This window comes from Thunnus thynnus, chromosome 6 (genome assembly GCF_963924715.1).
Source record: "Thunnus thynnus chromosome 6, fThuThy2.1, whole genome shotgun sequence".
NCBI lineage: Eukaryota > Metazoa > Chordata > Actinopteri > Scombriformes > Scombridae > Thunnus > Thunnus thynnus.
In genome coordinates this window covers 8,650,228-8,897,176 of record NC_089522.1, presented here as the reverse complement: position 1 = coordinate 8,897,176, position 246,949 = coordinate 8,650,228, and the positions used below count along the sequence as shown (strand labels likewise).

The 246,949-nt window shown below is 39.2% G+C and overlaps 15 protein-coding genes and 1 long non-coding RNA gene across 30 annotated transcripts; 10 read left to right on the top strand and 6 right to left on the bottom strand.

Annotated features, from left to right (window-relative positions):
* The first annotated feature begins 9,005 nt into the window (after nucleotides 1-9,005).
* Nucleotides 9,006-14,872, top strand: szrd1 (SUZ RNA binding domain containing 1). The gene is made up of 4 exons (XM_067591550.1): nucleotides 9,006-9,137; nucleotides 10,443-10,492; nucleotides 11,150-11,419; nucleotides 12,308-14,872. Exons 1-4 carry the CDS (start codon nucleotides 9,090-9,092, stop codon nucleotides 12,417-12,419), a joined length of 480 nt encoding a protein of 159 aa, XP_067447651.1. The 5' UTR covers nucleotides 9,006-9,089; the 3' UTR covers nucleotides 12,420-14,872.
* A 291-nt stretch (nucleotides 14,873-15,163) lies between these two features.
* Nucleotides 15,164-32,782, bottom strand: atp13a2 (ATPase cation transporting 13A2). 3 transcript variants are annotated; one of them, XM_067591546.1, is made up of 29 exons: nucleotides 32,630-32,782; nucleotides 26,880-26,956; nucleotides 26,326-26,493; nucleotides 25,828-25,886; nucleotides 25,353-25,419; nucleotides 25,178-25,257; nucleotides 24,386-24,463; nucleotides 24,214-24,283; nucleotides 23,924-24,058; nucleotides 23,727-23,793; nucleotides 21,923-22,054; nucleotides 21,616-21,777; nucleotides 21,349-21,459; nucleotides 21,077-21,123; nucleotides 20,779-20,967; nucleotides 20,477-20,683; nucleotides 20,200-20,298; nucleotides 19,717-19,873; nucleotides 19,301-19,412; nucleotides 19,007-19,131; nucleotides 18,634-18,803; nucleotides 18,291-18,383; nucleotides 18,080-18,159; nucleotides 17,077-17,229; nucleotides 16,887-16,983; nucleotides 16,564-16,787; nucleotides 16,278-16,429; nucleotides 15,973-16,145; nucleotides 15,164-15,470 (listed from the first exon to the last, which is right to left on the bottom strand). In XM_067591546.1, the coding sequence occupies exons 1-29, from the start codon at nucleotides 32,640-32,642 to the stop codon at nucleotides 15,303-15,305; spliced, it is 3,465 nt and encodes a 1,154-aa protein (XP_067447647.1). In that variant the 5' UTR covers nucleotides 32,643-32,782; the 3' UTR covers nucleotides 15,164-15,302. The 3 variants fall into 3 exon arrangements, with proteins under 3 accessions (XP_067447647.1, XP_067447648.1, XP_067447650.1); XM_067591547.1 differs by lacking the exon at nucleotides 32,630-32,782 and adding an exon at nucleotides 27,695-28,170; XM_067591549.1 differs by lacking the exons at nucleotides 25,828-25,886; nucleotides 26,880-26,956; nucleotides 32,630-32,782 and having other exon boundaries at nucleotides 26,326-26,405.
* A 7,189-nt stretch (nucleotides 32,783-39,971) lies between these two features.
* Nucleotides 39,972-56,021, top strand: LOC137184142 (cell surface glycoprotein CD200 receptor 4-like). 3 transcript variants are annotated; one of them, XM_067591543.1, is made up of 8 exons: nucleotides 39,972-40,178; nucleotides 41,358-41,660; nucleotides 42,052-42,321; nucleotides 53,343-53,645; nucleotides 54,125-54,391; nucleotides 54,571-54,675; nucleotides 54,774-54,813; nucleotides 54,913-56,021. In XM_067591543.1, exons 1-7 carry the CDS (start codon nucleotides 40,109-40,111, stop codon nucleotides 54,788-54,790), a joined length of 1,335 nt encoding a protein of 444 aa, XP_067447644.1. In that variant the 5' UTR covers nucleotides 39,972-40,108; the 3' UTR covers nucleotides 54,791-54,813; nucleotides 54,913-56,021. The 3 variants fall into 3 exon arrangements, with proteins under 3 accessions (XP_067447644.1, XP_067447645.1, XP_067447646.1); XM_067591544.1 differs by having other exon boundaries at nucleotides 54,774-54,817; XM_067591545.1 differs by lacking the exon at nucleotides 39,972-40,178 and adding an exon at nucleotides 40,524-40,575.
* LOC137184143 (uncharacterized) lies at nucleotides 42,612-45,565 on the top strand. The gene is made up of 2 exons (XR_010928620.1): nucleotides 42,612-42,742; nucleotides 42,842-45,565. It is a non-coding gene; the product is annotated as an uncharacterized lncRNA (long non-coding RNA).
* A 4,375-nt stretch (nucleotides 56,022-60,396) lies between the features above and the next one.
* On the top strand, nucleotides 60,397-62,696 carry LOC137185323 (cell surface glycoprotein CD200 receptor 5-like). 2 transcript variants are annotated; one of them, XM_067593661.1, is made up of 5 exons: nucleotides 60,397-60,444; nucleotides 61,228-61,530; nucleotides 62,010-62,276; nucleotides 62,455-62,559; nucleotides 62,658-62,696. In XM_067593661.1, the coding sequence occupies exons 1-5, from the start codon at nucleotides 60,408-60,410 to the stop codon at nucleotides 62,672-62,674; spliced, it is 729 nt and encodes a 242-aa protein (XP_067449762.1). In that variant the 5' UTR covers nucleotides 60,397-60,407; the 3' UTR covers nucleotides 62,675-62,696. The 2 variants fall into 2 exon arrangements, with proteins under 2 accessions (XP_067449762.1, XP_067449761.1); XM_067593660.1 differs by lacking the exon at nucleotides 60,397-60,444 and having other exon boundaries at nucleotides 60,846-61,530.
* Nucleotides 62,697-71,016: 8,320 nt separating this feature from the next.
* Nucleotides 71,017-74,521, top strand: LOC137185322 (cell surface glycoprotein CD200 receptor 1-B-like). 2 transcript variants are annotated; one of them, XM_067593657.1, is made up of 7 exons: nucleotides 71,017-71,276; nucleotides 71,615-71,671; nucleotides 72,454-72,756; nucleotides 73,236-73,505; nucleotides 73,686-73,790; nucleotides 73,889-73,928; nucleotides 74,028-74,521. In XM_067593657.1, the coding sequence occupies exons 1-6, from the start codon at nucleotides 71,207-71,209 to the stop codon at nucleotides 73,903-73,905; spliced, it is 822 nt and encodes a 273-aa protein (XP_067449758.1). In that variant the 5' UTR covers nucleotides 71,017-71,206; the 3' UTR covers nucleotides 73,906-73,928; nucleotides 74,028-74,521. The 2 variants fall into 2 exon arrangements, with proteins under 2 accessions (XP_067449758.1, XP_067449760.1); XM_067593659.1 differs by having other exon boundaries at nucleotides 73,889-73,932.
* Nucleotides 74,522-75,964: 1,443 nt separating this feature from the next.
* Nucleotides 75,965-79,866, bottom strand: LOC137184141 (succinate dehydrogenase [ubiquinone] iron-sulfur subunit, mitochondrial-like). The gene is made up of 8 exons (XM_067591542.1): nucleotides 79,710-79,866; nucleotides 78,436-78,569; nucleotides 78,262-78,347; nucleotides 77,962-78,098; nucleotides 77,664-77,780; nucleotides 77,315-77,416; nucleotides 76,535-76,657; nucleotides 75,965-76,444 (listed from the first exon to the last, which is right to left on the bottom strand). The coding sequence occupies exons 1-8, from the start codon at nucleotides 79,773-79,775 to the stop codon at nucleotides 76,364-76,366; spliced, it is 846 nt and encodes a 281-aa protein (XP_067447643.1). The 5' UTR covers nucleotides 79,776-79,866; the 3' UTR covers nucleotides 75,965-76,363.
* A 2,462-nt stretch (nucleotides 79,867-82,328) lies between these two features.
* On the top strand, nucleotides 82,329-92,989 carry LOC137184139 (uncharacterized). Its single transcript, XM_067591539.1, has 16 exons — nucleotides 82,329-82,636; nucleotides 83,662-83,738; nucleotides 83,872-83,973; nucleotides 84,109-84,168; nucleotides 84,263-84,332; nucleotides 85,754-85,919; nucleotides 86,094-86,163; nucleotides 86,307-86,462; nucleotides 87,144-87,200; nucleotides 87,292-87,417; nucleotides 88,038-88,162; nucleotides 88,354-88,405; nucleotides 88,492-88,562; nucleotides 88,670-88,837; nucleotides 89,160-89,268; nucleotides 89,372-92,989. The coding sequence occupies exons 1-16, from the start codon at nucleotides 82,441-82,443 to the stop codon at nucleotides 91,358-91,360; spliced, it is 3,594 nt and encodes a 1,197-aa protein (XP_067447640.1). The 5' UTR covers nucleotides 82,329-82,440; the 3' UTR covers nucleotides 91,361-92,989.
* A 1,015-nt stretch (nucleotides 92,990-94,004) lies between these two features.
* On the bottom strand, nucleotides 94,005-108,767 carry tmem240a (transmembrane protein 240a). Its single transcript, XM_067591541.1, has 4 exons — nucleotides 107,762-108,767; nucleotides 107,273-107,379; nucleotides 103,230-103,438; nucleotides 94,005-94,405 (listed from the first exon to the last, which is right to left on the bottom strand). The coding sequence occupies exons 1-4, from the start codon at nucleotides 107,816-107,818 to the stop codon at nucleotides 94,251-94,253; spliced, it is 528 nt and encodes a 175-aa protein (XP_067447642.1). The 5' UTR covers nucleotides 107,819-108,767; the 3' UTR covers nucleotides 94,005-94,250.
* A 3,071-nt stretch (nucleotides 108,768-111,838) lies between these two features.
* otud3 (OTU deubiquitinase 3) lies at nucleotides 111,839-117,178 on the top strand. Of its 2 annotated transcripts, none has more exons than XM_067591536.1 (8): nucleotides 111,839-111,986; nucleotides 113,335-113,565; nucleotides 114,171-114,319; nucleotides 114,959-115,071; nucleotides 115,181-115,303; nucleotides 115,506-115,638; nucleotides 116,017-116,204; nucleotides 116,464-117,178. In XM_067591536.1, exons 2-8 carry the CDS (start codon nucleotides 113,360-113,362, stop codon nucleotides 116,626-116,628), a joined length of 1,077 nt encoding a protein of 358 aa, XP_067447637.1. In that variant the 5' UTR covers nucleotides 111,839-111,986; nucleotides 113,335-113,359; the 3' UTR covers nucleotides 116,629-117,178. The 2 variants fall into 2 exon arrangements, with proteins under 2 accessions (XP_067447637.1, XP_067447638.1); XM_067591537.1 differs by having other exon boundaries at nucleotides 111,850-111,986; nucleotides 113,262-113,565.
* Nucleotides 117,179-118,588: 1,410 nt separating this feature from the next.
* On the bottom strand, nucleotides 118,589-123,280 carry bcas2 (BCAS2 pre-mRNA processing factor). The gene is made up of 7 exons (XM_067591538.1): nucleotides 123,070-123,280; nucleotides 121,024-121,116; nucleotides 120,866-120,936; nucleotides 119,535-119,696; nucleotides 119,395-119,445; nucleotides 119,223-119,303; nucleotides 118,589-119,122 (listed from the first exon to the last, which is right to left on the bottom strand). Exons 1-7 carry the CDS (start codon nucleotides 123,160-123,162, stop codon nucleotides 118,996-118,998), a joined length of 678 nt encoding a protein of 225 aa, XP_067447639.1. The 5' UTR covers nucleotides 123,163-123,280; the 3' UTR covers nucleotides 118,589-118,995.
* A 3,597-nt stretch (nucleotides 123,281-126,877) lies between these two features.
* On the top strand, nucleotides 126,878-152,321 carry trim33 (tripartite motif containing 33). Of its 4 annotated transcripts, XM_067591532.1 has the most exons (21): nucleotides 126,878-127,513; nucleotides 132,849-132,967; nucleotides 134,793-134,946; nucleotides 135,346-135,478; nucleotides 136,029-136,145; nucleotides 136,252-136,366; nucleotides 137,034-137,180; nucleotides 137,806-137,923; nucleotides 138,283-138,566; nucleotides 139,413-139,607; nucleotides 140,891-140,947; nucleotides 141,191-141,391; nucleotides 141,727-141,859; nucleotides 142,409-142,472; nucleotides 143,270-143,423; nucleotides 144,189-144,622; nucleotides 145,048-145,159; nucleotides 145,241-145,315; nucleotides 146,800-146,952; nucleotides 148,987-149,037; nucleotides 150,328-152,321. In XM_067591532.1, the coding sequence occupies exons 1-21, from the start codon at nucleotides 126,916-126,918 to the stop codon at nucleotides 150,547-150,549; spliced, it is 3,636 nt and encodes a 1,211-aa protein (XP_067447633.1). In that variant the 5' UTR covers nucleotides 126,878-126,915; the 3' UTR covers nucleotides 150,550-152,321. The 4 variants fall into 4 exon arrangements, with proteins under 4 accessions (XP_067447633.1, XP_067447635.1, XP_067447634.1 ...); XM_067591534.1 differs by lacking the exon at nucleotides 140,891-140,947; XM_067591533.1 differs by lacking the exon at nucleotides 148,987-149,037.
* A 2,348-nt stretch (nucleotides 152,322-154,669) lies between these two features.
* On the top strand, nucleotides 154,670-160,391 carry slc66a1 (solute carrier family 66 member 1). The gene is made up of 8 exons (XM_067591530.1): nucleotides 154,670-154,814; nucleotides 155,432-155,623; nucleotides 155,714-155,843; nucleotides 156,272-156,359; nucleotides 156,883-157,037; nucleotides 157,148-157,240; nucleotides 158,126-158,311; nucleotides 159,366-160,391. The coding sequence occupies exons 2-8, from the start codon at nucleotides 155,433-155,435 to the stop codon at nucleotides 159,450-159,452; spliced, it is 930 nt and encodes a 309-aa protein (XP_067447631.1). The 5' UTR covers nucleotides 154,670-154,814; nucleotide 155,432; the 3' UTR covers nucleotides 159,453-160,391.
* A 1,034-nt stretch (nucleotides 160,392-161,425) lies between these two features.
* nr1h5 (nuclear receptor subfamily 1, group H, member 5) lies at nucleotides 161,426-175,831 on the top strand. 3 transcript variants are annotated; one of them, XM_067591528.1, is made up of 11 exons: nucleotides 161,426-161,577; nucleotides 165,758-165,897; nucleotides 171,132-171,530; nucleotides 171,650-171,790; nucleotides 171,909-172,033; nucleotides 172,378-172,476; nucleotides 172,571-172,667; nucleotides 174,015-174,131; nucleotides 174,281-174,370; nucleotides 174,464-174,577; nucleotides 175,002-175,831. In XM_067591528.1, exons 2-11 carry the CDS (start codon nucleotides 165,801-165,803, stop codon nucleotides 175,202-175,204), a joined length of 1,482 nt encoding a protein of 493 aa, XP_067447629.1. In that variant the 5' UTR covers nucleotides 161,426-161,577; nucleotides 165,758-165,800; the 3' UTR covers nucleotides 175,205-175,831. The 3 variants fall into 3 exon arrangements, with proteins under 3 accessions (XP_067447629.1, XP_067447630.1, XP_067447628.1); XM_067591529.1 differs by having other exon boundaries at nucleotides 161,458-161,577; nucleotides 165,762-165,897; XM_067591527.1 differs by lacking the exon at nucleotides 161,426-161,577 and having other exon boundaries at nucleotides 165,374-165,897.
* On the bottom strand, nucleotides 175,824-188,405 carry brpf3b (bromodomain and PHD finger containing, 3b). 3 transcript variants are annotated; one of them, XM_067591526.1, is made up of 13 exons: nucleotides 188,017-188,405; nucleotides 184,952-186,513; nucleotides 184,579-184,735; nucleotides 184,263-184,394; nucleotides 182,792-182,920; nucleotides 181,627-181,939; nucleotides 180,076-180,360; nucleotides 178,786-179,388; nucleotides 178,196-178,277; nucleotides 178,022-178,107; nucleotides 177,770-177,864; nucleotides 177,466-177,620; nucleotides 175,824-177,212 (listed from the first exon to the last, which is right to left on the bottom strand). In XM_067591526.1, exons 2-13 carry the CDS (start codon nucleotides 186,487-186,489, stop codon nucleotides 177,029-177,031), a joined length of 3,759 nt encoding a protein of 1,252 aa, XP_067447627.1. In that variant the 5' UTR covers nucleotides 186,490-186,513; nucleotides 188,017-188,405; the 3' UTR covers nucleotides 175,824-177,028. The 3 variants fall into 3 exon arrangements, with proteins under 3 accessions (XP_067447627.1, XP_067447625.1, XP_067447626.1); XM_067591524.1 differs by having other exon boundaries at nucleotides 178,022-178,110; nucleotides 188,017-188,404; XM_067591525.1 differs by having other exon boundaries at nucleotides 178,022-178,110; nucleotides 178,786-179,385; nucleotides 188,017-188,404.
* Nucleotides 188,406-190,029: 1,624 nt separating this feature from the next.
* Nucleotides 190,030-201,676, bottom strand: mapk13 (mitogen-activated protein kinase 13). Its single transcript, XM_067591523.1, has 12 exons — nucleotides 201,175-201,676; nucleotides 198,784-198,913; nucleotides 198,532-198,590; nucleotides 196,659-196,764; nucleotides 196,145-196,174; nucleotides 195,217-195,264; nucleotides 194,793-194,907; nucleotides 194,054-194,125; nucleotides 193,437-193,516; nucleotides 191,624-191,702; nucleotides 190,906-191,079; nucleotides 190,030-190,424 (listed from the first exon to the last, which is right to left on the bottom strand). Exons 1-12 carry the CDS (start codon nucleotides 201,285-201,287, stop codon nucleotides 190,339-190,341), a joined length of 1,092 nt encoding a protein of 363 aa, XP_067447624.1. The 5' UTR covers nucleotides 201,288-201,676; the 3' UTR covers nucleotides 190,030-190,338.
* Nucleotides 201,677-246,949: the final 45,273 nt, after the last annotated feature.

Sequence of the window (246,949 nt, the reverse complement as noted above, 5' to 3'; positions counted from 1 at the left end):
AAGAAGAAGAAGTCTTCTCTGGGGGAAATGAGTGAAGGAAGAAGAAATTCAAATATAATTTTCAATTCAATTCAATCCAATTAATTTTAATCAGTTATATTGTCATTGTCGGCTTCACCAAAACAGTGTAAGAGGTGGGGGGCACATAAGGACATACATGGCATAAAAATAGATACAGCATATACACATAGTAAGGCACAATGTAGTACAAATATATAGTAATATAGTAAAAAAAAAAAAAAAAGTAAAAACACACGAAGAAAAATGTCAACATATGTGCAAACTTGCATTATACATGAGGTAATATATATCTGAAAGTATTTGCAGTAGAGCTGCTGTACAAATGGTGTTGTAAACATATGGCAGTAGTGCAAACGCAGTGCAATTTGGGTGCAATGATATCTGTACATATACTGTATCAGTGCAGTTATTTGTGAATATACATCAAACACATGGGCAGCTGAGGATAAAGCCATTCACTGGGATGTTAAATTAGTTAAACTGGGCAGTCAGCTCAGTCAGCAAGTCGTTTTTTTTATATTTCACTCATTTTAGGACCAAAAAGTGAGGATCAAGTGCAGCTGTTTGGTTTGTATATATTTGATTACATTTACATTCATACATTTGATTTGCTGTGACTTCTATATTTTGTCATTATCATCATCAATAAATAAATAAATAAATAAATAATAAAATAAGGTTAACATTTTTAAAAATAGCTTCTGAGTATTATTAAGATATTGTTCAACTTCAACGGTGCTCTATGTCAGCATGATCAAAACAACAGAGGGTTAGATGGAAAGGTCCTTTAATGTCCAGATCCAAAGCTTTGCAATACAAAGACCCAGTATTTCCCCCAAGGCAGTGAATTACACAAATTGCAGCATTCATTATTTATATGTATCAAGAGACATTTCAGAGCTCATATTTGCTGTGACTTACATGTTGTGAGTCAACTCTTGACAGCCTAAATCCAAGATTTGCTAAGACTTTTGGCATTGATCATTTCTTATAACTTATCTTACATGGATGCTCAGTTCCGTTTCCATGGTGATGCAGGATAAGGATGCTGCTGTATTCCACAGAATATTTGTCTTAAGAATATTTGTTATCTGTTTTAATATGTAATTTTAAAGTGTAGCCTATATAATATTTTATATAGCAAATACATCCCAAGAAGCCAGACCAGTAGGTGCTCAGTGTTGTTAGCCTTATACCTGTCCATGAGGAGGCAGCAGCACACAAACAGAGTCGTCACCTCCACCAGGCCCTGCAGAGTGACCACATGGCAACAAAAACCAGATAAGCATTGACTACAGCCTTCTTCTAGACATCCTAGGGCCCATGGGTGCTTTGCAAGTCCTCTGTTGAGCCAGCTTTAACATCTTCCCTGGACATTAGTGATACAGATAATATAATGACAGATAATACCTACATTGTCCTACAATACCTACAAAATCATGTGAAACCAGAATATAGGTAAATTTCTTTGTTCTCCACATGCAAATGTAATTTGTCTAAACATACAGAAACCTCAAGGTTTTCTTACTTAAAATGCATGAGATGTGTCACTTTAAAGTCACTAAGTCATCACCACATTTGCTTTGAGACATTAGTATATTTATGACAAAATGAGTAAGTAGCTGAGATTGTTGGATTTCTTTACATCTACGAACAGAAGAGGGCGCTGCTATTCCAGCACAAACAGATCAACGTGCATATCCTCTGCACTAAAGCCAAAACAAATGATTTGAAACAACATAGTGATATTCTATTCAACCAAATCACATCGATCAATCAATCAATCAAATCGCATCTAGGAATCATAATTTCATAAAAATCTACAACATGCAAGCATTTTTGCTTTGCAGTTCACTATCTGTGCAGGATGTGTTGCAACCGGAGATTAACCGAAGTAAAGGTTTAATTGTCCTTTATCACTGAGAAAGTGTCATATAAGCAAGTAAAAGAGAAATAGATTTACGACTTATGACCTCATTGAACACATGAACTATGGCCAAGGTCTCATAGCAAGCAGGAGGCATGGCTCTGTCAGTCTCTGTTGTGGCTTTAAAAGTGCTGGAGAGGAGAGTTTTCTAAGGACTTTTGCAGACTCTTACAGGTGAGCACAGCTTGAGTTTATTTGAATGTGGGGATATGATTTTGCTAAGGGTTACAATCATCAGATCACATGACTTTTTAATACAATTATTTCAAACATGTGGATTGATTTTGCTCTGGAGCTGATTAAACAATGTAAATACTTGATTGGCTTGATTTTAAATGTCATATTTGTGAAAAGAAAAAAAATCACACTTTAATTCAATTGCACTGTGATGCATTACAAGCATATTATTACAGTCATAGTAATCAAACTGACATTTTCCGACAGCTCTTCATCCACTGTGTCAGAGCGCAGAGTTTATGTGAGCAGGCTGAGCAGTGAAGCAGTAACTGAACTGTGACTTCAGGCAGCTGAGGAGAGGAACGACGTATATGGACTCCAACAGTGCCGGTGGCAGTGTGGAATATAATCGCTGGAACGAGAGCAACATCAACATGAACGTAGAGGGTTCACAGTCCACAATGATGAGGTGAGACTGACATAAAGATGCAGAGATCAAATGTAAAGTTTTTATATTAGGAGACATATATCGATAGGTAGATGGGAGATGAATCCACATATAGACATGAACGGATTAAACTGATATATACAGTAGGTTTCATTCATGTGTTTCATTAAAAAATCAAATACGGTTAGTGAGTCATCTACCTCTACTAAGGTGGTTATGATGCAGCTTTATCAATCTATCCATCACATGTCCTCCAGATCAGCTTGATCACTAATGAAACACATCTTTGCTATTTTCATATTGAGGTTCATATAGTTAACAGTTGTGTATTAGTGTTGTGTTTCACCCTGGATTTCCACCCAGACAAGAACACAGTTCAGTGTAAAAGGAATTATTGTAATCTTCAAAAAAAAGTCAAATTAGCTTTCAAACCTGACATCAATTGAATTCTAATAAGTTTTGTAAAACCTTTATAGTCAAACTAAGCTGACTATGTGGGGAAACCAGGGCATAAAATAAAAGTACATCCCACCTAAAGCTGTTTAATCTGACTCTGCCTCTCTCTCTCTCTCTCTGTTGCATTCAGGGTGTACGACAGGATGTGCACAGGCAGAACGGGAATTGCAGTGAAAGCTGGAGGAGCTTTGGCTGCACTGGTGTTCATCTACATCATGGGATACGCCACAGGATACTACGTCCATAGGTGCTGATGATGGAGCCCAGCCAGGAGAAGAATGAGATCCGACATTCTGGATAAACCACAAATTCAAAAAAGTTGTAAATAGAAATGACCAAAAAAGAGCACACTGACAATGATGTATTTGTATGTTGAAGCGGAATAAAATCAAATGTGATTCAGAAGCCATGTCAGAAGGTTTTATTGTGTGTGTTTGATTAACCTCATATCAACATTTTTGATATATGGGAAATCAGGGATACGTAAAAGTTTATAAGTTCTGATTTTATTCTGATGTCCTAATAAAATGCAGTATTGCAACCATGAATCAAAGTGTTTGGCAAGTGAATTATAGTACATTTAATGTACATCTGCTATTTGAATTCCATTGAGGTGATATAGTGACAGCATACTAGTACTTCAAGTAAATCAATCTCCACAGCAGATTATCTTAAGGGTCAAAACCTCTTTGTTGGAGAGACTAGCATCATGTTTAACCCTGGCTCATGCTGCTGTCATTATCTCTAGGATCGCTACTGTCATTAATCTTTTGTCTTCTTGGAGGATTTACTGGTGTTGGAATCGGTGTTGCATGAAGCTGAGCATCATAATTCCTTTTAATCAGTCTGGTGAGAGTCTCTGAATCCCAGTGCATGAAATGCATGAAACACTGGAAAAATCCTCTGCACAGGAATACATCTTATATTTACAGCTTTTCTCAAAGAACTGGGAAGTCAGAACTAAACACACAGCTCCGCTGACAGAAACCAGACTTTATTCATATGAATTCTGGGTCTCTGTGGAGTGCAGTGCAGAAACACCACATCAGTGGAAAAAATAATAAATACTTCATGAAGATAAACAGTCATAAAAATCTTCCAGCACTCCAATCTAATCAATCAATCAGTCAAACTTTATTTGTAGAGCACGTTTCATATTCAGGTTAGTGTGTTCAAAGTTCTTCACAGATGACAAGTCGGTAATAAGAGAACAAATGTAGACCGTAAAAACAACAAAAAAGACAAAAAAGAAAAAAAAAACAATTTGAGACCAATGCACGTGAAAAAACAAAAACGATGAAAATGTAATAAACAGTAAACAGTAATAGTAGTTCAATAGATTGAAATAAAAGTAGATTAAAAACTAGATAAAATAGATTAAAAAGGCAAAACAAAAATAAAAATGATGACAATGAAAGACAATAAAATAGATTTAAAAGCTATAATAATAATAATAATAATAATAAGAAGAAAATAGAGTTAAATAAAAGCTAAACTAAACAACTAGATTAAATAGATTAAAAAGACAAAACAAAGACAAATAAAATTGATAAGAGGGATAAAAAAATATATAATCATAAATAATTATAAAATATAATATAACATAATATAAAATATAAATATAATATAAAATAACAAAATAAAATAGAATAAAATTTTACAACATAAATACAATAAAATAAGAGAATAAAATAAAGTAAATAATGTCTATAAACCATTCTTAATCAGAAGGCAGGCTGAAGAGGCAGCTTTTAAATTTACGTTTAAAGAGTTCAACACTTCCAGCTGCTCTCAGATCCTCAGATCATAAAAGCTGTAAGCTGCCTTACCAAAGGTTTTACTTATTCCTGCACTTTGGAACAACTAACAGACTCGTGCCAAAGGACCCGAGGGGCCATACTAGTTCATATGCTGTGAGCATGTGAGACATATATGCAGGTGAAAGACTATGAAGTGCTTTAAAAACAAGTAAAAGAATTTTAAAATCAATACAGACACTGACAGGTGATAAAAAGCAGATTTGGAGATGCAGTCTGAGTTCAATGCCAGTTAAAATTAACAGTCAGTTTGTAATTAATACAAAAAATAAGATGTCATCTTTGGCATGCTCCCAGAAAGAGTTTGTAAAAAAAGTCCAGGTTCATTTAATTATGATGACATGAGCAACACAAAAATTGCAAAGTCCATCAGTCAAAGTCTTCATATATAAGTGTGAATATACCTGTGATTTATATGGTCACAATAATTAAAGATCGGGCCTTTAACAACTTGATATCCTTCCAAAAGTAAAACTTCTGCAGGATTATTTGCTGCATGTTGACTAAACTCAGCCTCAGTGACCCAAAATGTAATGTGGATCTGTGAGGGTTTTTAAAGTGTTTCCTTATCTGCCACTGAAACAATGGATATATGGGACTAGCTCCTCTCTGGGTTTCAGTTTCAAGTCACACTCAAGACATCTACAATTAATCCATCTGAACCCACTTCCCAGTCATTATTTCAGCATAAACTGTTTTTTTTTAAAATTTTTGGTAAGAAATTTCAACAAAACCTGCCAAACCTTTGATCGTAGATAATTATCAGTTTAAGCTTTTCTGACAAATCACATGACATGCCATTGACAGAAGATATCTCTCATTTTTAAATGTGTACACCACCAAATATATTGACAGTGTACACAACAATTTATCCAAAACACTTAGCAGCTGTAAGTACAGACACATTTCCCTGAAATATGGAGTGGAATACCCCCATCATCTGCTTTAACAACACTTTGGCCATCTGTCTCTCTATGAGGTGTAATAAGCTTATCATTTAAATATTTACATAACATCCTAAAACAATAACATCTTAGGTGATAACTAGCATGCATGTTCAGAAAGCTGACATGCATGCTAGTTGGGTCATTGAGTACAATCCTTCAGCTCCAATGTATCCGGACCAAATCACTATGACAGCACATAATTTGAAGTTGTCTCTTATCTGAGAACATAATTAAGATAACCAGGAAGCAAATATAATTCCGGTGGCAATAAAACATCACTTCTGTGTAGTAGAAGTCCCACCAGTCTAGTTAGTCAATGGACAAAGTCCTGTAGAAACAAAAACACACTATGTTGGACAATCAACCAGTCATATTTTCATTTTGAATATATTCTCACAATAACATGCTTTCTACGAAATTTACATAATGTTTTAATTTCGCCTGTGCCAAAAACATGTGTCTGTGCTTGGCTAAAGATCACACACACACACACACACATGCACACGCACACACACACACACACACACACACACACACACACACACACACACACACACACACACACACACACACACACACTGGCATTAAGCCAATTAAACCCTGGTAGCACTTTACCTGAAACACATTGTGATGCATTAACCACAGATTAAACAGCCATTAACAGAACTGTTGATTTCATAAAGTCACAGTCATTTCATTATTATAATAAAACAATGTAAAAGCTGCGTTTAGCCAAATACATTTTGAACAAATGTTTCTGCATATTATTCTTCTATGTTCTGATTAAATCAACCTGCAATCACAAATGTGGTCTTACTAATCTTGTGATGCCTTAAGAGGTCTTGTTATGTGCACTAAATGTGATTAACAAAACATCTTGCTTACCACAATGTACAATATACTGAAAACTACAGTATCCAGCTGCAAACTGACTGAAACAACAGCTGCGGTCTGACAAACCCACACTGCCCTCATGTGTCCAAACAGAAACAGCTTTAACACAACAGCACTAAGAACTGAGGAAACGCTCAATAAAACAAGGTTTTCTTTGTGCAAACAATCCTACTTGAACTCCTCTTTTACCCAACCAGGAATATCAATTTAATGTTCTTGGAAATAATGACATTTTGTAACAGGGGGTGCAGATCAATAAATAGTTCATTCCTCTGATCACCACTAGCACCATAAAGACTGACACTGGTTGTCTATAAGAGGATCTGAGCCAGAATTAACCCTAGGGATAGGTTAACAGTTTTACAATAGTGTCTGACAACAGTCAGGTGTCCATATGAACACTGAAAGAGGTTTTCCTCACTGTAATCATTCCTCCTGTTCATACTGGCTGTTAAAAGATCCCCCTCAAATGTGCTTTCATTGTAAGTGATGGAGGCCAAAATCCACAGTGTGTCCACAGTCATTTTGTGCAAAAATGCATTTAAAAGTTTATCTGAAGCTTATATGAGGCTTCAGCAGTCTGAGTTAGTCTTATCATCAACTACATTATTGCTTTAAGCAAGGAGCTGCAAGCAAAGACACAAGACAACCTAGAGGCCTTGCGAAACATGGCCTTGTTCAGTGTGAAGGAAACACTAAAGCACAATAAAGGCATCACTGAAATGATTAAAGTAGCTGAGCTACTGGGGTACCAGCCCCAAACAATTGACAAAATTGTTTCCCAGTGGAGAAAAATCCATCTGATGAAGTGAATAACATACAGACTATTCTGGATCAAATGCATTTGAGGAACTGTGCAAAGCTGCACTCGCTGCCCTCTCCTTGGCACACTCAAATGCGAAGGTTGAACAGCTGTTCAGCCAAATGAGTGTTGTCCAGTCAAGGTTAAGAAATAGAACATCAATGCACAATCTCATCTCCATAATCCTGGTACGGTATGGACTAAGGCTGGCTGATGATACCTGTTACCAGCATAAACTACCAAGTGAAGTTCTGCGGCAGTTTGGCACCACAGCAGCATATAGCTTTAAGGCCACTCCATCCTCTTCTGCTGGTTCCAGCTCAATGGTAACACAGCTGGACACTGAAGATGAAGAGGATTTCCCATGTATGATTCATCATATTTACATATGCAAGGAGTGGACTTTCTTGAACTGGTGGAGATGGAGACACACAGCTGATGGTGGCAGTGCGCACTGCAGTGTGAGCAAGAACAGTGCCAATATCTGGAGGATTGAGCAGCTGGTCACTGCCAGCAAAGCAGCACAACAACCAGGAGAGAGCTACTGAGAGGTGCCTAGCGCACACATCATATTTATGTGAAATTGCTAGCTGCAATTGTCCAGTGAGATAGCATATATAACCTTGTTATTAACTTGTACCTATAATTGTTGATCAGTTAGGTTGCATGTTAACTAACCACCAACACAATGCTCAAAACTATAATAATTCAGAATGTGTAGTTTTACCAGTTAATAAGAAAATAATTAAAATGTAACTGTTCAATAATCTGTAATGTGTAATTGTTCAATAATTCAATGTGTTGTGTTTAAAAAATAAAAATATCTGATCATAAAAATGTGTTGTGTTTATTTACTTTAAAAATAAAAATATATGGTGATAAACAAACAACTCTAAACTAACAAATTTAAAATGATAGCTTTTGCAGAGATGGCCAGTCAATTTGAGGAACGTCAATGTGTAATCTACGTAATGACGCAGTTGTACATCGTTACGTAATGACGTCACGTGCAACGACATTAAACCGTAATTTAGCAACTTTTAGCACCAAATCGACCTGCTTGAAACAACTTCCCCTGAAAATTAGTTGGCTCTCACCTATATGATAAGACAGGGTGAACTTATGATGTCTTGTCGAAAAAGTTGACAGATTGCCTTATTTTTATTCTTAGTTTGCCATGAAAAACAAGTTTTCCCAACAGTTGTTTCAGTTTCATCTAGCAGTATGAAGGGTGATTTCCATCGTCATTAAAACCTTCAAAAAAACGAAATATATACCCGAGGAGACAGCATCAAAGACAAGAGAGAAATCCTTTGGAGAAACAAGAGTTATTCCAACACATTCCATCGTGTTGGAATAAAATCAGTACAATTACAGAGCTGACCACGTTGGTTGAATAACAAACTGATTTAGCAATAAACTATTATTACTAAACCACTGTTGAAAAAATATAGATGAATTTGTATACAAAATATTAGCATTTGTTGGTCGGGGGTATGATGCTGTGGGGGAATCCGTCAGTGAGCTGTGGACAGCAGAGAGGCGGAGAGGAGAGGCGGGTCTGACGGAGCTCCACAGCGTGTCTGAAGCAAAATGAAACATGGATGAGGAGGTCGCCGAAAGTTGGGAGGAAGCTGCTGATAGCGGGGTAAATAACGAAAGGCCCAATATACCTTCAATTAACGGCAAACATCATTTTGGCAGCTAGTTTATATTTACATGGTTCCTTTGAGAAGTTCTCATAACGTTGTTCCATGTTTTTAAACGAGTCCCACGGGCCAACAATGTGGCTGAAGCTAACGCGTTAGCTTTAAGAAAGTTAGCCAGCTAGCGAGCGAGACAGGCTTCAGTTAGACTTATCCAACTAACAACCCGAGTGACGACAGCTATCTATGACTTATTTCGCTTGAAATAACGTTAATATATCTTATTATTAGCGAACAGTCGATATCTAACGAATGTACAAGACGCGAGCTAAACCCTCGGATTTAAAGTTGCAGTTGAGATGCTAAGGTTGACGTTAGCTAATGCTAAGATAGCTGTTTATTGTGCTGCTAACACGGAACATTTCAATTAAATGTTTCACACATCTCTCACAAGGCGATTAAAGCCTCTTTCACGATCCACACTCGTATCGTATTCAAATCCTCATACATTTTATAACGCTATTAGTTTTTAGTTAAGGAAATATTCAACTTAAGTATTGATTCACACTCTTCCTCTCAAAAACGACGACTAAGTTACCGTGAATCAGTTCCAAAGGTTGAAATGTTGCTGTCATAAAGTGATTATGTATAACGGATGTATAACTAATCAGATTAACTGTTTATCGGCTTCATAAAACTGTATGAATTACATTGTTTTAACACTGAACCCTTCGCAGGGCAGCTGGCGTTAAGTGTTAGCTGATTGCTAGCTTTCTGGAGTAACTTTGTGGTTTCCTGTAGTTCACTAGGCCACATATTCCGCCAAGTTGTAAACTTAGTGGCCTGTTAGTGAGCCAGTTATGTAGTTGTAACATTTAGCCAACATTAGTTGTCGTCACGGCAAACTATTGCTACCTAATGACGTCAATAACGTGGCTCTGGGAAAAAGTTGACCGGAAGCAGCCAGTCAGGTTATGTTACAGACACTGCTAACATTTTTATACCATATCTTCCACTGGTTATTAAGCAATGAACACAGTTCCCTAAAGTGTACCTGAACTGACCTCATTAACAGTTTTGCTAACATTTGATGCGAACATTAGCCGGCTGAGCGCTCTCTCTGTTATGACTTGGCAGCTGCTCTACACATGTAACTTATAAATAGCTTGTAACTGAATCCTGCTTTCCATCCACTCTCTGACTTGCTTACTATCTGCCGCACTTTTCTTCCTACCCTCCCAAATAAGTATGAGCATGTTGTTTGTTTACACAAATACATGTTTTTGGTGTGTCCCTCCCCCCAACAGGAAATGGAAAAGCGGTTAGAAGAGAAGCTACGGATCAGCCAGAAAGAAAAGTAAGAACTTTAAAGTTAGAAGAAACACAACCCCAAATGTGGGACTGTAAAATGATTGCTTTAATTTCCATTAAAAACTGTAATGTTGTGCTTATCTGCTAAAGTACACAACTGAAAAAACCTGTAACAAGTTAATAAGATATCCACTCTTCAGTTCACAATATAGCTGATCTACTGAGATACACTTAATTTTAGTCAAGAATCAACAACTGTTTCAGCAACTGTTCAATTTATCAAAAGTGAGCTGAGTTGAAGAGCAGATCTTAAAGATCTCCTCCAGACATGTTTTAAGACGTATATAAAATACTCTACTTTGAATAATAATTTGTGACTGTTATGGTTTTTCCACAAAAAAAGTTAAATCGTCTTGTTAAAATCCTTAAAATTACATCTACTCCTTTTCCCTCATTAAAAAAAAAAAAAAATAAGTGGAGGGGGCTTAAACAGTCCAGGGACGGTTGTAAGATGTGTTGTACCAAATATGTAACTTTGTTGATAAACAGTAATTGAGTTGGAATTTCTTTCATAAGTCTGTAGGCCATGGGTGTCTTATCTAAGCTATTATTGATTCTGTCTCCTGCCTTTAATACAGTGACCTCTTCCTGTCTGTCATATGGCTTATTTTATGTGGACTGTGTGTTGTTGCACTGTTTCCAGGGAGTCCAGTAATAATTCTTCACGGTCTCCATTGAAGACCACCATGGTAATCCAGGACGACTCTCTACCAGCAGCACCGCCGCCTCAGATTCGCATCTTGAAGCGTCCTGCAAACAACGGGTCGTTGGGATCAGCCTTGAATCAGAACAGGCCTACACCACAGGTCAAGTCTCTGGCCCAGCGGGAGGCAGAGTACGCAGAGGCCAGGAAGAGAATACTGGGCAGCGCCTGCCCAGAGGAGACGCCTCAGGACAAGCCCAACACTGACAGGTAATATTGACAGTTTAGAGGTTTAACTCAGTTACATTTAGTATGTGTCCTAACTTTATGCATGGAATCACTGTTTAATGAATAGACTTTATTTTGTGGTCTCTTCATCTACTTGGACTCCAATATCTTTGGTTGTTGAGTATTTAAATGTTTATCTCTGAGGCACAGTGCCGTCTTATTTCTTAATTTGATTCCAACTTAACAATTTGATTTGACTTTTGAGGAAGTGTTGATTTTCACTCTACGCCAACCTCTACACTTCTCTTAGACTAGTCCTGAATTATAAGGAAAAATAGCTGTTAATACAAATCATAGGAGAAGCACAAGCGAACAATCAGAACGACAACTATGGAAAAGTTGCATAAATCTGTGTAACTGCTGGGTTGTGAGGTGTGTTGTTGACCTCTCTGCTGTTGTCACTTTCTGTTTCTTTTTGATAACTACAGCTGCTTGACAGTAGGTGGAGCTTAACAATATTTACAGAAGCTCTCTGGTGCAACTTGACAGAACTTGACTGTTTCTTGTTACCATTTCAAGTTAATGAACTGAATTAGAGGAGGTTGTTTTCAGTTGGCTTGGCGTTGAATTGTGCCAAAATGAAAGTAAAAGCAACCAAAATAAACACCAAAAATGGAAAAAACTTAAAAAAAAAATCTTTTGTTTAAAAATAATTTTCGAGCCAACTTTCCTGTGACACAGCAACATAACAGACAGAGAACTAAAATCATGTGTGGAGACCTGTTTGATGTGAGACTGCATGGCTCCTGTAATCAGGACAGTTCCGAACTTGCCAACTGGAAACGAGCTGCGAGCCGTTTGTGTCCAGCAGCTGGCACACGGAGAAGGCTGCTGTCTCTAATTTATCCCTGTTTCCCCTCTTTCTGCCAGGCCAGGGCGCATTAACTCTACATTGCCTTCAGAGGACACCAGATCAAACAATCATACTGTCCGGCAGCCAGCCGGCCCAGACGGCACCCAAGGGTTCCGACAGCACAGATAAGTTGGCCCCTGGGCCACCCAGCCATTGAGGGGAGGGAGAGATCAAGGGCCACCTGAGAGCAAAGACAGCACTGTATTTTTTTAAAGCTTCCTTCCTTCAGTTCCATTATATCGAATGGTCTGCTGCCCGACTCTTCTCACTCGGAGACCGCGTGGAAGCGCCAGGGAGCCTGGAACTCCAGGAGGAAGTAAAAAACGGATGGAAATGTGCTCTCTTCTCTCCCCACTCCAGTCTGTTTGACACTGTGATTATGAACATATTCTGGACTCACTGTGATGATCCCTTTAAGAGACCCCCCCACCCCACTCCCACCCCCCCACAACCCCCACCTCCATCTCTCTCCTCCGTCAGTCCCCAGCAGTTCCGTCGTCTCAGGACGCCTGCAGGGTCAAAGCAAAGACTTAAAACAAAAAGATAGCTGAAGAGAAGAGGAGAAGTGACGGGCCATAGCAAAACGAGATGAGCTGGTACATGTGCAGCAGCTTGTCCCCCAGCAATAATACCAGATATCACTTGTCACACCATATACATGTTTTTAATCTTCCAGATGTTGGCTCACTAAATTTTTATCTTTAGTTTATCTTGCTTTTTTTGTTATCGATACTAGGGATGCACTGATATCTTATTTCAGATGGAGTTAAAAGTGTGAGGAAATTCTTCATATGACTTGCCAATACCAAGCAACAGCTACAAGTACTAAACGTTATTTTAAGATTTCTTTATTGTCATTTCTCAGCACGCACTGAGATATTTGAAACAAAACATGTACTCTGAATTTGACCCATCCTATACATTAGGAGCAGTGGGCAGCCGCAGTGCATCCTGGGGACTAACTACCAGTGGTCACTGACAGGAGTATCAACCCAAACACGGCCAGGTTTGAACCCAGGCCCTTCTTGCTCTGAGACAACAAGCGCTGACCACTGAGCCGCCATGATGCATTATACATAAATCACCAAGAGCCTGTTCAGTAAAACAGTATATACGTTTTTTAAATAAACAATATCTGCAGTTTTTTATGAAATAGGAAACATAGTTTTTCCACCTTTTTTTTTTGTTTCATAGTAAAATGGTCCCGAGCCGTTAAGTGTTTGTTTAAACAGAGATGCTGTGGGCTGCAGCTTGCGGTGTTTGATCTCTTACAGTAAAGTCACCACTGATGCTGAGTACTTATTTGGTAGCTGCCCTGTAACATTATCAGTGCACCCCTAATATGTACATTGCCATTTGTTTTTAAAAACTGAGGGAAAGGGTGTCGTGTGTCAAGTTGTATATCTGACAAGTTCTGTTTACGGTTTTCTTTTCTTTTTTTTTTTTTTTAATTAAGCTTTCCAGCTGTCTTCCTTGGACTGTCATTTCATCGTTTCTATTTAAAAGTAAAAGCAAAAAAAAAAAAAAAAAAAAAAGCAAATGAAGATTGTGGATTGAAGTCCATTTTAAGTAGCTTTTCTGCCTTTTTGTAAGAGACGGCAGTGATGTCGAGCAGTATTTTAATCGAAACAAACCAAAAGCCCATTTTAAAATCACCCTGTATATATATCAATTAATTCAGATGTCGTTATTTTAAGTCGGTGTCGGCAGCAACTAAAGGGAGGGTCAGATGGAGAATGAATTTACTGCTGTACTTCACAAGCCTCTCCGTCATATCTCCACCTCGTCAGCGGTGTGCTCCTCTCTTCATGTCCTTCACTGACTTACAGTTATGCAGGAACTCAGGTGCAAGTGAACCAGACTGAATGAATGAAATGAACGAAGATTGTATTTTTCCAGCAGGTTGGATTGCTAGAACAGCAAATGTCCGTATTAAAGCTCGAGTTGAGAATGAGGTGAAATGTAACTGAAGCGATGTCCACGTCCTAAGATGAACGACTGAATGCCAGTCTGTTGGTTAGTTGTTTTTATTTTGTTTTGGTTTTTTTTCTGTCTGTTCACTAGTCTTGACTGTTGGCATCGTGGTCACAGTAAGAAACGGTAACATCACTCCCTGTGTGATTGTTCACTATCTGGCATTTTTAACTGATGGTCCACTGCTGAAACGGAGAATATAAACAGTTATACGTGACCCAGAGAGGAAATGACTACCTGGCTGTCCAGGACCGCTGTGCCCAGTAGATGTTCTTAGTTTTTCACCTTTTTATCTGTTCAAACGGAGAGGAGATCTCAATAAAGCCATATTCAGTGGTGCACATCCATCAACAGAAAAGTTCTTGTAATGGTTGAATTCAGCTTGTGCCTCCTGTATCACACCTTTTACTTCCTGGTTGTTGATTTTGTTACTGTAGTAAGTGAAAAACTGAGTATACCTGAGGGAAAATTCAGAATACTGGAAGAGATTTTAGTTCAGGAAATCTAGCAGCAGTGCAGGAGACAAAGACGGGTTTAGCTGAGCTCTGAGTGAGAACACAAACTGCCTGTAAATACAGATTTAATAAAATGATTTGCAAAAAATGTCATTTTGTGTTGTGATGCATGTTCATTTCATTACTTTGAACTGGCAGGCAGCAGCTTTTGTCTCATAGTATAAGTACATACAAGGGGGGTGGGAGACCTCGACTAATATATACCGTCTCTATGGCCAGATATCACTTTCTTTTTTTTGTAATTTGGGTGAACTAATCCTTTAATAGGCTGAAACATGAAAACCCACCAGCATAGTCTGTTTAACACCCACAGGATCACAATATTAAATCATGCTGTAACTTCATAGTGAATATTAACGTCCTCCGAAACACACACACGACAGCTGACATAAAAACAATTTATTCACAAAGGTAAACATAAGTTTGCATTGTTGGTCCAGTTGTAGATGCAGCTCTGACATCCACAGCTTTGTCTGGCTTGGGTGACTGATAGTGTCCGACAGAGGGGGGGGGCAGGCAGATGCTAGCTGAAGCCGATGACTGTGTGCTCTGCGGGGGACAGGGTCTGATTCAGGGGCGGCCATGTTGGACAGTCAGACAGGATGACGTTCAGACGTTTATACTGTTTTTTGGACGAACGCTTTTGACGCATCAAGCGAAGACAGTTCAGGATTCCCATATCTATCAGCACCTGGAGAAAAACAAGACGGCAAGTGTACAGTTAATGCGTGCTTTTAGGAACATACCAAACATTTGGAGTATTTATCTGTGAATTACTTTTTCACATACTGACACCCTCAAACCGAAACAGTTAAATAGAATTCAGCCATCGTTAATTTGATTATTTACACCTGTGCTTTTCAAACTGTGGCATGTCAGTGAAAAATACCTATGAAATCATCCATGTGCTCGTGGTAATAAAGTAAGCATTAGCATCTGTCTCAGTGCTTTAATGTTGAATATTATCTGTTACTTATTCTATTAGTTAAAGAGCAGAGTCTGAACCTCTATGGTTCCTGTAGAGGAGAGGAACCGTACAATTTAAAAAGAAGAATGGTTCCTCAAATGAAATGTTCAAAAAATCTGGCTATGCTTCAGTAAATTTTAAAGAAATTGGAATGTTTTATGATTTTTTGTTTTACAGCATAGAACAAACTTTTATAGCCACTTCTCATATTGATATTCACACTCACCTCCACCACAAAACATATGAGGAAGTTGAGAGCAGCCAGAGCGACGAGCAGCAATTTGTAATCCATGTCAGAGATTTCATAAAGTTGAAGATATTTGGCAATGATGGGCGTAGGATACAGCACCAGCCAAGTCATCAGGGCAAAGAGGATGAGCAGCAGACAGAGGAAGATCACTGGAAAGATAAGAAGACAAAAATCACTTCTGAGTTCAGGCTCCAAAAAAAAAGAAAAAAAGAAAGACTTATCGGCATGGATGCATTAATACAACCCCAAATCATCATCCTGGGACATTTCTGATGACTAACCATTATGGTAGAGAGGCTTCTTGTGAGGGTAACCCTTGGTGACCACCACAGCCATCATGATATACTGGAAACCAGACAAGGCAAACACACTGGTGTCCTCCATGTTGGGCAGATTGGCTGCTCCAGACAGTGTCGAATTGAGTGGAACATACCTAAAAACAATATAAGTGATGAAGAAGTTTTACAGTGTATTAAAAGTGCATCAAGTTTAATGATTATAGAAACAAATATAAAATGTTTCCATAGGATATTCAGATGGGAAAAAGCTCTGTGTCTTCATACTGACCAGTCCTGCGAGGTAGTGATGAAGAGTGCTGCCAGCTGGCCCAGGATGTTCGTACAGGTGTGGATGAAGAGGCTCCCCAGGACGGGCAGGGCCAGCAGACTGGCCGGGGGTCTGCAGTGGTGCAGCTCCGTACTGGGGCCTCCTCTCCCCATCACGATGGCCAGCAGAGTCACCAGAACAATGTCACAGAACAGGAACTGCAGGTCACCCAGGTCTGTCTTCACCTGAACACACGCAGAGAAAAGTCACATATTTCACTGAAAGAGTCTTTTAAAGCAATACAGGTGAGGGAGGAAACCGCAGTCAGCTCCACAGATACTCACTGTGTAGAGGATGAGGACGGCGCTGAACTGAATGAGACTGTACAGGGCCATGTATCTGAAGAGACTGAAGGAGGTGACCAGAGAACATCGGCCCTCTCTGCACAAATGAGAAGGAAAAATATGATTATTATGTTATTATTACAGATTCTGTAACAACTTCAACACTTGTAACGCTTCCTTCTTCCCTCACCTGATGAGCAGAGGTACACAGCTGATGTTTCCCGTCTTGGAAGTGAAAGGCGAAGCGACTGAGGCCTCGGCTTCAGACAGAGAAACCCCGACGTCGGCAGCTCTCAGGGCCCCGCAGTCATTGGCCCCGTCCCCGCACATGCCCACCCGGTAGCTGCAGTAACACAAGAAGGGGATTAGTGTTTGACTAGTAATGGGCTTCTTATTTAAAGTCAGTTAGAAGCCAGTCAGTGTTGTCCAGCAGTGACGTGTGATGACATACAGATGGATGTAATGTGTTTAATTATATCTATTTTTTCTGAAGCAACATAATGCATTATTCTGGCACTGAGTTTCAGTATCTTGCGCTCCTTTATAGGCTTTTTTGAGTCAATGTGGACAGGATCTAAACAATTCCATTAATGGTCACTAGATGCTGTTTTCAAAATAACTTTATACCAGACGTGTTCACTTTCCACATTTTTTTTGTGTATTTGAGTAGTCACATGGATTTGTCTGGGAATATTTTTAGCCAGTTTTGACTAATGACTGGACAATCTTTTGAAAGTACCACACATTTCCATCCCTAAAGTATTCTGACTGCATGTTAATATGGGTGTGATTTACCCTGATACTCAATTATCAGTTAGTTTTACTTTTGCACAATTTAAAAAATACCCCAAAATGACAAAGTTAAATAATATACAGTAAGAGGCAGAAAACCCAGTGGGCTTTTTTGAAGTCTACACCTGAGTAATGTTAAAATTTCACAATGTTATAGAGAACACAAATTAACATACAGAAAATAATGACTACATAAAAGTGATGACAAATTAACAGTATATATATCTATATGATAATAATAACAACAAAACAAAATATAAGCAGAAATATGAGTGCGTGTGTGTGTGTGTACAAATCTGTGGATTTTTCTTTCAGATTCAGCTCCTCTCTGTATTACTTTCCCACTTAGTTTTGTTTCCTGTGTGTGTTCTCCATTCTTCCACTTTTATGTCTTTACTCACTTCAGTTTCTGCAGCTCTTTCACCAGCTGGGTTTTCTGGTCAGGTGCCATTCGTGCAAATACTGTGGCTCGCATCAAAACCTGAAATGACCACACGTCAAGAAAAAAGAACCCCGATGGCAAAAATAAAAATCAGCATGTTATTCTAATGCCCCTCTGTCTTTGGTGCATTATCTTAGTCAGGTGCTGGGAAACTCCACAATGTGCATTACCTTTGGCAGATACTCAGGGAAGTGGTCACAGAGGGCAGCAAAGGACTTTCCATTAATAGCCAAGTGATAACCAAAACCACCCTGGTACAGGCCCTGAGGGGAGAAGGACAACATCGATACGAGCCACCAAAATTCATCAAAACGTAGACCATGACTGTCCTCATTGTGTTTGTCTTATGTGCACTACTGTCATAACTGCTTCATCATTAAATATGACACAACCAAGGATAAATATTTAGGATCAGTTATTAATAAAACTATGATTCTTCTCTTCACAGATGTCTGTAAGTACAAACACACAGAGGAACAGTGTGCTGCGATGTTGTGTCTGAGCAGGACTGACCTGGGTGATGACCTCTATGGAGTTTTGTGTCCCTCCGTCTCCCAGGCTGAATCTCAGGCTGGGCATGGACTGAGCAGTGTGGGGGGTGGCATTGACAAATATCACCTTCTCATCAGACCCCACCATGCCACAGCTTTTTGCAACATTGACTGCAGTTAAAATGTTGTCCCCTATGTGCAGGAGGAGAAAACGAGATTTGACATGGTGGAGCACATCGTCTTCAACATGAATAATCTTCAAAGACTGATATTTGAAATAGAGGAAATGAAAGAAAATATGCAGGTTGATGCCTGCAATTTAATACAATTACAATAAAAACGAAGTGCACGGTGTTGTTACACTGATGTTTATACAGATGCATAATATCTCTCACCAGTGACCATGACGCTGCGAAGCTGTGCCTGTCTCAGGATGTTGATAACCTTTGCACTCTGTGGCTTCACCAGGTTCTTCATCATCAGGAAGCCCAGGAACTGCATGTCTTTCTCTACCGCTTCTCTGTGGACGGACAAGCAGCTGCATTAACACTCGGAGCTAAATGTTGTTTAGTTTGGTAGCAACTTACTCCAGAACTGTTGACTAAAGACATTATGCAGAGGTTATTATTGTAGCATCCACCAAAGCTTTGGTGCCACCAAGAAGCCAGAAATACAGACTGGATTCTTACCGTTCGATGGTCTTTAGGTCAGTCTTCTCATCTAATGGTTTACAGCCAAGTGCAAGAACCCTGAGTCCTTCACTAGAGAAGTTACGCAGTTTGCTTGAGAACTGTGCCGGCACTGTAAACATAAAGCATCCCATTTAGTATTAATATGTAAAAGATGCATTTTCATTTCAAATCACTACAGATGCTGTGCTGCATGTATAGATTTAGACTTTAAAGGAATAGTTTACTTAAACAGAACCATAAAAATTAAATATCACAAAAACATCAAGTGACATAACTATGACTGGAATATTCACAGAAGACAAAAAACAAATGTTTACCTTATTTGCTTGAAAACCAAATACAGTTTATAGAAAACGAACTCAGACAGATGAACTGTTGGAGGGCAGATTTCCTTTAAATTGTAAGTTTCTTACCGGTATCTTCTCGGCAGAGGCTAGCCACCATCTCTGGTGATCCTTTGATGAAAGCGAGAGCCGAGCGTCCCCCGCGGCCCACCGTCACCACACTCATCCTCTGCAGGGCTGAGGAGAAGGGAAACCTCTGGACAATGGCCACTGACTCACTTGTGGACTGATAAGAAAATGAAAGAGAAGAGTTATACAGAACTGGAAAATCCAGACAGATATGAACTTTTTATGGCTCACAATTATTCTAGAAGACATAGTTGGGACACAGCAAACAAAGCAGACGCGTTGCACTGCTGAGAGAAGACTGATAAACTGCTGTCATTTTTTCTATGTCTGGGCATGAAACTGTTTTAAATCATGATGTTATACCACTTATCAAAATATAACACTAAGGTTAATTAATGCAAAAGATCAACAGTGTTCCAGTGGTTAAGGAGTTGTTCACTTTAATAACACTTATTGATCAGTCTTTATGAAAGTGATACTCACAGTTCTTCCAGCTGTAGGAGGTCTCATTACAGCCAAAACTTTGTGGCCTCCGAACTCTGCATCCAGCATCCTTCCATCTCCCTCTGGCTCCCAGAGTGTCTGGAAAATAAGATATAATGTAAAGATGATATATTTGAAAAAGTAGAGAAAAAAAGGCATTGATTTAGTATCAGTACCGAATCTCAGGTATCAGCACTGGTATTGAACTTGTCAGACAATACGCAGTCCTAGTTAAGTACGTCTTGAAATATATAAAATGAGCTTCATGGTATCATACCCAACCAGTGGACTCTAACATCTTGAGCTCCAGAGGGTCTCCGAGGGGCTCACCCTGCAGCAGCGTCACAGTGTGACAGCAGGCTAGGCCTGAGAGCATGGGCCCCGGCAGCAGGTGTCTGGGGTCTGGAACCAGCACTGAGAAACCAGTGGGTCCCCCCTCCACCACTCCCGAAACATCCAGACCCTCCTCTGTCAGAGTTCCTGTCTGGAAAAACAAAAGTACTCCGATGAAAGAAAACTTCAACATGTAAAGTGACCACGACGCTTAATGTGGGTTCAAGGTAACCGTTTCTATCTCACCTTGTCAAAGCAGAAGAGTGAAATCTTGCCACAGATGTTGATGCGTGGCGGACTGATGCAGAAGACGCCCTGGCTCTTCAGCCTGCGCTGGGCGTAGATCGTGCCAGTGGTGATGGCAGCAGGCAGGGCAGGAGGCACCGCGATGGTCACAACATCCAGGCTCCTCATCACCAACTCCATCCAGGTCACCTTGACACACACCAGATAACTCAGTGTTATCGCTATTTTTATTGTTGGCATGGCAAATAAAGACAGGCCAGAAAAGTTTTGTTGTCTTACATTTGTAGCTTGCACTTACATTGCTTCTGAGGAGGACCACAAAGCTGTAAATGGTTCCAATTAAAGCTGAAGCAAGAAGGACAATATTGGAAAAAGTTTATTGATGTTCAATTATTGTTGAATTAATGGTCAAAAAAGCTTGAAATGCATAATCTGAGTAACTCACTTTTTGTTTTTACTGCATTATAGATAACACTCTATCACCAAAATATAATGTATTTATCCTACACAATAGGTAGTACAGCCTGCCTCAGGTATAACATAGGGACAGCTCGCTGTTAAAGCTCTTACCAACAAAAGCCAGGATGAACAGGAACTTGACAGAATCTTGGTAGAAGCGAAAGTTTGTTGGCTGAGGATACAAAATGGAGCTGACCAGGTTACCTTTGGCTGTAAAAAACCCTGAGGATGAGATGTAAGAGCTGATTTGACTTGGAGAGCAAACATAAGCTCTTAACTTGCACAATGAACACCAAATAATATCCGGGTGTACTGTAAAGTACATTATGGCTTCTCACTAAAATGGTACTGACTCAGATCACCAGTTTCTCTACTCACCAGTGCTTGTTACCACAGCGACAGCACCGCCGCCTCCTGGCCTCCCCCCTTTGGCCTGGATGAGCTGCGTACCACAGAAGAGGGTGTGTCTACGCTCGGTCTCTGAGCTGTACCTCCCCTCACCAGCCGGCAATGGGGTTTTCAGCACTGGGACACTTTCACCTGCACAAGGAAATGAAGAAAACAGGCTCTGTAGTAACTCGTTTCTCATCCTTGTTGAGGGTTAGGGTCAGTTCATCAACATAAGACATTACAAATTCTTCCAGTCACTCAGTGCCTGGTGGCGTTGTGGCGGTTTGTTGATCACCTGTGAGCATACTCTCGTTGACCAGACATTCCCCAGCCAGCACAGCAGCATCACAAGGTAGCAGCATACCCTCCTGAGGGATGATTATACAGTCACCAGGGACGAGCTCCACCGAGCTCACACACTCCTCCTCTGAGAAAACACGCAACAAGGAAAGAATGTCCTTGTAGAGACTTCAGGGATTAAGGGAGTTAAAAAAGACTTGTAAACATTCATCGTCAGACACCAGTGGGGATATTTACTAAGCAAATACTGTCAAGGGTCCAAACTTTTGTGTCACCACATTTTTTTTTAATTTAGCAGAATATTTACTGAGACTATAAATGTAAATGAGCCCAGCAGCAGTTGTTTCCCATCTCTCTCTCTTCTCTCTTCCTGTCTCTATTGTCCTCCGTCTAATAAAGATACATGTTGCCCAAAAATACCTCAATTCTCCACATTCATTGTTAATATATATTTTAAATCTCTAATGTTTTTTTCATGGCTGCTGAGTGTTGTTGTTCATCAGTCGAGTGGAATGTAAACTGCTTTGTACATAATAGTTCAGTTTTGCCTTAAGGCAGGAACTGCCACACAGCTTAAAGGTGGCCGGTACAGTTCTTCTGTAGACGAACCAAGTTTCTGTTTACATTCAGCATTGCCACCAAAATGCATTGTGTGCATCCTTGAGGCTTAGTAAACATGTTGAATGCATTTCCCTCCTCAGAGAACATTAGTAAAGCTAATTTTGAGAGTCTGGAAAACTGCATGTTTAATTGCTAACAGTCTTCTTCGCCGCCTTTGTTGGCACATTGTGGCAAACCCCACAGGGAACCTTTAATGACAAGGCCTGCATTTGCTATATTTCACACAGTTTCATTCCCTCTCCTCAGACTCCCTGGACACAGGTACTGTAGGGAGAACTATTACTATCTGTGTACATGCTCACGAGAGCAGCTATGCCAGGTCAATAGAAAACATCCAGTCCAAGAGTCATTGGAGAACATCTCCAAAATTATTAGAAATATCAAATAGATCCTTTGTTCTCCAAAGTTTATAACAACTGTAATTGCCTCTTTTAGTTGTATCTTAAAGAACCTCAAAAACTAACCTGAGGTTATTTTTTTCATCCATAGCTTATCCCATTTGTCAAGTCCATTTTTATTTATGTTGCCCAACATCACAAATAACAAACTTGCCTTACGGTCTTTACAGTCTGTACATCATCCTCTATCCTTAGACCACTGATTCAAATAAGGAATCGAGGGTGAATGGGAAACATGTGGAACTGGCAACTCTAATGTCTCTACAGTGGACATGAGGCGTGATATAGTCACAGAAATAACAACCACCTTGAGAAAGAGGGAACTGAAACATTGGTGGTTGAAGAGAAGCATCTATTAATGGAAAATACATGCCAACTATTATTGTCTTCCATCTCAAATGAAGCCATAAGTTAACAAATGGAAACAATTTTTTACTGTTTCCGACTCCTCTTTTTTTACAGCATGACTACCATGAGACCATGGCTACTAGTCAGATCCACGAGTGTTCTTCACCCCTCAACTCATCAGGAAACGGAGGTATTTCAAAGTGTTTTGTTAATGTCAAGACTCGCTGCTCTTACGTCACTTTCTGCTTTGCTTTGTTAATATTTATGCTAATTTTTCCACTGTCAGGTGAAGCACAATACTGCAGGACTCCTGTTAATAAGGAGTAAATAAAATAGCCTGAAATATCAATTGAATTAACAAATCCACATACTTGTATATCATTTTCATAACAGTAAGAATATTGGAAGACGAATACGTCTGCAGAAACTTACCTCCCATGTTTCTGCGTACTGTGACATTTGTGACCAACCGTGCCATGTTACGTAGAGTGACGCTTTGCTGCAGAATAAAGTCAAATACGGTTTATATACTATTAGCCACTCACACTGGTTCTTACATTTACATTCATATTCAGAGGGAAAGCTGTAAACTAAACATAATCAGATTAAGTATCCCCCTACAGACTCACCTTGCGGATTTCATAAAGTGAGATACCGATGGAGAGAAAGGAGATAATAAATATACACGAGGAGTAATAATAGTATTTATCAATCATCCACAGGACGATGCTGAACACTTGGAACACATAGAACGGGTTGAGGACCTACAGAGGCAGATAAAGAGAGAGACAAAAGAAAGAAGTGGGTTAAATTTGATACTTCACCTGGATTTCGAGTAAAATATTGCTTCAAACATTCCAAACCATCATTACAAAAATAAATCTGAGGCGGTATAAAAAACTATGATTTTCCATCTCACCTCCTCAAACAGCAATCTTATGTAAGGCTTCACAGGCACATCAATAAGGTTGGGCCCATACACGCGTCTCCTGAAAGATTTCATGTCATGAATTTCTCAGCAGTGTCCTCTCAGATTACACAATCTTATAAGTTTTTTCATCCATGTATGCATAATTTTTTTTTTTTTTTACCTCAAGCTCTGCTCCAGGTGACTCAGGCCCTTTTGGAAGCCATACAGGTCCATGCAGGTCCAGTCCTCATTGAGGACACTGCAGACAAAGACCAAAGATTTTAACATTATGTTAAAACAAAAGTTAAAGAAAAGAGTGGACTTTCTATCAACTCCTCATTTTTCAATGTCATAATCAGATCCTTCTTTAGCGGTAGGAACAACTACATCAACAAAACATATTTCAAATGTTTATGTTTTTGGTATTTTCTTAATTACAACTGCATTTATATAGCGCCTTTATAGTCTTAACGACCACTCAAAGCACTTTACACTACATGCTGACATTCACCTTTCACACACACATTCATACACTGATTGCAGAGGCTGCCATGCAAGGTGCCAACCTGCTAATCAGCAACAATACAGTGTTTCCTATTCAAAGTGCCCCACAATCTTTTTATACTCACCCATTCACACAAACTCACACACAGGACACTTCAACATGCGGACTGGAGGAGCCAGGGATCCAACAACTGACCTTCTGATAAGTGGACAACCCGCTCTACCTCCTGAGCCACAGCTACTGTGTTCACAATTTTCAACAGTCAGGAGCCCATATGAACATTGAAGTAGGTTTTTCTTGCTGTAGTCATTCCTCCTGTTCATAAACTGTGAATCTATCCTTTAAGCCACTGAGTATCTATACACAGTAGTACTGTCTGAAAGCTCTTTCAATCCAAAAACACAGACTGAGCCTAACTTCTCAGTACTTGTTAAATCCTATTGGTTGCTGGTTTTCATGTTTCAATACCTAACACGACAGAAGGCTCCCTTCCTGTCCAGCCAGACGTAGCGCAGCCCTTCAAACAGGTAGTAGCGCAGGAGCGTTTTCTGTAACACAATAATTGCCACTTTCAGTCTGGGAAAGAAGATCACTCAGGACATTATTCTGCAGAAAAAAACTCAAACCATCCACCCTTCCTTACCTCCTCCTTGTACAGCTGAACTGTATCCCTCCATTCAGTATCCTCCAGGGTTCCCAACACCTCCGAACTGAAAGGGAAAAAACAATCAATCAGACTTTATTTGTATAACACTTTTCATACAAACAAAATGTAACACAAAGTGCTTCAGACAATAAAACAATAACCCACTCCCATCCACACGCAAAGCAATAAATGATTCTATAATTAATAAAGCACTCAATAATAACAGGAACTGAGGAAACGTTATCATAAATTTCATCAATTTATAATGAGGAAACATCAGAGGCAGGATTAGAAATACATAAAAACTCCAAATAACAAAATAAGGTAATAATAAAAAAGTGAGATATGAAAAAAAGGGGTAAAGGGAAAAAACAAGTAAGTAGATCCTTCACACAGTTTTCTCAGATATGTGCATAGTGTTGAAAGGCTAAAGGTGATGATGTCAAAAGACGTCAAGAGACATGTAGCTGACCTTCCCTCCTCCATCTCCTCTGTGAGGACCTCCACCACATGCTGCTGGCCAAAACTGTCCTGAAGCAAAAAGCAATATTAAATGCAACTGTGACTGCTGGAAACTAGGCACTTACCAACTAAGATAGGAAGCATATAATGCAGTAAATCAGCGTATAACACACAATACTGTCATAGACATGGTCCCTGTTTCCATCTGACACTAACATTCCTCCTATGTGATCAGGATGTCATGCGTTATGTGTAAACAGGAATATTTTAATCCACAGTTCCACCCAGTAAGTACACGTGAATAAAACAGCTGGTAGGCTCTTCTTTCAAGCTGTCTTTGGAGCAAGGTCACCCCTACGCCTCTATTAAATAACAAAATGAACTCCAGGAAAGAACTGCGCTTGAAATTAAGACAATGCAGGCAATGCAAAGAGAAATCCGGTGTCAGTAACAATGCCAGGTGTCAAGTGGATTTTAATTTTGAGTAGGAATTAATTTATAATCTTACTCTTATTAGAAGAATATCTGCCAAAGCCAGAGGGCAGGAGGAGCAGCGGGCGAGGACAGCAAGCCGTGGGCGCCAGTGAAACACAATCGGGAGGAGACCCAAGGACAGCACAGCAAACAGACGACACAGCCACACACGCCAACGCACCCACTTATACCCCTGAACATCCTGGTGGGGTAAAGGAGTTAGACAGATTCAGAGGTTCATTTTAATATTCAAACAGAGGTTCATTTCCATAAAGACTGGCTTATCAGCACCCATATTACATGATAAGAAGCCAGACTGTGGCTGCAGCTTGTTTTACTTTCAGCTGTGTCACCTGAATGAAATGAAGCAGACAATATACAAAACCACTGTGAGTATATATATTGGCATATCCTGCCTGGTTCCTGTACATCTGTAAATATAACAAGGTTATAGAGGCCAATGCACATGTGAAAGTACTGGTGCATCCACAGGTGTAGATGTAGCCTTCTTGTCTGTGTCTAACTCTTTGTTGCTTTGTCATTCTTATGGTCATGGTTGGTTTAGCAGAAACATTGAGAGCATCTTACCATGTGTGAGTCAGGACTGAGCAGGGGGTCTCGCGGACTGGGTGAGGGGAGTCCGCTCTGCGGCTCAACCGCACTGCCTACAGAACAGGTTACACACAATTAACATAACAATTCCTCTGCTACAACATTTACATGAACTCTGTAGCACAATACACACCCTCAAAGTCAATATTAACAAAACAAGCACTCTTAATGCAACAGTCTCGTCCCTACTGCAATACCAATAAGGCATGGGTTAAATCACATCATTTGTATTAACTCAATGGTGAAAGACAGCAAACTCAAACTCATCCCACTGAGTTTATCAGACACCCATTTAACTTCACAGCACTATCGTTATAGTCTGCTCTCTAGTCAGCATAGTTAAAACTGTGTTTATGGATGTTCTATTCAATTTATGTAAGTTCAATTCAGTTTAAATAATCCCTCTGCAAAAAGCTCCACACTAATTCTATTGACAAAAGAGGACACAACACAGCCAAACTTAAATAACATTTAACAATAGTGGGTTATTTATCAGTAACCATAAACTACAACAGGGTCACTAAACACGCCTGACACTTTGAGCTCCTACAGAAACATTAACTTTTAAGGGTAAAACCTTCCATAAACTCACAGTAAAGCAGCCCATATATGAATATTATACAATAACCGAGGAGATAAAAACCCAGAGTTGTTTTTTTAACCAGGTGCTCGCTTCCGCTTCCAAAGATCGGTAAAATATCGTAACAAAAACATCCCTCACAATTAAACACAGAAGAAGAAGAAGAAGCAGATGATGAAGAAGAAGAAGAAAAAGAAGAAGAAGAGCTTACCGTCCACTCAAGGTAGTAAGTTTAAAATAACTTATTTCCCGCAATGATAATGTATAGCGTCAGTGGTTTAGCTGATCTCACAGCAGTCTGCGGTGAATCCCAGCCTGCTGCTGTGAGGCTTCACCTGCGCGCTGCCTCCAGCCTCTGATTTAACACCTGACAGCAACTTGTTCAACCGGCTTTCGATGGAAATGGGACACCTTTCCAGCCTACCAATACCGACGACTAAACCCCAAATTTCTCTCTTGTCGACAAAGAAATGCGGAAAGAAAAGACATTTAAGTAAAAGGCATTACACGCTGTTGCCATGACTGCTGACGCGGGCTGCAGAGCAGATAAAACAAAGATTACAGGTGTTACACCGTATTTGGTGACCCATCAGATTTTGTGACCTGTAGTGGTGGAAGAAGTACTAAGATCCTTCACCCTAGTAAAAGTACCAACACCACAGTGTAAAAAAAATACTCCATTACAAGTAAAAATCCTGCATTTAAAGGACCAGTGTGTGGGATTTAGTGGCATCTAGCGGTGAGGTTGCATATTGCAACCAACTGAATTCTCAAAACACAACTATTCTTATTTTCCGGTGATTATACACTAATTAAAACATACTTATAAACAGGGTCGGACTGGGAACAAATTCGGCTCTGCCAATTTCTGTCTGGACTGGCCCCATTTACCCTACACGCACACATATGGGTTTCATTAAGCAATATCAGGCTATTTATAACATATAGGCTAAGGAATATATGTCAAGTTGGCACCCTAACAACAGGTGTTCTTACAGGGTTTCATAAAATGTTATAAATAAATAACCAAGAAATAGCCTAGAGGAAAAGTCAGCACCCCAAGAGAAGCACTTAGGATTTTATTCGTTTGACATATCGATATGGGCAACCAAACTATCAGCACACTTATGCTGCAATTGGTAACTTCACAAATAAAACATATATGACATAATCATATGTCATGAATGTAGTAAAAGAATAGCCATAAACTGTTTTATTTACAAATCTTCAGACATTTTTCCAAATACATCTTTTTTCATCTCTGTGGTTTCATCATCTCTGTGATATTCTCCCTCTTCTGCCTCGTTATCTCTCTGATCATCTTGGACTCCACCTTTTCACTTCCCTGTTACTCTCTTTCTATAACCAGTGCTTTTGATGTATTTCTCTGTTCATTAGTTGGTTCCTCTTTGGTAGAAAAAAAGAAACTGGTGATGTCACCCTTTCTCTTCATTTTTACAAGTGTCTCCTACAAGACTCAGAGTGATTTAACTACTATGTTTTTCCTTTAATAGTCATCATTATTAATAATTGTGTACAACTTAACACTGAGTGTTGTAGAAAGTTTGAGTGAAAGTTTGTTTTTTTCACTTGCTGTCTGATTCAACCTCCTGCAGCCCCTAAATGTTTCCCAACAGATTTCTGAAATAAGATTCAAAGTCATCAGTAATAATGTATAAACTCTCAGGTAAGCTTTGAATTTACTGTCACTGCCTTTTGGACTCATGTGGCTTTTTGTTTGGGGTTGGAGCGAGTGATTTTAGTGCTTTTTAAACTGGGTGCACATGTTACACTTGCATGACTGATCTGAAATTTGGATGTTTGTCTGCAGAATGAGCCATTTCAGAGATTTCAGACTGGTGAATATTTGGGTTTAGTAAGGTTTAATCCATCCCTCACACAATCAAACACGAGTTACTAAAACAGAGCTGCTGCCCGCTGCAGGGACGGCTACCGGCAGCGTACATGGCTCTGGTGGAACCTTGGAGTCTACAGGGAGCGTCATCTCTTGCTGCATTCACATGCACTCAGACATTGGAGTATTTTTCTTGTAAATTTCTGACCAGTCACAGCTTTTCATATATTTTCGAATTAGATTGTCCAAAACTGGGGTGGCAAGGCACTTTTTATCCGCCCCTGCCTGCCTTACAGGGTAGGTAGTCTATTGACAATTGGGACTGTGTAACCCCCAATCAGATGGGCTGTTCCTACGTCATGCCAGAATTGCCAGATTGTCTGCTTATGAATATTATATTCCATTTCTGCTAAATTCTACACACTGCACCTTTAAAATCCTACTTAAAGTACTAAAGTAAAAGTACTAATTTTGCAGATAATTAGGCTGCTTTAGTGCTTTAAGTAAATTTAACTAATATAACTTCTATACTTTTACTTAAGTAGGATTAGGGGTTGGATTTTAAATGCAGCATTTTTACTTGTAATGAAGAATTTTTACATTGTGGTTTTGATACTTTTACTTAAGTAAAGGATGTGAGTACTTCTTCCAACACAGCAGGTCACAGAATCTGATGGGTCACCAAATACAGTGTAACACTGGCAGTGATGGTATATTAATATGATCAATTACTGGTTTATGCATGAATATGACAACACTAATAATCTTAAAGGAAAGGCAGACACTGTCAATTCTGTCATGTGGTCAGATAAATAAAGGAAAACTTTGCTGAATCAACAAATATTGGATAGTTTGAGTCCCCCTATAGGCACCAACATTAAAGCCACAGCTAGGGCCAAACAATTTAGAAAAAACATCTAATTGCGATTACTTTGACTGATAATGCAATTGTGATTTGAAAAATTGCAGTGGGCCATATTGCGATTTCAATAAAACGTTGATAAACTGTTCAGCCCTAGTCACAGCTGCAACAATTAGTCCGTTAATCGATTCGCTGAAAGACAGAAAATTAACCGGCAACGTTTTTGATAAGCGACTAATCATTTTAGTCATTTGTTTAAAAAGTAGAAATGCCAAATATCTGCTGGCTGCAGATTCTCAAATTTAAGATCTGGAAGGTTTTCTGTGTCACGCATGACAGTAAACTGAATATCTTTGGATTTTTGACTGTTGATCATCTGAAGTCACCACCATGTGCTCTAAGAAATTATAACAGGCGTTTTGCACTATTTTCTGACATTTTATAGACAAAACGATTAATCAAGAAAATAATTGGCTGAAAATCAAACAATTACTGAACAAAACAATCCTCTTTGTGTTTGTGTCCAGTGTTAAACATACTTGTTCTTGTGCTGTCTGGACATGAATCTACATACACAGCACAATCTACACACTGCTCCAGAAACCAAAGAACTGACTCATCTGTTTTGTTATAATGCACGTGACTGTCGTATAATCATGTGAAAAGCTTATCAAAGCTGGTGTAACAGAGTGTTTTCTCCAAGTCACATGCTTGCCTTGTTCTAACTAGGACAATCTCGAGTATCAAAAAAAAAAGAAGTGTCAGGTTTGCATGAATCAACTTTAACCCACTGGCTGTAGAGTTTAAAGTCATTCTTCATGGTTTTCTGTGTGTCAGACTATTTGAGAGTTACCTATTAAAACAACATGTTTTTTACAATAAAGCCATAAGAGCCAGTATTTCCTAAATGTCTTAAGTACTGTAGAATTCCAGCTGGTTTCAAGTAAGTAGTAGCAGCAAGTACCAGCCACTTGCGTATTTTACCAGCATTTGGCTGGTGGCTGGTGCTAATTTTGTGCCCTGCATTCACATGCTTTACCTAAATAGATCATCTCAACACTCACAGCAATTCCAGGCATCTGAATGTCACCATTATGCTCCTTTTAAATTATCCTTGTCCCAGACATCGATCAATAACTCTGGTCAAAGAGCCCGCATTTGGTTGAGAGAACGAATTCCAACAGGATATTATATTATCGTTATTATATTATTATATTAGCAATTGTGCACTGTCCAATAAGCTGATAATGGCCCTCAGGAAGTCCAGGATTTCAGTTTTATCATCAACCCTCCAACATCACACAAGGAAGACTTTCTGCAAACTTTCTGCTTTCATTCTCAAAAAAGGGAAACGAGAATGCACAACTTACTAGAACTTACTGGACAGATGTAAGAGCACTGACAGTCATCTGACCTGAACATGCAAAAAAAACCAAAAAAAAAACACCCTCAACCTCAAACATCACAACACCAGCTTCGTAGCTATGCCAAAGCCATCTTTCTGTACACTCTCAGTCATTCGACTCAGTCTTTGCAACCTTGTTACACCTGTGATAGTATAGAGTATTTCCATTTGATGCTGCTTTATACTTCCACTCCACTAAATTTCAGAGCGAAACATTGTACTATCTACTCCACTACATTTATTTGACACTTTAGTTACTTTTCAGATAAAGATTTGACACAATGGAAAATATAACACCTTTTTAAAATACGACACACTGTTACAGATGAAACCAGTGGTTTCCAACCTTTTTGGCTTTTGACATCTCACAAAAAGCAGTGTGTAGTATTTTTTTATTCATTGTCTTTTATCTATAGTTCTATTTCTTGATTGCATTGAACTTATTCTAATTTGTAATTGCACTGTGTATTTTGTTTTTATGTCTGTGAAGCACTCTGTAAACATGTTTTTGAAAAGTGCTGTATACATAAAGTTTATTATTATTATAACTAACGTTACTCATTAAACTCCACCAGTTTTTTATGGACAGACTGACTTAAACTAAACTGAAGATATGATAATCTAATAGGAAAATAAATTCTTATTAATGACTTTGATAAAAATGTATGTCTTAATTGGCTGCTTTAACATAATCATTAAACTAACTAACTAACTAACCTTTACATTCAACTCTGTATTGCTGGCTACTAGATTAACTGTTGACTTGACAGCATATATTTGTCACTTGTTGCCACCATAAAAGCTGCTGTCCGTCAACATTAACCTCTAGTCAGCAGTATAGAGTGTATATAAAGTAATAAATAATAATAATAAATAATAATAAAATCTTTATACAGTGTATGGTCAGCACAGAGACAGCCTTCAACACGGCTAACAGTGTTAGCTCACGGTTAGCAAACACATCTGTGTAGCTTCATGTAAACTCTGCAGGTTTATGTACTTATTAACATCCAGACACACTTACCGCGCCTGTCCATCCTGCTCACGGTGACAGCCTTCACCTTCACCTGCTTTCACATCATATTAACCTGAATGACGAACTGTCTGTTAGCCAGACATAACAGAAAACATTCAGCTGCTTGTAAACGGATCTACGGGAGTCACGATGTCCAAAATAGTTTCAGTCATGCTCACGCGCAGAGGGACCGTCTCTGATGTGGAAACCTTAATGTTGACAAGTAATCTTCTTTATTTTGGTTCCTCCAGGTAGCGAATCTTTTTCTTTCTGTTTTGTTTTGATAAAGAGTTAAACTCCCTTTTTAGTGGCACCATTTTATTGTTTTACTGTATTTTCTTTAAAGGCTACAAAGTCCAACAAAAGTTGCAACTAATGGCTGTAATAATGGCTAATTAACCATTTACTTGCTATTGCGTAGTTTGAAACTCAAAATATGCAATACATTTCACTCACTATTGTATATGTGAACAGGCTGTATATACTGCAAATAACCACCTACTGTATTTATATAAAGTAACGTCTTTTTTTAACCATTTAATATATATCTTAGCACTCCTTGCTTTCTTCAGTTCTTTGCACTATTTGTATCCTGTTTACAGTTTACAGAAACGGTTTCTGTAAACGTATGTTCCTACGTATGTTTCTGAAGACTGTTGTGTTGTTATTCTACGTAAGTACATTGAGAGCCACTAAACCGGAGTCAACTTCCTTGTATGTGTAAACATACTTGGCCAATAAAGATGATTCTGATTCTGATTATAGCTTTGTTGTAAGCCAGCTTTTGGGTTGCCAGGTTGTGAAAAATCCCTTTTGCTGGTAGGCTATTTATCCACCTCGAGCACTGTACTTATTTACATGCTCTGTAATAATAACCTGGTTACTCCTGAACCCCTGTCTTGCCGTAGTACCCAAGTTTCTCTTACAGCATAGGTTCATAGTTTTTCAAGTCTGTTCTAAAACAGCAGTCAGATGTCCAAATGAACACTGAAAGGTTTTCCTCACTGTAATAATTCCTCCTGTTCATACTGGCTACTAAAAGATCTCCTTCAAATGCACTGTCAATGTTAGTGATGGGGACCAAAATCCACAGTGTAACGTTGAAAGATATCTACTTTATTTGACTAATTTGGACAGCTGAAGCTTCATATTAGTTTCAAATAAACTTTTAAATACATTTTTGCACAAAAATAGGGCTGTGAATTTTGGCCCATCACTTACTTTGTAATTGCATTATGAAGGGATCTTCTAATGGTCAGTATGAACAGGATGAATGATTGTGGCAAGAAAAAAGTGTTTCAATGTTCAATCACGCTCCTGACTGTTGTTTTAAGACACACTTGAAAAACTGTGAATCTATCCTTTAACCTCTAACCCATTGAGGACCCCAGATTTCTCATTTAAATCATATTTAAGAAACTGCAGAAAGCTTAGAAGAATATGAAGCACTGTGATATGCTTCCCACCAAGGTTTCTATAAACCATTATTCAGTGCTCAGTAAATCTCATTAACAGATTGAAATAAACACTACTGTTGAAAAAAAAATACAAATTAGTGTAACAAAATTGTAGCTAAGGTCCATATAGCTGCTGAGGTTTCAGGGTGCTGGTACTGTTCATACTGTCATGGTTTACTGGGACACTGAATAGAACGGAGCCATTGTTAGAGTTATTAGACAAAGACATTTTGTTAGATTATTGAGCAAGATAAGTTAGTATCATAAAAATGTCATAGCATCAATATATATCATTATAATGAGCTCTCTTAATGGACTTTGTTAAAGAATGATCTATTTTTGTGTGGAGTCTTTTTGGCAATTAAAAATGTCTCATTAGATCTTTTAATACAGCTTATTGAATTGTAAGGCAACCAACAAAAGGGTTCTTTGTTCTTTTCCTAATCTTTTAAATTTCATAATGAGCACAACACATCATACAGTCTGATTACAATTTTGTCAGATTTTCACAGTGAGTAAATCCAACAGAGCCGAGTATTTTCACTATGCAGACAAATAGAAGAAATGTGGTCCAACATGTTACATCACTCAAATTATCTTACTTTCTCACTCTTATCAGCACCTTTCCTGTCCTCTTCTCCTTCATACAATCACACATACACACACTCACTCATGAAGATCATTAAAGGTGCCCACATCCTAAAGATGTGCAATGAAAAGTTCCTGTTTGGCTCTTCTCTTCCTCTAAACTCAGTTTGAGGTGTTATTAATGGATCTTGAGCCAGCTGGATTTTTGAATTGTGTATGTACTTCACAAACCAACCTGTTCCAAGGGTATCAAGCTGCAGACAGAGGCAGACATCTTGGTATGATATATTAAAGTTTGATAACCAACATTGAATAAAACCTCAGAAAAGCCAACAAATTCTTTTAAAGATCCTTAAAAGACTTGATACCTTACTGCTGTAAAGTCCTCCCGCCTTCTCGCCTTTTCTGCCACATGTGCAACGGAAATGTTCACACAAAAATGACACAAAGACGACCAACTTCCACTGTTAAGGTCATGTGACTTACTGACAACTGTGGAGGCAGAGGTCCAAGATGTCTGCCTTCATGTCCACCATTTTGTCTGCATCCAGGTCCCTCTTACCTGTTGTCATTCCCAGGACGTCACATAGTGCCACTTTGTCATGTCCCTCAGCATCTGATACTGATGCACGAGGCCGAGACACATCGCCGTTCACACTTGTGTCTATCATGTGTCTCCAAGGTGTCCAGCTGACCACTTGTTACGTTACTGCCTACGTCGCTTTCGTTAGAACGTCCAAGGGCCCACAGTTATTACGTCAGTCTATCGCCAGAAAAGCACCAGATTTGTTTTGCACATTTGTTTGGCTAGCTAAGTAAACAAAAATGTTTCAAGAACTAATTTACATGTACAGACTGCCAACTGTTCAGATTGGCAGGAAAAAGTCATTAAGTGTTGGCGCACTGTCACCAAAACAACCACCATGTCCTGCATTGATGAGGCATTTTCCTGTTATGTCCTACACTCTTACAAAAGAGTGATTGGATCTCAATGCATCTTGTACTTAGCGCTTGTATTTATTTTGTATTTAGCACTGTCCACTTGTGATCCGATCGCCCTAGACGCATTTTAAAACCAAGTGTAAACAGCGTCACATACTCTGGCGAGGACGCATCTGAACACACCTGTATGGAAAGTGAATTGGATCACAATGTGTAGTTTGGTGTTCACATTATTACGTCAGATTTGTACGTCTTAAGACAACAGAAAATACCCTAACACATCCATTTTGAATGTCTTAAGGCCTTTAAAATTGGGTGCCACCACTTGATCAGTTTCTGAGGGGAAACCCTACAATCATTGCAAGAGAGAAAACAATTCCTGACTCAACCTACCTTGTGTGAATTGAGGTTAAGAAATAATATTGATTTATGGTGACATTATTAACATCTGCATTTTTGCAGCTTGCATAGAGTATTATACTTGACATATTCCTTTAATGTGGTGTGTTTGCCCACTAGATGGCAGTATTAAAGCACAAATGGCAACCTGTTGAATTTTTGAGTCGGCTGGGGGAAAAGAAAGAATTTCATGTTTTCCAACCCATTGATTTCAATAAAAACTGGTAAAGATCTTTTCTGTTTAATGGTGACACTTTTAGTGCAGCCAAGGGGTATTTTTTAATATAATGGTGTGAATTTACATTTTACATTGCAACTATTATGTTAAAAAATAATAATAATTTAACTTTTGTCCTTTTCCTTTGAACAGATTAGGAATCACAGTTTTCCTGTTTAAAGAAATTCTTCTATAATTGAGACTTGATGAAAACACACATATGGTCTGTTGTTCACCTTCTGGATAGGAATGAGAACCTGTGGAGGATGTAGAGTACATGCAAATAAAGTTTGAGCATAATATTTTTCAATTCAAAATCAATTTTTAATGAATATAGAGGAGACCATTTATCATTAATTCACAACCTACATCTTTAAACACCAAATGTCTATCTGTCTGCTAGGTGCAGGTATTAAGAATCTACTCTCTATGGTATGGTTGGTGTCTGCATTCATGCCTGTTCCTCAGTAAAGGTGCACAACTTTCTCCCTTTAATTAATAAAACTGAATAGTCTGGCAATAGTTTTGGCTTGTCTTGTCAGCTGGAAGAACAAATGTTGGTATATGTTAATTAAATCCCTGACTAGAGTCACTTCTATTTATATGCGCAAAGTTTAAGTTCTTTGTGAAATGCCCATGTAGTTGACCAATGTTGATAAACTAACCCAAAAGGACTGGAGCAGTATGGCAAGTTGTTTTAACGTTTAATGAGAGACTGGATATATACTGCAGATATCTGTAATTCATTCTTTCTAGTCAAGTAAAAAAAGATTTCAGATACCCACAATGACCTTTTTTCTAAGACAAATTATGTCACTTTTGCCATTCATGTGTATTGGGCTTTTAATTTCAGATATCCACAATTACAATTTTGATATCCAGAATGAACATTCTTGGGCGGTGCTTGGTTTTTGCTCTGGTGTTTTCAACATGGTGACCCGCTTTACAAACAATCTCACTTTACAGCTAAACAGTACACTAAAATATGTTTCTGAAAACATTTGAGGCGAGAAATAGGCAATTCAGTAACACATTCTTGATTTAAATTTGATCAGAACTGCCTAGTTTGACAGTCACGCGCACGCACATTTGGCTGGCCCCCCTCCAGAAGAGTTCAGAGACTGTACAATCAATGCTGAGGCTGATGAACACCATTCTTCCAAAAGATATTCCCTCATTTGGTGTTTTGATGATGGTGGTAGAGAGCGCTGGCTAACACGTCAGTCCAAAATCTCCCATAGGTGTTCAGCTGGATTGAGATGTGGTGACTGTGAAGGCGATAGCATATGATTCACATCATTTTCACGAGGAGTCCATTCAGTGACTCCTCGTGCCCTGTGAATGGGGACATTGTCATCCTGGAAGAGACCACTCCCATCAGGATAGAAATGTTTCATCATAGGATAAAGGTGATCAATCAGAACAACTTTGTATTGATTTGCAGTGACCCTTCCCTCTAAGGGGACAAATGGACCCTAACCATGCCAGCAAAATGCCCCCCAAAGCATAACAGAGCCACCAGATCCCCTCACAGTAGGGGTCAAGCATTCAGACCTGTACCAGTTTTTCCGTTAATTTGTCACCCATCTGTATATATATATATATATATATATATGTCACTGAGCACTTTATTAGGAGAATGTGTAATTTAATGCAATCCAATACAAAAGCTCTAATATAAATTCTACTTTTAAACTTAGTGGACCTGTACTGGAGTGCATATATATTGAAAAGTGTTCCTAATATTTTGTCCACCCCATTAACATACATGAGGGGGCCATATTTTTAGGAACACTCCGGTACACCACAACCATCTGCTACGACCTCAATAATAAATATAAAGTAGAATTATCAACTTTCTGACAATGTCAACAAAACCTGAAAATGTGTAAGCTTTGTAAATGTAAAATTATGGCAGAGCTGTTGTATTGGATGCATTATTTTGCACAGGTAATCATAATAAAGTGCTTGGCTATAGCTTATATATAGCTATATGTATATAGCCACAGTATTCATTTTACAGTAAGAAAACATCTGAAATATGTAGATATTCATGAGTATATATGAGATAAATGAGTTTGGAGTTTGATGAGGTGGCAGAATACTGTATTTTTATATTTGAGAGGAAATTCTACTTATACGATTAACATTTATTTAATTTATTCCCACAAATATTAATGTTTTACCTGACAAAAGCTTCAAATGATTGCTCCGCAGATAAAAACATTGACAATATTCTTTGTCTATCATTTACTTTCACATGAGATACTCTATACCCCTCAGAACATATTTTTGGGAACTCAAACAAGTTGACTTTGACATCAACAGGAAGTCAGTTTTATCAAATGGAAACTGTGCACACACACATTCACACATGTGTCATAGTGAGTATTTTCTTTCTCTCCCCTAAAGTTGGTGTTATTAACATTTTTAAACCTTTTTTTGGATATGAGGAACACAACTGACTAAAGCAGCATTATGTCACAGCTGGAAGTTTTTGCAATGTTGTGGAAAAGCTTTAACATCAAGATGTCTCATTCCATGATGTACTCATAAACCATAAACTCCAGACAGAGCTTGCAGATCATAACCACACACAAAGTAGCTTATCAAGTGCCTGAGAACCTGCTAGCCCCAGCCCCTGCGGCCCAAAAAGCATTTTCCCCATAGACCACCATTGTAAAAGAGATGTCAGGACACCTCGAATTTAAAAATCTGTGACGTCATCACAATGTAAAATCTATGGGCCGAGCGGGAACCTGCGGGCGGGGCCAGTGGGGGAAACACTACTGCGCATATTCAATGGACTGCACAACGCGGAAAAACCTGGAAGCTAGAAACTTTTTTTGGTGTATGCACCAGCCAAGCAATTCCTATAGGACTGAATGGGCACCATTTTTAGTCTTGTATCCAGCTCTTATAATACATCCATGGAGAGGACGATGAGGTAGCACTTCCTCTTCAAGGTTAGATTTATTCAAGCAAACGTTAGCTCAATGTTAGCACTGAAATGATATTGCTATCATACTTAGTCAAAGTCCCAGTTACCTAGTTTGCTAGCTAACAAAGCACTGATAATGCACTATTGATTCAGCGCTAATGTAGCATAATGTAACACTCCAACTTTCTGGTGATATGCTGCCCCCAATTGATATGGAGTGTTTGACGATTCTTACATATTGCATCTTTATGTTCAAGTGTCCCAGTAGTCATGACAGCGTGACAGTGAGCCAGCATGCACAATATACCAGGACCCTGAAACTGAAGCAGCTAAATGGAATTCATTTGCGATTAATTTTATTATTTATACCTGTGCTTTTTCTACTGTCAAAATATCTTATGGGGAAAATGTCTATTGCACAGTCTTTGCCTCACAGTAGCCAGTACTGTAGCTATTTTAATAGCATTAAAATAAGGTATTAAGACAGTTATGTGGAGGGGTTGATGGCCTAGTGCTGGACTGAGTAGTTTAAGTTTGCTGTTTTATAACTGTTCCAAGATGTATATGTTGCGTTTTGTTAGTGTTTGTAATGTGTCTGCTCAGAACATGGTGGTTTATGTTGATAATTGTCATTTTTAACCATTAGTGAGGTGACTTCTACTTTTCTTGAAAACCAACTGTATTTTCCTTTTGTGGTTTTCAGTTTCAATTCCCTGGTTTGCATGTCAGGAAACAGTTGACACTGTTGAGAACTGCTTCCTGCCTCTTATCCTAAGAAGAGGGTGATCATGTGACTTACATCTTGTGTTTTGTGTGGGAGAAAAAAGGCCGATGTTTGGGTGAAAATCTGTTAGTGATCTGACTGAAGATTTAATAGTAGACCTGAGTTGGTGTTGGTCTAACTGTGGTAGCAAATTGACAAAGGAACCTGAGGACAACTGGAGATGAGGGAGATGATGTGGATTTTTGCTGTGATTATCTTCTCGGTGTGTGAAACATGGAGTCTGGACACAGGTTTGAACATTGTACTCTTTTTTTCACATGTTTTAATTAAATATTGTTTTAGCCTTGAGAGGATACATCTCTAATATAAAAAAAACATGGCTTTTAAATACAAAACAACACAGACATAACTGCAGTTTCAGCATGAATGTGTCATTTGTGGTACTTTATTTATTTATTGATATTCTCATATTTATTTCTGTGTTTATATTAGATCATTCTGGTGTTTTTTTAAATTATAATCATCAATCAAATAATCCCATAATTTAAACTTTCTGTAAAGCACTTCAGTCAACATTTGTTGTTTTTAAATGTGCTGCATAAATAAATTGATTTGTTTTGACTTTCTCGGGATCTTCTCAAAGCTTTTTGATGCGCAATACTTCTTCATCTGCTCCTAAAGTTTATGGTAAAATCATTTAATCTATTTTCTCTCCATTTAATTTGTAGTATGAGTAAAATGTTGGAGGTTGAACACAACAATATGCATTTTTATCTCCCCTTCTCCTTTCCATTAATTCTTATTTCAAACATTTGATCTATTTTCATTTTAAATCAAGAATAATAATGTAAAAATATTTTTGAAACAAGTTATGACTGAAGAGGAAAGATTCAGTCCTTATTCTTTGTTTATTTTGTACGATTAGTATAAAATATGACGAGGCTGCCAAATGTCCAATGTTTGTCCAATTTGAAAAAAATATTACAGACCTCTTATCATTCAGTGTCTCTTAAAATACACAGTTGCGCGTTGTTAGCTGTGCCTCATTATTCTTAAAATAACTCCATTTTGAAAGATTACAGGTGGTGAGTTTGACTTGATTTTGAATTACATTTAATCACTTTGGGATGATATGAAGGTTTCTTCATGGGACAAAGCTTCATAACATATTTCCAGTTTTATTGTCAGTACTAGTATGATTTATTTGTAAACTGTCATAGCCCAGTTTAAATCCTGTTTCATAAAGTTTGTTTTATTTTCTTTTATTTCATCAAACTTTATGTTTTTTTCTTTGCGTGTCAGTGTCTCATGCAGGATTGGATCCTTTTGCTTCTGATTTTTCATGTTTTTTTGTGTGTATTAGGACCTGTGTAATTAGTATTTTGTTTTATGACAGAATGAACCCAAATAATTAAATCATTGCAGCATTATGTGTAAAAATAAAGCAACTATCTTTGCCTTTTTTTCAGTTGTCAGAAATGCATCTTTCAATCTGGGGAGTGATGTTAACCTGACATGCAGCAATGAACCGTGGAGTGAGGTGATTTATGTACTCTGGAAAATAGAGTTGAAATACAAAGAGTGCCGTATCGCCTACAACAATGATGGCCAACATACAGACTCCTGCAACGATGGCAAGTCTCTCCAAAATACACCCACAGCTGTATACCTGCACATCCCAAACTTCTCAAATGATGATGTTGGGGTCTACCTGTGTGAGACGGTTTATACAAGAGGAGCTGCCACTCATATGATCAACGTGGATATCACAGGTAGGACTTCATTTTTCTCCTCACTGGGACAGCTGACTGGCAAGAATCATCTAGCCAAGAGGTGTAACTTGTTAAAGGGTCATTTCACTTAAATCCCACTCATAAGAGTTAATAATACAGAAAATTCTGCACACTTCAACTCATGTAGCTTGTATTAGTTTTATGTGCATAGAGTTTGAAATATCTGCTGCTTAGTCTTCTGTTGCAAACATAACGGGGGACAGTACCGTTTCTTAAAACACTTAAAACACTCAAAACTGATATGTGAATAATCCAACATCAATATGCGTTTCATGACACAACATCCTGGTTACATTTTAATCCTTTTAATACAGGAAATGAAAACCGCTCAGCAAGTTTCATGTTTCCTATTTTGTCTTCACTGGTTCAGCTCCTCCCAGTATATCAGCCTGGTTAGAGTGGAAGGACAACAAGATGGTGGCTGTGTGCAAAGCTGAAAGAGGAAAACCTGCTGCCAGCATCAGCTGGAGCCATCTAGAAAATTCATCATCTTTGAAAACCTGGTCTGGCTCAGATGGATTCTTTACAGTAGAAAGCCACCTGGAACTCCCTGAGAACATGGATCCAAAAACCCTGAGCTGCACAGTCAGACACCCGTACTGGGAAGAGGAGAAAACTTTGGTACCAAAGCTCACAGCAGGTCAGGACAAGAGAAAATGTTTAAGCTTTGTTTTTTAGCGCAGAAGAAATATGTTTGCTTATGTTTCTGACTAGGTGTTTTTTTATATATAGTGTTATTAATAACTTCATAAATAGATGTCATGTGTAGTGTTGATGTCCAGTGGATTACTGACAAACCTTTACTGTTTTTTCTTTAGCTACATGTCTTCATTTTACTATGATGTGCATCCGTATAATTGTGATAATCGTTGCAGTTTTGGCTGGAATCTTATTCTTTGCAAAAAAGAAACTAACATGCTGTGGTAAGAATTTTCATTTGATAAATGATTAATTAGATGAACTACTTGTGAGCTTTTCTGTCAAGTAATTTAGCTGGTTTGTGTATTTTTCCCTTCTCCAGGTGTTGCAGGCAGGTAGACACATAATCCAAATCTCTGCTGGTAGGTAATCTTTCTGTTACATACTCAACATTTTTGAGTTCTGTGTGTTTAACTGCACTTTGTTGAGTTTTGTTCATGACACCTCTCTGCTTCCCCCAGACAGTTGATGTGGAGCCACACGTCAGCTATGTTCAACGTGTCAACTCTCTATAACTTATAAAAATCCTGCACTTGCATCGCACACAGACACACACACAGACACACACACACACTTAAATGCACATGGCACTCTGTGAGAAACTGAAGGCTATGAAATTGAGAAATGGTGAAATATTAACCAGAGAGAAGAATGAGATGAAAGATTTCAAACAAGAGACGGAGCCTCACAGTTGAATTCTGTCCTGATAAACTTGACTGACATTCAGCAAAAAGGCGACAGACACTCAGTTTAACATCCACCTTTTGTCACATAATTGATGATTATCAGCACAGGATAATAATCTAAATAAATAGTGAGTTTCTGAATGTATTCTCACAATGACTGTAAACCAATCTCTGAACAAACTGATTAGTTGTTTAGGAAATCAAACTGGAAAAAGAGACTCTTCTGCCATCTTATGGTGTAGATCATAACATAGTCCTTCATCAGATAAATAAATAATGTTAATAATAAATACATAAATCTACGTAAGTGTTTCCAGTATTTACTACTGTATTTAATAGCCGTTAATAATGGATATTATTGGAGTTGTGTGAGGGGGAAACTGATACTTAGAAGCTTAGTGAGCAACACTTTATAATAATACAACTCATATACTAAACTAATGCTCATGATGATTTAATGAATGGATTAATGCAGGATGAATTCCTGTTGATCATAGTTACCAAGTGATCAAGTCACTATGACTTTATTTGATCAGTTAACATTAAATAGTTAATTAATAAATATTGATATTGATATGCTACCAAATCAGCTGAATTCCACTTATAGTAAAGGGTGTTTTATATCTGTGCATTTGATCAGCCTCTATGAAGCTGCATTTTTATTTCATCAAACTGGTAGTCAGATACAAACATCTACATGTTGCTGCACGAACCAATGAATGCTCTTTATGTCACATTTACAAGCCAGCAGCACTAGATGGATGTAATGTACATGATCAGGTTGTATAATGCTTCAATCTTATACTCACAGTACTTGTGGGTATAAAAACAGTTAAGATATGAAGTAACCGTGAATTAATATTCATTAATTGACTTTTAAGTGTTAACTACTATAACATAAAGTCATAGTGATTTGATCATGTGTTCATTGTGAGCAACAGGAATTCATGATACATCCTGTATTAATTCATGCATGAAATCATCATGAATCATTTCCTAAGTATACTATTTATATCCTTATCATAAAGTGTTACAGCCTAGTGCACAGCCAGTGTCTAGACTTCCATTTGAATGCTATTATTAAATCACAGGCTGCAGCGCTATAACTTATCTTACCCTCACACTGATTATATAGTTGTACATATAGAGCAGAAGAGGAAACTGTTTTGTTTCAGCCTCACAAATGTATTTCTGTCCACAGATCTTAACACACCTGCACATATAGATTCTTAGATTTCAATTGCAGCAAAGAACCGTAAAAGTTTGACCTTAAATTGAAGAGATTATTACCATGACTTCTTTCAAATATTTTTAGAAATGCAACAACAGAATAACTACAAACTACATTCTCCATCATGAACTGGATAATGTGGCAGAAGCACAAACAGTTGAGCCTGTAAACAACGTTAATTAAGACAAGTCTAGGCAGCTAAAATTTTTCATTCTCTAAGTTCAGCTTTTCTGACTTTGGTGACTGAAAGTGACACACTGAATACATCAAGATTTTGAGTCATTCAGGTCGTGGTGTAACAAGCTGTAGTTTGTCAGAAACTACTCATCTTGCTGTTTTCAAACTTAAATATCTATTTAATAGTATAATTGGTTGGTGTGGGATAGTTCTTAGGAGCAAAAACACTGACTACACCTATTTTGTTGACTTGTGTCTGCAAATAAAAAGTTAGGCACAGTTGTGTTCAGGAGAGAAACGGCTCTGGGTTTCATGTTTCCATAACCAGTTGCTGTTGTCTGTGGACGTTTTTGTGTTTCATTTTACAAGATTTTCCTAATTGAGGATCAAGCTTTGATTGGCAGTTCAACTACAAACTTCTTGCACACCTTCACAAAATATTAGACACTTTCTGTTGTTTGTGATATTATAAACCAGTCCTGCGTCTCACATTAAAGCTCAAATGAACTTTTCCTCGTTTCTGTTTACCTCATAAATACATAATCGTCTGCAAGTTCATCAACGATACAGGTTGTGGTTGAAGTGCTGCTGGTATATTAACTGTGGCATAGTTACAGTTGTCATCAGTGGTAGCTCCGGTTCTTCTCGATTCTTTGGTGCTGCTGTGGTCAATAGAGGTGTATGTTACGTCCTCGTTAGGTTGTTATAACAGTGTAATGGTAATTCCTCTGTCCTAAACATATGTTACACTTCAATTATTCTACTTTTTCATACAGTGCTTCTGCAACTAGAACGTGTGATATGGTGTGGTATGGCATGTGGTTAGTGGCTATGACTTTCTGCAGGTGAAACAGCTGCACAGTTTCATATAGCTTCAACAGAGGCCTCACTCTTATGTTCACCCAGTATGCAATTCTATCATAAAAGCTCTCCAACACACTCATGATACTGATAGCAATGAATATTAATGCTCATCAATAATAAACTTCACATTGATGTGATGTGAGGTTATTATTTGTGCTGCTTTTATCATCTGCAGAATCCCCTGAAAGAGAAAATGTCAATACGTACTAAATAAATACTAAATGCTGTGCTGTGTGTGGTTTTTATATACTTAATAGTAATATAAATGTACTGTTACCTTTCCTTTTCTTCTTTATTCTGACTATAAAACAAATGGAAAAATGAGATCACAATGAGGACACAGTCATTCAGATCAACATAACATTTAAATGTTTTCCCAGACAAAGAAAACATTATACCCATCAACATGTTAGCATCAGCTCACTGAGCCACTAGCATGACTGTAGACTACAACAGGTCAGATGTATGTATAAGGTGAAAAGGGCCACTTTCACATTACAAATAGTATAATTATGTATAAGTATGTGTTATTATCGACTGACATACACAGTAGTGAAAAGTAACTAAATACATTTATTCAAGTGCTGTACTTAAGTACAATTTTGAGGTACTTAGTATTTTTAAATTATGCTACTTTATACTTCCACTCCACTACATTTCAGAGGGAAATATTGTACTTTCTACTCCACTATATTTCTTTGACAGCTTTAGTTACTTTTCAGATGAAGATTTGACACAATGGATAATATAACAAGCTTTTAAAATACAGGTTTCAGGGTGCTGGTATTGTTCATACTGTCATGGTTTACTGGGACACTGAATAGAACGGAGCCATTGTTAGTGTTATTATACAAAGACATTTTTTTAGATTATTGAACAAGATAAGTTATTATCATAAAAATGTCATAGCATGAATATATTTCATTATAATGAGTTCTCCTAATTGATCTTGTTTAAGAATGATCTATTTTTGTGTGGAGCCAGCTTATTGAATTGTAAGGCAACCAACAAAAGGGTTCTTTGTTCTTTCCTAATCTGAAAACATACTTTTAAATTTCACAATGAGCTCAACACATCTTTAATGAACACATATTTAAATATTTACAGTCTGAATACAATTGTGTCAGCTTTTCCAAGAGAGTAAATACAACAGAGCCGAGTATTTTCACTATGCAGACAAATAGAAGAAATGTGGTCCAACATGTTGCATCACTCAAATTATCTTACTTTCTCACTCTTATCAGCACCTTTCCTGTCCTCTTCTCCTTCATACAATCACACATACACACACTCACTCATGAAGATCATTGAAGGTGCCCACATCCTAAAGATGTGCAATGAAAAGTTCCTGTTTGGCTCTTCTCTTCCTCTAAACTCAGTTTGAGGTGTTATTAATGGATCTTGAGCCAGCTGGATTTTTGAATTGTGTATGTACTTCACAAACCAACCTGTTCCAAGGGTATCAAGCTGCAGACAGAGGCAGACATCTTGGTATGATATATTAAAGTTTGATAGCCAACATTGAATAAAACCTCAGAAAAGCCAACAAATTCTTTTAAAGATCCTTAAAAGACTTGATACCTTACTGCTGTAAAGTCCTCCCGCCTTCTCGCCTTTTCTGCCACATGTGCAACGGAAATGTTCACACAAAAATGACACAAAGACGACCAACTTCCACTGCTAAGGTCATGTGACTTACTGACAACTGTGGAGGCAGAGGTCCAAGATGTCTGCCTTCATGTCCACCATTTTGTCTGCATCCAGGTCCCTCTTACCTGTTGTCATTCCCAGGACGTCACATAGCGCCACTTTGTCATGTCCCTCAGCATCTGATACTGATGCACGAGGCCAAGACACATCGCCGTTCACACCTGTGTCTATCATGTGTCTCCAAGGTCCAGCTGACCACTTGTTACGTTACTGCCTACGTCGCTTCCGTTAGAACGTCCAAGGGCCCACAGTTATTACGTCAGTCTGTCGCCAGAAAAGCACCAGATTTGTTTTGCACATTTGTTTGGCTAGCTAAGTAAACAAAAATGTTTCAAGAACTAATTTACATGTACAGGCTTCCAACTGTTCAGATTGGCAGGAAAAAGTCATTAAGTGTTGGCGCACTGTCACCAAAACAACCACCATGTCCTGCATTGATGAGGCATTTTCCTGTTATGTCCTACACTCTTACAAAAGAGTGATTGGATCTCAATGCATCTTGTACTTAGCGCTTGTATTTATTTTGTATTTAGCACTGTCCACTTGTGATCCGATCGCCCTAGACGCATTTTAAAACCAAGTGTAAACAGCGTCACATACTCTGGCGAGGACGCATCTGAACACACCTGTATGGAAAGTGAATTGGATCACAATGTGTAGTTTGGTGTTCACATTATTACGTCAGATTTGTACGTCTTAAGACAACAGAAAATACCCTAACACGTCCATTTTGAACGTCTTAAGGACTTTAAAATTGGGTGCCACCACTTTATCAGTTTCTGAGGGGAAACCCTACAATCATTGCAAGAGAGAAAACAATTCCTGACTCAACCTACCTTGTGTGAATTGAGGTTAAGAAATAATATTGATTTATGGTGACATTATTAACATCTGCATTTTTGCAGCTTGCATACAGTATTATACTTGACATATTCCTGTAATGTGGTGTGTTTGCCCACTAGATGGCAGTATTAAAGCACAAATGGCAACCTGTTGAATTTTTGAGTCGGCTGGGGGAAAAGAAAGAATTTCATGTTTTCCAACCCATTGATTTCAATGTAAACTGGTTAAGATCTTTTCTGATTAATGGTGACACTTTTAGTGCAGCCAAGGGTTTTTTTTTAATATAATGGTGTGAATTTACATTTTACATTGCAACTATTATGTTAAAAAATAATAATAATTTAACTTTTGTCCTTTTCCTTTGAACAGATTAGGAATCACAGTTTTCCTGTTTAAAGAAATTCTTCTATAATTGAGACTTGATGAAAACACACATATGATCTGTTGCTCACCTTCTGGATAGGAATGAGAACCTGTGGAGGATGTAGAGTACATGCAAATAAAGTTTGAGCATAATATTTTTCAATTCAAAATCAATTTTTAATGAATATAGAGGAGACCATTTATCATTAATTCACAACCTACATCTTTAAACACCAAATGTCTATCTGTCTGCTAGGTGCAGGTATTAAGAATCTACTCTCCATGGTATGGTTGGTGTCTGCATTCATCCCTGTTCCTCAGTAAAGGTGCACAACTTTCTCCCTTTAATTAATGAAACTGAATAGTGTGGTAATAGTTTTGGCTTGTCTTGTCAGCTGGAAGAACAAATGTTGGTATATGTTAATTAAATCCCTGACTAGAGTCACTTCTATTTATATGCGCAAAGTTTAAGTTCTTTGTGAAATGCCCATGTAGTTGACCAATGTTGATAAACTAACCCAAAAGGACTGGAGCAGTATGGCAAGTTGTTTTAACGTTTAATGAGAGACTGGATATATACTGCAGATATCTGTAATTCATTCTTTCTAGTCAAGTAAAAAAAGATTTCAGATACCCACAATGACCTTTTTTCTAAGACAAATTACGTCACTTTTGCCATTCATGTGTATTGGGCTTTTAATTTCAGATATCCACAATTACAATTTTGATATCCAGAATGAACATTCTTGGGCGGTGCTTGGTTTTTGCTCTGGTGTTTTCAACATGGTGACCCGCTTTACAAACAATCTCACTTTACAGCTAAACAGTACACTAAAATATGTTTCTGAAAACATTTGAGGCGAGAAATAGGCAATTCAGTAACACATTCTTGATTTAAATTTGATCAGAACTGCCTAGTTTGACAGTCACGCGCACACACATTTGGCTGGCCCCCCTCCAGAAGAGTTCAGAGACTGTACAATCAATGCTGAGGCTGATGAACACCATTCTTCCAAAAGATATTCCCTCATTTGGTGTTTTGAAGAGAGAGAGCGCTGGCTAACATGTCAGTCCAAATTCTCTCATAGGTGTTCAGCTGGACTGAGATGTAGTGACTGTGAAGGTCATAGCATATGATTCACATCATTTTCATACTCATCAAACATTCAGTGACTCCTCGTGCCCTGTGAATTGGGACACTGTCATCCTGGAAGAGACCACTCCCATCAGGATAGAAATGTTTCATCATAGGATAAAGGTAATCACTCAGAACAACTTTGTATTGATTTGCAGTGACCCTTCCCTCTAAGGGGACAAGTGGACCCAAACCATGCCAGCAAAATGCCCCCCAAAGCATAACAGAGCCACCAGATCCCCTCACAGTAGGGGTCAAGCATTCAGACCTGTACCAGTTTTTCTGTTAATTTGTCACCCATCTGTATATATATATATATATATATATATATATATATATAATGCAATCCAATACAACAGCTACTTTTAAACTTAGTGGACCTGTACTGGAGTGCATATATATTGAAGTGTTCCTAATATTTTGTCCACCCCATTAACATACATGAGGGGGCCAAATTTTTAGGAACACTCCGGTACACCACAACCACCTGCTACGACCTCAATAATAAATATAAAGTAGAATTATCAACTTTCTGACAATGTCAACAAAACCTGAAAATGTGTAAGCTTTGTAAATGTAAAATTATGGCAGAGCTGTTGTATTGGATGCATTATATTGCACAGGTAATCATAATAAAGTGCTTGGCTATAGCTTATATATAGCTATATGTATATAGCCACAATATTCATTTTACAGTAAGAAAACATCTGAAATATGTAGATATTCATGAGTATATATGAGATAAATGAGTTTGGAGTTTGATGAGGTGGCAGAATACTGTATTTTTATATTTGAGAGGAAATTCTACTTATACAATTAACATTTATTTAATTTATTCCCACAAATATTAATGTTTTACCTGACAAAAGCTTCAAATGATTGCTCCGCAGATAAAAACATTGACAATATTCTTTATCTATCATTTACTTTCATCATTTACTTTGACATCAACAGGAAGTCAGTTTTATCAAATGGAAACTGTGCACACACACATTCACACATGTGTCATAGTGAGTATTTTCTTTCTCTCCCCTAAAGTTGGTGTTATTAACATTTTTAAACCTTTTTTTGGATATGAGGAACACAACTGAATAAAGCAGCATTATGTCACAGCTGGAAGTTTTTGCAATGTTGTGGAAAAGCTTTAACATCAAGATGTCTCATTCCATGATGTACTCATAAACCACAAACTCCAGATAGAGCTTGCAGATCATAACCACACACAAAGTAGCTTATCAAGTGCCTGAGAACCTGCTAGCCCCAGCCCCTGCGGCCCAAAAAGCATTTTCCCCATAGACTACCATTGTTAAAGAGATGTCAGGACACCTTGAATTTAAAAATCGGTGACATCATCACAATGTAAAATCTATGGGCCGAGCGGGAACCTGCGCACGGGGCCAGTGGGGGAAACACTACTGCGCATATTCAATGGACTGCACAATGCGGAAAAACCTGGAAGCTAGAAACTTTTTTTGGTGTATGCACCAGCCAAGCAATTCCTATAGGACTGAATGGGCGCCATTTTTAGTCTTGTATCCAGCTCTTATAATACATCCATGGAGAGGACGAAGAGGTAGCACTTCCTCTTCAAGGTTAGATTTATTCAAGCAAACGTTAGCTCAATGTTAACACTGAAATGATATTGCTATCATACTTAGTCAAAGTCCCAGTTACCTAGTTTGCTAGCTAACAAAGCAATGATAATGCACTATTGATTCAGCACTAATGTAGCATAATGTAACACTCCAACTTTCTGGTGATATGCTGCCCCCAATTGATTTGGAGTGTTTGACGATTCTTACATACTGCATCTTTATGTTCAAGTGTCCCAGTAGTCATGACAGCATGACAGTGAGCCAGCATGCACAATATACCAGGACCCTGAAACTGAAGCAGCTAAATGGAATTCATTTGCGATTAATTTTATTATTTATACCTGTGCTTTTTCTACTGTCAAAATATCTTATGGGGAAAATGTCTATTGCACAGTCTTTGCCTCACAGTAGCCAGTACTGTAACTATTTTAATAGCATTAAAATAAGGTATTAAGACAGTTATGTGGAGGGGTTGATGGCCTAGTGCTGGACTGAGTAGTTTAAGTTTGCTGTTTTATAACTGTTCCAAGATGTATATGTTACGTTTTGTTAGTGTTTGTAATGTGTCTGCTCAGAACATGGTGGTTTATGTTGATAATTGTCATTTTTAACCATTAGTGAGGTCACTTCTACTTTTCGTGAGAACCAACTGTATTTTCCTGTTGTGGTTTTCAGTTTCAATTCCCTGGTTTGCATGTCAGGGAATGGTTGACACTGTTGAGAACTGCTCCCTACCTCTTATTCTAAGAAGAGGGTGATCATGTGACTTGCATCTTGTATTTGTGTGGGAGAAAAAAGGCAGATGTTTAGGTGAAAATCCGTTAGTCACACATCCTTTATAAGTATGTAACGTGGGGAAGTGTCAAGGACTCACAGTTTGTCTGGATGAAGTTAAGAACCTGCTTTAACTCTGAGTCTATGTTTGATATAAATAGAGAAAGTGAAATTGCACGGGTAGGGTAAATGACATGAGAGCACAAGCAGTACTATGCAATATAGAGACTGACGTTACTGTAGACGTTACAGGACTGAAGATTTAATAGCAGACCTGAGTTGGTGTTGGTCTAACTGTGGTAGCAAGTTGACAAAGGAACCTGAGGACAACTGGAGATGAGGGAGATGATGTGGATTTTTGCTGTGATTATCTTCTCGGTGTGTGAAACATGGAGTCTGGACACAGGTTTGAACATTGTACTCTTTTTTTCACATGTTTTAATTAAATATTGTTTTAGCCTTGAGAGGATACATCTCTAATATAAAAAACATGGCTTTTAAATAGAAAACAACACAGACATAACTGCAGTTTCAGCATGAATGTGTCATTTGTGGTACTTTATTTATTTACTGATATTCTCATATTTATTTCTATGTTTATATTTGATCATTCTGGTGTTTTTTTAAATTATAATCATCAATCAAATAATCCCATAATTTAAACTTTCTGTAAAGCACTTCAGTCAACATTTGTTGTTTTTAAATGTGCTGTATAAATAAATTGATTTGTCTTGACTTTCTCAGGATCTCCTCAAAGCACTTTGATGCACAATATTTCTTCATCTGCTCCTAAAGTTTATGGTAAAATCATTTAATCTATTTTCTCTCCATTTAATTTGTAGTATGAGTAAAATGTTGGAGGTTGAACACAACAATATGCATTTTTATCTCCCCTTCTCCTTTCCATTAATTCTTATTTCAAACATTTGATCTATTTTCAGTTTAAATCAAGAATAATAATGTAAAAATATTTTTGAAACAAGTTATGACTGAAGAGGAAAGATTCAGTCATTATTTTTTGTTTATTTTGTATGATTAGTATAAAATATGACGAGGCTGCCAAATGTCCGATGTTTGTCCAATTTGAAAAAAATATTACAGACCTCTTATCATTCAGTGTCTCTTAAAATACACATTTGAGTGTTGTTAGCTGTGCCTCATTATTCTTAAAAAAAACTCCGTTTTGAAAGATTATAGGTGGTGAGTTTGACTTGATTTTGAATTACATTTAATCACTTTGGGATGATATGAAGGTTTCTTCATGGGACAAAGCTTCATAACATATTTCCAGTTTTATTGTCAGTACTAGTATGATTTATTTGTAAACTGTCATAGCCCAGTTTAAATCCTGTTTCATAAAGTTTGTTTTATTTTTTTTTATTTCATCAAACTTAACATTTTTTTCTTTGCGTGTCAGTGTCTCATGCAGGATTGGATCCTTTTGCTTCTGATTTTTCATGTTTTTTTGTGTGTATTAGGACCTGTGTAATTAGTATTTTGTTTTATGACAGAATGAACCCAAATAATTAAATCATTGCAGCATTATGTGTAAAAATAAAGCAACTATCTTTGCCTTTTTTTCAGTTGTCAGAAATGCATCTTTCAATCTGGGGAATGATGTTAACCTGACATGCAGCAATGAACTGAGGAGTGAGGTGATGTTTGTACTCTGGAATATAGACTTGAAATACAAACAGTGCCGTATCGCCCACAACAATGATGGCCAAAGTACAGACTCCTGCAACGATGGCAAGTCTCTCCGAAATACATCCACAGCTCTATACCTGCACATCCCAAACTTCTCAAATGATGATGTTGGGGTCTACCTGTGTGAGACGGTTTATAGAGGAGGAGCTGACACTCATATGATCAACGTGGAAATCACAGGTAGGACTTCATTTTTCTCCTCACTGGGACAGCTGACTGGCAAGAATCATCTAGCCAAGAGGTGTAACTTGTTAAAGGGTCATTTCACTTAAATCCCACTCATAAGAGTTAATAATACAGAAAATTCTGCACACTTCAACTCATGTAGCTTGTATTAGTTTTATGTGCATAGAGTTTGAAATATCTGCTGCTTAGTCTTCTGTTGCAAACATAACAGGGGACAGTACCGTTTCTTAAAACACTTAAAACACTCAAAACTGATATGTGAATAATCCAACATCAATATGCGTTTCATGACACAACGTCCTGGTTACATTTTAATCTGGAACTAGTTTATACTCAGTGTAAGAAATAGTGAAAAAGCAAGCAAAGCAAAATTAAAACAAGCATGGCTAGGGGCTTTTTTTGTGCCTTTTAATACAGGAAATGAAAACCGCTCAGCAAGTTTCATGTTTCCTATTTTGTCTTCACTGGTTCAGCTCCTCCCAGTATATCAGCCTGGTTAGAGTGGAAGGGCAATAAGATGGTGGCTGTGTGCAAAGCTGAAAGAGGAAAACCTGCTGCCAGCATCAGCTGGAGCCATCTAGAAAATTCATCATCTTTGGAAACCTGGTCTGGCTCAGATGGATTCTTTACAGTGGAAAGCCACCTGGAACTCCCTGAGAACATGGATCCAAAAAACCTGAGCTGCACAGTCAGACACCCGTACTGGGAAGAGGAGAAAACTTTGGTACCAAAGTTCACAGGTCAGTACAAGAGAAAATGTTTAAGCTTTGTTTTTTAGCGCAGAAGAAATATGTTTGCTTATGTTTCTGACTAGGTGTTTTTTTTATATGTAGTGGTATTAATAACTTCATAAATAGATGTCATGTGTAGTGTTGATGTCCAGTGGATTACTGACAAACCTTTACTGTTTTTTCTTTAGCTACACGTCTTCATTTTACTATGATGTCCATCTGTATAGTTGTGATAATCGTTGCAGTTTTGGCTGGAATCTTATTCTTTGCAAAAAAGAAACTAACATGCTGTGGTAAGAATTTTCATTTGATAAATGATTAATTAGATGAACTACTTGTGAGCTTTTCTGTCAAGTAATTTAGCTGGTTTGTGTATTTTTCCCTTCTCCAGGTGTTGCAGGCAGGTAGACACATAATCCAAATCTCTGCTGGTAGGTAATCTTTCTGTTACATACTCAACATTTTTGAGTTCTGTGTGTTTAACTGCACTTTGTTGAGTTTTGTTCATGACACCTCTCTGCTTCCCCCAGACAGATGATGTGGAGCCACACGTCAGCTATGTTCAACGTGTCAACTCTCTATAACTCATAAAAATCCTGCACTTGCATCGCACACAGACACACACACACACACACACACACACTTAAATGCACATGGCACTCTGTGAGAAACTGAAGGCTATGAAATTGAGAAATGGTGAAACTACTCATCTTGCTGTTTTCAAACTTAAATATCTATTTAATAGTATAATTGGTTGGTGTGGGATAGTTCTTAGGAGCAAAAACACTGACTACACCTATTTTGTTGACTTGTGTCTGCAAATAAAAAGTTAGGCACAGTTGTGTTCAGGAGAGAAACGGCTCTGGGCTTCATGTTTCCACAACCAGTTGCTGTTGTTTGTGGACGTTTTTGTGTTTCATTTTACAAGATTTTCCTAATTGAGGATCAAGCTTTGATTGGCAGTTCAACTACAAACTTCTTGCACACCTTCACAATATATTAGACACTTTCTGTTGTCTGTTCAGTCCTGCGTCTCACATTAAAGCTCAAATGAACTTTTCCTCGTTTCTGTTTACCTCATAAATACATAATCGTCTGCAAGTTCATCAACGATACAGGTTGTGGTTGAAGTGCTGCTGGTATATTAACTGTGGCATAGTTACAGTTGTCATCAGTGGTAGCTCCGGTTCTTCTTGATTCTTTGGTGCTGCTGTGGTCAATAGAGGTGTATGTTACATCCTCGTTAGGCTGTTATAACAGTGTGATGGTAATTCCTCTGTCCTAAACATATGTTACACTTCAATTATTCTACTTTTTCATACAGTGCTTCTGCAACTAGAACGTGTGATATGGTGTGGTATGGCATGTGGTTAGCGGCTATGACTTTCTGCGGATGAAACAGCTGCACAGATTCATATAGCTTCAACAGAGGCCTCACTCTTATATTCACCCAGTATGCAATTCTATCATAAAAGCTCTCCAACACACTCATGATACTGATAGCAATGAATATTTATGCTCATCAATAATTAACTTCACATTGATGTGATGTGGGCTTATTATTTGTGCTGCTTTTATCATCTGCAGAATCCCCTGAAAGAGAAAATGTCAATACGTATTAAATAAATACTTAATGCTGTGCTGTGTGTGGTTTTTATATACTTAATAGTAATATAAATGTACTGTTACCTTTCCTTTTCTTCTTTATTCTGACTATAAAACAAATGGAAAAATGAGATCACAATGAGGACACAGTCATTCAGATCAACATAACATTTAAATGTTTTCCCAGACAAAGAAAACATTATACCCATCAACATGTTAGCATCAGCTCACTGAGCCACTAGCATGACTGTAGACTACAACAGGTCAGATGTATGTATAAGGTGAAAAGGGCCACTTTCACATTACAAATAGCATAATTATGTATAAGTATGTGTTATTATCGACTGACATACACAGTAGTGAAAAGTAACTAAGTACATTTATTCAAGTGCTGTACTTAAGTACAATTTTGAGGTGCTTAGTATTTTTAAATTATGCTACTTTATACTTCCACTCCACTACATTTCAGAGGGAAATAATGTACTTTCTACTCCACTATATTTCTTTGACAGCTTTAGTTACTTTTCAGATGAAGATTTGACACAATGGATAATATAACAAGCTTTTAAAATACAGGTTTCAGGGTGCTGGTATTGTTCATACTGTCATGGTTTACTGGGACACTGAATAGAACGGAGCCATTGTTAGTGTTATTATACAAAGACATTTTTTTAGATTATTGAACAAGATAAGTTATTATCATAAAAATGTCATAGCATGAATATATTTCATTATAATGAGTTCTCCTAATTGATCTTGTTTAAGAATGATCTATTTTTGTGTGGAGCCAGCTTATTGAATTGTAAGGCAACCAACAAAAGGGTTCTTTGTTCTTTCCTAATCTGAAAACATACTTTTAAATTTCACAATGAGCTCAACACATCTTTAATGAACACATATTTAAATATTTACAGTCTGAATACAATTGTGTCAGCTTTTCCAAGAGAGTAAATACAACAGAGCCGAGTATTTTCACTATGCAGACAAATAGAAGAAATGTGGTCCAACATGTTGCATCACTCAAATTATCTTACTTTCCCGCTCTTTCCAGCACCTTTTCCGTCTTCTTCACCCTTATACAATCACACTCGCACACACACACACACACTTGCTCACATCTCACACACTCATGAAAATCATTAAAAGGTGCCCAAATCTTAAAGATGTGCAATGAAAAGTTCCTGTTTGGCTCTTCTCTTCCTCTAAACTCAGTTTGAGGTGTTATTAATGGATCTTGAGCCAGCTGGATTTTTGAATTGTGTATGTACTTCACAAACCAACCTGTTCCAAGGGTATCAAGCTGCAGACAGAGGCAGACATCTTGGTATGATATATTAAAGTTTGATAGCCAACATTGAATAAAACCTCAGAAAAGCCAACAAATTCTTTTAAAGATCCTTAATAGACTTGATACCTTACTGCTGTAAAGTCCTCCTGCCTTCCCGCCTTTTCTGCCACATGTGCAACGGAAATGTTCACACAAAAATGACACAAAGACGACCAACTTCCACTGCTAAGGTCACGTGACTTACTGACAACTGTGGAGGCAGAGGTACAAGATGTCTGCCTTCATGTCCACCATTTTGTCTGCATCCAGGTCCCTCTTACCTGTTGTCATTCCCAGGACGTCACATAGTGCCACTTTGTCATGTCCCTCAGCATCTGATACTGATGCACGAGGCCAAGACACATCGCCGTTCACACCTGTGTCTATCATGTGTCTCCAAGGTCCAGCTGACCACTTGTTACGTTACTGCCTACGTCGCTTCCGTTAGAACGTCCAAGGGCCCACAGTTATTACGTCAGTCTGTCGCCAGAAAAGCACCAGATTTGTTTTGCACATTTGTTTGGCTAGCTAAGTAAACAAAAATGTTTCAAGAACTAATTTACATGTACAGGCTTCCAACTGTTCAGATTGGCAGGAAAAAGTCATTAAGTGTTGGCGCACTGTCACCAAAACAACCACCATGTCCTGCATTGATGAGGCATTTTCCTGTTATGTCCTACACTCTTACAAAAGAGTGATTGGATCTCAATGCATCTTGTACTTAGCGCTTGTATTTATTTTGTATTTAGCACTGTCCACTTGTGATCCGATCGCCCTAGACGCATTTTAAAACCAAGTGTAAACAGGGTCACATACTCTGGCGAGGACGCATCTGAACACACCTGTATGGAAAGTGAATTGGATCACAATGTGTAGTTTGGTGTTCACATTATTACATCAGATTTGTACGTCTTAAGACAACAGAAAATACCCTAACACGTCCATTTTGAACGTCTTAAGGACTTTAAAATTGGGTGCCACCACTTTATCAGTTTCTGAGGGGAAACCCTACAATCATTGCAAGAGAGAAAACAATTCCTGACTCAACCTACCTTGTGTGAATTGAGGTTAAGAAATAATATTGATTTATGGTGACATTATTAACATCTGCATTTTTGCAGCTTGCATACAGTATTATACTTGACATATTCCTGTAATGTGGTGTGTTTGCCCACTAGATGGCAGTATTAAAGCACAAATGGCAACCTGTTGAATTTTTGAGTCGGCTGGGGGAAAAGAAAGAATTTCATGTTTTCCAACCCATTGATTTCAATGTAAACTGGTTAAGATCTTTTCTGATTAATGGTGACACTTTTAGCGCAGCCAAGGGGTATTTTTTAAAATAATGGTGTGAATTTACATTTTACATTGCAACTATTATGTTAATAATATAATAATAAATAATAATAATAATTTAACTTTTGTCCTTTTCCTTTGAACAGATTAGGAATCACAGTTTTCCTGTTTAAAGAAATTCTTCTATAATTGAGACTTGATGAAAACACACATATGGTCTGTTGTTCACCTTCTGGGTAGGAATGAGAACCTGTGGAGGATGTAGAGTACATGCAAATAAAGTTTGAGCATAATATTTTTCAATTCAAAATCAATTTTTAATGAATATAGAGGAGACCATTTATCATTAATTCACAACCTACATCTTTAAACACCAAATGTCTATCTGTCTGCTAGGTGCAGGTATTAAGAATCTACTCTCCATGGTATGGTTGGTGTCTGCATTCATCCCTGTTCCTCAGTAAAGGTGCACAACTTTCTCCCTTTAATTAATGAAACTGAATAGTCTGGCAATAGTTTTGGCTTGTCTTGTCAGCTGGAAGAACAAATGTTGGTATATGTTAATTAAATCCCTGACTAGAGTCACTTCTATTTATATGCGCAAAGTTTAAGTTCTTTGTGAAATGCCCATGTAGTTGACCAATGTTGATAAACTAACCCAAAAGGACTGTAGCAGTTAGGCAAGTTGTTTTAACGTTTAATGAGAGACTGGATATATACTGCAGATATCTGTAATTCATTCTTTCTAGTCAAAAAAAAAAAGATTTCAGATACCCACAATGACGAGATGTATATGTTACGTTTTGTTAGTGTTTGTAATGTGTCTGCTCAGAACATGGTGGTTTATGTTGATAATTGTCATTTTTAACCATTAGTGAGGTGACTTCTACTTTTCTTGAGAACCAACTGTATTTTCCTGTTGTGGTTTTCAGTTTCAATTCCCTGGTTTGCATGTCAGGGAATGGTTGACACTGTTGAGAACTGCTTCCTGCCTCTTATTCTAAGAAGAGGGTGATCATGTGACTTGCATCTTGTGTTTTCTGTGGGAGAAAAAAGGCAGATGTTTGGGTGAAAATCTGTTAGTCACACATCCTTTATAAGTATGTAACGTGGGCAAGTGTCAAGGACTCACAGTTTGTCTGGATGGAGTTAAGAACCTGCTTTAACTCTCAGTCTATGTTTGATATAAATAGAGAAAGCGAAATTGCACGGGTAGGGTAAATGACATGAGAGCACAAGCAGTACTATGCAATATAGAGACTGACGTTACTGTAGACGTTACAGGACTGAAGATTTAATAGTAGACCTGAGTTGGTGTTGGTCTAACTGTGGTAGCAAGTTGACAAAGGAACCTGAGGACAACTGGAGATGAGGGAGATGATGTGGATTTTTGCTGTGATTATCTTCTCGGTGTGTGAAACATGGAGTCTGGACACAGGTTTGAAAATTGTACTCTTTTTTTCACATGGTTTAATTAAATATTGTTTTAGCCTTGAGAGGATACATCTCTAATATAAAAAACATGGCTTTTAAATACAAAACAACACAGACATAACTGCAGTTTCAGCATGAATGTGTAATTTGTGGTACTTTATTTATTTACTGATATTCTCATATTTATTTCTGTGTTTATATTTGATTATTCTGGTGTTTTTTTAAAATTATAATCATCAATCAAATAATCCCATAATTTAAACTTTCTGTAAAGCACTTCAGTCAACATTTGTTGTTTTTAAATGTGCTGCATAAATAAATTGATTTGTCTTGACTTTCTCGGGATCTTCTCAAAGCTTTTTGATGCGCAATACTTCTTCATCTGCTCCTAAAGTTTATGGTAAAATCATTTAATCTATTTTCTCTCCATTTAATTTGTAGTATGAGTAAAATGTTGGAGGTTGAACACAACAATATGCATTTTTATCTCCCCTTCTCCTTTCCATTAATTCTTATTTCAAACATTTGATCTATTTTCATTTTAAATCAAGAATAATAATGTAAAAATATTTTTGAAACAAGTTATGACTGAAGAGGAAAGATTCAGTCATTATTTTTTGTTTATTTTGTACGATTAGTATAAAATATGACGAGGCTGCCAAATGTCCAATGTTTGTCCAATTTGAAAAAATATATTACAGACCTCTTATCATTCAGTGTCTCTTAAAATACACATTTGCATGTTGTTAGCTGTGCCTCATTATTCTTAAAATAACTCCGTTTTGAAAGATTACAGGTGGTGAGTTTGACTTGATTTTGAATTACATTTAATCACTTTGGGATGATATGAAGGTTTCTTCATGGGACAAAGCTTCATAACATATTTCCAGTTTTATTGTCAGTACTAGTATGATTTATTTGTAAACTGTCATAGCCCAGTTTAAATCCTGTTTCATAAAGTTTGTTTTATTTTATTTTATTTCATCAAACTTTACATTTTTTTCTTTGCGTGTCAGTGTCTCATGCAGGATTGGATCCTTTTGCTTCTGATTTTTCATGTTTTTTTGTGTGTATTAGGACCTGTGTAATTAGTATTTTGTTTTATGACAGAATGAACCCAAATAATTAAATCATTGCAGCATTATGTGTAAAAATAAAGCAACTATCTTTGCCTTTTTTTCAGTTGTTAGAAATGCATCTTTCTATCTGGGGAGTAATGTTAACCTGATATGCAGCAATGAACTGAGGAGTGAGGTGATGTATGTACTCTGGAATATAGACTTGAAATACAAACGGTGCAGTATCGCCCACAACAATGATGGCCAAAGTGAAGACTCCTGCAACGATGGCAAGTCTCTCCGATATACACCCACAGCTGTATACCTGCACATCCCAAACTTCTCAAATGATGATGTTGGGGTCTACAGGTGTGAGACGGTTTATAGAGGAGGAGCTGACGCTCATATGATCAACGTGGAAATCACAGGTAGGACTTCATTTTTCTCCTCACTGGGACAGCTGACTGGCAAGAATCATCTAGCCAAGAGGTGTAACTTGTTAAAGGGTCATTTCACTTAAATCCCACTCATAAGAGTTAATAATACAGAAAATTCTGCACACTTCAACTCATGTAGCTTGTATTAGTTTTACATGCATAGATTTTGAAATATCTGCTGCTTAGTCTTCTGTTGCAAACATAACGGGGGACAGTACCGTTTCTTAAAACACTTAAAACACTCAAAACTGATATGTGAATAATCCAACATCAATATGCGTTTCATGACACAACATCCTGGTTACATTTTAATCTGGAACTAGTTTATACTCAGTGTAAGAAATAGTGAAAAAGCAAGGAAAGCAAAATTAAAACAAGCATAGCTAGGGGCTTTTTTTGTGCCTTTTAATACAGGAAATGAAAACCGCTCAGCAAGTTTCATGTCTCTCGTTTTGTCTTCACTGGTTCAGCTCCTCCCAGTATATCAGCCTGGTTAGAGTGGAAGGGCAATAAGATGGTGGCTGTGTGCAAAGCTGAAAGAGGAAAACCTGCTGCCAGCATCAGCTGGAGCCATCTAGAAAATTCATCATCTTTGGAAACCTGGTCTGGCTCAGATGGATTCTTTACAGTAGAAAGCCACCTGGAACTCCCTGAGAACATGGATCCAAAAAACCTGAGCTGCACAGTCAGACACCCGTACTGGGAAGAGGAGAAAACTTTGGTACCAAAGTTCACAGGTCAGTACAAGAGAAAATGTTTAAGCTTTGTTTTTTAGCGCAGAAGAAATATGTTTGCTTATGTTTCTGACTAGGTGTTTTTTTATATATAGTGTTATTAATAACTTCATAAATAGATGTCATGTATAGTGTTGATGTCCAGTGGATTACTGACAAACCTTTACTGTTTTTTCTTTAGCTACACGTCTTCATTTTACTATGATGTGCATCTGTATAGTTGTGATAATCATTGCAGTTTTGGCTGGAATCTTATTCTTTGCAAAAAAGAAACTAAGATGCTGTGGTAAGAATTTTCATTTGATAAATGATTAATTAGATGAACTACTTGTGAGCTATTCTGTCAAGTAATTTAGCTGGTTTGTGTATTTTTCCCTTCTCCAGGTGTTGCAGGCAGGTAGACACATTATCCAAATCTCTGCTAGTAGGTAATCTTTCTGTTACATACTCAACATTTTTGAGTTCTGTGTGTTTAACTGCACTTTGTTGAGTTTTGTTCATGACACCTCTCTGCTTCTCCCAGACAGATGATGTGGAGCCACACGTCGCTATGTTCAACGTGTCAACTCTCTATAACTCATAAAAATCCTGCACTTGCATCGCACACATACACACACTTAAATGCACATGGCACTCTGTGAGAAACTGAAGGCTATGAAATTGAGAAATGGTGAAATAGTAACCAGAGAGAAGAATGAGATGAAAGATTTCAAACAAGAGACGGAGCCTCACAGTTGAATTCTGTCCTGATAAACTTGACTGACATTCAGCAAAAAGGCGACAGACACACAGTTTAACATCCACCTTTTGTCACATAATTGATGATTATGATGATTTGATCAGCCTCTATGTAGCTGCGTCTTTATTTCATCAAACTGGTAGTCAGATACAAACATCTACATGTTGCTGCACGAACCAATGAATGCTCTTTATGCCACATTTACAAGCCAGCAGCACTAGATGGATGTAATGTACATGATCAGGTTGTATAATGCTTCAATCTTATACTCACAGTAACTGTGGGTATAAAAACAGTTAAGATATGAAGTAATCGTGAATTTACATTTATTAATTGACTTTTAAGTGTTAACTACTATAACATAAAGTCATAGTGATTTGATCATGTGTTCATTGTGAGCAACAGGAATTCATGATACATCCTGTATTAATTCATGCATGAAATCATCATGAATCATTTCCTAAGTATACTATTTATATCCTTATCATAAAGTGTTACAGCCTAGTGCACAGCCAGTGTCTAGACTTCCATTTGAATGCTATTATTAAATCACAGGCTGCAGCGCTATAACTTATCTTACCCTCACACTGATTATTTAGTTGTCCATATAGAGCAGAAGAGGAAACTGTTTTGCTTCAGCCTCACAAATGTATTTCTGTCCACAGATCTTAACACACCTGCACATATAGATTCTTAGATTTCAATTATAGCAAAGAACCTTAAAAGTTTGACTTTAAATTGAAGAGATCATTACCATGACTTCTTTCAAATATTTTTAGAAATACAACAACAGAATAATGAACAAAGTGGTACTTGTTAAGCTTTTAATCAGTAAAAAGATCAATAAATCCACCATGAAACAAAAGCAACCCATCGTATTACTACTATTACTCTACCACTCCATACGCATCTAACCAAACATATAAATAATCTTGTAGTTAGATACAGGCCTTACATACACAAAACATAGAAAATATGAATTCTTTAGTCTTAAATATTTGTCTAGTATATTGGCTGGTGTGCAGTAGCTCTCAGGAGCACAATGATGCAAAATGAGCACAAAATCTAAAATGCTGACTACAGCATGTGTTGTGGACACAAAATGTATGAAAACTACATTCTCCATCATGAACTGGATAATGTGGCAGAAGCACAAACAGTTGAGCCTGTAAACAACGTTAATTAAGACAAGTCTAGGCAGCTAAAATTTTTCATTCTCTAAGTTCAGCTTTTCTGACTTTGGTGACTGAAAGCGACACACTGAATACATCAAGATTTTGAGTCATTCAGGTCGTGGTGTAACAAGCTGTAGTTTGTCAGAAACTACTCATCTTGCTGTTTTCAAACTTAAATATCTATTTAATAGTATAATTGGTTGGTGTGGGATAGTTCTTAGGAGCAAAAACACTGACTACACCTATTTTGTTGACTTGTGTCTGCAAATAAAAAGTTAGGCACAGTTGTGTTCAGGAGTGAAACGGCTCTGGGCTTCATGTTTCCACAACCAGTTGCTGTTGTCTGTGGACGTTTTTGTGTTTCATTTTACAAGATTTTCCTTACTGAGGATCAAGCTTTGATTGGCAGTTCAACTACAAACTTCTTGCACACCTTCACAATATATTAGACACTTTCTGTTGTTTGTGATATTATCAACCAGTCCTGCGTCTCACATTAAAGCTCAAATGAACTTTTCCTCGTTTCTGTTTACCTCATAAATACATAATCGTCTGCAAGTTCATCAATGATACAGGTTGTGGTTGAAGTGCTGCTGGTATATTAACTGTGGCATAGTTACAGTTGTCATCAGTGGTAGCTCCGGTTCTTCTTGATTCTTTGGTGCTGCTGTGGTCAATAGAGGTGTATGTTATGTCCTCGTTAGGCTGTTATAACAGTGTGATGGTAATTCCTCTGTCCTAAACATATGTTACACTTCAGTTATTCTACTTTTTCATACAGTGCTTCTGCAACTAGAACGTGTGATATGGTGTGGTATGGCATGTGGTTAGCGGCTATGACTTTCTGCAGGTGAAACAGCTACACAGTTTCATATAGCCTCAACAGAGGCCTCACTCTTATGTTCACCCAGTATGCAATTCTATCATAAAAGCTCTCCTACACACTCATGGTACTGATAGCAATGAATATTTATGCTCATCAATAATAAACTTCACATTGATGTGATGTGAGGTTATTATTTGTGCTGCTTTTATCATCTGCAGAATCCTCTGAAAGAGAAAATGTCAATATGTACTAAATAAATACTAAATGCTGTGCTGTGTGTGGTTTTTATATACTTAATAGTAATATAAATGTACTGTTACCTTTCCTTTTCTTCTTTATTCTGACTATAAAACAAATGGAAAAATTAGATCACAATGAGGACACAGTCATTCAGATCAACATAACATTTAAATGTTTTCCCAGACAAAGAAAACATTATACCCATCAACATGTTAGCATCAGCTCACTGAGCCACTAGCATGACTGTAGACTACAACAGGTCAGATGTATGTATAAGGTGAAAAGGGCCACTTTCACATTACAAATAGTATAATTATGTATAAGTATGTGTTATTATCGACTGACATACACAGTAGTGAAAAGTAACTAAGTACATTTATTCAAGTGCTGTACTTAAGTACAATTTTGAGGTACTTAGTATTTTTAAATTATGCTACTTTATACTTCCACTCCACTACATTTCAGAGGGAAATATTGTACTTTCTACTCCACTATATTTCTTTGACAGCTTTAGTTACTTTTCAGATGAAGATTTGACACAATGGATAATATAACAAGCTTTTAAAATACAGGTTTCAGGGTGCTGGTATTGTTCATACTGTCATGGTTTACTGGGACACTGAATAGAACGGAGCCATTGTTAGTGTTATTATACAAAGACATTTTTTTAGATTATTGAACAAGATAAGTTATTATCATAAAAATGTCATAGCATGAATATATTTCATTATAATGAGTTCTCCTAATTGATCTTGTTTAAGAATGATCTATTTTTGTGTGGAGCCAGCTTATTGAATTGTAAGGCAACCAACAAAAGGGTTCTTTGTTCTTTCCTAATCTGAAAACATACTTTTAAATTTCACAATGAGCTCAACACATCTTTAATGAATACATATTTAAATATTTACAGTCTGAATACAATTGTGTCAGCTTTTCCAAGAGAGTAAATCCAACAGAGCCGAGTATTTTCACTATGCAGACAAATAGAAGAAATGTGGTCCAACATGTTGCATCACTCAAATTATCTTACTTTCTCACTCCTATCAGCACCTTTTCCGTCTTCTTCACCCTTATACAATCACACTCGCACACACACACACACACACTCGCTCACATCTCACACACTCATGAAAATCATTAAAAGGTGCCCAAATCTTAAAGATGTGCAATGAAAAGTTCCTGTTTGGCTCTTCTCTTCCTCTAAACTCAGTTTGAGGTGTTATTAATGGATCTTGAGCCAGCTGGATTTTTGAATTGTGTATGTACTTCACAAACCAACCTGTTCCAAGGGTATCAAGCTGCAGACAGAGGCAGACATCTTGGTATGATATATTAAAGTTTGATAACCAACATTGAATAAAACCTCAGAAAAGCCAACAAATTCTTTTAAAGATCCTTAATAGACTTGATACCTTACTGCTGTAAAGTCCTCCCGCCTTCCCGCCTTTTCTGCCACATGTGCAACGGAAATGTTCACACAAAAATGACACAAAGACGACAAACTTCCACTGTTAAGGTCATGTGACTTACTGACAACTGTGGAGGCAGAGGTCCAAGATGTCTGCCTTCATGTCCACCATTTTGTCTGCATCCAGGTCCCTCTTACCTGTTGTCATTCCCAGGACGTCACATAGCGCCACTTTGTCATGTCCCTCAGCATCTGATACTGATGCACGAGGCTGAGACACATCGCCGTTCACACCTGTGTCTATCATGTGTCTCCAAGGTGTCCAGCTGACCACTTGTTACGTTACTGCCTACGTCGCTTTCGTTAGAACGTCCAAGGGCCCACAGTTATTACGTCAGTCTGTCGCCAGAAAAGCACCAGATTTGTTTTGCACATTTGTTTGGCTAGCTAAGTAAACAAAAGTGTTTCAAGAACTAATTTACATGTACAGACTGCCAACTGTTCAGATTGGCAGGAAAAAGTCATTAAGTGTTGGCGCACTGTCACCAAAACAACCACCATGTCCTGCATTGATGAGTTATTTTCCTGTTATGTCCTTGCTGGTGACGCATTAGTCAGATTTGTAAGTCTTAAGACAACAGAAAATACCCTAACACGTCCATTTTGAACGTCTTAAGGCCTTTAAAATTGGGTGCCACCACTTTATCAGTTTCTGAGGGGAAACCCTACAATCATTGCAAGAGAGAAAACAATTCCTGACTCAACCTACCTTGTGTGAATTGAGGTTAAGAAATAATATTGATTTATGGTGACATTCCTTTGAACAGATTAGGAATCACAGTTTTCCTGTTTGAAGAAATTCTTCTATAATTGAGACTTGATGAAAACACACATATGGTCTGTTGTTCACCTTCTGGATAGGAATGAGAACCTGTGGAGGATGTAGAGTACATGCAAATAAAGTTTGAGCATAATATTTTTCAATTCAAAATCAATTTTTAATGAATATAGAGGAGACCATTTATCATTAATTCACAACCTACATCTTTAAACACCAAATGTCTATCTGTCTGCTAGGTGCAGGTATTAAGAATCTACTCTCCATGGTATGGTTGGTGTCTGCATTCATCCCTGTTCCTCAGTAAAGGTGCACAACTTTCTCCCTTTAATTAATGAAACTGAATAGTCTGGTAATAGTTTCGGCTTGTCTTGTCAGCTGGAAGAACAAATGTTGGTATATGTTAATTAAATCCCTGACTAGAGTCACTTCTATTTATATGCGCAAAGTTTAAGTTCTTTGTGAAATGCCCATGTAGTTGACCAATGTTGATAAACTAACCCAAAAGGACTGGAGCAGTATGGCAAGTTGTTTTAACGTTTAATGAGAGACTGGATATATACTGCAGATATCTGTAATTCATTCTTTCTAGTCAAAAAAAAAAAAAGATTTCAGATACCCACAATGACCTTCTTTCTAGGACAAATTACGTCACTTTTGCCATTCATGTGTATTGGGCTTTTAATTTCAGATATCCACAATTACAATTTTGATATCCAGAATGAACATTCTTGGGCGGTGCTTGGTTTTTGCTCTGGTGTTTTCAACATGGTGACCCGCTTTACAAACAATCTCACTTTACAGCTAAACAGTACACTAAAATATGTTTCTGAAAACATTTGAGGCGAGAAATAGGCAATTCAGTAACACATTCTTGATTCAAATTTGATCAGAACTGCCTAGTTTGACAGTCACGCGCACACACATTTGGCTGGCCCCCCTCCAGAAGAGTTCAGAGACTGTACAATCAATGCTGAGGCTGATGAACACCATTCTTCCAAAAGATATTCCCTCATTTGGTGTTTTGATGAGAGAGAGTGCTGGCTAACATGTCAGTCCAAATTCTCTCATAGGTGTTCAGCTGGACTGAGATGTAGTGACTGTGAAGGTCATAGCATATGATTCACATCATTTTCATACTCATCAAACCATTCAGTGACTCCTCGTGCCCTGTGAATGGGGACATTATCATCCTGGAAGAGACCACTCCCATCAGGATAGAAATGTTTCATCATAGGATAAAGTTGATCACTCAGAACAACTTTGTATTGGTTTGCAGTGACCCTTCCCTCTAAGGGGACAAGTGGACCCTAACCATGCCAGCAAAATGCCCCCCAAAGCATAACAGAGCCACCAGATCCCCTCACAGTAGGGGTCAAGCATTCAGACCTGTACCAGTTTTTCCGTTAATTTGTCACCCATCTGTATATATATATATATATATATATATATATATATATATATATATATATATACAACAGCTCTAATATAAATTCTACTTTTAAACTTAGTGGACCTGTACTGGAGTGCATATATATTGAAATGTTCCTAATATTTTGTCCACCCCATTAACATACATGAGGGGGCCAAATTTTTAGGAACACTCCGGTACACCACAACCACCTGCTACGACCTCAATAATAAATATAAAGTAGAATTATCAACTTTCTGACAATGTCAACAAAACCTGAAAATGTGTAAGCTTTGTAAATGTAAAATTATGGCAGAGCTGTTGTATTGGATGCATTATTTTGCACAGGTAATCATAATAACGTGCTTGGCTATAGCTTATATATAGCTATATGTATATAGCCACAATATTCATTTTACAGTAAGAAAACATCTGAAATATGTAGATATTCATGAGTATATATGAGATAAATGAGTTTGGAGTTTGATGAGGTGGCAGAATACTGTATTTTTATATTTGAGAGGAAATTCTACTTATACAATTAACATTTGTTTAATTTATTCCCACAAATATTAATGTTTTACCCGACAAAAGCTTCAAATGATTGCTCCGCAGATAAAAACATTGACAATATTCTTTGTCTATCATTTACTTTCACATGAGATACTCTATACCCCTCAGGACATATTTTTGGGAACTCAAACAAGTTGACTTTGACATCAACAGGAAGTCAGTTTTATCAAATGGAAACTGTGCACACACACATTCACACATGTGTCATAGTGAGTATTTTCTTTCTCTCCCCTAAAGTTGGTGTTATTAACATTTTTAAACCTTTTTTTGGATATGAGGAACACAACTGACTAAAGCAGCATTATGTCACAGCTGGAAGTTTTTGCAATGTTGTGGAAAAGCTTTAACATCAAGATGTCTCATTCCATGATGTACTCATAAACCACAAACTCCAGACAGAGCTTGCAGATCATAACCACACACAAAGTAGCTTATCAAGTGCCTGAGAACCTGCTAGCCCCAGCTCCTGCGGCCCAAAAAGCATTTTCCCCATAGACCACCATTGTAAAAGAGATGTCAGGACACCTTGAATTTAAAAATACGTGACATCACAATGTAAAATCTATGGGCCACGCGGGAACCTGCGGGCGGGGCCAGTGGGGGAAACACTACTGCGCATATTCAATGGACTGCACAACGCGGAAAAACCTGAAAGCTAGAAACTTTTTTTGGTGTATGCACCAGCCAAGCAATTCCTATAGGACTGAATGGGCGCCATTTTTAGTCTTGTATCCAGCTCTTATAATACATCCATGGAGAGGACGAAGAAGTAGCACTTCCTCTTCTAGGTTAGATTTATTCAAGCAAACGTTAGCTCAATGTTAGCACTGAAATGATATTGCTATCATACTTAGTCAAAGTCCCAGTTACCTAGTTTGCTAGCTAACAGAGCACTGATAATGCACTATTGATTCAGCGCTAATGTAGCATAATGTAACACTCCAACTTTCTGGTGATATGCTGCCCCCAATTGATTTGGAGTGTTTGACGATTCTTACATACTGCATCTTTATGTTCAAGTGTCCCAGTAGTCATGAGAGCGTGACAGTGAGCCAGCATGCACAATATACCAGGACCCTGAAACTGAAGCAGCTAAATGGAATTCATTTGCGATTAATTTTATTATTTATACCTGTGCTTTTTCTACTGTCAAAATATCTTATGGGGAAAATGTCTATTGCACAGTCTTTGCCTCACAGTAGCCAGTACTGTAGCTATTTTAATAGCACTAAAATAAGGTATTAAGACAGTTATGTGGAGGGGTTGATGGCCTAGTGCTGGACTGAGTAGTTTAAGTTCGCTGTTTTATAACTGTTCCAAGATGTATATGTTACGTTTTGTTAGTGTTTGTAATGTGTCTGCTCAGAACATGGTGGTTTATGTTGATAATTGTCATTTTTAACCATTAGTGAGGTGACTATTACTTTTCTTGAGAACCAACTGTATTTTCCTGTTGTGGTTTTCAGTTTGAATTCCCTGGTTTGCACGTCAGGGTTTGACGCGGTTGAGAACTGCTTCCTGCCTCTTATTCTAAGAAGAGGGTGATCATGTAAGTGAAATTGCACGAGTAGGGTAAATGACATGAGAGCACAAGCAGTACTATACAATATAGAGACTAACGTTACTGTAGACGTTACAGGACTGAAGATTTAATAGCAGACCTGAGTTGGTGTTGGTCTAACTGTGGTAGCAAGTTGACAAAGGAACCTGAGGACAACTGGAGATGAGGGAGATGATGTGGATTTTTGCTGTGATTATCTTCTCGGTGTGTGAAACATGGGGTCTGAACACAGGTTTGAAAATTGTACTCTTTTTTTCACATGGTTTAATTAAATATTGTTTTAGCCTTGAGAGGATACATCTCTAATATAAAAAACATGGCTTTTAAATACAAAACAACACAGACATAACTGCAGTTTCAGCATGAATGTGTCATTTGTGGTACTTTATTTATTTACTGATATTCTCATATTTATTTCTGTGTTTATATTTGATCATTCTGGTGTTTTTTAAAATTATAATCATCAATCAAATAATCCCATAATTTAAACTTTCTGTAAAGCACTTCAGTCAACATTTGTTGTTTTTAAATGTGCTGCATAAATAAATTGATTTGTCTTGACTTTCTCAGGATCTCCTCAAAGCACTTTGATGCGCAATACTTCTTCATCTGCTCCTAAAGTTTATGGTAAAATCATTTAATCTCTTTTCTCTCCATTTAATTTGTAGTATGAGTAAAATGTTGGAGGTTGAACACAACAATATGCATTTTTATCTCCCCTTCTCCTCTCCATTAATTCTCATTTCAAACATTTGATCTATTTTCAGTTTAAATCAAGAATAATAATTTAAAAATATTTTTGAAACAAGTTATGACTGAAGAGGAAAGATTCAGTCATTATTTTTTGTTTATTTTGTACGATTAGTATAAAATATGACGAGGCTGCCAAATGTCCAATGTTTGTCCAATTTGAAAAAAATATTACAGACCTCTTATCATTCAGTGTCTCTTAAAATACACATTTGAGTGTTGTTAGCTGTGCCTCATTATTCTTAAAATAACTCCATTTTGAAAGATTACAGGTGGTGAGTTTGACTTGATTTTGAATTACATTTAATCACTTTGGGATGATATGAAGGTTTCTTCATGGGACAAAGCTTCATAACATATTTCCAGTTTTATTGTCAGTACTAGTATGATTTATTTGTAAACTGTCATAGCCCAGTTTAAATCCTGTTTCATAAAGTTTGTTTTATTTTACTTTATTTCATCAAACTTTACATTTTTTTCTTTGCGTGTCAGTGTCTCATGCAGGATTGGATCCTTTTGCTTCTGATTTTTCATGTTTTTTTGTGTGTATTAGGACCTGTGTAATTAGTATTTTGTTTTATGACAGAATGAACCCAAATAATTAAATCATTGCAGCATTATGTGTAAAAATAAAGCAACTATCTTTGCCTTTTTTTCAGTTGTTAGAAATGCATCTTTCTATCTGGGGAGTGATGTTAACCTGATATGCAGCAATGAACTGAGGAGTGAGGTGATGTTTGTACTCTGGAATATAGACTTGAAATACAAACGGTGCAGTATCGCCCACAACAATGATGGCCAAAGTGAAGACTCCTGCAACGATGGCAAGTCTCTCCGATATACACCCACAGCTGTATACCTGCACATCCCAAACTTCTCAAATGATGATGTTGGGGTCTACAGGTGTGAGACGGTTTATAGAGGAGGAGCTGACGCTCATATGATCAACGTGGATATCACAGGTAGGACTTCATTTTTCTCCTCACTGGGACAGCTGACTGGCAAGAATCATCTAGCCAAGAGGTGTAACTTGTTAAAGGGTCATTTCACTTAAATCCCACTCATAAGAGTTAATAATACAGAAAATTCTGCACACTTCAACTCATGTAGCTTGTATTAGTTTTACATGCATAGATTTTGAAATATCTGCTGCTTAGTCTTCTGTTGCAAACATAACGGGGGACAGTACCGTTTCTTAAAACACTTAAAACACTCAAAACTGATATGTGAATAATCCAACATCAATATGCGTTTCATGACACAACATCCTGTTTACATTTTAATCTGGAACTAGTTTATACTCAGTGTAAGAAATAGTGAAAAAGCAAGGAAAGCAAAATTAAAACAAGCATGGCTAGGGGCTTTTTTTGTGCCTTTTAATACAGGAAATGAAAACCGCTCAGCAAGTTTCATGTCTCCTATTTTGTCTTCACTGGTTCAGCTCCTCCCAGTATATCAGCCTGGTTAGAGTGGAAGGACAACAAGACGGTGGCTGTGTGCAAAGCTGAAAGAGGAAAACCTGCTGCCAGCATCAGCTGGAGCCATCTAGAAAATTCATCATCTTTGAAAACCTGGTCTGGCTCAGATGGATTCTTTACAGTAGAAAGCCACCTGGAACTCCCTGAGAACATGGATCCAAAAAACCTGAGCTGCACAGTCAGACACCTGTACTGGGAAGAGGAGAAAACTTTGGTACCAAAGTTCACAGCAGGTCAGTACAAGAGAAAATGTTTAAGCTTTTTTTTTTTTAGCGCAGAAGAAATATGTTTGCTTATGTTTCTGACTAGGTGTTTTTTTATATATAGTGTTATTAATAACTTCATAAATAGATGTCATGTATAGTGTTGATGTCCAGTGGATTACTGACAAACCTTTACTGTTTTTTCTTTAGCTACACGTCTTCATTTTACTATGATGTGCATCTGTATAGTTGTGATAATCATTGCAGTTTTGGCTGGAATCTTATTCTTTGCAAAAAAGAAACTAAGATGCTGTGGTAAGAATTCTCATTTGATAAATGATTAATTAGATGAACTACTTGTGAGCTTTTCTGTCAAGTAATTTAGCTGGTTTGTGTATTTTTCCCTTCTCCAGGTGTTGCAGGCAGGTAGACACATAATCCAAATCTCTGCTGGTAGGTAATCTTTCTGTTACATACTCAACATTTTTGAGTTCTGTGTGTTTAACTGCACTTTGTTGAGTTTTGTTCATGACACCTCTCTGCTTCCCCCAGACAGATGATGTGGAGCCACACGTCAGCTATGTTCAACGTGTCAACTCTCTATAACTCATAAAAATCCTGCACTTGCATCGCACACAGACACACACACACACACACACACACACTTAAATGCACATGGCACTCTGTGAGAAACTGAAGGCTATGAAATTGAGAAATGGTGAAACTACTCATCTTGCTGTTTTCAAACTTAAATATCTATTTAATAGTATAATTGGTTGGTGTGGGATAGTTCTTAGGAGCAAAAACACTGACTACACCTATTTTGTTGACTTGTGTCTGCAAATAAAAAGTTAGGCACAGTTGTGTTCAGGAGTGAAACGGCTCTAGGCTTCATGTTTCCACAACCAGTTGCTGTTGTTTGTGGACGTTTTTGTGTTTCATTTTACAAGATTTTCCTAATTGAGGATCAAGCTTTGATTGGCAGTTCAACTACAAACTTCTTGCACACCTTCACAATATATTAGACACTTTCTGTTGTCTGTTCAGTCCTGCGTCTCACATTAAAGCTCAAATGAACTTTTCCTCGTTTTCTGTTTACCTCATAAATACATAATCGTCTGCAAGTTCATCAACGATACAGGTTGTGGTTGAAGTGCTGCTGGTATATTAACTGTGGCATAGTTACAGTTGTCATCAGTGGTAGCTCCGGTTCTTCTCGATTCTTTGGTGCTGCTGTGGTCAATAGAGGTGTATGTTACATCCTCGTTAGGCTGTTATAACAGTGTGATGGTAATTCCTCTGTCCTAAACATATGTTACACTTCAATTATTCTACTTTTTCATACAGTGCTTCTGCAACTAGAACGTGTGATATGGTGTGGTATGGCATGTGGTTAGCGGCTATGACTTTCTGCGGATGAAACAGCTGCACAGATTCATATAGCTTCAACAGAGGCCTCACTCTTATGTTCACCCAGTATGCAATTCTATCATAAAAGCTCTCCAACACACTCATGATACTGATAGCAATGAATATTTATGCTCATCAATAATTAACTTCACATTGATGTGATGTGAGGTTATTATTTGTGCTGCTTTTATCATCTGCAGAATCCCCTGAAAGAGAAAATGTCAATACGTATTAAATAAATACTAAATGCTGTGCTGTGTGTGGTTTTTATATACTTAATAGTAATATAAATGTACTGTTACCTTTCCTTTTCTTCTTTATTCTGACTATAAAACAAATGGAAAAATGAGATCACAATGAGGACACAGTCATTCAGATCAACATAACATTTAAATGTTTTCCCAGACAAAGAAAACATTATACCCATCAACATGTTAGCATCAGCTCACTGAGCCACTAGCATGACTGTAGACTACAACAGGTCAGATGTATGTATAAGGTGAAAAGGGCCACTTTCACATTACAAATAGCATAATTATGTATAAGTATGTGTTATTATCGACTGACATACACAGTAGTGAAAAGTAACTAAGTACATTTATTCAAGTGCTGTACTTAAGTACAATTTTGAGGTGCTTAGTATTTTTAAATTATGCTACTTTATACTTCCACTCCACTACATTTCAGAGGGAAATAATGTACTTTCTACTCCACTATATTTCTTTGACAGCTTTAGTTACTTTTCAGATGAAGATTTGACACAATGGATAATATAACAAGCTTTTAAAATACAGGTTTCAGGGTGCTGGTATTGTTCATACTGTCATGGTTTACTGGGACACTGAATAGAACGGAGCCATTGTTAGTGTTATTATACAAAGACATTTTTTTAGATTATTGAACAAGATAAGTTATTATCATAAAAATGTCATAGCATGAATATATTTCATTATAATGAGTTCTCCTAATTGATCTTGTTTAAGAATGATCTATTTTTGTGTGGAGCCAGCTTATTGAATTGTAAGGCAACCAACAAAAGGGTTCTTTGTTCTTTCCTAATCTGAAAACATACTTTTAAATTTCACAATGAGCTCAACACATCTTTAATGAACACATATTTAAATATTTACAGTCTGAATACAATTGTGTCAGCTTTTCCAAGAGAGTAAATCCAACAGAGCCGAGTATTTTCACTATGCAGACAAATAGAATAAATGTGGTCCAACATGTTGCATCACTCAAATTATCTTGCTTTCCCGCTCTTTCCAGCACCTTTTCCGTCTTCTTCATCCTTATACAATCACACTCGCACACACACTCGCACACATCTCACACACTCATGAAAATCATTAAAAGGTGCCCAAATCTTAAAGATGTGCAATGAAAAGTTCCTGTTTGGCTCTTCTCTTCCATAAAACTCAGTTTGAGGTGTTATTATTTTTATTAATGGATCTTGAGCCAGTAGGATTTTCAGATAATCATGAAGCTGCTGCTTTCTTCTCTTTATACGTTGCCATCATCTTCTTAATCTCTGCGATGGCCTTCCCTGGGTTGAGCCCCTGTGGAGCAATGTGTTTCAGAGACAGTGAGAAACCAAAACGGTATTAACTTTGTGAGTATATGTGAGTATGAATGTTTTTTTTAAGTACCTTGGGGCAGGTCTTAGTGCAATTCATGATAGTGTGGCAGCGGTAGAGAGAGAAGGGGTCCTGAAGTTTAGACAGACGTTCCTCAGTGAATTCATCACGGGAGTCAATCATCCACCGGTATGCCTGCGGAGTAATAACATTGTGTTCAACAGTTGTCAGCTCAGTCATGAATCATTTTGTCACAAAAGTGTATCGGGTCTTGTGTCAGCTATGAAAATCTATCAAAAACTTGACCCGAGTAAAATATCTCAAAAAATATATTAGAACCACCAGCAGGTCAAATGTTCCACCTGTCTAACACTTCACTTCATGACATGATACCTCTTAAAGTCACGACTGAATTTGCATCTGCCTCAGCTGCACTTTTAGATGAATGAGAACAAAATAAGCTGAATGTTACCATCATCAGCATGTTAACATACCAGTCCTAACATCAACACTGAGCTGAAATACAGCTGACGTTGACAAATTACACCTGAATGTGAGATGTCCAACAATGGCCACTGAACGGAGGATCTGATTATATATCAACAACATGGCCTTTTCTCTGGCGCCACCTTCAGGTTAAACTTCACATTATTTACCCCACTAGTGGTAGTCGTAGGGATGTAAGATAAAATATAAGTTTCTGTGGTGTAATGAGCATCACAGCCTCACAAGGCCCCTAGTGTGGCTATGGACTTTAATTCTAGTAACCATTTTTAGCTTTTTAATTATTGGGACATGTATCTCATTGCTGAATATGTTTAAGATGGATGTTCTCAAAGCATCTTTACCCACCTGCATCAACACAGCAGGTCCCAGATATTTGTCTCCGTTCCACCAGTAGCTGGGACAGCTGGTGCTGCAGCAAGCACAGAGGATGCACTCGTACAAGCCGTCCTGTTGGGTTATAAACAGTGTAATACATCAGATATGTTACCAAAAGACAGGTGAGCTGAAAAGCTCTGTGGTTAGCATTGTTTAATCAGTCAGATGTATCAGTGATGTCGTTGTGGCTGAGCTATAGAGTCGTCCTTCTCTGTTTGACTCCTGGTGCCAGATATGAAGACCTCCAACACAGCGGTCAGAGGATGGGCGGTATCATTTGTGTGAAATATGTACTGGTTACAGAAAGAAGTTTATTTACCAGTTTTTGCCTGTCCTCCACTGACTGGAAATACTGCTCCTTCCCTTCTTGAGCTTCATCCTTCTTTTTCAGGTAAGGCTCAATGGACTTGTACTGTGCATAGAAGTTGCTCATGTCCTGGAAATGAAACAAGAGAAAACTAAATTCACCACATATGAGTCTAATGTTCAATTATTAACTGCCTTTTGAATTAATTGTCATTCTCTTTATTATCACACTTAAATATTCATGAACATCTGCTGTGGCACTTTCAAATACAACCATGTAAGTTAACTTTTTCTGCACTCGCAGTACTTACAGGCACCAGATCCTTGACCACATACATGTGTGGGAGCGGGTAGATTTTGGTAGGTTTGCTTGTGTTGGCGTCAATTTTGTTAAGGCATGCCAGTGTGTTGCCTCCATTGATGTTCATGGCACACGAGCCGCAGATTCCTGAAGAAATATACAATCAGTGGAATTAGTGACTGAAATCTGGTTCAAAGGTTCACATAATCCTGTTAGTATGTTTCCTTTGCTTTGATTATTTTTGAAATCTGAATAGAAACTAATTACATCATGATGTGCAAGTGGAATACAAATGTTTTTTATGCCTTACCCTCACGGCAGGAGCGTCTGAATGTGAGTGTGGGGTCAATCTCATTCTTGATCTTGATGAGGGCATCCAGAACCATTGGACCACAGCTAATATCAAGAGGAACATACCATTAGATTATAACACTGATAACATTAAAAAGTCAAATGACGCTCAACAATGCTTGTCATGTCTTACGTGTTGAGATCAATGTCATATGTCTGCATTCGTGGTTTGTCTCCAGCGGTGTCAGGGTCCCAGCGGTAAATCTGGAACTTCTTGATCCTGGGCTCAGGAGCTGGAGCGGCCGCAGTCTGAGCGTGCCGCACCATCTGCATCACAGACAATCAACCAGAGAGGCGGTCTATATGAATTATGTTAAGTATATTCCTTTATTATCCACTGAAGCACTTTCTTTCAAGTAAGAGTAAACTATGAGGAACAGTAAAAGCATGTCTTATGTACAAAGGAACACATCATAATGTGACCTGGCTTTTGGTTACAACACCAAGGCTAAACTGGGAAGCACTTGGTAATTCTATCTTGCAGCTACAGCAGACTGCTAGGACTAACACATCAACTCATACCAACAACAACAATAATGACAGTTTATTTATATCACACCAATCTAAAGAAAATTAACATTTTATACTAAACAGCAGACACCATAAAATCAAAACAACCAACAAAGTATGCAGAAAAAAACAGACTGGACAAGAATGAATACAAGGTATAACACTTACAATCTTTGAAACACGCTATTAGAATTATATCATGTTATGGCCACTAAACAGCAGTATATAGTATTATTCTGAATGCTCCTTTTGCATAAGATGGTACACAGTCTCCCCCTGCTGATAGCTCGGGTGAACTGACATGAGTGTTACATCACTTGGGAGTCTTTGGTTACCTAACTGACTCCTTCAGGACAAAGAAATATGGACTTAAGAACAACAACTTTAACATTTCTGTATATTTATAAGTAGTACAAAGATATTTTTTAACCATAACTGCAAAAAACAAACCCCTCAAACTTCACATTCAAGTATTTATTAGAAGGAAGGATGAGTTGCACAACAACTCAACTTATTCACAATGGTTAGGTTTACCACACATATATTATAGTGTATTGACAATGAAACATGGATTATTTTGCTTAATCTAACTTGTTACTAATCTCATTCATACTGTACAGTGAAGCAGCCAGTACTGGAATAGGTTTCTTTAATATTCTGTCACATTATTAGACAGACAGCTTCGGAGCAGGGTGTGTTAAAGGTCATTTAAAAACACAGCAAGTGTCACACACTTCTTGGGATAATATACAGTAGCCTAGAATAAACTCACAAGTCAATAAATCAACACAAACTCATATTTGTAAGCATATATACAGTATATCTCTCACAATAGCCTCATGGGGCGTATCTGCTCTTACAGTAATAAAGACTGAATAAAACTGGTTTTGAACTCACCACCATCATCCCAGGGCTCCTCACAGATAAAACATTCCGACTTAAAGCGACACAAACCACCGACATCTTGCTATCTGAGTGTTGGTATAGGATCTTCTCTTCAGCCCGGAGTAGCACTTCTGTCTCTATATGTGCGCCACGTGACGTGGAGAGCGTAGGCGTGCGTCATGGCTGTTGCCTTCAAGTGCTTCCACTCCGCTATTTCCTCAGACCGTCAGAAAAACAAAAGCAGCGCATTTACTGTATATATTTTGTACTGCAGCTGGAGACGAGTGAGAGGTCCTATTTCCATGTAAAGACATATTTTTTTTAAACTTAGCTGGGTCGTAAATGTGAACTTCACCCGTCAATAATGTATATGTCCGACAGCAAGTGAACGCAGCATATGTCTTTCACAACTCTCATTGTGAACGAGGGTCAGTTACATATATCTATTACTGAAAATATGCAGTGATAATGTTGGTATGCATAATCCATTTAAACTCTGTAATGATTATTATGATTGTAATTTTATCATATTTGATAATAGTGAACTTGTGCCGTTTTTATCATTTTAAAAAATGTTTTGCAAGTTTTACTGAATTTATTCCATTTTATATATATATCACACTGTGCAGTTTGTTGTAAATTCTCTCTTAATTTCAATAAATTTTCAGTATTTCATTACATCATAATGAACTACTTCAGAGTTTGTGTCGTACTGAGCACACAGTGTTACTCAGTATGACCTTGACCCGTAGTTTTTTCTTGTAATATTCAGTTACTGAATTTTTTGCTGCAAAAATAAAGTTTTTGCACTCTTAGATTTTATTAACAATGACTGATGATAGACCCTTCACTGTATGTGGCGTTAATAAAGGCCAAAACAGATAGGAGCCACTCTCTGACTATGTAGTTATATTATGTCTATTTTGGGTATCATAATGTATCATAATGATGTAATGACTGCCAGTCTGTTCTCATTCAATATGCATGACATCACTGGACAGAGATGTACACAGTCAGCAGTTTTGATGATAATGCATTTAAAGTTCTTATTCTCATGTACGTTTAAATATTTAATCAATAATCTTTGTCCACGTGGTCAATAAAGCTGAACATTCACTTCTGACTGTCCAGAGAGTCCGTTTCTTTATGAACTGTAAAACTGTCAGCCTAATTATCCTTGTGTATTATGCACCTCTGATTAATGAAATTATTATAACAGATGTATTGAACAACATCAGATGCTACTGAATGCCAGAAATTTTATTCTTTCACATTTTCAAAATTAAAGCGTTACATTTGTTACCTGAATTAATTATTTTAGATACAAACTCAACTAACAAACATACTGTAAGTTGAAAGTTTACAGTGTAACTTCTGCCTGACCAGATTTTAAAACGCTATACATATTCCCATATACAGACATGGTCTAAATAACAGAACATATACTACACATACAGGCTGCAGATGGGGCATCTATAATTTATCCACCACAGCCTCCCCTCCCATGACGTCACTTTATATAAATGAGTTGCACAATAATTGTTTTATTTTGAACGTTTTTAACGGAAGTTTTCCTTTCATCTTTTGGTAAACTTGACTCTGATCCAACAAGACGACGCTGAAGTCAGCCTCCGATTCGTCAATGCCAAAAAAAAGGGCGATTTCACTATTTTTTCTGCTCCAGACCAGATCCAGATCAAAAACCACTATATTGGTCCAATCTGGACTAGTTTATCCCAGAGAAGCCAGAGACTCTTTAACACACCATTTCAGATTTGTAAAAACCTTTATTCTATTTGTGAAAACGTGAAAAACAGTGATTTACAGTGTCGCCACAACATGGCTTTTGTTGGTTGAAGATCTCGTCTTTCTCACTTCAAGTAGAAAATTTATTTTGAAATTAATTATTTTTACCTTTTGTAAAACAATCAAAACATCTTCATACATCGGTCAACTGGTTAATTTACTCACACTCAACCTCTCTCACGGCTTCTGCCAGTGTTACTTTCCTCACTTTTGCAAAAAAGCCTTTACAGCAGTCTGTGTTAGAAGTAATTCAGCCATTAGTGTGCTTGTTCTTCATTTGATCTGTATATGAAGACATGTTTATGAAAAACCTTCTGTCAATTCTTTTTCACATTTATCAACATTTGATTAAGAAATCATTTATTTCATCTCTTTTATCTGTCCACTAACATCTACCATCACTCCAGACCCTGCTCTTCTTCTCCTGCCCACCACCTGTCCTCACTGTTAGTGCCAGTCACCTGACCTGCAGACACCTGCCTGCAGACATAATCCTCATTACCCCATTATCCAAAGAGTTTATACTGTAGACCTGCACAGTAGCCTGGTCATTTGCCACACTGTGTATCATGTCTGATGTGGTCTAGATGTGAAAAAAGCAGTGAAATCTCCTTTTTGGCATTTTCACAAATAGAATAAAGGTTTCACAAATCTGAAACTGGGTCTTAAAGAATCTCTGGCTTCTCTGTGATAATCTAGTCCAGATTTGACAAGTCTAAATATAGTGGTTTTTGATCAGGACTTAGTCTAATGTGGTTTGGACATGGAAAAAAAGCAGTGGAGTCTCCCTTTTTGGCATCGCCGAATCGGAAACTACGAATCGGAAGCTGACTTCAGCAGCGTCCCATCAAGCATGGTCCGGAGAAGCACCGTGGAGATCAGTCAGTTGTAGTGAAAGACACATTGCAACCTGCAGCTTGGACACTACTGAAGCAGCATGTCGTGGCTCTTCGGCTGGGGGAAGGGCTCCGGGTCGCCGCCGGTGGAGGATCAGACTGGGGCTGCTCCCGCTGAAGGGTCCGGGGGAACACCGGGAGGTTCGGGGGGAGACAAACCCGGAGATAAGTGGAGTAACTTTGACCCGACTGGACTTGAGAGAGCTGCAAAAGCTGCAAAGGAACTCGACAAATCACGTGCGTATAAATGACCCCAGATTAAAAATAAACATCTTACTTTCTTTCATCGTACATGTGCTATTTTTTAAAGTTCAACATTTTCCCTACTGAACTGGACAAACTTTCCCATGAAAAACTGGCACGTTGTGTTCTTTTCGGATGAGAGCGCTTCACGCCGAAGTCCATACAAAATGTCAGGATTAAAGTTAATCGTGTAATTTGCAAAACATACACCTTGAATATCATGTCATCAGATCACTGCTAATCTGTCAGGTGTAATACTTTAATTCGGCACATATTACATGTCAGAGTGACCTTCACAATATTAACATTTCAACTTTTATAACTGGTTTACCTCCATCAAACACAAGGCCAGGGACTGACAAGAACAAATAAACAAAATAAATCAATTTGAGCAGACTACAATAATATATGACCTTCCTGAATGTGATGTATTTTATCAGAAAACTAAGTCTGAAGTCTAAAGGAGTTCTGCGGTTTGTGTATTTTTCGGGTGTTTTTAAATGGAGTTTGGTGCAGTTTTTTTCTTCTTCCAATTTGGCGGGGGGATTATTTACAATGCTGCATTCACTCGCTACAGATTAACGACACATTAGATCATGGTTCTGTGTGTATGCAGGATCTGATAGGTTTATGTAATTGTTACTTCGCCACAAGTGGATTAATTGACCTCCACAGTCTGCAGCAAAGTTGGGATAGTTTTGGTGGGCGTGTCAGTGAGCAAAGAGAACAAAGTGTCCCTGCGAGCTCAGCTCTTCACCTGTTCCTCACATCAGTCCCCGCATGTCACTGTGTGCACATGAACATGTTTAGGGCTGTTTACTACATGGGGTATTTTTACCCACCACAGTACATACCTGTTTTTAACGATGGTCACTGTATTCACCTTGAAATTGCAGCATGTGCTTTCTACAAACAGACTCCCTTCTGCATCATCTTGTTGTGGCTGTTTTAAGTATATTATACAGAAAAGTGCAGCTATTGTTTTTTTAGTGTTTTTTTTTATTTTTATCTTTCAACAGGACATGCCAAAGATGCGTTGGCACTGGCTCGTATGCAGGAGCAGACTGTACAGCTGGAACATCAGAGTAAAGTGAAAGTAGGTGTTTGTGGAGGGGGGTTCATCGTCAGAGTCAGGCATATCCTAATTCTGTGATGAACTGATACTGCGTTTAGAAGAAGTGATAGGATAACCCTGATGTCAGTAAACACAACACTATCCTCCCCAACAGGAGTACGAGGCGGCTTTGGAGCAGCTGAAGGGTGAACAGATCCGCATCCAGGAGGATGAGAGACGGAAAACACTTGGAGAGGAGACAAAGCAAAACCAGGCAGTACGGAAACCACACTGAACACATTGATCCTTTTCTTACAGTAAAACATGACAAAAATAAACGTGTGTGTGAAGTTTTCACCAAAAAGTAGTATGCAGTATGTTTTAGACTGACTGTTTGTTGTATCACCTCTAGAGGGCACAATATCAAGACAAACTTGCCAGGCAGAGGTATGATGATCAACTCAGGCAACAGGTAATCCTTTTGAATGGACACTTGTAATAAATATCAGCTGTACCTGAATGCAGAGTTCATGGTGTGTTGTTGTTTTTTTTTTTTTTATCCACAGCAATTCCTCAACGAGGAGAACCTTCGCAAGCAAGAGGACTCAGTGATAAAGCAAGAGGCCATGAGGAAAGGTAGATGATAAAACCAAATGCACCCTTGATGATGTCATATAAAAACTCTTTTATTATCCCACTTAAAAGTGCAATAAGTAGGATTTGTGCTGCTTCATAGCAAAGAATTACTGTAATATATCTGCAGGGGTCAATGAGGGTGTTGACCAGTGACTCAGATTACATGAGTTGCTGTGAGATTTGTGGCTCTCTACAGTCTCTGTATGGCCTGTGCACCACACCCTTTGGATATAAGACTCACAAAATGTTAATATTCTATTTTTTAGCATCATGATAAATTGTCTCTTCACTAGGCAATTGCATTGTGTCTGTGCTCTCATTAGCCAGGCTACTCCTCTTTTTGTCTTAATTCAAAAAGGAATATAAAACAAACAACCAAAAATGTAAACAAATAAATAGTGGTGGTGGTGGTGGTGGGAGGGGGGGGGGTACATATAATCATAATCATCAAAACAAAAAGAGCTATGTTCTTATTGTTTTGATTGATTTCATAGATTGTTTATGAAGAGAATATTAATTTAAAGCTTTTCTAATCAATGTTCTTACATTAACGATGGGTCACATGACTGTGTGTACCGTGGAAGAGGTCACACGTAATGACAAACGCACAGAAAATGATCACCCGACACTGCAGCAGCCAGCTGCTCTCATATCCCGCACGCTACCTGCCAGCACTAAACAGCAAACAAGTTAGCAACTGGCTGGTGAACACAGAGGAGCATTTAGCAGCTAAAGAGCCAGATAGATGCCTCAGGAGTTGGTAGAGACCAAACCAGAGAAACACAACTCCAAATGAATGTTGCTCCATGTCCACTGCAGGTGTAAACAGGCACCTGTTTGGTTGTATGTTCACCAAAACAACTTTATAAGATGATATTAAGTCCAGTTTTGTGTTTACAGCATGTTCTGCTGCCCCTAAGTGGCAAAAAAATAAATGAATTCTGCTGTTATTATCAATGCTATTCATTTTTTTAGTTATTGTATGTTGACTGTCATTGCAGCATCTTGTACAGCAATAAAAAAGAATTAAATGACAGAGACAGAATATGAGATGATAAATGAAGAACAGGCTCAATTAAAGCAGTCACAACATTATCAATAATTCAGTAGTGAGTTTGCACTTCTATAGAAAAAATGTATATCACAAGTTAAAAATGCCATTATCAGGAAAATGTGACTAGTCAGTTACAGGCCGCTGTGAGCTGTGTCACAGGTAAATCATACCTTACTTAGTGGCCACTTCATAGTCAAATGCATTGGTTTCCATATTAGAAGAGCTTGTAAGTGCAAAGAAACTTTTAATCAGTTCAATCTAGTTTTCACTTTGTGTTATAATAATTGATTTAAAGTAGGTCAGATGCTCAGCCCTGTCAGAAGTAATCTTAAGCATGTAGTTATTAATGTCTGCGTCTCCCCCCCAGCTACCATCGAACATGAAATGGAGCTGAGACACAAAAATGACCTGCTTCGCGTTGAAGCGGAGGCCAAAGCCCGCGCGCAGGTGGAGAGGGAAAACGCAGACCTGATCAGGGAACAGATCCGCCTGAAAGCTGCTGAGCACCGACAAACTGTCCTTGAATCTATAAGGTGAGGACAAAATGACTTTCCACTTTCCTTAATCCTCAGGGTAACTGGCATGTTATCTTCCAGTATCTTCCTCGGCTGTCATTAGCTGTTAGACAAAAATCCCAGGGTGCAGCAGTGACTGTGGCTGCCACAGTGGAGGCAGTCAGTGTGATAATTGGGTTTTGTTCCTGGCAGGACGGCGGGAACGGTGTTTGGGGAGGGATTCAGGGCCTTCGTCTCTGACTGGGACAAACTCACAGCCACGGTAAATCCATGTCAGACCTGTCACGCTTTGTCACACTTTCACCACAGGAGGACCGCAGAGGATTGTGGGAAGCAGCGGTCCTCATGTTTGATATACTGTGTGTTTAAAACGTGTGTGTGTTTGTTTTTTTTTCCGCCCCACAGGTCGCTGGGTTAACCCTGCTGGCTGCAGGAGTGTATTCTGCCAGGAATGCTACAGCGGTGGCTGGGCGCTACATAGAGGCTCGCCTGGGCAAACCCTCACTGGTCCGAGAGACCTCCAGGATTACTGTTGCAGAGGCCATCAAACACCCAATCAAGGTCAAACTGCATCCAAATATATAAGGCTAGATGTAGCTCTAGATGTACATACGTATTATTTCATTATTTTGTTGGTTATAAGAACCACTGAGTCCTGTTTTTAATTGAGGTTTTCAACATCAGTCTAACACCTGGTAGTGCATCAACTGTATTTTCTGACAAGAAATAGTTTAAGTGGATTTGTTTACTCATTTATCATCTGCAGCATGTCCCGCTAATCCTGCCAAATGGGCTGAATTTAGGAGAGCTTTAGAACGTAACATGAGAATAGTGAAAACTTCAGAAATGCTATCAGTTATACCAAGTGTGTAAAATGAATGAATACATTAATTTTATTCCTCATACACCAAAATTATAAGGCGTGGATGAGCGCTGAACGTTTCGAGTAGTTATTTTCATCGCTGCTTTGGTTATTTTTACACATTTTTACCCCAAAATCTGTATGATAGACAAGAATGATGTACTTTGAATGATGAAGCCTCTCTGTACAGTATGTTATGAGTAGATAATAAAACTATAATTTAGTTAGTCTTAAATTTATAAGCACTCAGATATCAAATATAACTCCTGTGATAGTTGTAACTGTTTTAAATGATTTGTGGTGATCAGTAAAACAAGTTGGCATGCAATTCCCTCCTGTTACAATAACCTGCTGTATATTCTGTTAACCAAATATTTTAGACAACCAAACGTCTGAGAAGCAGACCTCAGGATGCGTTGGAGGGCGTAGTGCTCAGTGTGAGTATTGATATCTGTTGCATTCGATATTTATGTAGTCGTTTTATGACTTGAAATGCTGAATGCTGTCATTGTGCTCTGAATCACACAGCCAGCTTTGGAGGAGCGTGTGAGGGACATTGCCATTGCTACTCGAAACACGCGGCAGAACAAAGGCCTGTACAGAAACATCCTGATGTATGGACCCCCTGGGACTGGAAAAACACTTTTTGCCAAGGTGTGGCTGAGTCACTAATCTGCCCAGTGCTTTTATTGAACAAATCACAGTATAGATACAGACATGAAACGGGATGAGAGAGAGAGAGGTGTGATATGCACCAAAGGGCCCCGGCCGGCATTGTATTTTTGTGTTGTTGTTTTTTTTTGTCCAAGTCATAATTCACAATTTTTTGTGTGCACTTTTGTTTTTCTAATATTTTCTGCACTATTGATTGCACTTGTTATAGTGAATTCACAAAAACCTTCACATTTTTTTACCTAATACTCAGAGTCTGGTAGGTATTTTCTGGCAAAAATCTCCTCCCACATGACTGAAATCATCTTATTTTACTGGTTTGTAAGAACCAGGTTGTTAGCATGAGCAATGATTGCTGAACACAGAAAATACCAGAGCAATGACTGATAATGAAACATTTCACTACACAACCTTACGGATCTTTAAAATCTTTATGTACAAAAAGCTTTTGATAAATTTCAATTCTTTTCCAGCTGTATAACAGTATATTTTCCATATCTTTAATTTATTATTTAATATTTTTAAGATGGTTTTGCATAGCATCGTTTTCTTTTTTGCCCATCTGGCCCTTTCTGAACAAAGCTCTTTCCATTGCCTTTCAGAAACTGGCTCTCCATTCAGGGATGGACTATGCCATCATGACAGGTGGGGACGTGGCTCCCATGGGGAGGGATGGAGTTACCGCCATGCACAAGGTGTTTGACTGGGCAAGCACCAGCAGGCGAGGGTAGGCCATTTAATTAGTTCCATCAACACTGAATGAATCAGCACAAATAATGTATAAAAGTGAAAAGTCAAGAAGGGTATATTTGTTACATATATATCTGCTGATATCTGACTGGCTAATTTCATTAAAAGCCTTAAAGAAAATGGCGGTTATTAAGCTCATTCTCTTTGATGTTCTCTGATCCTCTGCAGCCTCTTGCTGTTTGTAGATGAAGCAGATGCATTCCTGCGTAAGCGAGCCACAGTGAGTTCAGCTGCAGTGTCATATGCATGATGATGATGCCCTCTGTTTTAATCAAATATTCACAAGTCATGATTTTTGCATTGCAGGAGAAAATCAGTGAGGACCTCAGAGCCACCCTCAATGCCTTCCTCTACCGCACTGGGGAGCAGAGCAACAAGTTAGTATCTTACAGTATTAACTGTGCATGGCTGGACATGAAAAGGTCGCCGTCATGACTGAAAAGGTCACTGACCCGGTCTAAGTAGTCATATTTTCTCTTCTCAGGTTCATGCTGGTGCTTGCTAGTAACCAGCCAGAACAGTTCGACTGGGCCATTAATGACCGTATTGATGAGATTGTGAACTTTGCGTTACCGGAGCAGGAGGAGAGAGAGAGATTGGTGCGCCTGTATTTCGACAAATTTGTCCTGGGTCCTGCCACTACAGGGAGACAGTGAGTACACTTACTGTATTTCAGTTACTGCTGCTGTACAGCAGAGGTGATTTACTACCACAGAGGAAAGCGTTGATCCCTAGAGGTCGCCTCGCTAGCTCAAGTTGCATAATGGTGTGTATAATGTATTCAGTCCTGAAACCAAAGTGCTGTCTGAGTCTTACTTATGGCTTTTCATAAAATGGTGTTTAAGTTCTCAGGAAGTAGTGCGGAAGCTGTTGCAGCTGAGTGTATTGGTTAGATGAAACCAATAATGTATGTAAGATCAATGATAGGAACAAGTTGAAGCTCAAGGCTCATTTGTTGTTCTTTACCTCAACAGGAGGTTGAAGTTGGCTCAGTTCGACTACGGCCAGAAGTGTTCAGACATTGCAATGCGAGCAGAGGGCATGTCTGGTCGTGAAATCTCCAAACTTGGTGTGGCCTGGCAGGTAAGAAGAAAAGCCTGTTGATGCAAAATATGAATCAGCTTAGAAACAAATCCAAAGCCAAACTTTTATTTCCTTTGTTGTTGTTGGTTTTTTTTTTTGCAAGGCTGCAGCATACTCTTCTGAAGATGGAGTTTTGACCGAGATGATGATTGACTCAAGAGTTGATGATGCCATCAAGCAGCATGCACAGAAAATGGACTGGCTGCTGACGGAAGCAGGTGAGGGGGTTGGCAAGGTCGGTGTTCTCCTCCCTAAGGAAATGGCTTCAAGAATCGCAGGCCAGGAAGCCGCAACTCTTGCACAAGCTGAAGATACATCCGCACAACAAATCCTTCCACTGCTTGAGGTTGTGAGCAGCGCTGCCCAGGCAGAAGCAGCCCCTTTACCCTCTGAAGTGGAGGCAGATGTTATCCTCAAGGATGCAGCCACTTTGGTCAAAGAAAGTGAAGTTGTTGCTGCGCCAACTGCTGAAACCGTTGTTGAGGTAGCTACTGCTGTGCCGTCAGTGCAGGAGGTTGAGGCCATTAAGGATCTGACTGAGGAGGTTTTAGGTACAGCTGCAGCTACAGACACTGTTGTACCTGAGATAAAGGACATAGTCACTGAGGTTAAAGAGGCTGAGGGTACACCAGCTTCCACTGTCCAAGAAACTGCTTCTCTGAGTAAAGAAGAATCAAGCACTGATGTTGCTGCGCAAGAGACCCTGACTACAGAAGTAGCCATGGAGGAAAAGGATATTGCGGCACCCTTGGAAATGACAGTCTCTGCTGTGGCTCAGGAGAAGGAATTAGACTCTGTTGTCTCTGAGGTAGTCCAGGAGCCAGAGGCTACCGTAGCTGGACTCTCCCAGGAGACTGTTGTTCAGCAGTCTGAGTCAGCAGCCACATCTGTTGATGGTGTAGAAATTGAAGCTACGAAGACTGCTGAGGAGCAATCAACTGATGCTATGAAAGTGGCAGAGGACATTGCAAACAATGTAGCTCAAGTGACTGAGTCTGTGGCAAACATTGTGAAAGAGGCTGAAGTAATTGCAACAGATGTGGCCAAGGTGACTGATGCTGTAGCAACCATCGCAGAGGAGATGGAGGCAGCAGTCATCAAGGACGTTGAAGTGATGGAAAGTGAGGTTGGCAAGGTCGCAAATGAGGTTGCAGTAGAAACTGAGCCTGAAACATCACAAATTACTAAAGAGGTTGAAGTGGAAGTGACAGCGGTGGTGAAGGAGTCTGACATTATGGCTGCAGAGGTTGCCGAGACTACTACCAAGGAAGCAGAAGTCACCCCATCAGAGTTTGCAGTGGAAACTGAATCCACAGCCTCAGAAGAACTCAAGGAGCCTCAGAATACTGCTACAGAGTTTACCGCAGAGGCTGAGACTTTGGCAACAGCGAAAGACCCTTCAATTACAGAGGCTGCTGCCAAGGAAGATGAGGTTATCCCAGCAGAGGTTTCCAAGGAAGCAGAAGTCATACTGACTAAAGTAACCCAACCAGAGTTTGCACTGGAAACTGAAGCTGTACCTTCAGAGGTAGCCAAAGAGGCTCAGACTGCGGCTGCAGACTGTACTGTGGAGACTCTGGCTACAGAGATTGTCAAAGAGCCATTATCTACAGAGACTGCTTCCATGGAGGCTGAGGTCACCGCTGCAGAGGTTTCCAAGGAAGCAGAAGTCCTACCAACCAAGGAGTCTGACACTGTAGCTACAGAAGATGTGAAACTGCCAGAGACCACTGAGGTTGCTGCCAAGGAGGCTACAGCCAAAACAACAGAGGTTGCAGAGGAGGTAGAGACTGGAGTAACTGAAGTCCCTGATGAAAAGGACTCAGCAGCTGTTCCCGACATAAAAACCAAGGTTGATACAGAGACTGTTGTGTCAGGACAGTCCGAGACTCTTGACAGTCCAACCGCCAAGCAGTCGGCTGAACCCAGTCAAACTGAGAGGCCTCCCAGCACTACAGAAGCTGAAACCAGTCAAATTGAGAAGCCTCCCAGTACCACAGAAGCTGAACCCAGTCAAACTGAGAAGCCTGAGAAAAAACAGAGTGCAGATGGCACTGACAAACCTCAAGCCGACTCTACTCCAACAAAATGATAACTTGGGATATTTGATGAGATGTAATTGTAAATCAAGATTGTAAATCAATCCAACACCTGAGCCTTATTCCTCATGTTTTCAAAGGGAGAAGTCTGAATCATTTACCCTGAATTCTGTCTGCTCTTCTATCAATACCGTTGTAACCCAATGCCCGGGAAAGCCAAGATTAGGCTAACAGTTTGATTAACGCTCGTAGGTTTGCAGAAGTCTGAGTAAAGGGATGTATGGACACATCCACCAAATGGACCATCTGAAATTGACATTCTCGCATGTTTGCTGAGCGGTTATGGCAAGAGTTCAATTACACGTCTGCAAAATGTTCATTAAGAACATTTCTTCCCTGGCTCTTCTTAGCAAGACCAGTGCAGTTGAGACCTGCCCTTGACAAATATTATTTTCACCTTCCATGGTGTGACAGTGGGTCCTGCTGGTTAAAGGGTACGTTCACAGTTTTTCAAGTTTGTCTTAAAACAATGGTCCCATATGAACATTGAAACAGGTTTTGCTCGCTGTAATCATTCCTCCTGTTCATACTAAGATCTCCTCTGAATGCACTTACAATGTAAAAGATGGGGGGACAAAATCCACAGTCCTCATTTTGAGCAAAAATGCATTTAAAAGTTTATTGGAAGCTAATATGAGGCTTCATTCATCTGAGTTTCTCAAATAGTCTTTTTAGTAAAAAATAATTCCCTCTTTGTGTCTCAATGGACAGTGTTTTCCTGTTCAGTTGCAATGCAAGGATCATAACAAAAAGAGGGAATCTGGCACTGAAACGAGTAACTTTGAAAGATATTGACTTGAAAGTTCACTATGAAGCGATCTCTTAATGGCCAGTATGAACAGGAGGAATAATTATAGCAAGAAAACATGTGCCAATGTTCATTTGGGCTCCTGACTGTTGTTTTAGGACAAACATGAAAAATTGTGAACCTGTCTACTACTGTGAGCCATACAGGTGTTTTTCAAACACTGTGCTTTAGACTCTGTGATCTTTCTCGCACATGTGCAGAATAAAAAACACACACACACACACAAAAATGCACCAACACTAAAAAAGTTTATATTCATGCTGAAATGATTAACCAACCAATCAATTAATCAACAGAATTGAGTGGAAATTAATCAACAATTTTGGTGATCAGTGAATTGTTTTAAAGTCATTTTTCAAACAAAAATTGCCAAACATTCACTAGTTTCAGCTTCTCAAATGTCTTTGACTTTTGGGCTGTTGGCTGGACAAAAAAAAAAAAGACATAATGGACTTTGTTTTTCGGTTTTGTGACATTTGGTAGATTAAACAGTGAATTAAAAAATACTGTAGAGATTAATCAATAAAAATAATAGTTGCTATTTTTAGCTCTGTCTTCAAAATGACAATGTGAATACTTGTGGTGGAAAATATTTGTGACTGTCCATTCAGATTGAAGAGGTAAACATGTATTTGCTAAAGAACAGCCAAATGCTGCCTGTGAAACTTGTCATAATGTACCACTGGATAATAGCGGAGGGCTTTTCTCAGTTGCATAAGGATGTCATTGGCATTGTTAGTCATTTCAGAAGTGTTGTTAGTCAGTGCTTATGAAATTTCTATTTGAATTATAATAAACCGAACTGAAGTTGTCAGCATGACCTCTCTGTATAATCTGTCTGTTGTTTCTGCTCTGAAATAACCTCTCACTATGAGAATGTGTTCTCAGCTTCGCTCATATGATTGGAATGACACAATCAAACATCAGAGGTCACTGTTGTGCTTCAATGGCACTTTTAATAAAACAGACATTTCATCCTCACAACAGCAATGTCTGGACAGAGAGGGCGAGGGGGGGGGCTGGGTGAGGGTTCCCTCTGCTGATAGGCTGGTTGCTCCTGATAAGTGAGAGGGAATTGGATAAAGAAAATTGAACTGTGCTGTTGAGCACATTCGTGGGGAAGATGGAGGGGTGTGTGTATTGAACTGACTCATCTTGGCTGGCATTTATTTCTCCTCCTGTGTCTTCTAACGAACGATAATATAGCAAAGAGAACCCCGACCACAACCACGTCCGCTCCCCTCCCCCTCACATATTTACAGGAAAAATTAATACATTCAGTTAATTCACTAAGTAACAAAGCTAATTAATCTGTGTTTTTAGCAGAAATCACATGGTTTCACATCCAGTTTTCAAACGGACTCGTCTTTCTGTTCCATTCCTATAATCTTTACCCACACGGTCCATCATTAGGTTTTCTATTGATAAACGACTCACACAAAAATCCCCCCACGCACCCCCTTTTAAAGACTGTTAAATCCCACTTGCCCGTATTTATAACTATTTACAGAAGCAGCAATCTAACCATCACAAAAACCCACCCACCCACCAGTATCATTCGCCCCCTCCCACACCAACAAAGTCCCGCTCCCACCCGATAGAGAAAAAAAATATCATGACACCCGTCTTGCCGCCCCGTTCCATACACTGCCCACATCTTACCCTGTTCTAAAAGAGCATGCCAAGTTTAACAATGAACACAGAAAATGTCTCTATACAGAAAAAACACCCTTAAAAATGTCTTTTTTTTTTTCTTCCTCCTCCCACAATGGTGGACATGGACATAAGACAAGATTTCAGTGGCAACAAATAATCGTCATCTTGCTTCATTTGGGGTTTTTTTTTTTTTTTTAGTGCTGACAGGGGCCGGGTTTTGACATAAGAAAGTCCTGTCATGGGGTTTTAAGGGGGCCATGTTATGAACAGTGGGAGGGCAGTTTTCCAGGGTCTCTGAGGCAACAATTGGCCATGGGGCAGTTTGGGAAGGGGAGTGAGGGGTTTTGGAAGGGAGGAGTAAAGAGATTTGAGAAGGGGCGGGGTCTAGTTTTTTTTTTGTTTTGTTTTGTTTTTTAGAGTCAGAGGTGGCGGGGACTGGGGTGGCCGTTGTGGTAGAGCTTCTGCTTGATGTGGACCATGTTGCCACTGGAGTCTTCCAGCTGTCTGAGCTGGGCCCGGCGACGGAGGTCTCGAAGGTTGCAGAACTGGGGCAGCCATGACCAGGACGGGGTGTCTGGAGAGAGGAGAAGAGAGGCAATGGGGCAGTCAAGGGAGGCAAGTGTTAGCATCAAGCCTTAGCGTTAGCATGTATTATGTATACACTGAAGAACTGGAAGTTGGTATTTTGAATTTGTTCTAATGCAAAACTCAGATCTGATCCCTCAAAGCAGATTTCACAGGGTAAATCAGAACTGGATACTATCAAAGTCACATATGTAATATATCACAAGAAATAATCACAATATCCATGAGCCTGAAGAGGAAAATGTAGTCCCAACACCCAACCCCTTTTTTCTTTTTACTACTAAGCAGGAATCAAACCTACAGTGTACGTATTTACTGCGTTATAAAGTGCTCTCAGGTTCATAGTTTTATAGACATTTGAGAGGAAAGAGTGTGCAGGGATTTTAGAAATACTGAGGTTATGAGTCCTGCTTGCAGCTTTGACGAGTAAGATTTTTTTGCCTAGTTCATTTAAAAATTACAAACTAGTAGTCTTCTGGTTATAGTACTTTATCTTTTCAACACATGTATTAAAAAATGACATAATGTCTTATTTTTTATGTAAATGTTACAAAGAAATTGCATAGAAGCCTAGAAAGCATACAGCTGCTGATGTACTGTATAATATATGTGATGTAAGTTACATTATTATATATTAATCCTTATTAATCCGAAAATAATCATCTGGTGGGAGTTTTCTTTAAACCACATCACATAAATAAATTGATTGATTATAATGTATAAAGCCATATACTCTGCAGGATGATCCAGCACGCTGAGTAGCTACAGCCCTGAACAGTGTCTAAAAATGTTAAATTTTTTGACATTTTGCTTTCATTTGACAATTGACAGTAGAGACAGAGAGGACACATTGGGAGAGAAAGGGAGGGTGGCTGGGGCGTTACGATTAAATGGCATGTGCTTGAGACAACTAGGTCATGGCGACACCCCAAGTTTGAGCATTTGAAAAACATGAAAACAAGCCAATATTTCAATGACAAACTGTAATAAACTGGAAGAAGATGAAGCTGCCAGAAAGCAGAACCTTTCTGAGGTCAAATGGAAAAGAATGAAACATCATTAATGTAACAGAAAGTGATGCGACACCGATGCCAAAGTATCAGTATTTTATTGTAATCACAATATATCACAACATTATCTGCTCCCCTACTCTACTCCCACTAAACAACAGTATAATAGTGTAGTAACAGTATATGTGAGCTTGTTAACCAACATTGTTTAGCTTGTGTAGCTGTGCAGATATGAGCAAAGAGAAACTGGGAAAAAAAAGGCTTTTGAAGACACACTCATGAGATCAAGACACACAATAGTGTAAAATCCGACTTAGCCCTGGTTTTCTGCCTCTAAATCCAGTTAGAGGCAGACGAGACACATCAACAACCAGCAACACAGAGACCACATTTCTGAGCTGTGAACTGTCCTTTTCGTTAAAATGTGAATGAGTCCAAGTGCCTCTGTCACTCAGTTTCTCCTGTAATATGTATGAATGGTGGCCATGGCTTTCTATATATATAAAAAAAAAGGATATTGACTTGTCATTTTGTCCATCTCTGATCTGATGCATTTCTTTCATTATGACGACTGAGAGTTGAAATGGTCTAAATGCTGCTTTGCTACCCTGACAAGAAAACAATTTGAGCAAAATATATTTTTAATTTCATTTTCAGATTGTCAGATTTTTAAAGGAAATCTCCAAAAAAGGGTATATTTAAAAAATGCAGGCTCTGTATCTTAAAATCATATCTTCCATACAACATTTAGTATGTTCAAAGATGGGCCAGTTAAGCCAAAAAAATGACCCAGAATCAGCTGCATTAAGGTTTTTGTACTCCCTGGTGCGCTGCATAAAAGTGAGTTATGAGCTCCACACAGACCTCAGACTGGAAAAAGCTGGTGTTTAATATGTCTTTTAGCCACCAGCTTCATCACAGCTGTAACAACTTTTAATTCTGGGAAGTAGGGGTGAGTTTTTTTTTTTTTACAGCGAGGGCAGAGTGACAGAGACCAGGTAAAAGATTGGAACGTTGAAATATTGGATGAGAATGGAAAAGGGCACCAATCTGTTCAAGTGCACCACGGCGTTGCCCTTCATTCTTCACATTTGTGTCTGGACTGCTGCACATGCCCTGGCGTTCTTTCTCTACGGTCAAAAGGATTTTACAGGTGATTTTTAAAGATGTGCTCACCTGTCAGATGCGTCTCTCTGTCTTGCGCCTACCGTTCTTTACGTACAGAATGCAGAGGCTTTTTAGAGGCCAAAAAAAAAAAAAAAAAATTAAAAAAAATCAGCGACTGACTGGAAACAAAGTGGGATTTCATGAATGTGAGGGGTAACGTGAAGAGGGGAATGGCGGAGCAGACATTTGTGCTTGTCAGGTTATAAACCGGAGCCGGCGAGGCGGAGTGAGGTCCACAGAGACAAGAGGAGAGAAGGAGGGGAGAGCCCCAGACAGCAAACCCAGTAGCAAATGGCCCTGCTAGAGGATGAGCGAGAGGAGGGGTGGTAGGGGTGGCGGTGGTGGTGGTGGTGGTGGTGGTGGAGTTGGAGGGGGGGAGGTGTTGGGTGGAGAGGAGGTGAGGAGGGAGAGAGAGTGAGTTATTTATAGCTGTGAATGGGTATGCTGTCCACAAGGACTGCTCTGAAGGGTATCCAAAGGAAAAGGGGCAACGAAGACAGGTTTCTCTCATTTGAATAAAAGGATGGAGATGGAGTCGGGAGAAATGATAATGCGAGTGGAGAATGGGAGGCGAAGACGCAATTGTTATGCTCTTTTAGGGTGGGGGGAGGTTAATGCTGAACGCTAAGTCATCATTTTCTCCATTTTTGAGATACTTTTTTGTGTTTTCTTTTTCCCCGGTATCTTTGCAAAAGACTCTCTGGTATCAGATATTCACAGTGCATCAGCGATAAGGGAAAAAAAAAAAAAAAGTAGCTGCAGCAGGAAGCACTGTAAAGGAAATGGCCAGGAGTAGATTCAATAAGTGAGGAGGGAGGGGAGAAGGAGGGGCTAGAGATGGAATTAGGAGGAAAAAAAAAGCAATGGGAATCAATGTGCATCTCAATGTGCTGTGTGTGTGTGTGTGTGTGTGTGTGTGTGTGTGTGTGTGTGTGTGTTTCTCACTTGCCATTCCAGCTGCTCTCTCTCGTTCTATTTATAGCTCTGGAGGAGAGAGAGAGTGTGTGTGTGTGTGTGTGTGTGTAAGTGGGGGTGGGGATGTGACAGAGTCTCCATCCTGCAACCCCCCCCCCCCCCCTACCTCCCAACACGCACACCCATACACCCTTCCCCACTCTGTCAGCCTCACCTTCACTCCTCATCTCAGGAAGGCTAAATGAGTGTGACCTAGCATCAACGTCACAGCCGACAGACACATATAGACACACACACACACACACACACACACACACACATAGAAGCGAGGGGCATTCCCTCCCAGTATAAAAGAAGAAGCCTACAGTATATCCCCCACTCTATAACTGCTGCTAATGAATATGGATGTTTCCTCCTCTCTGGGTGTTTTTTTTACGATGATGTATTTTACACTCTTGTACTAACGCACTGGAAAAAACAGCATTGTCTCACTCGCTGCTGCAAAACTGTCTATGTGCAAAGCAGCCGCCTGCAACTGTCTTCAAGCTCGTACAATTCAGCTTAAACACTGAAAAAATATGTATACCACATGATATTTTCTATCCTAAAAACCCGTATTAGTGCACTTTCGGGTTCACTTCAGATCACTTTTAAGGACTGTTCATCTTTTTATTCTTGCTTGATGCTTCCCTATCCTGCCTGAGGAGCTTTTCCATGGCGGTCAGACTATCCAGGTCACATATCACCTACTTTTGTTTTATCCTTAAAACCGAGGATCCAGGCCACCTCCATAATACATACCTGTCCTGACACTGAGCAGGATGTTCAACCAGCAATTCCTGTTTTTACAGGATTTGTGGAAATCTTGAAATGTCACTCATTTGTGCCCTAAATTTTTATCCTTGCTGGGTGGATAAGTCTGTGAAGCAGTCACGACTGTGAGAAACTAAAACACTGTAATCCAAGATGCTAATAGCCAGCTCGTCAGCGAACATCTCGCCAGTGCACGGAGATGATTCCTCTGCGTTGCTGGCGGTGTCTCTTCAGCAGAGCACCAGACTATGAGGGATTTCATGCTGTCATGTCATGATTTCACACGTGTGTCTAATATGCTGCTTAGCTTTAGAGTCACTGAAAGCCTTTTATTTCTTTGCCTGTGTCTGCACAACCACACAAGCCAAATGAATGTTGATGAACTACACACCACATGTTCTGTCTCATTAAATCTGCTGCATTCCCTTTTCTTTTACTCAAGTAACATGCATCCTTCATCTGTCAGGGGGGGACGGTAAAAGGAATGAACAGATAGAGGGAGCGCTGACAGGGACAGGAAATTACGGAGCAACTGTCACACTCAGTTGGATTTAAACACATGGTATGGAGGAATATAGCTTTCACTACAGCGCGGCAGATGGTGGGAGGGAAGTCATTTCTCAATCTCAGTTTCTGGTGTCTCAAACTGGAGCCTGGTTTGAACCAGTTTTGGTAACTGCTGTATATTATATTCATATATGTGTTAATTCTTGTTATCTTTAGTGTAATGTGATTATACACATCTATACACTAAGACGTTCAATCTATCCATCCGTGCCTTTCTGTAAACTGTTCAATCTATATTTTACAGACCAGGTATAGTAGATATAAATTATGTTGTGTCATGTTTTGTTTATTGTCATTTACTGTGGACACTTATGGACCACATTGAGTTTCCATTGACCTGAACCGCATGCCTTTACAACATGGACTGGAGCAGGAAATCCATGCAAACGTGCAGACGGCATACATGTAACTCCATACAGAGAGCTACAGGGCCAAAGTTCACACCAGGACTTGCTGTGATGTGACAGCGCTAACTGCTGAACCACTGTGCAATCATAATGTTCTCAATGACATTCGCAGACATTTCTGGGGCATACAGCTGCTCTTGAGGCAGCAGTGTTGTCGTTACTTGTGTTAAAGGCCCTGCATACGCATGGTAAAGCGGCACAGGTGATTTGAATGACTTTGGCTGATTAAACATCTCTTCAGGACTGTGTGGGCATGTACAGACTGTGTTTGATTGACATCTGCCTCCCTCTCCTGTTTGCTTTGTTCTGTGGGATAAATTATACTTTTATCACTGGGTGTGCGCCAAAACCTGGAGGGTACAATGCTGGATTGTGCAGGTAGGTTGTAGTTTCCCCTCAGTTTGAGTTTAGTATGCAAATCTGCACGCTGTTCGGGCCAACTTGAATTGACAGCTCTGTGCCACAAGTAAACTAAATACCAGATATACCAACAGCATCATAGTGAATAGTGGCTGAATTCTTTTTCACTGTTACACTGTCATGGGTTACTGGGACACTTGAATAGAACAGAGCCATCGTTAATTTAATTACCAATACCAGCAAGTCAAAATGTCTGCTGTAAACAACGCTTAAATAACACGTGTACCCCTTTCTGATGCAAGCAAGAGCCCAGAATCCATGTTTGCTGTCACTGTGAATGCAAATTGTGGTATCCTGGTCAAGCGTAATGACTGGTGTCTTGTTATTACCATGAGGTTGCTGGGCAAACTGTGGAGACTCCAGGAAGTTGTTAGTTGCAGCCCGGTATTAATTCTGCTTGACCTTAGCGGTGCCTTTGATTGACACAGTGGACCACAATATTTGAATCAATTCTCTGAAAAGCATTGTTGGCATCAGTGATGTGGTGCTAGACAGATTTACTTCATACCTGATAAAACGGTCTTTCTACTGTGGTTTATAGACCTCAAGCTCTACTGATGTCCCCCAAGGGTCTATCTTGGGTCCCTGCTTATTCTCTATTTATATACTCTTCTTGGGGCTTATCATCCACAGAAACAGACTTAATACCGTTGTTATGCAGCTGACACACAGCTGTAAAGCCCAATATAGCCCTGTATCATAAATGTATCCTGCATTATATCATGTCTTTCTCATATTAAGGAGCAGATGTCCAAAAATTTCCTCCAGTTGAAAGTCTCAGAATCTGAGATCCTAATAATTATTCCTCCCTGTCTCCTTACTAGCACTATTAATTATCTGATGTGTAGTCTTGGTAAGCTGTCAACAAATGTGAGGCCAGAAGCAAAACATTTCAGGTCTGTCATGAGATGTTCAAGTGGTGTACTGTAAGTGTGTTTTATTTAACTAGAGCACGTCACTAAGATGACATTTTTTCTTTTATTTGCAGCCCCAGAGAAGGTCATTCATGTTTTTATCTCCTCCAGGCTTGATTATTGTGACATACTAGTGGTCTTAGCAGGAGAAATATCAACATACTACAGTTAATTCAGAGCACTGCTCCCAGGCTAATTGCACTCTCTAAGAGGAGTGACCATATTACCTAAATCCTTGTTACCCTCCACAGGCTGCTTGTCAATTTTAGAATTGATTTTAAGGTTTTATGTAAGGCTCCTGCTCCTGTGTGTGATTTGTTAACCCCACGTGAGTCTGATTGCTGCTTGAGATCCTCTTTCAGAGCCCTTAGTGATTCCCAAGTCCCTCCTCATCACCAAGGGAGACCAATCTTTACTGTCTGGAGCCTCCAGCTGTAAATGTCCATGAATTAGTGCCCTGTTTTAAATCCTTACTCAAAACTCACCTTTATCTTCAGTATAACCCTAATTTTTTTCAAAATTTTATTGTAGTATAATAGTATTTTACTAAGTTTAAATTGGTACTCCAGGAATTTAGTCTTGCATTTTCACAAAAGTGGGAGACTTTCAAGGTTTTAAAAAGTCAAAGTAAAGATATCCTGACTTACAGTAATTAGTATGGGTCAAGCTCTAAAAATAACAGATTCTACATTTCCCATAATGCAACTGGATAGACCCTTACTGCCTGGTTAATGTCGTTCAAACTCTACATCCCCAGTTTGTAACACAGGTTTTCTGGAAAAAGTTTGAAGTCCTGAAGCCCAAGTCTAAAAAATAACCCTGATGATGTCATTAGGGTTATTTTCTCAGACTTGACAAATCTAAACTGATCATGTGTTAAATCGGTGGAGTGCCCCTTTAATCATTGGTTAATATTATCATTACTTTTACACTGGAGAGCACTTTGTCAGGTTTTTTTTGTAAAGCACTATGTAAAAGTTTATTCTTGCACTTGCACTTAGCTCAACTGCCAAATTGAAGCTAACATAACGAGCCTATAGCTATCACAGAAAGCCAGTTATCTAGCCAAGAATGCCAAGGTCATGAATGTAATTTGAGAGAATTGCCATTTTGTTACTTGGCTAACTCGCACCCTGCAAAGCTGTTTTTTTGTTGCTGTTGTTGTTTTTTTGTCTTGCCATTAAAGTTTTAAAAAATTAACACTTAACCAAGTGTTAATTGGTTGGTTGCATTATCCTAATTATTTAAATTTCTATTAATATTCTATTTTGTTTTACTGGATTGCTTTGCTATTTTGCTGTTGCAATGTCCCCAGTGAGATCATTAAAGGTTTAGCTTAGCATAATAATAAGCAATAGTAAGCAGAGGTATTGTATCAAACACTTAACATTTCATATTATATCCAAACTAGTGATGAAAAGAGATTTAACCGAACATGCTGAGAAGTGGTTTTATTTTTGTCAGACATTAACTTCTCTGTTTGTTTCAATGCTAACGCAACATCTTATCTAACGGGCTAATACCGAGAGACCTGTCAGAGCAATATAGTCGTATAATTACACAACTGTATGCCATCAAAATTAATTTAAGAATGATATATTTAAATAAGCACTCTATCTGTAGGTAATTTAATATGAATCAGCTGTTTGTGAAAGAAACAAGAGCAGTAAAAAGGCCAAATTTAATCATTTTGTTGACTCAGATTAAGTTTTTCACAAAGATCTATCTCTATAAAAGCACTCCTAACATATTTTATATCCTGAATTTGTATAAAATAATGATTACAATCGCTTTTGTTTTATCACACCTCTATTTTTGAGATTTAAGGTATGATTTTATGTTGTCTCATTAAATAATTTTCTCATAAGTAATGAGTTGGATATATTCAGAATATAGTAATTACATTTAATGATGATTTTATTACATTAGCATATGACTGCTGCTGTTTCCTGAAAACAAATTAAGAGAATTATTAGTGAAATAACGTTTGAAGTATAAGCCGCCCAAAAAAGAAGACAGCAATTTAAATTTAGCTTAACCTCATCTTATAGCCTAGGTCTGAATCATCACACAGTTGGAAGGTTTGGCTGTGATTTTTTTCCAAGAGGTCGCAGTCAACTGAGAAAAAAAAAAATCAGGCGAGAAGAGCCAAATATGGACCAAGCAATGGGGGGAAGGTCATTTTCCAGAGCTCTACCAACTGCTGTTAACCTGGCAGACGCTTATACATGCAGATACATGGTGGATGGTTACAGATACATACATTTCTGCATACAAGCAATGTGTTGATACGATTTGCCACCACAAATCAGGCTTTGAATTATAGATACTTTGATATTTCCCCTGTCAGATTAAGGTCAGATTAAGGTTATTCAAGTTTTTGTGCCTTTGAACATGCTGTGACATGTTATTTCCTGTCATGTAGTAGCGCATTCGCACCTCAGTATGCACAACCAAAATGAACAGAGGAAGATTTGTATGAAGTCTGCTGATGTTTTAGGGTTGCTGAGCTCATGTTTCAGTTTTGTATCTGCACTCTGCAGCAGCAGCATCAGCAACAGCAGCACCTTCAGCCAAATAGCAGACATTGTCCAGCTTACCGTAGTAGCGACTCGCCCTCCAGGCCCTGACGGCACAGTGTAGGACTCCGTCCAGCCACAGCAGCAGCCAGCTAATGCAGAAGCCCAGCAGCAGCCCCAGCATCAAGTCCATCTCCTGCTTGGTCACACTGTCACTCACAAAGTAGTTCTCTGATGAGTCCACCAATGAATTGTCCCCATCATATGGGATTACATAGTGGACATGATGCCTGGGAGGAGGACAGACATGGCAGTGTTAGATATATCTGAGAAGATCTAAATCAATATTATGTCCTTGTAAGAATCATTAAATTAACGCACAATTTTATAAATCAAAGAGGAAAGAGGACTTTCCATGGACACTTTTGATTTAATGTTATATCGTATATATATAGTGGAAATTGTGAGAATAGTATTTAATATATACCTCTTCTAATTTGGATAATGTCCAGAGATTTCTAACTTTTAATCAAATTGCACTATTGGACACTTTGCTGGAAACCCCCTCCAGCACCCGTGGGTGTCCCCAGGCTGCACTTTAGGCAGCTGTGGTTGAAATTTTTAAGGTTATCCAGAGATATCCAGCTGGTGAAATTGCAGGAAAAGCTCATGACCTGAAAAAAGGAACGAACATTTTCTCCCATATCCTAACAGCCATACCTGCCCATTAAAAACCTTTCTGGATAAATAAAACATTGCAAAGACAAAAACAGTGACTAGTGATTATTCTGTAAAATAGGCGTTACATTAAAAAGAAAGCTTAATTTTTTTTTTCTCATCTCACTTTGGAATTAAAATCATTCTTACTAGAAAGTCCCTTTAACTTCGTTCCAAGTATGAAAGAACTCAATATGAATTGAATTTTAATTGTTTTCTCCACAGATCCACAGGCTGATTGCTACTACACAGGTTTTCACATCGCACAGGAGACGAAAGAAAAACTGTGGTGAAAAATATGGAAATGTTACGTTGATAGAATGCAAATCTAAAGAAAACTAATGTTTGTGGTGATTGCAACTAACAGGAAGAACATGCACGATAAGACACACAGCAACTACTGATCAGCAATCATCCAGTTCTTTACATTTACATTTATTCATCACATTGCCCAGCGCTGATGCTCCACTGCTCCAATAACTTCTGTCTTCTAAAACAGATACGTCCCTCAGTTGAAAGTCTTCCTATACTCGTATTACCTGCCCTCCTTCGAGGGGATGAAGGCTTTTTCCAATCACAACACAGGCAGTTGTCTAACAAACACTGGAAGGGAACACAGTGGGAGCTGAGAGATTAAACTGCTGGAAGGGAGTACAGAACGATGTACACTCACACCCTTTGGGACATTACACTGCGAGATCATTTAATTCCTGTCACTACAGAGGGTTGATAACAGGTTTGGACTGATGCAGGACTTTTTTTTACAATAAAAGAGTACTCCAGCGATTTAGTATTTCACTTCTACCTAAAAGATGTGCAAGAGACTTCTAGTATGGGTCAAACTCCTACTGGATCCTTCTTTCCTATAATGCAACATCATAGCATTTTCTTCCTGCAGCTTAGTAAATGCCCACATCTTTCTAAACTGCACATCCCGAGTCTGTAACTCAGGCTTTCTGTTACATATTTGTTGTTTCACTTGGTGTCACTTGAGTATTTTTCTGAAGTCTTTGACTAGAAAATTGACTTCGACATGTAAAATCCTATGATACACTAGAAGTTATACTAATGTTTCTGATTTGATTAGAGTTAATTGAGGAAAAAGTGAGTATCATGAGCTGCTGTAGACAAAGACAAAAGCTCAACTTCATTAACAGAAAATCTACCCACGCATGTTGATTGACAGATGATCTCTGGGTAGTGCAGTGCACAAACAAACACCACAGCACTTAGTACTGAATATGGAGAGAAAAAGATCTTGCAGATTAGCACATTAAGTATCTTACTGAAGACGTAAAGCCACATGAGGGATCAAGCCCCCACTATTGGACCTCACTGTCCCAAGCCATCCAGTCACTGAGGTCCATTAATGCCAAAAAAAAAGCTATTCGTAAAGATAAGCCACACACTGAAAATATAATTTTTTGTCACTGAATTCACCATTGTTTTGAGGATAAACTGTCTTCCGGGTCTTTTTCTTTTCTCTGAAGAAGGCTTTTGCCCAAATGCCAGTAAATAAAGCTGCCTGTATTCCTTTAAACTAACTACACCTACACCCTGCAAATGATTGTGAGTCTGTCTTCCTTTCTAGTGAAGAAAAAAAATAAAACTATTACAGTTTTGCATGACACACACACAATGAGAAGAGTGCACCCAGCAGCACACACAATCCACTCCTAGATCTCTTCCCTGCCTCAGAGGCAGCTATAGGCCGGGCTTTGGCCCGTCGGAAAAAGCTACAACTACATCCAAATCAGAGCACAGAGGCTGCCAAATAAAATGACACTGGCTGTGTCCTCAAGCCTGATAAGGTGAGCGCTGTGGGCGTCACGACACTTCCACGCCTCGTGGATGCTCTTTTCATCCACAGAGTTTCTGCTGTTTATGTGAAAACAGATAACTGACTCTCACTCAGGAGTGTTTCCAGGTCAATGAAAGACACTGTGCCTACAGTAACCTGGAAACTAACAATAGGGGCAGAGGTTTGACTGTGCATACTGTACAGTGGTATGGAGTAGAGCTTATGTATTATCAAATACCTTCATAGGAGAAAAAGGAACTTTTTGGCATCATAGATATTGAAATCACTGCTTAACGCTGCTGATATTACTTTATTTTATAACAAATCCTGTTGGCATTCATAACCAGGGCCCTTTTACAATAGCAAAGATGACATAATTGTCAAAATAATATTATAATATTACTTAAAAACAATCAGTAATCATTATCTCATCAAAAATTCTGTCTCCAAACTGCCATTTCTTCTGTGCGTGTGTGTCTAGATTAGTCTATATCACTTCACATCTGTCAGTGCACGGAAGAGACCTTTCCAAACTTTGACTCTTATCCCTATCTGACAAGCATAATCTATCAGTGTCTGATGATGACCCATTTCTGGATTTACAGGCTAAAAAAACACAGTAGCACTGGCCTCTTAATGCTGCTAATGAGCTGCTAGTATATCAACCCCCTCACTGCAGCATGCACACTATACACTGCTGTTTTGTTTGAATGTGTATCTGTTCAGCTTGCACCAACATGAATAGTGACATTCCCTTCTTAAAGTACTAATCCTGGCTGTATAGTTTGGTCACCTGCAGGACATGGTCCAACCAGGACCAAATATCAGAATATAATAGTCCTATAGGTGTGAATCTATTGGATGAAAGGACTCTTACTTTAAATCTTGCTCTAACACTGTTGCCATACCCTCGGGCACTGTGGATAGTTAAGACCAGAAAAAACAGAGGCCCATTTGTGTGCCCTATGTCTCTGCTACAGTCTGCTGTATCACATTCTTATACTGTTGATGGACAATGCATGATAATGCTGATTAACTCCGAATTAATATATTAATGAGTGTCCTGGTGCTGTTTTCCCCCACTTCAAACCAGCTCTCACTGTGACAGCAACCAGCAGGTAGGCTGATGAGCAGCCAGTACCCTCAGCCCCATAGCACTTCTTAAGCCTTAGCCACTCCACTTCAGCACTCATATGTTCATAATTGGCCCAGCAGCAGGTTTATATTGTCGCCGACACCGTGTAGGCCCGTGTGAAAGCGCACTTGATGCTCAGATTGTTTTTTGAACGGCCTTATATTGCTCACAGTTCATTACCTATTTATGGCTCCGACACACACCTTGGTTATATGCAGCAAAGCCGAAATCCTCGCTGGCGATATAAAAACACACCGCGACCAAACGTGTCATCGAAGCGAAATAAAAGCTGTATGGAAACACCAGCCGCTATGTAAGAGCACAGACAGGCTGATACCAGGTTGGCTTTGCGGGGCTCCACCGACACAAATCTTCGAGGCCTCTTCAGCAATTAAGAATTGACGGGTAGAAAAAAAAAAGCACAAAACACCCCGTTTATCCCAAATATTGTAGGAGGATGATGGCATTTACCTTCCACAGTTGCAGTGACAGACGCGGTCCTCCCCTCGTAGATGCGGTAAGATGTAGTTGTGAAAGCGATCCAGTAGTGCGTTCATGTCCATTAAACAGGCTATCGCCTGCAAAGAACCATGCCAGTCAGCTGGGACATGTCAAGCAATAGGCTAGGCTATTCCTACAGACAGCGAATGATTCTTTCCATTATTATAAAGATAAATAACAATAATAAGGATCAAAAAGAAAATGAAGAAAATAGCCTTGGCAGATCCTCCCGATTCTAAGAGAGGGACTCTTGCCACAAAACGGACTTAGATTATTTATTTATGACAGCAGGTAATTATACTAACCTACTTCCACATGTCATTGATAGGCCTGCTGTGAGGTAGTTTCTCGCGAAATGTGATACATTTATGGCACATTTGAGATAATTTAATTAAATATTAGCCTCAGTTCGTAAATTAGAAAACCATATTGTGGCTGAGGGAGGTGAAGATGTCTTACCATTACAACTGAAGCACCAAGAATCATAAAAATCATGGTGGTTGTGATCATATGCATCAAAACTTCCAAACTGGCCGCCGTCCTTTGGCCCGGGGTCCTACCCGCGGCGGTGGAGACGCTCCGGCTGGGCTCTGGGCGCTCTGTCCCGGCAGGAGCCGCTCATGGAGCCGCCGCGCCGCTCCTGGCTCCCCGTCCCTTCAAACTGCCCGGTCTCCCTCCGTCCCCTCCTACACACGGCAAGCCGCTCTCTCAGCCTTCACTGCGCCCTCGCCATCCAAGTATCCCCCCCTCCCCGGTCGGTCGGATGCGGCTGCCGGTCGCTCCAAGGAGGCAGTCTTCTCCTAATTATCGATGCAAAACTGATCCAGGTGCGTTTCTCTCTCTATCCCAGTTTAAAAAAAACATACAGAAAACAAGTGAATGGCTTCCTCGATATCCTCTAACGGGTGCCTCGGTATCCTTTCTCCCCTGTTCCAAGTTATTCCACACCGGGGCTGCGCTTTAATACCGGTGAATTCTTCTCCTCCATCGGCGAAAACGGTCGATTTCTCTCGCCTGGACGTTTCACAGAGCTGCACCAACTCCTCTCACGGCCATCGCCCTCGTCTTTCTCGGAATGCTTGATAACATCGACATGAGGTCCAGATAGCTCCGGTCGGGAACTAGACCCACCCTGCGCCCCGAGTCCAGTCCGGATCCAGCAACGGCAGCTGCATCAACGCCCGGAGCCAGACACGCATGATTATCCCATCCTGGCTTCCAGCAGCTACACGAGCATCCACTCCCACCTCTAAGAGCGTGTGCGTGAGTGTGTGCGCACGCGTGCGTGAGAGAGAGAGAGAGAGAGGGAGAGAGAGAGGGAGGGAGAGAGAGAGTGTGTGTGTGTGTATAGTGGGCGGTATGAGAGGGGAGAACTGCAAGCTGCCTTTATGGCATAGTCCTATAGGCTCATTATTTATAGTGGGTACCTGCAGATGCACTGGAGCGGGCTTCAAGAATGGCACTCTTCATGATGATTTAACCTCCTTTTTCTCCAGAGGCTTAACCCCCTTTTACCCCGCAATTCCTGCACCCTGCACCCCACTCACCCTCAACACACACACATTCACCCCTAACACACACACACACACACACACACACACACACACACACACACACACACACACACACGCCGCCTTGCATTGCAGCGCTTCAGTTTCTGATTCTGCGCCATTTTTGCTGTTTCTTGTCCTACTATCCCGCTTGTTTGCCGCCTAAAGTGACCAGTTAGTCTTAGATTTTAAGAGATAGATAGAGAGAGAGAGAGAGAGAGAGAGAAATAAACCAGTGTTTTTATATACAACCTTTATAAGTTTCTTTATAAGCAGAGACAGTTTTCCAGGGTGGGAAATCAGAAACTCGCAAACCTCAAATGTGTCTGGTCAAAGTAAGACAATGGCTTATGACTCTGAAATAATATATTATTTCGTCTTTGACAACTGTTAAACAAATGACACAGAGCTAACTTTGAAAAGACATCTATCCTGAAATCCTCCCTGATGGGATTTTATATAACCTCCAAAGATGTCTGATGATTCTTTCTCTCCATTGTAAAAATATAAAATACAATATCATATGTAGATGTAACAGTCCAAACTACAGCACATTACAACAAACCCATGCATAGATGTCTGTGCCTGAGCTGCAGCTGCATGTAACCATTCTTCATTCAGACACAAGCCATCCTATAAAATGTGAACCAGAGGAGAAATGTCAAAGTAAAATCTAGGCCAGCAGTTCCCAAATGCATCAAGTGCTCCCTGAAGCACTTCCTCAAGTAGCCCAACTAATCAGCTTTAGTAAACAATGAAACAAAAAGCTGCAGGTTGATGGATAAATGTTTCATTTTACATGGTGCAATCACTGCAATGCATATGTTTCAGCACCCTGGACAGCGACCATCAGCAGCACACAATTTTACCAGCAACAGCTGCTAAAGAACTATTGTAAAAACCATAACATTGTTCTAACTATGTTGTTCTAACTACTGAAACAACTAGCCAATTACCAATCTTATGGTATATGGTATTGTTGATAAAGTGCCCTTTGCTGGTATAGACTTGAAAACATCTGCTGTTGTTACCCACAGGCACACTGCTGGTGTTACTTCATTTCGACCTCCCCCAGGGAAGAAACACAGCCAAGCTGGGCACCAAAGTAGCAGATTCTAATTAAAACCTACAGGGGGTAGAATGGGGGTAATGTAAACATTTAATAGTAAAATGACTTGACACTCGAACAGTCCCGAACGTGTGAGTGCAGCTACAAACTCAAAGTTGAATGTGAGTTAACAGCACTTGTCAGCTTTAAAAGTGAGTCATCCATTTGCATTAAACTCCAAATAGCTGGCCAAACAAACAAACAAACAAAAACATGCACACAATATAATGAGGCCCCTTTTGCAGCAATGTTTGCTTAGGTCAAATTTGCGTAAAATTATATGAAAGACGTGTTTTTTCACCGACGTGAAGATGCGGATAGTTCTGGTTTTGGTTTTATCTACTTTCAACTGATGTTACAATGTTATATTCATCACCACTGTATTTGTATTGGATTCATTTCCACTAGGAGTAAGTGAGACTGAGAAGAGGCTGGGAGGAAACCCATTCCACTTTATTACAGCTGTAAACCTTTACTGCATGTATTGGCTGTTATCAAATAAGCAGTGCAGTCTGTCTATTGTATGTGTTGAAGTTTGGTAGAATCTAGTTTTCATTATTATAAGGACGTCAGACTCCACAGTAGTGTGCCAAGATATTTCCTCATACTGGATATTAGCACGAGTGAATGGGAGTCATATGTCTTATAACCATAGCGTTGCAGGTGTTATCCATACAAACAACCTTGTGTCATGTCAAAAAGCTCTTGAGCAAGTCAATGACGCTGACATGGATTGTAAAATTCTCTAAAAAAGAGCACCACTCATCAATATAACATTGTGACATAAAGTTGAGACAGACTTTCTTTGAAACAATGTGCTATTTTAGCTTGATGTCAGGTCAAGTAAAGACATTTCCACCTATAGCATAATGATGGACTGACTCACGTACACACACACACAACATACTGTATATATAGTACATACGTACATATAGTATGAATGATATGTTGTCTACGCTTGACTGACTGCTCTTCTGTTCCACTCAGGTGACTGATGCTGATTTCTGCACATGCACAAATGCACGAATAGCCTTCAGGCCATTACATCTGTTCACACACAATGCCATGACTCACTGATTTCTATATTAAAACCACACACCAACTTACATCCGCAGATGTATGTCCTGTTTCTTTTACACCAGCTGGCTTAGTGCACTTTTTTTCTTTTTAGGAAAAATAATGGTCTTACTGCTTCCTCTTGTTTTCTGATGCAGTTTTATGTCTTGAGGCTATTTTTCCTTTTTGTCTCAGTGTGACTGCTGGTCTTTTTTTTTTTTTTTTTTACATAGCAAACATCCTGTTTATTGCTTCTCAGCCCACTCCTCCCCCACATTATATTCTCCAACTGTGTGGAGTCATCAGAAGGAGTTGGTGGTGAGTAGATTTTCTGAGAGTTGAGGAGAGCAGCAGGTGGAGTGATTTTCAGAAGCAGTTTTTCTTTCAAAATCATAACTCAACCTCCTACTTTGTCCTGAGTCACAGTCTGCAATATAAAGATGACTCAGAGCTTTTTGAATTGTCACAATTATTAGACATAGGTAGATAGCTAGCCAGCTAGCTAGTTAGCCAGCTAGCTAGTTAGCTAGCGAGCTAGATAGATAGATAGATAGATAGATAGATAGATAGATAGATAGATAGATAGATAGATAGATAGATAGAAAGAAAGAAAGATAGACAGTTATCTCTTATATCCTCACAGAATAATGCATAATTCCTGTCAAGCCTTTTATCAAACTTGTCAAATCGTGTACATGAGAAAATGCCTTGGTGTGCAAGATACCGTACATCTAGAAGTTTTGTGTTCATTGAATAAAACGGGTGCTACCATCAGCCACATGCAATTTTTTAGCGCCTCTGCATTTTGGCCCATTCCCCCTTCCGTACGTTTTCACGTACACCGGACATATGTATGCGGAACTGCAGTTGTAAACAAAAACGGACAATCACCCTACGTTCCTCTTCTGAGCCAAAAAAAGAAAGAAAAAACGAAACATATACATATGTTTTCGAACACAGGTCGTTAAAGGTAAGTAAAAAATATATTAATTGTGTCTATTTCCCCAAATGCTTGCTGTGTATTGTGCTACAAGCCGGAATATATTATTTGTTATGTAATAACCAGCCGTTTAATGCTAGCTGCTAACTCAGCTAACCTGACGTTTGCCGATAATACTGCAGTTTGAGTGAGCTGACAAGTACCGTTAGAACTAGTACTAGTTTGTACGTAGTTACTGGTTAACGTAACAGTTTATTAGCTTCAGTACTAACATTACAAGGAATATTCAGTCAACATAACACTGCTAATGTTACCGTTATTTCATCGGTCACATTTTATCTCAAAAACAATCAAGTCAATAAAAGACGTTTTCTATTTGGACTTCTTAAATTTGGTCCTCATAGCTACCTATAATATGTTGTTATCCTGTTATTCAGACAATTTGCTTGAATAGAAACACGCCGAGGAGAGCGACGGTTCGCAGTGTGTCAGTTGCCAAGCTGCCAAGCTGATTATTTTTTAAATTACCATCATGTATTAAAGAACCACACAAAATATATTGCTCATGTCTTTCTAGATGATGTCCATGTGTACTATATAGTCCAAGAATGCAGCAGATAATTGTCTGATTTTCTAATGGAGTTTGGTTCAAGGTTTTCTACAGCCTAATGATTATCTCTTGTAAATCACAGCATTACAGACATTCACTTTTTTTTTTTAATTTATTCGATCCTTAATTTAACAGTGTTACAAAAGAATGCACATATACATAGATAAATCATAACAAATTATATCAAAGGAAGAAACATTATTGACCGAAAAGGTGCAGGCTGAAGCTTTAGCTTTTTAAACCTCCCCTTTTTATCTCATACGAAAAACAAATATAAAACAATAGTCCCAAAATGCAAAATCAAATATTTAATTCACAATTATGTTCATACCTCAGTTTTATAGATATTTTTACTGTTATTTTCTTTTTTCCAATTCACGAAGTGTACTACACATTTTAATTCACTGTCACAATTCTTCCATAAATTACCCCGGTCATATATTAACATATACAATATACATCTAGTCTTTATATTTGTCCTAGCCCTTGTTTTTATATACAGTACATATTCCCCTAAGTCCATACTGACTCTCTCTGCCTTTTAAACATGTTTTGTACTAACTTGTGTTAACTGTCAGCTTTGATATATTACGATGATATGAGAAAGCAATCTGCCCTTTATATATTCTGAAAACTTTACTAACATGACCCCCTCCTCCCCCACACACACCTCTGTTTCTGTGTCTTTCATATAGGTTCTAGATGTGTGACAGTAGTTGATGCAAGTACTGGCTCATTACAATAAAGAGAAAATCTTTGGTGTTGTAGGCCTGCAGAAACGACTGCAGCCAGCATGTCCAGGAAACAGACGGCAAAACCTGTACGGAGCAACAAGAAGAGTGAATTGGAACGTAAGAGGGATGAGCGGGCAGCACGCCGGGCCATTGTAAAGGACCGTAAGAACCGACCTCAGGATGGTGATGAAGGAGCAGAGTTTGTCAGTTTCTCCAATCAGCTGCAGGCGCTGGGGCTCAAGTTGAGAGAAGTCCCCGGGGATGGGTGAGACCCAGAAAAACATTGTGGAGTCTAAATGAGCTTCATCTCCCACTGTATTGTTCATCACCGATTCTTTAACACTTGTGAAGAGGAACATAATGTCATCAGCCTCTATCTCGATTTCTTCCCAGTCTACAGTCAATAACAATGTACAGTTAACTAAAGTTCAAAATATTTATAGCTATGTGGCTGCTGCTTAGTAAAGGCAGTGTCATTAGAGTCATAATTTGTGTGTCCATCTTTAATAAGATATGATTAGTCTCCTCAAACTGAGAATACCAGCAGTACTGTGCCATTTAAGATTGGAAAATAACAGGAGAAGTGTCTTAAGGTTTCTTTAGCTTAATAGAAACTCAAAATGAGAATTCTCTTGATCATCAGTCATGTTTACATATGGAAAGAAAGTCTGGGAGGCTTGTAATTTGCAGGCCTTGCAGGTTGTTGTTGGTCAAAACACAGAGCAGCCCGCTTATGCCACTTCTAAAGATTTAAACATAATAACAAATTTGCCACAGAGAAACCTTCATTTTGACCAAGAATCAGGACACTGAGTCATCTAACCACAGTCAGTCATGTGTCATACCACTCACTGTCTATGTTTCCCGCAGGAATTGCCTCTTCAGAGCTTTAGGCGACCAGTTAGAGGGGCACTCCCGAGGACACCTGCGGCTTCGCCAGGAGACTGTCCAGTACATGATGTCCCATCGACAAGACTTTGAACCCTTTGTGGAGGACGACGTGCCCTTCGCACAGCACTGTAAGGAAATAACCCAGTGGGTGTTGCTGAGTAAATCAACAAAGGAACTGAAATAAAAGACTGTGATCAGATAGGAGACTTTTACTAATGCCTCAATCAAAATTGACTATTCTCTGATGTTACGCACATGTGAAGTCCATTGATTTCACCCAACAACAAGCAGTGACCCCTGGTGGCTATCAGGACTGTCTGCAGATGATGTATTTCAGATCTACCTCTGATCTTTGCTCTTTTACTTGTGAAGTACTGGGCAACTTTACCATTTTAGGCCTCTAAAGTTTAAGTAAATAAAACAATGAAACACTCTTTGGTAGACATACGCGACCATTAACAAGAGGTTGCTAGTAGATATCACCTTTATTTAAGGTGTCACAACACTGCTGCTGTATGTGTCTGTCTTGACTTAATTCATTTAATCAGAAACTGTGTTCTTGACCGATTGACAAGTTGTTCAAATGTTTTATTTCATCACAATAAAATGTATATAGTCTATACAATTTATATACTGAATTTAGATATGTGAAAAATGTGAAGTGACAATGATATGTCTGCTGTGACTGCACCATAGAAAGTTCAAGAAAAAATATTGTGACCTCAAGATTTTCATGTGAATAATTGTTTTTGTTTCTTTCCACCCAGTGTCCAACCTCTCTCAACCCGGTACGTTTGCTGGCAATGACGCCATCGTGGCTTTTGCTCGCAGCCAACAAGTGAAAGTGGTCATCCATCAGCTGAACACACCACTGTGGGAGGTAGGCATGGACAAAGACTTTGAAATGATAATGTCATCTAATGTGTAATTACTATGTGAAACCTAACACCATTATGGTACACAACACAGTTTATATGTTGTACTGTCAGATAAATGGTGCAGAGAAGCAGGTGTGCAGAGAGCTGCACATTGCCTACCGCTATGGAGATCACTATGACAGTGTGAGGCGGATTGGAGACAACTCTGAGAGTCCTGCTCAGCTCCGCATTGAGGTATTTATGAACCCTTATCCCTCTCATCTGACAGTATCTGAAATAATGTAGTAAATTCCAGGTCTACCTCTTTAGATGTCAAGAGGGCATCATGTCATGTTTATGGGCTTAACTATTGGAATTGTTATTGTTGTTATTGAGTCACCGTTCACTGACATGTTTCTGGTGGGGTTTTTTTTTTTTTCACCTTTACTGTTCCTAGAATCTGCAGAACTCACGAGGCCAGCAGCGTGACTTTGGGGACGGTCAGAGAGACAGACAAAAAAACCCTTCGCCCACAGCCTCGGAGGAGGACAACGTGATCCTGAGCTCTATCAAGAACCGAGGAATCCAGGGTCAGGAATTATGTTTGACTCATTAGCTGCCAGAAGGATAGGATTGTCAGGGCAAAAGAGAACAATTGGGAATAAACTTTATTACAAACTTCATAACCTTTTTATATATTCAAACTTTCTGATTCCTTTTCCATTTTCTATAACTCTGTGTTGTGATTTATCTGATGAAGCAGGAGGAAGGAAGCCTCTAATTAAGTAGACTGTTTGCTTGACATTGACAGTAATGATCAATCAGAATCATCTGTATTTGCCAAGCATGATTATGCATGCAAGGAATTTGACTCCGGTTTAGTGGCTCTCGATGTACTTGCACAAAATAATAATCTTCACTGGGTCCGTGTGTTTGTGTGTGTGTGTTGTCTGCCTTGTCTGCCTCAGGTGATGAGGAGAACCTGCTCCAGCTGAGTGCAGCAACTATAAATGCTGAATGGCTCGTAGGTTCTGTGCTGGGCCAGTCCTGCCAGGGCCAGTGTGCTTCAGGATCCTGCTCAGCCTGCAGAGCTGCAGCCACAGACTGCAGTGAACACAAACAGCCAGCAGAGGGCAGCAACGTACAGAAATCTAAGGTAGACTCCTCCGAGAAATCTTCTAACTGGCACAAAAGTTTCAGTTTTCGAGATTCTTGTTCATTGGCCTTTTTATTTTGTGGTTCATTTTAGATTTCACTTACACTTCCTCACTAAATTGGCAAGTCTGCATGGCATTGCATATGGACATAGTGCAGCATTTTTACTCTTAAACAAATGTGATGTGTCTGGTAACAGACAAGTCATAACACACCTCAGTAAAAGTGAAATAACCGTTTAACATTTCCCTCACTCTCAGGTATCAAACAAGCAGAGGAAAGAGCAGCAGCGACAAGAGAAGAAGAAGCGTCAGGAGGAGAGGCACCGGCAGAAGTTTCTCCAGAGCAAAGGAAGCCAAGACCAGAACCAGAACCTGCCGGAGGCTGTTACTTTAGTACCAGCTCTCAACACTCTCAGTATATAGACTGGAGCATGGCCAAAAATACCTACTGCTACTCTAGTTACTGGTGGCTGACGCTGTCCACAAAGTTTTGCACATAGTCAAATTTGATTCAGTCACAGTTGATGACTTTTCCTAAAGAGAACCCTATAGTTTCTTTGCAAACGGTATAAAGGTGCCTGCAAACTCGTGTGCGTGAGATGTGTGAAAGTTGTAAAAGACGGAGAGCGAACGAGCATAACTTTCAGTGTTTTCGTTGGGTTTTGACTTGGTTCAATCCCTGGTGGGTGTTGGTGTATGTAGAAACTCCTCAGACCTGGTCTGCCTACTACGCTACCTAGCCCCTTTCTATGCTGGACATCTGGCTTTTCATGACAACCATGCAGATTATCTCGTGCAGCTGAGCTTTTTGATTTGCCACAGGTTGAGTTGACGTTTATTCAGATGTTCAGATCATTAAGTTTGTTCGATCTGACCAAAGATGGGAGCAAAGGAGGAGCGACAGATGAATGATTGTTATGCACACTGTGTATGGAACGTGGCAATAAATAATAATAAATGATAATTTACTGTTTTTGTGTGCAGCAGATTACATATTACATAGCATCCATGGTGACGTGTTGTTTTGTGACTTTATATTCAGATTAGAAGTGCAGTAATAGTTGAGGTGAAGTCTTGAGGTTTTTAGTTTTTTAATTTCTTGTATTAATTTCCTTTGGTGTTGGAGAGATAAATAAATCCAACAGTTTGCACATGTATTAACAGACATAAGGCACATCTGAGCCAGGGGCTGAGGTTTCACAACATACAAAACAAACATGACTACACCTTATTCAAAATGATTTATTGGGACTTAGTCACCTTTATATTGAAAATCACTCAAGTGATATTCAAACAGTTAACCAGAAAGCATTAATATGATGATCATTGTAATGTAAAGTAACAAAAAACATGAATCCTTTGAGATGAAGTTACCAATTATACCAGAAACGCATAACTCCAATCAGCAGGTACTGTCCTAAATAGGATCTGTCAGAATTTTGTCACTGGATAATGACTGGAGTCATGATCATGTTCTGTGATATTTAATTAGTGAGTTTGAATCAGAGAAATCTACCAAATTTGCAAAGTTTGAAAGCAGGTGGGGTAAATTAAAAAAAACGTCTATATGTTCATACAATCCACTACTGTACACGCCAGCAACACAGTCCCAGTGTGGAGAGTTGATTCACCTCTATGATCATACAGTCTGGTTGTATTGCGTTGTATTATTGTTCAGTGTTCATGTTATTCAGTCCATGAATACCCCCCATCGCCTGCGGTTGATGTGTTACAGGTACATATTTAATGTTTGCCCAGTCTAACTATCACAATTAAGATGTCAAATATTGACTGGCTGTTATTCTAGTTACAGATAGTTAAGACTCTCAAACTGTTCACTGCACACGTGTAATCATTAGTGTGTGTGTGTGTGCTGGACTCACACCAGGGTTTTACAGCATGCTGCTCACACACAATCCACTCTTTGATAATAGTGTTTTGCTGAAACACTTCACTTCAGTTTGTGCATGCATTGATAATTTGAAAAATAGGGTTTTAGAATTAAAATATTAGAATAAAAGTATCTTTTTTTTGTTTTGTTTTTTTAAAAAGGTCACTTTAAAAAGAAAGAAATAGAAAGTTGTAGTACTGCAGGGAGAAATAAGAGCTGTGAGATGTTGAAGCTTGACCAGACCTTCATGATACAGTCCGACACTATTTGAATACACTGCACCTTCATGCAATAAAGAAACCGGCGTGTAGCATGAAGGTACAGTAGACTGAGCTCCAGCAAAAGAAGAATTAGATACACATGAAAAGTAACACTTCTAATGATATTAAACAAATGTAATCCCCGTCTTCAGTAACATAAGCAGAGCTGGATCATAAACTAAAGCCAGGTTTAATATGGTGATATCTGGAATGAAAAACAGTCCAGTCCATGTACTAGGAAATATAAGAAATGTTCATTTTATTAAAACGGCATAAAAAAATGACATGAACGTGTGTCGAGGTGGGGCTCACAGAAATAGACTTGTCAAACTATATACACTTCATTATAGTACTCACAATGCTGCATTAAACCATATTCCACCAATGTTTCTACAGTAGAATAAGCTGTAACGTGTGTCGTCATTGAGATTTCTGGGCATCTCCGTCTGGATCATCCATGTTGAGAACATGTAGTTTCACATTAGATCTCCTCCACACAGGCTGCTTCTCAGTGGACAAAGATGGGTTTGGTCTAGTTTTTTTTCCAGTCAGCCTTATGAAACAAGATGAAATCAGTCTGACTGAGGAATCCTCAGTCTGTAGTTCAGTGCTGCGAGGAGGATGAAAGCTGCTGCTGCTCTAGAAGTCCTGTCTGATGTTCTCCTTGTTCTCGTCCCCCTGCTGTTGTCTGAGCTGAGTGATTTCGTTCTCCAGCTGGACGATGGCCCGCTCAATCTCATAGTTCTTACTGACCAGAGACACCCAGCTGTGGAGGGACAGACACAGATGTTGTGAGAGATGAAAATCTGACCTACATAGTCCCTACGTACAGTGATATAAACATGCAAGATCTTCAAACGACATACTTTGACTCCAGCTCTCGCAGTTTGGCTCCTCCTGCCAACTGATCGTTCTTACGCTGCCAGTTTAAATCTTGAATTTGCTTCCTGTGTGCCACAAAAAAGTGAAAAAAAACAAAACATGAATCCAGCTTTAATTACATTTTTATACAGCTCAAATGTTCCAGTGATCACTCACCTGAATTTCTGAAGTTCCTTTTGAGCCATCTCAATCATGAAGGCCAAGTTACTGAAGGAGGAAGACAACATGTTAGCAGCCTTCTAGCGGACTAATTATAGTGAGTAAGTGTCTGTGAGAAGAAGACTGCGGTCACATACTCGTTGTAGACTTTCCACGCGTTGGTTCCATACTGCGACATGAGCTCCAGGTTCTCGATACGAACCGCCTGGTGCTCCAGCTGGGCCATCGAATTGTTCACACACTCCTGCCACGCTGTGATGTCATTCTTCTGTCCTGCGGAAGGCGCCGGCAGCTCATATCTCCACAGGAAGAAAAACAAACAAAAAAAAAGTATCAACATTAAAATCCCCAGACAAAAAATAATTAAGATAAATCACCCCTCATACAATTTGTAATGATACATTTGGGTTGTAAATAATTACTATTTGCATTATCTATCAATTATTTTTGTATTCATCTCTAAATCTACACATTCTCAGAAACAAACCAAATGTATTCAGTTTCAGTTTTATTATTACAGTTAGAAAAATTCACTGGTTTCAGCTACTCAAATGTGAATATCTTCTGGTTTTTTAGTCTTCTATGATGGTGTAGATGGTTTTGGACTCTATGTGGAACAAAACAAGATATTTTAAAGCCACTGGAAACCCAAATCCACGACAGCCTTCTAACTATGTCATTTAGGGTCTTATGTACATAATAGTAAAGGTATTAGAAATTAGTTTCAACCCAAATTCGAAATATTGTCATAGGTGTGGTTATGCTCGGACATTTATCACGAAAATTACACAGTAAATTCTGCAACCCAATGATAAACGACGTGACGTGCTGCGGTTAGCATATTGTCTCATTTTCAGCTGCTGGAGTTTCTGTGCTATTAGCAGTCGTTAGCTGTAATTAGCCAGCCAGCAGCCTGTGTGGGTGTCAATCGAAACGTGATCTGCCGCACAAACGCAGTCTTGAGAAACGGTCTAAACAGCAAAATGAGCTGTTTTTGAACTGTGTTTTCTAATAGTTATGAAAGTTTATTTTCACTCAGATTCTAGTGGATGCTTAATGAGACAATCAACTTTGATATCATAAATGCATTTTTACTATTTCAAGCCAAATTTCCAGAGGCTTTGCGACATCACCAAAAGATTAAGAGAAAATAATCAGCAGATTGATAATGAAAATGATCATTAGTTCTAGCTTTAATTTAGTTTATTTGTGTCATGTTACGACGTTGGTGAATAAGCGATGATATCTTAAAAATATATCCAGTACTGCAATATCATAGCTCCTCACTGACCCTCCTCTGAGGCAAATGAGGATAAAGCCCAACTTTCAGTGACACTACTCTCAGTGTGTTGGATGCAGCAGTAGTTTGCATGACACTCTGTAGCTGTGTATGTATTAACTGGCCATAGAGTCATGCAGGCCCCGGATTCAAGTATCAAAACAGGCTCCTGCTGTGTGTCGGGCTCACCTCTTCATGCTCAGGAGATCCATGGGCTGCCGAGCCGCCAGCCGCTCAAACTCATTCCTCATGATTTCTGTCTGAAGGGTGATAAGAAATAAGAAATGCTGTTATTTCTGTCACGCTGGCCGTGAAGGTTTCATTAAGAGATCTCAGGAGTTTGTCACCTCAAAAGCAGAGAAGTCAGGTGTAAGCAGGTAGCTCAGGTAGTTCTTTGTCGGTCTGTATCTTCTGGTCTCCTCCTCCACCAACGCTGCAGCCTAGAGGACAAAAGAGAATTAATTTTTTGTACATATTTATCTCTTTTGGGAGGGTGGAAGCGCATCTTTCAGCATCATTCAGACCCAACATGGGTAATAATGTGTCAAGGAGAACTGAAAATGGGAAGAGAAACTGACTTTCTTAGCATACATAATTTCTTTCTCATACATGACTTAGACCACAAGACATACTAGTTCCTACCATATTGAATGATTTGCATTGTGACAGAGCCTAGAGGAATAAAAATACATGGCTGATGACAGATTATTATGAGCTCACTAATGACTTGTATTTGTTTTATATCGCAGCCTCCGGCTTTTAACATGACAGATGGACAATGAGACATGCCTGAAGAGCAAATAAAGAAATGTGCCAAAAAAAGCCAAACGTTGTTGCTTTCCCAAGTTTGAAAAAAAATGTTTTATTCACGTTTTTCAGAATTACCCACAAGGAGGGAAGCTCCTACACCTCACAACTCACAGTATTACAGAAGAAATGTTGGATTGTTTTTCCATTGGTGGGATCTGGTCTAATGTAGTCCGTAGTCTTCTCTCATGTTTTTACAACGTACAAAGTTGTCCGACCCACTAATTCATCCTGTCTATAATGTGCAAATGGAAGGGAATTAGAATTACGCCAATATGACGAGAAATCAAAGTGTGTGTCTATATATTGGCTGCTGCTGTGTTGACTAAACACTCTGATATAATGTGTACAATAACCTAATGATTAGTATTATATGTGCATATATGGAAAACATTTAAATGGGGGATGGTAGGTGACATACTATGTAGTTTTGTACATTGGTATGATGTAGACATTTTTAATTTCAGTCACAATTTCAGTCAACTCTGCCTGTTCTTTTCAAACACAAGTCAAATCTCATACCTATAACTTTGTAATTAAGAGATCTGAGAGTATTCTCTATTCCATTTAGATAAATCCTGTTAGTCAGGTAGCATTTACAAACCTAGAGAGTTGGTACTGCCAAATATCTCTTTAATACACCTTAATTAATTACAAGTTACAACTGTGTTTGAAAAGTAGAGGCGGAGTTGGCTGATGTTATGAGTGAAATAACGATGTCTGCTTTGATAAAGGTTTATATGTTCCCAAGCTGTGTGAGGACACTAAACAGAACTCAAGTACACTGTGTTTATATATTTGGTTTTACAAGACAACGTGCCGGGGCAAGAACATAATTAACCAAACAGGCCAAATCATCAGGCCAGATCATAGTGTGTCACTTGAGCCCTGCCTGTGTGAACACTTAACTTTTAATGTTGCTCTCCACTAAGAAATGTTTTTCTTTTCTTGTTCCTACAGTTGAATGTTTTCATTTTTCAATGAAGGGGGTAGAAGTTATTTTAAAGAGTTTTAACAAGGTATTAAACTTTTTGTGGAATAACCATGTCAGACACAATTTATTACTCCAAGCAGAGCATTTTTAGATCTTACACATGACTGGATGGGATCTTTAAAATATGAATGACTTTCCTTTGCAATGTGCTCTCATAGTGTTGTATTGATTTATATAAAACTGTGCTTCACTGCTGTTTCAGTATTGTGCTGAGTTAACATTAGACAACAAACTGAACATTTAGAAAAACTTTTCAAGTGCAAGTCTAATCTCATTTTTAAAATGTTTCCACGGAAGTCACTGGTGTCATTAAAGGCCCTATAAAATTTACTTTGCGTCATGTATTATTTTATTTTCCTTCAATGAGTTTCTACAGAGTTTAAGCAAAGCTACGCTGATAAGTTAAGGAAGTTATGAGCTACATCCTGGCTGAATAATTTACTAAACAAATGAGCATGCTAAATATTAACAGAGGTAACTGTACGCATAACAAATACATTAGTTTCATGCCTTTCAGTGCCTTTTCAACCTAGGTTTAAGTTAGCATGGAGGCTAACACGCTGCGATTAGCAAATGAAACCAGTTTACTCACCGCTTCTCTGACACCTGCTGCATCGTAACCTTGGTCAAAATATGGCAAAGCATCGACGAACACCTCACCAGCTACTGAAGCCGTTCCGGCCATTTTTAATCAATTTATTTAGTTGAGTTTTATTCTGTTGTGTGTCTTTCAGCTAAAACACTTCTGCGGCTAACAGTGCTAGGCTTTCTTCTTCTTCTTCTTTGGATTAGGCAGACTGCACGCTACAATGACGCATTGCTGCCCTCTACTGTTTGTTATTGATGCTCCTTTATTTATATTTTGTTATATAGTCCAATACTGTACAGATATTCCAGCAGTTTCTTCATTTTAGTCCAGTTATCTAGGCTTCTCCAGCTGCTCCCAGGTCGCTGAATAAAACCCTAATTAAAACCTCCTGAGTTTTGTTAGTGACTACTACTACTACTACTACTACTACTACTACTACTGCTACTACTACTACTACTACTACTACTACTGCTACTACTACTAATACTACTAATACTACTACTGCTACTACTACTACTACTACTACTACTGCTACTACTACTACTACTACTACTACTAGGCTACTACTGCTGCTGAAAATGTAACATTTAAACAATCAGTTTCTATAATATTACATCTAAAAGTACTAAAACCTACATCAGTATTGGCAATATTTTTATTTCATTTAGGTCCATTCAGGGGTTTTAACTGCCTTGCAAAACATGAAACATAATGTAATCTTATGTCTTTGCATATTTTCCCAAAGCACATTTACTACATCTAAGTCGGAGGACACAGTTCAGCCAGATCTGGATTAAGTTTAGGGGCCCAGAGTCATCCACATATAGCAAGTCAATAGGGATGGACACTGTTAAACAGAAAACACACTCATATTTTATCATATTGTATTAAAGTCAACTGTGTTTGACAGATTTTTTTGATTTGGACTGCTAATATAACATGAAGTTTACCTCAGTTTTAGACAGTGAAAATTACTCTCTGTATCACATTAAAAGGGTCCCAAGCCAAGTTTAAGAAATTATTGCACTGATTATGAACAAACTAGCTGTCTAGTGGTGCAACAATTAGCCACATTAGTGCATTTCCTTGTCTCTGAAGCACCCCCTTCTCCATGCATTCTTGGAAACAAGAAGCAGCTACCCCTTCACATGCATCCTTGAGGACTCATGCACCACACCTTGTTGACTTCACCTCTAAAACTGCAGTCTCTGTGAAAACCACAGTGCTAGTTAGGGCATCCTTTAGGACAAGGCCAGTATTCACTCCAATCTGTAAGCTCTCATAACATGTAATTTCATAGCAGATGATGTAACTACTCACAGAAATGAAGTCCTGATGCAGAACAGCTGTGCTAATTACACACACACAACCTCTCCTTATTCTCTCTCTCTTTCTCTCCCTCTCCTTATAGGTATTAGGATGGGACAAATCGTGAAAGCGACACAATTATATCGTGACATTTTTAACAAAATTTGAACTTTAGCACCAAAGCAGGTTGTACAAGGTTTGCCATGTGAGTGTGGCAGTTCTTAAAAGCACTACTACAATACTATATGTATCAGATGTATGTGTCAGAACAACAAGTTATCACAAACAAATCATTACATAAAGAAAATATTTATACTTATAAACATCATGATATATGATAAGTTGAGATATAATTTAATGCAGTGATGCCAATATCATGATACCTTATCAATACAGTAACACAGATGTTTTTTGCAGTTCAGCATATAACTGTTGGTACATTTGAATAGTACACGTGTACATGTTACTGCGTGTGTGTATTACACAATATGCGGTTAATACGTGTTGTGTAATATGTCCTCTTTTTTTATCTATGCAGATATTGTGACATATAGGTTAGATCATTTGTCTCTCTCTCTCTAAATATATACAGAATATATATGCACACACATATACAGTACCAGTCAAAAGTGTGGACACACTTTAGTGTCCAAACTTTTGACTGGTGCTGTATATTATGTTGTTCCAAATAAGGAATTTATGAGGAGAAAAAATTGTGTTTGCAAATGAGAGACCAATAGCATCTGTTTATGGAAGTGTAATCATTTGAGAGGTGCTGTGTGTGTGTGTGTGTGTGTGTGTGTGTATGTTTTTTGTTGGGGACTACAGATGCAAATTAGCTTCAAGCTAACTCTGGTGCATCTTTAATCTTTCAAACTGCACACTGTTCCATTCAATAAATCAATCAATCAATCAATCAAGTTTTTTTGATATTGTTATTGCCTAGCAACAGAAGATTAAGGAATAAAATTCCATTTTGAATCAGAATATATGAGGAACTTTTTGAGCCAATTCATTCTTAATGTGTAATTCAAGGTTGTTAATTCAAGAAAATCCACTGCTTGTGCAGTATTTTAGTGTCCAGGTAGGATTTTAAGTCGGACATGAAGTAAGATTGGCTTTCTGTTTTGCAAATTTGCTGGTGTGTATATGGAATTTTGCTAATAAAGAAATAAGATTGATAACATACATTTTCTTGGCTAGCATTACATCGGTAAAAAAAACAAAATCAAACAAACAAAACAATAACAATTAAAGTTTGAGTTGAGTTCATCTGTGGTGAGAGAAGGAACAAAGAGGGTCAACATTTAGCCTGTATTTTATAATAACTGAATTAACTGGATAACACCTGTGTAATATTTTCAGAAACACCTCTCACACCTTAATTGAAACAAAAAACAAACAACAACAAAAATCCTGAGTAATAACCACGTTTTTTTTTTTCCAGTTTATACCAATATACAGATTATTCCAAACATATACAGAGCAGGTTTACAAATTGTGCCCCTCTGGATTATTTCCCTTATACATTTATTTTTAGTTTTTATACTTAAAATATAAATAAATAAATAAATAAATAAATATCTTGTAAAGCTTATGTTGTGGAAAAAATCCTTCAGCTGGGCCAATAAGTCTTCAGGTCTTCCACAACATATTTACCCCAAATACCAAGGTATTCCAACAATCCAAAACAAACAAACAAACAAAACCACTGAATCCGGCAGAGTTCAATGCAAAATTTATTGTGTATTGAGTAAAATACAAGGCTGGTCCATGGAACAGACACTTGCTTGTATACCCACTTCAACTCCTCCTTCTGTGGAGCTTATTCTTATCTTATCTTCTAAGACTCCTCCTTGTTTTCACAATTCTTGGTATTTTCCACCGTTAGTTACAAGTCTTACAACCGAACCATTTAATATACCATTAATTATGGTTGTGATACAGTCGCTCCTCCCATAATGACGTAAGATGACTTTCAATATGTTGCAATATGTTGGAAATGATTCAATATAGTCCTTTTTGAGTAAACGTTATTTCTGTATCTTCCTTAGAGTAAAAATAAAAATGATTGGCGCATGGCCTTTAACGGTTATCTGTCATGATTATTGACCTTTACTAATTCAATGTCATGATTGACCATTGAGTCACACAGCTGAGCTTAGTTTAGTTTACATTATTTCTAATTGACATCGTGGGTGTATCTGATGTTCTGTGAGTAGCTTTGTATTTTGGATTTTTTATGATGTGTTCTGTGTGTTTTTTTTGGGGGGGGGTTGTTTGTTTTTTTGGGGGGAGGGCAGAAACTCCTGTTATATTTAGTCAATTCAAACAATACATTTTTCCAGAGTAATAAAAAGTGAGGGTAGATACGAGCACTAATAAATGATGACTATTTACTCAACCACAGTTGAGATTTCTTCAGTCAACAAGCCAAAAAAAACTGATAAACGACATCGACGTCTGACGTCACGACGTAATAAACGTACTCCTGGTTCGAGAAGTTACGCAGGACGTGCAGCGGTTCAAAGAGGAAGGAAGATGGCGGATAACAAAGGCGATGAGGATATGGAACCGTCTGCTAATTCGGACTCAGTGCCTTCAGCGCAAGATAACGAACAGTCAGAGGCAAAAGCCGAAAATGCGGTAGTAATCACAGAAGCGAATTCAAAGGGTGGTGAAGAAATGGAGTCCCGTGATAACGCTAACGAGGCACCTACACCCACTAGCGACGGAGGGGACGTTAGCGGCAGCGGAGTGGACGTTAGCGGCGGCGCGGCTGCTGGAGCGGGAGGGGAAGCCAATGGTAGCAACGCCGTGAGCCCTGCTGGGGCCAGCAGCACCAACACAGAGCCGGCGGCAGCTGAAGCCCTGGCTCCTGGGGAGGCTCCTGTTGGCGGACTCACCACTGAAATGTCCCCCCCTCCTAACGTTACAGCTACTGCGGCCACACCAGTATCCACTATCGTTAATTTACTGGATAAGTGCGCAGTGTGTAAACAAAGTCTTCAGAGCCGAGACTGTGAACCAAAACTTCTGCCTTGTCTGCACTCTTTTTGCCTAAAATGTATCCCGCAACCAGATAGACAAATAAGCGTACAGGTGCCTGGACCACACGGGCAAACTGACACACATATAGGTGAGTTTTACAATAATAAGTAGATCTACCTTGAACTGTCTTCTGCTCTGTAAACTGATGTCAGATGAACTGCTGTCCGTGCAGGTTCAGGCTTCATCAGTTGAAGGTGGTTCAGGTGGCCTTCGTATAATTCAGGTGGGAATTGAGATAAATGGGAGGCAGGGGTCTGATCTGAGATTTAAGGCCGCATTCATGCAAAATCCGACAATTGGAGGAAAACGCCTGTCCTCCCATTCATTTGAATGGAGGGAGTGCGTTTAGGCTGTGGGAGTAGGGACCGCATGGGGTGCAGCAAAAAACCGCAGCGGCCATCCGGCAAGAAGTTGAACCACAATCAACTTTTACCGAGACGCAACCTGATGTCACGCTGCGGTTGCCAATCACATAAGACCGAAGATGCTCACTGGAAGAAGAACCTTGTTTACTTGTTGACTTTGTTACCGGCTTCTCGACTCATCGTAAAAAAAAAAAAGAGAAGCAGAGATGAGCAGCGGTGGTCGAGCGAGCTAGGCAGTGAATGAAGAGAGGAAGAGGCGGTAACCAGAACAAAACAGTGAATTAGATAATTAAAACCTCATTTTCTCACGCTTAAGTTCTAAAGCACAAATAAACACGTCCACACCTCTGCACAACCCTGCTGGAAGGTGCCACATTGCTGGATTTGGTGTGAATGCGGCCATATACATTGATGAATTTCTGACCAGCTGTTGCATTGCGCAGGAGAAGCTGGCCAGTATCTGTGACTGGAACCAGTCAGTGGTCTAACGTTAGTTAATCACCTCCAAAAATGATTCAAAACAAAAATCTGTTGAGTTTTTATTGAGGGGAAAAAGGACTGTTGTGAAATGTTGTATATGTCAAATCAGTGATGGGGCCGAAACCATTTGCAACAGCCCTCTTTTATATTTATTGTAGTTGCCATGATCAGTAGCAAGGCAGTATTGATTTGACAAGTTTCCAATGGCTTCCAGCAAGCCAGTCTCTCTCAGGGTTAAGCTATATATTTCCCCCTCCCTTCAGAAATGTAGCTATATTTCTTTGTAACGACTTCTTATATTTTAGTAGATAACGGCTAGATGACCAGATTGATGATGTACCGCTGCTTAATCAGTAGCAGCTAGTTAACAGAGGGCCATACTCTAATGAAGAGAATGACTGCAGTAGTTAATAACTATTAATATGTGCCAAAATATTCACACTGGATTCCCAGAACTCTAAATGTTATGCATGTTACAGATACAGTATATACATGTAGTTATCTAAATGGCAGGTATCAAAATATGGGATATATCTGCACTATTTTCTACTAATGGGTCATGGCTGAAGCTAAGGAAGCATTGCAATTAGGAAAGGAAACAAAATTGGAGATCTTATCTCATAATTATGACCTCCATATCTCATTATTATGACTTACTATCTCATAAGTACAAGTAAAGATCTCATGAAATCCTGATCTCATAATTATGAGGAAAAGTTAAGGTGGTTATCAGTCATTGCAATTTGAGAGAACAGAGACACGAAGTTGCTACCTAATTTAATCCGCTTTTATCTCCTCCTTGGTTTGAGACACTGGGAGATGTCACTTGGTAATGTGATGGTATTATTATTAGTGTGTCAACATTGCACAGGCATCTTAAAGTCCTTGGGATTGATTTTTATTTTGATTGGTAAGACAGGATTGGGTAATTAAAAGATCTTTATCTTAATTATAAGATCAGGATCTCGTAGTTATGAAATATTTTCGCAAGATGAAGTTTCAAATTTTTTTAAGTAAATGCAATGTGCAGAGTTAAAGCTGTTTTAATAATCTATGATGGCATGTAACTGCATACATGACCATGTCACATCAACATGATTGCTACCTTCTTGCCTTTAAGAGGCACAGCATCTGCTTAGAAGACTGCATCACGTCAATACATTTTTAGAAAGTTTGTTTGTCAGATACCTCACCAAAGCTCAGAGAGTCAGTCAACAACAGTTCAGCTGATGTACCAAAGAGCAGATTTAAGCTGAAGTAAAACTAAAGTTTTGGCATGGTTCTCACTTCCTGTCAGTAAAACAGACCAGGTTGAAAAGATATATTCACTGTCTCTATAGTTTAGTCCTGTTCAATCAATAATTAACCTCACACAGCCTCACTTCTGTAGGTGGACTTCTAGGTTCTAGGTTCCCCTAGTTGACACTTGGTAGAGCAACCTAATGATGTTATAATGGCAGGTGTCTGGACTCATTTCATGCTCATGCTCTCGGAGAATAATTTTGTTTCAGTTGTGAATAGAGCTGTAACGATTAGTCGATTAATTGATTAGTCGATTGACAAAATTCATCGCCAATTATTTCAATAATCAAATAATCGCTTTAGCTTTTTTTTAAAGCAAAAATGCCAAGTAGTTGCTGCTTCCAGCCTCTCAGATGTGAGAATTTTATACTTTTTTGTGTCATACATGACAGTAAACTTAATATCTCTTTGGACTGTTTGTCGGACACAACAAGACGTCTGAAGACGTCAACTTTGGCTGTTGGAAATTTTAACAGCCATTAACTTACTGACATTTCATAGACCAGACAGTTAATTGATTAATCCAGAAAGTAATTGGCAGATTTAATTGATAATGAAGGTAATTGTTATTTGCAGCCCTAGTTGAGAACTGGAAAATGTAACCACATCATCCATGTAAAGCTGACCTAAGTGCTGGCAATGTGTACACAAAATAAGTGTTGTATTTCAAGTTGAACGAAGGGACTCTTACAAGTGTCTCATGGTTACAGTACCTGCCACCCAGCGTGATTATAATTGTATAAGTCTTGGTCTCAGCAGAGAGTCTTAATATCATGTGGTCTAAATGCTGTTTTCAGGAATTGCATTAGTATTGGTTTCAGGACAGATTGAGTATCACATGGTCTAATTTTTACAGAACTGCCTGTCACCACAAAGGATTGCTTCTGGAGTAGACTGGAATATGTTGTTTTAGCGGCCGGAGATGGTTCTATTTGCCTTTTGTAGATGATCTGACTCAGCCCTACAATTTGAAATTGACAGGTGAAAATGTTTTCACTTCAAATGTTTATTTTACTCCAGGCTGGGGTTTTAGAAGGCGGGGTCTTTAAACCGTCCCTCTTGGTTAACATTATAAGTGTTTGGATCTTTCCATGCTACGGTCCACAGTTTGTAAAAGCCCTAACATCTTAGAAAATTATTAATGGACTACTTCCACCTTAACAGTTAAACCATACAAAAAGTTTGTTAGTAAGCACTGATTAACACAGCTTCTATCTAAAGGATTACAAATTATGCCATCCCTGCTCAGGTCACAATATTTACCCAGGCTACTGATTGATAGTATTAAACCTTCTGCTTTACCTGGTCAGAGGAAACAGGGCCAGTGATAAGTAATTAGAATTTGTGCTATTGTTAGAGCTTTTACGTGATAGACAATGAGTCAAAGTGTATTTCTGAGGTCATGTATGTCAAATTAGGAAATGTAAAAGCTAGATGACTGTGCTGAATTCACAAACAACTTCACTATTTCCTCCTTGGAGTGACCAAACATTCATGCAGTCGTGCTCACTTTCTACTTCTGCTTTGTGATTCCTGCTGTAGTAACCGGCAGCAGCTTGTAATGGGAAATGCTGTTTAGCTTCTTACCAATATAGGCTTTAGATTATCCAGAAGTACCTATCAAGTGTGTCCAAAGAAAGCTTTCTCTGATGCACAGTGAGGAGAAATAACAGAACAGTGTGGCTTTATACTACTGGAAACCAATAGCAACCAACTATTGGTTTCCAGTAGTTCCAGTAGCAAAATACTACCTTATGATGATGATGATAATAAATGTTTTTTTCCTCATAACATTACTTATTGCTTGGTTGTGAAAATATTCTGCAAAGATGATTTAATAATTGCCATTTCATCTTACAGTCTAATTCATCAAAGCCAAATTTCTAAATCTACTTTGTTGTTTCCACATTTTCGTAATAAAGTAAAAGTGAACACTTGCACCAAGCAATCTTGATGTCATGATATCTGTCCTCTTAACCCTAACCCAAGATAAGTGAGATCACTTGAGATTCCTCTATTTTCCTGTATTTCAGGGAAATTTGGTCTCATCTTGGTCCTAATTTGACACTCTTTTGGCAGCTTTCTCTGGTCTAGTGCTACTTTTCACTTGTGTGACGACTTTGTTAATATTTATAGCCTGATTTGGTCAAACCAGTTTGTTATTGGGGTTAAAATATGCTGTTAAAGTTTAAAGTCCCCCGTCATATTTTCTTTAGCAGAAGTGTTTGTATATTGTATGAATGCAGGGAAACACAAACCAAATCCTGTTTAAAATGAGGTTTCAATTTTATATGTGGGTGTTGATATGAGGGGGGGGGGGAGTGGGAGGGGCGGGGGTATATATATACAGAGCTGTAGCTGAGTGCAGACTACTTCAGTTCAGAGTGACAGCTGTGTGGTACATTTGTTTTTGTACACGTGTGTGTGTGTGTATGTGTGTGTGTGTATATGTGTGTATGAGTGTATAAGTGTGGGTTTCTCAACACAATCCCAGTCCAGCTGCTTTCACAACCAATCACTGGGGGACCCATGCAGCTGGAGCTTACACAAACCGGCTGTGTGCTGCTCGAGTCAGTGTAGACTGGCTCAAACCGGCTTACACCGGTTTTTACCTCAGCTGGCTGGTGAGGGGGAAATTTATGGGTTTATGAGGTAGAGGAGTGGCAACATATTATGCTGACTCAATTTAAAACATTCATGTGAAGTTCAATTTTATGCATAATATTATACTTTATCTGTTATCTATCTATATTATCTATTATACTTTAGAAAATAAGTGTCAAAGTTAATGCACTGAACTAATTATTTGTTGGGGTGTATGATTATAGCAGTAATTCAACTAATTCCATTAACGAAACCAACTAAAATGATTAAGTGAAACAGTCCTCGTTGTTTGACCATGTGATTTAATATTCTAATAAAAATGCCAAGGATGACGAGATTGAATCTTCTGGAGACAAGCGCTAAATCAATTAGCCCCCATGAATAGGCAATGCGTGTCCCACGGTGCAGAGAATTTTTAATAACAACAGGAATTTACCTAAAGGAAATTATGGAAATTAGCTGAAAGTCTGCTTAAGGCCTCTTATTAATCCTCGTTTGTTTGAAGCAGGAGTATTGTTAGCCGAGAGTTAAGAAGTCATGTAATAGCTCACATATGTACTTGTCACAGTGGTGAAGAAATATCACCAAGCATTGAACGTGTATCCCAGTGTTTGCCTTTTTGACCTCATTTGACTCGCGTCCCCTTTTGTGTTCTGTCTCTTCTGTCTTTAGTAAACGTTATGCGCTGTTCAGTGTGCCACCAGGACTACAAACAGAGTGATATTATTGACAACTACTTTGTCAAAGATACCACAGAGGCTACCAGCACGTCTGATGAAAAGGCTGCACAGGTATGTCAAAACAGCTGGCCTTTGGGCCAGGTTGCTTTGTTCAATATATGTGTCCACCACCAGCGCTTCGCCTTGTAGGCTTCGCTCTACTGTTTGGACGGGTTTCGCACAACCTTAGGGGCTCTGACATTTCATTTTCTATCAAAGAAAAGAGTACGCAAAGTCTTATTTTGCCATGATCAAGGGCAGTTGTATCTTGATGTGCACCAATTTCATTTTATCCAGGATGATTATAAATGCCAAGAACTATTTACGTAAAGCCTTAGTAACAATAATAAGCAAAGCTGGCTTTGACATTAACAGCAACAAGTGCAGTGACATGCATCATTTGCCCTTATTCAGTTAATTGGATCATATACATACCATTTTATAGTCTTTAATATTCCCTATATATTAAAGACAAAAGTTATATTCTGTTTTTCAGTTTATTTCAATAATAATTGGTAATTCTTGTTGGGATGACGAGTCTACATCCATTTTTTTGTGATGACATAATTGATAGCTGCCAAGAATGTTTCAAAGAGATGTTCATCCTGTGCAACAGGTTTGTCTGGGACTTTGCAGCAATATAATACAATAAAAAGAAATCAACCTTTATTCCAAATGTTTACCTTTTCTCAGCAACATTTTTTGCCACTATAAAAATTTAAAGATATGGATAAAAAATGGTCTGCCATTGTTTTTACCGCACTGCCTCCAGCAGTGTTCCAGTCCCAGAGAGAGAGATCTGTATAACTTTCAGTTTTACAGAGAATTGATTAGTTTCTTCAAGCAGGATTCTTGCCAAGATCTTCAGCTGGAAGACTTAGTCAGATATTATTCCAGTCTTCTTCAGACATCTTCAAGAATTACTCTCTTGTTTCTTGTTTGTCCAAGATTATAAATATTTAACCTCTCTGAGCCAGTATCAGACATTATAGTGTCAAGCTCAGTCTAAAAAGCTTTTTGCATAACAGTTATGATATGGCAGCTAGACAATATGGTCAGAGCATTCAGGAGCCCACCATGCTTTGTATTGGAGCTAACAAAAGCCTCAGCAGCAGTATAATATGTAATTTGTTTTGAGTCGGCAAAAAGGGACATCTGTCCATCTGGAAATAGTACAGTAACAGGGCATGTTTGTTTTGTTTATTGTAGCATTGTTCTTTTATTACATATACTATAACATAACATCTGCCAAGGATTTGAGCTAATGTGGCTACTTTCATCTGTAGATATTTTTGTTTTTTGTGACCACCATATATTGACATGACTAGATGGCATGCAATTGTTTTGATTGCACTGGCTTTTGTCCAGTGAAACCTCAGTCTCTTGACCTCTTGATCTGTTAGTCAGACACACAATTTGCATCGTCCATTAAAGCTCCCAATTCAAACAAACCAATTTAATGCTGTAAAAGACCCATGACCATTTATTTAGTGTAACCATCAGACCTCACTTTTCAAAGGACTGTAACTCCTGACCCTTAAGTTGTCAAAATAAATAATACATGTTCACCAAGTACATCTAAGTACAGTGTAGACTGTTGAGTCTTTTTGGTTTTAATATTTTCATCAGAATTTTCAAAACATCACTGAACTACTAGTATTACATACTAGTAAGTAAGCACTTTCACATCAGACATTTTTCTTCAGGCTGGAAATGTTTTATGTTGTCCCAAAGCATGCTTTATTAAAGTAAAGTGTCAGATATCAAGGCAACATTATTTGATGATCCAAGCACATCTATGTTAAAGCTGTTTCAGCACCAGCACTAATACAGAGACTATGACTCAGCTCTGATTCTGTCCAGACTTCTAGATGCTCATTGGTGTTATCTTCTCAAGGTGTGCACAAGTTGCGAGGACAATGCAGGAACCATAGGCTTCTGTGTGGAGTGTGGAGAATGGCTGTGTAAGACCTGCGTGGAGGCTCACCAGAGGGTCAAAATTACCAAGGACCACAAGATTCGCACAAAGGAGGACGCTGACGCTGCCTCCGGTAAGATGGCTGACCCTCACAGTGAAGGAAGCACCAACTGCAAAAGCCGTAATAAGATAAACCCCAGTCGAAGCACTGTGAATGTGGTGCTGCTTATAGGCTGTTGCTATGGCAACAGTGCAGCAGAGTCTGATTGCTTGGATGGTACCTTGAGCTGTGGAGACCGTACATCCTGAAGCTCTGACCGGAGTTTTTTGAGGCCTTCTCTGTCTGCTTTTGCAAAGTTCAACTGGCATTGAAATAAGCACAGGGGGTTTGACAAATCCTTCATTTGTTGCCGCTGTCTATTTTTGTCTATTGCTCTGTCTTACACCAGATTCAATGATAAATTTCCCTCTATTTTTATTTCTCTCTCTCCTGCTGAGCATCACTGGTGTCCTCTCTCCTGTGTGTCTATAGAGTCTGTTGGTACGCCGGGACAGAGACCTGTTTTCTGTCCCGTCCACAAGCAGGAGCCACTGAAGCTTTTCTGTGAGACCTGTGACACTTTGACCTGTAGGGACTGCCAGCTGCTGGAGCACAAGGAGCACAGGTAGCTCAGCATGCAAACACCTGTTTTATTTCTAATGGACCACCATTTTAATTTTAACTGGTATCTTTTTGACTTATTTCTGCCAGTAGTCAATACTTTGCACCATTTCCCACAGCATACCATAAGGTTTTTGATTGATTGTCTACTCTGCAGGCAGCCATTGGTTTCAGCTTAATTCAGTACATAACGGTTACAAGAGTTGAAATATGAAACACGCCAGCTTTATGTTTGTGTAACTGGGAGCGTGAAAGACCAAATTTTGGGCCAATAGGTTTCAAGATGTGTTAGTCACAAACAAAGACAGTCACACTAGTCAACTTTATGGCAGCATACGTAATACAAGGACAACAGTGTAGATACACAATAGAATTATGTTCCTCCCAGCTAAGTCATTTTTCCCACATTGGGCTTTGTCAAGTTTATTTGTATAGTTCATTATCACATGCAGTGTCTCAACATTGACAACGATTCATGCAGTTAATAAACTAATTATCATTCAGTTCTTTGAAAGTTGTTGATGACTATCTGTGGGTTACCCATCTACTCTCAGGTACCAGTTCCTGGAAGAGGCTTTCCAGAACCAGAAAGGCATCATTGAGACCAGCATGGCCAAACTACAAGAAAAGAAGAATTACGTCCATTACTCTGTCTCTCAGGTGCAAAGCAGGTAAAGGTTTTTCATCACTATCTTCTTCTCCTCCGATGCAGTCAGCGGTTGTACAGGTGGCTAGTGTCTCTAATTTAAGTGGTTCACTGTGTTCTTTTTAATCCAGATTAAAAGAGCTGAATGAGACGCATAGGAAGGTGGAGCATGAGATCAAAATTGCAGTGTTTACTCTAATAAACGAGATCAACAAGAAGGGCAAGTCCTTGTTGCAACAGTTGGAGGTAAGAGAATATTATACAAGACAGTCTGGTCAAGAGCTGCGTGTTGTTGAAAAAAAAAACACTCAAAAAAATCATTGTTACATGTATTGTAACAGTTTTTTATATGTATTTATGAGAGCTCAGCCTGTGCATTGTGGTCCTGTACTGGAACATACTAAGTTTACTCATGTGTCGGCACAGACGAATATGATGTGACATCCAGCTGTACATTTTTCACAGTGTACTCACATCATCTCATTTATTGGATGTGTATATATCTCGATGTAGTGATAGATTCTTTTTGCTGAACATGCTCTCAGATGCTATGAATTACACATTTTCATTGATTTCTTCTCTCACATGTTCTACTGCCTTCATATCTTTACTCAGTTCTATCATTAAAACCAGTTTAATACTTGACCACCTCCCCATTTGCCGTGCTTTTATTTATTTATTTTTCTTTGCTGCACTCTATTATCCACTGCTGCAATAACCCAAGCTCCCACGGGGATCATTACGTTTTAATCTTATCAAATCTAATTATTTAATCCATCTCCATGCATATGCTAACATTTTTGTAATAGCTTGGGTAGAGATTTGTCTTGGTCTGGATTCGTTCATTAAACTGTGGTGTTCAGGCTCTCTCAGTAGCTTTCCCCTAACCAGAATAATCTCACTTTTTGTCTAGAGTGTGACCAAAGAGCGCAGTATGAGGCTTATGGCTCAACATAAGGATACAACCCAGCTTGCCCAACAGATCCAACATGTGCTCAAATTCTGCCACTGGGCCATCACAACTGGCAGCAGCACAGCACTTCTCTACAGCAAGAGGCCGGTATGTTTGCCCCAGATGTTCAGAGGTTTCAGAGGCTAAAAGCCGACAGTGTACTCCAAACAAAACAGAATTTACCTCACAAACAACATGACAGATTTGCAACCATGAAGAAACTGCATTTGGTTTTGATTGGACTGCAGATTTCTGCTGTACGTCAGGGGAATTGCATTAGTTCCAGTGTTAAATTCTTGTTTTGAAGAATGCCTGAGTTGTATCTGCGTCAGACCTCGTCATCATTGTCAGGTGAAGTTTCGTAGCCACCGATGTTTTGCTACCCTGCAAGTCTTTATTTGAGTATCAGTCTCTGATCATGACGTTTGTTTTGAAGTATACTGCCGGCCCAGTCTTGTCTAGATGTGAAGTTGCAGAACCAGCTTTTTGTCCCACATTACGGGGATGGGATCTTTTTTTTTTTTTTTTTTTTTTTTTTTGGGTTGGCCTCTGTCACATGGATTTGACTACTTACCACAAGACAGTCAGCAAATTAGATAATTGAGATAACTTTATTGTGGGATTGTGGAGTAATGCCCCCAAAGGGCATGTTAACAAATGGGCTATTTGTTGCTCTGATATAGCCAGGCTCAGCGACTAAAGGAAATTATTCTCTGTGTGTGCGTGCATGTAGATTCTGTTCCAGCTTCGCCAGCTCTTCAAGGCAAGACTGGAGCCAGCGCCCCAGGCCAATGGAGTTGTGCGCTTTTTCTGTGACCCCACGTTCTGGGCCAAAAATGTGGTGAATCTAGGTGAGAGGAATCTATTACCTCATCAGTCAATATTTCTTTGCATCAAACATTACAAGTTTTTATTGACTTATGCAAATCAAGATTGAGATGAGAGTGGTCTTAATTTGCCATTTAAATTGTTTCATCTGATATTTTAGTCTTTGCATTCTTATTTATGCATGATACCCATCATCTAGCCTGCCAGATTAAATCTTGCGTTTTTATACAGGGGCCATATACAGCTTGAACATTAAGCAGTAATAAATTGATTAATGCGTCCTGCCCCTGCTGTATAAATACAATATTTCACAGATGTCTACTGCATGTGCACTTCTTGCTTTGAAGTCCGCTCACTTTCATTACTCTTCTTCTACTTCCAGGTAATTTGGTAATTGAGAAGCCACCTCCGCCTGCGCAACCGCCCGGTGTAATGGTAGGAGGACCACCCATTTCACCAGGTCAAGGTCACCCCGGCAAACACCCAGGACAGATCAACCTGGCCCAGCTCCGGCTGCAGCACATGCAGCAGGCAGCTTACGCCCAGCAAAAACAGCAGCAACAACAACAGCAGCACCAGCAGCAGATCCAGCAACAGATGCGCATCGCTTCACAAATGTCCCAGCAGCACGCCCGACAGACCGGCCCGCCCATGGTTCAGCAGCAGGTATGAAAACATTCACCACTGTGGAACAAGATGGAGATGTTGCTCTCTGGTTCACCATGTTGCACCGGTTATAGGACAATTAATGGCACCTCTCCAGTAATTTCCTTACTTAATGACGGCCTACAAGCCCGATGTTAGTCTGAGATATCCTACTTTAGGTTTTCCTCTTTACAGATATCTTTGTATATATGTTTGTACATATGATATATTTTTGCATACTTTTGCACATATTGTTTTCTCTGGTAGCAATTGATTTAATGTGAACTTACACCAGCAAATTCTGATCTATTATTTATTCATAGTGTGTGTGTACATATTTATTTATTTATGTAGCACAGACAAGGTTTTTCCTTGGGAGATTTATTGATTGTTGTCATACACTATTGGATTTTGAACTTATTGTTTACAGTACTATGTACACTACTATAATTATGTGCATGATCATATACATACACACTATATATTTTTGCATTATTTTGTGTGTATTTATGTATGTATATATTGTTGACCCTGGTATGTATGTTTGGCACATGGGAGTTTAAAGTCACATGACTACATCATGTGACTTGTATTCATGTATATATTTAAGATGACGTCCTTGAGTCTGATGAAGAGCAGGTGTGCTCGAAATGTCACCTCGGTGCAATAAATTCCAATTGGACATTGGAGCCCTGCAGTGTGCGAGCTGTTTCTTTGTTTTTTCACTTTCAGCCCAGCACCTGCCGGCTTCGGTTTGGATGTGCGTGCATACTCCTTCCTGTTTACATTATTTGCCATGGTTGTGTTTATCCAGTGATCTGATTTCCACACACTGTTTCTCTGTGTGTATGTGTGATTTCTTACCAGCCTCCAAGGCTCATCAGTATGCAGCAGCTCCCGAGAGGGCCCGGGGGTATGAACGGTGGGCCAGGTCCCCCCATGTACCCGTCATCCCACCACATGCGTCTACCGGGTCTGCCACAGGGCCGGATGCCCTCAGCACAGCCGAGACATAACGGACAGCAGTATCCCACCATGATGCAGCCTCAGCTACAGAGACAGGTCAGCACAAACACACATTGGGTTCAATGTATGGAAACAGATGAACAGATCCTATTGTTGTGTTTATACAGGATTTCACATGTGATGTTTTGATGACGCAAATGTGACTGTTGAACCGTTGTTTAACCCAAAATGTCACTTCTAGTGTGACAGCAGTTACTGTATAGATACACGAGGCAAGGCTGGGCTGAAACAACCAAACAGCCTACCTGACAAACCAATATACAATATTTGCAGTATATTGTTTGAGCATCCTTTTTATGTAATGCATCAGATAATTGTTCAATACTAACACACACTAACACACACTGAAATTCTACTAGTCTGTAGAAATGCAGGAGTCGTCAGGCTCTAACAGATATATCTACTTTTCCTTGTGTGTATTTTTATTTAATTTATTTTTATTTATTATTATGCTTTGTTTAGACAATGATTCTTAGGCTGACTTCTTATTAACAGTAAGACCGTTACTGTCCGTCACCAGAGAGCATTAACAGGTTTTAATTGTAAAAAGTGCAACTCAGAACATGTATTTCCATTCCTTGGAAAACAAATTTAAGGAATCCTAATCAAAAATGTTTGTTAATGTTATGCACTTAAGTGAGAAAATAATATTGGCTCGATGTGTAACATTATGTTTTTGTTAAGTTTCTCTAGTGGAAAAGGATGTTATATCTGCCTAAAGGCAGATTACTTCGACTTAAAGCTGGCGTTATTCAAATGAAAATGCAAATCAGTTTGTCTGAACTAAAATGCAAAATTCCAGTTTGCATTTTATTTTCAAGTTTAAGTAGCATATTGTCTGCCAGTTTAAAAACATTAAAATGTATCGTCCATTTCACATTCAGTTTCCTTTTTAGAGTTATAGGTGGGAGTACACTGAGAACAATTTTCAGTTTTAATTTTATGACATTTTCAAACATTTAAATGTGGATTTTATAATTTAATTTTGAGCAAACACATGGCAAATTAAATTTACATTTGATTAAAAAATTGGATTTAAATACTGACATACCTGACCTTCCATAACCAAAATCCAGACATGACAACTAAAACAGATGTTTAACAAGAAATACGTTATTTCACTTAAGTTTTCAGAGAAGGGTGCAAAGGTACTGTTTCCTCATTCAGTCCAGTTTAGCACTGCCTCACAGATGTATCTATACATATAAAGCTGTTTTATTTTCTGAAGTCAAGTATAAAAATGTACATTTACTGCCTGCATGTAAGACTAGGTAAGAGAAACCTCCACTATATCCAGCCCCTTTTGTCTTTGTGTCCAGATGTCTATAGAATCTGAGATGAGCCACCAAAGGTTTCGTTTCTTACTACAATCAGGGGTTTGGCACCTTTTTCCTACTTTATTGTGTCTTGTGTAGCATGTGTTCTCACCCAAATGCATGATCATGCAACCATCGTGTTTTCACAACATTGATGAAACAAAGCGAGTGACCTGTCAATTGTTCCTGCCCCCTTTCTTCCTTTCTTCTTTTCCTCCTTTCTTCCCTCCCCTTTTCTGTTACTGTCCTTCCCTCCCATGATTCTCTTTTCTTCCATCCCCCCTTCTCTCTTTTTCTGTGCAGCATTCCAACCCAGGGCACGCAGGCCCTTTCCCGGTGGCGTCCCTTCACAATGCCAACCCCACAAGTCCCACCAGTGCCAGTATGGCTGGTGCCCACGCTCACCGAGGCCCTACCAGCCCCATCATAGGTCCCATCGAGCTCATTCCCTCCGTCACAAATCCTGAGAACCTGCCCTGCCTACCTGAGATCCCGCCCATTCAGGTGTGCACATTCTAACCAAGTATGTTTGTTTCAAGCAGGGTAGGACATGCAACATTTTTTAATCCACCTGCCACTGATAGTATTTTGTCTGCCAATTCAAAACAAAAAAAAAAGAAAGTTAGGAATCTGACCATTTTGAGACAAAGGAGAATGAATATCTTATGTACATTTGGAGAAATTCTAAAATATGCAATATAAACAAATTAGAGAGAATGAAAAAGGGGGGAAAAAATCATTCATTTTCACTGAATCCTTAATTCTTTTGTAAAAATGCAGACATCTTGAGTAACTTTGTTAATATTTTCCTCACCACTGTGGTTTTCTGGTATCACTAGCTGGAGGATGCAGGTTCCAGCAACCTTGGACACCTCCTGTCTCGCTACATTACAGCCAGCACGCAGCATCAGTTAGGCTCAGTTGACATGAACCCGTCGCCTGGACTGTCCACACACTCTCCTGGATCTTCAGGTATCCACACCTTCAGGGAGATGGACTCATGTCCCTCACAGCATCTCTCATTCACATCAAACTGAACCTCCTGTTAAAGATTTTTTTCAGTCTTTACTTCATGCTTGCTTAAGTTGGCCTGATCGGATTCATGACAATGTCACAGACTTTATGGATTCAGATACAGGTCCAAATGCCAATGCATTGGCTCTGACTGTAAAATAGTGACAATCAAATGTAATCTATAATATAATATACTTACTGGACAGCAACAAAAGCATTAAAACTAAATTATTTAACGTATAAGCCGTCCTAAATTCATTTTCCAGAAATGTACCTTATAATTATGTACTATATGATATTACCATGTTATAATAATATTTAAAATATTCCATCCATCCCTTCATTATACTGTTTACTTGTAAATGTCAGTGATTTAGTTCCTGCTTAAATCCTGTGTACATTTTTATATTGACCTAGAGAAATTAAACTTTGTACAATACATAAGAAGTGATCACTGCTGCTTTATCACATGTTTATCACCTGTTTCCTCCTCCTTTCTGTCCGTAGGTCTGTCCAACTCACACACACCAGCACGACCTTCTAGTACGTCCAGCACAGGCAGCAGAGGCAGGTAAGAAGATATGACATGTTTTCTGTTTATTCAAATATTGTGTGGAAATGTTTCCTAGTTGTCAAGTTGTCAGATTCCAAGTTAACAGAATAAATAGATTATCCAAGGACAAACTTTTGGTGAATGTTTGATAGTCAAGTCATAGGTTTTTGGCTAGATTTAGGTTAATCCTGAACACCTACAGTGATTACTGGTTTCATTTGACTACCTTGGTGTAGCAGAGAGCTTCAGCATTAAGGCAGCAAATGTTTGCGGGTCTGGATGTAGGATAGACACCAGAGGGCAGCATAGATTTGTGCATAGAGTCTGTGCGTAAACTGAGGTTAGACACCCACAATAAGATTTTTCATCTCAAGCTATAACAGATAAATCCACCAACTCATCATGTTACATTTGCTGAGTATCACTGACACCTTGATACCAGAACTGTAGACTGACCGGAGAAGCAGTTTTAAGAACACGGGCTAGCACATCACAAGATGCTGCTTGTTTGCAAGTACACACGTTTGCTCAAAAATCATGTATGATTCAAAGTTTAAACTAGATATGATTATTGAAAGCTGGTTGAGGGAGAACAAGAGAAGAAAGTGCACAAGGGATAAGATGGAGATGAGAAGGACGAGCTTAAGGGGCTTAAACTGAAATGTCAGATGGTAGCAGAAAAAAATGTATCTCTAATACTGTAGTCTCAATGAAATAAAAGGGTGTAGTTGTAATTAGTAGTTACTTGATTTAATGTTGTTATGAGTTTAAACTGCATGAATGTTCTCCATGATTTGTTTTTGTGTGTGTTTAAGCTGTAGCTCTGCGGGGAGGGCGGGGCCTGGAGGCGGAGCTGCGGTGGAGCAGGTGAGGGTGAAGCAGGAGCCTGGTACAGACGACAGCTACAACTGTCCAGCTTCTTCTCTGAAGACGGAGCGAGGCAAAGATGCAGGGAGGAGTGCTTGCATGGTATGAATACAGTCCTTTTTCCATTAGTTTTAAATCAAGCCTCAGGGTTTAGGAATGTGATAACATCACACTGCACTAATCTACCATATGTGTTGACAGCTGATTATCTGTGCAGCACTGTGGTTGTGGTCAGCTTACATAATGATACGACTCACACTGTCGCAATAGCTAATTGTTGAATATTGTGCAGGAACACGGATTTACAGAGTGTGATAACCGTGTGTTGACAAGTTTAAATTCAACTGAAGATGATGATGATGTTGACCAGAAATATTTGGTCATTTATGGTCTTACCCAAAACAGATAAACATCCGCTGTAAGAAATGTCAAACAATGGGTATATTGTTTGTTTATATTGCTTTTGGACATTTATTATTTATTGTGATTACATTTTCAGCCACATCGCTCTGCACTATGCATGAATGACTTGTGCATGATCCAGACAGAATCCATCGATCTTTGATATGCCCTTTTTATTAATATATAATTAAATTTGAAAGGCTACGAGGAAGATGGAAAATGCAGTGTTGAAAAAATGGGGAAATGGATAACAGTTTTTACATGTGCTATGATTGATTAAATAAGAAAAGTGAGGAGATAAACTTGGACTTATTTATGTAATTAATTTTACTTATCAGATGGCCTGTTAATGACTTTTGTTCCTTCAGGGGCTCCATACTTACAGACTGTAACGGAAAATATGTGTGAAAATGAAACAAAAATCCGAATACGGTCTTATGTTTTGATGTGTATGTTTTCCTCCAGATGAGCAGTCCTGAGAACAGCCCTCTTCCTGTATTGGGAGTCGTATCTGCAGGTCAAGATGCTGTCAAGGCTCTAGGGGAGCGCATCAAAACCGAGCCCCAGTCTGAGACACCTTGTTCTGGACTAAATGGCTCCAGTACCTCCACCTCCTCTACTTCCACTACCACTATGACCTCCACTACCTCGTCGTCCACTGAGAACAGCAGCAGCACCACCGCAGGCTCTCGGCTCACTAACGGAAACTTGGACAAAGGGGCAGAGACAAAAGGGGTTGGGGCGTCGGCTGAATCGGCCAATCCGGGTGGGAAGGAAGATGACCCCAATGAAGACTGGTGTGCTGTTTGTATCAACGGCGGTGACCTGCTGTGCTGTGACCACTGTCCCAAGGTGTTCCACATGAAATGCCACGTACCCACCATCAAAATCTTCCCTAAGTAAGTGGTCAGTGACTGATGTCCAGTCCAAAGGTTGGACACACCTTCCCTTTCTCTTAAATGAGAAAATGTGTCCAAACCTTTGACTGTCCAAACCCGCTCAGGAAACTCACACACCCCCAGGTTTAATAGAATTTGACCATTATGGTTAATGGCAGACAGACTGTTTTCAGTGAGGCAGAAAAAGAGAACAGAAACAGACGTGCAGAACAACACAGAGGCAACCGTAAAACCAGAACATGTTTTAGATATTGACATAGTTGATACCTGATCTGTAGTAAGAGGGCCGTACTAGCAGAAAGACACTATCCGAAGAAACTCCACAATGTTCTTCTTGAATCATTTGGTGTTAATTGACTGTGCAGATGAGGTTAAACAGAATATGATGGTAACATAATGTCCTCTGTGTGATGTTTGTGTCTCAGAGGGGACTTTCTCTGCACATTTTGCCGGAGTCTAACCAGTCCTGAGATAGAGTACTGTGACGACAGCAGGAAAATCAAAGGAGAGCAGGACCTGAATCCTGAGGACCAAAGGGTCAGTACAGAGTGCACATCCTCAGAGGCCTCTTTATGGTTACTGCAACACTGCTAATTCTCTCTCGTCTTCTCTGTGCAGAGATGTGAACGTCTCCTGCTGTACATCTTCTGTCATGAGCTCAGCGTGGGCTTCAGGGAACCTGTTCCTAGCTCTGTAAGTGGCTCCACATTAGACACACACACACACACACACACACACACACACACACACGCACACACACACGCAGCTCTGCCAGTTGCATCATGTGATATCCCAGGTCCTGTAAGATGTTCTTTTGACCAGTTAGTCAGTTACTGGCCTCATTCCTGATCCCATAAAGGTTTCCCTTCCTTCTTCTCCTCATGTGGTGACACAGGTTAATTTTTACTCCTTTGCTTTTCCACATCCACTCTCGTCCTTGTTGTCGTCCTGCCCAAACAGATGTGCATCAAGATGTTGGAAGTAGACATGGTTGCTAATTGGAATCTCAAAGCAAAAAATAGATGCCTGTTTACTTAATTTTTGAACAAACTGTAACTTTTAGTTAAATTACAAGCATGTTTTATCCTTTTTGCAAATCAGAACAATTTTAAAATGCAACACAAAATCCTGGCAGCAAGTGTTTTGTGTCCCGTGTGCTGCTATTTTTCTTTATTTTATTGCACACTGTGTTGTATCATTTTTTTCTGTGATTAATAATTGATTAGTTGGTGCTTGGTAGCCTTATTATTTTATGAGCTCATAATATCCCTTGAGACATGCTTGGGATTAAGCGCTATACAAATGAACATAATTTCACATCGCCTGCATGTTCGCAAAGCGGGTCACTGGTAATCATAATCAGGTCTGATTAATGTGTTTTCAAGATGATTGAAAGGAGAGACCTTTTCATTAATTAAAGCAAAAAAAATGCCATAAATATCATCTTATAAATGAGTGGTTGTGAAGGGATTCACTTGACTCTGCAGGTGCTAGAAGCCCTTCCTAATATTTCTGTTCTTCTGCCCTAAAAGTATCTGGATCTTAGAGAGAGCTACAGCTATAACACCCGGCAGATAGATTCAGATTCTCACCCACTACAAAAACAAAAAAGGGATATTTTAGATTTTGTTAAATGTGGTTTGTGTGAGTTACTCTCAGGTTGTTGCATTATGGGGATTAGCTCTGGGTGGGAGTCTGAAATGAGTCCCAGTATTAAACAAAAACATCTCAAGATGTTCATTTGTAAGACCCAATTCACATTATAAAAACTTGGTTCTCTGGTCTCCGGTCTGGTCTCTGGCCTCTCAGTATCTCACCATTACTTTGATGTACGCCAGTGTATATTTCTCTGCACTACAGGGTGGTTGCATATCAGGCTGCTCAACAGCTGTATAGTGAAACAGTGCTCTACAACAAAGAAGCTCTATTTCCATGTTCTCATACCACCACATGGCGTAAAATCCCAACTCTCCTTAAAAGCCAAAAAATTGTACTAATTGCAGTTTCCCAAACCCTGAGCCTCAGTTCCACTTGTTTGGAGTTGATGTCTGTTATCTATGTTTCTGTTGTTTCTACCAAGATGCAAGTCCTCCGCTTCACATGTTCAAGGCAAATTGAAACAGTCATCCCCTGACATAGTTAAGAGATATTGTCTGACCCACATTTGTTAAACCTAGGTGCCCAACTACTACAGGATCATCAAGAAGCCCATGGACCTGAAGAAAGTCAAGAAGAAGCTGCAGTTACGGAGCCCCCAGTATTACCAGTCCATCCAGGAGTTTGTGTCCGATATGCGCCTGGTCTTCAAAAACTGTGCAAAGTACAATGAGGTGAGCAGCATGAGTCTTAAGCTTGCTGTGGGGAATGGCATCTGCTTGTATGTGTGCATGCAGACAAGGGTTAGACTGATATGGGTTGAAGTTTAAATTACAATGAGCCAATTCAAAGACTGTAAACAGATTACCCCCAAAAACACAAGCCTAAGACATTAGGCCTTTAAATGAATAATTATAAGTGAACAATGACACAAATAAATAAAACAATGTTTATAAAGCAGTGTTAGATATTCCATATCACTTCACTGAAGGCCAGTGTTGGCAAACCAATATATTGGTCTAACCTTAATGTAGAGACAAACCCTGACACTGGAAAAGGAAGTGGGAAGTGGTGCTTAGAGCCTGCTGTGTGCGTACCAGTTTTGTCCACTTACTAACACTGGCTGACGGAGGATTGTAGTGTAAAGGCGTCATTGTGCTCTTGTCACATGGCTGCGGGAACACTGTCCGAACCCTGTTAACACTGTCTGTATCACATATGATAAATCAAAAGTTTGGTTTTTAATGGATGGCTGTGGTCACTTGATTATCTTATATTTCACATGGGGGGAAATGTGTATTTGAATGTATATTATTTATTTATGTTGCTTCTTTACATTTTGATGCCCTCTGTCTGTACTGGAACACAGTTTATTACCCAAGTTACATACAGTCTTGCTTGATATGTCACTAGTATGGGTCTATTATAAAGTATACTGTATATGCTCATGTGTTATACCTTCCAACCACATGAGGGAGCTTCTATTGATCAAGTGGTGTCTGGAATAACACCTCAGACTACCCTGAGACCTCACTTCATTTAGCTAATGGTGATAGGACAGGCTCTGATCCCCGCAGGACAACCTCACCATACATATGATGTTATTATATCACCAAAATTAACAGCAAGCAGGGTCTTGTGAAGGATGTTGTGTAGTTTTTAGTTTGCATGATTAAACAATATAGAGAAAGATATTTCATCACTGTAATTAGATTACTCAAATCTTGAAGTCATTAATTGGTGATTAATCACTCATGTGACTAATCTAGATTTTCAAGATAGATTAAAGCTCTTTCCATTGTTATATCTCCCAGAATGAGAGGCTTGTAAACCTGTGAAACAATTCTTATTACAACAAATTAAATCTGTATGATTAAAGAATCAGATTAATATTCAATTTTATATGAACAAAAAGTGGCTTTAGGAAAATCCCTGCTGTACAATTAGGCAAGTATGGGTAATATTTTTTATAATCAGTGCCTACACACATACAAAACAAAAATCTTTTTTTTTTCATTTCTAGATGTGAGCATTAGGAAAAAGTTGTGATAAATGAGTATCTACAAAATCTAGATTAACTAAAAAGGAAAGTTATTGCTGTGATCTTTTTGAGTGCTTTGAATAAAATTAAAAGATAGCGAGAAAAACCTGCCAATCAACCAGTTGTACAGACTTAAACTTAATGAAAATTATGTTGTTCAAAGGCCATCAGAAGTTATGATGGAGGCCTTTGGAGAGTGGCAGTGCTAAAAGCACCAGTTAATTGAAGCCTTTGATGATGTTAATACTTTCTTCAAGTGTAAACTATTTTCAGTCACCACAGTTACATAATCAATGATTGATTCATTCCTGTAATTAGATCAGCTGCAAAGATAACATTCTTGACATATATAATCAACATATAGAACCTTAAATAATACATTTATTTACAGGCAGAAACATCAAAGACAGACTTATAAGAGCTGACATTTCATACAGAGAATATGCTGCAGATATATAAACTAGTTAAACTAAAGTTGTCACTCTTTTTGTAGTGTTTCCTGAAGCCTGTTAACTAATCAGACTAAAGAAGTAGACTGAATGCAGACTTCACTTGCTGTTAATTTCTGCAGTAACGACTTGGTGATGCACTCCTTGCAGGCTTGAGCACAGTAGGCCGTAAACAGATTTCCGATCTGTTATTATCTAACCTGCCTGTGCTGTGAACTCTTTTCTTCCCCCCCTGCTGCTTCACTTGTCTTTGTTGTAATGTTATTGCCCCTTTTTAGATGTCTCGAATAATCCAGGTTTATGATGAGGAGAAACAGATTAATACGCAGGTAAGCCGTTTCAAATAGAGCACAGATGTCCTGTCCCCTCCCACTGAGGCTCCAAGAAATGTTTTTGCCCCTGACCTTAATATAGAGCAGCAGACTCGTAAAAATTACACATAAAAAAGGCTGAAAAAATTGATTGAACTTTGCTTTTCATCTTAATGAAAAGTGGTAAGAACAGTGTGATATATCACAGGGTGTTCTGAGGTCCTGGAAAAAGCCTATAAATGTCTTTTATTTGGTTTAATTTACTGCAAAGGTCTTGAGTCCAGGTCATTTACTGTTATAGTGTGATTCTAAAATATAATGTAATGTAGATGTGTTCTGCGTTTCATTTTATGAGGGGCTGTGCAAACCATAATTAATTATGGGCCTCTCACATACATTCAGTCATGAAAAATACATGCGTGTAGGGCTGGGCAAGTCATTGAAAAGTAACCAAAAACGACAGTACGGCCCTATAACAGAGCTAATTTAACTATGTCAGTACATTTGTTAAATTCATTTCCTCATACAGAATATATCGCCTACAGTTCAAAGTGATGTGAACTTGCAAGACATTTGCAAGATATGTAAAATGGAGTCTTCTTTTACTTTTAATTTCCTGTTTTAGCAAATAAATACCTAAAAGTGCTTAACTACTGAATACAGTAAATAAATGTCCAGTCATAACGCAGGGTCAGTAGAAATAATTAATAAGAGCTCTGCCGTGAGGACGGAGAATCTTGTGCTCGGGTTTATTTAATAAGATATTGTTTGATTAATCATTACAGAGGTAAATGTGACAATCACCACTAGATGTCACTATGTCTTACACACTGGTCCTTTAAGGCCAATTTCCTATATTTGGTTCAAATTTTATTCTAGTTAGAGGTTTGTGACCCCTGAACTAATTGGAAGACATTTCAGAGTCAATCTGAAATGCCTCAAACAGCCCTGGTGTGAACGCGCTCTTAAATTTATATATAAATTTTTGTTTGGTGACTGTTAATTGTATTGAAGTGTTTCAAAACTAGCCAAATTGTGAAACTCTGAAATGTGGAAATGCTTCATGGAGCCACAGTGGGACGGGGTTGGGGCGGCAGGATATCTCTGCTCTGTACAGCAAGGTTGAGCCGGGGCCACCCTGCCACCAGAGGTCTTAACCAGATCTAATTTGTCTCCTCATTCTCCTCTTCCTCCTCCCTGCTTCAACCCATTCATTCCTCCCGCTCAATGGAACTGTCATACCCTGCTTTCTCCATATCACTCTTCTCCCACCCCCTTCCCCTTCCCTTCCTCCTCCTCCTCCGGCAGGCGGGATCGGAGATGGCGATATCCGGCAAGGCGGTGAGTCTATACTTTGAGGATAAGCTGCAGGAGATCTTTCCAGGGCAAAGCTTCCCTGAAACACCTGAACCCGAGTCTCTGGAAGTAGAGGAAAAGGAGGAGGTTGACACGGACGACTCCGGGGAGGACTTCATACAGCCCAGGCGCAAACGATTAAAAACAGATGAGAAAGTGGTCCACATCAAGTGAGAACAAACCACAAGAGAAGTGAAAAACTGTCTTCCCACGTCCCACACTTGTCCTTTGTTTGAGGCAGCAAACGAAAAGGACGAGATTCGCTGTACAAACTGCTTGGTTTATCTCATCCTTGCCTTTGAAAGATTTACTGTCAACCACAGGAGACGTCTGCCTTTATCAGAACTCTTGAGGACAGAAACACAGAAGAGCTGCATTCCCTCCTTATTTCATGGACGCTCAAAAACGTGCTTGTACAGATTTTGAAGTAGGACTTGTTTTGAAGTAGTTAAGTTAATGATTGTTTTCATTTCTTTTCTATCAAACATTTTATTTGTAGATTTGTTGTGACAATTGCTTTATAAAACACATAAATCTCCTGTTCCCAGTTCTTAATGTATTATATCTATTCTTTGACATGAAACCTACCAAGTATTTGTATGACTTTGTGGAAGCGTTATGTAAATAAGAGAATCTAGCCCACTGAAGGTATTCCTACAGTATAGATGTTTGGGTGCGTCATCAATAAAACCTGTTCTTGAAATATATCAAAGAAAATGAGTGGTGTGGAGTAGGGTTGGGGTTGCCAGAGATTTCGTCAAGAGTTAGTTCACCCAAGTTTCTCACCAATACAATGGAGGTAAAAGGAATTTATTGTGGTGCTCACAGAATCAACCAAGACTGAGAGTTTACAGCCATGCTAGCAGGTCTGTGAGGCTGTACTAAGGCAAAGCAGTTATGTTAAAGTTATGTTTACCAGTTATAACATTTGCTGATTATCACTGAAACAAAGTAAAGCAGAAACTGATGGAATGTTATTCATTTTTCAAGTATTTATTCATAAACCAAAGTACTGGACAAATTGAAATATTGACTTGGTGATGGTGCTACATGTCTGTACTAAATTTCATGGCAATCCTTCCAATTGTTGAGATACAGACGGGAGACAATTTAAAGGAAAAACCAGTACAGGTCTGAATGCTTGACCCCTACTGTGAGGGGATCTGGTGGCTCTGTTATGCTTTGGGGGGCATTTTGCTGGCCTGGTTTGGGTCCACTTGTCCCCTTAGAGGGAAGGGTCACTGCAAATCAATACAAAGTTGTTCTGATTGATTACCTTTATCCTATGATGAAACATTTCTATCCTGATGAGAGTGGTCTCTTCCAGGATGACAATGCCCCAATTCACAGGGCATGAGGGGTCACTGAATGGTTTGATGAGTATTAAATGATGTGAATCATATGCTATGACCTTCACAGTCACCACATCTCAATCCAGCTGAACACCTATGGGAGATTTTGGACTGACATGTTAGACAGCGCTCTCCAGCACCATCATCAAAACACCAAAAGAGTGAATATCTTTTTGAAGAATGGTGTTCATCAGCCTTGACATTGATCTTACAGTCTCTGAACTCTTCTGGAGGAATGAACACCATTCTCCAGAAACCACCCCCATCAGGATAGAAATGTTTCATCATAGGATAAAGGTAATCACTCAGAACAACTTTGTATTGATTTGCAGTGACCCTTCCCTCTAAGGGGACAAGTGGACCAAAACCATGCCAGCAAAATGCCCCCCAAAGCATAACAGAGCCAGCAGATCCCCTCACTGTAGGGGTCAAGCATTTAGACCTGTACCGGGTTTTCCTTTAATTTGTCTCCCCTCTTTATTTCAGTCTATGGTCTGGATCACAGTGGTCCACACAGACCAACATTGCTGTCCGTGCTGATTAAGTGGATAAAAATGACCAATAAAATCTAAGAGCTACATCTCTTTATACAAACAGGCTCCTCTTGACTTTGGATCAGACCTCACTGCTTTCAGTATTTCTACCAAAGATATGGTCTCTTTGAAAACTGAGAAAGTATTAAAATAGTTTTTGTAACTTTGGTGAATATGTACTAGATATTGTCAAATTACTTAAATATTTCTTTCAACAACAATGGAAATATTGGAAATAAGAAACAACAATAAGTAACTATCACTTCTAGCTTGTAAATGGCTTTTTTCACAGCAGACATTTCGACCTGTGATAATATAACTCACAGGTGTGTTGTAGTGTCCCAGACAGCCACGACAGTGAGTCAGCAGACACAATACCAGGACCCTGAAACTGAAGCAGCTAAATGGGATTCAGCCATCATTCAGTTTATTATTTACACCTGAGTTTTTACTAAGGCGTCACGTCAACATTTCTTCCGTTACTGCCATGGCCACTTGATTAAATTGTTAGCAATCTGAACTATGGCCAAGTTTAAACTTAACTTTTCAGCAACTGTCATCATATTTTAGAGTACATTATATAAATGTATTGGACATGACATACACGAGGGCATATAGCTTGTTAAGTAGAGGTGAACCGTTTCCTTTATTTTGTTCCATGTGAACCACAGGAAGAGTTTTTATGATTAAAAGAAGCTGATAAGAGACTGTCAGGCTGTGTTTCAGCCCCTTCTTTATGTCGTAATAAGCTGAGCCCTAAAACACACAAATCTACTTCTGCAGAAGTAGACTTCTTGAAGCGAACCTGAGACAAGACCGCAGAGCTGACATCAGCGCAGTGTGGTGCTGAGTCGTCAGTCTGACAGATGGTCAGCTGACACTTTCTGTGTCACCTCAGAAACTTCGGAAACAGCATCTTTCCCTTTTCATTCAAAGTCGGACGTTGGGTTTAATCGTCTTTTCCAGGTAGTATGTTCCTTCTTGACACTATTAACTGTTTTGCCTGGGTGTCAGTAAACTGAGTCTACTTTTGTGGAGAAAAAGGAAGCAGTTTTCTCGTCATAATTTCTCCTTTTTATGACAATATCTTAAATGCCATCATCACTCAGTGACCTCTGCCTGACTGCTGCTGCACCAACATCTCCATAGTTCACAGAGTGATAACATTTGCATACAAGGCTTGCTTTGTATTGGATGGAAATGCATATGTGAATTGTAGCTATTGGGTATTTTTCACGGCTGCATACTAAAATGCAAAAGCTCGTTAGGGAATGCAGGAGGCCTCGAGAATAATGACGGCTCAGGACTAATGACTGAATTACCGCGTGGAGCGAAATAATCAAATTTAACAAGGCTTGTTGATATGTGATGAGAGCATGTGAAATGTGTGAGCGCTGTAACATCAGATTGGTTGTCCCAGTTCTACCGAAAAGTGACATTAACATGAAAGCATACCATGAGCTTGTCCCACCACAGCCTTAATAAATCTTTTAACAGCTGAAGACATCGACCAGAGGATGTTGCTCTGTAGATCCTGAGCTTTGAGAGAGTAATCATATCAATCCCAACGTTGAAAATCAATCTTTAAAAAAAGGCCTAAAAACCTTTCTATTCAGGAAGGCTTATTACTGTCACTGTCTTTATTTTGTGTGTTCTGCTATTAATACTGTAGCACTCATAGTTTCACTATGAATGAAAAGTGCGGTACAAATAATAAAAAAATGTTTTAAAACAATGTATTATTATCTTAATTACAACGGAAACGGAATATATCAAAGAGATGTGTGATGGATTACAGTCGCTTTGTTGTATAAAATATACTGATATATATACAAAATTTACTGATATATAAAATATACTGATCATCATTGTAGCCTACAGTGGTTCTCAAACTGTTTCACGTCAAGGACCCCTAAACCGACATAAATTAGACCACGGACCCCCATCTGATAAGATTTTTGCTTTTAGATGTTTTATTACACAAAGTGTATAAAACCCTTGACTGAAGTGGTCATATATTGTGTGATTGTGTTACTTATGGATGGAGTTATGGTGAAAATAAATTATTCTCCTTTTTGCTGGGGACCCCTGGAGCCCCCTTAAGGACCTCTTATGGTCCCCGACCCTACTTTGAGAACCACTGGCCTATACAATAGAGAGGCATAAGGTGCTGAGCTTTTCATTTTTTTTCTTGTCATACTTTCTATACTTCATAAATTCACAGTGTTAAAAATGTATTATAGACATGTATTGTGTATTAAGGATGTTTACCAGACATTTCCTGTCCATGACGAGGAATATAACTGTAAATAAATTAACGAAATGATCATTTTCTTTATCCGAGTTGAACTTTCATTTTGAAAACCAGACAGGTTTGTTTTTTAGCTCACGAGCCACCAGTCACGTGCCAGCCATGCAGTGACGTTTCAGCAAATCGACCAATCAGCGCACGGACACAGACCTAGCTAATTGTCAGCTTCCTTGTTTTTCTCAGCAGTCTCGAAGAGGTTTTTGTTCCGCTGAGGGTGTTTTCAGCTTTTCAGCGGCCACACAGGCAAGATAACCTTTATTCCTTTTCACTGTGGTAGCTTATAGATGTTTTAAGGCGTAAAAGCCACAGAAGAAATCCAGCAGTGTGTTTTAGGTGGTAGTTATAGTCGCTAGCCAGCTAAGTGGCTAAAAAAAGATTTGTTTACTCTCTGGTGTTTGTTGAGTGTGTTTTGTGTGTGATGTGTTTTTTCTCACGCTAACTGATGTATCTACACAATCTACCACTTTATTTAACCGCTGCTTCCTTGATCTAATCAGCGGAACAACAGGGGAATGTGGATCTAAAGGCTGTTTTTGGTATTGTTTCTAAGCTTTGATCAACCTTTGACCCCTTCAGTACGACCTTGCTAACTGGAAAACAGTCTTATAGATTTGTTTTCTATATATGATGTCCGTTTTGATGTTTAAATGACTGATTTTGAGTGTGCGCTGGAGCTCTGGGAACTCAATCTGTGCCACATGGCTGAGATATCTTCTGCCATTTTCATATTTATGCTTTATCTGGAAGCACTCTGTGAACATTGTTTATATTCTGGCAATATGATGAGAACTGAAGGTGTAGGATGAGGATGATATTTTTCTAATATACTGGATATTTATAGAGGCTTTTCTCCCTTGCAGAATGTTGACAGATGGAGTCCTCACACGGGGAGCTTTTGGATGGACCACTCAGGGAAACTTCACCTCATTGTGCCCTAATGGGTCTAAATGGGTTTGGGAAGGGCTCGGGGAATGTGCCCAGGATGCAAGAGATATGGCCAGCATCTACTTAGGCCTGCTGTCTATCCTCTGCTTCATGGTGTCTTCACTCCCGTAAGTGTTTGTGTCGGCGTCTCTCTGCCTTTTAGAGGAAGTGCTCTTTTATCTAAACGCCATGTAAAATTGTCTGTTTTTCTATTTCAGACAGTACTACAGCTCATGCAAAACAGGGAATATGGACAGTGCCCTCTCTATTTGGTTTCTGCTACTGTGGTTGGGAGGTGACACCTGCAATCTGGTGGGCTCCTTCTTGGCCGACCAGCTTCCACTTCAGGTGACTAATAATTAGTTTTATTATCAATTAATCTTTACATTGTTGTTTTTGATAAATTGTTTGATATTCGCAATGTCAAAAATAATGACAAATGCTCATCAGAAGTCATTTTTTTGAGGAGGTTTGAATAACAACAAGTGTTGATGGGATGAAAAAAAGCAAACAAATTCTCACATTTTTAGAGCTGTTATCACCTTACAAGTCTTGATCAATGACTTGGATGATTCATTGATTATTCAGGTGATTGTTGATCAAATTTCTGTCAGTTGACTAAATGATGTGACTAGCTAGTTCAAAATACATCAAAGAAACATTGCTTTTGCTAAAATGATACCAATGGAAGTCCAATAAGACTTTGTTTGTGTAAAGAAAATCTGTTTTTTCATGCATTTCTGTTTCATGTGTCTTTGTCTCTGTCATCCATCCAGACATATACAGCAGTTTATTACGTTGTGGCCGACTTGTTGATGCTGGCCATGTACTCATACTACAAGACAAGGAACAGAATAGCTGAACGTGAGTGTTTTTCTTTACTTTTCAATTTTCCATATGCACAATATAGGAACCAAATTATTCCCTTTTGTCTTTTGAGTTTCAGTTTGATATCCTATTCACATAGGCCTCTGTTAACATGTGAAATAGACATCAACAAGCTAATATAGCTCACAATTAAGATCCAATGTTTCTTCTTCAAAACTGCCATTTCAGCAGTTCAGGTCTGTCTTTTATCAGATCAAACCCAAATTTGTATTTTATTCCCAACTGTCAAACTTGCTTGTACTGTTGACATCTTCAAAGATCAGTTTTATCTGACGCAGCTGCTTAGTAAACAAAGTTCAATGATACAATGATCCGTGACAAGTCCAGACAGAGGAAGAGGGTAATGCCTGTCCCTGTAATGATGTCATCACATGCCTCACGTTGCTGTGGCGTTGTTCCCTTACTGGTGACCTTTGACACGGTAACCCTTGTCTGGAGGAATGTGCTGAAGTGTCTCTTCCAGTATTAATGGTAAATCCAGGCGTCATCTCTTCTCCAGGCAGGAGGGTCCTAAACGTGGTGGGTGTGGTCTGCGTCCTGGGCTTCACTACCAGCCTCGCCCACTTCCCTGGGTTAGGCAGCCAACCGGATGTTATTCCCTCTGGGTTCAGAGGGCGCACCTTGCTCTCAACCACTGATGCTACCCCTATCAGGGTGAGTCCTCTTCATTTATTTAAGCAGAGACCTGGTGGTGGAAGTGAACTAGAAGCTAGCCGTATGTTTTTCCTTGCTGTAACGTTGTGTCTGCCTCTCTGTCGCTTCAGGCTTTTACCCCTAAAGAGATCATTGGTTTCTCCATCGGTTCGGTGTCGTCGGTGCTCTACCTCTGTTCCAGACTCCCCCAGATGTACACTAATGTGAGTATGACAAAGTGGGCTCTGTTACAAATGTTTAAAAATAATTTTTGGCGTCATTTTCACTTTTATTGGACAGTTGATAGTGTAGAAGCAGACAGAAAACAGCAGGAAAGATGGGTATGATATGCAGCAAAGGTCTCTGGCTGGAATTGAGGGGTGAAATGACCAGAAGGAAAAAAAAAAACGGAAAAAAGAAAAACAAAAATGTCTAATGTTGAAGTTTTTTTACTCTCACGTTGATCACAGTAATTTAATCACAGTAAGCTCTCCATGAATTTGAGGGTGATAGAGTCGGTGATCATTTATCACTAGCAATGCCTCTCAAATTACACATTGTCATTTGATACATTGTAACTATAAAAATAACGATTACTCCACAAATTTCACACATCAAAGTCTTTTTACGTGTCTTGGGGAGCAGTACTGCATATGTGAAAAAGTTGTATAAAGCCTTTTGTGGCTCCAGAGGGAGCTGCATGAACTCTGATAAATAGTCTCAACTGATGTCACTTGACGGTTGGCAAAGAAGATGAATGTGTCAAATAAAAGACATATCTCTGGTTGTTCTGCATCGATTTTCACACCCACAAAATTGGAGACCCCAGATCTAAATGCTTATACCTGATGCTGTATGATGACCACAGTTATTTAACTGATTTTATAAAGGACTTTATACATTCTAGAAACATTTGCGATCTAATCAATATGTAATCTGCCTTTGTGTTTCGATTTAAGGTTAAATCTGCACAAAATGAAAGTGAACATAATCCTTTGACAACATGGAGGTTAAATATACCTGGTGACTGTTTTAAACATCTTCCATTCCTTATAATAACCTTTTTGGTTCTTCCACTTCCCCCTCCATCCTCTCATTTCTCCCCACAGTTCAAGAGGAAGTCGACAGAGGGAGTATCTTACTTCCTCTTTGCTCTGGTCATTTTGGGAAATACTACATACGGCCTGAGCGTCCTGCTGAAAAACCCTGACGATGGCCAAGGCGAGAAAAGCTACCTGATCCATCACCTGCCCTGGCTCATCGGCAGCCTCGGCACACTCTCCTTAGACGTAATCGTATCCTTTTACAGAAACAAAAAAACATGTCGGCTGCTGCCGGGCCTCAGGGCCCTCCTTAATCCCATGTACATGCTACATTTTAGAAAGTGCTGAGCTGGAAGAAACAACAGTTCATCAGATAGGTTTACATCTCGTGACTGTCTGTGTGGAAATACAATATACAGTATCAAAGGTCCAAACACTCATGGGGGAAATCGGCTTGTTGCCAGCAAAGGGACACGACAGTAAGAGCTCCATTAGCGGTGCCCTGAGGCCTGCTTCTCTTTGCACCCTACATGACCAAATTAGTGCACTGAAATAGCATGCAAGTTTGTTTTGAATGAAAATATAGACGAGGCACAAGTGACCTGCTGATGACTGGGTGTTGTAGTTTTATAGGGGCCAGCTCCCAAAGGTTCCTTCAGAAGGCTTTTACTGAGCATACAGCATGATCAGTTTTGGTGTCTAAATATTGTTACTAGCTCTGCTGTCACAGTCATTTCCAGTTCAGGAAAAGCTGAATATCAATCAGCTTTAGCTCAGGGTACAGCACCATGGTTAGATTTACACATTAGGGCGCCCAGTGGAAAAAAAAAGACTGTTGTGCCCGTACACAGACAGTAACAGAACCCTGCAGCTGCTTCTGTCTGTGATTGTGTATTTGTGAACTTTCACCAGATAAGTGAATAAGCGTATTCCCCAAAATGTCAGATTATTCCTTTAAGCACAGTGTTCATTAGCAAAATATACAGCCTCATTATATGCTCAGATACTAACCAGTACTGCTCTGCTGGAACGATGCTACCTGACTCCACTATTTATGTGAGTTGTTTAGTTTTTAGTAATTTGACCACATGGAACTGTGTTCAGGCACCATATGAGTACAATACAAACTAAAATAACAAAGGTGTTTAAAACTAGATTTTGACACAAGGCCTCTCGACAAGACGTCCTTTGAAGCACATATTCCCAGTTCTTCATAGTTGTGTGTTTTTGTAGCTGACATCTTGCGACAGCAACTGGTATTACATTTCCCAGGATTTATTCATATTTCCTTAACATTGTGGTTCAGATCTCCATCCAGTTCTTAATTTACCGCAAAGCTTCAGCGGCGGTGGACGGTGGCCGCGATGAGACAACGCCTCTGATCAGGAGCTAAACCTTCGAGTGCAGAGTGTACTGGTGGGACACAAGCAGACACTCGCTTCCAGCGAACCCTCAAGATCACATTTCCAACACCAAATCGGGATAAAAAAACATTTTAGTTTTGATTTTATAGTTTTATTTATTATACCCTTTTTTATGTTTACGATATGCTTTAATCTGCAGAAGCAGAGAGTCAGATGGAGTTCTTCCCTTGGGTTCAGCTGCAGTGATGTGATTCACACTGCTCTCAATGTTAAGAGTTTTAAAGGGATGGTTTAGGGGTTCAGGTGTGGAACACGGATGAAAACTTCTCCTGTCAACCTGAACTCCTCCTGATTTTAGGTCACAACCTCAGTTTGATGTCAGACCTCAGGTAGATGTCAGTAAACCTGCTGGCTTGGGTGACCAGACAGCACAGAGGTTTCTCTAAAGTTATTCTGTTGTTTTAACGTTGCCAAACTTTTTGACAGTCATGACGCAAACCACTGCATGAAGCCCCGTCTGATCTTGTTTACAGTGTTTCAGAAAAGCTCCTGAAACTTGAATCTTTTATTTTTCGGGCTCTGAGAAGTGAATGCGGCGACATGTCAGACTGGAAAAGATGAAATGTTTAGTAAAAATGTAAATTGTATTTAGTTTATTTTAAATTGATGTGTATATCATGTGGGATGATTTAAAAAAAAAAAAAAAAAAAAAGAAGAAGAACCAAACAACAAAACAAACTTTTTGTGCATTTTAGATACCTTTTTAATTGTAGATGTACGGTTTTATTTTACTTTTGATCGGTTTTGTTTGCACTGGTGATAACGGTCACTTGATACAGATTTTCACTACCATGTTTAATTTACACATTTTTTTTCATTCTCAGTTTTGCACATTTTGACGCAAAGGTCGGTTTTGTACTTGTAAAAAATATTAAATATGTTAAAAATAATTAAACAAATGGATTACACTTTTTTTCTGTTCCTTTCATTCTGACTAAAGTGTTGAGTCATGTAAGATTGTCCAAATTCTTCTCACAATGGCATTTCCCTTTTTTTAAAACCTCGCTCTGATTTATGAATTTATTGTAACTGCTCCTCTTGAGCAGAAAAATGCTCCCGAGCCATCCCTCCCCGACAGTTTACACTCTTCTTCTTTTCAGCCCAGCAGAGGTCAAGGCCTGCTCTTGGCCTTGATGTTGACCTCTAACCCTTCGCCTTTACTCACCTCAACCCCCAGTGACTGTGTTTGACCTGCTGTTGGGAGGCCTTGACAGCCGTGTTGTTTTTCTTCATTAGCAGATTCACACTGGCCTCTCAGTTGCACCCTCGCACACACAAACACACTTTCCCTCACTATTAAACATAATGCAACCACACATACTCAAAACAGTAAGGGCCCACACACCAAGGAACAGAGGTCAGTGCAAAAATAACAAGGGTCCAGTAAGTGTGTGTGTGTGTCTTGGGGGATGGATGGTGCTACAGTGTGTTGTTGTGAAACAGTGGCAGAAAGAAGGACTGTTAAGCGGGTTGGGGAGTTAGCAGGAAGAGCCAGTGATAGGAAGCATCCATCCATCACCAGGGATGAACAAGAGGCTGTTTATAAACACTTTACATTGGGAATTTCTTAATGAGATGATTCCAGTTTCTGCAAGAATTTGAGGGAGAGGGGGGGGGGCCTTTGTGTCTCAGAGGTTGTGAGTTCAAATCCCTGTCGCAACCAGAACGGCCTCATGTGGGAAAAATGTATGGATTTAAAAGAATCAGTATTGAAATAATGTAGATGGAGACACACATTGCCTTCTAAAGCTATCGATCCCCAGCTTTGTTTTCCCCAGTTTTCCTTCATAAAATGTCTAGGAATGATCTCCCTGCCTCATTGACAGGTTTCTTTTTTCCAACAAGAGAACATTTACAGGAGTAGAAGATCTTTGGTCATGTCAGCTTCAAACTGTCAGTTCCCGCTTGTCCAGCTAAAACACACACACACACACAAATCAAGAGCAACTGTCGTATTTGAGAGGTTCTGTTTACTCTGTCTGTGTGTGAGGATGGAGGCTGGGCTGGAGTCAACATTACAAAAAGTAAGATAGTCAGACAAAGCGAGAGGACAACAGGACGCTCTGCGCAGCAGGACAACTCCGACCATCAGCGGTGAGTCCACAACCTTACCTTAACGCAACTGAAACATAAAAGTTATATTTTATATCCCAACATCATGTTATTTAGTGATCTTTGACCTATAGATAAGGCGGTTTGTGTCCTGCATTCTGACCCAATAAATCCTACCTACAGGGGTTGTAAAAAGGATATTTAACATAATATTTTATTTTTCCGTTTTAGATTTAGCCAGTTCGATATAGCTGGTAGGAATTGACTTTGATGAGCTCAAATAAAACAAGAAACTTAAAACATGACCACACTGAAGGCATTAATCAACTCAAATTGTTAAAGCTTTTTGAATAAAAGAGGTAAAATGAATAACACCTGATAGCCAATAGGAATGCTGTTAACACTATGAAACAACTTACCTTTACCTTTGAGGCTTACCTTTACTGAGTTAAGTAATTAAATAAGTAAGTAAAGAGTAAACTGAATGTCCTATATTTGAAATACACAGATTTATCAAATAGAAGAGAGAGGAACATGAGCAAACAATGCAGTTTGAAATTCCAATCTCACAATAACAGAATGAAGGAAATCGTTTCAAACAAATACTTTAAGTAGCCATAACTAACATTTCTCAATTTACATTCCTCCCTGTGATACCCCCCCCCCCCCCCCCCCCAACCCGAACACACTCACTCACATATGCTCAGACGTAAGCTGTGGACTTTACTCGCGAATGCTGAGGCCACTTTAATGTAAGCGTCAGTTTCCTGCACAGATCAGTAAACAGTCAAGGCCATTATCGAGCTGCTGCTACCAGCCAGCAGCCCTCTGATAAAGAGAAGAGCTGACCGCCCTGAACGGGATTTATGATGTGCTGAATTTATCTCCAGGCTTGTGCTGTGAGTGATTCAGGACTAATGAGTTGAATGTTTGAACATGCCTTCAGTTTGTTTTCTTTGGTTTAAACCATAGAGGAAAAGTTGACTTAGTTGCTTTTTTCTGTTTGGTTTAAGTTTGTGATACATGGAAGTGATGGGTTTTGCTGTGTCCATCTCATCATACCACATTCCTTTTTTGTGTGCACATATTTTTGGAAATCTTGTTGCAGCTAGTTAGCGCAAAGAAAACAAACTAATTGAGGGAATACTCTTGAGTCTAAATGAAGACTTCCTTTAATGGTCATTTTTTTGCACTTTCATACATAAAAACGAAACATTGTGCAAACCATGTTTGATATGAACATGCCCTACAAATCCACTCGTTCCCTCCTTCCCCCTCCTCTCTTCGTTCTTTCATGACACTCATCTCCCATGGGCCCTCGAAGTCAGGCCTGTGTCCAACAATGTGTCCAACAGTGTGTCACCTCCAGAAGATCCATGGTGACATTTGTACACTCTCAGATATTGTCCTCATCGTTCGGCGTCGCTCTGACCGCTGCTGCCTGCTGTCTCCTACCATTCCTTGGAGGTCAGAGACAGTTAGAGGGAAGGCTGATGGCTTGTTTTGCCACATATGTTGGGAGGTGATTCACTGCTGTTAATTGAGAAATACAATACACCGCCTCCTGTTGAGCAATGGATTCATGCCATTGCAAATACAACCACCAGTCCGTTGTATAGAGGTTTTTGCTTATGATACACTGCAAATAATGCAGATGATAATGTGTTATTAAGTCAGTGTAAAGACATTAGAGAACTGTTGATGGAGACGTTCATTCTTAAGCTTAGGAACTTTCTAGAAACAAAACCAATGCATTGAAGCTGGCAAAAAAGGCAAATTATTGTAGTTATATCAAGAAAATTATGCCTGAGTGAATAGAATTAAACAAGCTGGTTTGCATTAGAATAAAGTGAGTATCTCACTGGCAGTTATTTACTTTTTTTAGTGATGCCAGGCATGGCTCCAGGTATAGTATTGTTGGTCTGTCAGTTGGTTGGTCCACCACTTTGGTCCAGACTGAAATCTCTTGGATTCCAAAAACTCTTGGATGTATTAACATGAATTCTTGTACAGTCTTTCCTGGTTACCAGAGGATGTATCCTAATGATTTTGGTGATCTGCTGAGTTTTCTTCTAGTCAAAGTTTGGTAAACATTATACCTGACTCACATCAGCATTTTAGCATCATCATTGGGAGCATGTTTGCATGCTCATATTAACATTAATCTCAAAGCACTGTTGTGTCTTAGCACAGTCTCACTGAGCTGCTAGCCTGGCTCTTAGTCTTTTGATTGACAAAATTAAACAGTCACTAAAATTAGTTTCAGTACAATTACTGTCTCGTAATGACTAACTTTTCTTCTCCATTCAAATCAAATGATTTTTATACAGCCACATGTTTGTCTCACAGGGTTTTATATTCTGAACATCATACACAATCCATCCTTGATTTGGATTAGGGGAAAAAGAGAAAAAGCAAAGTAGCCTCTTTCATGACAGCAACAGGTGCTGTACAGTGTATACAGAATAGATGGAAAATCAGTAGTAGAGTTACAATGTGGAGAAACTGAATGACAATATTCAGTCAAAATACACTATATTGCTCCTATAATGCTGTTCACCATGACCTGCACTTCACTTTCTGTGTTGCAGATTTCTTCAACAGATTTCACATCTACTGGGCAGTTTGCAAACTGTGTTGAGCTAAGAACTGCCTGGACTCACTGCAGGTCCTCACAGAGTCAGAGATAGTCTTTAAAATCAACTTAAAATCTTGAAAGTAATATAATCAGTGTAGTTATTAATCTTAGTAAACACAGGTTTGTAGTCCCTCATGATTCATTTTTTGTTATTCTTTTTCCTATTCTGCAAATTTAGTTGTAGCTTGTAGTTCTTCTAGACTTTTCTAGCTACTTAGTTTAGTTTTTTTTAATGACTCTGGCCAATTAAAAATAAAAAAAATCATGGATTGTGTGGTTCAATATCCCAACAAAAGTTATTGTATTTTCTACATGTAAGACACAAATGTCTGTGAGATTACCAGATTTATTTGCTCTCTTTTTAGTTTTCCCTTAAGTATGATTGATCTTGAAGCAGTGTTGTCGTTTTGCACTGTGACCACATTTGTTACCAATGTAGGTACTCTTTGGCAACCAAATTCCTGTTTCATTTGTCATCGTGATCGATCGTGATCACACCAGTGAAGGCTGCAGCTTCGGTGAACATGATTGGCTCTTCTCTGACCTGCTGCTATCCACTGGTCAGTCCTGGTTCCCATAATGAGCCAGTGAAAGGGATGATATCCGGGTGGGAGAACGCTGTTAATCCTCAGTAAGCATGCTGTATGTCAAACGGCCATGCTGAGAGATTTACAGATCAGTGTTGAGGTCACTCCTCTGTCTCCTGCGGGCGGTTCAGGGCTCGACTCCTTCGCTCTGCCCGGCCTGGTTAACTGTCTGCGGGGGAGGCGGAGGTTCCCGAGCCCCTTAAATCTAACTGCTGTCCAATATTAACTGCAGCACAAACAGAGCAGCGGTAAACAAAAGGCAGAGTAAACACACTCCCAAGGTTTGGAGGACAAACATGGACACACACACATATTAAGTATAGTAAATAATTCATTAAATGTAGTAGAGTTTCTTTTCAAAAGCTTCAGAAACTCCAGTTAGTCCATGAAATAATAATGGGAAGAACATGATTTATTGATAGGAATTTACTTATTTGAATCATCATGTTAGACTGAGAAAATGTCTCACTGCCTGGCCCAGCTGTTGCACCCTGGGATTAATCCATCCAGGCCAAACCTCAACACACACACACACACATTTACACACACACACACACACACACACACACACACACACACACACACACACACACACACAATAAGTGTTGAGTCTCCCTCACTCTGCCCGTGAAGGACAAGGTCTCCATCTTCCCTCCGTCCCCGCCATCTTCTGATCTGTGATGTCCCAGCCAGGTCCAGCTGTTTGGACCCAAGTCCCATCCCTGCCCTTCCTGGGTGTCCCGGCTCTCCCTTTCGTCTATCCCTCTAGGGATGGTTAAGACCTCCTCCAGCACATCATCCACCACAGACCAAAAGCCTCAGCTGCACTCTTCCTCTCTGCTTTAAAAATATCAGCCTGGACAGCTAAGAGACCTGGACGCATCCTGGGGATTGAGGAATGTCTCCCAACTTCCCAGATCCTTCATATCTGTGTGAATCCTCTGAGTAAATATCTATGTGTATGTGTGTTTATGTCTTTGCGTGTGTGTGTGTGAAGATAGATCCCGTATTACTAGCTGGAGAGAGGATCTTCTGTCCAGATGAGAGAGTGGATGGAGTTGGAGATGAGCTTTTCAGCAGGGGGGTTTCTCTCCACCTCGGATGGTTACTGCTCCACAGAGCAGCTCCAGTACTACGGTGAGTCCACAGTCACACTTCTATTTCTGCTTCTTTCTCCTTCTTCCTTTTTTTTTTTTGCTATTGCATGTACCTCAGTCCTTACTTTTGCTTCTCCTTCTCTCTCTGTCTTCTCTTGCTTCTCTAAAATAAGCTGTGTTGTTATGCACATATGAATTATTATTATGTGTACAAAAATAGATACAATAGTGAAGATGTGCTGATATGAGGATTTATGACACTCTGTCTTAACTAAAGCGTCGGCATATGGGTTCAATACATTACATAGATTTAAATCAACACTTGTTTCGGTTGAATTTAAGGAAGTAAATGCAGGAAAGACTGAATATGAGACATGAATCTTCATATCTTATGTGATTTGATTGTCTGGCGACATTTCATTTGCAAAGAACTTCCAGTGTTCAGACTGGAAATGATCAATCAAACTGTGTTAAATGAATTTAAACGATGCTTCACTGATAACATAGTTAGATATTCTGGTGACAGCTGTTTCTATTCTACCGTTTTAAAGGATTAGTGCATCACATTACAAAAAACCCCCCAAACATATTTTCTCACTTACTTCAAGTGGTATCAATCCATGCAGATAGTTTTGGCTTCATTTGTCGAGGTTTTTTAAAGTATCTGTTTCTAAGATTGCTGCCTCCACCTCAATATACACATATTGTGGTGCTACGATTGACACATTAATTTATTTATAAAAGTCAGAAGCAACATCTATTTCCAGAATCCTTATAACTCTTGATAATCCTCGGGACGGGACACACTGTTAGATGTTTTTTTAAAGGGACTATTTCTTTGGTGGAAGTAGTTCCAATGGAAACTTGTTCACAGTTAACACCTGGTTCACGAGGGAAAATAAAAAACAACTGACTCTTTAAAGTGACTCAGTGTAACCGTCTTATTAAACTGCTGTGACCTCACTTCTAATTGAATCACTCACATCCACTCTTGTTTCTATACAATACAATTTCCACAGTTTTTTAGGAGAAATTAGAATTTTTCAACAAGCTAATTTATTATTTCAGTCCAGTGTTGACTTCAGTAAGTGGATCATTTCTACATTTTATTGTTACACAAGGAGGACGTGATTGCAGTCTACATTTGTGCAACTTCATCTCATTCACTCTCACACTTGATTAATGAATGCCAAGAGTTTATTTACCACCTCTGAGTACTCAATAACATGGAAAATATTGTTCTCGAGGAGGCTCAGCCGGCTCGCTGCGTTCACAGCATGCAGGAAGGCTGCGCGTGCATCGGAGGATCTATTTATACTGACGTGTATCATCAACAAATTCCCCCTGTTGTCTCCCCTCCTGCCCTTAGGAGGAAGGGGATGGAGGGGGCGCTATGGGGGGTTAGTTTGCTGGTGTTGTTGGCTCCCTAGCGTGCGTGGGATGGAAGGGAGGCTGAGGAGTGTTTAGACAGCGTTCAAATGGTTTACAAACAGTGTGAACCACTGCTCTGTCACATGCTGAGAAAGCAAGGACCCCCCAAACTATCGCCGCCATGGTCTGGTAAAGACAGGAAACATCTGGAGCGAAAACGAAAGAGAGAAGAGACAAAAGGAAGGGTTAATAAGCGCCCTTTAAACGGATGACTCTGTTGACACACACATTTAGTCGCCCAGAGCACAGACGTCAATCCATTGAAAGATACAGCATCAAAACTTCCAAAAACACTTACACTAACACATTCTGGGTGGCAAAATTTGTCAATTTTTGATGACTGTTTATCATCATGAATAGTCACTTAGTCAAGAATGAAGATTGATGACTGACAAATAGTGAGAGTGGCGTTCACAAACTCTTTAAAGGGCAGGAGCAAAAACTAAAAGGGGCACCTTGGCCACATGCAGGAATAGAGTTAAATTCAGGTTTAGGGTTAGGGTTAGGGGTTAGGGGTTAGGATTAGGGTTAAGGATTTTGCTAAGCTCACAACAGAGTGGCACATGAGGGAATCAGATGTGCTTTGTGCATTACGTGGTCATTATGATACATGCAACAAAAAAAATCTAATTAGGTATTAAGAAAAGTATTGAAAGTTCCAGCCTTGTCCATATCCTTTTGACTACTATGGGTCAGAGAGAAGGGTTGGCTGTGTCTTCAAGTAGGAGGCACAAAGTCTCACATAACACCTTGAGAAAATGAGCAGGAGAAATGTTTTTGTCCTTTAAGTGTGATGAGCAAGGAACACAGGGAGTGTATTGTCTGAGAAATCTGCAACAGGACAAAAGTGAGAGGAGGTTAAAAGTTGGAGGTATCAGGAGTTTTAACTGTTCAAGGATGGGAATACTTGTTGTGTCTGCCAAATTTAGGTCTTTTTATAAAGGTTCCCACACTCAGTTATTGAAGGGGATCTCCACTGATTTTACACATCAATATGGGTTTACTCATAACGGGGAGGTATGGGGGCGTAATGGGGTCAAGTTTTCAAGTCTGAAAAATAAGCAACACATTAAAGGTCTACGTGCCAGAGCAGAGCTATTCTGCTGTCAAACATACATTTAAATGACTCATTTCATTGTATTACTGTAGTCTAATTATGCACTGTGCAACTGTTGGGGAAAAATGAACAAAAATATCAAATCAGACTACAAACAGACTATTAGACTAAATATGAAGGATCATAATCAAAAAGATGATCCCTACGTTTGACTGAGCCCTGTGACATTTCAACATCAATTGCTAATAACTATCATTTCAGAGACTCTTGCTTTCAGGCCCTGAGCCCTCGGTCCCCTGGGCCTGTGCCTGGGAAGCCTGTACAATAATCCATCCGTGGTCATCAGGGTTATCTCAGTTTAGGCTTGGTGACTTTTTTAGCAGAAAGCCTTCATTTTGTTTGAAATATATGGTCATTTATCAGTTGCGGAGAGTCAAACTAAAAATACTGCTATCGAGCTGCCTTATGGGACGTGTAGGAACGTGTTTTTTGAGCTCAATCCATATTAAACTAAAATTTGGGTCATCTCTGCTTGGAATTTGACCATTCCTTAAAGATCCCCCCCAGAGTTGTGAAAATTCTCTGCTTGGAACAATAATGTGTGTCTGATATGTTTTTGCCACAAGAGAAGTAGAACTTTAAAATCCTTAAAATGACATCTACTCCTTCTCCTTCATTAAAAAAAAAATCCAGAATCTATAAATATGCAAATTTTGATCATTTCAGAATTTTAACTCGACACACGACGTCTCCTACTTCACTGTAAAGTCCATTCTTAGTATTTGTGCACTGGTTTCAAGTTTCCACATCACACTTGTGTAAGTTGAATATAGGACCAGGACTGGCTACAAACTAGTTGTGATGTCACAAATCCTGCTTGTAGGCTCGCCCCGTTAAAATCAGTTTTTCAGTGAGCACTGAGAACATCCATCTACTTTCAGTAGATTGATGTGAAAACATCCTTCTAGTGTCAAACTGCACATACATCATTCTGCACAGTGAAGCTCAAACATCCAACTGTAGGAACAAGAAGAAAAACATATTTTTGAGTGGAGGGGGACTTTAATAAGAAAATTAATCTCTTGTGAGAACCCTAACCCAACAACTGGAAGTGCAATACCAAATCACTGGAGTACCCTTTAATTACTCCTTAAGGCACAACCACAGTTGAAAAAAAAAAGCATGTAAGCAGATTAATGTTATTGTCAGCCTTTATCGTCATGCATTATGTTTTATCCTTCAAATGTCATCCTCTCAGTTGGGTGGGCTCTCCATTTAATCAGTGCATGACAGATCCCACAGCAGTCCCAGACGTGCCGGTCCAGCTGTACTTTACGAGGCCGCCAGTGGTCACACATGTTTTCTCAGCGGAGGCAGGACTTGCAAAACACAAGCTGCCGCACCACACTCAAAGACGTTTCAGCCCATCGCAAGACTGAAAGGCCATTACAGACTGAATGAAGCATCCAGAGAAAGGGATCAAAAAAAATCCTAAATGGCATTGGGAGCTCTCAGCTGCATCCTGTTTCATATAAGTTCACAAGCTCTCACTCTCAGCTTTTTATTGTATCCCCCAAGATCCATTAAAGCAGTGAAGTCACACGAGTCACGTAAGAACACATTCCTATGATGCTCTTTGACTCGCAACAGCGTAATATCATTGCTTGAAATCTTCATTCACGTTTCTGGTCATGTTAGCGCAGTTACTCTCGGTGAATGCTGCTCTCCTCCAAGTTTTAATTAAGTTTTATGAATCCTGTCACATTGGAACCCATCAAAGGATAATTTAGGATTATTACAGCTTGATCATTAAGGTGCTTATATTATTCCATAATTTGATTTTCCTCCTTTTGAAACAGGATGTCAGGATGGCGCAACATGGATCAATTTCAAAGGATGAAGCTGGTGTTAGTCTGTATTTTTCGTATTGTGAAGACAACAGTGTGTTGGTCTCTTGATACTTTCTGACTTCTCAGTCAGAAACTGGGCCCCATGCCCAGTTTATAGTTTAATTTAAAAGAAAAAAACAACTCAGTAATTTCTTAAAAAATTGGTTTTTGCCAACATGACTCAAATGGGACTAAACAGTGCATTTGTTCGGGACTATTTTCAGCTGTGGATTAATATACATTTGATGCTCTAGTGAGTATTTAGAGCAACAACATGTCAATCATGGCTCAGACATGTGATTTTAACAGTTTTTGGACAATATTGCAGGTCAAACAATGCATGTTTGTCAATCAATTCATTGTTGGTTTTGGTCTTTTCATTGGGTTTGTTTTGATGAGTTGGGCAGAAGGGTGGAGTCACTGAGAGATGAAAGATGACTGAACTTATTTGGACTTTTTAGTTTTGCATAATAGTGCAGCATAAGAACTCCATTGGTGATATACTTTTTCTCCCGGTAGTAGCAGTTCTAAGTTTTAAGTTTTCTATTTCATGTGGTCTTTAAATGTCTAAATGCTTGAACATTCTTGCTTGCGTCATTTTCCAAAAGCTTTTTTCTTACATTAAAAATTTTCCAAGAGATATTGTCGAGGAAAACTGAGTCTGATCAACAATCTGAACACAAATTTTTGCATTAAGGTCTTAACCTCCATACAAATGCAAATACACAGACAGAAACAGGTTAAAATTGCAAAAAAAAAAAAAAAAAAGCATTAAAGTGGTCCACATCTGCAGCTGTATGTTGTTCACTCATTAGTTTTCAACAGCTCTGATTTACAGTTTTCCTGAATAATTAAAAGTCAAAGTAAAACGTTTTTATCCATCCGTTTTCATTTCAGACATGCTGGCTGACCCTCTGGGCTACCCCCTGCAGGACCCCGACCTCCAGCTGCTCCCTTACAGCCAGCAACAGTACAGCCCTTCCAACCTGCCCTTCTCCCTCTACGGCTCTCCGTCCTCCTCCACCTCCTCCCCCTCCTCCTCCTCTTCCTCCTCGCAGCCCTGCCATCCTTCGTACCACTACAGCCCCCACTGCCTGGAGGTGCCCTGTGATCCCAGCCCCGAGCCCCACTGTGGAGGCCTCGGTCAGGGGCTCGGAGTGGCAGGGCTTACTCTGGGGCGGAGGTCACGAGTGGGGCCGGGAGGGAAGAGCAGAGGTCAGGACGAGCTGTGTGTTGTGTGTGGAGATAAGGCGTCGGGGTATCACTACAATGCTCTGACCTGTGAGGGATGCAAAGGTGTTTATATTTCTTACCTTGCTGCCTTTGCTGTCAATTTTTGTACATTTTGTTTTCTGTCTTCTCAGATGCTAGTCCCTACAATTCCTTCTTTCCCTCTCTTTACCTGGATGCTGCAGGTTTCTTCAGGCGTAGCGTGACAAAAAAAGCTGTGTATCACTGTAAGAGCGGCGGAGGCTGTGAGATGGACATGTACATGAGGAGGAAGTGCCAAGACTGCCGGCTGAGGAAGTGCCGCGCCGTGGGAATGCTGGCTGAGTGTATTTACCTTAGTGTCATGAGATTAAATGTTTAACATCATGTAATAAAAGAAAAGCCTCCTAAAACAATATGTATTCGGCTTGTTTGAGTCTGAAAATTTGCATTTTGTGTCTCCAGGCCTTCTGACGGAGGTGCAGTGCCAGTCTAAACGACTGAGGAAAGGAGGTAAAGGCAGAGGACAGGAGGAAGAGGACAACACAGACAGCAGGAGGGTCAGCTCTACCAGCAGGCTACCTGGACAGGTAAAGGACAGCAGGACTGGCTCAGTCTGTGGTTGATCGGACGGTTGCTTAAGTGGACGGCAGCTTTTTGGAGGGGTGGTGGTTGGATAGACTGTTGGCTGTGTAGTGGTTGAGTTTTGTTGGTTTAATGATGCAGAAGAAGTGATGATTCTTTAAATTATTAGTTATTAAATAGTTGTTGACAGTTGGATGTATGATTGGTTGTCAGGATGCTGTAAGTCTAATATAAAGTCTCCAACATCCTGCCATGCCATCTCAAAGCTCTGTTTACTTTCTAGTTTAAACATCATAACTCTGATTCTGGTTCAACCCCATGTATTGTGTTACCTTCCATCTGCATCAAGGCTTCGTCTGCCAGTTTAACCCGAGAACAGAAGTACATTGTGGACAGGATGGTGGAGGCCCATCGACTGTATAGAGCGCAGGACAGCAGCCACTGCAGGGTAGGTCTCAGTGTGGAAAACCTAGTTGTGTTTCCAACACAACATAAAGTGTTTTTCATGTTGTCCTCATGGATTCTTGTGTGTATGTGTTCAGTTGTTTGAGTGGCCGTGTGCAGAAGAAGGGGAGGGTCTGTCTGATGTCGTATCACCTCACCTGCAAAGACTGCTGCAGTTTGCCAGGACAGTGCCAGGTAAGACGGACAAGAATGTGAGACCCTCAAAATCTATAAACTGCTGTGTTCACTTGAGAAAAAATATACAGAATCAAATAAGGGGAAGATACCGTCAAATTACAAAGAAATTCACAGGAGATAAAAGAGAAGTGAAACGCTATGTCTGTGGTGCTGAAATGACTTCCTGAAACGCTTTTGTTTTTTAGTGAAATGTCTCATCAACATTTAAATGGATTATCATTGAATTTGGTACGGATGAACTGTAATAACTTAAGAGATCTGTTCATTTTTCATCTTGTGCCACTATCTTGTCAACATCTTTATGTATCCAGTACTTCAGTTCAAATCCCTGCAAAACTAATCAGCATAAGCTGTACTTGTGTTTAGTGCAAATTAGTTAATGTTTGCTTTGTTCGCTAAGATAGTGAATAAGGTAAATCTGCTAAACATCATCATGTTAGCATTGTCATTGTGAGCATTTAGCTCAAAGGATCACTATGCCTAAGTGAAGCTTCATAGAGCTGCTAATGGCTGTAGAATCTAGTCTTGATAATGTCAGCAATGACCAGTGAACCTTTAAAATACTGTAAGAGGATTTTAAAACCAATAGTGCCAATTTAATCAACCCTAAGCTACCAGAAAATTCTTGCAGTATACATTTCCTATAATCTCTGAGCTGGGCACTGCAGTTCTTAGCAAACGCTACATAAACAGGAGAAAATAGTGCATTTGTCAGGGACTATTTTCCCCTGTGGATTTGGTTCTCTAGTGAGTATTTACAGCAGCAGGGCAGCGTGTGTTGGATTGACTCCAAATGAACTACAGAGACCACGTTCATCATAATGAAGGAACTATATGACTTGATTGGTTTTTAATAGTTTTTGGAAGACAATGGTGCAGAGGAATAAGCTATATTAGACTCAGGCAGTACATGATTTACTTAATACACGATTCTGGTCTTTTCAGGGTATTTGCTGAGAAGGAGAAAAATATAGAATATCAGTCTTATCCTTTAAACCTTGATATTTTTGCAAGACTTCTAGGGACTACAGCAAAAACTGGTGAGATATTTGGTTGAAAGGAAATAATGAATAAAATGGTTCATTCCATATATGACATGACACATGATAATAACACATAAATAAAGACTTTAAGGAAACAACTATTGGAACACTGCCCCCAAATATACAAATGGCAAATTTTTAAGGCTAAATCACGTGCATACAGTAAAATGCAGTCCCCCGTCGAAAAAACAATTCTGCCATTTAATGAATATTTAATTCTTAGGATATCCTAAAAATATTAAACAGGCATATATATATATATATATATATATATATATATATAATGATGTTCTCTATGCAGGTTTTGACCTCCTGGACTTTCCAGACCAGAGCTCTCTTTTGTCCATCTCTTCACTGGAGATCATGTTCTTACTCTCAGCGCAGCAGTTCTCCAATAACCCAACAAGCCCCAGTCCAGGTCAGTAAACTAACATGAGAGGAAAAATGGTCACATCATAAAAAACCCCTCCAAAGATCTGGATTTATGAATTAGACTTGCATTCAAGTTGGTATAAAGCAAGTTCAGCCTGATATTAAATCAAAACAAAACATTTTCTCTGTTATCAGCCCTGCAGCTTTTCAATATGTCAACACACAACTGGCTGAGAAATGTAGAGTCAAAGGAAAACATCCACAGCAGGATGTTGGTCAATTCAGGTGAGTCCAGATAGACTCAGAAAATATCTTAGTTGTGGGTGTTTTATATATAAAAAAACAAATGAGGCATTTCCCATTTACTCATGTAAACAGGAAGCAGTGAGGATCTCCTCGCCCCTGTGCTCAACTTCTTCCACAGCATGGCAGCGCTGCAGGTGACAGAGGCTGAATACACCCTGCTCACCGCTACAGCTCTGCTCTGCTCAGGTCAGACCAGCAATCTGTGCTCTCTAGTTCGTGGATGTTTGGTTTGAAATAATCCAATCAGTTATCAGCTATTCAACTGTCAATAATCATTATAAACCTATCTGGAGCTCCTCAGCAGGTTGTGATAGTAAAATGACACCTTGAAATGATTCACTCAGTCTGTCTGAAAGGGTTCAACTACAGACTTCATCAGGGTTTAAATTGACTCTTCACATGCTTCACTGAGGTTTGTTGATTCTGACATTTAGACTGAAGCTGACAAAAACTGGAATCTAATCGGATTTAGGCCTGTCATAGATTTGCTGTGAGTGTTGTTTTCCTACAGTTGCTGTTTCAAAAGCGGATATAAACACAAAGAAACATCTTGTCCATGTTTTGGTGATGTGAACCTCTCTCTCTCTCTCTCTCTCACTCTGTCCTGCAGACCGAGCGTCCTTACTGGCAGCCAGCTGTGTCGAGAAAATGCAGGAACTGATCCTGGACCTGCTGTCCAGGATGTGTGGGACCCACGCCGGAGCTGCACGGGGGGGACCGCAGCGGTTTGGCCGTCTGTTGGGCAGACTGACGGAGCTACGGACCCTTCGTCACAACTACCTCCTTTTGACAAGACAGCAGTCTGGACACTGACGGAGATGAAAACCACCACCATCATCTCTGGAGAGTTCCATGTTTTAATTTCAGGACTACACGGTCCTGCATGAGCTGAGAAATTGTACAAACACTGTGTTGAAGAATGTAACATTTGGAAATGCAAGGTTTTTGACCTGATAATGATCAGACTGTGATGGATGAAGTCGGGTTGTTGCAAAGCTGACACACAAATCTTCCACCATTTTCTCAGTTGAGTTCAGTTCTGCGGTCATTACTGCATTTTAGCTTCTTTATAGGACTGAAATGTGCTTGTTGACTGCTGTAGTTTGTTTGAGCAACAAAAAACGTATAGATCTTTTTATACCTGTTGTATACAGCTAACATGTACACTTCTGTATTGTTTAAGTTAAATGAAAATGCAGACTGTGTGCTAACTGGAGTTCATCAGTGGAAAAGAGAATTTTCTGACTAATCAGAAACCATAAAGACACACATATATATATAACTCTTGGGAGAGATTCTGAGCAAATGCCCTGCATGCAAACAATCCTTGATCCCGAGCATTTAATATTAAACATTTAATATCTTCCAAGTGATAATTATAAAATGATGAGAACTGAACCCACCTTTCATTTAAAAAGAGACGAAGCCACAGTTAAGTATCCCAAAAGGTTTTTAATAGAGCATTTATTTCCCAAAATGAGGAAATACTGGTTCAGACAAAGTATTTGGTGAGTAGGTAAAATATGCAGGTAGTACAAGCTTATAAAGGTGTATTTTTCCATCTGATAAAATGGGGCTCTGCAGCACTCTCAACAATAAATAGAATCTTCTGGGGGGTCAGCAGTGAATGATGGGGGGGGGGGGTTGGTCTTGAGTCAAATCATCGAAAACAAACCAAACGTGAATTCATCTGTTAAAATGTTGGCTGCATGTTTTTAAAACCTCACTCTATTTGTTTTAAATAAGATTTCATTTTCTCGCCTTTAACCAATATAGCTTTATTTCTATAGTTCTGTCTTCCATAAATAAATTATTTCTCTCTGTATCAAAAAGAGAATTCAATATAAAGAACAACGGCTCATTGTGTTGTATGCTCTGAATGTACACACGCACACGCGCACACACACACTCACACACACAGCACAATGAAAATACATCAAAGACAAGCTAAGTTCACTGCAGCAAGTCAGGAATTATTTCATCTCCACAAATATACACAGCCTCACTTTGCCCCCTGTGGGTTGATTGAAATACGCATTTTTAAACAGCAACATTAAATTAAATTAAATTGGGTTTGATAATACACATACATATGTACACAAAGTGTGCCTTTATAATATACAAGTATCTTTGTAAAAGATTAAAATGTAAAAAGCTATTGTATAAAAGATGGCAGTGATCCATTCATACGTCTTCTGCGTTTCATATAAATATGTCAAATCTCTTTTCTGACAATTTGATTCCTTGGCAGTAGCATTATACAAAATAGAGGGGAATTCTTTTACATTTGATCCAGACACACAGCTTTAACACATCCAGGTGGAGTAAGCAGATACCTCGAGAAACCCCTCAACAGGGAATTAACGCTTACTGACTGCAGCAACATGGAACCTAAGGGTGACTTCATTCACATCTGGAGCTCCACATCCTTAACAGGGACACGAAGGCAAACACCACTGCTCTTTGTGTCAGACACTAGTGGTTTGGTAATGAACTACAGTCCACAGCAGCCTCTCCAGACCACAGTGTGAATACAAACTCGGCTCGCAGTAGGACTCGGCCCGCCCGCTGCTTTAAGACCAAAGAGAAATGCATAGTGGCTGAACTGTGGGTGCACACAGGGTTCGCTGCTGCCCCCTACAGATAGTTGGAGGCCACGAAGCCGTGGCTGTGGCTGACTCTGCTCTGGTGGATGATGGCGCGGTCATATGCCACCTGGACAGATTTGCGGATGCTTGACTTGCGGCCCTCCATTATGCGCAGCTTGTCCGCTGTATCGTCTACACCCAAAGGTGTCACCTTGTCACGTGGGAGCCACTGCCTACATCACCAAACATGAAAGAAAATCAGGACTGTCAGAGCCTTTGAACAAGAGTGATCATGCCTACTTTCACTGCTTTAACCTTTTACTGAGTCCTAAATACATGTGTTTGATGTAAACATATAACTAATAACTATTTTTACTGATAAAAAGTATGTTTTTCCCAAATCTTCTATTTAAATGTTCATCATGAATACTTCACCAATGGTAAAGTATTTGGTATGTTTTATGTTTTTTTTAGGGCAGCACTCACCATGTCCGCTTGTTGTCAAAGAAGAGCACCAGGTAGAGCCTCTCGTTGGTCTCCTCCTGCCTCTGCTCCCCCAGACAGAGGACGTCTTTGGGTGGGACAGGGATGGGCACCCCATTGTGCAACAGGCCCTCCTCGGGCATCTCTGGGTCGATGATCTGGAACAAACAAGCGCGCATGTCAGTCACAGAGATCCTCTACAGTCTTAGGGAGCCTCTGATCTTTGGTTGCTTCTAGGGCTGGTTATACATGAACTGAGGCTTATCACACTGTCACACTCAGGTAGTTAGATGGAATAATGGATTACCAGAGCAGGATAGGAGGGATATCCCCGAGACTTGGCCCACACCAGATCTAGCGGCTCCAGCTCTGTCTCTTCCTCAGATGTTTGGCTGCAGTTGCCTGCAAAACAGCAGACACTCTGACTCATTGGTATGCATCCTCAGCTACGAGGACGCTCTATGCAAATACAGTTTAAAACTAAGTGTTCTGATTGCAGTCAATCGACAGTTCAGTTTGACTTGCAAAAAAAAAAAAGAGAGAGAAAAAAGAAACATACCGGTGTAATCTGTGTCTCCGTTGACTATCTCCAGGAAGGGAACTTTGGAAAGAGCTGGTTTCCCGAGGCTTCGTTTGGGTGGCGAGCTGCTGTAAGAGCACATTGTATAGTCAGTGTGCAGTCAGTCAATACTAAAACCAGACAAGCCCTGATAACAGATACACCATGTCTTACATTTCTTTGCGGAGGACTGGGCAAGGGCTGTACTCGGAGTCGGACCCGCCGTCTTTGTGCTTGTTGAAGCCATTGGTCAGTCCTGAAAGCAATCGAAAGAAATTTCAGAACAGCTGCTACCGAAATAACAAGACCAGGAGGACAACTAGACAGAAAAGTAGACCTCATCTCAGTCACAATGAAAATAAAAATCAGTGCAAAACAGTGCAGCACACAGTAGTCACAGATAACTGGGAGTGTTGGGACGGTGCATGGATAGATGGAATAGTTTTTGTGGTGTTACAGTGATAGATTTGTCTGGTTTTGTTGGCAGGTAGACTGTGGCGGGAAAACCTCCAAGAGAGAAACCTCAGAGAGAAACTGTAACATCTGTAAGTGCACTCTTAACTCCCCTCCACATACTTTTTGCTGTCTGACACTTGTTATTTGTATCTGTTAAGACATACTGGTAGCGAATAACAAAGTACAGTCCGCACATGCCAAACAGCATCTTATGTGATCAGTGAAGTCTAGCCGGTTCTAAAACACCACCCTGGGAGGAAGACCTTGGGGTGAAGAAATGTCAATAACTTCTAATTAAAGCTTCTCACCACTTTCCAGTGTATGATTTGGTGTCTTGTCCAGCTCACCATCTGAGCAAGTATTTCGACTGGGGGTCCACTGTTCATTGAGGGTCGGGGGTCCTGGGCTTTTCTGTGGGGTCTTGGATGAAGTGGACAAAGGCAATGAGGATGGGGTGCTGGCTGTGGAGTTGGGTGCTGAGGGGCTGCTGCTTGTATTCTCGTCCTGCGATCCCTTTCCATTCAGCAAAGGATTGTCTCTCTCTCTGAACAGCTTAGCTCCGTTTTTTGCCTTCTTGAATAATACGGAGGTTCGTCGTCCAACTCCCCCGGTGGCGGGCCGTGTGGGAGTGCCGAGTTCTGGCAGGCCGTTAGGCACCGCCTGCCCGTCACTGTGCAAATTGGGAGGCTGTGACGCCTGCCGCTCCTGCGCTTTAGTGCAATTAATGTTCTCTGTGGTGCTGTCTGAGAGGTCTTCGTCCAGCTTTAGGCGTTTGCAGGGCCAACTGGGGGACTGGGGCTCCCCTATGATTGGCCGCAGGGTGGGAGGCTCCAGAGGTGCATCCCCCTGTCGTGGAGGAGGAGCCGGCCCTGTAGGTTCCAGTGTCGGGGGCGAAGTGGATTTGAGGTCTTCTGGAAGACGGGAGGAGAAAAATGAAATTCAATTTCACTCAGCGTTTATTTCAAATGAACGTCCATTTAGTATGTAGTGTGATGTGGTGGTGCAGTATTCACACGGGAAAATGGTGTCCCTTCATAATGATATACATTTGATTCTAACAGTCTAACCAAAGCCCAAAGGGAGTTGAGGTACTCTGTAGGTATGGAACACCGTATCAAGACGAGTGAAGAATTATTTTTGCTCTCACAACTGAACACCAGTAACATGGTAACAGGGCAGTATTTTATGACACAATCACAGGTGTTCTGCTGCCCTCCTCTATAGTAGTAAGAGACTGTTTGACTGGACTAGCCTGTAGTCAGAAGTGGGATGATATGGCATGACTGTACATGGCCAATGGAGAGTGGTGAGTCCATGAGAGTGATGTATAAAAGAGGTGCAGACATAGAGTGCACTTGGAGAGAGGAGTTGTGAGGCAGCCATGGCTAACGAGACTCTGTGGGCCCCTACTTACTAGACTGGAGACAGTGGGGTGGTTGGGGTTGGTGCGTGGGGGGGACCCTGGCTCAATTACCTGAGGACAATGTTCCGTTAGCTCATGTTCACAACTGGTCTCATTGAAAAAAAGTGGCTTTTAAAAAAGGTACATGCATTGGCAAATTCATACTATTGAAAATTAAGTGCTTTTCATCACCCACCTTTGTCTGAAGACGAAAGGCCATTGTCCACCTTGGCGTCTTTATCGTCATCTTCCTCGTCATCATCATCCTCGTCCTCTTCTTTCAGATGTCCATTGTGAAGGTTGTGGCGGGGGCCCTGCCTGTAGCGGATGCTGTTGATTTCACGACGAAGCAGGCGGATGCGTCGAGTCCTGGCGCCACTGCATCGCATGGAGGTGACAAAATCCAACTTGTCCAACAGCTCCTTCAGCTGTTCCTCCACGGTCATATGAAGCCGGTTTTCTGGATCCAGCACACTGTCAACTGCACAGAACAGGAAGGAGTTAGGCTAATGATGAAGCTAGCATGCATGTTCCACTAAGGCCCAACAAATATGGGTTTAATACTGACATTTTTCAATTGAAGCTGATTAGCTGAGATACAATATTTCTAACATACTGGTTATGAACAATGCTGTGGTAACAGTGGAACTTAAACATCTTCTATATCAGGTTTTCATACCGTCAACAGTGGCACCACATCTACACTGCACAGATACAGTATACTGTAACTACTTTGAACGACACTGTTATATCTCCAGTACCAGGGTGATTATCATATCAGTTCATTGACACAAGAGTCAGAAAAACAACAACGTTGATACAAAAACACAGTTCCAAAACAAAATTCTGCAATTTTTTTCCACAATCGCAACAGCACTTAAAATAGATGCAGTGCTTTCTGACCCAAACAGCTGATCTGCAGCGTAATACAGTGCGCATACAGTGGAAGTTCTACGGTTGAGGAAATGTAGTGCCAAAGGAAAGAGCCGTCTGTCTGGCGAGGTAAAGCAGTGAAAATATTCTGAATATATCGTACACTTAAACTAATACTGATTTTTTTCTTAGGTGGGCTTTTTTATGTGGCTAAAATATGTTTTGCTGCTGGTCCAGTCCACAGCAGTACAGTGCGTAGCTTCTGTTCCTGCACTCCTGGGAGTACTGGGAGTGTGCCGATCCAAATCTACTGCAGATAATACACTGACTGTGGATAAGTACCTCATAAAACCCCACTTCCAAAAATCTGATCTATCCCTTTAAGCAAGGTCTGACCTAGACTAGCCCTCTTGATATTTGGGCAGATGACCTTCTTCCTGTGTTTACATTCTTGTTCTCACCCCAGACACACCTAACCGATGAGCAGAGTGACCATTCACATGTTTGCTTTTTGGTTCACTTGTATATTTTTGTTGTGAAAAGAAACCAAACTAAGGAAAAAATGTGGCATGTTTACAAAATCATTCACTGATTCAGACCAGAGCAAAACACTTATAGGTTTGAAAATTCCCTTAAAGTAAATCTGAACACACAAACACACACACAGAATCTGAACTGTGCTCAGTTTCACTAACATCCAATTAACTCTTACTTGTAGTGAATACTAGTTACAAAAACATGTTTCTTAATTGTACTGGATGATAGATATGTATCTAAATGTGTATTGAATCATATGAGATGGATACATACAGACCCTTATCTAAAATACTAAATACATCCAGTGTTTACATTTTGAACCGCCACTGTGACTTACCATCTTCCCATGAGCAGCTGTAAAAGTCTCGTTTCTGTGGTGACTCTGGGAGGTGCATGCCGGTGTCCAGTTCCAGGCCGGTATTGGTGGCTTGTCGCTGGGCATGGCGCAATATGGCTCCCCCCAGGTCTCGAAGACGTAGTGCTGCCCGGTGGAAGACTGTGTCCTTGGTGTTGTAGAGGAGGCAGTTTGACACCATCAGGTTAAAGTCGGCCTCCAGGTCAGCCACTGAGCGGTAGGCATGATTTTCCAGCTTAGAGCGCATAGTGGAAAAGTCCATGGGCTGGCTGATGAACTCCAGGTAGTCGGGGACCTGAGGACGAGACACAACAAGCGTTAATGACAACAATGGACACATATTGACAAATAAAATACAAATTAGTCAAAGTGTGACAAACTACTTGCTTACTAAGTGCCATTTCTTGTGTATTGCATTGTGTACACATCCTACTGCAGTCTAAGAACCAAACAATATGCTCATTGAGGTCGCAATATGTTACTATTTCTGGCAAGGTTGCAAGGCTGCAGTTGAAAACAACACTATGAGAGTGGTGAGAATAGATTAACACTGTGTCTATACAGAGCGTTACAGGCGTGTTTTTCAGTCGTCTGTCTCACATACGTCTAATGGAACATTAAGCATCTATGTTAATTCAGTGCAACTTTCTACAAAGCCCGCATAATCGCGACCCAAAGTGTATTTTTAGGCTTCAAGTCTATTTTCCTTAATTTTATGTGCATAACTACAGTCATAGTGTGTTGGGCTCTGAGCGCCTCCAAAATGTGGGTGACAAACGCTCAACACTTCCTTAACACTGCCAGTTTAGACACAGACGGAACGCTTGCTGCTGCTGCTCTGCTAAACGTGCTGCTCATGCTACGCTTTCTGTGTAGTTGCAGCTAAACACTGAGCTGAAACTCCCTGCAAAGCTCTGTAAAGCTGCAGGGAGCTGAAGAGCTGTGTGATAATTCTCAGTAGGTTCATCACTATGAGCGACGCCTCTCACATGACACATTTTCATTTCATACATTGTAATTAGAATAAATATATAAATATAATGGATTATAGTCTCTTTAAGGTTAAACCCTGTGCAGTTTCAATGCTTTTCTTTATTACACCCTGCATGTATCAGGTGCCAAGAGTTATCACAGTGAAATGTCTGACCTCCTTGATGTTGACTGGCTCTGCAAATATCTGGGCTGTGTCCTTCTCCTGTAGTTGGTCCAGGGTCGAGCGGAGTAGCACCAACATTGGGGTCAACTGCATCTCCAGAGCGGCCTGATGAACTTTGACCTGTAGTTGTCAGAGGACATGCATGAGACAAATGGAAGAGAATTCAGACCCAAGTTTTTACAGACCAACAAAGGCTAGAGAGAAGAGAAGCAATGTGTAATGTTAACTAACAATGAAATGTGGCACAATCTAAATATTTCTACAAAGATGTCCACAGATAACCAGAATATTGTTTTCTGTCCTTATCTGGACAGATTCCAACATCCACAGACCACTGGCTGTCCGGAGCATCATATTGATCACTGTCAATTCTGATGGCTTTTACTTTTAAAAAGGTATTTAATAGGGCTGCTCCTTAAAAGTTGCTGAGTTGATGCATCAGTGGAGAAGCACCTGAGTTGACTCGCATTTTGTCAGTCGAATTGCTGCCTTTTTTTTTTAGCTAGGTCATTATAAACTGAGTAACGCAGGGTGACAACATGACAGGCTGTAAACTTTTACAGATTCTTGTACATAGCCTAACTGTGATGGAAACAGAGGGATGATGGAAGAGGAGGACAGCATAACACAAAGCAACTATTTCCTGCTCTGAGCTCTCAGCTCTGATTTTAAATGCAGCAAAGTCAGCTAAACTACTGTTTAAACGGATGCAAACCAACGTCTCTACTGCCTCCTCCTCTACCGATCGACTCTTTGGCTGACAGTGATGTCAGCAGCTGGCAGGAGAGACACTCTGATTTTATAACTGAACTAATTTCAGGACGCGCAATTTTACTTCTCTGACTGCGCAGAAATCATTTTCACATCACGAATGATGAGCAACGGCATTAAGACACAAGTCTTACAGGTAGACTATGAGACTAGTATAGCTTTTATATCAGTTTAGAGTTGGGCGGCTGTTCTGCAGGCATGCTTGATTGTTCTGTGACTAATGTAACGGTGTGGAGACATATAACATTTATCACAGGAAGCTGTATTGAAGTAAGACATACAGCCTCATATGAGAAAAGTGGTTTCACATCACAAGGGTTTCAAGTCTATGCAGGTTCAGTTCAGTTGGGGACAGCCCTAGTATTTGTTGTAACACAGCTCTACTCATTAATCGGTGCCACCAGTTTGTTTTGCCACTCAGCGAAAGCGCATACCGTCTATAGGACAGGCTATAAAAAGCCAAACCATCCAAACATCTCAGAACTTCAGACTGCACTGGAGGACAGTGCATAACACAACACCTTCTATCGTGTAGTCCCCAAAGTTTCCATGTACTTTCAATTTCAAAATTTATTTCAGTTTCAAAATACTGTATTCTGTACATAGGACGTTTCTGCTTTGACAAGCCTGTATATGAAGCACTGTTAGTGTTCTGGTCTGGGAGCATGTGAATTTTGTCTGTGTATGTTACCTCTTCTCGTTTAAGTTTCTCCCTCTTGCGGATGAGCTCCACCAGCAGTCTGGCTTTTTCAAGGTCATGCCGAAGCTTCTGCCAATATCTCAGTGCTTCTCTTGCTGCGGAAACCTTTTCGTCCACCTCAGGCTAAAAAGTACAACATGTTTTTAGTGCCTCATTGCATAAACACTGTATCAGAAATGTATCTAAAAGGAATCAATTAATTTTAGAAATTGTTCTGTATGATTACGGGCAAATGAATACATTGAATACAAAATGTTATTATCAGAGTTCAAAGACACTTATGATGTAGTTATGTTTCCTGCCTGACCTGTTCTGTATTCCTTTGGGATTGGACATTAGAGTGCAAACGCCGGACCAGCGGCACACCGTTCCTCGATTGACGTTTCAATAACCAGTAGTTATGCAGCCTCTGCATGAACTGGTTTTTCTTTTGGAAGAGGATTCCTTTGCAGATGATATTCAGCCTGTACAAAAGGGACAGATGTAGGTTGGTATTGCTGTCAATAGATAACTTCAGTTCAGTTGAGTAAAACCACACAACACTCTGGCACCATCAAAATGTTCTTTTGAAAATGTTTTGACCAAGTTGGCCTTCATTGGGTGTGTTGAAGATTTGACGCAAACATCTTGGTCAAAACATTTAGCACAAAAAAAGAAATCTTTTCAAAAGGAAATCTAACCTGCTTGTGGGTATTTGATGCACTGTCACTTGTGGTGAAGCAGTGTTCTGTGCAGTTGACTCTGTGCTCTTCTTCCCTTTCTTTTTATCCACCTTGGCATCATCGTCAGACTTTCTGCCTTTTTTCGGTGTTGTAGGACCATCTGTGTAGGCACTTCGTCCTCTACTAGCCCTCCCTCTGCTGCCCACCACTCGTCCTTCATTCTCCTCGTCTGAGACGGTTTCTTGGCCTGGAGGCGAATGAGCCTCACAAAATGCTGTCTTCTTAACAGAGAAAGTGGTCCCGTTGACGTTTGTCTCTCGCACTGGATCGATCTTCATAAACAGACCAGCACGCTGAGCACATGTGACATGAAACGCAGTGTAACAGTTGGCCTTGTGGCACTGAATAGATGCACCACGGCCCTTCTGCTTACACAGGTAGCAAGTCAGTTTCCAGCGTGCTGGGGGAATGTTACCGACCCCTTCCACTGGTTCCAGAAACACTGTGTTGGCAAAGCAGACCTCAGGGATCCAGATGGCACAGACCACATGTGCCCAGCGGCCATCGCTCGTTTGCTTAAAGGCGCCGCCTCGGTTCGGACATAGAACACAGTCAACAGGTTTCTGAGGGGACTGGAGGCAGCAGCGGCACAGCCACTGGCCCTCTGGGATGTAGGGCACTCCGTAGCACTCCTGGTGTACTGCCAGGTTGCAGGAGTCGCAAAAGAGGATGACGTTGCTGTTGAGGCACTCGTCATCCAGGCACACGCAGCAGAAGGCATCGTCATCAATAGAGCTCTGAGAGGGCGCCCGGCTGCGGGCTTCAAGGTACGCCTCCTCCTCCAGGCGGTCCACCAGCAGCTCGAAGGTGTCTGATGAGACAGCTGAGTAACCCTCTGACGTCCGGCCAGCATTGACCATCTCCAACCAGGCAGCGTCCTCTTCGTCCATGTCATATTCTGCCTCAGTTTCCTGCTCCTCAGTTGAGCGCTCAATAAAGCGGTAATATGCTGTAGGCAGAGGAGGAGCCTCGACTGGTGTGAAGGTCTCTAGCACACGAAACTTAGGTTCAGGGAGGGTCACGTGGTGGTGATGCAACGCGTTTAACTTTTCAGGTGTTTGTGGATGAGAATTTGGGCAGTGGTTCTTGGAAGATGGTGGCGACTTAACAGAGGGACATTTGGAGTCTTTCCTGCGGCCTCGGGGTGTGACGGTTTTGCGGACTGTTTGGGCACTGCTGGTGGGGGGTGACGGCTGCTCACTGTTCTCCTTGTTGCTGTTACACTCACTAATGTCCTGGGCCATCATCTCATCTTCAGTAATGACCTCCAAGGGCTCCAGAATGGAAATGCGGTGAAGCCTACCGTCCAGCTCCACTTCCACCACCTTCTGAGCCTGGGCATAGGTTAGGGTTTCTCTGCTTGGAGATGCTTTGAGGCTGTAAGGGGATGGGGATCGCTGGCGGGCACCCCCACGCCCGCCAGCTGTCCCATTGGACTTCCTGACATCTGCTCCACCTCCCACGGCCACCTGGCCTTTTCGACGTGGCTTCCTCATAGGCCACCAATCACACTTTCCCTCCTGTTGGTTTAAGAGGAAACAGAATAACATGAGAAAAAAAACATGGTGTCAGACAATAAATATTGCTCTTGGGCATAATTCAGCTAAAAACACTGGCAACATATTTTATATGTTTTACAAGAATTAAAGATAGCCCTCTATAATGATACTATTCATGCAGGACGTTGCCCATTACCAGAGCTATGATATATTTGCTGTTATTGTTTGTTTTTGTTATCTTAATTGTTCAGTAATCATGAATTCTAATCTAGATTTTTTTCTCTGCAACTTCAGCAGCGTATTTCCCCTTGAGATACATATATATCATTCACAGGAATAAGCAAAACATAATTCCATTTCTGTAAAAATAAAAAGCTTTGAACTTCTTGACATATTAAGTTAGTCAATACAATCTCTTTGTCGTTTTACTGTCTTTCTTTTATCTTTTTAATCTATTTTACCTATTTTTTTGAGTCTAGCTTTTATTCCACTCTATTTTATCATTATAGATTTTAAATCTATTTTATTTCATTTTCATTTTATTTTTTATTTGACTATTTTACTATTACTACTATTATTGTAGCTTTTAAATCTTTTTTTATTGTGTTACATTTCCATCATTTTTATTTCTTCAATGTATTGGTCTCAGATTGTTTAATTTTTTATTTTTATGGTCTACACTTTTTATGTCTTATTATCAGCTTGTCAGTTATCTGTGAGGCACTTTGAACTGCACCAACTTGTATGAAATGTGCTATACAAATAAAGTTTGACTGATTGTATTTTTCCTATTATTAGGCAGGGCTGTGGCACCTGCATTGTAAACATTCCTTCACACAATTCAACTCGCAAAACTCAATTTAAGTAGCTAAATGCACAGAACAATTACTGACAGATGACCAACTGTCAACTTGAGATGTACTCTTCACTGTCATTACACCCAGAGCCAGTAAAATACAATAACAATAAAATAACACATTTAATTTGTACGGCACTTTTCATTCACAGTGAAACTCAAAGTGCTACATCTGTAAATTAGATTATTCTCGACTTTATCTCATAAACTGTTGGCAACTATTATCAGGACTAGCCACAACACAACAGGCACATCACCAACCAATCAGCTTTCAGGAAAGTTTGACTGATCCACCCCAGAGCCAATCGCCTTCAAGAATGCCACAGCCTCAACAGATCAGTGTCCTTTATTTCAGGAGTAAAATGTCAGCCATATTTACAGTTTTAAAAACACTGTTAAAAGATCTTATACGGTCTAAATCTTTTAATTGCAGCATTGACATTGTGAAGCAGTGGTTAATCACTGTTAATCGTTGAGTCGGGATGAGAAAGGCACAGTATTGACATAGCTAGCCTGCTAACTTTGGAATATGGGCAATACTTACGTTAGCTGGATTTTTTTTAAACGTTGACAAGACACAGAACAAGTTAAACCGTTGCTGGTTGAAACAACAGTTAAAAGTTCTGTATTAGTCTGTAATAAACAACCAGTATATAACACCGTCTTACCTATTATGGCAACTGGCTGACACAAGTAGCTCGACAGCCGGCGGTGTGAAGCCGCTTCTTCAGTAATGGTTGCCCGGCCAGCAGCCTTTTACTCGCTGTACTCTCGGAGCTAATAGCTGCCGTTAGCCAGCTGCAGTTTGCTGCTACAGCCGGTATATTTCGCTGTTTAATAACTTAACGTTTCCGTTTCCTCACAACGCGGCGTTTAGGAGGCAAGCAGTTAATCCCAAAGGCTTCCTGAGAACACAAGTGGTATATTTACATGAATAGTCTGACAAACTGTTCATTGACGAGCCAATTTTGTGAAGGAAGAGGGGAAATACTAGCCTCCTCTGGCTAGCTAGCTAGCTATTTGGAGTCCAGAAAATGCTACATCAATATTAGCAAAAGTAAAAACATGGGACTTCCGGGTGCATTTTTCAAAATAAAGTCCCTATTGACGGATACATTTGTTTATTTTCTTTTAAAAATGAATTTGTTTATTTATTTATTTTAAATTTTTGAGTAAGATGAGTGATAAAAAAGCACACATGACACGGGGCAGTACATACAGGTGAAACAAGAGAACCAGACAATAACCCAAACAAAACAACAACATAAACAAAATAATAAAAAAGATAAATAAATAAATACAATTTTGGCTAAATAGTAGATGTATGTGTGTGTATGTGTGTGTGTGTCTATGTGAAAAGTGCCCTGAGATATAACTTCTGTTATGATTTGTTGTTATGTAAATGAATTTGACTTGACATGACTTGCGAGAGAGCAGAAGGGACAGATACTATTTTAAATGCTTTCACTAGTGATACAAAATGATATATATATATATATATATATATATATATATATATATATATATATATATATATATATATATTTTTTTTATTTATTTATTTATTTTTTTACTGCTAATACGCCCCTTTTACAGTATTATATTGCCATTGAGTGTATGACAATGTGTTGTATTGTAGAGAGCAGACAAGGTTTGTGTGTTGCACCTGACTTTACTGCACCAATATTCAATATATTCTCACTTAGTTTTTTTTCTTTTACAGATCTACAGAATTACAGATTTTATGTGGTATTTTCTCTTCTGTGTTGTCTTGCTAATGTCTGCTATAACAGGCACATTTTCAGATCATGTTTGATCTTCATACATCCAGTCATAGTGCATTATAAACTTCAATGTTCAAACTGTCTGATTTGTTTTTTAATTATGAAATCATTTTATGGTTTACTTTCTCTTTGTATGGGACATTCTATGTCTATGTATTGCTTTTTTATGTATTGTTAGACCTTAAATCTTGATAAATCAGATTTCTGCTCAAAACGAACTATCATGTTATTCATTCATTAATCATTCCTTTTCCTGAGCTTTTATCTTGACGGCGAAATGTCTCACTTCCGCTTTTATACCGATATTCATGAGAGCAGGTTGATACAAGTCTAGCCCGCACTCTGACGTCACCGGACCATGATTTTCGCGCGCAAGCTACTTACCGGGGTCAATGACAGATCGTCACAGTCTGTAATGATCTTAAATAACAGAGTATTAGGTTTATGCCTTCTAAAGTTGATGTTTTTTTTAAATCCAAATCAGCCCCTTCAATTTTCTCCGAACTATATCTAGACTGTTTTATCTGCAGTGTGACTTTTAGGAAACCTGACACCTGTCCTGTCATCCAGTGTAGTCTACACAAAACATTTGTGCACACATGCATGCTCATGAATTGAATTGTTTATTCTATTGGTATATACACACACACACGCACACACAGCATCATTACATGGTTATAATCAGTCTCATGGGCAGCAAGATGTCCAGTCCAGGATCCCATTTCAAATAGACGAGAAAATTAATTAAACAGAATAACCTGAACCCTAATGAATGAATGCTCATATTCACCTCAAGACTGAATTAAATTCAATGACAAGAAGTTTTACATGGGTATGAGTTAGACCAGAATTTTTAATCTCTCTTCTATTTGATGCAAAAACAAAACTGCATACACATCTTGTCTTATTGTTTAATTGGAAAACAACATTACAGTCAAACTTACAGTCAACCCTGTGACATGTTGTCACAATCAATTTGCAAGACCATTCACTGATAGGGAATGTGTGATGTGAAGAGAAATCTACATTCAGGAAACACTTGCACATGACAAAAAAAAAAAGTGTGACATTTCTGAATACTGATTCAAAGTCTAAACATATCCCGGATAAAACAAACAGAGTGAATTCATGGTTGAATATACAAGGGCACCATTGGTGGTATGCTGTGTTGGTTGGAGCATCAGTAGTTACATGACATTCATCAGGTCACGAAGACATAGTCAGGGTGTTTTTCCTCTTGGAGTCCCTCCTTGGGAACGGCACAAAGCTCTTCACCTCTTTGAAACATAACCCTGCAGACAAAAGGAGAAAACCATTTGTTTTCTGCATGTGCAGCATGTTCACACTGAAATAATAATTTAAACAAAGCTAATAAAAGTATACTGCATGGCATTTTAACATCAATAATTCATTATTGATGACTCCAACATGGTCAGCATGATAAACACTTAAAAGAAAATGTCCACTTAATGCAGTGGTAAAGCATTTGAAAAACATGATAATGACACTTTCCCATTGTTTATTGTATACACAAAAGGACAAGTTTATTACCTCTGTTTATATCTTTCTCATATAGCAACAAAAAGATTTTGTGAAAGGCCTCTATTCTGAGAAATGTAAATATACACAAACAAAACCATAACTGATACTATCACACCTAAATACTGTAATATATGTAATTGTTTTCTCCACATGCTCAAACAGTCATCTCCACATTGATTATATCATGGCAATTTTCTTTCTAATCAATGTTTTTAATTGCTTTTCACTTACGCTTCCATTCGTCCAGGGACAATGTGGCGTTGTCGTGGCTGTCGTCGTATGAAGCAGGCTCAGGAAAGTCATCTGGGTCTCTTAGGCTGTCGAAGTATGGGTGCTCCAGAGCCAGTTCGGCAGTAGGCCTCTCGTCTCCATCCAGAACCAGCATCTTCTCCAGCAGGTCAATACCTGCAAACGGTCAGTGGTACAGAATAATGCGACAATATGATGAAACTTCAAAACCATCAAAGTGTAGAAGTCGTTAAATGTATAAAACATATTTATTGACATTAGTCATATGGGAGGTTGCTGCAACCTTTTCAGAAGAAGGAGATTCAATTCTGTTTATTACAAATGGAACATTATACCTATTTAATTTCATTATTTTTAAGCGCCAAAAGATTAAAATAAAAAATCAGCTGCTGCCAGAGACTTAGAGCATTTTCTCCTGTTCTGACACTGATTGTTTAGAACAGTAAGTGCTTTCATGAACAGGGAGAGTCATTATGGTATAAAATAAATCAGAGACAGAAAGCTGCAGGATTGACATCATACTGTAAGCAAATGAAACAGAGTATTAATAACAAACTGAGGGCACCCCTGAGTGCTATGATGGACCAGCACGGTGGTAGAAGACTAGATGTACTGGTTCAATCTCAAGTGTAATAAAAATGTTAAGATAAACAGTTGCGGACCAGTTGAGTTTAGGAAAACCTGCTGTGGCTGAACTCACCCTTTGTGCTGGCTCTGGGGAACAACGTCGAGAAGTCTTTTCTGGGATAGCGAGGAAGACCCTTAACATAAGTTTTGGCCTGTTTTAAGAGACAAAAGACAAACTGCAGCTCAGACAAGACCAAAACAACATAATAGACACATTGTGATGATATATTCTATGTATGGGTATCACTGTCACCTATATGAAGATGACAAAAAAGGCAATAGGCATTAATCAATAGTTTATGTTCAAAATCAAATGCTTCAAGCTGCTCAAACAAAGGCGTTTCTGTGAAATTCAAATAATAATCCAATCATTTCCCTTTGTTGAAGGGACAGAAACACTGTATTTGAAGTGAACAGTGCCAAGAAGCTTAAGTAAACTGTGATGGGCTTTCATCAATTATCTGTTGGAATAATTTTACACAATACTGAGCCATGAGAGAGATTATCATTAGAGATAGTGTTATGATATGAAAGTGTGAAAAATTACATCAGAAAAAAAAATTAACTGCTTACAAAGATAAAAAAAATATCCATTGAAGCTTTTGATGTGCAGGAATCAACTAAAGAACTCACAAAGCAACCAATGAGCTTTGTTTTTCTTAAATACATGAAATTAATACATAAAGAACTTAACTGATTGGTAAAGACCTGTGTTTAAGTGTGTCATTGACTACGTTTACATGCACAAAATATTCTGTTTTTTGCCCTTATTCCAAAAAAGACAATATTCCCACTAAGCTGTTTACTTGGCTAATGAAAATTAATATTCAGTATTTTCAGGGTCTCCTTCTGCTCCAGTGGGAACGGGAATCACAAGATCTCCACAAGCAGTGAAGCAAACCAGCAAGGTGAAAAACATTAATGAGCTGCTTCCTGATATTTATAAGTGATATTGATATGACTGATACTACACATTTATAGTTACAGGCACATCTAGTACCTAGGTTGTTCCATGATGTTTACTATACTGCTGCATCACCCCAACATCACCGCCAGGATAATAACTAATCCCCTCCATCCCCATCGTGGAGAAGGCATACTCTGCTTTTCCATCCTGCTCTGAACAGCTCTTCACCCTCCTCTCATTCCTCTTCTCTGTCTGCTTTCCTGCTCCAGTATATGTCATTTTCCTGCGCAGGGGTAAACAGGCAAGAGGGCCGCGTGTTGCAAACTGCGGTAAAAACCCCAATTGAGACGTATATTCCAAACGCACTGTATACATGTCCAAGGAAAGCTGCTAAAACCAGAATATCGGCATATCCCACATGTCTTAGTTGGAAAATGCTATATTCGGAATAAGACCTAATTTGGAATATCCAAATGGAATATGACCTGTATCAAATTCAGAGTATTGTCATACTCGGCATAATAGTGGAATATTAGTGTGCATGTAAATGTACTCAAACCAGGATGAAAGTGGCTTTTCCTCTAGTGCCACCCTCAGGACCTTTATATTTTTTCTCCCAGTACTGCCAAAGCTTCAATAATGGCAAAATCTTCAGTGTGTTGTTATTGTTGGATGTAATGTACACTGAAACCTCTAAGGGTTGCTAGTGGGCTTGAAAACATTTAGTGCTGGTAATGTGATTTTCATGGATTTCAGGGGCTGATTTAGTGTACTGTGGACCAAATGATTTGAGAGAAATTAGATATTTTCACTCTCATCTTGGAGAAATAACTGCATATTTGTTTTGATTTTTTGAAATTGCTCAACAGTAAAAGGTGGTGTATATTAGCAAAATATCAGCAATTAAGTGCAGCGATTTCTCAACTCATCTCAGTCACACTGTAGTTTCATGACATACACCTAATGTAATTTGTCCTACCTCTGGACTGTCCAGCTTCTGTATGAACTCTGGTCCAGGCACTCCGGTCACTTTCATGATCTGAGTCAGCTGGTCCATGTCTGGTAGTAAAGGGATTACAGTCAAGGATTTTTAAAGTTGGGATATCCTGGTGGTTCAATAACCAAGTATCCACTCAAAAGCAGTGGAAAGTTGGGTTGCCAAGGAGGTCAACTGGAAGCCACAGTGACAGCTGTATTTACTGGTTGGTGCTATAAATCAGTCATGTGCATCGGGTGCAAAAAATAACTTAAAAAACAAATATAAAACATGCAGAAAAAGTGTGTAATACAGTGCAACAAAAGCAGCATGAGGAAAGAAACTGCTGCTGCCTCATGTAATATCTGTAACTTTTCTGTTTCATTGCATTGCATGCACGAGGTTTACAGCGCCTCACATCAAATAAACCTGTCACTGTTTAGTCAAGTGGCTTTCAATCTCCTTTATTATTACAGCGATTGGATAAACTGATGTTTTAACTATAACTTAGGAATCAAACAGTATATCTACATTTTTGTATACGGACACTTATGTCATTATTTAGTATTACACCAGCTTCAAAAGTTACAAGCTGCAAGACACAGCAGATGAAAGGATACAATCTTTCCCTTTGAAAAGGGTTTTTCCGTTGATCATTTCTGCCATGATACAGCCCACAGACCAGATGTCCACTAGAATAAACACAAAAGGAAAAAAGCATCAGTGAGAATCCAAGCAGAATACACATCCCTAAGAGTGTTTTAAGTTGAGCTCAAATGCACTAGAAATGAGGAAGGAGGCCTATATATGCCAGAGCAAAGTTCCTGTTCACAACGGAGAGAAGAATCTGTTGTGCTGTTTATATCGGGGGAAACTTGATGAGTGATACAGTCCAATGAAGGATGTAAACTTGCCAGAGTGGCTTTCTGTGCTACATTCCATTCTGTAGATGCTGTTCACAAAATGAAAAACCTCTATCTACTAAATCCTGGGAAAGTCAGTTTCACTGTAGTGACAGCTCTGTGATTGTGTCTCAGCACTATCAGGCTGCTGTCAGACCCATCTGTGTCAACTGCTAACAGATTAAAGGGAGGAAAAAAAAAAGATTTATTATAAGAACGACACGCCGTGTAACTTGAAATGTGTTTCATGCATCGGCAACAGGATTATAAAAATCTGCAGACCCATGAAGTACCATACAAGCCACCGCTAAAAGAAAGAAATCATTGTAACTGGAGTTGGGATGTTTTCAGACGACAAACAGCAAACAGTTACAGTTACAGCACCGACAGGCCGACGGAGCACTGAGACAACAGTGAGGACGGAGGTAAGAATATGTAACAGCTACGATTGTCTTGCCAGTCTGGGTGTAGTGCATCCAGTTCAGAATGACCTCAGGTGCCCGGTACCAACGGGTCACCACGTAGCCCGTCATCTCGGCGTCAGTACTGCGAGCCAGCCCGAAGTCCAGGATCTGCATAATAGTAATAGTATTTAAATATTGATATTTTTACATCCTCATTGACATTACCTGTACAAATGTTGTACTATTGTTTCTACATTTTCTGACCCACATTTAAGTAAGCCCCAAGACAAAAACATCTGTCTCGTAACACAAACAACCCTGAGTAAATCCATTTGCTGTTTGCTGCTCAAACTGCAGTATCTTCTTTATTTCCATTACATTCTTCTTTACTCACTAATCCTATCACTTTGCTGCTAAAGCAACCCTATGATTTAAGTTCTGTCGTGTTTTTCAAGTGGAATCTTTAGAAGTACAAACCTTCAGTTCACAGTCTTGGTTCACAGCCAAGTTTCCAGGCTTAAGATCCTGCAAAAGAAAATGAGCTGAGTAATGGTTACTTATTGCACATAGTGATTAACAGCAAATTATAGTGTTTGTATTGAGCAGTATCAATACTGGGGCTGTGAAGAGCTTTGCTGCTTGTAGTTTCCTGTGGTCTAACATGGCTCGGCTGTTTGTCTCAATGTGGGATTTTTAACAGATATTCAGTGGTGTGACTCAAATATAAGCTAACCATAAGACAAACTGTAGCATTTCTGCACAGTCATTCATGAAATACTGTGACGTAATGTATTGGACTGTTAGTGAGTGTGGATAACACCTTCGCTGCTTTAGGAATCACCAGAGTAATAGCGAGGTAACACCTAAACAGAGTGTGCAGGGCCGTATTTTCTTCAGTCATTGTCAGAGCAATAATTTCAAATAATGCTTTGTATCATTTTTGGCAGCATGAGTATGTATAGAAGCTACCACAAAAAGGCCTTTGGGGGTTCCAAGAGAAATAAAAAGCCAACGTCTGCCTGATATACAAGTGTTGTATTGGTCCAACCCTACTTTGCCTATTCCACACACACCCTTAGGTCTTGGCGTTGGTGCTGAAGGGTGTTGCCTAACATTTCTAGACATGCAGTCAGGCATCAGAGAGGAGTGAACTCATCCTACCTGTTGGGGCAGGGTTTGATCTGACATGATAACAATGACAAATTAAGTCAACTTTCTTATGTGTTTCTTTGGAACAAGAAGAAGCGCACGTCTGAGCCAGAACACAAGGTACAAACCTGTCTCTTTATAATATCATGTAAAGGTAAATCTATCATAGATAAATGAAATTCATCCAAAATAGAGCCATTTTTCCACCTATGCTCTAAAGTCAGCTCTCTACCTTCACATTTTGACTTGTACTTACCCTGTGGATGATTCCAGCCTTGTGAATGTACTGCAGAAAAGTAGAGAGAGAGAGCGGGTAGCATTTATATTGCAGTCATATCCAAAATGTATGATATGGTATATAACATTTATTTATTGTGTCATGTATTATATTAATGTAAGTTCCAGACAGCATTTGTTTTAATGGCAATAAAGTTAACTCAAAATAAAGTTTAAACAAAAATACTTTTATGGCATATGGATGGAAATCCATTATATTTTCATAAAGTACATAAAATCTATGCTTCTTCACTTTATTCAAATAGCTTATAATACTTATATGTATATACTGTATGCATTAATCAAAATGCAGACCATTCTCGGCAGTTATTGTAACATATATTAAAATACAGTATAACTCTGGCATGACGGTGCCTTGGAACGCATTTGTTTATTGACTGTAATTATACTAATACTAGAATACTATATATACTATAATACTAATGTACTTCTCGTGCTTCATGATAAAATTCAACCTTTTTTCCTTTGCTCACCCTGAGTCCACAGAGCATCTGATAGACAAGAAACTGGACTTTGTCTTCTGAGAGATGACCTCGCACCTTTGACAGGTCAGTAAACATGTAAGGCATCACCAGGTAGCTGAGAGAAAGAGGAGCAGAAAGAAGCAGAGCAAGGAAGAGGATCAATGATCAATGGAAAGATACCCAGACAGGAAGGAAGATGATTCCCTCCGCTGAGTAGTCCAAACATCATACAAAGCTTTATTGACTAACCAAGAGGCGCAAGAAGAGGTTTTCCTTTGCCTGAGTAAGTCATCCCACTGTTATTTTCCACGCTCTATTAATGCTGTAATCCATCAATTTTCATACTGTCATCGAGGGGATTTAGGGTGCTTGTGTATCTTTGTGTAACTCTCATGTTTATACTGAATAACCTCCAAACAATTATTCCTCTTTATTGTATCCTCCAGTCTAAGTTTGCACTTCCATGTACTCATCTTGCTAGCAGCACTAAATGAAAGCAAAAATATTCCAATGCTATAGCTCTCTATTCCTTTTTTTTACTTTCATATAAAGTTTTGTTAGTTTACAGTTTTACTTTCTGTTCTACATTTCTCTGAAGATGGAGAGACCAATAAGAGCATGACAGAGAACCAGAGTTTTGAACAATCTTCACTGAAAAGCACAACTGTTTTTTAGCCCCATGTTTTAAATTTTTCATGTAAAAGCCACATTACACAGTACTAAAGTACCTGTTGAATTGCTTACATTATTAACTATACTTGATAAGTTTATTTTACCATCTAAAGTTCCTTCATCAAGACCTCAAATTCTGTCAGTTTTAGGCTTTAATCTCTGCATAAAATGTATTTGTATCCTGATGCATCAGTAATTACTATATCAGTCTGCAGCAGATTATTCTTCATGCCAAACTCTAAAGGATACTCAATATGGCCAAAAGTATGTGGACACTCCTATATGGGGCTGTTATTCATGGCTAGGTCCGTTAGTTCCAGTTAACAGGAATCTTATCTTAGGTGCTTCCACCTTTGTAGCATCAGTTTGAGGAAAGTCCTTTACTCTTTCAACAACACAATACTCCTGTGCACAAAGCCAGGTCCATAGAGAAATGGTTTTCAGAGTTCGGTATGGAAACCTTGACTGGCCTGCACAGACACCTGACCTCAGCCCCATCCAGTGCCTTCGGGATGAATCTGAACTCCGTCTTAAGAGCTAGGCCTTATTGCCCAACATCAGTGGCTGACCTCAGTAATGCTCTTGAGGCTAAATGAGAGCAAATCCCTGCAGCCAAGTCATAAAATCTTGTGGAAAGCCTTCCTAGAAGATTGCAGGTTCTTACAGTAATATGTTGATGCCCATGGTTTGGGATGACATGTCAACATTCATACATGGGTGTAATATTTGAGTGTCCACATGTTTTTTGGCCATATATAGTATGACATGACAGGTGGACTTTGCTTCGTACATTCAACAGTTTCTGTCCAGTGCTTATACCTTAAGCAAATGACCAAATACATTTCCATACTTGTCCAGACTTTCCAGAACCTGGTCTTGAAAGTCTTCAAATATTATGAGGGCATGATGCATATCAGACCATAACTAGTAAAACCACCTCAATACGGACCTCAATAAACATATGAACAGAGTAACCAAATATGCTCCTGTCAGAGAGGTGAGAGGAGAATGTATGCCAAATACATTTTGCTCTCATCACTCTGAAGACTGACTTACTGCTCAGCCTACAAAACAGAAAACAATCACTGTTCTCAGTGGCTCTGCAGTCCTGTAGGTAGTACTCCTCCAGGTGAATACTAATCCTGCAGATCATCAGAGGTGTTTCCTGTGTCTGCCTGAGGGTCTTGATAGTAAGCCAAACAATACTCACAAGTCCTGAAAGTCATCAAGGCCCGAGGCAGGTGTAAACACATCAAGAAGTCCTATAACCTAGTTGGAATGAAAGAGGGAGGTGACAAATACAGAGAAATAGGAGCAGAGGTGTGAGGTTCATGTTAATTCATCTTAGTATTTACAGTATACTGTCATATCTGAAATGCACAATAGTGATGCAGTTTCAAGAATGTAAAAACTACAGTCTGTTAAAGGAAGCAGTGGATGTGTTGGGTTAAAAAGTGCTCACATTTTCATGCTTCATGTGTTTGAGCAGTCGGAGTTCCCGGTAAGCTCTCTTAGCAAATATCTCTGACTGGAAGGGCCTGTGGAGCTTCTTGATGGCCACTTTCTCTTTAGTCTTCTCATTCAGTGTTGAGCTGTAAAGGAAAAAGAAGTTTTACACTCTGAGTCTACATGTGCCTCCTAGTTTCACTATGATTTCACTTTTCTCCTCTTTTGAAGTTATCTGTACTGTGTGAAAATGACAGCGGACGGTCTATTTTAAGGTTTTAACAGTCACTGAGAAGTTCTGTGTGATATCAAATGCAACAGCACAGACGTTCTCAGATGGAGGTACTGTACGTGCAACTCATTCTCTCGCTGAGTGGGGGTCTGTGGTTTATTCAGTGTGAGCATCTAAATGTTTGGCAGCTGATTACGTGCATGTTTGCAGTGATCTGCAGGGCACTGAATCGTAGGAGGGAAGGCTTGTTAGGCTATTTGGAGCCACATCCACCAACACATATTACACAAATCACTTGTGCATAATGTTTTGGACGAAGATGAACGGATGTAGTAATTACAGTCAGTTGCATGCAGCAGCTGGTCCATGCCAGACAAGACAAACACAGTAGTTATGAAACTGTTGATGATGTTTCAGTTTATAATTTCCTTTTCTTCATTTGGTTGCAATTTTCTTCAAGATGGTTTATGAGAGATGTGTAATTTGGTGGTTGCTTTATCCCAGTTCATCAGATGGTGCATCTTTTAAAGGTCAGACATTATAAGCTTTAACAGCCCATACTGTAACTACTCCCACACTGTAAATGCTTAAAACCCTGGCAACCATTGTCAGCAGGCCAATCTCTGCTGCTCTGACAACACGAGCATTGTCCTATTTTTCTGAAAAAAACGTATTATATCCAGCATCTGTTCAATGACATTACAAACTTACACCATTCATGGTAATACAATCTGCAAAAATGTATACGTTATAGTGTGGGTAATGAAATTTAAAAGTGGAGTTTGTGGTGTGCTCTGGTGGTTTGGTGTTCCACAGTTATGAGATAAAAGCACAGCAATGGCAGAGCTCCAAGGTCATGTCCTTCATAATATTTTGGGAATTTGGGAGGGTTTGATAATATGACGAGGTGTTTACGTTCTATAATTACACACATATTACACACGTTGGGTTTTTAAGGCTGATTATGATATAGTTTAGATTAAATATCACAGAATTTCACTTCTTGAATCAAATTTGACTAAAATTAATTCAGTATTCTCCATGAGAATTACGCACATATAAGACTGCAATACGGGAAGTTTAAATTTTACACATTAATAAGTGAAATGTATTTTTTAATACTACTGCAGTAGAACATTTCACACAGTTTAGTTGGTGGCTTGTAAAAAATGGTTGTACGTTGGTGGAGCTCTGCTGGGGAACTTTGACTCACTCCATTATTTCTAAAATCTTGGCTACAGCCCTGAGTGCTGGTTTCAAATCCAAGTGTGTTTGTATGATGATACTATAAACCTGACTGAAGAGATGTCTGTATGTCAACTGTAAACATGTTTCAACTTGTGATGCAATCTGGATTTTATGGACATCCTTTTCAGAAGACTTTTTCCATTTTTGATATATTCTAATGGGATATCAGCAAGCTTAATTCATCATATATCATATCACGAATATAATGTATCATAAATATAGCAACACACTTGCAGCAGTAGAGGACCTAAACGCTGATTTTACGTATCCAGTCAGCTGGATAAACACAGGAATGCGTTTACTACAACGAACATGTAGCCTACATATTACAGCAGCGTGCTGTCACTGAAAGCTGAATTTTGACGCCTGACTCCCTACATGTATGTATATCCTAAAATAACTTAATCTCATTTCTGTACCACGTATGTTATTACATGTAAATACATGTAGACATATATGCAAAAATATACAAAATGTTACGTTTCTATATGAATATGTATTACGCAGTATGCACATCATCTATATCTGTAGTTTCCACTGTGTATGTAGCTTGAATGAGCATATAGAAATGAAAGTGCAAAGTGGCCATCTTTACTATTGACTTTCATGTAATGAGTGCAGATGTCCCATAGTTGCATATACACTATTTTTTACACAGATATATGTTTGAAAGGTGTTATGAGTGTCTTCGTGTTGACACATGATGCATGCTGTTAGGATGTTATGAGGTGTCAGTGTTAGTTAGGACTTTGTAACGTGATTTAGCTGTCTGCGGGGCTGACAGTGTGTTGGTGGGGACTACAGGATATAAACCAGGCCCACCGCGGGCTGCATGTAGCTAACAGTAGTGGGGTGTTTTTAACACACGGTCCAGTCAGTCCCAGCTACGACACACACTTGATGCAGCTTCCAGTAAATGAGACTCACCACACAGAGCCGTACGCGCCGGTCCCTATCTGCCGGAGCCGTGTGTATTTCTCCGGGACTTCCCACAGCGTGCTGTTGATCTCCTCACGGTGGAACTGAACCCGATCGTCCATGATGAAGAGGAGAATGCGACGCCAGGAAAAAACACATACGCACACACACTCACACTTCTCCCTCCTTCTTCTGTACGCCTGTCACTTGTTAGGAAGGTAAAGTAAAATACGGCTCAGAAACCCAACAATACACCTACTTCTTACTTCCGTTAGGGGTTTTCAAAATAATGCTTTACTGCGTGGGAGAGAAAACAAATCATTGAATCATAGATCTCTGCTCACGTGTTTCAAGGTGTATATAAAACACTCTGCTTAATAATAACTTGAGTCTGAGATGGTTTTTCCTGAAAAAAAAAATCGATTATCTTGTTAAAAGCCTTAAAATGACATCTCCTTCTTATTCGTTAACAATTCAGAATCTATGAATATGCAAACATTGTTCATTTCAGAAGTTAAACTGCTGGATATAAGATGTCTTTGCCTCCAGTTGACTGACTGTCTGTCTGGTCTGGCAAATCTGAAATGAAACAGCGGTTCCTCAAAGCATTGATCCAATAAGATTAGCCAATCAGCGCCAGGGGCGGGACTAACCTCATTATCAAGGTGTTGTAAAAGGTGTGTCAGCTGGAACCAAGGACGAGGAAAACTAGGTAGTGCTGATGAAATATGGATCAAGATTATGTAACTGCATTGCCTAATTCTCGAATCAAATGTTTTCAGAAACATATTTTAGTGCTCTACTAAAATAAACTAGTTGTGATGTCACAAAGCATGCTCGTAGGCCCTCCTCTTAAAATTAGATTTTCAGTGAGCACAGAGAAACTTTTAACTTCAGCAGATGAATGTGAAAACAGCCTTCTGGTGTCAAACTCTGAACATACGTCATTCTGAACAGTGAAGCTTAAACATTCAACAGTATGAACAAGAAGAACAAGAAGAATGTCCTCGTCCTGTATGACTAGCTTTAATTTGTAATTGAGCCTTTGTCAGTCTAATATTAATAATGATGCCATAAAAATTACATTTAAAGAAAAAAAAGACTCTCCAATAGCTAAATGCACTCTGCACACACGACCTTACTTAGTAATGTTTTTAATTTTGCTTGTTTTATAAGATTCTCATTTAATTTTTTCTCAATTTCATTTTAAGAAAAGCTTAATAAGCAAATTTCAGTATTCATGAAACTGAACTTTATTGTGGAGGAAGCACTTCCGGTGTGAAGTGTCTCATATGAGCTTCACGCAGTAGCACGGTAAACCACAGCCACTGTTAGTGTAGATAACGTGTTAAGTAGCCTGGAGGACTACACTCATGTTGCCTCATAGTCTTCCCAATTCTCAGGAAAACACTCCTCTACAAAAAGCTTAATCCACCGTGTGGAAAACAACCAAATGCTGTAAACACTGTACAAATCATCAGATCCCAGTGTGAAAAATCAGACAGCTTGCTTGCTGAAACATGTCAATATGACTCGATTTTGCTCCCGCCCACACATAGTAGGTGTTACTTGTCATGAATAATTGCCGTACATTGCCAGAAGTTAATGAATCATGACAGCCTTCTCAAGGCTTTCACACTTACAGACAAAAAAAACATGGATACTAAGCCCACAGATTTTGACTTTGTACACAAATATAGGTTTATTCTCAAAATAATAAATGATCCATATCTATGAATCCTTTTTCAGTTATAACCCCTCACAGATTTACATTATATTTTAGTGTTAGCACCACATTACAAAAAGACTAATCCTAGCTTTGGGTGCAGCAGTAAACATTTGTGTAAAGGAACATTTCTCCTTGGAAGCAAGGACACCCAGAAGACTGTTCACAAACTTGTGCTGCTCCGTTGGCAGTCAACACAAGACTGACCTTGTACATTCAGTGATGGTGTGTTTTTTCTTCCCATCTGGATGAGCATGAGTGACACAGAACAGTTCTCAGTTATCACAATGGCACTTATCATTACCAATTTCCACCGAATTGCTGTGGAGTTGTGAAAGTGTCTGTGTGATAATCGGCTCCATGTCAACCCAGTTTCAGTCTTTTTTTCTTCTTCTTTTTGTCAGATCAGGTGGGGACTCAATGCTCAGAAAACCAAGTGTACATATGTTTATGTGTGTTTTGAACTGGGTGGGGGCCACAGTTATTTGAGTAGGGTGGATGATTGAATGGTTATTTTGACAATAAAAGTGAATTCGTATTTATCTCCTATGTTAGTCTCATATCAGTTCTCTGTGAAGGTACTATTAGAAATAATATTATTCAGTAAGAGAAAATGGCCCACATAAAATCTGATGAAATGATTATATACTAAAAAAAAAGAAGAAAAAAAGAAGTTTAGGTAATACTCAGTGGTATTCATCTGTAATGTCTCTTTGGGATTTGAGGCAATGCAGCTCTCATATTTTGGGGGCAGTTTTTTTAAATGAAAAAGGGATGATGTGAGTGTTCTTACTGTTTTTAAGTAAAGTAAGATTTTTACTGTTGGATGACACACAATGACCATAATATATCTGTGGAGGGGGTTGAAAGGGTTATGGATCAATACCAGTGACTCAGCCATTACTTGGCCAGCTGCTGAACTTTCTGGCTCTCAGAACTCAAGTTTCCAGCCTACTCTGTTTTGGAAAGAAAGCATCAAACCTACTGAGGTTTCAAGACCTCATCTAAACCAGTTTCTGTTTAGTTATGTGATTAGCAAAGCAGACTGTCCCTGAGGAGGTTCAAACAGTAACATTAGTTTTCCCATGACAAAGAAAACCACGAATAACAATAGGTCTACTTATTAGGTTTTTTGTGAAGCTGTCAACCACGTCAGCAGATGGAATTTGTTTAGTTGAGCAATGAGAGATGCTTGAGATGCAGCTGAATGCAGGAAGAGGACTTTAAGTTAGCTACTATTTCCAAGATAAAGAATGTAGCCTACTACACACTCAGGATTTAGTGTCATAAAGTGGCTGAACTGGTGATATGTTGCTGAGCAGGTTTTGACTCCTACAACACCAATGATACATATTGTACTTAAAGTTATTAAGTTAAAGTTACATTTAACAGGAGTTTATATTATATATAATATTGAATAGGCGTATATGCAGCCATACTAGCATTTTTTTGAGGCTGTACTTAGGCACAGCAGAGGTTTGAGCTACATGCTAATGTCAGAATGCTAACACGCTGATTTTTAGCAGATATAATATTTACCATATTCACCGTCTTAGATCAGTGCATTAGCTTGCTAACATTTGACAATTATCACAAAACACAAAGTATAGTTTTGCAGGCATTAAACAAAAAGTAGCCTATTCTGACCTGATGATGCTAGAGGAAGTTAAGAGATCACCAAAGTGATTACATTTCATTTTGAGGGGGACACAGTCCATCCAGTAGTTGAGACATTTGACTCAAAAACACGTGAACCTCTCGGTGGCGCTGGGTGACTGATTCTTCCATCTCTGTATTATTATGAAAACCACATTATTGTTTACTTTTTGCTTCCATTTGATGAGTTCTTGTCCCAGGCTGTATAATGTGAAAAATGATCAATGCCACTTTCTGATAAGGCACCATTTATAAAGGCTTTATAGGCTGTAATCAGTGGCTTTATTTATGGTCAATAAATCATACTTACTAACGCTTCATAGATGAGTTATAATCCAGTCCTCTTGTCACTCTGTTGTTGTTTTTATTTACTGAGGTGAAGAAGATATGACACAGGTATGGAAATCATTAATGAAATGTCATCAGTTGCTGCTACCAGCATTACATGACCCTGCCAGACTAAACTGTAGGGGATCTTGGAGCAGCACTTACCCCTGAGGTGCAGTGTGCAGGCAAACTGGAGTGTGGATACGCCAGACCTCACTCCAACCGCTGCCCCATCCATGGGTCAGATTGAGTTGCAGCTGCTGGTCCATCACCCACACCAACGAACCCTGATTTCAAGAACCACATGCTTCACACTTCAATATGTGTGATATATGACAGGTTCTTAGTACTCAACAGGCTTTCTATCATGCTATTGTTTTCAAGTATCCATTAAAAGTGCCTCTTGTTATTTTGAGAGGTGGAGCTGGCGAGGCTGGAGCCAGTCCTCTGGTCTGATGCATTTAGTAAAGGCAACTGGCCTTCCCCTGCCTCCTATGCACTGCACCTCCAAACAGCAATGTAGAAGAGCAAGTTCCCACAGGGTTTCAGTGACAACAAAGAAGTATTGCTTACTCCCGACCAAATCAGAAGGATACTGAGGACAAGAAGGAGGGCAGGAGGTGTTTCATACTGCATGTTGATGATATTTCTTATATGTGTTCTAATAATGTATATCATAAATATTTATTACTTGTTTATAATTCCAGGGCAGGATTCTTCTTCTTCTGAGGATGAGGAGCATCCCAAACTTACCTGTGCAGATAGAGCTTTCACTATCTGCTACCTGTGCCAGGCGGTAGGAAGCTGTCACCACTTGTTCTCCTCTATGTGCAGAAACCAAGATGGTCAAGTTTGTTTCAGGTAAGGTTATGTTTTTATCTGTGTCTCCAATTCAATTGCATTATTAATTGCAATTAATATAAAAATAACAAAATGGATTCCATAAAAGAAAGGAAGGAGAGGAGAAACATTTCTAAATTTTTCTTTTTAATTTTTTTTTATAATTTTGCATCTGTCAATGCATAACATCTAAAATTATCAGCATTAATTTGTTTTGATTTTGATTTGACTCAAGTTAATTTATGTATAGAGCACATTTAAAAACAACAAATGTTGACCAAAGTCTTGTGAATTAAAATCAAATAAAAACACGGCCTAATTATGAGGACCAAAAAGTAAATTAATAAAAGTGTTAACATAAGTGTAACCTTTTACTGTGTGACTGACAGACCGATGATCTGACAGATAGACAGACAGACAAAGCCATCCCTGTAGTCCCTGTAGCGTGTGATGGATTCAATTTAAAAAACTGATTTGTACTTATCAGTGCTTTGGTTTAATGTTTAATAGACAGGAAATGTCCCCCCCCCCGCCTTTACAGTTTACATATTACCCATAACTTTACCAGCAATTTTCAGAAAGTATAATTGATTTTTACTGTACTAAAGCTGATAGCAGTACCTCCATCCATTTTCTAAATGGTGTATCTCATGCAGGTTTGCAGTAACTGGAGCTTCTCACAGCACACAGACAATATTCACCATAACAAATATTGTACATATACAGACAGACTGTAGGAGGAAACTGGAGCGCTCAGAGGAAAGTCTTGCAAACACACCCAGATCTCCAAACAGAAAGGCCCCACCTTAGGTCCAAACCAAGGACCTTTTCCTTGTAAACATTGAGCCACAGTGCAGCAACAGTAACTTCAAAATCAATAGACCTCAGGTGCATTTCAGTTCATAAAACACATTAAAGTCCAGTTTCATGATATGAACCCATGCATGTGGTTTACGATGAGCTCTCTCCTGTAAAGTAACTTTGAAAGAATAATCTACTAATGGCTGGAGCCAATGATCTTCAAAGGACAATTTAGCACCTGGTGCAGACTTAATTTAATAGTCTCACTGTAAAATGAACCAAATGAGCAAAACGTTTCCTTCACCTTGTTATTCACATTGAGTTTGCTACACACCTTGCCAGAAAGTTAACTACACTGTCAGCTATACAGCCACACTGTCCCCCTGTCCTTTGGGTATGTTCACATGATTTATTTCCTTCACTCTACCATAGATGCACACTATAAGTAAGTCTGCATAATTTACATTGTTCTATATAATTACTTTACATACTACCTGCAGTCTAATATATCCAAAATTAAGAAATCCAACCTGACAGACATCTGTTATCTGTCTGCTGTTGCCAATATCGATCATAAATCCATTTGCTCTTCTCTACAGTATTCATATGCAATAAGTCAATCTTTCGGGGTCATTTCCAAAAATAGTTTCAATCAACTGCTTGAAGAGGGCCACTGTCACTCTGTCTGGGTAAATGTCAGTGAAATGCCAAATTTCTGAGATATTTTCAAAGTGTCTGAGCTGCCAAACACAAAGGATTTGATTAAGCTTTAGTGAGCGTATTACATCGGCTTATGTGAGATCACAACACAGAAAGGAAATATATGTTTGTAAGAGTTTATTATATAATGACTGTTGATGCTAGAAATATGGCAGACACACTGATTGTAGAGTAGAGAAGAAGGCGTCTGCCAGCATTATGTGATATAAGAGTAGTTAAAAGGTAAATCAGTTTCCTTTCAAAGGAACTTAATAGTTCAGACTATAATCCAATGATTTTCATGGCATCTGTCAAAATCATACAAAGCCAAATGGATTTAGTGACGTGATGATATGCTTATGCATATTTAATTGACCCTCAGATTGATTGAAATAAACAGTTTATATTATAAAGGCTGCAAACAGCCGCTACAGTCATCTCAATCTATATGGATTTGTGTGAGGTTTAAACAATGAAATGATTATCCGAGCTTTAAACCTGTTTTGAAATTTTAGTATAGCAAGATTATACAGATGGATGGCATCAGCCACCCCTGATCCTACTACGCACGTCTCCCAGTCAAATTCAAGCTCAGTTAGGCCTGTGTGAATAAAAGCCACACATATGGAAAATTGAAGACGTCACCTTCAGGTTGCAGCTCAATACTTTGTGGAAAAGATCTGAATATAGCCCACAAGATGGAGCTAGCGTCTAGCTGTGGGCCACAGGATGAGCTGTTTGTTCCGTGGTGCATTCAGGCCATTAAATCAGATCAGTGACCAGCTTTGTTTAGGCATGGCTGTGTGTACTGCTGAAATCTGCTAATGTCTTAACTGCTTGAAAATAAAATGAAATTGAATGAATGCCTGGTGTTATTTTCATAAAGCCTGTCTCATAAAGGGTCATCCAAAATCCCATATTTGTCCTTGAAATTTGTTTTGATTAAGCTTAAGTTTGAGAATGACCAAGTTTATTCTTAACAAATCAGAAATGTCAAATGCATCACTTCCTCTGTGCAGGATTATTATTCCCAGGAATGATCTTCCAGGCGCTGACTGTGGAGCACTGCAAATATAAAAGCTTTCATAGGATGAATCATTACTCTGCTTTGATAATTGACGACGGCAACAAAGAGACTGACTGAGATAGTAGTAGATGACACATATATTTATGTGAACATGTCACCGAATATTATTTCAAAAGTCAAAGCCTCTGGGCGGCACATTGCATCAGCCTCCTTCATACAGTATGGATCGGTAGATAATAAAATAACATGGCATGTCCTTTATTTTTGCTTGTGATGCACATTCACTGACGTGACTGGTGGCGTGTATGTGACTCAGAACAAGACAGACGAATACGCAAAGACGCATGTATACATCACTGCAAACACACATGTACACACACTGACAGTCAAACAGTTGTACAGACACACACTCTGAGCCTGTGTCTGTCTTTTCCCTCCGTCATTTGTGCTTCAACCCATCTGCCAAAATCCTCTCAAGCAAAATCTGACTTGACATTTTCCGACACTGAATCAGCAGAGAAAGTAGGCTAGCACGTAGAGAATGGGAGCGAGACCTAGGAAGTGAGGGAAGGAGTGAGAGCGGGAGGAAGGAAGCAGCTTGTTCACAAAAGGCCATGGCCAGAGGAAGACATCTATTTGCCCCCCGTGCCACCGGAGCACACGATGGCATTAACCTAATGAGTCTTTACATAGTAATTAAAGTTTCCCCACTGAATGATACTCTCTGTCGCTCTGTACCCAAGGAGAATTAATTATTAGTATCAATCAATGATGTTATCTGTGGGTGTTACTTGGTTAAGAAGGGAGATGGGGCAGACAGTGGCATTTAGCTGTGATTAATGAAGTGACCTTCCCTACAGCCTTGGCTAGGATCTAGAAAAATCTATTCCATTTCAAAGTGACCTCCGTGGGGGATGGCTGGTTGGAACACCCATACACTCAGCATCCAAATGCAACAAAACACACACACACACACACACAAATACGACCTTCACCATGACGAGTGGACAGCGATGTAGATGCAAAACTTCAAAAGTTACTGTCCAAGGAAGTCACGTCTTAGGTTCACTCTCGTATTCAGCTGATTCTGACATGAGACTGAAGATCGTATCGTCATCGTAGCTAAGTTAAGTGCACTGATATTATCCCTCAAAGCCTTTGCACACCATCCACTGGCATGCAAATGTGGTGGCAGTAGTAGTGATGATAATGATATTAATGGGTGCCCAAAGACTTCTCCTAAGAAATTTCCATATTTTGTCCCATGGGCCTCAGTTGGTAGAGCATGGCATTAACATTTTTATATTGGTACCATTCCCACTAGAACAGGACAAGCCAAGCATGTAGGCTATATTCATTCTTCAAACTGGAAAACTGGATGGCAGAGCCATGTTTTCCTCATGGAAAGATTCACTGGGCAAGTGAAAAATATATGTACAATATATTTTTATATATTTACCATTTTTAAAGAAAATATACAGTATAGTTACATCATTGTAGTTTCCATTTATACTGTAGATACTGTATATACACATTTAATTTAACATGTATAATGTTATATATGTACATGTAGATTCTATAAATTTTGTTGAAAGCTCTGGTTGAGTTCTGGCATAAAGCCTGAAAATACAGGAGATAACAACATATCTATTGGACTTTTACAGCCAACATGCATTTTTTGGCAACAAAACTCTTGAATTATATCAAAAGAGCTGTGGAGAAAATTGCTGGATGTTTTGTGCCTTTATTTTATGCCATTTTCTGTTTTTTGAACTGCACAAAGATGATAGTTGAAGAGAAGCTGAACTAGAACTAGATGGGATAAGTAGCTTTATTCAGTGACCTTGAAAACAGCTGAAGTAGAAATATAGCTGATATGGCAATGGTATGGGTAGAAAAAGATAATGACTGATGAAGACAGTTTTTAAGCCTGTTTTTTTGTAAGTCTGAATATTACGGAACACAACTCCAGTGGATAAAACTGAGGGGACAGTAATGTAACACAAATTTATAAACGCAGCAAAACCAACACTACTGCCAAACCCATTCACATTTTTTGGTGAAACTATACAACAAATATCTTTTTTTAAATGTTCTTACTTTTCAAACTTTAACTCACTGTATCACTACCAGATTTGATCTTTATAACTTATGATTATACTCAAAATAAACCGCCATTTCCTAACAATAAACTAAGACCTCTTATTATAATATTAAAGGGACAGTCCCTAACACAAAGTTATACAAAACCAAATTCAAAAAGAAGAACCGGAAAATGCTATTACTCTCAAATGGGTGTTTTATTATAGGGAAAAAGATGAAAACACAATATCTGACATACTTTATTGCATTATAAAGTTGTTATCGCCAAAGTGTTAGTAAGCAGTTAAAAATATATCTCATAACTGCATCCGAAAGCTTTTGCACCACGGTGCTGCAGAGACAGTGGTTAGTGCACTCTGCATCATCCCTGTTTGCTTACAGATTGTGGGCAACATTTTAACAGTAGCCTCAGAGTGATAAATAAAAATAGCACTGTAAAAGGACATTAAACACCATAGCTGTAGTAGTATATGCTCATTATGCCACCACTATCAACCAATCAGATTGCGAGATTTTAACTACTTATTTTAGAATTGTCTATAACACATCCAGCATACATGGATCAACATTATCATTCATTTGGAGTCATGTTTCTGACCACTAACTGAGAAAGTATTTGTCTCCATAGCTGCTAAATGCTCCACTATGTTCTCCAGCAAGTAGCCAACTTTATTTGTCTACCATTTGGTGCAGGGTAGGTGGTTTATCGGACCTTTCTTTGCTGTTAACAGCTGCCTGCTGCTACAAAGGAAGTTGAATTGCAGGCTGGAAAGCCAAAACCATTAGCTAAAAGAAGCTAAAAGGCTGTAGAGCTGAGGGGAACTGCAGAGTCAGGTGATAATTTTGTGTTTGCTCATCACTACTAGTGACACCTTTCACTTTGCACATAATCATTTGATCCATTGTTAATATAAAAATATTGATTAGTGCACCTTTAAGTCCTTCACTCCAGATGATTTAGGACAATTTATTTACTTTTAAATGACCTACAGGCTGCATGAATTGTTGCTGTTAAATTTGGACTGAGAGACAGACGTCATGCAGGATGAATTGTCACATCATCTACTCTGATGATCAGGACTCACATCACAATCCCAAATGCTTCCATTCTATTCAAACTGCCACCTGGCTCTCCTACCGTCTGACCTAGCATCAGGTCAGTGCTGATCATCGCCTAATGAGGCTGAAGAGTAAAATACATTAGTAAGAATAACTCTCTAAGCCTTGCAGATGTTGCATTTGTTTTGTCACAGATTAATATTTGGTAACAGATGGGTAATACATGCACATACACACAAACAATGCCAGCAATAGCTTACACCCAATCGCTCATCTAAACAGCGATTACCATCTTGTATGAGGCTGGTGTGTTGCCCAGACGTTGACAGCTCTTCATACAGTACAGGAAGTCCCTGCTGTGCCACTTTACTGAGCCTCAGAGGCATGCAAGTCATTGTGCCATGTTTCATCTCACCCACTCATTAATGATGCTCGCTGGCCAACACGCGACAGACCTCAGCTTTTCCACTGTTTGTCTGCTGGCTGCCTCTGTAGCAGAGCCGGCCAATTCTAATAGTGTACATGGCAAATAATTGCTGCATTCTGGAGTGTACAGAAATAATGTGCTATAGGAGGCTGTTACTGGGGTGACCCTCACCATAATGACCCAACTCAGGCCTTATAAAGTATTCAGGACATTGACTTTTCATTCATGAATGTGAGACTGAGGAAAAAAGAGATAGTAATGAGCATTAACCAGGCTAGTGTATTCATTTGTGAGAATGATGACCCAAATAGTGTCAGAGGTCACAGAGCCATGCGAGTAAGCGACTATAATAAGCCAGTTGTTCATGTCTACAAAATATGTCTCTGTCTATATATTCAGTCCGGCTTAAACAGTGATTTTATTGCAGCGACAGTGAACAATGAGGTGTTATTAGGCTACTTTAAGGCGAAAAGTGCAGCTAGTGCAGATCAATAAAATTTTACAATCAATCCTAAATTGCCCTGGTAGCCAATGGAGTGAAGCTAAAATGGAGTATTAGACTGTCTTCTCCACTTAGCCCCAAACAGAAAAGTGGCTGCAAAATTCTGGACAAATTGTAATCTGGATATAATCTGCTGGGTTCGACAGCTTTCCAGGGAGGTGTAATGAAGGAGAAGCAGGGGTTGCAGTTTTAGGGGTCAGTCAAAGACAGAAAATCTCTAGCGTTAGTAAAGTTATGGAAAACACAACACTACAACAGTTTTAACATGAACCCCCTGGCTGAGATTAGAAAAATACTTTGTTTAGAAAGCAGACACCAAAGGCTAAATGTGCATATGTTTTACCGGCATAAACAGGATGTAATTCACTCTTTGGACTTCACTGAAGAGGTGGATGAATTAACTTGGTGAGTACAATCTGGTGAGTACAGATAGAAATTGTGTTGAGGCTAAAACTAAAAAAATAACACCCAAGTGGTAATAAACTGGAATTATCCTTTAATTATGTTATTATTTCTCATGATGAAACCTGCTGCATGGGGTGTGCATGCTGGCTGATGTTGCCTTTCCTTTCCAACGTTTGCTCGTCACAAGCAGAATTTCCTGCAACTTACTTTCTCTTATATGTATGATGGCATTTCCTTGTCACGTTGCATTTATCACAAGAGACAACATCAGTAACAGAACAAGGGTTTTCTGCCATGTTGTGTGGTGCTGCTGTCAACAGTCCTTGTTTGCTATGCTCTTGTTTCCACAACTTTTGTTTTTGGGTGTTAGGAAATAGCAAACAGCAGGACAGCAGGTCTGGAGCTCTACAGGGCCCAATAACCATAATTTAGAATAAATCCATAAGAAATGAAGAGGCATCTAACTTTAAATATACAGAAAAAAGTCAGGTAAGGTGGTTAACTGTGCATACATATCTCTTGAGTTTACAGTTGTACCAGTACATCAGTGAAATCTCAAAGTTATATGATTAAAGAATAATGAATCTGTACAGTATATGAGAAGTGCAGTTATTTTTTCAGTGAAAACTGTACAAATAGTCTGCAAAGGCACATGAGTTTGAAACTGTCCAAATATGTGTTTTCATTTGTTTCACATGTCTTGTTTAGGCACATAACAGATATTTTCAATTCAATTAAAAAATGAACACTAAAATTATAGTTATGGGATTGTAACAGCTGTACAGATGTAAACTATTTTAGTCTCGTTAAAAACAAAAGGGCTTATTATTGTGAAAAAGTCTTCATTCAACTTCAGTGCAAGACAAGCAGCTGGGAAACACAGCAGCATAGTGTGTTGTGTAAAATCCACATCTGTATATGGCTAAGCTTACCACTGGCCTCATGTGCTCTTGTAACATTCCCATATGTATTAGTGTACTCAGTACATTGACACAACAGGATATCCCTTGTGTATGCATGAGTCACTGTTTATACAAGAATTACTTGACATTTTATGTTTTCTAGAACATCCATTGATGTCATCCTATCCCCATAAATGTTGCTGTGTGCTGTTTTGACTAAATTCTGTTATCTGGGAAAACAAAACATGATTTCTGGTAAAAGTAGTTGAAGACGTTCACAGAAACTTCTCCCTCACAGTGATCTAAAATTCACGTAACAGCTAGTCAGTGTCACCAGTTCATTGTCAGAGATCCTGATGTCGGGTGGAGAGTGCACATCCTGTCTCATGACCTGCATTTTCTTTGGACTGATGGTGAGTCCAAAGTCTCAGCAAGCCTCACTGAAGCGGCTCATGACGACGTCGGACAGAAAATTATTCAACCTCTCCAGACTAGGAGCAAAGTCCAAAGTTCATCTGAAATGCCTGCTGGACTTCCTCTTTGCAGACGACGCAGCAGTCACCACCCACTCCGCTGAGGACCTACAGCGATAAATAAGTAATTCACAATAAAAGGTGCTTGAGGCACTTAAACAGCTTGTGAGTTTAGATAAAATGTCAGCACCTAATAAATTAAAGGTGCATTCAGCCCCAATAGATGTCGCACTATAGCACCAGCATCTCAGACCAAAACAAATGCGCGTCGTTTACTCAATAAAGTGGGGGAAAAAAGAAAGTAGCATCTGAACTGACAGCTCACGAAACTCTGATCAAACTGTCAAACTAGGCAGTGCTGATCAAATATGGATCAAGATTCTGTTACTGCATGCCCTATTTCTTGCCTCAAAGGTTTTCAGAAATCTATTTTACTGTACTGTTTAGCTGTAATATGAGAAACTTTGTGACCCAGCCACAATGTTGAAGACGGCTATCAAAACCAAGAACACAGAAGCTCAGATAACAACACACCCAGAGGGAGGGTGACTTCATTCTCTGCTCGGGTCACCATTACTCCACTATATCTATATAGCAAATAGTTGTTTGCTGACTTCTAGTGGGGCTGAATGTTGTATATTGCACCTTTAATATTAAGTGCCTGAGCAACCAAAGATGTCCCTGAGATGTGTTGTTGAAGAGCTCTACATGCTGAACCAGTCAAATCCTCTAGTGAAGAGATGAACTCTTAGAGCTACGAGCAACATACCTTGCATTTCTTAGTCCATTTTAATATTGGTGAATTTTTAAAAAAAAATATTCCTGTGGCTCAGTTGGTAAATAAAGTGACATCATGTTGATGCTGCTACAGTTTTTAAGGTATCTGAAATAAAAATGGCAAAGATTGGGTTTATCAATTTATTTTAGAACTCCCCATATGTGCTGCTCTATGTGGTGGGAATAACTCATTCACTGATTGATGGATGGGTTATTATAGACACATAAATTACATGCATACCTTTGCTAAAGAAGATGGAAAGTCTGTATTTGATCTACACTCGTTGTCAAAAGTTAATTTGCTCCGTTAACATTACTGACAGTTATTCTGGGAAATGTGGGAGAGCAGTAAGTAGGCAAGGCAGGTTGAGGAAAAGTGGCTATGATACAAAGAGAATGAGTCACAAAATAACTCCCAGCACATTTTAAATATCATAGATTGATGATTTGGATAACAGCATAAGACAATGTGAGGGTGTTATTTTTTTTCATCCCCTTATTCTGCATTTGCATGACGACAGAGCCCATTAGCTCTCATTATGCTTGTTGATTGAGTTTACCAACAATAAAGCGTGTAGACTTTTTCTTTCCTAAATTGAAATTTGATTAAGAGAAACCAATGACTTGTAACATATCTACTCCAAATACTTCATTTGTCATCTCAGTAAATGATGTTGCAAATAGATTAGAGGAATCATATGTAAGACTGCTCAACAGAAGAAACAAACATTTTACAGCACAGAGCTGGCTCTACATCAACGTGTAAGAGGCGTCACTCACCATCAAGTCTCATCCAAATCACTGGTATTCCACTGAAAACATTATGTGGTGCCTATAATTAGTGTAGAAACTGTAAGTGGTGAGTGGGCAGCCTGTGTGTTAGAGAGCATATGTCACAGTGTGTTAGCGTCCAGACTAAAATGTGTTACTTACGCCTGTCATGGCCGCCCTGGCTGCCTGTTAGACCAGCCGTGAGGTGACAGTGATGCGTCTTGTCTGTCCGGCTCACTGGCCCAGAAGACCTGTCACCTGTCAACACACACACACACCACACATACAGACACACACACACACACACACACCACACACACACACACACACACACACACACACACACCACACATACAGACACACACACACACACACACACACACACACACACACACACAGTTTTCTTCCCCGACAAATACAGCAGGACACACTATTGCAACATGCGCTAGTAAAATTTGTTTGCATTGAGCCTGCTGATACCCAACATGTATGTTACAGTGTTATGATGATGTAGATTGACAGCTACCTGTGTGTTTCACCTGACCCAGCTCAGCTCCGCCCTTTGCCTCATCCTGCCTCCCCTTGTTTCATTAATTGACGGCCATATGTCAGGTGAAAGGACTTGCTTGTAGCGACGAACCCGTGAAGAATTACAATCAACTCTATAGTTGCTCTCAGCTTTATGGAACCTTTTAGTCTATTTTGGATCATTGTTTTGGTTTTTCAAGACTGAAGTCTTCCCTCCTAAACATCGTGTCCACAACAGCAGGAAGTTATTTTCAGTGAAAAATTTCTGATAACTCAACTTTACGCTCCCTGGACAGCAACACCATGTGACAACAGTTGCTAATTGTTTTGCTAACAGCTTTAACCAAATGAGTGTGGCTCCAGTTTTGAGGTTATTTTACATTATTATATTACATTATGATACTCTGTAGTAATGAATATATATGAATACAGGGACTCGCCAGTAGGACATGATTTTTTTTTCTTTTGCTTTTACAATCTAATTAACTATATCTCCTCCTTTAATCATTACATTCACCAACAAGCAAATCTCCCATAAACCTAGCTGTGATCCTTTACTCTATGAATTGTAAGATGCTTTGTGTTTACATCCCACATTTGACCCTTGTCTTATTTTAATCCTGTTTTGCTCCTCTATATCTGACTATCTGCAACAACCTTTTGTCCACATAAGACTCATTGAGGTTTCATCTTATCTTATCACTCCCTTTCTTCTCTATCTCAGCCACCCTCTCCTCTGTCCTTGTGTATGGCCCCGCTCCAAACTTCTGCCTTCCGCCCTGCAGCACATCAGCCCAGCTACACTCTCTCTTTCTCTTGAACACCTCCCTCCTCTCCCTTCTCTTCCTCCCTCTCTCTCCTGTCCAGTGGCCCTTGTCTAAGTACGTATTTGTGTCTCTCTCTGAGGCCTAGTGTGTTAGTGCCAGATGACCTGAAGCCACCCATGACCAGTGGTCCACAGCTAAAATGATAAGGCAGGGGACTCCTCTCCTTGCCGTACCTCCTCTACTGTCCTCTCACCTTTTTATTTTGTTGTTTTTTTTCCCTTTCCTTTCATATGTCTACAGGCATTTACAAACCAAAACTGGTATTGGCCTCATTGCGTGCACTCGAACTATGGCTTCTTAATCTCTTGAGGAAATTTAAAAAACAAAAAAATAAACACTACATGATTTAACTTTCAGAAAATCACAGAAAATCTGAGCCAGAGGATCATGTCATTATCATCTGCAGCGCCAAATACTTGAGATTTATTTAGCTCAGCACTGAGTCATATAACAAATAAAGAAAGCTCCATAAACGCAAGCAAAAGGTTTCTTTCCGTTTTGCAGTTTCTTGTAATGTATTTAATTATTAAGCATTACATTAACATGATAAATATACCTGTAATTAGCTTTTGTTGTTAACAGAAAACCGCCATTCCTTTAATAATACTGCACGGTAACTTGCAAGCATTTTACAAGTCTGACTAATCTGAAAACATCAATTTGTTCAATCCACCTAAAAAAAGAAAAAAAATCATTGATGTAGTTTTGGAGAGGCGGTCAGCAGATTGGTACTTCTCTGTTAATACCCATGTGAGTCTATGGGAAATCTATTTATTTAGTCTCCAAATCAAATATCTATGATATCTTATGCAACCTAATGGAACCGTTTGCAAATGATTATGGGAGAAATGGCCTGTGTCCCCATTGACTTTGACTGCAGCTTGCAGCCCTGTGTTGGCTTCCGGAAACCCCAGAGAGTTTTGATTAACCACATCTGGTCCCGCTCTTTATTGGGATTCATCACTGCAAACTCTTTGGTAATTAGAAAGACTGTCCTTCATGTCAAAATCAAAAACATGACTGATGGCTATTTGTAATTGTATGAGTGCGTGCATGTGTGTGTGTGTGTGTGTTGGTAGTATGCGATAGAAAAATCTGATTAATGATGCTCATCCCGGCCTCCCTTAGCTGTCCAAATGTAAACAGAGGACTCAACTGTTTGCTTGCAGTGTAATTAGTCAGCAGTGACAGGTCTTTTCTCTCTCTCTCTCTCTGTCTCTCTCTCAGTCTCTCTGTCTCTCTCTCTCTGCTCGTCTTGTCAACAGGACAGATACGCACCATGCTGTCAACAAGCCTGATAGCCAGCACTGGTAGAAAGGTTAAGATTTACATAAAATATAGCAATCTGCTTACACATACTCCACATCAGACAGAATTCCCATTATTGTGTATTTTCTTACTTTTTCCTTTTTTTTCTGTGCTCTCTCCCTCTATTATTTCTTTTTTCTAACGTACACTCTCGCTCTGATTGACTCTCACCCTCACATGCAGAGGCAAGCGTGAACGCATGATTGAGTGCACACACACACACGAAAACAGTCATAAACATTTCTCTTTGTTGAGCAGGTAGACAACAGAATAACGGTCATCTGTCACAGTCAACGTAACGCAGCTCTAGTACATGCTGTGCTACATAACGCTGTATGCGATATATACGCACCTCATTGTTTTATTGAGCAAACACTGCTGTCATTAAGTTATACTCGTCACACAGCCAGAAAGAAAGACAGCGATAGATTGAGCAATTCAGAGGTTCATTTTCAAAAAGCAAGAGAATCTGGGCTCGGAAAAGTATAAGAAATATGTACAGGGAGGATGCATGCATTATGGGCTGTATTGTCAGAATACACAAAATGTTTTTTGGTTAATGGATGAAAGCAATGAATACATAAGACATAAGCCTGAGCAAAAACATGAGCAAATATGGTAAAAATAAATAAATAAATGTGGTTGATCCTGGTTGGGGTGAAGGAGTGAAATGGGCGTGTTTCAGGCTGACTAGTCACCTTGTGCCACTAAAATGTCAACTTCTCCATGTGTGCACACAGCTAGTTCATTTTCACATTGAGGCAAACTTGCCCTTGACATTTTTTGCGATACGCTGAGTATCACCTTTAATAGGTGCACCTCATGATTTAGAGTAATGTCCTGCTCCAGACAGTGAATTAAATATGAATAAAGTATCAGTGTGAAGCGTGCAGTAACTGTTTCTCTGAATGTTAGAATGAGCAACGTGCATCTAACTTTTAACATTTCCCTACATTAGCACTGCTTGGTTCTCTATATCCTTTAATTAGGGGCTTCTGGCAGTCGCAGTCCCAAGAGTCTCTGCTGCATTAGTCAACATGTGTTGTTTGCTTTTCATTGTGTCCTCTTTCATACAGTTTTATTGATCTTCCTCTTTCAAGCTTTTATTCATATATTCTGATTTCCGCATTGTGCTGTTTGGTGTTTCATGCCTCCTCTGCCTTTTTTGTCTGCATTTACTAAAGTAATGAGTATAAGAATTCACCATTTATAGCAAATGGTTATAAAGTTTGGTGGAAAAGAGCAGCATCAGTGATTCTGCTGAGAGAACTGTTCATACTGACCATTAGAAGATCTCCTCCAAATAATGTAAATGATGGGGGACAAAATCCACAGTCCTCGTTAGATAATAAATGTAATCAAAAGTTTATCTGAAGATAATATGAGGCTTCAGTTGTCTGCGTTAGTCAAATAAAGTGGATATCTTCCATAGTTACAGTCTTTTTAGTTAAAAAAAATCCCTCTTCCTGTCTTGACAGTATTTTCCTGTTCAACTGCAGTGGAAGGATTTTTACAAAAAGAGATAATTTGGTATTTAAATAACTGTAACTGTGAAAGATATTGAATTGATTTGACTAATTTGGCAGGCTGAAGCTTCATGTAGGCTTCAAGTAAACCTTTAAATACATTTTTGCAAGAAAAAGGCAGACTGTAGATCTTGTCCCCCATCACGTAAGTGCATTATGAAGAGATCTTCTAATGGTCAGTATGAAAAGGAGAAACGATTACAGCAAGAAAAACATGTCAATGTTCATTTGGGCAACTGATGGGACAGACTTGAACCTATCCTTCAATGTTATATTCATTTGGCAGAAGCTTTGTTTTTAGTGCATTCATGGAGGACCTTTCTTGTAATTGAGTATTTTCACATTGTGGTATTGTTGCTTTAACGTAAGAAATGTATCTGAATACTTCTTCCACCACTACTTAATGTTTTTACAGCACTAGATGTACACAGTCAAATCTTGTGACTGCATTGAAATATCACATAATGTGACATATAAAGGACTCTTTTAGTTGTTGTTCATGTTTGTTCTTTTTATTGTTTTTCTTTTCCTCTTTTTCCTCAGGCCTTGGTGATTTGTCTGTGTGGGAGAGATGTGGTGGTGGCTGGGGAATGATGTGAAATGTAAATATGGTGTTGAAGAAAAGCTGCCTTTACCTGACACGATTATGGTATGATTGCTGGTGTCAGACACATCAATTCAATCTCAGAAATAATTTAGTCTGAGAAAGGATTTGGCACTGCAGCGTGTAGTCTAGAGACTGTTTTGAGAGCAATTGAAATCCCTGCTATCCACTACTGTCAGATACAGGAATATCAAAATACACAAAACTGGCCAATTTACTGAAGTTATGTTGGTTGGTCCAGCTACTTGTATGACATGCTAATGACAGAGACAGCATATTGGCACAAAACACATGAATCCTGCATGGCGTCAACTGTAAAGGCTGCAGGTGATGGTCTAATTATGTGGAGAAGGATTTCTTTGTATCATTACACTTTTGTATGGTTTATTTAATATGAACCCTCTTGCCTCATTGAAGAAGATGCCTCCCACTGAAACATCTTTATGTCTCTCAGTAGCTAACAATTTAAAAGAGCTTTGAGACTTCTGAACCATGCTTTCAACATATGCTGTACTTAATGAGTCCTTGTATATCATAAATCAGCACTGGTAGAGTGTGGTGTGTCATGATGTTTAAGTCAAAGTGTCTGAGCTCAAAATGCATTGTGGTCAAACTCAAAATAAGTTTTCCTTAGCAATTGTTTGGGCTGAAGATTGAAGATTTTACAAAGGAAGAGAGATACAAGATAATTAGAAGCAGATGTAGATTTTATGTGTAGATTTAAACACCAATAAAATGCTATCATATTGTTGACAATGAGACATATTTGACATAAATTGTAAACAAATAAAACCATGATGAAGATGGTTCGATTTATACTCTTCACTAAATCGATGGAGAAAACTTTGGAGGAGAGCCATATTTTTAGTAATATGAAAGGTGTGTGTGAAATGTAATCTTAACTTTGTGATACATCACCGACAATCCCATTTACTGTATGATGTATAGGTGGTCAGTCATGGCGATGTCATGTCATGGAGACAATTGTTGATGGTAGTTGTACCAAGGTCTCACCAGTGGAGGAAGAAGTATTCAGATCTTCTACTGAAGTAAAAGAACGAAACTACAATGTTAAAATACTCAAAGTCCTGCATTCAGTAATCATTGTATTTTTATATTAAAATGGATCAAATGACTGTGTGTAATGTGTAAGGGGTCACAGAGGGGACTCACATTGATAAATATCACCAGCTCTGCAGTTACTCTTGGATCTAAGCTGCTCTTGTCTACCTTGTTTCCAGCTGCAGATGTTGTCAAAAAGCTCTGATAAATCAATGCACGCTACCCAGCACCAAACAGACAAACAGACAGACAAAGTTAGCAAGCATGCTGCGCTCACTGTCACACTGCCATGGCTTAGTGGGACACATGAATTGAACAGAGCCATTGTTGATGACAGTAACACCTGTGCTTCTCCTGCTACGGCAGTCAAAATGTCTGCTGTGAAAAAGGTCTATTACCAACATCACGTACTTAAGAGATAAAAAGTTAAATATTAGGCAGTATAATGCCCCCTGCTGAGGTTATAATTGAAGATAACTATAACAGACGGCTACTGTGTAAGCATTTCAATGTTGTAGCTATGAGGAGGAAATAGATTTAAATACTTTATATACTGTGTGTAAGAATGCATTGAATTTCATAAGCTCATGACATGTCTTACATGTAAAATCCTTATCAGTAAAGTAACTGTTGTCACATAAATATGGTGCAACAAAACATACAATTAGAATTTGCCTTTGAAATATAGAGGAGCAGAAGTGTAAAGTGTTGTAATATGGTAGTGCTTAACTAAATCACAAGTACCTCAAAACTGCAGTACTTGAATAGATTTAATTAGTTTCATTCCACCACTGCATATCACAGTTAATTTGACAGTGAACTTTTAGTAGATGAAATGTCACATGATGCAACTTTAACTCCTCACATGGCAGATTTGACTTTCATGCCATGACTTGAAGGAAGACCCTGCCTTTCCTCTTGCCCATCTTAAAATACCCTCCTTAAAATACCCCGACACCCTGCTGGCTCTGAAGCAGGAGAGAGAGACAGCGAGCTGGCATTAGTCAACATTCTCACTGAGATTTCTCCCCACTGATGTGCCACCCACTCCCATGAATGCCAAACAGTTCCTTTATTATCTCTGCATTTACATGATTTTCGGGAGCAGCTTAAGCTTTATTCCTCCGCTCTTCCCTCTCCTCCGCCTCCCTCCTTTCCTCTTCCCTTTCCCCTCTTTCTGCCTTCCACTTCTGCTCTATCAAAGTGCTGTATCATTACGCCTGGGATAATCCTGATCCCCTCGCCCCTCCCTCCTTCTTCAAGTCTTGAGCCTCACCCTTCAAATTCTTCTGTTTTACAGGGTGTTCAGAGAGTGGGGTGGGGGTGTGGGGAGTGGAGGTGGAGGCAGGGGCTGGGGGAGTTCGGAGGGGTGGGATGTCTTTTTCTTGTGCTGCTGCAAAATGATGATGAAACCATACGGAGGCTGGTGGTGGTGGGGTTGTAGGGAGGGAAATAGGGAGATGGGGGACGGGGAGGGGGAGCTACACGGCGGCGTAAATGACTTCTTAGCAGTGCAGCGAGATGTGAAGGACAGACTGACGTGAGACCGTGTGGTGAGCAAACTAATGAGCTACACATTTCACGCCGAGAAAAGAAAAGAGAAAAGGAGTGAAGGAGGGGAGGGGAGGGTGAAGGGAGGGAGGAGAGATGGAGCAGGAGGGATGAGATGATGACAGAGATAGGGAGATGAGAGGAGGGGGAAAGGAGAGGAGGCAGGAGGGAAAAGGAGAGATGGTAAAAAGATGAAGGGAGAGGCCTTACATTTGCAAAGTTGGGGCGGAAAAAAGGAGGGAGACAGAAAGAGTAAGCGAAAGATAGAAAGGAAGGGAAAGAGAGGGCAGGATAAAGAGTGACATGAAAAATGACCTTTCTTTGCCAGCTTTTCTCATTTATCCTTGCCATGACAATGAACAATAAAGTTAGCTTCGGTGAGATATTGCATGGGTACACAATCTCACAGGCAGCTGATACCTTTCATCTTTTTTCATTATGACTTGCAAAGATTTCTATTCATTTGACCGCAAAGGAAATAGGTATTTGATGCAAAAAAGTTCCAAAGGGATGTACAGTATTAGTGTGAAGCTGATATATGGCTCCCAGACGGATTTCAAGAATGAAAGATCAGATTTCAGCCAGTCAGTTTGATTACATATTCACCGCGGGTTTAATCAATACTACACTAAGCTACTTGTTGCTGGGATGGGAAGCCCTGAACCTACATTTGATAAAATTATACATGGATAAATATTTCAGTGGACACATTTATTTTATTTAATTTTATTCAATGTTAAGGCTATATAAGGACAAGTATATAGCATGAACTAATACCACATGCCACAGCATTTATAGCCTAAGCTAGTTTGCAATGCTCGTCCCTTGACGTGTCTTTACAATACATAAAACTCAACAGTAAAGCACAAAACACAAACAATTTACAAACGATAATAAAAAATATATAAAACAACAAGCACCAGATCACTCATGATTACACGACTTATCCCTCTTTAAAAACTGCTTCAATTTGAGTTTTAAATGATCCCGGTCATGATCCATTTTGATTTCTGTGGGTAAAGAGTTCCACATGTTGATCCCTCGAACAGAAAAAGCCGTCTGTCCAAGCAAGGATTTACCAAGGGGCACCTCACATGCCTCGTGTTACTCAGCCAGAAACCCTGAGAGGCACCACCAGCTCACAGAGCACCTTAGGAGCCTGGTTATTTAGGCTTTTATAGATGACATTAAGATTAGCAAATTTAATAAAATGATCATATTTAATTTCTCAAGAACATGGCAGTGGTGTGATCTTATCGGCTTCCTGTCTGGAATTTTAATTACTCGATTATAAATCATCATAAGAGGCTTCATTGTTTTAGATGCTGCTTGTTAGCAAGAAGCAGCATAACATAGCATAGCACATAGCATGATAACTTAAATGTGAAAAGATCATGTAATGCATAAACCACACTGTAAAAAAAGAAGTTATTTCACAGAAATTTATTGTATTATTTTACAGTTTTTTTTTGTTTTTTCTACATTAAGTGTAAATGCCATAAAACACAGTAAATTAGTTTTATTACAAATATTCAGCATAAAATAAAGGCTGTAATCTGTAAATTAATATAATGGAATATTATAGGTTTTTAACAGGATTATTCAATTACTTAATGGTCTTGAATGTTAAATTACATTGAATTCTATATTTTTTTACTTTAAATTTAATATAAAAAAAGTTTAAAAAAAATGTTAAAAAAAAGTAAAAAAAATGGTTATTGTACCTTTAGTTATTGTACAAAGAATTTTTTTAAAAAAATACAGATATTTACTGTAGACATTTTCTGCATTTTTACAGTCCAACTGTTGTGAAATAAAAAAAAAATATGTATAAAATATTGCTAGAATGTTAAATAAATGTATAAATGTGCACAAAAAAATGAAAAATATTGCAGAAATACCTTAAAATTACCTAATTTAAATAATGGCTTGTTTTATACAGTATTCTTTTGTAAATTCATAGAATTATCTAATTTATCCTTAAGACTGCCCCATCAAAGCACAAATTTCTGGATGTAAAACACAAAAAATTATATTCAAATTATCCTCCTTTAACACCCATTAATGGTATCTTGAGAGCTTTAGGCTTTAATTGTATGTGATTATCTCATCTATTTACAGTAAATTCCTGGTAAAAAAATATTGGTTTGATACTGTACAAAAAAATAGGAGCATGCAAAAATGGCTTACAAAAACATAATTTTAATAATCATTACTTTATATAAACATTATTTGAAAGTAATTACAAGCAACTATCCAATATATCTAAAGACTTTTCCAATTAATGTATGAGATTTACTGTATATAAATAGTTTTTACAGTAATTACAAGCAACTATCCAATATATCTGTCTGACACTCTTCTTCAGAAGGATATTTTTTATATATTGTGTGTACACTACCATCATTCTTCAGAGCCTGCCACAGCTGTGAGTACTGTAGCTCCCTCAATTTGTTTTGTGCATTGCATTGTGGGAGAATATTATCCATCAATAGCACACACAAAAATCAATCAAAAGTCAATTTTGTCACTTTTCCATCATGAACACACTGAACACTTAAACCTGCTGTATACTGAATGAGTGATCCAACAGTGGTGAATGATGAATGAGCAGAATACACTGAATGAAACTTAATGACTCTTTTGTCCACTCTACTGCTGTGTTTTTTAGATATATATTGTATAGTCTGAATTTACGTTCATATTTCTATCTCCAGTGGATTGGAAATGTGTTTTACTTCTTTAGGGAAGATGTCAATCAAAGACAGTCTATACAGGCCCACACACTGCTAAGTAGAGGTCTAATCAAGCAAAATAGGCAAAAACATCTCTGTGGGTCTATCATTAGGGGCCTTTAAACTGGGAGAAGCAGAAGAATTTAAAAATACATTGTTATGACCCGGCCTAGGAGAAACCCTGGCGCAACATAAAAATGACACTCCCTCTCCCCAGCTCCCAAGAATCAGCAGCAACAAAGGATTTTGCAGCCTTTAAATGTTTATTTCATAGTTGTGGTTTCAGGGTGAGTTAACAGCTAAACAACAAACACAAGGGAACTAAAGCTAATCAACCTAAAATTACCTATTTAAACATAAAGAAACAAAAATACAAATCACTGACATAACTCCTAACTTAACAGGAACAGGAGGAAAGATATTAAACAAAAATGCTATCCACTCCTACAGAAACTGGGCTGTTAAATATATTTGCAAAGTTATTTACAATACTGTACACAGTGGGACAGAGAAGCAGAACAACAACAGCAACAACAATAACAATAGATACATGACTAGCGACAACAAACAGCAGCAACAGCAGGAACCGCAGGAGAAGGACATCCCCACATCAGCGTGGTCCATGGGGTTTCCTGTGGATGAGAAAGCACGAAGAACTCCGGGGAAGAAGTCAAGTTAGTAACATGCATTAATGGTAAATGAATACATACAGATGAAGAGGAGGAGAGAGGAGCTCAGTGCATCAATGGAAGTCCCTCGGCAGTCTAGGCCTATAGCAGCATAACAAAGGGCTGGTCCAAGGCGAGCTTGGTCAGCCCTAATTATGAGCTTTATCACCAAGGAAAGTTTTAAGCCTACTCTTAAATTTAAAGAGGGTGTCTGTCCCCCCAGACCGAATCTGGAAGATGGTTCCGCAAGAGAGGAGCCTGATAGCTGAAGGCTCTACCTCCCATTCTTCTTTTGGAGACTGAAGAAACCACCAGTAAGCCTGCATTCAGGGAGCGCAGTGTTCTAGTGGGGTAATAAGGTACTATGAGCTCTCAATAATTGCAGAGATCAATGGCATAGAACCAACAGCAAGCGCACCAAAAGTAGTTACAAAAAATGACCAGCAAGTGTTGCACTGTGTTAACCTCCTCATCAATAGGTTTGTACACTCAATGTCTCAAAAAATCAATAGAAATGTGGATATGTTGACAGCTAGACAAAACAGGCATCTATAGATAGGCATTTATGCAGTGACTAATCTACACAGACAGTGAACATCATATGAAGCATCAACTATTGTGCAGTAAATCAGTTTGGGACATCTCATCCAGGTAGCATCAGTTAAAATCAAGCTCTCACTGGACAGTGGCCTCCATCAGCTGTGATCATGTGGAGCCACTTGATAACTGGCAAAACACACTCAATGTGTTCTGCAGACCGGTTAGAGGTTCATCCCACCTGATAGGAAGGGACTGCTTTATGGCTATCATGGAGACAGGACGAATAATTTCCGCCCACTAATACCTTTGTCGTCATACATTTGACATTTGAATATTGCATTGAGATAGACTTGAAAAAGTCCAAACCTATCCTTGAATCTACTTAAATTTTTAGAATGCTACAAGAGGCGCTCACGTTCGTTTCCCATACAATATGTTATGTCAACACTGTACTGATAGATATTGACATTTCTGTGAGTGTACTGAGAAGTTACACTGCTGGTCTTGAAGAACTCAGAGATCCCTCGCGCTGATACACCGGAAGACTACGAAGGGCCAGAGTGCATCTCATGTTCATGAACATTTTGTTCCTAAACTGAAATTGAAAAAGTAATAATTATTACACAAATAATTATACATCACACAAACATCAAGCACAAAACAGTGTAACAGTTCGACTAATGTAATTTCCAAAAAAGAATATAATTATTATGGTTCTATTTTTTTTAAACAACCATAGCTGCCCAAGCCAGTGTTTGAGAATTATATGTATTTCTTACTTTGACAGTTTGTAGACAACATAATTAATTGATGAGTCAAGAAATAATCGTTGGAATAGTTCAAGCAATACCAACAGTATTTCAGCAAACACTATACCGAGATTTCTTTGAAGCTCAAGGAACCTCAGCACTCATGTTTCACTTGAGCCTAAGAGGAAAAATAAATGACAACAGATGTTAACTTAAAATATATGAAGGACTTAGCATACAAACATACAGTATGTTCAATAGTAACAGTTCAGTATTCACTGGTTGAGTAAAGCTATTTATATCAAAAACCAAATTATTTAGCTTAATTTTTCCTGGTTAAAAAAAAGAGTTTTGACTATTTCAGTATCAAATATATCAAATCTTAAGATCAGACGAGGAAAGTAGTTCTAGGATTGTTTTATCTGAATAGTTGTGAAAAAGTGGGTGAGACTTCCATTTTGTCTCCATTAAACTTTGTATTTCCTGCCATACTTGTCATTTGTTTGTTTAGCCAGTCACATTGCTGTCATTTATGGTTCAATCAAGACAGAAAAGTATTTAAGTTCATTATTTATTGTTTCTTGAGTTATAGATTAACTTAGGTTCTAACCTACCATACTGATCCACCACCAGGAGACAAAATGGAGTCACTGAACCACTTCCTGATTTTAAGATCTTGCTGACATCACCAGTGATGTCATGGGTTAGACCAAGTGTGGGAGAATTTATTTTATTTAGTTAAATGTTTGGTTTTGTATTTATGTTATTTGTACTTATTTTGGTTTATGATAAGGAACAATGTTGTTGTTGATGTGTGTGTAAACAATGTTAACTGATACAAGTGACATTGTCATACACCAGTTGTTGGTATAAGGGAAAGGACACCCCTGATAGAAATATGGTTCTGCCTAGACAGATTTCAGGGCCTATTTAAAGGGAGAGATGTTAGTTTAGGAGAGAGCAGAAACCAAAGAGGATGTCGGTGTAGCTGTGTGAAGGTAAGTTTGATTTTGCTTGTTTTCATTTGGTAGTCTCTGAGTCTGTCCCTTATCACCTTCCTTGACACTCTGGCAAAACTTCCTCACAGGTAAAACTTTATTTCACAGTAAAACAGCAAATAATTGTACAAAGCCAGAAAGGGTTGCAGAAATGTTTCATTTTTCTTGTTTCCTATCTGGTCAATTGTCTTTTTGATCCAAAATCCTTTAGGATTTAATTTAACTTTTAAATTGTATTACATGCAAATGAAGAGATTTGCTTTTTGCCCATTATCTATTCATATAAGAAAATAAACAGAACACTAGTGGGTCAAAAAATGAGGGAGGGAAAGGGAGAGGAGGGGTGAGAGACAGACAGTGATCAGTAGATGCTGAATAAAAGAGAATAGGCAGCTTTACATTACAGTGCTGTAATGTCTCTTAACTTTTGGGGTTGTACTAAACAGTCCTTTCATCCCCATGTCCAGACTCTGTGAGTGTCAGCATGTGTGTATGTAATACTGTAGGTCAAGGCTGATAATTAGTGTGATTACTGCAAGCGATCACACTATTGTAGCAGCTCGCAACGGCAGTAGCAGCAGCAGGCAGCAGCTCTCAACAGTAGAGTTGGCACATGTGCACCTGGACAGCGGTGTATGACTTTTTTGTTTTGTTTTGTTTTTTGTCACCCATCTTCATCCAGCAAATCACTAGGTGAGTTCCTTTTTGCTTTGCTTGGTAGCATTGTCAAAATACATTACATTTCCAATCAGTTTGAATGGTGCTATATGCCCTTGCTTTTGTCATGATAACGATTTGGTACCATGTCATCCAATCGCAACATCAAACAAAAAGCTATTTTACTGGTATATTTTTTTTTCGTTAAGCCTGTGATCTATTCTTTGAGATTCTTTCCGACTTACTGACCAATCTTGACGATTTGGAGTTTTTGCTCAAATTGTTTTCCTGAAGTGAATTTAATTCCGTTGAAATGTAAAAGGCATAGGACTTAAGATGCAGGAATTAAGTTTTGAAATCAGTTTTGCTAACTACTACATCTGTACTGTTGCTAAAATAACGTCTTGTTTCAGCAGCAAGTCAACAGCGGAGCTGGACTTGTGATTCTGATGCTCCAAGTTACACAGTGAGTTTCATTTTACTTTGTTTTATATGACAACAAGCCCAAATAACTTAATTTTATTTAGTTAAGATAATTTCCCATCGCTGTCTGTGTTGTGTTGTTTACTTGTAGATTTATTACTCTAGTGGCCTATATGAAACACATCAGCAATTTGCAGCAATATCCCAGTCCATCATTGTTGCATTCCTGGATGGATGCAACACTGAAGTGTGCTATTTATACTACTACTACGGTTTATGATACACACTGTTTTTGTTTTTCAGGTGGTTCACAGGGATAAACACAGAGAGGTACCCCGTCCTTTCACTGAAGATGGAGAAAGATGACATCAGTCAACCCTTGTGTGTTCAGTCTCCTAAAGAAACTAATGGACTTTTGAGTGGGACAGCGAACCCTCTCACCCACCCATACAATCAGTGTCTTAGCCACACTTTTCAGTTACTCACTGAGTTATTCTTGGTTACTCATAGTGACTGTCATTCACTCAGTCACTTTCTCAGTCAGTCATTCGCTCATTACAAACTTTTATAAATACACACTAAAAAACAAACAGGCACTGATATTAGATGCAGTTATTTGGTTACAATAATGTGGTGAGCATTAGTACATGGCAACAATTACAGAAGTACTGTACCAAACCTTCAGATTCTTAGGCTACAGACATACACTCACTAAAGCTGTCCCATTGTTCTTTAACCATATAATTTTTCCAGTTCAATCGTCCCAGCATTTTTTGACATGCAACAGTTGGAGGAGCATGTTGATATATTTACTCTTTATTTGTGTACAATGTTCAGACAGGCTACACTACTTGTTGTTTACATTTTAAATGACTTTTGAATGTTTAACTAGCTGAATAAACTCCATGCTTTGTTCTATTACTTTATAATTGTGTACAAATGTTTAGCATCATTCATTTATAATGTTAATAAAGTGAGACATGGTTTGAAAGAAACACTTTGAAGTTGTATAATTTGTCTTAACATTTGAAGTCACAATTCAAATGGCTGTTTGTTCACTGTAAATACTGTTTGAGTAATTATGTCAAATAACAAGTTTTGTGGAAAAAATATTTAAAATTTAATCTCACCGTAGTCCTCACTGTTAGCAGTCAGTTAGTTAAACACAGTGGTCTGAACTGACGTTTCTGCTGCGCTTATTTTATTGCTCTACTAGTGTCTTTGACAAACCAAATCTACTCAACAGTGACATGTTACATCTTTGGTTAAAGCATGTCTCAGGTTAAAAAAAAATGAATATATTCCTGCACTACCTTCTAACCTTTGTATCCAGGCAGGCACGTGACATGTTTGCAACAAGGTGGTTGACTAAAAACATATATACAACTAACTGCATCATTGTTTTATGTCCCAGAGAACCACATGCTAGAGGACGTGAATAAGTGTCATCGCTCTGCAGGAGAAAGATGTTGACGGTTTGGATCGCACTGCTGGGGCTATTCGAGGCCGTGCTGCCAGAGTTTTCCACCCGGTCACTTCTGAAATGGATAATTATGAACCTGGAGTCTACACAGAGAAGGTATTGGAGGCCACCAAGCTCCTCACTAACACAGGTACCACACAAACATTGTAATGAAACCAAGAACAGTAATGTGTTAGTTTCTGCCAACAGACTGCACTTACATGCAAGTGATTTGACTAGTTGTTCAGTATTCAGTTGTTGTTGTTAATTGAAACTCACTGCAGTCCTCACTGTTAGTAGTCAGTTACACAATAGTGTGTCGAGTAGTATGTCGTACATTTTGCTGTTTACAGTAAAAATCTGTACGTATGCCACTTGTGAAAAGTTCAAATTAACAGTAATACACAATTTACTGTTAATTTACACTGCTTGTAACAGTATTTTGCTGTAAAATTAGAAAATGACAGATTTATGCTCTATTTATGAAGGCACCTACAAACTGAATTTCAGCATGACACTGATTTCCGTTCCTGCAGTATAATGGTAAGTATAATGGCATATCCTGGGGTCATGCGGTTTACGGGGCACAGGAAAGTGCTCTTAAAAACAATATCTTTTTCATTTTATATTTAGAAAAAATTCTTTTCATAGGTCTAGAATGGCAAATTCTGGGGTTGTGCGGTGTATGGAACACAGAATCTTGCCTTTTTAACAATTAGTTTTCTAAAAATCTTAATCTACAAATTGGCTCTCTAGGATAGCAGCTGGGGTTGTGTACGGGGCACAGGAAATTGCCTTAAAAACTACTACTTTTGCTTAGTTTTTAGCTTAAAAACAGCAATTCCTGGGGTCATGCGGTGTATGGAACACAGGCAACATAGGCTCCACAACCCGGTTTTAAAAGTCACAAGACCTAGGATCTTCAGACCTGACTGGCAAGGCTAGGGCAACCTAGCGGTGTTAACAAATAGCCGTTGGCGGTCAGGTGTAAGTATGCGGCCCCCCTGTGTCCCGACTATAGGACAGCACACAGGGTGTGGTGGTCCAGGGCGGCAGGACCTTGAACATGGCCCAGTCTACTATGAGGGTTAGCCTCACTCATGCAACAGCCCACAATGGACCACACACGACGAATCTGACCTTGGCCCCCAAACAATTGGTCTCCTGCAAATTTTCTCACAACCCCCAAATTCTCCATCCCCTAGTCCAGCTTAGGTGGCTAGGCGATGGATGCACCGGGACCTAGGACAATCCTACGGACCATAGAGGCTGAAGAGACTCTAGAGGACAATTCAACCACAGCCTGGAAGGATCCAATCTCTTAGACTTCCAAAATACCTAAGAAACCTTTAACTTACCTTTAGACCTACCTACTCTCACTCTAAGGCCTCAGCCCAGAATTCCCCTATACAATTAGCCTCAGAATTGCTTGATTAGCTATCTAATTAACCCCAACTTAACATTCACCTCCCTCCTACCTTATTACGGAACCCTAATATTGACTTTAATAATTTAATTTAGTCTGGGACCTACCTTAACTTACAGTAATACCTACCTTACTTACCTTATTCTAAGACTTACCGCTGTGCAAATACTTACCTCCAATACTTTAATACCTACCCTATTTACTGTTATTCTAATGCTTACCTCATTACTTACCATGATAGAAGTACCTATCTAAAAAATACATACTTACCTTAAGTACTTACTGTAGGAACAATTACCACCTCAACAACTAATACCTATCTTCATAATACCTAACTTAAATACCGACCGATCTTAGCAACCCCTTATAGTTACCTGGACCTACTTACTGGAGGAACGACAGTTACAACTCCAATCAATTGGCTATGGGACACACCCCGGGGCTCGATCAACCTCGACAGGGCCTCCCTCGGGTGAATATGTCTAGTGATAATGGCCGAAACATCTGGTGATCCTGAGGTGCACTACTGAAGATGTGTCCCTAAAAAAATAAACAGAAAATGAATACAAAAAAATTAATTCTATCAATTACAAGATTGATCCAAAACTGGAATCCAAATAGTACCTAAACACTTGATATAAAACTAAATCAACTAATTGTGAAGTGACCAAAACCTACCCAGATCTTAAACCATTGATAACTAAGATTCTTACAGGGAGATTCTAAGTCAGACCTTTTAGAAAATCCTGATAGGAAGAAAATAGTAAAGACACCAATCAAATGTTAGTGGAAAGGAGTCGTGGGCTGCTGATGGACGTGCGTCGGCCAGTGCATTACCTTTGACTCCCCATTTCAACTGCTGAGTCACGGACGAAGTAGGGGGAGTCATTGGGATATTTTCAATGTCCTTCCCTCCAGTACTACTGAGCAAATGCAGGGTTGCCATTAATTTATTGCAAAATCAACAGTATCATGCTGAAATTCAGTTTGTTGGTGCTTTTATAAATACAGCATAAAACTATTATTCGCCTTTTACGGAAAAATACTGCTAAAAGCAGTTAGCAGCCAAGCTCCTCACTAATACAGGTACCACACAAACATTATACAAATATTTGTTTCTGCCAATAGACTGTAGACTTACATGCAAGTGATTTGACTTTAGAGAGTATTCAGTAGTTGTTGTTAATTAAAACTCACTGTAGTCCTCACTGTTAGTAGACGGTTACACAATTGTGTGTTGAGTTGTACATTTTGCTCTTTATGGTACAAATCTGTAAGCATGCCACTTGTGAAAAGTGCAAATTTACAGTAATACACATTACTGTTAATTTACACTGCTTTTAGCAGAATTTTCACAAGTGGCATATTTACAGATTTTTATTGTAAACTGCAAAATGTATGACATACTACTCAACACACTATTGTGTAACCGACTACCAACTGAGGACTACAGTGAGTTTCAATTAATAACAGCTACTAAATACCCTTGAAAGTGAAATCACTTGCATGTAAGTCTACAGACAGCCGAATAGACGACGACGCAGGTTCCCCAGCCATGGCCCCTTTTGTAAAATTCAATTAAAGCTACTTATGAGAAAACAACATATGGTCAAGTTGTACCAGTCGGTGTACAGAATATTCCAATTAATTATACCACCACCACAGATAATCAACATTTCATCATTTAACACTTGCAAACTCACAAAAGTGACACACAAGTACCAGAATGCTGCAGCAGTACATTCTGTTAGTTTTGGCTTTACACCCAGGACAAAACTTCCCGCTCCCATCCCTCCCCCTCGGCTTCCTGCAGCGTGAGTCTTTCAGTACCTGGTGTGATGGGTGTTGGAGGAGGCCTGTGGTCCTCTGTTACTGAATGCAGGCTGGCATCCAGCTTGTCTGAGTCACTTCCAGTGTTTGTTCTGATCCAACCCGCCCACCACTCCACAGTCCCTAAATGCATGAAAATTTAAAGCACAAGACACCAATAAAATGTAGGTAAAGAAAAATACAGGGCTTTGACTGAGAGAGTTGAGCATTTGCTTGGAGTGAGTTGACAGTAACCCATCACATTGCCCATAGGGGCCAGAGTATTTCTTGGAACAAGATACTCTACAGTAAATCCAAAATACGAATTTCTTTATTCTGTCAAATCAAACCAGCACTCTTTCAAAGATGACGTTAAAGGGTAATTCCTGTTTATTACAACTTGAGTCTTATTTTTGTAGTTTTGGCCACCATTCATACAAAGCTGATTGTTGAGATCTCTAATGCTGCAACATTGCTAAAAAGAAGCAAAATACAACTATAGTTGTGCACATACACAGTAACTCCTATGCATAATGGGTTTATTGCCACAACATTTTGGGGTCACTTTCAGTGTTACCTCCAATAAGAGGGGTTTAGATTATCTAGATAAACTGTTTGGTGTTTTCTTTTGTGTTTCTTTCCCATTTGAACATTGCTGCAGCTAACCCAAATTGCACCAATTCATTTGATGAATAAAATCTTACTGATAGGAATAACCTATGAAACAGTGAATAATAAAACTGGGGAAGGAAACAGGGCACCCATGGGTGTTCTCCAGATGGAGCAGTTGATTTGTTTTATTCATCAGGGGGTAATTTGTTAAAATATTCTGTAGTTTAAATAAAATCAGGCTCTTAATTTTACATCCTGATGATGTCACAGGTTGATGTCTGAGGTTCTCTGACTTTTGGTTGTGAGAGTTGTTCATGTTTACCATGTAAGGATTGGGCTGTCTCATATATCAATGTGTTTAACTTCTGAAACTCATACCTTTTAATTGTCAGTGTAATAATGAAATGTAATTTAGACATCTTTGACACTGCAGGGCACAGTGTTACCACAGATGTTACTGCAATGTAATTGGTTCATTCTAACCAGGGGTTAAAAAGGGCTAACTTGTGAATAATCAGCTTTTCCTCCCTCTCTGTCTGTATTTATCTCCCTCTCTCTCCCCCCTCTGTGCTATGCTGATATATTATGCTATTTAAGTCTCCCTCTTTTCCTCTTTTAGTTGAGATAAGAGTTCATTTCCACTGCCCCTCTGCTTCTCTCATTATTGTAAAAGTCCTTCTTTTCATGCCAAGGAGCCTGGCAAAGAAGCAAATTGCTTGTCCTGCTAATACTTTATTAGAGGCTACTGGTGCGCACGTACTCCTTCAAACTCAGTCGGACTCACTAATTCTCTCAATCAATCACACGCACTCCCCTCAACTCGCCCTGTGTTGTGCTAAAAACTGACCACACTCACAATCACACACACAGACATACATACTCAGGCCAGAGTGAAAATGTGCTGCAAAAATTAGTCTTGTATTTAATCTAATCATAGGATTTTCTTCAAGTGCTAATATGCAAGTTTGTCTTCATTTTACAAATCTCTCAAGATCACTTGAAATGAGTGCGGTCAGTAATTATGACAGTTATGACATTTTCCATTGATTCATTTTTGAAGCGTTCTTTCCTCTTGTCTCTTTCTATCACTGCTTGTGCAAACTCTCTCCCACTCCCCAGTTCTTTTTCTTTTTTTTTTCCAAAAACACATATATAAAATGTATCACCTCCTACAGGAAAGACCTACGGTACTCTTGTAAAAGCTTTCATGAACTGTTTACTCTTTAAATTTCTGCAAAATGATCTTCCAGTCTTTGTCAGTGTGTGTGTATTTGTAGAGAACCTTCCCTCTGCTTGTATTTCTACTAGTTACATTTCAGATGTATTTAAATGTTGATAATGTCATGTCAACCTTCTGGCAGTGGGTGTATGGACCCATAATCATACCCACTGCACAGTGGTTGAAAGGTAACGCCACAAAAACACTTAATTATATATGCAACTTGAAGCTGTTACCACATGTATCAGCTTATCACTCAGGCTTGTTCAGGTATGTCCTTGCCGAGCAGCTCCGTAAGGATTCAGCGGCACTGTAGCTGCTGAATTCTGGCAGCTGCATTCAAGAGGCTGTGACCTTCGCATCTTATTGAACTAGAGAGAAATGGGTCACTTTGCAAGCGGCGTTTAGAAGCCACACACAGCAGAAAACTACTCAGTATGCATTTAAAATAAGTCAAACATGCCAATAAGGTAAGATTCCGACGGTGTTAAATGCAGTTTGAAATGTTTAAAGAATTTGCCAGAGACAAAGTTGCACATTGGAAGAAATCATGATAAAGAAGATTAGTGATGGTATTGACAAAATGTGACGTGTGATTTCAAGGACATTCTTTAAAAAGGTTGATGTGCATGAAATTATCTGATCACAGTGGCAGATTTTTGCCACTCAATACCAGGCAAAATGATTTAAGATTGATTTCTTACCGTGCACACTCAGTTGATGAAAAATGCAGACACCTCAGTGTTATTTGGGTAGTAAAACATTACAGAGTAATGAATATGATTTATTTTTTCAGTAACAGAAGTAGTGCAAGGGACTACAATTTGTAATTCAGCTATCACATTGCAGTTATTAATCACAGAAACACTGAGTTACTTCGACATCTTGGGGTTGTTTGCTTTTACACATATCGTAATCAAGAAACATCAAACTTGCCAGACTTAATAGAAGGCCTGAATTTAGCAATTGAGACCATAGTGACTCATTGAAAAAAAATGATTGACTTAGTATTTCTAGAGAGAAGTTGACGCTTTTGAATGGGAGTCAATTGGAGCCAGGGAATTTTTGGAGCCAGCATCAATGGTATTGCAATTTAAGGTACTTCTGCACTGGCTTCAACTTCAAGTCTTGGTAGTTGCTGCTTGGGCTGAAGATGGTGCAGGCAGCTTGCTACCATCAAAAGAGAAGAAACACGCTTGCTTGTGTCTTATCTACATGTTGTGTCTTGCTAGCTGGCTAGCTAGCCACTGGTAGAACTACATTCATTAATGATCTGGGTTTTTTCCAAAGGTAGCGGTAAGATAGCTTTGATGCTCAGTAGTAACATCAAACTTTGGCTGGCTGCTTGTTAAACCATAATGTGTCACTTTGTTTTTCTTCTACAACTGTTAAAAACAGATGCTGTGACGTGTGGGTGAGGCAGCATTGGAGTTGTTGGAAGGCGACCAGGTAAACAACAATTTGCTGAACAGCAACATAGTTTATTAACTCCACTGGCCTGAGTCACACACCATGAAGACTGACTGTATATATAAGCTTCACAAGGTGGCGTAGCTTTACTGAAAAACACATCATATATGTGAACAACACAGACACCTTTCACAGAGCTAGGTTCAGTAACGTAAAGTTACGTAATATAACTAATTATTTGTGTGAAGAGTAACCAGTAAAGTAATGCTGATAGGGTATTAATAAAGTAATGTGATTAATTGATTACAATTTTCAAGGAATTTCTCTAACAATGATAGACAAACAGTACAAAGAGACTTGAATCAACACTCTTGTGCTCACACTTGAATACCTTGAATCACACGCGCACATCACATAACCTCATGTAGACACAAACACAGAGCAATAGGAAGCTTGTCTGAGTCTGGTGGAAGAGGAAGACCTGCCATGACTGCCGGGGGCTTTAACCGGCGTCTGACAGGAGGAGGTGAAGCAGCTCGTCTAATTGACTGCAGACAGCATCTCTGCACTTAGGGCTGCTGCTGCGGCCTCCAAGATGCAGCATTGATCTGATGGAGAACATTTTCTGTCTCTTACTTACCCTCTTCCTTCATCCATCTGTCCTCTATTCCTCTTGCTTCATTTCCTTTCTCTCTCTTTTATCCAGTGCCCCTCCTCCTTTCCTCCTTTCACTCTGCTAATCACTCCTTCCTTCTATCTCCCTCGCTGCTATTCTTTCTTTCTTCCTCATCAACATATTCCACTATACAAGGGATCTGAGCCAAGCCTTTAAGACAGATGGATGATGATGAATGGTGAGGCAAACCACATCTCTCTCTCCCTCTCTGTCTTATTCTCTCTCTTTCTTCCTTTCTTTCACATGTTCTTGACTTTGTTTTCTTTGATGCACTTTTGAAGCTAATGAGAATGCGCCTTCGGGAGAGAGATGATGTGCTTTCAAATGATTAGGGCCAAAAGCTACTTCCTTGGCCATCGAACATCAATAGAACAAAGCCAGTTGGACACAAACAGGGTTGAGATTGAAAACAACAAGAAAAAAAAACGTTTTACTCAGAAGTCGGTTAAGATCCCTCTTGAGAAAAACCAATGAGAGGCTGTCGCCAACTTGTTAGAGCTTCCACCCCTCAAGTCATCTTTCCTTCCCTATGATAATTATGTGATTCTGCTAGTATCTCCATCGGATTCAAGAGTTGTGGAGGATAAAGATCTATGAGCTGAGTGACATGTAGCTCTTGCCTTTGAAGAAACGCAGATGAGGACTTTTGGGAAATACCCTGAGGACCCAACATGGACTCCCCTTGGTCTCAATTATACCAGGCACTGCTTGGTACAACAGCGTTTCCTCTCTACAGTTTCCCTCTCTCTCTCTGCGTGGCATCCCTACGTTTCTTGTAGCACCGCAGGACAGTTGTGTCCTTCACCTTTTGATCCAAACCAGATCAAACCCCAGCTGCTCTTTGATGATAGCAGAGATGGTGGTAGTGCTAAGGATCGCAGGGTATCGGATACCCATCAGCTTATCACTGGAAAACCATGACAACCTGTAGCAGCAGGCCTGCAGTTATGCTGTTGACGGCTCCTAGCGGGAGGCACCATAAATAATGGTCGTTTGGCTGTGGTGATGCGAAATGTGGGTGTACATTTTGCTGGCTGTTATGCTTCCAGGGGCATTTTAGGAGCTGCTCTGCTGGGGTACACTGTGATGTAGGTGGTGGAGCAAAGCTGTATATGATTCATAATGAGTGGCAGAAGTCTGGGCCAACCCACGAATGCTCTCAGAGTGAATTTCAGCAGCACATCTGAAAGGTCCTGTCTGTATTTTTGGGAAAGAACAGCTTCCATGCACATACTCTCAACTGATATTTTTATCTGTGTTTTGGTCTGATTAATCAATCAGTCTACTCTCTTTTTAGCCACGTTGCCGGCGTTGGTCAGTCAGCCAGTCAGTTGGTCCACCAGTTTGCTCTAGACCGAAATATCTCAACAACTATGAAATGGATTGCCATAAAATGTTGTACAGACATTCATAATTTCCAGAGGATGAATCCTACTGGCTTGAGTGATCCCTTGATGTGTCCTGTATCATCACCAGCAGGTCAACATTTTAATTTGTCTTATACCTGCAGAACTAATAACATGACCATCAGCCTCAGCTGTACTTGTTGTTTGAGTGAAAAATTACACAAATAATTAATGATCAAGAGAGACTACAATATGCTAATTCACTATTAAGAAAGTTTTTACAACTGAAAATGAAATTAGTGTAGACAACAATACTTTTTGGTTCCTTAGAACCCTCATTAATAAACAGATAACATAACTGAGCACTTCAAAGAAAGATCCCCCTTTTTGTATGGCTTACGATGCAATAGGACCTGTAGGGAACAAAGTAATTACAAAAAATAAACAGGAAGTTCTAACACTTTGTTAGAAGGTCTACTAGTGGATCAAGTACTTAAAAACAATTTTCAACCCCTGGACTATTACAGTCTTAGGTTGTATAATCTCCTTTGGCTCCAATCCTTTCACACTTTATACCACATCCATAGTAGAACAATATTAAATCTTAAAACATAATTAGAACTGATATTCTATATACCTGTATCACCTTTAATACTGTAGAAAACTAGCCATTAATCATCCCAATTACAATATATTAAACCCACAGACAAATTGAGGAAAAGATTAGAATGAGCAGTACGGCTTTCTAACACAACACATTGGGAGATTTATGACTATCATCACCATCTATTCAGACCTTTTCATCACCTCGGGTGCTTACCTTCTCAAGCCCTGACTAATACAGCTCTGGACGGTGATATAAAATGATTACGGCTGATATGGACATTCACGGTGCCCACATCCATACACAGAAGAGACACAGATACGTGAAGGTCAAGTGGAAGAGGGGGGGCAGTCAATTTCAAAGGACCTTTTGTCAAGTCCTTATTGAAATTCATCAATAAAAATGGGCCGCCCTAAGCCTTTTCAGAAATAAAATTGTCATGCTAATTCATTTTGATTGCCACATTGGAATGGCTAAACAAAATGAATGGCGGGGGCCAGATGCGCCTGCCGAAGCGTAACTCTGGATATTTCATAGTGAATTACCCTTGATCGACTTGCCCCATGGATCTTGGTGCAAATTCTGATCAAATGCCCACATGTGTGGAATTCCAATCACCGCTTTGCTAACTCATTGATTTGCATGCCAAACAAGTACACACTAAAAACCCCAATGAAAAGCAGTACTGCTGAGTGGGAGTTTTTTTTTTCAAATCAAAGAACGAAGAGAATTTAAATTTTCTTCCCAAGCGTGCACCTCCTGATAGTAAATGAAAAAATTATTCAGCCATTTGTGAGCCAAACGATGAATATTCCCCCTAATCATTTGCAGCCTTGCAAACACTTGCAAAGGGTAATATGTTTCATTAAGGTTTTATTAAGGCTGACGTTTGCGCTCAAACATATCATTTCACATATCAACACATCAGCGTTCTTTACTTGCTATTCTGCTTGGGAGTGAGGACTTAATAACAAACACAACAACTGACACAGAACTCCAGAAAGAGCTGATGAGTACATCAAATACATGGTGGGGCCTGTAGATTAAAGACCAAAGACCACACTATGGAGGAATGGTGAGGAATAACAAGCCCTCTGTGTTGCATGAGAGACAGGACTCTAGTGGATAAGGGGGGGAGGATACTTTCCAATGAGCCATCTGGACATGGGCCCCCCAGGGGACACAGCGGAAAACATTCTTGGTCTGTCTACCTCTCTCCCTCTTCTACTCTCTATCTATCTATCTATCTATCTATCTATCTATCTGTCTATCTGTCTGTCTGTCTGTCTATCTGTCTGTCTGTCTGTGAATACTAAACCAGTAGGCCTGTGGACTGAGTGATGTGCAATCATATCATTTTATATTTTCATGACTCTTTTGAACCACAGTAACATGTCATGCAGTCAAATTTATATTGAACTTTATTATTTCATCATATTTTACTTTTATATTGGCAGATTGCCTGAACACAGGAAAATCCCTAATTACCAGTGAAGAAGGCTTTTTGTTGATCTATATTGTTTAGTTCATAAGCCATGTGCACACTACATCATGCAGATACATTTGAAAAAAAACTTCTACTACCTTCTACTCCATCCACACAAAGTCAGGGCTACGTATTGTCCACCCCTGAAAACAGAAATCAAGTCAAAAATGCTCTTTAAAGTGTTTGCATGGCCACAGTCATTCATGTTAATGCAAATTTAACCAAGCTGCTATGGGTGCTACATATTTCTAAAGGTACATTCAGATTGGAAGCAAAGCAAATAATTGCCTTGATTTATTCTCATGAGTTTCACTAGTGGACTGTTTTTGCAATCTATGTTTATTCACCATAATCATCCAAAGTACCGACTGTACAGACATGTAGCTGAGTCTGAGTGTGGGGAGTGTGTCTGTGTGTTTGTGTGGTAGCTCAGCCTCGGACTGATGCCAAAGCTTACAAGGAACTCCAGTTCTTTAATGTTGTTTTCCTTCAGTCTCTTACCTTTATCTTCTCATCTCCATACATTCAAAAATTTGAGTCATAAAGCCTCAGGAAAGACACAATTTTTTGCTTAAGCAGATGCATCTTCGCCTAAATTTATGTAAATTCACGTCTTTTCACGTCCACCCGTATGGATGCAAATTCCTTAAGCAAGCTGTTTAGTTTGCTTTACTATGCTAGCAGTGTGATTAAAATGCATCATTTTGTTATCAAACATCCTTGTCAAGAGGAACCAGAATTTTGTTGCCTTCTTTCGTTCAGAATTTTATTTTTAACTTAAAAAACTGTGACTGTTATTATTGTTGTTATTGTGTATTATTTTTACCGTAATAGAAGTACTGTACATGGATTGATTGCAGTTGTCAGGTTCTGATTGTACTGTTTACCACACAATCATATTGCACTTAACAATGTGACTGCACATTTTTTGCCATTAAGCCTAAGAAAATATCAGACTACTTGTGTCAAATGTGAAGAAAAAAATGAAACAAGGGATACTTTAGCTGCACGTGGACATGTCCTTGGACTTAATGCTCTTATCCATCACTTTACAAGACATTTTTTCATCTCACTCTCTTTGTCTCCCTCTCTCACCATTTCTCAGTCACCCTCTTGTGTTTCTGTCGTTCAGTTGCAGGGATTGGAGCCCTCGGGGTATTGATTGGGCTCGGCTTAATGCTGTCAGACTGATGGGAGACATGTGATTCACAGACGAGATCTTGGCCCTGGTACACTCAGCCTCCAACCACATACACAGACCCACATCCACACAGACACTCACACGCAGACACATGTAATGCAGCAAGTGCATGCACACACACTTATAGTACAGTATGTGGGCAGGAAGCACGTACACACAAATGAACACACATTAGATCATGCACTGGTGCACAAAGGCAAACACACACACACACACACACACACACACACACACACACACCCTTGGGAGTCCCTCCTGACACCCTCAATCTGTCACAGCTAAAACCCAGAGGACCTCGTCTTCGAGTCAGGAGGGCCAGGACAGTACACTGAGCTCAGCAGAGTTTCAGCTAATCAAGACTGGCAATGACAGACTGCCTGCAATGACAGACATTTTTTTTTCACTTTTACATATTTCACAGTTGAGGATATCTTGTTTCTTTGTTTAGAGGCATGGAAAACAGAGTTTGTCCTGTTGGGCAAATACGGATTATGCTTAATCGCGCGTCATGGGACTGACGCACAAGTCTGAATGGATAGACAGCTTGGGGTTATTCAGCCATATTTACTGGTTCAGAAAAAGTACAGGAAAAGATTTTATTATCACAGCAGCTCAAAGTTGTGAGCTATAAATTATGGGTGTCAATCACTGAAAATTGGCTAAAGAACAGCAGAAATGAGGCCAGTCATAGTACATTCAGAAAATAATTTATGATGTCTGTCTTAATGTAAAAACGACTTACGGGATATGTTCCAACATATAATCAAGAGGAGAATTATATATTAGGGTTATATATGATAAATATTCATATTAATGAAAATAGTGAACTTTATTCTGCAAAGCTGGCCAAACTTAGTTATAGAAGGAGGTTGGCATTATTTTATATTTTTTCTTATTGTCAACTAATCTGATTAAAAGACAAAAGAGATAGTTTCCATTTGTTTTTGACACAAATGTTTAAAAACAGGTAAAGAAAAAAAGGGTCTAAGTAATTACCTAAAGCAGCTGTGCACTGTAGTTTTTAGCAAATGTTACTCAAACAGGCATAAATAGTGCATTTATTGGGGACTACTTTTAACTGCTTAATACACATTTGGTCCTTCAGTGAGTATTTATGGCAACAGGATGGTGTATATGGGGTTGAAAGTACAGTGGTGTGAATGACACGCCACCTCAGTATCTTTGAAAATACAATGGAGCTGTACTATACGGCACAGAGGAATAAGATATATCAGGCTTTAGCTACACAGACTAAAACTTGTTATTAAAGCCATTTTTGGTTTTGGTCTTTTCATGAGATTTGTGGACAAAATGAAAAATCCTGAATATTGCCAGCCTTATCCTCTAAGGTTGGTTTACCCTACACTTCATCACAGAGTAAAGCAATCACACAATCACTGCACTGCAGCTCCAGTTCGGTTTATTGCCTTCTTCGTAATGCAACTATTGTGTTTCATTACATCCCCCTGTTGCTGCCCTAATAAAAAGTACATTTGTCCTTTTCCTTACGTACCCTTTGTTCCCCCTGTGTCCTCTGTGACATCTGTATGTTCTCTTTGTGTGGGTCCTATAGGGACGAGTAGCTGCTGTTTCGTCCAAAGGCAATAGTTCAAAACAAGCGAGTCCTCAGCAGTAGGCCTGTTAATTGTCTGCATGCAGGGCTGGAGATCAGTGAGACAGATGTGGCAAGAAGCAATCATGTGATGAATTGACCCTGGTGTTAAATGGTGCCACTCAACCTTTTAGAATTCGATAAACAAGTCAGTAGGCCTGCGTGGGGATCTATACCCTCATCACAGTGAATTTCCTGCTGCGTAAATGGGTCAATGGCAAAATGTGACCCCTGACTTCCATTTTTCAGGATGATCCAAGAGACGGGCTGACACTCAGACAGTTAAAGGGACAATTTATTATTAATGTTGTGCATTATAGTCCCACAGTGCTTTCGCTATTGGGACTTTGCTCACTGGACTAACACCAGTTATTTTACTTCTCTATGAAAGCCACAACTCAGTGGAACGTCCTAACTGATGATATGAAGAGCTGCAGTTCCATCAGTACGTCCAAAACAAAATTAAAAAATCTGCTAAAAACTACTCAGCTCTGTAACCACTGACTCTAAATTTCATCTCACGGTCTTCTCATGAAGGCAAATAATCTTTCTATTAATTTGACAAGCTTACATTATTAATTTCCAGTGTGCATTGTGAGTGTGTGTGATGTGCTATTGTGTGTAGCTTTGTATTTTGTATTATGTGTCCTGTTTTTTGCTTTGTACTGTTTGTTATTGTTCTGTTATATGTTTTAATTGTGACCTGCTGAAAGAACTGCAGATGAAAATTAGCTATAAGCTAACTCTGGTACATCATCACTCAGTACATCAAATGGTAACATTTATGTTTAACACTGTACATGGTCCCAATAAATACATAAATAATAAATAAATGTAATAAATTGCTGAATTACCAATGTTAATTATTCAGACATGAAATTCCAATCCCATCTTGCTGTTTTCTTTGTCATTGTTCTTTTACATTCATCTAGCACAGATGAAAAATCAAAGAAAATTTCATGTGCTTGAGTTTAATTTACAGTATTATCACTACTTTGTACAGTAAAATAACACTAAAGAGCACTGGAAATCAAGGGAAAGAGACTGAATTACACTCATAAAGAGATAAAGCAACAGATTTATAATGCACGCTATAATGAGCTGTTCACAGTGAAGTATCAACATTACTTTTGAAAAATTACCTCTTCTGGGTAAAGAGAACTATTATCTAGTATGCACAATCTGACAATGCAGCAATGATCTTCACAAAAACATGTGAATGACTTCCATACCTTTTCCAAAAACTTCAATATTTCACCTCACTGTGTCTTATTAGTGTAATAAAATGATGACTCCATTGGTTAAATCTGGCTCTGGCCCCCTCTCTCCTTGACTCACTAAATGAGCCGAGTGAAGGATGTTGTGCTCTTCTGCATAAACGCTCACAGCAAAATAGAGTTTATTAAGACCCATAAAAAACAACATTAAAATTCACAACCAAAGGAGCGTCGCCTGACCCCTGGAGAATGATAAATTAGCTTGTGTTGCTCTAGTAAAGCGACCATTTTATACCTTCATCTTCCCCCTGGAGCTGCAGTCCCCTTCAGTGTGGAAGCACTGCAAAAGGTCCTGGACTGAGAGGCTTTGGCAGCGAGGAAACATTTCCAGATGACGCTGATATCATTCTGCCTGCCTCTCTCCTCATAGGAAATCACTCAGTGGTGTGATTGACATTTAATTCAGCTGCATGTCTGCTTTTCACATTCGTCGGTGTCAAGTGGGTATGGCATGGTGCCGTGCTGCACACACTTTCACCTAAGCAGGTCTGAATTTGACATTGAAGTGTCTGTTGTGATAATAGAGAGCAAGGGCCAAGAAAAAGTCAGAAATCTCTCCCGAAATCTCCTGGTAGATATGAGCTGCTTAGGGCTCAGTGCATTGATACCTTTGATTGTATTCCACAGTTTACTCTGCGTGTATGAGGTGCTTTCAGCAGCCAGTACTGCTCTGCTTATCTGGGACAGGTTGTAATTGTTGAGTGCAGCCACCTCCTCATCGTTAGTTTGAGGGATGGTAGAACAGATTTCATGTGACAGTGGCACTTCCATTTCCCACAAGCCAAACATGCAGGTGTCTGAGATGGGAAGAGATACAAAAACAACTAGAATTGGGCATAATGTAAAAAATATCAATTATTCTAATTGAATGAGGTGGGATTAATATTACAGTATGTTCTGGCACAGACAGCACAGACCATGCACTCTTTACATGTATGAAGCTGCTGCCCTGTAAGAGTCTACCTTTAATGAT

Excerpts from the sequence above, each read along its gene's own strand:
- szrd1 (XM_067591550.1), top strand. The coding sequence starts at position 9,090 with ATGGATGAGGAGGTCGCCGAAAGTTGGGAGGAAGCTGCTGATAGCGGG. Across the intron at positions 9,138-10,442 it reads AGGAAGCTGCTGATAGCGGG|GAAATGGAAAAGCGGTTAGA; the intron begins GTAAATAACGAA and ends TCCCCCCAACAG. Across the intron at positions 10,493-11,149 it reads CGGATCAGCCAGAAAGAAAA|GGAGTCCAGTAATAATTCTT; the intron begins GTAAGAACTTTA and ends CACTGTTTCCAG.
- atp13a2 (XM_067591546.1), bottom strand. Across the intron at positions 18,384-18,633 it reads CCATAGAGGTCATCACCCAG|GGCCTGTACCAGGGTGGTTT; the intron begins GTCAGTCCTGCT and ends TTCTCCCCTCAG. Across the intron at positions 15,471-15,972 it reads TCATATGTTTTGTGGTGGAG|GTGCTGATAGATATGGGAAT; the intron begins GTGAGTGTGAAT and ends GTTTTTCTCCAG.
- LOC137184142 (XM_067591543.1), top strand. The coding sequence starts at position 40,109 with ATGAGGGAGATGATGTGGATTTTTGCTGTGATTATCTTCTCGGTGTGT. Across the intron at positions 40,179-41,357 it reads AACATGGAGTCTGGACACAG|TTGTCAGAAATGCATCTTTC; the intron begins GTTTGAACATTG and ends CCTTTTTTTCAG. Across the intron at positions 53,646-54,124 it reads GATCAACGTGGAAATCACAG|CTCCTCCCAGTATATCAGCC; the intron begins GTAGGACTTCAT and ends TCACTGGTTCAG.
- LOC137185323 (XM_067593660.1), top strand. The coding sequence starts at position 61,188 with ATGTGTAAAAATAAAGCAACTATCTTTGCCTTTTTTTCAGTTGTTAGA. Across the intron at positions 61,531-62,009 it reads GATCAACGTGGAAATCACAG|CTCCTCCCAGTATATCAGCC; the intron begins GTAGGACTTCAT and ends TCACTGGTTCAG. Across the intron at positions 62,277-62,454 it reads TTTGGTACCAAAGTTCACAG|CTACACGTCTTCATTTTACT; the intron begins GTCAGTACAAGA and ends TTTTTTCTTTAG.
- LOC137185322 (XM_067593657.1), top strand. The coding sequence starts at position 71,207 with ATGAGGGAGATGATGTGGATTTTTGCTGTGATTATCTTCTCGGTGTGT. Across the intron at positions 71,277-71,614 it reads AACATGGGGTCTGAACACAG|GATCTCCTCAAAGCACTTTG; the intron begins GTTTGAAAATTG and ends TGACTTTCTCAG. Across the intron at positions 72,757-73,235 it reads GATCAACGTGGATATCACAG|CTCCTCCCAGTATATCAGCC; the intron begins GTAGGACTTCAT and ends TCACTGGTTCAG.
- LOC137184141 (XM_067591542.1), bottom strand. The coding sequence starts at position 79,775 with ATGTCGGTGGTTTGTGTCGCTTTAAGTCGGAATGTTTTATCTGTGAGG. Across the intron at positions 78,570-79,709 it reads GGAGCCCTGGGATGATGGTG|ATGGTGCGGCACGCTCAGAC; the intron begins GTGAGTTCAAAA and ends TCTGTGATGCAG. Across the intron at positions 78,348-78,435 it reads TATGACATTGATCTCAACAC|CTGTGGTCCAATGGTTCTGG; the intron begins GTAAGACATGAC and ends TCTTGATATTAG.
- LOC137184139 (XM_067591539.1), top strand. The coding sequence starts at position 82,441 with ATGTCGTGGCTCTTCGGCTGGGGGAAGGGCTCCGGGTCGCCGCCGGTG. Across the intron at positions 85,920-86,093 it reads ACTGTCCTTGAATCTATAAG|GACGGCGGGAACGGTGTTTG; the intron begins GTGAGGACAAAA and ends TGTTCCTGGCAG. Across the intron at positions 88,563-88,669 it reads ACTGGGGAGCAGAGCAACAA|GTTCATGCTGGTGCTTGCTA; the intron begins GTTAGTATCTTA and ends TTCTCTTCTCAG.
- tmem240a (XM_067591541.1), bottom strand. The coding sequence starts at position 107,818 with ATGCATATGATCACAACCACCATGATTTTTATGATTCTTGGTGCTTCA. Across the intron at positions 107,380-107,761 it reads TTGGTGCTTCAGTTGTAATG|GCGATAGCCTGTTTAATGGA; the intron begins GTAAGACATCTT and ends GGTTCTTTGCAG. Across the intron at positions 103,439-107,272 it reads TGTCACTGCAACTGTGGAAG|GCATCATGTCCACTATGTAA; the intron begins GTAAATGCCATC and ends TCCTCCTCCCAG.
- otud3 (XM_067591536.1), top strand. The coding sequence starts at position 113,360 with ATGTCCAGGAAACAGACGGCAAAACCTGTACGGAGCAACAAGAAGAGT. Across the intron at positions 115,639-116,016 it reads CAAGAACCGAGGAATCCAGG|GTGATGAGGAGAACCTGCTC; the intron begins GTCAGGAATTAT and ends TGTCTGCCTCAG. Across the intron at positions 116,205-116,463 it reads GCAACGTACAGAAATCTAAG|GTATCAAACAAGCAGAGGAA; the intron begins GTAGACTCCTCC and ends CCTCACTCTCAG.
- bcas2 (XM_067591538.1), bottom strand. The coding sequence starts at position 123,162 with ATGGCCGGAACGGCTTCAGTAGCTGGTGAGGTGTTCGTCGATGCTTTG. Across the intron at positions 121,117-123,069 it reads CAGCAGGTGTCAGAGAAGCG|GCTGCAGCGTTGGTGGAGGA; the intron begins GTGAGTAAACTG and ends TTTGTCCTCTAG. Across the intron at positions 119,123-119,222 it reads CTGCGAGAGCTGGAGTCAAA|CTGGGTGTCTCTGGTCAGTA; the intron begins GTATGTCGTTTG and ends GTCCCTCCACAG.
- trim33 (XM_067591532.1), top strand. The coding sequence starts at position 126,916 with ATGGCGGATAACAAAGGCGATGAGGATATGGAACCGTCTGCTAATTCG. Across the intron at positions 127,514-132,848 it reads GCAAACTGACACACATATAG|TAAACGTTATGCGCTGTTCA; the intron begins GTGAGTTTTACA and ends TTCTGTCTTTAG. Across the intron at positions 141,860-142,408 it reads ACACTCTCCTGGATCTTCAG|GTCTGTCCAACTCACACACA; the intron begins GTATCCACACCT and ends TTCTGTCCGTAG.
- slc66a1 (XM_067591530.1), top strand. The coding sequence starts at position 155,433 with ATGTTGACAGATGGAGTCCTCACACGGGGAGCTTTTGGATGGACCACT. Across the intron at positions 155,844-156,271 it reads CCGACCAGCTTCCACTTCAG|ACATATACAGCAGTTTATTA; the intron begins GTGACTAATAAT and ends TCATCCATCCAG. Across the intron at positions 157,038-157,147 it reads CTGATGCTACCCCTATCAGG|GCTTTTACCCCTAAAGAGAT; the intron begins GTGAGTCCTCTT and ends CTGTCGCTTCAG.
- nr1h5 (XM_067591528.1), top strand. The coding sequence starts at position 165,801 with ATGAGAGAGTGGATGGAGTTGGAGATGAGCTTTTCAGCAGGGGGGTTT. Across the intron at positions 172,034-172,377 it reads CCAGCAGGCTACCTGGACAG|GCTTCGTCTGCCAGTTTAAC; the intron begins GTAAAGGACAGC and ends ATCTGCATCAAG. Across the intron at positions 174,371-174,463 it reads CAGGATGTTGGTCAATTCAG|GAAGCAGTGAGGATCTCCTC; the intron begins GTGAGTCCAGAT and ends TCATGTAAACAG.
- brpf3b (XM_067591524.1), bottom strand. The coding sequence starts at position 186,489 with ATGAGGAAGCCACGTCGAAAAGGCCAGGTGGCCGTGGGAGGTGGAGCA. Across the intron at positions 181,940-182,791 it reads AGCCAGTCAACATCAAGGAG|GTCCCCGACTACCTGGAGTT; the intron begins GTCAGACATTTC and ends TCTCGTCCTCAG. Across the intron at positions 178,111-178,195 it reads CCAGTCCTCCGCAAAGAAAT|CAGCTCGCCACCCAAACGAA; the intron begins GTAAGACATGGT and ends GTGCTCTTACAG.
- mapk13 (XM_067591523.1), bottom strand. The coding sequence starts at position 201,287 with ATGGACGATCGGGTTCAGTTCCACCGTGAGGAGATCAACAGCACGCTG. Across the intron at positions 194,126-194,792 it reads GATGCACTACACCCAGACTG|TGGACATCTGGTCTGTGGGC; the intron begins GCAAGACAATCG and ends TGTTTATTCTAG. Across the intron at positions 190,425-190,905 it reads GTCCCTGGACGAATGGAAGC|GGTTATGTTTCAAAGAGGTG; the intron begins GTAAGTGAAAAG and ends TTTTGTCTGCAG.